The 276,773-nt window shown below is 36.6% G+C and overlaps 3 protein-coding genes and 1 long non-coding RNA gene across 4 annotated transcripts; 1 reads left to right on the top strand and 3 right to left on the bottom strand.

Annotated features, from left to right (window-relative positions):
- Positions 1–7,883: 7,883 nt before the first annotated feature.
- Fkbp12 (peptidyl-prolyl cis-trans isomerase Fkbp12) lies at positions 7,884–43,539 on the bottom strand. The gene is made up of 5 exons (XM_081743082.1): positions 43,353–43,539; positions 23,085–23,132; positions 20,481–20,593; positions 15,357–15,430; positions 7,884–9,948 (listed from the first exon to the last, which is right to left on the bottom strand). The coding sequence occupies exons 1-5, from the start codon at positions 43,387–43,389 to the stop codon at positions 9,891–9,893; spliced, it is 330 nt and encodes a 109-aa protein (XP_081599208.1). The 5' UTR covers positions 43,390–43,539; the 3' UTR covers positions 7,884–9,890.
- Positions 43,540–65,208: 21,669 nt separating this feature from the next.
- LOC145679696 (uncharacterized) lies at positions 65,209–71,212 on the top strand. The gene is made up of 2 exons (XR_014130504.1): positions 65,209–65,340; positions 69,432–71,212. It is a non-coding gene; the product is annotated as an uncharacterized LOC145679696 (long non-coding RNA).
- A 9,820-nt stretch (positions 71,213–81,032) lies between these two features.
- LOC145673402 (uncharacterized) lies at positions 81,033–82,570 on the bottom strand. Its single transcript, XM_081743069.1, has one exon. The coding sequence runs from the start codon at positions 82,451–82,453 to the stop codon at positions 81,200–81,202; it is 1,254 nt and encodes a 417-aa protein (XP_081599195.1). The 5' UTR covers positions 82,454–82,570; the 3' UTR covers positions 81,033–81,199.
- Positions 82,571–150,298: 67,728 nt separating this feature from the next.
- On the bottom strand, positions 150,299–266,747 carry LOC145679695 (protein commissureless 2 homolog). The gene is made up of 2 exons (XM_081750269.1): positions 265,973–266,747; positions 150,299–151,281 (listed from the first exon to the last, which is right to left on the bottom strand). Exons 1-2 carry the CDS (start codon positions 266,163–266,165, stop codon positions 151,025–151,027), a joined length of 450 nt encoding a protein of 149 aa, XP_081606395.1. The 5' UTR covers positions 266,166–266,747; the 3' UTR covers positions 150,299–151,024.
- Between the last annotated feature and the right edge of the window lie 10,026 nt (positions 266,748–276,773).

Below are 276,773 nucleotides of genomic sequence, written 5' to 3'. Positions count from 1 at the left end.
ACTGCAAACCCACCATGTGGTTTCAGCAGTAACGACACATGTACTGCATATGCCACCTAGCTGATTGCTTGTAAACTGTGTGAGATACGGGCACATGGCGTTATTACCTCGTCAGGCGTTATTCCCCCAAAACACCTTATAAATATGCATGTATTCAGATTACTGGTAGAGCTCCTCCGTGGCTAAGCGGTTAGCGTACGCGCCTTTGGCGTGGGAGACCAGGGTTCGATTCCCGGTGGGAGCTCATGTGGTTCGGATTCCACGTTAATCAGTAGGTCCACGTCTCATATAGCCTCGCTGCTGAAAGGGACGCTAAACTAAAATCAACTCAACTCAACTCAGATTACTGGTACAGAATGTGTTCACGGCACTGATTTTTAATACTGATATGTACTACAATTTCACCTACATCGCCTACAACAGGTTCACCTCAGAAATCAGATTCATCTACTGTAACTTGAGTCTTATCTCCCCTCCCCCCAGAAAAAGCCTCAGATATGCCCTCCTCCCTCGAACCTGCCCTCGTCCCAATGTTGAAGACAACTCTGCTCCCCTGATCCTCCACAGCATTGTTTTTCAACTTCATAAATATTTGAACATCGCTTTAAAAAAAATGGGAACGGTCTTACCCGTCCACCTAATGTTGAAGACAGATTTACTCAACTGCATTCAGTATCTGGATATCTGACAAAGAAATACATACGCAGAAACAGGCCCCAGAGTTGGTTTAAATACTTTCTATTTGCATCTACAAATGATATACGTATACATTCAGGCCCATATTCACGAATGGGGGCCTGAGATCCGGATCCAAGATGACAAATTTGTAGGGGCGACTGTTTCAAGAACGAGATTGAAGTATGGTATGGGGAGAAAGAAGGTGCCCAAGGGAACTATACTGGAAACAATGTTTATACAACAGTGGGGTCGAGTTTTCTCGTCACAACGGTAGTGGCAAGAAGAAGCTGAGAGAATTGCTTATTGGCTTCTACCCTAATCCACGCATTTGCTTCTGTATGTCCCACTAGGCCACCAATTAGGGAGGCCTCCCTTCTAAAGTTTTCATAACCCTATATATCCCCTCGGAATGGCTATGCATTGCTGATTGCAATAGTATTGTATCGTGCAAGTGACTAACTCTGGCATCTCCACTTCGGAATACCACGCTACGCTACTGTGAGATATATGGCACCATTGGCCGCCATCTTGAAATGGCGGTAACTTTTTAAAATGTTAACCCTATCGTGTGATATATCAACTAGGACTGAATTTTTTCCTGGAGTCCAGTGTGAAATGCTTTTGTGTTTACGACCACCCCTTGCAAACTTTTACCCGATTTTCTGCATTTACCTGGAGATAACACTGCGATCAATGTGTGGCCCACTGACCAATGTTACAGCAATTGTTCAATGTGTCGTCCCTTCTCAGCAATCGCTAAATGTATCCGCTGCTGTCAGTCATCCATTACCCTTCCTACTGTCCTCAGAAATGCTGGCACACGCGTCAATAATCCTGTGTATCCATTTCTGTGGGAATTTCTCATCGAGGCACTCAAGAGCACATAATCCGAAATGAGGTGGTGCTCCGTAATGTTGATAGAACAAAGGGAGAGAGCCATCCTCTAATGCGACAGACGACAGGATCTCCTCCTCAAGCATGTTAAGGTAGGTAATTGCATTTAAATTGCCCTCGATGAAGAATGGACCCACCACACACCCCGCACCGCATCATCATTTTGTCAGAGCCAACAACCCGAGAATCGTCGTACCAATGTAGATTGTTGTTGCACCAATATCGGTAATTGTGCTTGTTCATCTTGCCTGATTGTGTACCAAAAAAAAAAAAAAAAAGCCTCGTTAGAGAACAGCACGTCATATGCGAATCGAGGATTCTGTCTGATTTATGCCGCGGCCCACTCGCAGAATTCGACTCGGCGGCCTGGTTCATCCTAGGTTACATGCTGGAATAGCTGTATCTTGTATGGGTGCCACACTTATGCACATACGATTTTCAGGATTGACGTACGAGATACACCACATTCTTTAGCTAGGCGACGGGACCTACGGGTGGAACTTTTCGCGAATAATGCCAACACAGTAGTAAATGTCGCTTCGTCCGTCGCTGTGCGAGGTCTGCCTGCTTTTATTTTCCACCGACCCGGTTTCCTTAAATTTCGCTAATAACTTTTCACACTGCACTGTGGGAAATGGGCTCCTGTTCTGACTGGCAAGTGTTGAAATCGTCTCGATTTGTCTGCTGCTGTGCTTTCCCGAACAAAGGTGTCCAAACTCATGAGGTCGGCGCTAACGAGTTCGGAACTCTCACATACTCGACCTCAACATCACGGTGAGCGTGAGATCGAAATGAGTTTGTGAACGTGAGGTTAGGTCACATATGATGTGAGCGTAAGGTTGAATCAAAGTAGGGACCTGGTTCTTCCAATACCAGGGAGAAGTATATTGTAATTCGAAAACAGGATAGATTTTTTGTTCTCTACACAAAAGCTTTTTCTCTATCTGAAGATAACACCTGCTGTGAAACGACCATAGGTAAGCAGGGAGTATCTTTAGTCCGCTACTTTTTTTTTTTTTTTTTTTTTTCATTGGCCAACTTGGGATAGAAGTTTGTTTCTTTATCATCAGGTATTTCTTAGAAGCAAGCAGAAAATAATCATGGAATGTCTCAATGTTTTGTCAGGCACACTTGAGTATTTGGCCTTGAAATCCCGTCAAGAATATTTATCGTTTAGTATCATAAAATAACCGATTAAATTAAATTTTGTATTTACCTACATTTTTAAAGATACATTACCGCCAAAACTGATTTTGAATATTTTCCTTTGTCCCTGTAACTATAGTTTTCTCTTATGATTTCACTTGCCAATGTTTAATAGAGATTTTGTAGGCTGTCAGTGTTTTATTTACGAATTTTCTAGAGGGGAGGGGAATCTTTGGCTAGCAGTTAACCACATAAGAATTGCAGATCTCCCCCGCCCTCGGCCGAGGGGAGCCCATCTCTCCAACTACTTGGGCGCAATTTCCCCCCGAATATACTATATTCGCCCTCAAAACAGAGTGCTTAAATTCTTTGCGAGATTCGCCCTCTCCAATGGGTTTCCACACTGGTTTGCATGTCGAATACATTGCAGGCTACATCACTTAGTAGCCCTTGTCCATTCTTTCTAAACAGGATCAGTCTAAACAGTATTTTCTTCCACCTTCCGTCATAATTTTATCCTTTCAAGCCACAGAGAATACCTTCATTCACCTTCACAGTTGTTGTTCTTAAAAGGAAAATTATAGTATAATTAAAAGTGGGATTCTGTCATTTTGAAGGAAAATATACCCCCCCCCCAAAAAAAAAAGTCCAACGGGTGCAACCACGCCCTAAGACTAGCCTGTGAGCATCTCTGCCTCTTAAAATAGAAAATAGAATTTCCATACTTTCTGGGCGAGTATTTGAGAGATATTATTACATCTTGATAAGTATATAGAATTTCATATACACCGACTATTTACTTGGAAATAACATTCATATAGTTAGCAAGTAATTGTTTTTGTATAAATATAACTACGCAGAACAGCCATAAATAAATGTTTTGTATTAGTTGGGTAAATGTGCCAGTCCTCGACCACTTAACTCATTTTCGCATAATCCTTTAATCGTTGTTGAGAGAGCGAAACAACTTAGGAGGATGCAACTAGCTCTTGTGTGTTCCTAAAGCTATATTTCATCTATATTTTATCCAAAACGGAGATAACTTATACTATTTATGTAATATTAGTCGGACAAACACCGATGATTGATTTACTTTTAGTGTTCGATCAGGGCCGGATTTAATGTTTTGCCGCTCCTAGGCCCAAAAGCGTTTGGCGCTCCCCTCCCCCCGTTGAACAAAATTTTAACAATACAAAATAATCATATGGAAAAAAACTTATTTTATAAATATCTTCGTTTTTGTACAAATTTTAATACATTTTCATTTTGTATCCTGTAAAGAAAGATTCGAATTGTTACAAATTCATTTTTTAAAGTAAATTTACAGAGAATGATTAATTTGAGTTTTACAATAGAGCTAGTTCAATAATATAAGAAATTCGTTTCGAATTTTCGACTGTGCATAAGTTTTAATATTGAAACTACCGAGAGTGTCTCTAAGATGACCAGAATAATTGTTTGGACTGTTGAAATTTATCTATATAGAGATTGGTAAGGTGGCAGATATTGAGGGTCACATGCGAAAGAGAACTTTGGGAAGGGGCCGAAGCGCATCATACGGACAGGCCTCTATGCAAATGTCTACTGCAAGTATAAGGTTAAAATTTCACTTAACTTCGACCAATGATTCAAGCCATAGATTTGCAAAATCAATGATTTCTTGGAGAGCTTCATTTTTACTTTTTTATTATTATTATTATTATTATTATTATTATTATTATTATTATTATTATTATTGAACTTTGACTTTTTGGGGGCCGCGGTGGCACAGTGGTAGAGCGTTCACCTCTGGTGTGTAGGGACCTGGGTTCGATCCCAGCCCCGCCAAGTGGACAATCATCGTGTGCGTGGGTTTTCTCGGGGTTCTCCCGTTTCCTCCCACTATTTCATCATCACTGTATCCTTTGGCCTAACCGGCGTATCCGTGGGACGTACACTCAAAGATTTCGTTTAGAATGAAGGGTTACGAGAGATGACAACTATTCTTAGATGCCTAACAAGATTCCAAAACCTACTTCTCGCTAGTTCTTACCTTTTTTGCAATATGTATTGAATCCGCAAGTTGTAATGTACTTCTATCATTTCTGATTTCGGTGGAAAGATAAGGATGGTAACTAAAGGTATTCTTGGCATGTTTAATTAATTAAAAAAAACTAATCTCTATTACAGTTTTTACTTTATAGTGATCAACGTTAGAACCGAACGTTGTTGATTTCTGACATTTTCAGTTTGAGTAGAAGGTTAAGAGTGAATGTGAGAACTTTTCTTAGAGAACTAAATATTTTTTTTTTTTTAAATCTTTTTTACTGTAGTTTTTTATCTACGTAGATCAATACTGAGACTGAAAGTTGTAGTAAATTTATATCACTTCCAATTTTAGTACATTATTCAAGATGGAGATGAAAGGTCTTCTTGGGACGCTGGATCAATTGCAAGAAACAATGTCTCGCTATATGTTACTGTTTTTGCTCTATAGTAATCAATGTTAAACCGAAAATGGCTAATTTCTACCTATACCCATGGGTAAATCATCTTCATTAACGAACTTTTCGAAATAATTATTTTAGCTATCGATCCCAGGAGACGGAATTCAATAATTCACTTGCATTTAGTAGTTCGCGTCCGAAGCAAAAGTCGTATAGGCGTACGAACTAATATTACAATATTGTAAATCCCACTTGGATGATCCTGATAAATCGACGTGTTTGTCATATTTGGTTGTATTAGGTAGTAATCCTGTGGAACAGAGAACGTTGAAGTATTGAAAGTCTAGGTCGTGTTATATGAATAGTTTTCGTTATATTGAGAAAGTGGTACAGGTATACCTTGATATTGAAAACAAGAAAACATCGAAAAATCCCGACATTTCAAACTATCGATCGATACATTGAAATATCGCAAGTCCGACCCACGACCCTGTGCACCAAAGGTGCACATGCTAGCGGAAAGAGCTGTGTCCAAACTCACGAAATAGGCGCTCACGAGTTCGGAACTCTCGCTCACTCGACCTCAACCTCACGAATTGAGCGTGAGGTTAGAATGATGATGAGTGTGAGGTTGAGTGAACGTGAGGTTAGGTTAAAGTGGTCACCTCTGCTCCTGAGATCAACACGATTTCTATCCGCTTATCCCTTGTTAGGGCCATTCCGTTTTACGGCTTCTGCAACAAAAGAAAATCGGTTAAAAGTTTCCAACGGTTGCTCGTACAGCTAAAAACATTTCACCACTGGGCTCCTGGAAAAAAAATTCACTCCTATTTGATGTATCGCACGATAGGGTTAACATTTAAAAAGTTCCCGCCATTTCAAGATGGCGGCCAATGGTGCTATATGTCTCAAAAGATTTTCCCCTAGTCTTTTATCACTTTTTCCTTTTTCCAATTCTCAACGTTTGCATTTTATTTAAGTGTTTTCACACTTTTGGACCACCCTGTATATTATTTCTAGTTTTAAATCAGTTTTAATTATAAGGTAGGCCTAAATAACAAAATATAAGTTAATTGTTTTGAAAAAAACTATTTCTTCAAGTAATGCTTTAAACAAGCCTTAGTTTTCTATTTTGGCACTGCACGAGCATGTAGAAGGATAGCGTTTTCATCAATATTCACTGTTCTATATTACTTAAAATGTAATTAAGTGTCAGTCATATATATATATTGAGAGATATTCCTATTTGTACAAACAACGTTCTGTAAAATTTTCAGTTTTCATTCAGTCCCTTTTTAGATACTGACCTGAGAAAATTGACGTTTTAAGGTTTTCAGTCATTTTGGAAAAGCTCTAGAAAAAAAAAAAAAAAATGAGTGCATTTTCAGGACTGAAACTTATACTGTAGGTATTTATATAAGTATTCAACAAACAAACAACGTATCATTAGTGAGTCTCCTTTCCTTCATAAAACTAATGGTCCTCAAAATTAACGATTTATACATTTTTCCGAGTTTTTTCAGTAAAGAATCTGACTGACTCCCTTGCATAATACAAAAATTAAAATAATGTATACCTGAAGTTCATTTCATGGTGAACACACTGGTTTTTTAATTATTCTGATATCTTTAAATATAGCTTGGCAATTGTTTCCGGAAACCACGTTTTTTTTAAATTAAAATTTGCCCAACCACCATTTTAAAAATGGCTGCCAGAAAAAACTATGGGACATATTTTTTTCCAAACAGTGTTTTGTTACTATCTACCTACAGGGAACTCATGATATATTAAAAAAGATGTTTAGCAACATTGACTGGGTGATTTGAAATGGATTGACCCATATCTAGATCTGCCGTTCACTGCAAAATTAGATTGAAATTAGTTTCGAGTAATTCACATAGAATCCTCTTTGCCAGTCTGAAGTCAAAATAAGTTTAAAGATAAATTTTCGACGATCCAGAGCAGAACACATTTTTGTATTCCGCTGCCACTTAAACTAGATCAGCTTTTACCCGAAGCCTTCAAAATAATTCGTGTAACAGTAATTCAGGTCGTATATTGAAAGCAGTTGGGAAGTCAAGGATATTGATATCTAAATTGAAGGCAGTTTGTCAATAGCTCCTTTCCTTCGAGATACGAGCATTATAGACATTATAAGAGACAGAAAATAAAATGTAAAAGATGCCTTTTCAATTTTTTGTCCACTCCACTGACCTTTTACGAAGTTGAGAACTACTCAAACCATTATTCGAATTGTATTCGCGCCAAGTATCTCCCACTGGGAATCAGACACGGAAGAGTCGTGTTACGAATTTGCCTACAAAAAGCAACAATCCAATATCCTGTTGCTTGCCCTTTCGTATTCAAGATTCAGGACATTAGACACCGAGTATGAAAGCAGTTCTTTCTTTAAAGAGCTCCTACAAGTCGACGATTGCAACTATCCTTCAACAAAAATTATCCGCACATGGCATTCTACCAAGATTCAAGGCGCTTTTGAGACCCTCAATGGAAACACTTATGTGCCTACGTGTTCAATGATTGCGAGTAGAAAAATTATTTCATGAAATGTTAATTTCCCTTTCCATAACGAGGAACTCTGCAAAAATTCTATCTAGAAGAGCCAATAAGCTGGAAAGTATGCGCTCTGTAGTATATAAGTCAGTTTGATAACCTGAAAAAGCAATCCAACAGTGATATTTGAGGACAATACTTAGTTTTCAATAAATACATCCCATATGCAATTTCAAAGAGTTTATTATATTGACGTATCATTGAAATAAAACTGCCTCCTTCATTATCGAAATACAATAATGGCACAGGAAAAGTTTCAGTTGTTGAAGAAAACGAGCAAATTTTAAAACGCAACATCTCTTAAATTTCTACATGTGCCAATAAAAGTATATCATTATAAAGGAAACAGTAGTAGTATGATTTGTAACTTATTACGTACACTATTTCGATTCAAAATGTATTGGTATGCATACCAGAAATCACCTTTTACTTCGATGTCAAAGAATTCTCATGTTTTTTTCTCGACTTTCTTTACGTTAACACAGGCTTATTCAGCCAAAAATAAAACCATCAAATTTCCACAATGTTTCATTAAGGTGATTTGTGACAAGCATACAATCAAACCTAAGCGTAATCAATTTTAATAACTGTTAACTCGCATCAGAAACCGGAATCACTATGAGACTGATTTAGTGGAAGTGATGTTCACTTTCAACCCACTCTTATCTCACTTGCTCTAGATTATACAAAGCACCTTACTGAAATCCAAGTGAACCTTATATACCTCAACAAGCAGCAAACAATTTTCAATCTAGCCTCATTCGTGTTCCAAGCTCAATGCCAGAAAGACTTATTCTTACCAGACTTCATATAACCCGCATAATTTATTGTACAACTTACTAAAAGCATTACAATATAGAATAACAAAAGTTCCAATTGTCTCACTCCGTTATGAAAGAAAAGATTTGATAAGTTAACAAAAAACAGTTGAAAAATTCAAGATATTGGTATGTAATTTCTACACTGAACACATTATTAGAACAAAATTTTACTGAAAAAGAATTGAAACACTTTACATTAAAATTGGCAGTGTTTTATTTTTTATTCATTTGACATAACTGAAACTTTTCACGCCTTTAATGATAAAAAGTCTTACACATTTAATACGGTATATAGTGCGTTGACAAATTCTACTTCGCCAACTGTAGTCAGAAATACTGCTTAACAAACAAATTACAAAAAAGAAAAATAAAGAATAAGATATTTCCTGCCATTTATTAGAAACATTACGCCTGTATACTACATTCAGGACAATGTTACAGTACACTTAAAGACTGTTACCAGGGTATACTGACTGGACTACCAATCTGGACTAAGATTTCTTTTGAAATTTTAACATGCTTTTCTGCAACTATAACATGTAAAACATACCAACAATTAACATCAAATCTAATTATTTGTAAACTACTCAGAATTTCCTCGAATGAAGTACGCAGGCATGTAGTGAACACAATGTTGTTTTCATATAAGAACTGAAATTTCAATTGAAGACTACTTACATTTTGACAGTGAAAATATAACTACCATATAACTGATCCATATTAACGTAATAGAATTGCAAATTTATTGTGTGAACTGTTTTACTTATTTTTTATCCTCTAAAGCTGGATTAAACAAAGTAAGTTGAGTCTATTGTGTTACTAAATTTAATTCTACATTGTCCTCAAAAACTGCTGAAATTATCAATGTTCATTTTTTTAAAGTTAGTTAAATGAAAAGAATAGCAACCCAGTTTATCTTCATATTTTAGAATGCTCATATATATATATATATATATATATATATATATATATATATATATATATATATATATATATATATATCAGTGTTTAGGAACTAATCAGGCAGGAAATGAAAAATCTAAACACTGATAAGACAGGAATGTTAACAGCGACGATTTTGCATAGTGAAAGATTTTTTAAAATTATTTTGTACAAAAAAATATTTTTTTAAATAATATACTAACACTAGTGTTGCCTCCTAAAGAAAGTATTTTTTCTGCCAAGTGTTCATAATCAAATCGAAGTAGTTACGATCCATAAATATCCCATGGAGACCATGACCTATGAAACTAGAAAGGTGCCTTTCATACACACGGAGCATTTGGATTTTTCTTCTACGACACGTACAGGAAAAGGAGAAGTTTTAGTGTTCCAGGAATAACGTGCAGAATCATGGTTCAACCCTTAGGAGCTCCACGTCGAAAATAAGAGTGGCATTTGGTGGAATAGTAAACATTCATTAAGGAAAATATAAAAGACTCATGAGCTTGCTGTACAATTAAAATTGTGTTAAATAAAACAACTTTGGGCATTCATACATTTTCAACCAAAATTACCATTAAAACTGCAGATCCTAATGAATTAAGAACTGTTATACCAAACTTGTTCCTTAATAATAAACTTTATTCGAACTGTATGAATTTGACCTGTAAAGGTGTAGTAGGGAATAGGTGCATCAACTTCGCGTGATATACAAATTAATTTATAAGTTTCTTTTAAGTATCGAGGTTATACAAGATTTCAGTCGCGATTGTAATGCTGCAGCACATCTATCCACTCCCAAGATGGAAGCCAAACTTCCACCTGTAATCGAGGTACATACTTTTTAAGGATACATTTTTTCATAAATGCGAGTCATGTAGATTGTCGTTTGTCCGGGATTCAAATTAGGAACGTAGTGTGTTTCTGGGCAGTGTAGCGATTATGTCAACATGTTCGTATTCCCGTATTATAGTATGTGGTCAATGACCAATGTTCAAGTGAGGTGTATACCGCCTTACACAATGTTTACTCGTGCAAAACAGTGCGTGTTTTCAAACTTTAGGTAGCGTGAAGTCGAAATGGACGTCAGATCCGCAAAGGATTAAGTGAGGCGTTTGGTGTGAGTGCTCTGCCTTCTCAGACGCCATTCGAGGCCAGTCAGCAAACATGGTCGCATTCGAACTGTTACAAATCATTACGTGAAGCACTCCGAACATCGCTCGCAAATGATCGTGGTATGGATGTGTAGTGAACTGAGTATTTCATCTGCGTCAGTCTATCACATGATCTCGGCATACGTAAGAATGTAGCCAGATGGTACCGATGGGAATATGTACGCATACACTTTGAACATTACACGCAGGAATGTGTTGATTTGCTGCACCATTATTGCTATTGACAAAACCTGGATATCTACGAACCAAAACTGCACCTACTCCAGTGAATAGTCAGTCAGCGTTCCCACGAACGAAAAAGTTCGAACAATAGCCAGCAAACGTTAAGGCTATGATGATATTGTCTTACGACCACGACGGCATTATCCTCTGATCAAATTGCCATCAGGGGTTATTGTAAATGTTAAATACTAGGTCTTATACCCGTGTCATCATTTGTGGCCAGGATTGCGATGCAAACGTCATCTGCAATCTGGGCCAATTCTCTTTCATGACAATGCCAGACGTCGTACTTACAGAACTTGCACTCCTTGAAAATCATCCACTTCAAAACTTCAAATCTCAACTCCATTCGTATAGGGGTTCATGAACTCTCACAAAAAAAGTTTTGTTATAAAACTGACTATGGAACATCAACTATCTGCATATTTCACACATTTCCTTTCTGAAAACATATAAGAGATCTCTTGTCAGCAGAAATGCCCTGTTCAACCCATTTTGTAATGTAAAAATCTGCTATCAATCGAGCTCCATGTGGCTGTATGGATAGAATACGTGCCTTTGGCGCGGAATACCCAGGTAACCCCCGACGTGAACTCATATGGGTCGGATCCCATGTTAAGCTGTAGGTCCACGTCAGACTCGCTGCCGAAAAAGGCCAAACTGAAATCAAAATTTTAAAAATTCGACAATCAACCACAACAACGTTAATACTTAATACATTGCCTGCAGTATCAAAGATAAATTTACGATGTAAGAGAGACACCAACTGTTCTTTTCTATTATGATAGGATCATGCAAGAGCTCCTTCCGTGAAACTTGACATTTTTCGAAGTGTAAATATATATATAAATCGTTTACAGAACAGGACTATGGCTTTTCTTCCCCCAAAATACCTCGAGACTAGATGCATGAAAATAAATTGTGCATTACAGTTGCGAGTCTTAAATCATCTTTTCCCGAAACATAATTGAACTACTGTTAATTCATCTTTGTGTGACTGTAGCACGGTTTCGCGTGATAGTTGGGGATTTACAAAATCTTCCCCTCTAGGATCTGTTCGGGACTGCAAATGTTCTAGTTTCTAGAACTGTTCTAGTTTCCCTCCAAAACATACGAGGTGCGTACCAAAACAACGTGTTTTCATGTAGGCCCAAAACGTCTGTCAACATTTTAGTGGAAATGCATGTGACTAAACTTTAAGAAACTGTGTCAAATTGCACATGTCCGATCGTAGTATTTTCTGGAGTGACATTGATTATATTGTGAAGGAGATCCGAATTATCAGTTTTTGTCTGTACGAGGTGAAAAGGCTGAGACTATTCACAGGCAGCTGAAGGATGTGTGTGGGAACAACTGCACACTTGCAGATACTGTTGTTCGGGAGTGGGTGTCGAACTCACGGGAAAATGGGGGAGGACAACGGATGAATTGCCGAAGATAGGAAGCCCAAGTTGTGTACCAATGACTGAAAACATTGTCCATGTTGAGAGCGTGGTAGTGAAGGACAGACTGAGAACTGTGGAGAATACCTGCAACTTAACAGGGTCATCACACGGCACTGTGGAACGCATACTAACTGAGCAGCTGAAGTTGAGATAGATCAGCTGACCTTGGAACCGTAAGCAATTGGGCGAGGTAAAAAATATATCCCACAAGACAATTGCAAATGGCCTCCCAACAAGAAATAGTGATACGAATGGATAATTGACTCCGCGTTCCGCTGTTCAATCCAGAAACAAAACGTCAGTTAAACAGTGGAAGAATTCCTCCTTACCCTTCCTGAAACGAAAAACTATTTTATTCAATAATCTAGGATAAAAGTGTAATTCTAGTTATCCCTGTACCAAAAGGATATCACTACGATTATTGTGTGCAGCTTTCGGAGAAGAGATTGCTTCCTATACTGAAAGAAAATCGACCACAGCTCGTAAGTTCAGGATTTCCCCCTCCAAAAGTTGGGGAAATCCCCTACATTGTCGTCAACATTTTGCAACCGAAACACATCGGAACTTTTCCACATCCACCCTATTCCCTAGATCTTACTCCCAGTGATGTTAAGTTTCCTAAGAAGGATTCCTTACAGGTCATGCATGTTCTTTTATCTGAAAGTTCCCTCGAAAGTGCCTATACCAGTGTCTCAAACCCAAACCCCAAAATGACTTCGAAGATTACGTTGAATAGTGAAGGTAAAGTCTCACCCAAGTATTGAAACTGATCGGAGTTACATGTAAACGGCACATATTTTTGGTATGTACCTCGTAAGTCATCATTCGTGCGATATTAAAAAAAACTGCTAAGAGTAATCTACTCTGTCACTTTTGGTGATTATTAACCTAATTCTGATATTTCAGTATAAAGCAAGTGCATAACTATGAATATACTGTAAATTGTCATACAGTGTCTTGGCTTTTTAGTCAAGAAACATGGAAACTCTACTGATGTCACATTTAAGTGAAACATAGCTGTATTCACAATTGAGCATTCTCCATGATCAAGTCATTACAGTGGCAACCAATGAGTGATAGCGAGGCTGTGACAAATTTAAATATAAACAGAGCTTGAATTTTCCAATTTGTGGAAGATGTTGCCGTTCTTGACCGAGATTTTCTTAATATTTCTCAGTATAATAGCCCAACGCAGGAAATCTGCGTTTGCTTATATACAGATCAAATTATTACTGACTCGCTTGTAATTACTGTGGCTTTTTAAAAAACATAATATACGTACTCTACGTGATTAATGATGTTACAATCGTGTATTTTTGCAACTCTCCCTACTATAGCAAGGTCACTGCATGTAATAATAGCGGAAGAATACAAATAGCTCTATTCTAGTTTAAAAGTAAGAACAGATTGGTTAATCCGGAGCCAATTTATAACGCACTACGTGCTAGAACAAAAGAACCATATACTCTGGTCCATTTTCCTTTTCTCCAGCTATTCCTGAAGCGACGATTCGCCGAATGTGCGTTAAGTTATTAATTTTCTGAATCTCTGTTCTATTCTGCGTATCCTTGTTTTTCATGTGTCTTGGCCGCTTAGGGTCTGAGCTAATACATTTGGAACTATGAAATATGAATTTTGATTTATATAAAAAAGCCAGGTAAGAACGGACTTAAATTGTAGAATGGGCTTGATATCCAAAGACTAGAACAAATATTTTCAGTTAAAAGTCAGGTCTCGATTCAGGTTTATTATGATGGCTACCAATACTGTTACGCATTGAGTTAAGAAACAAATCATTTTTTCATATGAAGGGTACGGGGAAAAAACAAGGAATGTCCATGTATGTGCTTTTTCGGATGCTTTGTCCTATCTGTCCTATCTGTTGGTGACTCTTGGCACTATTTGACTATCTATACCATGCATTCGTAGATGTAGAAATGTTAATGTAAAAAGTGGCCAAATATTTCATAATCCTATTCTTTGTACGCGGTTTTCAATATTAAAACGCCGTTATCTCGAAAATGCAGTTTTGTGACATTCCTTGTTTTTTCCCCTTACCCCTCATATGTATTCGCGGGTTAGATCCGACCAACCATCAGTGCATTACTGGGCTAGTTGATTTGGAATTAAACGTTCCTTCCTCAGTATCAAGACAGGCACGGATCTACAGATTAACGTGGACTCCATTTTACACAGTTCGCATCAAAAATCGAACCCAGACTCCTACCTCGAAGGTGCGTATGTTAACCATATAGCCACGTAGGAGCTAAAATGAATAACCATTTATATCCATGACTGGCACTAAACCGTAGTTGGCCATCACACTCCATACTGAGGTATTATATAACGTTATGATTCCATTTGCAAATTACACTTCACAATTTAATAAAATTATAGGATGCGTATCAAAGAATAATTCAACACTCACCTAAATCCGAGTTATAACGCAATCTTAGAAGTTTCAGTGAAATTTTGGCCATCATCAATGCATATTTTCTTATTGCACGATATAAATTCATAAAATTTCTCAAGGGATACAAAAATTAAAAATATCCCTTTACGGATAAGTAGTGTCGAGTGATGAAGTGTGTGTGAGTGAGTGAGTGAGTGTGTGTGTGTGTGTGTGTGTGTGTGAGAGAGAGAGAGAGAGAGAGAGAGAGAGAGAGAGAGAGAGAGGGGGGGGGTAGGTTTATACTATATAAGAACAATTGGTCGATCTAGAATAAAGGCGAAAACTGAGCAATATTTGTTTTTACAATATGAGAAATTTATGAGTCACTTGACAGTCTATTGTTTTAAACTTAATTTTTCACAAATTAATGTGCATAGATATATAGCACGTTGATGTTTATTCAAGTAATTCTTCGAGCAACGTAAATGTTGAAGAAAAAATGCACTGATAGCAAAAATTTATCGCTGATAATATCCGCGATTAGATTGTAACTCGGATTTACGTAAGTAAGCCTTTGGTGTTATGGTTCACAACATCCAAACGAAATCTTTATTTTAAAAATAAAAGAATGAAAAGGATATATTCCTGGATGTCCTCTAGAGCCATAAGCATAATCAGGTGAACACGTAAGGCGAGCTCGCTGTCCTACACACATCTGAAATCAAAACAAACGTTTCAGAAAATTTACATTTATAACACTACAGTTCGCACTGATTTGTCACGTAACATCATAAGCTTGCATCAATTAAAACGCACATACGTTTATGTTAGCCTTTAATGTCGCAAATATATCAATTACATCACGGGTATCCACAGGCGGCTTTGTGCCCTTGAGAACATCTGGGGAAAATGGTAAAAATTTGGAGGGCTATACCCTTGCAGGGATAGTCACCCTTGAATACATTACTATGAAACCACTTATTACATGTAACAGAAAATTAAGTATAATATTAAACAAAACTTTTATTCCCTTACTAAAAGTAGTTAGTTGCATTATTACCTATTCTTAAAAAACACTTTCATGTTCCCTGAGGACAAACACAAAGTAACTAAAAAAGTTCTTGGCCTCTCGAATTAACGTGTCCCAACAGTTACTAATTATGGCTATCTAAACTCGCTTTCACTTTATAAGGGGTGGTAAGGGACTTTTGACTCATCTTGTATATTTTTATTAAATTACCTACGAAGCGATTAGATACCTTTTTAGCTTCACGACTCTATCAATTTTCATAGCATCCTCATCACCAAAAGCAGAACTGCAAGTTTTTAAGAAAGAATTATTGATTCCCTATTTATTTTTCATGTTTGTGTTTGAAATAAGTATTGGGACATGTTTTGGGTATGAGGCATATTGGACATTCGATGTTGCATATGCATATAATGTCTGAAAGAAACTGGCATCACTAATTATGCATATAATGTCTGAAAGAAACTGAATGAGTTTATAATGAAAAACCGTGCTTGTATTTGACGACATTAATTCCTTTCGTAGGGAGTTTTGTTTCAAATATCAATACTTAAAATGCGGTGTTCTTTTCACCTGCATGAAATTTTGTAACTGATTGGCTATCCACTATTTTGTTTTACACTATCCTTTACAATCTTCTTGGTTAGCTTAAAGGCTTTTCATCCATTCTCCCTGGCTAGGATTTTGTCATCACTAATTACGTTAATAAAAAGTACGATTAAATTACCTATTTATTCCTAAATTAAAATGCATAAATTCAATACTCTTAAAAAAGTTACACAAAATCATTAAAAAATCTACTTATGAATTTACAACTATGATATGCTGACAAGCGCAGAAAATATCAAGGCTGGACTTAAATTTTATAGTATGATGTCGTTCTTAATTTCGAATATAGTGAACATATATCAAGAATACTACTTTTTTTTAAAAAAAAATTTATCACAGGATGTTTTGTTGTATAGAATGGTGTTATATATTTAAAACACCTAACTAATAGCTCGTTAGTAAGATAATAAAGCTTCGTGGTCCTCTCATGTTAACTGGCATTACTCGTACTATTTCAAACTCGCTCGAACCCTTTGTTGCTTCCCGCAGGCTGAACTCCTATAACACAATCATTGACTGCTTTCAAGTTCTGTGAAGAAACTGAACCCAGTATTCCCAGAATACGCTAGCTTTGTAAAACCCTTATTTCATCTTTAACACTTCGTTTACAATTATTATCCGTCCACTAACACACGAATAAAGAACTTCTATTTTTTGTAACGGTTTTTGCACAAATGTTATTTCTTGAGGCTAATTTCTACTTGTCAATTCGCACACTGGTTCCCATGTATACAATACTAGGGCGCAAAATTTCAAAGTCAGACGTACTCGCCAATATCTCTCACAAATTATGAGACCCCCACGGCCTTTGGTTTGACAGAGAAAGACTTCATATTCTGTGTTTTCTCTCGCTCAGTGACAATTGTTTTCGTGCGAAACAAACTGCGGGGCCCTGTGAGTTTAGGCAGAAACCATTCCAAATGAACACTAATCGCCGCTCTAAATTTCTAGTCACCAATGGCGACCGGAAATTTTGCGCCCTGGCTATACTCACTGTTAATGAATAAAATTTAATTTATTTACAACTAGTACAAATTCCTCACTATGGATACAAATATATTTTTCTCGTATTAGGAATCGCAAATGACATTCAACTTCGTGTGTATCCCTGTAGTAGGCAGATCAAGATTCTGTCAACTCTAAACCGTGATAAGTCTTGGGTTTGGTATTTTAAAAATTCCTGAAAGTAATCCCTGTATTTCGCGCTCATTTTCTACAGTGAATTTTATATTTTCATGAATACTGCTGAATTCGGTTTGAATTTCTTGGATATTCACATGCACCAGACAAAGAAATTTAGCACTTCTGTATACAGGAAAGAAATAACTCTCTCCGGTATCAGCTAATAAAAGTCAATACTTAGAAAACTTTCTTTCTACCGAGCATTCAGAAACTCTACAGAAAAGCACATTGGAAAACATACCACTAAATTATTCATTTTAGGAAAGAATAATGGTTCCAATTAATACAGCGCATTGAAATAAAAATAAATAAATAAATAAATAAAACTGTCCATTTTTCTCGTCAAGTTCGTGAACTAATAAGAATATTTAAATACTTGATCAGAAATTTGTACATAGTTGTAAATAAATTACAACTATACATGTGAGTGTAGTATATATGGGAACCAGTGTGCAAAGTGGTAAGTCGAAATTATCAAGAAATACCGTTTGATGCAACTTACAAAATATAGCATTTGTTCATTCGTGTGTTAGTGGACGAATAATAATGGCAAACGAAGTGTTAAGAGTGTAGTAAGTGTTTTGCAAATCTCGTGTAACCCGGGCGTACGAGGTTCATTTTACAAGACTTACAAGCAGCCAATGGTGATATAGGAGTTTCAGCCTGCAAAAAGTAACCAATGATTGTGAACGATTCGCAAGCAAGCCGAAATATTAGGATTTACTAAAATGAAGAGGATCTCAGATGCATAACTACGCTTTATTATTTTACTAATTTAATATTCACCTCATAGCATCTATCACTAAATAATAGTTTGGGTTTGTAAGTTTGTTAGCTTAACTACTGAACTTCTGTGTACACTCTTAAGCATTATGAATATTCCAAAATTCACCTGCATGTTCACCTTTTTTCCCCATCAAAACCACTTCTCAGTTTTTGAAATTCTCAATTTGCTTTTCATGTCAACGACAATGTTTTTATTCTTACAATACGATAGGTAAAATTATGATTTTATACATTTCACTTTTAATTTTTATACAAGTAGTATCATGCATTTCGAAAGTGTCTATTTAGTCATCTATTAAAAATTTACATTTCGATCATACAAGTAAGTGATTCCCCCCTTCCAAAGATAGGCTTTAATCTTCCCTAGTCACGTACTCTGCAGTGAAGTTTAAAAAGAATGAAAAGATATCCTCTTTACTTTAATTACAAATTTTGAAAGAAAAAGAATTTCCTCGTATTAGTGAACTGCCTCAGCATATTACCACTACTTCCGAAATTTGTGAGTAGAATATTTGGTTTAGTGTTGACCTATTTATTAGACCTTGATCACTATCTATACAGCATTAACTGTGCCACGATAATGTTAAGATCGGTAACATCCCTCGATAAAAGTTGCAGTCGTTATTACATTCTCCTAAATTATGCACAATTCGATTCTTCGAATTATTCGATTCTTTCCATTCCTTTAGAATTTCTTCCTCCTGCTAGCATCTGTAAGATGACCCCTCCCGACTTCAGCCATGAAGCTGGAATTGATTCAGTTCCTGATGCATATCATCAAATCAGGGGTTCTACAGCGTGTATTTCACTACATATTCCTTTATCTACTACATATATACTTGATAGGTAATCAAAATAGTTTTCATCCTGAACCGCATTAATCATTGCAGATATTTCTTTCCGAGTCTACTTATTCATTTGTAACAATCCGTTTTCGCTTTTGCTCTTTCCTTCTTTATCCATATTCTTTTAAACACTATTATTGCTTCTTAACTATTCTCATACCTTTTCATGTTTGTTTATTAACAAAAATATAGAGGGTGATTCACTTATACTGAGTCGAAGACAATATGCAACTGTGCCACGCATGCGCAACCCATCGCCGTGAGATTATCTTGTTAGTCACGCAGCATAGCAGTGTGGTCGAGCGTAGTTTAATGCCGCCGAAACTGAGCAGATTCTAAGAGGGATTCATTGTGGCCTTTTCCGACGCTAAGTTCACGGTGTATCGTATAAACGTCAAGTGTGTAATTTTCGTTCAGGTCGTGCCACTGTGGATCCTATTCGGAAATAATGCTGCAAAGAGTCGTGGGGCCACCACACCGACGCGAGCAGTTAGAAACCGGCCTCCTGTGAAAAGGACCCCGTGACCTCCGAAAATCCCCACAAAGCGTGCGATGGTCAGCAAATGCCGCACATCGCAGAAGACAATCAATCGCGTCTCACGATCATTCGCAAAAGTAGTGTACGCCCTGAAACCTGTTATGTGCCTGAGTGAAAAAGAACTGCAAGAGGTTGTATGAACGTTATCTCGCGGTTGATCGCTAGAAGTTCGGGTCATTACATACACATGGCAAGGGCCGCCGAAGCACGTTCTTCCGCCAGTGCGCGAATTTCATGATTGTGGCAGTTTTCATACAGGCGCAAACTGCGTCTCCGAAAGGTGAAGCGAAACGTCGGAGCATGCTGCGTACTACCAGACGTAAACCAGTTTGAACTGCAGCAAGACACGGCATCCAGCCACACGGCAAAAACATCGCTGAAATTATATCGCCGTATGGAACAAAAAACTTGAATTTCGGCAATTCCCTTCTCTGATATCCCTGTCAAGATTCCAGATGTCAGCCCAATGGACTATTGTGCTTTCGAACTTCTCATGCGGGACCTGTCCCATCGTCGAATCCGCACGGTCTTCGGCCTGTGGGAACCCTGTCAAGAGAAGTGGGATGGAATGCCCATGGTCCAGCTGCAATTGAAACTGCGATGCGGGCAATAATCAGTAGAAACTGTGCAAATCGAACAAAATTGATGGTGGAAACATGACATCATCTAGGTAAGTGGTACATTCAAATTCGGCTCAATACAAACGAATCTACCTCTGTATCCAAAAACATAGCAAATTCACAAACCAGTAGAGGGTTTAAGATTTTTAATTAATTACCTGCGCTACTCCCTGATCCCAGCCTTTTATTACTTCGCCACGACCTAGTCTGAATTTGAAGGGTACTCCTCGATCACGGGAAGAATCAAACTTCGAGCCATTCTCCAACGTACCTGAAACATTGAAATAAATCACTTATGAATTACATACTATAATTAACTGGGAGGTAGGGAAAGAAAGAAAGAACTCATATGATATCGGTTTCCTTTTAAATTCTTATATCCTTCTCTCAAGGTCGATTCTTTGGCTATTACAGATAAATCTAAGTTCAAGTGAACGTTTTTCCTTATTTTCTTTCATATGGCAATCAGTTGTCCTTAAAAATGCACCGAATTTCATACTTTGTTGTAAAATAAGATGCCGTAAAATTATACTTCTTTGAGCACAAAATTAACAAAAAGTTATATTAGAATGAATGTTTCTGATGTATTATGAAGTGCACTGAAGACAGCTACCTCATTGCTACTTTCAATATTGGAGGTAGGGAGTTCCAATTCTTAACAGAAAAAAAAAAAATGTAAAAAGTACGAATTGTGCACAAACTACTGGCTCTGACGTATACAGATATACCTTTAAGCTTAACTACAGACGATAATGAGTAAAATGCTTTTAGAATTTTATTTCTGTTAACTATATCTGGTATATTTAACTTACGTACAACCTTCAGAAAGCTATGTAAATCGCTTTACTTTTAATGCAACATTCAATCTACGAGGTTAGTGTTTTTGGAGCAAGTGCTTGGTGATACAGCTACGAACTCGTGTGTAAGGAATGCACGTAGAAAGTCATGCGCATTTGTAGTTATTAATATTATATAGTGAGGAGGCCAATGACCCTGCTACTGAACCTGCTGACTTACTCTGGTTGCCTAAAGTTTTGCTTCAAATTCGCGACCGCAACGTGTTACCTCTCAGAATTCTAAAGGATGAAGTTGGGACTCCTCAAACACGAAGTTTAAAATATCCAAATTTGTCCAATTCAAAAGCTGAACCATGTTATTCAAAAAATGCAACGTACAATTCGGCTACCACAAATGCACATATAGGCTATACCAATGCCTTCCGCATTTTACACTCACATTTATCTAATTTAATGTAATCAAAATAGTTCACACTCAGTAGTAATGTATTACAAATAAACTGGCACATTATGGTAAGGCAGATGGTATGAGATCAACCAGGAGGATCAACCAAAAGATGTGCTATCAGAGAACTCGCTATGAGGACTTTAAAACTGGCAACACAGCTAAAACACAACTGTCTACAAGCTCTAACAAATTAAGAATAATTATGCTGTGTAAGCATTTCTACGGGTTGGTTATAGATTGTTGGTCCGCGTTAGGGAATTATAGCAAATAATATGTCCTAAATATTTACGCACACGTAACAATGAGTATTCACCAAGTTGCACGCTGAACGTAGGAGAAACTCACTGCAAATGGAACAAGGTTACACGACGCTTATGGAAACTCAGTTCTACCGTACCCATTGCCAAATGAACAAAGGCGTTTCACGGTAACCGTGAATCAGCCGAAATACGATAAAGAACCTTTCGTACCGCAAAAGATACGCACTCACTTGGATTGACTTTACATGTTACAGGGCCACCAAAGAATCAGAAGTTACATTGAACATTTCACTACCATATGTTAAAGAACACGGGTATGCATAGAGATCTGACGAAATGGGTGAAACAATCTTACTGATGACGTGCAGAAATAAAAGGTCTAAGAATGTGCATGATTTCAACCTGGGTCTTTATAAAAATGTGAGCTTCATCTTATCAACTTAACTGAAACGGCATCACTTGTCTTCACCATGCCTTTAAAATATTAATAATATTAAAAGAACCCGCAAATGTGGATGTGATGATACTGGCATATGACTACCAAAGTTATCTTCGCACACAGTATAACGAAGAACAGCCACTGCTGAATGTTATGCTCATTTCCTGGAACACCATCTACCTACCCTCTGCAGCTGGATGAAAGATAATATATTTTGCAATCATGGAAAACAAACTATCTACGAAAACGCCAGGGGTCATACAACACTCTGCAGAAGTGAATTAATAGATACTTTTAACACCCCTCAACACCTCTACTATTATTTTTGCACTAGGCGCTCTCTTCGAACGTTAAACGCAAAATGAGGCAGTTAACATCTTAAAATGCCTGCCAAATTATTGTAGCTACAATGTGCGAATATTGTAGCACCAGTAATTATACTAACGAATTATAATCACTCCCATGTCAGCAATTTTCTTTTCTTTACATACCAGATAAAAAGCAACGGTTCTCGTATTTGGCTTTACTGCCTCACGATACAAGGTCAACATCGAAAAATGCCGTTCTCCCAAAACAGACCACGTGCACTACCATTCTCAACGAATAAATAAATAAATAAATAAAAATACACTTAGCCTTTTCGATGGTATATGACATATGCAATCTTACAAAAATGACTCACTCAGGGAGAGAAGTTTTGCCATGTTCATTTGTTCTATTAAACAGTACAGTAATCCTCAAATTATCATAGTTAGATATGAAATTAATTACGTAACAACGCAAAACATTATAATATTTATATGAGACTAATAACTTACCTGTATAATGAACCACTACAGTTTGTCCAGCCTTGGGATAGGTTTGACCTAGAAGTAAAAAGATATTCCATATTATCCATACATAAAACAAGACAAATACTCACTTCTTGACACAACATACAATTAATGAAATCCTACTAACAAATCATAGCAGTGCAAATTATTTTTCAGGTACACCCGCGTGAGAATAAGTCTGCATTGTCTTGAGTGGAAACTTTTTGTACCTTTAGTTATGATCACCTTCACAATAAAGGCAATTAAGTTAATGAATTGGATGCATTTATACTCCTACTACGGGAAGTTCAAAAGGAATCTGTAGTGTCTGCAACTTTCGAAACAACCACTCAAATTTAGAAATCAAATTAAACAGTGAGCGGCAAAGACTATTTTTAACTGATTTCTTTAAAAAGAGTAAATGTTCGACTGGATCATGGATCAAACCTATGCCTCGAACTTCCGTGCTAACCGTTAATCGCTACGCTAACTAATCCTACCAGATCAATCATATTCTCCTATAGAGGCTGGTGCCGTGTTTTATACCACAATTACAATTCTATGATCAGACGCAGAACTGATCTCTACCATTAAAATTACATGTTGGAAAAGCTAGTTTTGCCTTTACTTCTTATGCTTATATTTCACATTTCTTAAAGGTACACTGAAGTCAAGGAGTCTGCTTAATCACAGAAAATAGTTCATGTGAATTACTACAAAGAGAGCGTGGAATAGAGTCTGAAAAGGACTGAATAGCGCAGACCTTCGCCATGGTAAGCTGGGAGCTCAAATGCAAAGACCAGTTCAGCCTGAAAGAAAGAAAAAAAATCACCTAGGTGTCCAACACGAAGAACTTTTCCTACAAAAGTTGTTTTTCACGATCTTTTCAATGACGTACGAGGGGCTGATAAATTCGTAGCCCTACCCAGGAGTGCAGGTAGGACGATGAAATTGCAGCTTTAAAGAACATCTCTCTCATGTACAGTAAAGGACACTTCTAGATGGTACACTCTTGCCGTAAATTTCCATATGGGTGTACCATCCAGAAGTGTTCCTTACTGTACAAATACAAATTTTCGTATTAATAATGAAATTATTCTTGTGTTTTTTAGGTCCCTGAAGTGATCATGTGTGCATAACCAGTGAATTTCACTAACATCGAGATCAGAGCTGTCATCCAGCTTCTATTCCACCACGGAAAGCCACCGTAGCAAATTCATGCGGAAGTCTGTGATACACTATGGGATTCTCCTCCGTCAAGAAGTGCGTAGCACAGTTTAAACGTGGTAATTTCTCAACACATTCTGCATGTGCAGGAAGACCATAAACAGTGACTGCCTCCGAAATCGTGAATGAAGTTCATGACATTCTTGAAAATCGCAGAACTTCAGCAAAACGTGTGGCAGGAATTGTGGGCATGTCCAAACTCTCGGTACAGTGAGTTCCCAAAAATCAGTCTGTAAATCAAAGGGCTGCACAGTGGTTCAGGATGAGCAAAAACCTGGTCAAAACCTATAATTGGTTATAAAAATGTGCAAAATGCTTCCAAAGTCCCAAATATGTGAGAATTGTATATTTATAGTACCGTACTACGAATTAACGAATACGTTCATCGTTCGGTTGCACTAGCCTTATCTGCAAGAAAAAGTTAGTAAGAAATGTTTTTAAACACTAATAAAGTACTGCGTATTCATATGTAATACGTGAGTACACTCACATATACTAATCTGCACTACATTCATACATACAAGTCTTCATTACACTCACACACACAAATGAAAACCTAGAATTGATTTTGTCAACCACATCTGTACGTCAATCATAACTGTCACTGTCAATATCACTGAATGCAAATCGGATGCCTTCATTATTTTGGCTGTTGGACGCCGTTGGCTCTTTCTCCTCCTTTGTGTGTCAAGCAATATCTTTTCTTCCCAGTAACCACATGCCTAACACTCGAAAGAAAGGGATCAGAAGTAATCAGAAGCATATGCAACATATCCTGATTCGTAATAGTGCGAGAGAATTTGCGCGAGTGATCTTCACGAAATGTTCGTAAGTCTTTATTTCGTGCCTCTTGAGAAAGCTGACCTATTAGTAAAATGGCATTCTTTATCACAGCCAATCCATGAACAAGTATTTTGTGGACACTAGCAGGCATATAGAACCAACTGTAAAGGTGAACAAAGAGTTTGGCTGTTTCAAGTGCATAACTGTCAAAAGTTTTGGAATCAATATCAAGTCCAGAGTTGATTACAGATAGTATCACCGATAATCGTGTAATGAGGTGTTCAGAAATCCCGTTATTTGCAAAGATTGGTATGGGTCCGCAAAGAACTCCTAGTAGTGTTTCCATCATTGCTTCTTCCACTGCCTCCTGCTTTGTGCCTATCGACGGTAAAGCATCCTTTTTCTCTAAACTGCTTCTCAATCTCATGTTTCCGCGAGTAATTGGTGATAACTTTGATAAATATCTGCGTTGCATGTTTTGGCACCAACACATATACAGTTGTATTGGCTTTTGGTTAACTTAGCATAGAGAAATAATGCAAGCACCTCTTCTTTGGTGTACGGTTTGGATAAAATGCTTTGGTCCTTTGCTCTCATAAATGCTTGCCTTATCTTACAAGCTCTAGACGGAATAGTTTCTGTCACTGTACGAAGTACTTTTGCTGCACCTTTTTGTCCTGATGCCCGACGACTCATTTTGGCAATAAGGGCCAGTTCCGATGTACTTGCAGATGCGCGTAAGTCTTCCGTTTTCCTCCGTTTGGTTCTGTCACTAGATTCTCTGAAATCCTTCGATGGACGACCTCCAGGATTTGATCGAAGTTCCATCTGTCTCTGGACTGTAAACGTCAGTTCTTCTCCCTCAAGCCATCCTGTATGTGTCTTTATAAATATGCCATGATTTCTGCCACTCTTACACAGTTTTTGGTACACTTGCTGCAAAATCTGGAAACATTCTTCGAATGTCTTCACTAACGTGGGCTGGGCGATCACCAAGGGCCAATTGCGTCAAAACCCAGGTCTGGACATGTCGTGTTTGCTCCCTCTGACAATGTCCTTTCATTTCTTTCATTTTCTAATAGAGCTGGATGTGTGTCAGCTTTATGATAAAACACAGACTAGTAAAAACTAAGAATTATTAATTTCGTTGTACTGTCACCACACACAATCACAAACACATGTATTTCACGAACTCGCACATATTCGCACCTAAACTCCATGAAAAACAATTCATCATGGATTATTGTTTCGGACCATTTCAACAACTCCACTGGGGAACGCTGGGCACTATACTAAATCTCTGTAGTTTTCTGGACCATCAGTTATCACAAGTGATTTTTTTTTTTTTTTTTTTTTTTTTTTGTCACATTAACATATTTTGTTCGAGAAAACGTACATATCTAAGATACTGCATAGCCACTTTGGATAGTTGCAGTGCTTGAGAGGTATATTCGTGCCATATATAACAAATGTTTCTTCTAATCACATACTCATATGTATCACGACATGAATGTCAAATACTCTATTTGGAACTATTTCAGAGACATGTTTACAATGGTTAACTTCCACCCATTGTAACTCACTCATTACACGTTACTCGTGTTCATTATTTGTATATAGTAAACTTTGAATATTTCTTAACCCATACACTAAACCAGTATCCTTCTAACGCAGTTTTCAAAAATGTGGTTTTGGCCAGCTTTTTGCTCGTTCTGAACCACTGTGGGCTGAAAGAGTGAGGACATCACAGGAAGTCATCTCCCATTTCAACGACAATACAGACACTTTTTTTTTTCCCCCACGAATAGTAACCATGGACAGAACATGGCTATATCATTTATGACCCTGAAACGAAACAGTCAAGAGACTGGCAGCACTCAAGTTACCCTCGCTCGCCCCAAGAAGTTCAAAAGACAGTCTGCTGGGAAAGTAACATTCTTCTGGTATAAGGATGGAGTCGTACTCGGGACTACTTGCTCAAGGGTCAGACATTTACTGCAGAATACTACTCTGAATTACTTACAAAACAAAGACAAATTGAAAGCGCAACGCCGTACAAAATTGGAGGAATTTGTTCCTTCAAAACAACGACCTGTTCATTGAACACAAACACAACTGATATTGCATTATCTAGTGTATCAATGTCTGGAAATGAAATTTCCAGTTTAATGCCTCAGAATTATAGCCTTTAAGCTAAAGGAGACTGTTTTCAATGTCTGGATCCTACTCTTTATTCCCTAGCCTAGCTCCGTCAGACTATTAGTAATATTACTTATTCTCCGAACTCGAACAACACTTGAAAGGACGCCATTTTCAATCCGATAAGGAGGTGATTAGTGCTACAGAACAGCCTCTGGTCTGCAAAAATTGGAGCACCCCTAAGGACATGTATTGAACTTCGGGACGAGTACGTGAAATAACAAATGTCATCAATACATGTGCACTCCTGGAGTGGGCTACAAACTTTTCAGCAGCTCCTTGTATCAGGGGCATATCTCCTATTAAAATATTTTGGGTAAATTCCCTCCCCTCCCAAGCCACCATGCTAAAGAGCCATGTTTTTCGTCTTTCTTTCTATCTCAAGCAGTTTGTGATTTACAAACACTCGATTTATCTGATGCAAGAACTCAAGTTAAATGGTGGCCTCTTCGTAAACAGATTTTTTTTTTTTAAATCCCTACAAACCCTGTTTATTTTATCATTATTTCAATGATTTATCAGAGGAAATTTTGCTGTTTAACATTTCCGAGTAACCGTGATAAAAAGACCCTGTGTTGCAACCAGAATGCTTCATTAGGTGCTCCAATTATCATCATCTTTTTCATCCTTTCATCTCCAGCTGTTAGTGATTTAGGTTCTGAACATTATATCGATTTACATATATACTTTCATCAGAACCACACTTACGGATCTACAAACTACCAATCAATTTCTAGGGAATCGTGGACGAGACAATTCAGTCTTCAATATGATCAAGTTGTAAACAGATGTAAATCCTTAATGATTTTTAGATGTAAATACTCAATGCTAAAAAGTGTCCAGCCCAAGGTAAGTTATGCTATAAATGAAACAGAGGAACCATCTTGGGATTGCAGGGCAGTGCATGTAAGAAACACAAGCCTCTTATTGCAACTTATATTACACCTCAAAGGATCCGCTAGTTTTTAACACCAGAAACAAAGCTATCGATTGTAGTGGAACTAAAATTGGCACGTTTTTCCCCTGACAACAGTTCTCATTTCAGTCTACTTGGATGAATTAAAAACGAAGTTATAATAAAACCGTTAAAATATTTCAAGTTCCCAATTTACCTCGAACCTCAAATTCCGAGCGAGTTCTCTCCTGGACTTTCAAACAGCTTGGCAAAGGGATGAGTTAAGCGACCTTTTGAAAGTTGACAACTAATGCCATTTCCCATTTTAAGTACAATCTGTGGTCATTAATGAGTCAGACAGGCTTAAGCTAATGTTTATATGAATGGCCCATCATTAGAAAACTGATTTTTCTACAACAGTGGTATTCCTGTTTCTTCAACTGTGTTATCTTCGAGAGATATCCTGTATATCAAGCTCGTACATTTTTATAATAACTATAATTTAAAGTCGACATGTATAGGCTTATGTCTTGTCTTGTCTTGATCCTCCTCCTAGGAATAAAGTTTTAGAGTCACAGCTTAATCAAGCCAAGGTCGACTATATTACTGATTATTGTTTTAAAATAAAAATGTATCACAAAATGGCCCGTCCAATATGGACGATTAGCCGGTCAACAGTTAAGTTGTTTCTCAACTTATATAATGTATAGAAAGAAAAGTGGCGCCAAACATAGTAAAGATTGTAATAAAATGGAAAATGTACTAAAGTAAAAATTGTTTAAAGATAAAAATTAATAAAAAAGGAGAGCAAAGCTCCCAGCAACTTCGTAGAATGACGTCCATCTTAACTCCATAGGCTTATATATCTACTTGGATTTGAATAAAAAAACACATCACTAATCATTTTAGTATTGTTGTGTAGGCAATGTTTCAACAATAGATACGTATTATTGTGGCGCCGCCTGGTTTTCAGAGATTAGAACAACTTTTTCAAGCCATTTTATTATCTGCTTCGCATACCTGTCTTTCGTGCTGCTGAGAAATGAAAAAACTACGACTTCACACAACATCCAATGGAAAAGATCGCTCTATAAAAATCTATATCCGTATCTCCACGAAAATCAATTTAGGCTCGATCATAATTCGTATTATTTATTTATTTTTTCCTTTTTACTTTCTCTAATGGAACTCCCTAGGATAACATTTGATAACCCAACTGAAAATCTTGTTCCATACCTATAGCATATACTCTATTCCTTTTTCTTTTTTTAGATCCCATCCTATGACTGTTTAGATTTGTTAAGTATTCTTGCATTATTTGAGAATTCTGTGACGAACTGATACTCTACATATACTGCCTGTTCGACATCTAATTTCCCTTCAATATTAACTTGTAAGAGAAAAAGAGCCCTCATTTCTTAAAGAAGGAGCATTTCTATCCACCTATTCATTAAGTTTAGTTGGGTATACCATTGTTGGCGAAGGTTTGCATTATATTCAAAATACTGGGTCTGTGTAAAGTTAATTTTCATGGTTACTCTCATCTGTGTTAGAACTGATACCCTATTCTTTACCTATATACAGGGTGTTTCAAAACAACACCGACAAAGTTTGGGAGGTGATTCCTGACACCAACATAAGACGAAAAGTATAGACCAACCTGGGTGCACAAATGCTTTCTTTCGGAGTAATAGCCTGCAGAAAACATACAAAAAAGTAAATAAATAAAATAAAATAAAATAAAGATCCATAGCTCCAATACTATGGGTCCTACCGTAGTCGGGTCAAGACTTTATTTAGGAACTCGTATGTGCCCTATCAAAATATCCATGTTTCAGAATTCTGTGGTACTTCCGCAACAATTTTTAAAGAGGTAGTTGACGATTATTTCAAATTATATGACCATAGTCAAACAGCCTCTACAAAACTTGCTGCGTGAGCATCTTTGGATTGTGACACATGTATTTTTGGATAGCGCACATATTAGTTCCTAAGTGAAGTCTTGACCCGACTACGGTAGGTCCCATAGTTTTGGAGCTATAAAACTTTAAGTTTATTTTTATTATTTTATTTTATTTATTTATTTTATGTTTTCGGCAGCCTATAACTCCGAAATAAGGCATTTGTGCACCCAGGTTTGTCTATACTTTTCGTCTTATCTTCGTGTCAGGAATCACCTCCAAAACGTTGTCGGTGTTGTTTTGAAACACCTTGTATATAGGTAAAGAATAGGGTATCAGTTCTAACACAGACGGGAATAAACATGAAAATTAACTTTACAAATTAACTTTTAAAAAAATTTAAAAATATCATGTTTTTATTTCAAATTATGTCAGATTTTTTTTTTTTTTTTTTTTTTAATGGAACGGTGTGTTCGTCACATGCACGGTTCTGGGGACCCGGTCCACCGGCGGAAAGAATTGAACGCTGTGCAGATAAAGGGGTATTATGGTGTGGCTGGGACTAACAGCAACTGGTGTAATAGGGCCGTTTTTCTTCGAAGGGAACGTTAATCAACTTACATACCAAAATATGTTGCAAGAATTTCTTTTCCCTGAACTTGATTGCTTAAATCTTGATCCACACAATGATATGTGGTTTCAACAGGATGGTGCTCCAGCACATCGTCCAAGGCAACATTACAAATTTTAGGAGGAAGGTTTGAAAACCGTCTAATAAGTATGGGTTCTGATGTTGAGTGGCCAGCTAGAAGTCCTGATCTAACCCCATGTGACTTCTTTCTGTAAGGCTTTCTTAAGCACGAAGTTTATAAAACTCCTTCAACAATACTTTTGAAGAACTTCGACAATCGATACAGGGTGCCGTTGAACAGATAACTCCAGACACACTTGAAAAAATCTTCACAAAGTGCCTTATACACAGAGTGAACTTATGTCTAGCATATCACGGAGGTAACGTGGAATAAATTGCAAACTACTAAAAACATTTACAGTCTACAAGGACGTCAGTATTTGTTGTACAGGTAAGACAATATTTCTGTGAAGTAAATAGCTATTACTTTGTTACAATAAGAAAAAAAAAAAAACATTTCGAATGCAGTTTTGCAAAGCTAAGTAATTATTTTCTATTCATTGTTTCAACATCACAGAAACAGATACATACCATTGCGTGCAATACCTGAATTACAAAATTAGGCTTCTTCACCTTATGGCAATATTAACCTTTTCATTATGCTCATGTGCACCCCTTGGAAAGACATTTTTGCATGTGTTCTATGGAAGCTCAAATCCTTATTTCCAACTTCACAGCTTCACACTTGCTAACACATCAAATATTACATTTTAACTGCGTGACCTTTGACCTGTTATGACATCCTTGACCTTTTTCCAATGGCCATACATACTCATTGAAAGGCCCTTTCTGCATGTGCTCTGTGGCAGCTCAAATCCTTATTTCCTACATCGCAGTTCCATACTTGCTAACACACCAAACACGAAACTAACTGCGTGACCTTTTACCTTTTATGACATTGTTGATTTTTCTCCTATGCCCATACACACTCCTTTGGAAGGACATTTATGCATTTGTTCTATGGCACCTCAAATCATTATTTCCAATGTCACAGTTTCTTACTTGTTAACACATCAAATATGACACTAACTACATGACCTTTGACCTCTGACGATATTGCTGACCTCTACGCTTTGCTAAAAAGGATGTTCGGTAGATCCTTTATACATATGGTTTTTAACATTTTCTTCAACTGAATTAACTGTGTACTATAAGCTGTTGAAAAGGGAGCTTTTTCCTCAAGGGTCACAGATGACCTGCTAGAGGTCACCGGGTCAGGATTGCCTACATTTCTCGTTATCACATTGTTTCGGATTAAAATTTATGTCGATATACACATTTTTGCTACCGGAGATGGATATTCAAAAAAATGGCACGTGAAACTACTATTTAACATTGAAATCCCATAAGGAAAAAATCGCATTTTGAACTTTGACCCTGTAACTCCGCAGACTATCATCTGTGATCTCCTTTTGCTATCCAACAAATCTTCTGACCTTCCTCTGAATTGCCTGCAAATTTCACAGTTCTAGCTTTTACGAGTACTGAGTACTGTGAAATTAAAGTTTACACACGAATTATGGGAAAGTCTGTGTAGAGAGAGAAAGAAATCTAGTGTATGTAGGAATATAATAACGTTACAAGCCGGATCCTTTTGGTCCACGAATCTTCACTTATCTATCAGATTGCCCACTTGGTTATCTCACCACTCCATCCATCAGCTAGTGTTGCAAATAACTCAATGTAATTTTTCTATCACATTTTCTTCCTACCTTCCCAACAATAAAAACTATACGGTCTAACTGCTTATATATGTTGTGGGATACCTGAGGAATAACTCAAATTCACAATTTTATTTTATGTCACGTACGTAATCAAAGAGGATGGCTGATATTACAAATGTACGAACTTTCGATGTTAAGAAACCATTTTGGGAAGCTGGGTATTTGTGTGTAAACTGGGAGTGAGATCGTCTGTCCGTAGCGACTATTACAGCAATATTAACAATTTCCACTTTGTACCCAAGTGCAAAATGAATATTTACTTTCGTAAGGTGTAATTTTATTTTTTTACCTGATATTTCACTAGGTATAATTCAAGCAAGAAAAAAAATCTTACCTTTATAGTCTCAAATGTTACTGAATTTAACAATGATAAAAATTCTTGACAAAGAAACTATTTTTTTTTTCCAAAAAAATTCCTGGCCCTTAATACAAGGCACCGTTTCTCACCTCTGAATTTCCGCAAAATATTGAAAATGTTCCAGACAGAAATTCAAGGTATTTTGCTACTTTTTATTTTATTTGAAAGAAGAAAATTTACTGATTAAAATTACATTCGTTTGGAAATACGTGTCAAAGCTCTCGTGTTGTAGCCTCGAATTACTTTTTGAAACAACAATCTCAAAACTGATTTTGTGATTGTTGTTTAGTACCATACAGTATTACATTCTCTGAAAAGGAAAACTTGTTAGTTGAACAGCATTTATAAACAATTGAAAACTACCATATATTGAACTTATATGACTTCACCACTCATGTAAAATCCTTGGCATTCTCTGTACTTGTGCTGGAAAGATTGTTATTATTAGCGTAGTTCTCCAGCAGGCCCCTTCCCATGACCAGCAGCACTGTACACGCACTCTATTGGACACGTGACTTCAAACAGGTGGTAACGATTTTAGAAATGGCTAGGGACATCAGAAATAATGATCTTCTGTCTGTGACTGCGACTTCTGAAGAATTTTGCGTATTGCCAACAATGCATGTGCAGTCATAACATGTCATCACTTATAATTGCAATACTTACGATCTTGTTTTTGAAAATATGCTACTTCCGTAAAAATTGAAACTTTGTTATTAGCCAAATTATATCCCTGTTCTTGTGGCAGAATCACAGACCAGTTCTCAGCAAAAAGACAATGAAATACTAAACAATTGTTCAGCCCCTACATATCCCTTCACTTCTGCAATGTGCTGTTGTAATTTCTTCAGACTGGTGTGTTACTCCTTTCAGTATCCATTTCCCAAATTCATCAATGAAGATATCAATGACAATTTTCTTATCCATGAGTATCCCCCTCCCATGTTGCATACGTAACAGATTCATCTGTTGTTTTCCAGACCAAGTGTGTCACGGGAGTCGATCACCACGTTCTTGGAAACAAGTCTCTCGATGCACATCACAGACTAACGAATTCACATGCCACCAAGGTGCCATATGCCACGCCTTTAAATAAGTTCTCAAAGTTACCACGCCTTCAAAACTCTCACAATACACGCAGACATCTCTAGGTGATTGTGGAACCACCGACTTAGGTAGCATGTGCATCAAGTTTTGATCTAATGTGAAATACTGAATGTTTCTTTTTATACATACAGCGAAAGTTTCTAACACTGTGGGCCATGTATCTTCTCACTTTCACAACTTTTTCTCTTGCAACTGTTTCAATATTTGTGCTCTGGCGAGAAGTCCCATTTATCTTCCAGATAAAATGGTGGTGCAAACTCAAACATGTGCTTATTCACAGAATGACTATAATAGAGATCCGAATTTCCAAACATTCCTTTTGCACGCCTCATTTCTTATTTTCTCTACTGTGAATTTTATTAGAGATGGAATGTACTACAAAAACTTATACCTTTGAAAACAGTGAGATAATTGTTAGAACCTGCACCTTTTCATTGTAGAATTCAACAGCTCAATTGTTGTTTGATATAAATTTCCGGCAAGTTGCACAAGCTTCTTTCGGTTCGTTTTCTTCTGAAGATGAGATTTCTATTTTCGAAAGCTCGGTCAATTTTGATTTGGCGTGCTTTCTTGATGCATACAGCTAACAACTTGACTTCACTGATTATTTTTTTCGTAAGACTACCACCCATCTCTATTGACTGATTCGGTAAAGTAATTTTTCTTCTGTAAATACAAAATCTATCATTCACACCACGGGAGACTACTACTTGTGCAGTTAGTGTCATTGTCGATATTCTGTCTAAGTAATTAAAGCAAAGCGATCACTGGAGATATATATATATACAGGGTGGGCCATTTTAATCAATCCACGGAAATATCTGAAAAATGATAAAACATAGAAGAAATTTTTGAAGTACATTTTACATATTGCTAAGGGGAAAAACCAATTCCGCCAAAAGTACCTTTCCCCGCCCCCCGTAAATGGGGGTAACTTTGAAATGTCAAATGGGAACATGGGTCGAGTAATACCTCATTCGAAAGGTCTGGGAAAACTAAGTAACGCTGTACCAAAAGATGTTTCACATTGTGCACCAGTTTCAAAATGGCCGCCATGATATAGTTCGGAAACTCCAGTACCCGTAGTATGAAAACCATGGAAGGTAAATGAATGGAACAAAATTGAAATACGTAAATATCATAAGGCATATCGAATGATGTAATCCCTCTGATCTCAGTGGCCTCCCTGAAGGGGTATTGGGGGCTAACTTCAAAATTTCAATGTCCGACCGGCCAACGGTTCGGGCGTACGCTTGACCTACCCAATACTGTTTAAAAGGCAGACTTCATGGGTAGAGAATTGGTGCACTGAGTTAATGCGGATGACCACAGTTACATTTTGATTAACTATTAGCACTCATGTCATATTGTGAGCTTGAGGGACGAAACCATGTGTACGTATATCCCCGAAATGCTTTCTGAATAACCAGCACGCATTGCATAAAAGTTTCTGTGGCGACGGAGATTAGCAAATTCACACGTTTTTAAGTTCCAGCAACTGCATTAATCGACAACTTCTTTCGTATAACGTTCCTTCTGTTTTCGCATCAAATCATAATCAGCCATACAGATATGCGTTACCATTCAAATAAAATTTCATCTTTTTTTAGTCACTACAGCGTCATCCTTACAAACAAATGTTTCAACCACACCATACCTATTTGTAGCGTAGCCTTAATTAGCGAATTAAAGTAGAGTTCTCATTTAAACTTTTACAGTTACTTTCCACCCCACTCACATACAGAGCGCAAGGAGAGATTATTTTGCAGGACTTGGATTTCTCTCTATACAGTATGGCAATTTTACTCTAATATTTTTATCTCTGTTGTATTATTCTCGAGCCTTGGAACGCCTCCGTGGTTTTCCTATTTAATTTTCGTTATTTTCATTTATGTCTAACCGTATTCATGCTATGGGCACCAGACGTTTTCTTAGACACAGTCACCATGTCTTGGCGATCATTTTGAAAACGGTGTCTCATGTCGGAAATTTTCTTACAGAAGCTGTTTGATATCAATTTGTCTATGTAACGTGATGTTACTCGCTTCAAGTTGTTATTTGAAATTTTCAAGTTGGCCCCGGATACCTTTCAGTTGGCCCTTGAAGTCACCCCGGCAACACCTCTCGATGTGCCTTACGTCAGTTAGCTACTCCAGTTTTTCTTCTGTTGATTTTTCTCCAATCGCTTTCATACTACGGGTACTAAACTTTTTCTCTGACACGGATACTATGTTTCGGCGGCCTTTTGAGAACACTGCCATCTCACCTCAATCGTTTTCTCCTGCAATGTGTTTGATTTTGCAAGATTTATCGAACGAGGTACCACTCGACTCATGTTACTATTTGAAATTTTGAAGTTAGCCCCCAAGACCCCTTTAGGGAGGCCACTGAGATCACATGTATCACACCATTCGATATGCCCTATGATATTTACGTATTTCAATTTTGTTCCATTCATTTACCTTCCATGGTTTTCATACTACGGGTACTGGAGTTTCCGAACCATATCATGGCGGCCATTTTGAAACTGGTGCACAATATGAAACATCTTTTGGTACAGCGTTACTTAGTTTTCCCAGACCTTTCGAACTAGGTATTACTCGACCCATGTTCCCATTTCACATTTCAAAGTTACCCCCCGTTACCCCCATTTACCCCGTTACCTTTGGCGGAATTGGTTTTCCCCCTTAACAATATATAACGTGTACTTCAAAAATTCCTTCTATGTTTTATCATTTTTCAGATATTTCCGTGGATTGATTAAAATGGCCCACCCTGTATATATATATATATATTTCTTTCAGTTGATCGTCCCACCCCTTTAGGCTAAGAGAGAGACTATGATTAAAGCAAGTAAATGATGGAAGAGGAGTTGGTAGAATGTGGGAGAATCTCGAGAAAATCCATGGATACCATGTTTTCCACCCCAAACTTAATCTATTTGGGGACAGAAACAGGGACCCCATGCACAAGGTACAAGTCATCACTGGAAACAACTTAGAAATAATGTTGAAATGTGCACTCTTATTCACAATCTGAAGAGACTATCCTTTTTTTTTTTTCTTTTTTTGCTAATCTTATATACATATATCACTCTTTTTTTATGGCTATGCAAATAGTCGCACACTTCACTCTTCTGTGTCCTCAATCCTTTCCACAGAACACTCGACGACTCAATTAGCAGGGCCCTTACAAAAGCTTACAGGTACTCTTGGGACCACAAATTTGGCAAACTGCTATTTTTGTTTGCCTGTTAAACTGATCTGTGAAATCATGTATTCTCCATTTTATATGCTAGGACAAACTCTCAATTATCTGGATCTAAAGACCTTTCATGATGTGAAAGGTTCTATGTAAAGAATATCCAGAAAAATAAAACATTTGAGTTCCAATTTTCTTTAATTTATCGTTTCTATTACATCACATATGTCCGAGAGTTTTTTTTTTTTTCCTACAAAACCATTATGAAAAATTCTAGAGCCAAAGTGGGCCGTTCTTTTCAAGATATGTAGTAACTTTAGAGACTCAACTCCAGTATAATTCTGATTTTTGGGATTGGTGTTTGAAGAAAGAAAGAAAAAAAAACTGCAATGAAGACATTAGCCACGGGAGTTAAAACATGAAGACTACTTGAAATGAAATGAAATTTTTAGTTTTACGTCCCACGGTTATGCCTGTTAGGCTAAAGGAGACGGTGATAATGAGTAATGAATGAAATGGTGGAATGAAGAAAGTGGGAGGAAACGGGAGAACCCCGAGAAAACCCACGCACACGGTGTTTGTCCAATGAAGACTACTTATAAAACCTGTTTAACTCAAAAGTGGAAGTTCTCTTTACGGAACGTAGTACTGTTACAGTACTCATCAACATTAGAAAATTCCAAATTTTCGGGATTGGCATTTTAAAATTTTATATAAAACTTCAGAAGGTTATACTTAAAAACTTGGACACACTGAGAATAGACAAATAAGTAAATTACTATCTTTCAAATAAAGCAAAAGGCAACTAAGTATCTTGAACCGTTCCAGCGCGAGCATTTTAATATTCTGCCGAAGATCGCACGTGATAAATGGTGCCATCTTTGGCAGCTTGTATTTCAAGCCAGGATTTTCCTTTTAATCTTACATTATCCTGACGTTTAACCTCTGTTAAGGCCAATAACATCTGAGACTGCATGCCTAAATTGGCATGGACTATGCTTATAACTATTTGGTTGTTACTTTCAATGGACGTGTATCTGAAGAAATATCGCCTCAACTGCGATCAGACTTGTTATTTTCCACGACCCCGTGTGCAATTCCTGTCTCAGTTTTTCTTGTATACACTAACGGGTTCCTTCTCCAATCTCACGGAATGGAAAAGTAACAAGAACGTGACCACAGGTGCTGTTTTCTTCGAATTCACGTCCCCTGAAAATGACAACAGTGTTGCGGATTGTGAAGGCACGCACTCGAGAGACACTGAATCGATTACAGAAAACCACTTGCCATCAGCTACCTATTCACCATTTTGTTCTATGGCAAATGTTAAGACCGGAAATGGCTAATTTAAATCACTTCCGGTTCGAATATAGGCTTAAGGAAGATGGAACATATCCTTGGAGCAATGAATCGATTGCAAAAAGCCACATCTCGATACCTCTATGTCTTTGTTCTGTGGAAATCAGTACTGAAGCCATCAGAAGTGATTAAATTTAGACCACTTCTGGTTTGGATAAAGTTTTCGAGGCAGTCATGGTACGCTGCCCTGAGCCGCTGAATAGTCTAAAGAAAGAAAAAAAAAAAACGCTCACCGCTATGTTACAGTTTTCGTTCGATGGCGACAAACGATGAAATCAGAAATAACTAATTTGAACCACTTCCGATTTGAATAGTTAACTGAGACGGAACCAATCTTTGGCCGCTGAAAAAACGAATATCGATATTTCATTGTTTTCGCTCTGTCAACAGACGGATGGACGAAGCCGTTCTACAAGAGTTCCGACACTTAGTGGGGTTTGGAAGTCTAATAAAGTGAAACACACACTGTCCTACGCCTTGTTTATCTAGCAAATATTTTGTTCGGAACAGAAAATGTCTCTTTTGGAAACATTCACTCAAATAGGCAGCGAAAGTGATAAAACTATTACTTACAAGGAAGGGTCACGCAGTGGCTCCGCTGAGATCCGAACGAGACAAATGTGTTTTCATTTGATATGTTATAACTAGATGGATCCTAAAGTTATATGTGCCACCGAGCGGAATATCGTGAGTTACAACATATTTTGTAATGTAAGAACTACAAAGCTGGCAGAATATTTTGACCGAATCATTTGTTCGGAAACGGTTGGGTAAATGGAAAACTCGGATAATATATATCCCGTCATTTTCAACAACACTCTTTTTCGGATAAAAAAGTTTGCCCAGGATCCTCGCAGGGTTCACATGGGGTCCAACTCAAACTTTTCAAATGACAAGAGGGATTAAGTAGCACATCGTTTGAAAGCTGTTGCAAAATGAAAGAAGATGCAGCAAGTCTCGACTCTCTACGATAACCCTGTGCAAAATGGCGGAGGGTCAAAATGTAAACAAAAACTTAATTGAAAAGTCAACGGTCACCCCTATAAATCGGAAACGGTGAGAAATGTGAAAATAGGAAAGGAAGTGTGGCATTATTTTCAAAGTACAACAATTTAGGGTAAAACGTCTTTCCCAGGGTCCCCACATGGTCCCAGGTGGGGTCCAACTAAAAAGTTTCAAATGGCAAGTGGGGTTAAGTAGCTCATCGTTTACAAGATCTTGTTAAATGAAAGTAGATGGATCAAGTCTCTACTCTCTACGACAAGTCTGTCCAAAATTGCGGCGGGTCAAAAAGTAATCAAAAGCTTATTTGATAAACTATGGCCACCTCGAATCCAAGATGGCCGGTTAAAACTTATGTCGTTCATAACAGTACAAATTTAAATCTCTATTTTTCTCTATTATATATTTAGAAACAGTAGGAAGATTAAAGAACAATTGAATTTCGATTCACCTCAACTATAATTTCATTCGGTAACAACACATATATGTTTTGTTTGGTTCCCTCGCCATCATTTACTTTAATATAACGAATATGCGATGAACCCACAACTCTGACTTCCTCTAATTTTGTCATACGTAGTTCATGCATAAAGGACTTGCTGCACCAGTAGGTGGGTGGCTCTATTGTAATTCGTAACTGCGTATTCGTGGCGGTTACATTTGTATGTCATTCGTTGGTTTGATCGCAATACTCCAAGCAAAACCAATATATACAAAAAAAATCATTTGCAAGATTTGCGAGTAGTACCAAACCATGTGTAAGTCATTTTAGTACTTCGAGTTGCGCCAAACTTTGTTGGTTTAGTTACAGTATTCCAAGAAATAACATATTTATATACACTCATATTTATATTACCTCCAACACCAGTGGTTTGAGCTGGACATGCGTTCGATACATACTACGGCATTTTGAACTCAAGACGTTTCGTTTTTGAACATTTCGCATCTTTTCGTCATCCACTGATCAACATTCATGCCAAATTTGGTTTTCCTAGCTTCAGCACTTTGGTATGCCTATTCTTTCGATATAGGTTTTAAGCTGTCTCTTGGATTCAAGGTGGCCATAGATTTTCAATTAAGCTTTTGCTTATATTTTGACCCGCCGCAATTTTGGACAGGGTTGTCGTAGAAAGTCGAGACGTACTCCATCTTCTTTCACTTAACAAGAGCTTTCAAACGATGTCCTACCTCTCTTGCCATTTGAAACTTTTTAGTTGAACTCCACCTGGGACCATGTGGGGACTCTGGAACAAGACATTTTCACGTTGTGCTTTGAAAATAATGCCACGCTTTCTTTCCTGTTTCCACATTTGTCTTACCGTTTCCGATTTATAGGGGTAGTCATGGACTTTCCAATTAAGTTTTTGTTTACACTTTGACCCGTCGCCCTTTTGAACACGGTTGTTGTAGAGAGTCTAGACTTGCTGCATTTTCTTTCATTTTACAACAGATTTCAAATGATGTGCCACTTAACCCCCCTTGCCATCTGAAAATTTTGAGTTGGACCCCATCTGGGACCCCGCGGGGGACCCTGGGGCATTTTTTTCTTACCACAAAAAGTTTCTCGTTGAAAATGGTGGGATAAGTGTTGGCAGAGTTTTTCACTTACTCAACCATTTCCGAACAAATGACGGTTCAAACTATTCTGCATGGTAATTTTTTGTAGTTCTTACATTACAAAATATGTTGCAACTCACGATATTCCGCCCGGTGGCACGTATAACTTTGGGATCCATCTAGTTATAACATATAAAATGCAAACACAATGGTCTCGTTCCGATCTCAGCGGAGCCAGTGCGTGACCCTTCCTTGTTAGATTATTGAAAAGAAAAAACAATAGATATTGATTTCCAAGAAGAGTACTACGTGGTCCTATCAGAGGACAGCTCGTGAAATTGCGTGTTGTGTGCATCAGGCCGTCGCCAGAACAATAAGAGAAAGGGGTTGAGATTACTTTTGGAGCCCTGACTGAGTTCACCTTAAATTCATACCAACAAACAACTTAAAGTTTCAAAAAGTTTAGGTGGTTGAATGGGGCCTCAGTCCTCTGGTTACCTATCAAGGGAAGTTCGGGAGAAAGCACTCGCCTGCAGAGAAATTAAGCGTGCTATTTGAAGGACCAATTAATGCTGGTTACAAGCAAATAATGTAATTCTTATACAGTTGAGAACTGTTCGACAGATTCAAGTTGGAATTTTATACGAAAAAATGAGTCCATGGGAATTTAAACGCGTTAAATACAACACTATTAGCAACGAATATTGACATACGAATTGAAAACTATTAAAGGTAACAGAAAAACTGTTTTGCAGTAACTAACGGGTTTGTCAGTTAAAATTAGTCATTATACTGTTCACAATAATGACAGATTAGACATGTTGTTCTTCTGTTCTATGAATAAATGACACAGGCAAAAGACTTCCCTGCACCTTAGTTTCTCTGCAGGTGAGAGCTTTCTCCCGAACTTCCCTTGTGGCATGGGCACATTTAAAAAACTGCGTTTCGGTTTTCTCAGGGTTCTGTTTTCCCTCAGATTGCACTTTTCCACTCCAACCATTTAACACATATTCTAAAAACATGACTGGGGGTAATAGTTAAGAACAGCTACTTCTCATCTCCCGTGCACGACGATACATCTTACTGTTGCACTACCTAAACACCCTAAGTACAAGGGCAAAAACTCAGTCTATTACCTACTTTTTAACATCCTAGATAGTCAATGAATAATGCCTGAAAGTATGGCGTTTCTCGTCCTTCCCTAAATGGGAAGTACGGCTCCTTAACTATAACCCAAAAGTTAAGCTCCACAAAACCGAAACTTGAAATAATGAATTATTTTAAGTCTGCCAGAGCCATCTGGTCCTCGACTACTGCGATCCCTTGCTAATTCGCGTAGACGTTCGGCTGTTTACGTTACACCTCTAGTGCAGTAAAGTAGGGTGTAGTTAGTTTAGGGTTACGGATGTTTAAACATATTTTATTGAAATTAAATCTCGTGCTCGCGAATGCATATCAGTTGGAGTGGGCATTGTAAAGGTCACCCTAATTATCTTTTATGAGATCAAAATAACGAACAATCTACATGATCTGCATAGAAAAGTTATACCCAGAAAATAAATTGCTAAGTAAACTGTAGTTTGTCATTAGCGAATCTACGGATCATATTACAAAGACAATGGGCACGGACCCATAAGTACAGGTCTATAGCCTACATATTAAGCAAGTGCGATAGCTTAGGTATACTTCGATTACAGACCATAAGGCAAAGACACCGAATTAATATACATTTCATACACATAACTATATTTTGTGCGTTTAACTTACCGACAGCTTGTTTATTGGAAAGGAAACTAGGCGGAAGTTCCATTATCAACACTGTAGTTGAGTTACTAGGAACGTAAATTTCAAGGACGCAGACAAACTGTCTTTATTATAACTTTCCGAAGAAAGAAAAAAAAACAGTGAATGCAAACTACTTGATTCTACTAAAATAATAATAATAATAATAATAATAATAATGCATGTGTCCTGTAAGAAATATGTCTCCCCGATCATATAAAAATGGAACGCCGGTATGCAAGTCTCCATAATTGTATGCATGTCAAGGCCCTTTCATTTCAGCCGATGACCTTTCCCAAACATTTCAACAACAAAAATATTTTAAGGAAGTAGTATATATTTTTTGTATATTCCCATTACCTACGCACTTAATCACAAAACTAGGTTCAATCATAAACTATCACTGGCCTCACCATGCCGGGTAAAAGCTGATAAATTCAATATTAGCTGCTATCCTAGAAAATATTATTTTTCTTGCCACCACTTACCATCTCCTGGAGATACAACTTCAACTTCAACGCCCATAATTCGGCAGGAAAATACAAAATCGATATAACTAAATATAAACTAAAATAAAAGAAAACTCCAGTTCTAACTACGCCCAAAAATAACCTCCCTGACACACAATGCACTAGCTGCAGCGACCCGAGTCGGTAAATGATCAAATGACGCAACGACTGAAGCTGGAGCTAGCAGCGAAGCATAGTTGCTAACTGCAACTGAATATTTTCAGTTTACTCTTAAAATATTCAACTGAATTAGTAGGCCTAGCTTTTATACGCACATAATAATTTACTCATTCTGTAATAATTCGTATCAACGCAATACAAAGTTTACATTTTAATGATCAATTTAACGGATATTTTTTTTTTACGTGTTTTGCGAAGGCTGATATGGATTGAGGACATAAGTAAAACTTACGTTTACGTAAAATCATCTCTTCAATATTCAGAATCATGTAACTCAGAAGCATTTAGCTAATAATGTACGTACAACATTTCATGTAATATCTCAACTAGTTATCCATTGTTACATGCAGGCCCATTGCCAGCCTAATTTCTAAGAGGAGACAAATTAATACTGAGGGAGCAATGACAGGCATCACGGAATACAACAAAACTATTGGTTGTTGTTCATGGAATATGTTCTAGATGCTTTTCATGTTACATAGATTATGATTAGGAATTATATATCTGGGCTTTCATCACGTATGAGGGATGACGTCTCTAAGCGATTACAGTATCCGAGGATAGGAAACGAAGAAAGGATTGGAAAAGGAAGGAAGTGACCTGGGACCTATATGAAGAAACCATTTTGGCATTTGCCTGGTGTGAATGAGGGAAACACAGGAAAACCTCACTCAGGTCAGGATGGCTGGCCTGAAAAAGCTCTTACATTTTTTCGACAGTGTTCCGACCGGGAATCAAATCGGGACAGCTCGCACCAAAGGCGAGAGCGTTACAGATTACGCTACGCGACATCACATATTGCATTCTTAACTGCTAACTCTATGAATTTATGCTTATTTACCTAAATAAGCAATGAAAGTTTCAGTATGGATTGAAGGTATCCACACTGCTCACCTGGCCACCTCTAGCTACGGGCCTGATCTAGAGTTTATTTACATTCGCAGTCAACCTTGTTTACCTTGGTGCAACTATTCTTTGGAAGTAAGCTTCGTCCCACGCCTTTGATGTTTGCCATGGTGTAATAATAGGGAATTTTAGAGGTGGGAATGGAATTCCAGAACTAAGGAGACAGTCATTAATAGAAATAGTTTAATCGAGCTACGTCAGGAGAACACAAGCTCCAGAGGATGGGTGCATAATTATCCACGCCAGACTAAATCGAAAGCGTTTGTTGTAAAAGAAACATCACCGTCCAAGTCTTACCCCACTTTTTTTCTCTAATAACTACTGATATTCTTCCTTTTGGGCAAATACTTCAGCTTCTAAGAGAATGCCGTCCCCTCACGTCTCCAATCATTCCCATCCCTGGAGTACTTGACTTTGCACTTCTTAGAATCAGTGGCGTCTCCTGACGTGGATGTTAGGGCGTTGGCAAGAAAGGAAAAATATATTAACCCTCCCAACGATATGCGAAATTAGAGAGGGAACCGCTCTCCCCAGAAGCAAAGATGGGCCCACCCTCATTTCTTTTACTGATCGAAAATGTTGTGATGACTTTACCTCAATTTACGCATAACTATTTTAGTAGCATTTGCGTTCGACATACGAGTATTTAATAGTGACTATACTTTGCCCACCCATCGATTTCTTGAATATAGTCTGTGCCAATGTTGGGTAAGTTACTTGTAAAAATGTAATGCGTTACAAGTTCCTTTACTCTCTCTTACTAACGCGTTACTTGCCTCCGCGTTACTTTTAGGTCCGAAACTTTGAATATGTGAAAAAATCTTATTATTTCAGTTTTCCGTACTACTATTACTACCACTATTATTATTATTATTATTATTATTATTATTATTATTATTATTATTATTATTATTATTATTATTATTATTATTATTATTATTATTATTATTACTATTATTATTGCACGTTCTGAATCGATTTATGTAAATGCAAGGACAAATTTTTACTTGACAGCTATATGAACACTTTAATATAATGTAACATTGACTAAAATGCCATACTGCGTTAGGGATAGGCACGAGTGAGTTCGAACAAGTTTCCTTTGAAACTCAATTCGACTAGAAACAGACATCTTTGAGTTCTCGACAAGAGAACTCGGCTTGAAAAATTTCCTCCAACTCGACTCGAATTCGGGTCGAGTTTCGAGTCGAGTCGAACCAAATCTGGCGTATGGTTTCGAGTACTTCCTTCAAGTATCTTACATAGACAATATAATTATTATCAATGGTACTATTACTACTAGAACTTATTATTATTATTATTATTATTATTATTATTATTATTATTATTATTATTATTATTATTATTATTATTATTATTATTATTATTATTATTATTATTATAACACTGTGTATAAACATGAAAGATATGCGGTTTATATCTGAATACTAAAAAAGTAGTTGATTGCCAACCTCGGTAGTTGTGAAGTATAGAAGTCAAGGACTTTGTTCACGAGCTTCTGAATTTGAGGTAAGGGTCTAGGTTGAGTATTCGGGCTCGAGCCAAACATCTTTAAAAGTTATAGAGCACTGGTCAAATATCTTAAAAACTTCTCGGCCCGGGTTTAGAATTAGGGATGCGCACGAGACAAGATTTGAGGCTGTCTCGTCTCGAAAATGTGCTGTAAAAGTGATGTCTCGACTCGAAAAATGTATACTTTTCTATTGGAAGAGCTGTGTCTCGACTCGAAATTTGTCAGGAAAATTCTGTCTCGACTCGTCTCGTGCGCATCCCTATTTAGAATTGTCAACGACTTGAGCAGATAGGCTCACAGCTCATTCACTATCGACCCAAACCGAGAAGTGAGCCGAGCCAACAGCTCACCCAACCGAGTCGGCTAGAGCCCTTCGCTCAGTTGAGTTGAACCGAGCAGATGGCTCATCCCAACCTAGCCAGCTCGAGTCGATGGTTCACCCCAAGCGAGCAGGCTCGAGCCATCGGCTCAGTTAAGCCCTTGCCGAGCTACGCTTTTATTTAAAAAATCTCTCGTGTAGTCTCGCTATCGAGACGAGACGAGATGCGAGCAGTGTCCCTCTCGTGAGCAACATATTCCATATTACTGCTTAGCTTACATTTCTCATGACTTTCGCTTTCCAGTGTAATCAGGCCATGATTTCAAAATGAGTTAAAACGAGCGAGCCATTTATCAAACTCGACTCGACTTAAAACTCGACATCAAAAACAGTGAATCGGCTCGGAAGTCGACTTTCGAGAATATTACTTTTGACTCGACTCGAAACTCGACTTGATTCGAGTCGAGTTTTAGCTTGACTCGTGCCCATCCCTATGCGTTAGAAAAAACGGCTGCTTACTATTATTCTGCTAAACTAATTATATAATAATAATAATTTTGCTATGTAAAATTAAAAATACAGAATATAGAGAAACACTACACTACAACCGACAAAATGAGAACACATGAACTGGGGCTGAATCAAAACTTTCCAATAACTCTAAAATCGATACGTGCTTTTTAAAGCTAGTTGTTCCAAACTCTATAATCAACGGGACTTTAGAAAATGCAAACTGATCTTAAAAAAAAAAAAAAAAAACTCTATTACATACTTCAACATTACATCAATAAAGTAGGCCTGTTCATCAGAACACAGTTTATTCATATTAACCCCTTACTGTATGTCATTAATTATGGCACCCTAGTTGTTGATAAATATTTCCCAGCGGGGTACCACTTTACTTTTAAATTCTGTTCACCATAATTTTCAGCTTTTAAGAAAAAGTATTCTTTCAAATGTTCGAACGATAAAATATTTTCGCTCTCCGTCTTTATAAAAAACAACACCAATCAAAGTAAAATACCATTGCACTCAGGGCATTTTTTAAGCTACCTTTTTGTATCCAAATGGATACCCAGTCCCAGCACTTGGATACCCAGGCCCAGCAATTTGGATACCCAGTGCACTCCATAAATATTTAAATTACTGGAAGAGTACTTGAACAACAAAGGGCCTATCCGGTTTCAATGATGTAAACAGACCTTTTGGGAGGTGGCAGAAATTCAGCTTAAATGTGGAAGAGAATATGCAGATTCTAATTCGAAAAGCAAATTGTTCTAAAATGGATGGAACATACTCAAAAACAGCACGGAACATTAATGTCAATGGAAAATCTTGAAAAACATATAATTCATCCACTTATCTCAAAAACCTAAAGAGGGGATGGCTGAAAAGTAGATTAAATATTGAAAAGACTATGCTGATTGTACATTCAAAGAAAGAAATTGCCCTAAAATGGATGGAACATAGTCAAAAAAGATCACGAAACATGGAAAAGTCAAGTCAATGGAAAATCAGTGAAAAAAATGTTCACATATCTCAAAAACTGTAATAAGGAGATGGCTAATAGAAAGCTTATTGCAAAGACATAGTGAAGAACTTGTAAATGATGTATAGCACATTGGATAAATATGGGTAGAACATTGTCAAAAGTCAAGTTGTTTGAGTAAAATCAATAATAATGATAAAGTATAGTATCTTTTTCGAATTACCCAAGGCACCCCACGCGGAGGTTACGTGCTTGAAATATCTCACATTTTGATTTGGAATCTTCAGACTCGATTTAGCACGCAACGTGACTTTTCACCTTATCACGTGACACAGTCTGGTGCTTATGTCCAACCGGCTAGGCTCTTAGTTGAATTATTTGGTTCGCTTTCAAGAGATTCCCAATTCTCATTATCGCCAAATTCCAGTCTTCTCAAAGATTGTTCTCTTTAACGTATCGTGGCCTAACATTTTCTGGCAACCAAACATTTTATGTCTGCTATGGGCAATATCGATAATTGAGATTTGTTCAGACAATTTTAATAGATGGCACAAACTTGTAAGAAAGTAAGAGATTGTCCATTAAGTACAAAGCGCTATTTTAAACACTTTTGACCCTCTTTGTTGCACAGTTACCTTCAGTGCCGTAGAGGCTGAGCTCCAAAATTTTAGGATTTCTTTAGGAAACGAATCAAATGTTACTCATAATCTTCAAGCTTCTTCTCCCAAAATTTTGGGATTCCTATACACGAAATATTCCTAGGAGAAGCTCCTACCAAAATATCTTTATAAATCTGTCGCTGTTACCTTTGTACCTATCCCACTTTTCCCGTATACTCAGATACTAGAATCTCTAATAGAGTAGAGGGGGGCAAGAGTACGTGGGGGGTAAGGATACGATTCCCTAAAATCAGGTGAATATAATCGCGTATGGCAATAATGCGTCACGTGGAGTTTGATGTTAATGGCGTCTAGAACCTAAACAACTTTGAGTGTGCTGCGGCAAACTACAAACTATCTAGGTAATTATTTATGCTTTTCTAATAGTGTGATATAATATTGGGACATAAGTAGTTAATGAATAACTTATACAATTTTATAACGATTTCAAAGTACTATAAAGCGTTAGTTTCTAACATATCCATTGTTTGACAGGATGGAGTAAATTGACTTTCTTCCAACAGTTGGCTGTACAACATCACGGGAAAGTCAATTGTGTAGTGAGGGGGCAAGGGTACGCAGATACCTACGGGGCAAGGGTACGCGTGCGTACTCTTGCCCCTTCTGTTCTATGAAAAAGAATCCAATTTGATTTAGAACTAACAATCAAAAAAGAATGTAGATTCCGTTGTAATAGAGAGTGACGGCAAACTTTACGAATACTGGTTTCCCATATGTAGCCTCTAACGTTCAGAATTCTGAAGAATACTGATATTTTCTTATGTATGAGGGATAAATTTTTATTCTAAATACCATTCCTTACATAACAATATCTAAGGTGGTGTTTGAGTTTTCGAAACAGATAAACGTGTGAGATAGTGACATCTGCAGTTATTGAATAACGTTACGCTTGCTTATTTTATTCAGGTTTCAGAAATACTACGCTTTGTCCTCTTTTATCTTAAATGTCAGTAGTCTTCAGTAATAAATTTCAATGGGCCTTATGCAGAGTCGTTCTGACGCGTGATTAGTGCCATACTAAAAAGTTCGACTACCGTATGTTTCCTGTAGTGGTCAGTGGGAGAGCTCGTGGTTTTAGCAAGTCACAAGTTGAATGTTTTTTTTTAAATTGTCTAAAAGATCTTGTAAGACAAAACGTCTTTTCTCCACGGGATATCTACAACATGTACGAAACTGGAATAAACACGGTTCCTCATAAAGATCCAAAAGTCGACTAAAAATCAGTTGTGAATAAAACTGTATCTAGTGATTTTGGAGTTAACATAACAGCTGTTTCATGGTGAGTGCATCTGGTTCCTTTATTCCCCAGATATTTCCCACAAAACAAATGAAACAAGAATTATTCGATGGCTCGCCGCCAGGTTCTGTGGGAATATCTAATTCTGGTTCATCAACTCCCAACTTTTCGTAGAATGGTTATATTATTTACACCATCATGTGCGATCAAATTCGGTTACGAAAAAGGTATTTTTACTTGTTGACAATCAGACCTCTCACATTTCAATCGAAGCGATTGATTTCTGCAGGCAAAATAGGATAGTGATGTTGAGTTTACCACAAACTCCCAGTCATAATTTGAAACTATTAGATCGCTCCTTTTTTTTGACCCGATGAAATCCTGATATTCAACTGTGTGTGATAAATGGATGAGGAATCATCCATCCCACATAATTCCAAGTTGCGAGTTTGTTTACTGAGGCTTACTATTTGGTCTAGGAATTAATTCGTGCGGGTGGACAAGAGATGGCACAACGAACGGAGCGTCCCACAGTTCCGTGTATCCACACATGTGTTTCAAACCCCTGTCATCGCGTATCGTTCGTAGTATAGGGCAGTGGATTAAAGCGTCAACAACACCAGTTTGTAGTTAAGTGAACATGGCGCAATTTGTGCCTGATAAAGTGTTTTTGCGGGGTGTCCTGCTGCATTACTTTAACATGCAGAAAAGTGCGACTGAAAGTCATAGTATTTTGGTGGAAGTGTATGGTGACCATGCTCTAGCTGAGCGAACGTGTCAGAAGTGGTTTGCACGGTTTAGAAGTGGTGATTTCGGCTTGGCAGACCAAGAGCGAGCTGGACAGCCAAAAAAATTTCAAGACGAAGAATTGACAGCATTGCTCGAGCAGGATTCGTGTCAAACGCAGGAACAACTTGCAGCAGCATTAGGCGTTGATCAAACAACAGTCTCCAAACGCTTGAAAGCCATGGGAATGATTCAAAAGATGTCACATTGGGTTCCACATGAATTGAAAGACAGAGACGTTGAAAGACGAAAAACCATTTGCGAATTGCTGCTTCAACGACAGAGCAGAAAGGGGTTTCTGCATCGAATTATTACGGGTGATGAGAAGTGGATCCATTACGAGAACCCTAAACGAAAAAAGGCCTGGGTGAAACCAGGTGAACCAGGTCCATCACAACCAAAACGAGATATTCACTGTGCAAAGGTTATGCTGTGCATATGGTGGGATATGAAAGGTGTGGTGTACTATGAGCTGCTGCAACCGGGTGAAACTATGAATGGAGAACGTTATCGACGACAATTAATGCGTTTGAAGCAAGCTCTGGCCAGAACACGACCAGAATGGGAGAACAGACATGATAAACTTATTGTTCAACATGATAACGCTCGCCCACATGTCGCAAAACCGGTCAAAACCTATTTAGAAAATGTCGGATGGGAAGTTTTACCCCACCCGCCGTATTCACCAGACGTTGCTCCTTCGGACTACTACTTGTTCGATTGCATGAACAACGATTTGATTGGACAGCGGTTTACTTCTTCAGAAGATATCGAAACATGGGTCTCTGACTGGATCGCTTCCAAGGATGAGGACTTCTTTCGCCACGGAATCCGTACATTGCCTGACAGATGGGCGAAAGTGGTGGCTAGCGATGGACAATATTTTTCTTAAGGTATTTATGTATTTTTTGTTTGTACTACAGCTTCAATGTGTGCGTACCAACCGCACGAATTAATTCCTAGACCAAATACAAAAAAAGACTCATAAAATGCTTCGTGTGGAGTGTTGTACTGTATGGGGCGGAAACGTGGACATTACGTAAAGGCGATGAAAATCGACTGAAAGCCTTCGAAATGCGGGTGTGGAGAAGAATGGAAAGAATTAGTTGGGTCGAGCGTAAAACGAATGATAGAGTGTTAGAAATGGTGGGTGAGAAAAGAACACTTTTAGATATTATTAGGAAAAGGAAGAGAAACTGGTTGGGACATTGCCTAAGAAGATATTGTATCATGAGGAACGTCCTAGAGGGTATGGTGGCGGGAAAGAGAGGGAGGGGGCGAAGGAGACTACAATTAATGGATGATATAAAAACAGAAAGATCATACGCGAAGACGAAGTTAGCGGAGGACCGTGGAGCATGGAAGCTTCTCAGCTGCGGCAAGTGACCTGCCAATAAAGGCAGAATACCTATGATGATGATGACTACAAAGCTGCAACCATTGGTATCCAGCCTTCAAGAATCTGGAGTTGTCTTACTGAATCCAGATGTGTTCACTGAAGAAGATTTTCTTCCTTCTATTGTGGATGTGATAGACTCAAATGTAGAAGCCAGGTCTGAAGACGAAAGCATTCCTGAAGCAAAAAATCAAGCATCAGACCTGAATAGAGCCCAAAATCGTTCATCGGATGATTCACTGGAAGTAAAAAGGGACCCATGCGGTGCATCCAGATCAAACACTCCTTTGCCAGTTGCTCGTCCTCCTCCATCTGTTACCAAACCTTCAACCAATAACGCTAGATCCTCATTAGAAGCAAGCAAGAGCTCATGCGGACTGTCCACTTCAAATACTCTTCTGTCGGTTGCTCGTTCTCATTCATCTGTTACCTAACCTTCAACCAGTAACACTGGATTTTCACTAGAAGCAAGCAGGAGCCCATGCGGATTATTCACATCAAACACCTCTCTGCTGGCTGCTCGTTCATCGGTTACCAAACTTTCAACCAGTAAACTAGATCTTAACTGGAGGTAAGCAGGGGCCCATGTGGACCATTTACACCATGCACTCCTTTGGTGGTTGTCAGTCCTCCTCCAACTGCTACCAAGCACTCAACCAGTAGATCTGGATCTTCTCGAAGTCAATCAGAGATTCTGACATCCTCTCCTTTCAAGCAGAACTTACTTTCGAAACGGCGCCCTCCAAAGAGCAAAGGCACACATCATCTTGCACCAGGAAAGTTACAACCGAAATTGTAGCTACAACTCCTCAGGTCAGTGAGGAAGTAGTGTACGAGTGTCAATTATGCAATATCATTTACAGTGATCCACCAATAGAAGACTGGATCAAGTGCGCAAGATGCCATGAATGGTGGCATGAACAATGCGCATCATATAGAGGAGTAGCACCTTCATCTGTGATAATTGTTAATGCTCTTTTGGGTGCGTACTCTTGCCCCTTTGATTTCGTACTCTTGCCCCACATATAGGGGCAAGAGTACGAATTTGAATGTTTTCATTTTATGAGTTCTACTTCCTCTAAGAATAGAGGTATATAAAAGTTGAGTTCACATTTCGTAAAGGAGAGTTCAAGTTTTGTGTTCCATGTAAAAGTTTTCCGTTGTAACTATTTTTTACCAAACTATATAAGTTTAATTAAAATTTGCGTACTCTTGCCCCCCTTTCCTATACTGAGTCACTGTGTACTTTTCCGTTTTTTCTTCAGCGCGAGTTTTCTTAAATATTGCCAGAAAAAATCCTTTTATTTGGTAATCAGTCAATGCCATTTATTCGATGATAGTAGATCATGTTTAAATTCTGTGACAGTGATACAGGTATTAAGACTGCTAGTGATATTAACGGCTCCGTGAAACCTATGGTAACTACATGAGAAACTTACTCAATTATATTCTAAACATGTAAGAAACCAAACAATGCAATTGAAGTGTGAAAATAATACTAGAAATTAACCAGTTGCAAGTGGAATAACACGCTTTAAAACAGGAGAGATTTAAACCATAAAGATAAATTTTTGATTACATTGTTTCTTAAATAATAAAATATTGGTAGTAATATTTAGTATTGAATACATACGTATACACCTAAAATGATTTCTTTAGGGAAATGTTTAGTCAGGTTCACATATTGTTATTTCTTGGTTGAGTTGTTTGTGTCTTGTATTGTGTGTTTTTGTCCTCTCCATCTCTACTAGTCGCGTTTCTTTGTCCTTGTCCTGTCTATCTCCAACTTGAAAATATGGATATAAAAATAAATAAATAAATAAATGAAGGAAAATATCCAATCATGATAGAACAGTATGGTTTTATCTTTTAATACCGACCTGAGGGCGGATTTGAGCCAAAATGTAAAAAAATAACATGTCTGCCTCTGTATTAATGGAGGGTTGCCATATTACTCGATTTTAGCGAGTACCACCCGATTTTCAGGTCCCATATTCGTTCCCCGCTTAATCATCTCTTAATCACGAAAAACGACCCTCTTTTTGGATTGGAGAATTTATGCAATCGAGATTTTTAAAAAGAAAGTTAAAGAGAGTGAAAAATGTGGTATAATCATTCACATTTTGGTTCAACCCATGAATACTAATGTATGATCTCATGGGTTCGTATTTCTTTGATGACCATTCTGGCCAGTTCAGCTGAACAAGTCTAATACTTTACAATTCGAGACTCACATTTGTTGAACTTAATAAAACATTAAAGGAAAAACTAAATTTGCTTTACTTTAGTTCCGTTAGAAAAGTACATTGGAAGTGTCACTTGACAAAGAAATCACTAAAAAAAAGATGGTGCGAAGGATCCCAAGTCAGTATTTGTATTACACAAGTTCATACCAGTACTTACGGTTTAGAATCCCCCGCTTTCCTAATTTTAAAATATGGCAGGGGTGCCCACAAAGGGGGGCTATGACGCAAACTGCGTCATTGAAATATTTGGGGGGGTTAAAAATCTATATAAATATGTTTGGGGGGTAAAAATTAATCGAAAAGATTTCTTTCATGGAAGAACACCTACGGATAGACAATTGGGGGGATGCGTCATGGACATAAGGGGGGTAGGCACCACTGAATATGGCAACCCTAATTAATGGCGATGTGTAAAATCGGAAATGAAACGGCTAGCAGAAGTCTGACAAATACGTCATTCTGTATGTCATTATTTCAAAAGTGTACATTATACAAAAATGCGCTTTAAAAACTCTGTGCGTTTGAATTTTGCTATGTGTGTGTAAAGGGCCCTTTTGTGCCTGGATACCCAGTAGCGATTTCTTAAAAAATGCACTGATTGCACTCGTAGTTCACTCACTGAATGTATTGATTTGGAGCTGTCAAAATCTAAGACAAAATCTTCCAGGTGCTTGCAATCAGTACACGTGATTTTCCTGAGGCTGTCCTCATCTTACAAAAACAGCAAATGGCACTATATTTTGTTATATAAATAAACAAATCAAATTGTATCTATGAATGTATTTGCAAGCCTACCAAAATAAAGTTCGCAAGGCGAAACGGGAAAATGCACATCGAGATCTCCCGTTCCGCCTTACATTAAGATGAAAAGTGATAACAGGTTTTACATGCAAATTTCATTACTAGAGGTCATAAGGCGAAACGGGAAAAGGCGAACAATGCAGGAATTGTCGGTCACTGACATCGTTCATCATTCTGAGAAATTCCCTTACAGGAAACAAACATTTGTTTCCGAAAAAAATATACATATATTATAGTTACTTATCCGAATCGTAACAGTTTGCGTAAAAAAGTAACGCAAACTAGGTACGTTATTTAAAATTTTGTAACGCGTTACCGTTACAGTTACTTTGGAAAAAATGTAACGCATTACTAGGAAACGTTACTTAAAAGGTAACGCGTTACTTGCGTTACTTTACTTCCCAAGACTGGTCTATGCCTGGAAGTTCTCGTAATTTTCGAAAGTAACTAACCATGACCGTCCCTCCATAATTTCCTAGTTACGCCAACCTATAAATAGCAATTTTCTTCTAACAATTTAGTCTGTAAATTATAAAGATGAATCAAGGAGAATGTTATTATGTAAGGAATAATTTAATTATAATCATTATATAAGTAAATTTTGAAGTTTTTATTTCAATTCCAAGTACCTAAAACATGAGATTATAAGTCCAAAAAAGGGCTCATTTAAATAACATGGGGAATTTCTCCATTCTTCCTTTAACCCCTAAAAATTAAAAATATTCACTTTTGGCAATTTTCCTGTGAGTTAGTCCCGGAAACCTATTATCATGCCGAATTTCAACTTTTCACGTCAACCGGAAGTACCCCTTTAATTTATGTCGGTTCATGTAGAGTTATATATAGTTAGGATAGTCCATAACCCCAAAATATAAAACTGAAAATAAAAACAAGCAATTTTTACTTACAATAAGTACTTGAATTCCAGCTCGGGTCGTCTTTCTTTGCTTAGAAACCTCTGGGTTACTGTTTTAGAAACAGTAATAGAGTGCCCGAAACCGTAAGTCTTGAGGATGACCCACTAACGACAAAGTTAATTAAAATTGGGGAAAGAAAAATGGAAAACCGTTTTATAGTTTAACGTCCAGACTTTTTGTTTAATTTATACAACTGATCAGGCGAACGCAACTTTATTGGATCAAGAGAAAAATGATTATATTTCTTTTCACCGTGTCCTTACATGTATCACGACCAAGAAGTCAATTTGCACCCTTAACTTATGAATTTAACGATATGTTTAACAGTAAAAAAAAGTGCGTAGATCAATCCCCCCCCCCCAAAAAAAAAAGTCCATATTGCTATAAGATATCTGTACATCCACTGATAAATCTACAGACTTAGCAACGCTTGAGACAAGCAGAAAACTCAAAGACGTTGGTTTCTTAACCAACGCCTTGGATCACAGAAGCACGAGGTGAGAAACACGAAGCGCATGCGCAGAATGAGTCTTCTAAAGCAGTGAAAATTCAGCCAAGGCGCTGCCAACGACTTACTCGCAGAGGTGCCTCCTCAAATCATAACGGGGATCGCACATCACTTCTCGGTTGATTCTGCCTCGTTAAAAAAAAAAAAAAAAAAATCCTAGTTCTGATGATCCGTTTAATTAAATTAAAGTACTCTTTTCTTCATTTTTCGTTGGGCGTTAACACACGACTTGCACACCCAGAGAAGAATACGCTACTGCTTAGAATACGAAAAGACCAATGAGAAATATTTGGTGCATGGAGGAAGAAGCATATTATTTTACGAATAAATGAGTAAACTACACTCACCTGAATTTAATTTGGTAAATAAAAATGCCAGAATTTCATATCTAGTTGCAACTGATCCAGACACATCAGCAGCTGTGTTGGGGTGTATTGGTGAAAAGTCCTATGAAGAGTGTGCGACGACTATCAAGTGAACATAATGTTAGTGTCAAAAGTATTCAAAGAATATTAAAAAGGGAAAAGTGGCACCCTTAAAAAATAAAGTTGAAACAAAAACTGCCAGAGGATGATTTAGATAGACCAATGGAGTTTTGTGAGTAGGTGTTGGCCCAGATAACTCGTGACCCAGTGTTTCCTCATAACATTACTTTTAGTAATGATGCAAATTTCTATGTAACAGGTGAGATTAACAACCAAAATGTCCGATACCGGGCTAATACAAATATTAATTGGATAGATGCATCAAAGATTAAAGTTGCAGGTAAGGTAATGGTGTGGTGCGGAGCAGGGCCGGCTTTAAGCCGATTGGACCGATTGCTCCCAATCGGGCCCCGCGCCTAAGGGGGCCCCGCACTAGTGCAGTCTACTCCAGTCTAATCTACTCTTCAGAGCCGTTTTAACAGCATATTAATCTCCAGAGTAAACAAGTGTGTTGTGGTCCCTATGATTAAATTTTGCTCCTAAAACATGTAATTAATACATGCCATTCTGGTCGCGGGGCCCCCGGGTAAGTGGCTATGGTACCCTTAAGATGTCTCTGCTACTCTCGGTTGTCAAGTACACACAACAACATATTGCAATACAGATACATCCATGGACTCCACAAGAGAGGGTATGGCCTCTCCCTAACAAGTAAATGAATAATTTGCTTTAACTTTCCGAGCGTAAACAAAATATTTTCTGAGTTTAATACTGCAGTAGTTTATTTATTTTCTTTTAAGTTTACAACTTCTGTTGTAAATATAAACATTATTTCCAAGGAGTATTCTGCACGCCCACAACATCCGTAACACTCCCCCAAATTTCTTTACACACAAACACCCCTGGCGTAAAAATATTGTTTTCTTTAAGTTTGTGTAAAAATGTATATCACTATTCTGGTGTTCACTCACTCTCTTTTATTTTGAACGCCCCACTACGTAAAAGTTCCTAGTGTTCTTACTGATTATGTCATGTGATACTACCGTGAATTCCGGGATGGTATCAAATAAATCAGCCTCAGTACAACTTCTTTACATACCCTTCTCTTATTATAGCTATATTAAAAATACGAAACCAGAAGACAAACTTTGCCCTCTCCTGCGAAAAATCCCGTGGATTTAGTTTGGTTTAAATCAAGTCAGGAAAACCGGATGTATACTAGTGCGTACTAAATAGTTGGCCGCTTATGAAGGTTCTCTTGTAACTCGAATAATCCAATCGAAAATATGTCATCCATCTTCCATGTTCCTTAAGGTTTATGATCATCTCATCACCATTTCATTTTGTCTGCAGTCGATAAAGATTTCAAGCTGATTATACATTTCATAAGTACTACCTACGATGTTCTCATTAGCGTACGTTAGGTTTTCCTGACTTCAATTCTTTTCTAAAAGATACAGCTGTTAAGAAATTTTTGAACCAACGAATTCATGTCAATATGCATTTCATTATGTCTTACAAATATAAACTTATGAAAACATAGACTGCACCACTTTGTTTCTTGTACAAGTCTAGCCCAACTTGAAAAATTACATGACCCCCTTCCTATTAAAAAATAATAAAAAAAAAAAACGTCGAGCGAGATACAAGATGTCCGACTTCAAGACAGCAACCGTGATAAGCATATCCTCAAATAGATGTCTACTTCCTCCCAGTGTCGGTTAGTGTGTTTTTGTTTTTCATCCCTTTACCCGTTTTACAAATAAGATTAAATTTTCAAACTTCAAACACATTGTCATGGCTTATTCTGATCAATCAGGTTTTTGACCACTGTGGCTTTATTTATGAACGGGAGCACTTTAAATTTTGCTTACGCTTGTTCCTTGATATTCCACACTTCTTCACCAGGTTTGGCCAAGACACTAGATTTCGACATTGATAGGTTTACTTGTAAGGGAATAAAACTATGAAATACTATTACAGAACCTTCCTGAAAAATTGCAAAGCACTAGGGTGAAATACGTATTTTAAAATTCATTCATTGTCTGTATTTCAATTTGAGTTACTTCTTTTAACAATTAACTGCTATAAGCAGTGAAAAGGGTGAGGGTTTTCACCAGAACATTTTGCAGATGGAAAAACGTTATAAAGGGAAATGGGACCCGTCCATATTGAAAGATTACTGTTAGTTCCTTCTCAAAGAGAACTCCACAACATATTCTTCTCCTATTTGACAAATGCTATATTGTTTTGCTTGGTAAACCTTTTTCCTTTAACGTTAAGAAAATTGACTTAAACTATTGCTATTGCAAAGCTCTGCTTTCTCTTAAGCCCCAAACGGAAAAATATTGGCAGAAGGTTTCGGATAGTGTTGCTATTTTCACTCCTAGCTTCTCAATTTAGATAGTGTATACTTACAACGAAGGGGGGGGGGGAAGTGTGCACGTGTACCGGTGCACCCTGGAATTTATCTTCATAAACCTTTTATTTCATACCTCAAATTACATTAACTCCTGTCAGCAGTTAATCATCATCATTATCACAGCAGAAAATCTAAGGATGATACAAAACACTGATTGCATTTTCGTTTTCAGGACGTGTAATTCAGTAAAGATTGCATTGTTTCATTTCTGCGCATTTTTGAAAGTTGAAATTTGTGGATATGATTATCATTGCTACAAAGTTTATTGCTGAAACTATATATACAAGTAGAATTCAATAGTAGAAGCTACAAATTATACGATCAACCTTAGATAATTTTTACATTGCTCTCAATCAAACCTAAGGGTATTTTTACAATCATCGATAAGAAGATATGACACCAAGAATTTTTCAAGTAATCAAGGATGATTAATGAAAGGGAGTGATTATAATATTAAATTTTGTGTGCTCTTCTACCAGGAATCGGGCTCGAGACTATGTACAGCACAGGCGCACGCGCTAACCACTAGACCAGCAGGGAGAGCGATATATATATATATATATATATATATATATATATATATATATATATATATATATATATATATATATATATATATATTCTGCAGGACTTGATGTAAGATAGTTGTAAACTTGGGGCCCCGCAAAATGTTCCCAATCGGGCCCCGCACCACCTAAGGCCGGCCCTGGTGCGGAGTATGAGGCGAAAACTTATTGGACCTGTTTTCATTGATGGAACCTGTAATGCTGCGCAATATGGAGATATGCCTGAAAACACTGTTATGCTACTTTTGTTGGAAGAGAAAGTGTGATTTCGTCTATATTGGCAACAACATGGGGCACCGCCGTATTATGGTGGTAATGTAATCGATGGTTCATTGAACACTTTCCCGGTTATTGGATAAGTCGGCATGGACCAGAAGAGTGGCCAGCAAGGTCCCCCGACCTACCTCCTTTGGATTTCTATCTTGAGGAACACTTTAAAGCTATTGTCTAAAAGTTTAAAACTATTGACATTGGCTACCTGAAAAGGAGAATCATTATGGCCTGTGAACAAATATCACCAACCATGCTTCGCAGAGTGCACATGCACTGGGTTTCATGGTTAAGGATGTGCATAGAACAGAACGGTGGGCATGCTGAACATGTCATGTGATTGTAATTGTCTCATGTGTGTTAGCTCTCTCTTTTCCAGGTTATTAAAGACTACGTAATGTGAGATGTTACAAAGCTTGTTTTTTACTTTAACTTTCAATTCGAAACTTCACACAGCACATTTCACAGCATTTCACATATAACATATCCTAAATCTATTCACAACTTCAAAACTGATGCAGGTTTTGGAAAAATAATCTTACCGTTGGGTTTGCCTTCCAACGAGGATGTTGTTTAATATGTCACATGACCATGTTGTCATTTAAAATAAACAAGTTGATTTCAAGATGGCGGAGGACAACCTTAAACACGTCATAATGTTTCTTCCTTGCACCAACATTGATCACAATTGACTTTGAATGGACTGCATTTACAGTTTCTCAAATATTTAGCTCGGTCCAGATTTTGTATTTCACTTAACAAAATATTATCTTTTAATTGCTTCGAACATTTTGACATTTTCCAATATAGCGAACGAAGAAGTTGTGGGATTTTAGTATGTCATTTAAATAATCTTTATCAACATCTATGTCAAATTTTAACTTGTTAATATTTACTTCCTAAGTTCAATAAAATTGTAAATCAGTTTGACGGTAGTTTTAGGAATTTTAGAATTTAGAACTAAATATTTCTAAAAGTATGCGTTTTATGAAAAATGGTTTGTCTTAAAAAACTGTGTTGCCTATGTTCAATAAAACGACACTAAGTCCTCTTTATGTTCAACCATAGCGAAGATTACGCTATTTTTATCTGGGTATTGTTCATTTGACACTTTCAGCGGCCATTTTCCAATATGGTGGCGAAGGTCACCTGGGATTTGAGGGGACTTTTAGTATGTTGTTTAGAACATCATTCCCAACATCTGTACCAATTTTCAGCTTGTTACTAATTTTTTCCTTACTTTTTGCTAGTTTGACTGCACTATATAGCATTTCTTGTCGATAGAACCTGCTCTATTTCGTAGCATTTTCCTCAGCATTTCTGATCCGATTGCAACGCCGTGGTGTGTTAAAAGGAAGCGAAAGATTTTGTGACAAATATCCATGCTCTTTGTTTTGTGTGGGAAATTCAATTGTAGTAAAGAAAAATGAGTTGGAGTAGGGATGCTCTTTGTCCACATCTTTGTGTTTTTTGTTTTTTAATATAACCTGCGAGAACTGTTGTTACAACTATATAGCTTTAGCTACCTCACGCTTTGGTTTCGGAGCCATGCGCTCTTCTCCAGTGATTTGTTTGCTACGTCATGACAAGATGTTTATCAGAAAGCTACCGTGTGAAAGAACCATATACTTTGGTGCCATAGAATATTATACGAGATTTTCGGCAGCACATCTGCTAAGATAAATTCTTCCGTCTGAAACTAGTCTTAGTCCGGTATCCGTTAGAGAGTAGAAAATGCGAAAGTCATTTAAAAAGTCATCAAAATCTTATTTTCAGTTCATTTCACTAGTGAAGCATATGCATGAATATTAACAAAGCTAAACATGTCAGCATTCTGAAACAGTTTAAAATGGCATATATAGTATTGAATAAAATCCTGTGAAGCAAAACATGAAAACAAAGGTGATAGGTAAAACGATCAATCATCATCCTCTTCATCAGATTCCTCAGCCTGTTGTGACTTTGTGCAAGAAATTCCCTCTCAGAAGAAGCAAAACTTGGAACAATTAAGGTTGCCACGCTTGCATTCACAGGTTTCAACATCACAATCTGCGAGGATTATTTTGCACTGGCAGGCAATTAAATTAAATACTTCTTCAAGAGGTGGTGAAAGACTTGCTGGAATAGGAGTCTCTTTTCTTTGACGCACCTCCATAAAGTCATAGCAAGAAAAGTTCTCCAATTTCAGTAACACTCTATGGTGTAAAGTTGGTTTAATTGAAGACCAAAACAGAAGATCGGAGCACACTATCCTTTTGAAGGAGCTTAAATGCTGCTTTCTTTCCTTTTCTGAAAATCACTGATGTGGTGTCACACCCAGTGGCCGAATGAAGAAAGAAAAAACAGTCTTTCAGTGGTCCAAGAGAATTTTTTTCTATTTGGCAATATGGTAGCATTTTTCTCCAGTGTTGCCCATTCTCGACTTTATAAAAAACAATGACGTTCCAAGATGTTCACGTGCAATCAAAATGGCTAGCAAGGCTGAAATCTGTTCCTACAACTGCAAACTGAAGGACTATGATTTCGGCTCAAATCTATTGCTGTTTTGCAAATTAGAGTATCAGCATCGATTAGTCGTACCTTATTCTCAGAGCTTTCAGATTAACTTGTTGTTACCTGCATGTTTTCGTGATAGGCGATGATTGCAGATATTTTCAACATTGTCCTCTTCTGTCTCTTAATACTCTCAATACACGTTTTAGAAGTATCGCCATCAAACACTACTGCACCGAATGGAGTGAAACGTCGTTGTACAAACTCTACATACTTTGAACATATCGTAGGTGTCCGATTTCGTGCAAATCGTTTCATGAAGAAGATATCCTTCATCTACTGCAGACGAAATTTTGCTGTGTTCTTACACCTAACTCAACAGTTTTAACTACAATCGAAAGAGTGACTTTTGTACTCTTTCACATTGACACCAAATCAACTAGAGATGGAGGCATCGGTGCTAATTAATATTTGAGTTACTCGCGGAGATTCTCACTCGAATGAAGCTCATGTTCGGATTCCACGTTAATCAGTAGGTCCCGTCTCATATAGCCTCACTGCTGAAAGAGACGTTAAACTCAAAATCAACTCAACTCGAATGAAGTTCGCTGCAATCCTATTGAAGAGTTGCAACAGATTGATAGACATATTATGCTCTGGAGTTTTCATAGTATTGTTTGTAGCATAGATCGGAATATTCTTTTAATTTCTTTCCAGTTTTACAGTTCCAAATTAATCTCCAATAATCTTGTTTAATGACACTTCACCAATCTTCTTTGCTTGATTACAATTTCTCTGAATGTCAGCAATTAAACCACTTGCAGTGAGTAAGTCCTTTGGTGCTGAGTTTTCAAATGGATCATGGAAAAATAACCATCAGATATCTTTTTTAGATCCTGATTGTCTCGTGTCTAGCGGGAGAGTCTAAGCTCAACATGTTGTTCTGAAGAAACAAAATGTTTATGGCAAAAATTTTCTAAAACTTCAGTGACTTTTATGGTAATGTGAAATGATAGTATCCATCTAGCAAATGTTGAATCTGTTATTCCTCGGCCTTGAGTTAATCCTCCAGAAACTTTCATTGATTTCATAAAAAATTGCTCAATTATCTGCATATATGATGCAATACCACTCCAATGTCTATTTTTCTGCGAATAGTGAAATATATTTTTCCTGTAACTTTGCTGTATTCTTCTGGATTCATTTTCTCCTTCAAAGCTTCTATCTGCTGAATATACAGATGCTAATATTTAGCACAAAAGTGATGGTCAGTTGCGTGGAAGTAGGGTCATCATTGATTTGATTGCATGCAAGTGCAATTCCCAATCTTCAGTGCGATCTGCTTGGATATGTAATAGTACGAGGTTTGACTTGTTCGATGTATTGTAACCCGAATTTTGAAATTTGAGAACATCCTTCTGTATTGATCATTTCAGAAAGAGCAACAATCAAAGCTTGAATATCATCATTGTTTTATAACTCTTGATTGACATTGCTTTGGAGAGCACTACGTCAATAGCATATTGGATCTTGCCGCCCTTTTTGTCTCTAGTTGCTTTGAATGGTTCTTCGATTGAATGTAGTGTTATGAGAGTCTACAAATGTGCTCTCAACGATTGTGAGAAAGCATGGCACTCATCATTTTTAGTGTTTTCGTCATACAACAAAGTACAAAGCTCTTCCAGACATTTAGTACTACTTGACATTTAGTAACCCATGTTCCTAAAAGGGGCATACCCCATCAGGATCCTGCCGCCTATAGTCGGACAATTTGTGCATGCCGACCAGATGCCGCGGTCGGATTGCCGGCGCCGGACACCGGCGTCTTTCCGCTCGATTTTCGACCGCGACGAGCAAAAAGAGATTCGTTCACCAATAGAAAACAAAGAGAGTTAGAAGGTAATTTGTTGCTTTAAAATACGAATTAGGGCTTATATTTCCCTCGTATAAAGCTTTCTCGAAACAGTCGGCAGACAGTCGGACGACGACTGCAAAAAGAGACTGCCGGCAATTTCTTGAAAAGCGACGTCGGCGAAAGTTGCAATAACGCGTACAAGCTGCAAAGAGTCGAATTTTGGAAAATGAATAGAGCCTGTATCTTCTTTAATGATGAAGTAAAAATTGAAACTGTCCGAAGGTTTTTCTTGTGGGTGGGCACTAATTCCATAAAATATGTCTTGTGAAAACGGAGTCGGCAGAAAGTCGGCATACAGCGGACGGAACGACAGCGTCAAAGGATGGTTGTAAAGACGTCGAAACGTTGACGGCGTGCCGACCACGAAAAAAGGTAAATGCATGAAAAGAAATGTAGTAAAGGGACTGCACGTAAAGGGTATATGAGAAGTAAATACTTAAAATAAATGACAAGTACGAGAGGATTCTTGACAAACATTTTGCAAGGAGACGGCAAACAGCGGACGGCGACCGCGGCAAATATTGTCGGAAAGACGCCGAAACGTTGGCGGCGTGCCGACAAGTAAAGGAGCCGAAAGAAGGTCGGCAAACAGCGGATGGACCGACCTTGAAAAGATGTTCGGACAGGCACCGAGCCGCCTTTGCCGCTGAAGAGCCTGATTGCAGAAATCGTAGTCTGGTTGCGCTGCCTGTATGTTCGGTTCGCGTTCTTCATTTGTCACATTGTAATGCAGTGTGGGTAAAGTCCTTCAAAAAAAATTCGTTGAGATAAGTTTACAAATGGGAAAAATAATGTTTATCATAAAAATATTCATTCATTGGAACTGTACGCAGTTGCTGGTTAAGTAAATACCACGAAAACATGAAGTGAGAGAGTGGTGAGTTAATTTAATATTATTCATATACATTTGCATATATTATTGCACTTATTATGCATATACATGGGGTGAGTTAATTTAATATTATGTATATACATTTCAAATTGTCATGAATTTTATATGTTGTGTTACATATGTTAATTGTTGCTGCGCATGAAAAAGATTCGGTTATAGTATGTTCCCGCGCACTGGCGTTTCTGGCATATAAAATTTTTTTTTGGGGGGGTATCAAAGAAAGTAATTTAAATGGTACTACCTAGCCCAACCTGTGTATTAACTTCGATTCTATTTGTTGCCTTGCTGCTTACCTTCACGAACCCCCTAAGGTATATCGGCAAGTCATTACTTTAGGCAAGGCAGTGACAATAATCAAGTCATCTGAACTGGTTCCCGCAATTATAGTTACAGTTCCCAAGAAGGAAAGACAGAAAACAAAGTGCCCTGCGGGGCTCTAACCCGCCTTCACTCGCTAACGCTCGTTCGGCAATACTATGTACTGACAGGATATCATTGCCTTACCCAAAGTAAAGAGTTACCGGTATATCAAGAACTCGCTTACAATTGTAGGGTCCGCGCTGGCTCAGTGGTAGAACGTTCACCTCTGGTACTTGGGGTCCCGGGTTCGATCCCAGCCATCACCATGTGAACTTTGTGATGGACAAACACTGTCTGCGTGGGTTTCCTCGGGGTTCTTCCGTTTATTTACACTTTCTCCATTCCACCATTTCATTCATTACTCATCATCACCGTCTTCTTTAGCCTAACCGGCATTACCGTTGGACAAAAAACTTAAAGGTTTCACATAATTTTTATTTACAAAACGAGGGACAGTTAAGAAACTGTAGTACATTATTTTCTTCTTGAAATTGCAAAAGTTTACATGTCTTAGTTTTTAAGATAAGTGTCTTCTAACTCAACGCCAATGTATTTCTGCACAGTGTACGAAAGCTGTATTTTATGTTTACAACTGAAGCGTTACTAGTATGAAACCATAAAAAGTGATATTGAAAAATGTATGATTACCAAAGCCCATATGTTTTCACTACCCTCGCTTACGCGTATACCCACCGTCGCTGACGCACTTGTTCCCTTCGGTCACACCTCCGCGCTACCGCGCGGGCCCATCAGCGTTGCCCTGCTCTGACTCATTATATAGAAATCGTGCTCTTTAGTGGCCAACTAGCACCTGGTGCTAAATTATCTTAGAGAAACGTGGACAATTTCTCATAATGCTTGTGCCATGACAAGGTTTGTGTTCCTTTAGTATTCTCTAGTATTTAGTGTATCTTTAGTAACCTAATAAGATCCACTAGATTATATACTGCAGGACTTGTTTCACATGTGAGCGAAAACTTCCAATTTAAAAAAAAAAAAAAAAAAACAGGAGAAATGAGGTAGTGGTTAAACGCTCTTGTGTACAGGTTTACTTGTGGCGCAATACTAAAAAAAAAAAAAAAATTAAAAATTATAATTCTTTCACCAGTTTCTTTTTTATTGTCCCCTAGTCGGTTTCAAATGGGCGGAATATATTTTACTTGGCATAAATAAAATTCAAGGGGACCTCTAGAAGTAATTGTTGAAAAATTATAATTCTTTTACGATTTGCGTATAAATAAGGCTTCCAGATGTCTAGCATAAAAACAGCGCAAAAAAGCACAAAACAATCTGTGCTGGGTGGCCACTAAATAGCACGAATGCTATCGAACCGAGTCAGATAGGGCGAAGCTGGTGGGCCCGCGCTGGAATACGTCCGAAGGGAGCAGGCACGTCTGCGATAGTGTGTATGCGGAGAAGTGAGGGTAATGGAAGGAAGTGCGTTTTGAGAATAATACAAGTTTCAACAACACTTGTTGTTGTTTCCCACTTGTAAACAAAATACAGGTTCTGCACGCTGTGCAGAAATATGATGCCGGTGTACACGGTGCAGAAATAAGCCGCCCGTGGAAAATAACATCTAATAGAGCCATTTTTCATATGCACTCATTTGTTTTATTCGTCGTAAAGCACTTGTAATGGTTTAACATTAGTAAACGTAAGATACAGTTGTATTACATTGTATGTAATTAAGTTACCTGTAGAAATTCGTTCCTTATAAACATGTCTTTTCATGGAAAGTATTGAATTTTACCTGTAAATCTTCCAAAATGTAGTGCACCAAAACTACACCTGCACCAGACTGTCTTATTTTGATTTTTTGCTGGCCGCGGTGGCTCAGTGGTAGAGCGTTCATCTCTGGTGCATGGGATTCCTGGTTCAAACCCTGCTCCTGTCAAGTGAACTTTGTGGTGGACGAACACCGTGTGCGTGGGTTTTCTCGGGATTCTCCTGTTTCCTCCCACTTTCTTCATTCCACCATTTTCATTCATCTCTCATCATCACCGTCTCCTTTAGCCTAACCGGCATAACCGTAGGACGTAAAACTCAAATATTTCATTTTCATTTTCCGAGTGTTATCCCTTTCTCCTGACACTGTTTCACGATGTGTAGGTACAAAAACTTGGACATCGGAAGTTTGAAAAAATTTAACAATTTAACATTAACATCTGTAGAAAACCATTAGCGACTACTATTAAAACTTTTTTGAGGAGAAAAGCTCATCATGAACGAGGGTTTGAAAAAACCCGGGCTTTTTTGAAAAAGCCAAACCCACCTGGGCCCATTTTTTCGGGTGTTTTTCGAGTTTAATTGGGTTTTTTTCGGGTTTAATCGTTTTTTTTCGAAATATTTCAGTGTCTTTGGGGTAAAAGTGTTAAAATGTGATTTATATTTCAATATTGTCATTGTCACAACTTGCAACAATTTTCTACTCACTGCCGTTTTGAAAAAATGGCCGCCATTTTGATTATTTTTTTTTTTACATTGGACCGCCGAGAAAATCTACACAGCAAATTTAGCATATCTTGTGCTTCTACCGTCAAAATTTCAACTTAAAAGACTGAAAATTGCGCTTCGTAGCGTAGATACTCGTTCATTTGACAAAATGGACGCCATTTTGATATATTACGTTGGTATGCCGCCAAAATCTAAACAGGGAATTTAGAGTGTCTTGTGCTTGTACTCTGAAAATTTTAACTTAAAAGGCCGAAAGTTGAGTTGATTTTGTGTTTAACGTCCCTTTCAGCAGCGAGGCTATATAAGACGGGACCTACTGATTAAGGTGGAATCCGAACCACGTGAGCTCTCTCCGGGAAGCAAACCCGGGTCACCCACGCCTAAGACGCGTACACTAACCGCTCAGCCATAAAGGAGCTCGGCAGACAAACGAACAAATGTAAAGTTATAGTTTTGTGATTTTTTTTTTTATAGCGTTTCTCAAAGTTATGTTCATTCGATTGAATTCTTATTACAGATGGTTTGTGTTTTAGATATGTTACTCAAATTGACTCCTAGGAGAACATAAAATGTATTTGTTTTGAAACTTTTATCATTTTTGCCCACCTGATCGATTTTACCTGTAGTTTATTTAAGTATATGTGCATTTTATTTGTTCCATTAACAAGGTTTTATTTTAAGATGTAATATTTTGTATTCAGCCGAATACAAAATTCTCAATTGCCAATACAATAGTGTCGCAAAACCCTGACGCGTATCGAAGTTCTATTTCAAAGTAATATAATGCTATCTTCACTAAATAAAATATTCTATTTTAATACATCTTTTTGTCTGGTGAGGGACTTAGGGATTTATTGTTTAACTTGCAGCTTCAAGGTAATGTTTCAAAGATTTCTCAAGAAACTCAAATTCCTACCATTGGAAATACGGCAGGATTTCTTTTCTTTTCTGATTCTCGTTTGGGGTGGCGACCGTACTGTTGTAATAAAGATTAAGTAAAAGTTAACTGTTTCGACGTAATTGAATTCTTCATCAGTGACTATAGTTTTCATTACTCTTACAGGTTTTCTTGTAACATATAGCGACTAACATATAGCGTTGAAGCCGGTTCATTGCAACAAGGTCTATTACACTGTGTAGTTTGGTTTGGTTTTGGTGTGATGAAGTATATTTTCTATTGTAATAAATATACGTGATGTGCCAACGCCGTACACATTGAAGAGTATATTTTACAAAGCATTGTATTTGTTCTATTTTAGATAGTTCATTTATTTCTGGAAGCAAGGGGAAATGTTGCTCAAGAAATACAGAACTGTTGCAATGGAAGAAGACCCACAGAGAGCAGTACCGTAGCCAGGATGTGTGTTTGGTGGGGCAAGTGCTGTTATAGGTACATATGGAACAATTCCAAACAAAAAATATATAAACATAAAAATATATAAAAAATTACAAACATCAAACTACATTGTCGGACCTCTTTGGGGGCCCGGCCTCTCTGGGCCCCCCTTCCCTACGCCACTAACGGAGAGTATTGACAAAAATCATATGTACTAACATCCTTAAAGATATTTGTGAAGAGTGATAGGATATATGTGGGACTACAGTTTTTTTTTTTTTTTTTTCCTTTTAGAACGGGTGAATTTCATTCAATCATAACATTTGTAAAACATTTCCCATTTTAATGCGGTTTATTTCAAATCACACGGGAATTATGGTCATCACTTACCTTTGAAGCGAATATTGAGAATTACGGCTTTGAAATTGATTTTTGTTTTGCCAATATTACCTTAGTCTCCCTATCCCAGTTTTTGTCGTTAAATTCTTTTTTTATTATTACTTCATCTTTTCTATGCAGTGTTGTAAAATTTTCTGTATCTCTCTATATTCTCACAATCCTGATTCTGAGCTATTTAAATTCTACATTACTATTTCATAGGTTTGAAGTTTTCTTCAATTATAAAGACAACTGTTGTTTGATATTGTTCGTCACTTTTTTTTTTTTTTTTTTTTTTTTGCGTGGAATCAGTTAAGAGAGAAAGTGTAATTATATTTCTCAGAGTACAAGCTCCTTAACGGTGAGGTTCAGTACCATCGCCTCCTTTCTTTTCTATCCCATTGATTTGTAGGGGAAGTATTCTTCCTTTTCTTTGAAATGAATAAAATTTTTGATGTTCTGATTTTACTGATTTCTTCTGAATATCTATTTAAATGTCCCTTGCTTTGTCAAAATGATCTTTTAGTATATATAAGTATATTATTATTTAAATTAGATGTCATTTATGAATATTAAAAACATACAACACAGAATTTTATTTCCACAAAGTAAGAGACATTTAAATAGACCTGAAGAAAAATAATAAAAAGTAAAACCCTTAAAATCTCAAAGAAACAGAGGAAGATTTCCTCGTATATATCAATGGGCTAAAAAAGAAAAATGGCTGAGTTATTCAAGACAAAATATGGATAGCAGGAATTCTTTAGAATAATATAGTGCTTTTTTGAACATTGTAATCACTTCATATATATTTGCTTTTCTGATTTTACATACTGTATGAAGGCTATCTGTGTTAAAACTCAATGTTATGGAATGCTACAAATTTCTGTTTAAAAAAAAAAAAGTAGTAGTACATCCGAAGGTATATTACATATAACTTCTAAATGATGATAAGGTTCATTACATAGGCTAATGTATATAAGTTAATACGATGTGCATTGTATTTTGTTAATACAATTTGGTGTGTTTTTAGTGCTAATATAGACCAGAAAAAATTGTGATCTTCCCTTCATTTATTCTCTTAAAGAATTCCTTTAAAACAAAGGATCTTTGCAAAGTATTATGTTAAAACACTTCATTTTTTATGTAAATGACTTCATTAACCTTTTTTCTCTATATAATGGGTATGCACTATGAGTATACTGTACATGTGGCTGTTTCATTTACGATATAAATTATTTTCTCACATTTTTCTGTTTCATTGTATACAATTAATGTATAAATCATATAGGAACGCATTAAATGAACAAATAGTTACCTACTTAATTGTTATTTTATCTTAATATGATTTCCACTTTTAAAGTGTATTTAAATAAATATTTAAGGCATAGAGTTAGAACTGACAGCTTAGTCGTTAGAACTTGTGTTTAGTGCATTTCAGTGTTTGGTTTCTACGAATATAGTCATGGGTGTAAGCAGACAAGTGATCGCTCCGGCCACTTTTTTTTTTTTTTTTTTTATACCAAAGTTACAACAAATGCAGAGACATTTTGGCTTGGCTGCTTGGATACATGTCTCTGTTTTCCATATATTGACAAACTAACATGGTTACTGTCCACCTTTTTCTTGTTTACTTTAACCTTTTTTTTTTTTTTTTTTTGCGTGTAGGCTCGGTTTGAATCTCTCCGCCACCACATACCTTTTATTACAGTATTTTTATTTATAATTTTTACTTCATTAATTTTTATTTAAATCTCATTTTCCATTGGGAGTGTGACCCCTGTACTTTAAAAAAATTTAGAAAATCATTGACGTTTAAAATCCTTTTCCAATAGTTGATGGGAAAACGACAACCTAAAAAGACCGTATTTCCGACGGATTGCTGCGGCTTTTTTTTTTTTTTTCGAAGAAAGCGTTTACAACTAGCAAATTTTGATTGCATAGAACAGTGTTGTTCCTAGTGGTCGTGATGGTGAAAGATGTGCTTTCAGGGGGAAAATGTACTGACTGTTATAAGTTTTTCACATTAGGCGCACAGACATGTTAATTGAATTATTCTTAACGTTCATTATTAGCTGCTCAGTTGTTATTTTTAGTTCGCTTTTAAGCATTTGTAAGTCATTCCCAGATACTTTTCCTCTATATAGCACTTAAATCGTACTGAGAATTGTAGAAATGTACTGCGTATGTACCGAGTGCAATATTACTGGTGGGGGGGGGCGCGGTGGCTCAGTGGTAGAGCGTTCACCTCTGGTGTTAGGGGTCTCGGGTTCAAACCCTACTCCCGCCAAGTGAACCTTGTGGTGGGCAAACACCGTATGCGTGGGTTTTCTCGGGGGTCTCCCGTTTCCTCCCACTTTCTTCATTCCACCATTTCATTCATTATTCATCATCACCGTCTCCTTTAGCCTAACCGGCATAACCGTGGGACGTAAAATTAAAGATTTCATTTCATTTTTATTACTGGTGGGAATCCGCCATGATTTTCATTGCAGTGCTACGCATCTTTTCTGCTGTCTGTCGACTGGTCGGAAAGGCAACTTTCCACCGGCGGCGCTGGCGCATTTTATGCGCCTTTCCGGTTGTTTGCCGACTGCTCGAAAGGACCTCTTTTCGATGTCAGCTTCTCAATTCTCCCACAGGCGGCATTCGACCTCTTGCCGCAATCGAAAAGTAGCCCTTTGCCGACTGGATATCAACCCTTCAGGAAGGCAAAATTTTCACCACTTTTTAGAGTAGCTTTGCCTAAGTTTGCCTCCGTGCTATGATTTCTCATGAAGGGCACAATTGCTAGTTCTGAAAGTATATAATACTTCCATGTCCCATTCAATTTCTTGTTTTTTTGGCTGAAAGTGCTGCAAAAAAGAAAAAAAGAACAAATTTTGTACTGGGACACACAAAAAAATGCAAGTATTATACTTCAAGAACTTCCAAGGGTGCTCCTTGTCGAGAAATCATAGCATGGAGGAAGACTTAGGCAAGACTAATGTAAAAGCTGATGAAAATTTTGCCTTCCTGAAGCGTTGATTTCCAGTCGGCAAAGGGCCACTTTTCGACGGCGGCAAGAAGTCGGATGCCGCCAGTGGGAGAATCGGGAAGCCGACATCGAAAAGAGGTCCTTTCGAGCAGTCGGCAAACAGCCGGAAAGGCGCATAAAATGCGCCGGCGCCGCCGTCGAACAGTTGACTTGCCGAGCAGTCGGCAAACAGCCGGAAATGAGCATTAAATGCGCCGGCGCCGCCGTCGGAAAGTTGCCTTGCCGAGCAGTCGGCAAACAGCCGGTAATTAGCATTAAATGCGCCGGCGCCGCCGTCGAGAAGTTGACTTGCCGAGCAGTCGGCAAACAGCCGGAAATGAGCATTAAATGCGCCGGCGCCGCCGTCGGAAAGTTGCCTTGCCGAGCAGTCGGCAAACAGCCGTAAAGGTGCAGTAAATGCGCCGGCGCCGCCGTCGAAAAGAGGCCGGCATAAGGAGTCGGCAGAGGGTCGGAAAGAGGTCTTTCCGACTGTTTTGCCGACTCTGGCGGTCGGCAACAGTCGGCAAAGGGCATTATTTTTTACGATTTTCGACCGCTTGCCGCCTCGGCAAAAGGTCGGCAATTTTGAACAAGTAGATCGTCGTGCCGCCGCGGACGGGTGCCGGCTGCCTACCGGCGGCCTGCCACCGTCGACGGCGGCAATCCCTCTTGCCGACCGCGGCATCCTGATGGGGTAAGCAGGTGGAATTCTCCCAACTGCACCACTAATTTGATCGCTGCAGAAACAAATTTTACTGCTTTGCAATATGGTGATTGATCAACTCTGACAATGTTGGAGTAATATTCTAGTTTTTCACATTCATCTTTGGTACACTAAACAGAGTAGAATAAATAGTGTAATATCTGATGAGTCATTATTAAAGAAAGGAACTGGAAATACACTGCATGTGTGATAACAAGTAGTTTCATTCTTGTGGATAAGATTCACGAAACCATTCCGTGATGGTTTAGGCGACTCTCTTACTAAATATGTGCTCATCTATATGTTATTCGCCCACTCAGACTGCTTTACTTTCGGAATAACCTCATCTGTAAAAGAAATCCGCTAACAGCTAGGCTCTCTACGGAGTAAATATCTTCTAAAAGTTATGATCCGATTTTGATGACTTTTTTCAAAATTCAGTCTATGAAACATACAAACAAAAATATATAAACATGTTTTCACGATTTACTAATCGTTTAGGAGCTTCAGCGCATAATACTACAATACGCCTTTCTAAAATGCCGAAATTATCAATTTTGATCCCAAATAACCGTTTTGGGTGTGATTTTATTTAAATGTATAATATACCAAATTAAAGTACAATTTCTGCAGAATAAAATAGTGCCTTCTAAGTTGAAAAATTCTTATTGGTTTGCCAGATATATGATAAAATAGAAAGCTAGGGGCGCATGGGATGGCGGCCATTTTGAGGATGAAGCTCGCACGGGATCAGGGCTGGATTAACCCATCTGTAGTCCCGGAGCTAGAAAACATATGTGGCCCCTGTTGACTTCACCTAATACATTTCTGTGTAAAAACAGTAGGAAAGTTAAGGGAATATGTTTCATATTTTTGGTCATATTGTATTTTATTATGATCATTGTCTTCATGATTCTTTTCAGATAGCCAGTAAAAATTTTGATTAGAGTGGAGGCCCCTGTCCTTCTGGAAGTCCGGGGCTAAGCCTCCCTTAATCTGGCCCTGCACGGAATATTTTGGGACATTTAAAGCTTCATTGTATTTGACACAAGGAGAAAATCCTAAAAATTTCAGCTTTTTTAGAATTATTTCCGCTCGAGCCAATTTTTGGGTCTTTGTTTACTGGGCTAAATTGTATGGAATGGACGCGAACCAGGTGATGATCCATATGGACAATGCTTCAAGTCATATTGCCATAACATCACTACGTTTTATCAGGAAATGGCAGAGGAATTAGGAATTCGTGTCATTCCGTCTGAAGAAATTCCTGTGAGAATCCCAGATGCCAGTCCGAATGATTTTGCACATTTGAACTGTTAATACAATGTCTTCAATATCGCCACATGCGCACCGTGAATGTTCTATGGAAAGCTTATAGGGAGGAGTGGGACAGAATGCCCATGCTTGTTCTGCACTGGAGCTTGCAGCAATGGAAACTGCTTGTGATAGTCCACAATGCTGAGGTTCCCTAGGCTGTGCCCCTGGGACCGGGATATAAGGCTGCGTGGTACCCCAACACGCTAAAAAAGAGTGGGTAGTTGGTGTGTCCGAGGGTGTGGGCGGATCCAGCGCTCTACCGGGAGGATGATGTAGATACTGCCCTCAAAAAGAGTGTAATACGTTCTCTTGGATCCGGGATGGGATACCTAGTATCCTAACGCATACTCGTTCCTCAGGAGCGCTGAGGAAGTGACACTCCTTCGTCCCAGTTGTGTGGGCTGGGTGCAGGAGCCACGACCCTACCAGGGGAGCCGCCGCTCCCAAATGGCCATTGTCTTTAAAGGTAGACAATCTACATCAGCCATTGGGTCTGGTAATGTACGGTTGACCTCTCACGTAAGAAGAGGTAGTTCCGTATTATTTGAACGACCCTACCGAAGGAAGGGTGTGGGTGTCCCTTCTAATGGTGGTTTACACGTACCATTGGGATTCGGACAAGTAGCTTAGCTACAACGTGTACGTGGTACCTAAACACGTAAACGATAGGTAGCCCCGTATTATTTGGGCGGGCCTACCAGGGGAGACACGGCTCCCAAATGACAATGTTTGCCTTGAGCAAACGGTCTACATCAGTCATTGGCTCTGGTAATGTACGGTGTACCTCTACCGTAGTTAGAGGAAGTCCCGTATTGCTTGGACGACCCTACCAGAAGGGGGTGTCGGATTCCTGCCTCCTGCTGCCAAACGGAGGTGGGGGAGGGACCATTCCCAGGAATCTGGGTAACGGTTCTGATCCCGCTAAAGAGAGGCAACTCTGTAGGATATGGGCTGGCACCAAACTCAAATGGTGACTTAACACGTACCGTTGGGTCCGGGATGAGATACGGGAATATCTCGACGTGTGCGCGGTACCTCTAGACGACAAGGCGGTTGCCAGTTGAACGATAGAGGTAGGCAGGGCCGAGATTGAGCAAGCCCCCTCGGGCGTTGCCTGGGACCCCGGATTTGGATTGGACTCTACCGGGCTGTGGTCATACCGTGGGATTCGGTAGTTTGTGGGAGCCAATCCCAGGAATCTGGCTAACGGTGAACACGGGCGGGAGGTGAGCTTGCCTTATAACGCTCGGGTGCCATGCCTGCAGAGCATGGTAGGACTGGCTCGCTAGCAGTCTGCCTCAACCAGTAGGTTAACTGGAAGGCACTCAGGACTCGGTCCGGCCGCGCAGTGGACGTATCCTATTCCCGCAGAGAATGGGGGTTACATCGCTTAGGCGAGTCAGAATTAGGGGCCAAATTCTGACGGTGCACCACGTGCACGTGGGTACAACAATGTACTGAGGAACTACGGGCGGGGTGCGGCACATTTTCGCGGAACCCGTCCATCATTCAGACCGAACGGTCGCGGATATGCTCTCCATGCATGCAACTAAGCTTGGCAGTAGTAGAGCACTGGCAAACAATTCCATATTATATATAAATTTATTTTGTGGCATGGATTGTCTGCAAACGCATCTGCACAACTTGCAGATGAAGAAATTAAGTGAAAAGGCTTCTTTTGGAGCAACTTAATTGAACAAATTGAATTAGATGTTATTTTTTGCTTTATTTCGTTTTCTGTTCCTTTATAGCAAGTTGTTACAATATCAACCTGTGAAGAAAGCAAGGATATATCCTGGCAGAAAATGAATTCGACCATCTATTGGATATTGAGATGTAAACTTATTCATGAATTAGGGTTGAACAATAATAGTTCAGAGTAAATTATTTACTATAACATTCTTTAAGGAAGGGGCGTTCTAGGAATGAATCAAATCACCCATTGGGATTCCAATTTCGGGGCATTTTGGGATCACAGTTTCAATATTTTCATGGAGGGACATTTCAGGAAGGAGTATTTTAGATATACTCTCACTAAACTAACCTAATGTTTAGGAGTAGGAAGAAAGTTTCGGAAACGCCCCTAAGGATTCATATGTTTATTGCAAGTGATTAGTTCTTTGATGGGAGAGACTGAAAACTGCTCTTGGTATGTCAGTAAAGTCGGAGTCAGTAATTCGTTGGAGTGCTAGAGTAGAAGCTGTTACACCCATACATGATCATCTAGAACACTTATTAGAGCTATTGGGAAATATTGCAGATGATCAGGATGCAAATTCAGATACAAGAAGTGATGCAATTCAGTTGCCTACATCAGATTTTAACATTTGAGTTTTTGGTTCTTTTTCAGTTCTGAAATACTGTACTTATAAGATTGACCGGGTTCAGAGAAGGCTTCAGAACCACACTATGAATTTTCATAATGCTCCTCAAGATATTCAGACTTTACAAAGATTAAGTAAGTTAAAATTTATCTTGTCCTATGCGAGATCATCCATATGACAAAAAAGATTGTTCAATTTCTCTTATCTAAGTGTGGAAATGATGGACAAATTTTCAGAACCAAAGACTATTTCTTTTTTGAAGTAATATAACTTCATCTAAAGCATTACATCAAAATATTTATTTTGTGTTAACTTTTCAGGTTATTATATCCAAGTGTTTCAAGTTTTCGCAATGTTATACAGTAGACGTCCGAGTATCCGGTTCGCGACTATCAGGCCTAGTTTTCGTTTACCGTAATTAAATGAGAAAAACAAGGTGTTGCATTGGCAACATTGCCAAGGCATTCAAAGAGGGCGTCTGCTACGATCCCCCTACATGTCGTGTGAAAATACAAGTTGTGATAGGTAAAGAGCAGCGTTCTGCTCATTGTTCATTGTTTCGTCAGTGTGTAACGGACCTCAATACGGTACGCTTGCAGCTGTTCCTGATTATAACTACTGTATAATGCGTACAGTACTGTATTCGTAAATTGTTCTTCGGGTATGCTTAATGTTTTTAAAGTATACTACAGTGAAGATTTGAAAATTAAGACTATTTATAGAACTCCGGCCTATTTGGCCTGCCCTTCTGCCATAATAGGCCGGATACTCGCGAGTCTACTGTATTTGACTAATATTAGTATGAAATAATTTTGCGTTAATTTTTATATGTATTCTTGTTTATTGTTTCTGCCCTCTTCTTATTCCATAATATTTACAGAGGACCATTTTTACTTTCATTACCATTCTCCTCATAGCCTAAAAATAGACCATGAAATGCGAGTTATCATCTTCCAAAACTCGAAAATTTCCGGGAAAGGTTTTTGGCACACACTATCAAGAAGGGGCATGAAAATTGATATTGTCCCCCGACGGTGAAAACCCTAACTACGCCTTTGACCAGTGTAGGCTCTTGAGGGAAGTCATCAGTAAAAATTACACTCCTATTGCTACAAGTTTAAGAACAAAAACTTATATTATTTCCTAATTCTTGTATAGAAATAGTAGTACATTAGACAAATTTTCTTCTCTTAGCTTGTAGCGAATAGCGATGAAAGTTAATTTTTACTGATGCGACTTCTCTCAAGAACCGGTACTGACTCTGACAGAGAGTTCTGTATGAATAAATCTTACTACATTCCTTATTCTTCCTTGACGGGGCCGCGCTGGTTTAGTGGTAGAGCGTTCACCTCTGGTGCATGGGGTTCTTGGTTTTATCCCAGCTCGCGCCAAGTGAACTTGGTGGTGGACAAACACTGTGTGTGAGGGGGTTCTCGGTGATTTCTCGTTTCCTTCCACTTCCTTCATTCCATTTCTCATCATCACTGTCTCCTTTAGCCCAGCAGGCATCACTGTGAAACGTAAATTTTAAAAAAAAAAAAAACTCTTGAATTCATTGGTACTTAGAATTCCCGTATTATAACTCTCAACATACCTCCTACCCACTAACCAGATTTTGTAAGATGGCAGATAGAAGGATGGAAAAACCATTGCTGAAGTCCACATCATATTATCTATCTTCTTGGAAACGAATGGTATAGCAAGTCATGAACATATGAGTAAAATGTGAAGGTATATAATTCTGATCGAAATATTCAGGTGGAAGTTCTTCGATGTACTTGTATGCATACAAATATTTATGTAAGTTTTTTTTTTTATTTTCAAATTACGATATGCATAAGTATCGGTACTCTGTAGGACGGTTATGTCTATTCGTCTGTCTCTCTGTCAAGGCTTCCCCGCTGTTCTTGTTGTTAATGCGTGTCCCACTGCTCAGCTTCAACCCTGATATAGTAGTCCTTCACTAGTCGTATAGTGGTTATGCCGAACACCAGTGTTTCGGCGGTCTTAAAGTTGAAAGAAGTACAGAACTTTTCCTCATGTCCATGATGATGATGGCCAGAGATCTTATATCCGAGTACCGCTGTGCTGAACTTACTCCATGAATTTCCTAAACTGCATGAACTCCCAGATCTGTTTCTTTCTTGAAAATAATTAATATTTTATATCAGAAATTTTGCCGAGGTTAATAATCTAAAAGCTCGTGGACGTGACGTGAAGTCACATGCAGTAATTAGAGTATTTCAAGTCCGAGTTCCAGAAGTTCCTAAACAAATTTCGGAAATTAGAAAGAAATATGTACGTACCAGTTTTTTCGTAATAAGTTCAATTACGTAAGTAAAGTTGTAATAAGCTCATAAGACAAATTCACAGACATGATTGTATAACATAACCTGATTCTTTAGATACAATTACAGATGAACCCCTCTCGTCCGCCCTCGGCTGGTCCACCACTCCTGTTGATCCGAGCGTGCTCCAACCGAACTTGTCCCGATTCGTCGGTGACTCACGAGGTTCATTGTTATTTACTGCCGTCACGGCATTGTTGTTTACTTGCTGTTATCGCGTATCCTGTTTAGTGCTCCATTCTTTAGATACAATTACAGATGAACCCCTCTCGTCCGCCCTCGGCTGGTCCACCACTCCTGTTGATCCGAGCGTGCTCCAACCGAACTTGTCCCGATTCGTCGGTGACTCACGAGGTTCATTGTTATTTACTGCCGTCACGGCATTGTTGTTTACTTGCTGTTATCGCGTATCCTGTTTAGTGCTCCATTCTTTAGATACAATTACAGATGAACCCCTCTCGTCCGCCCTCGGCTGGTCCACCACTCCTGTTGATCCGAGCGTGCTCCAACCGAACTTGTCCCGATTCGTCGGTGACTCACGAGGTTCATTGTTATTTACTGCCGTCACGGCATTGTTGTTTACTTGCTGTTATCGCGTATCCTGTTTAGTGCTCCATTCTTTAGATACAATTACAGATGAACCCCTCTCGTCCGCCCTCGGCTGGTCCACCACTCCTGTTGATCCGAGCGTGCTCCAACCGAACTTGTCCCGATTCGTCGGTGACTCACGAGGTTCATTGTTATTTACTGCCGTCACGGCATTGTTGTTTACTTGCTGTTATCGCGTATCCTGTTTAGTGCTCCATTCTTTAGATACAATTACAGATGAACCCCTCTCGTCCGCCCTCGGCTGGTCCACCACTCCTGTTGATCCGAGCGTGCTCCAACCGAACTTGTCCCGATTCGTCGGTGACTCACGAGGTTCATTGTTATTTACTGCCGTCACGGCATTGTTGTTTACTTGCTGTTATCGCGTATCCTGTTTAGTGCTCCGTCATCTCTTGTATCGTTTGTTTCGTTGTCCGTGTTTTTTGTACTAAACTGTGCAGTTTTTAGTGCTTACTGTTTGTTTTTATTGTAGAGAACAACACAGTCATTTTCAGTTCAGAGATTCTTTATTTTACTGTAAATGCATATTATTTCTATATTTTCTGATAATTCGACCTTTTTGCGTTCTGACCATACCCCTAGTCCCAAAGGTGACGGATTAGAGGGGTTGTACTGTATTTACAAGTGAACTTATTTCCGTATTTTCTTATTTCATGAACTAAAAATGAGAATCAGATTTAACTTGCAAATAAAATCTAAGATTGGTACTACCACGTATGAACACTTCTTTCTTACAAAGTTTTATTTCTATTATTATTATTTATTGTTCTTCTATTTAGGTTATTTTGTATTGCATTTGTTTGTTTTTATTCAATAAATAAAAACGCAATTTAAGGTGGTAAACTCCTGGAAAAGATTTATTATTAAACTGTTTGAATACAATTGAATTATTATTGCTTACAATGAATTTTGGATGCAGAAAAATGAGGTTTGTTGTATATGGTTATTCATCTGATTGATCCACTGGTGCTAGATGACATTGGGGTTGGAGATATTTTAGTTCACAGCTTGTTGGTCATCATCATCCTGTTCATCTTCGGAACTCGTTGCTGAATCATCATCCCGATTTTGTTGATTGTTCATGGAATCTGCCTGCATATCACCAGAAGCATTTTTAGCGTTTGGCGGATTGCTAGTATTGTTGGTATTGGTATCAGTCGTTTCATTCGTATTGGTAGTAGGATTGTTATTTATATTGGTAGCAGTGTTACTCTTGGTACTGGCAGCATTGTTAGTCCTCTCGTCATTCTTCTTGGTAGCGTTCTCAATTTTGTTAACCTTTTTGGCTTTCTTAGTTCTTGTGGTAGGACGCGAGGTCGAAGGACCCCTGGCGTTGGACTTTCTTTGTGAACTACGAGGAGGAATTGACGTGGCATCAGTATCAGGGGAACCAGTGTCGGCTTCCCGAATGTCAGGACTGCTGCTGATACTTCTGGATCTATTTCTATTTGAAGTTCGTGATCTCGTTCCGGATCTAGATCTTGAACTTCTGGAAGAATTTCTGCGACTTCGGTTTGAGGAAGTTCTCCTGGATCCAGTAGAGGTTCGACGTCGACGAGCTGCATCTGTGTTGGCTGCTCGAGCAGGACTTCTGCTCATACTTCTGGATCTATTTCTATTTGAAGTTCTTGATCTCGTTCCAAATCTAGATCCTGATCTTCTGGAAGAACTACTGCGACTTCGGTTTGAGGATGTTCTCCTCCTTCTGGAGCCAGTAGAGGTTCGACGTCGGCGAGCTGCATCTGTGTTGGCTGCTCGAGCAGAACTCCTACTTATACTTCTGGATCTATTTCTGTTTGAGGTTCTTGATCTCGTTCCGAATCTAGATCTTGATCTGGAAGTACTACTGCGACTTCGGTTTGAGGAAGCTCTCCTCCTCCTAGATCCAGTAGAGCTATGTCTTCGGCGCGCTGCACTGCTTCTGTTTCGAGATAAAGTTCGTTGAACGGTGTGCGCATTCTTGGAAGGGCCCTTGCGTCTCTTGCCATATAGAGCTGATCCGTGGCCAGTCGTAATGAAGCAACTTGCGTCGTCCAGAATGTACACTCCGCCACGGCGCCTGATAAACCCATAGCTTATTGCTTGTTTTATCGCTGCTCCTATCTCCAGAGATTGAACTTCTGTACCGTATTTCTGGTTTATGTAGTCTGTAATATCCTTCTGATTCGTTCCATTCTTGTTTTTCAGCTCTGCAATGCTTTCAACCACCAGCAGCACCAGTTTAAATGCTCTGACTTTTGGATTGGTCATTTTGGTAAACTTCGGAGAATTTCGAGTCTTTACGGGATAGGGAATTGACCAGGTAGTTGACAGTCTATGAAACCGAGACGTGTTCTTTGAAATGAAACATTGAAATGAAACAATGTGCGTTTATACATTTATTTATAATTTATAAGCGCGGACTGCGTAGAGGTCATACAAAATTTCAAGAACTTCATTATTGAGTTTTCGCTGTTGTAAGCCAACAATGGCGAACGAGATTTTATTTTAAATTTAAATTTTGATTTTTTTAAAATTGGAATTTATTAACCGAAATGACATAATTACACTGCATTCATATAAATTACAATTTAAATAGAATATATTTTTTATCTATAAATTGGAACATATTTGACATTTTTTTTTACAGACTGATAAACAGCAAATTCTGAACAGTTAGTTATAAAAGAAAAACTTCTTCTAATAATTTTCCAGGAGGTAATGTACCTAAAATGGAAGCCACATTTCCGCGCTGAACTGCTATGCTGATACGTTGTATCAGAAAAGTAGTAGCCCGCTTGTCATTTCCATACCAGTACCAATGTCACGATATACAGCGCGTGAATGAATTCGGTTTCGTTTTTGAAATACCGAACACCTTAAACGAAACTTTTATCTCAAATTAAATGGGGCATACCTAAGACGAATGAATACTTAAAAACAGAAAATCTTTAAGTAATTACGTAATTTTTCGAGTAGAAAGTTCATTGTCGAGTTCATTTTAGCTTCGTATTCCACGAATAGATTAGCATTTAGCATCCTGAGCGCTATACTAACCCGCTAACCTCAACACCACTGCTGGTAGTCTATCAAACAAGGATGGCATCTATTATTACTCCCGTAGGATTAGATGGGGAACCGATTTTTGATTGTCCATACATTCGAATCAAATGGACAGATCGCCTCTATCAACGATTGATCCCTCTACATAGACTTGCCACCCGTCCAAATCATGTCGGGACAGTCACGATTTCCGATTAAACTTCTCGCATCCTAACTTGGGACTGTTAGAACTTTAAAATGTCCCGACTTCCATATTTATTGATTAAGTTATTGACTATAATAATAATAATAATATGATTTTAATTGTTTCACTTTAATGTTGTCCTTTATATAAATATGATTGTCTCTTCACTAGAAAGACATATTACACTATTACGGGAAAATAACCGCTGGTACATTTCTCTGCGTTCCCCGATTAGCTGCATAAATTGTCTCTACATTTTGCTTTGGAAAGTTGGAACCCTAGCCCTAAATCTTAACCAAAATTTATGGTGATTCATCTGGTAGTTCTTAAGATTTTGTCTTCCGGACGAACACACAGAAACGCAGAGTAAATATATAAAAGAGTATTTGGTAAGCCAAGAGTTTTAGAAATGTTTAGGCATTCGTTATAGTGAGTGGTCAGTTACATTATAGCAGGGTTTCTCAACCTGAGGGTCGCAAGATAAACGGAAGAAATAAATATAATTAAAATCTAATGCCAGAAAATATTTTAAATATTATTTTGAGTTTTATTCTGATAGGTATACTTTTATTTATTTTACATATTGTTAAGAACAACAAAAAAATAGGTCTACTAAATATTTTCAACAGGTGCAGGGTTGTTTAAAAAGCAATTTAAATGAAAGAGGTACAATATGAAACTAATGAGAACTGCATATTGAAATAACAGAAAATACAAATGCAACAAAACTTGCATATTGAAATACAATTAAAATTGAAAGCTAATGATATAACTGAGCATGGTGTGATTTCACTTGTGCGTCAATGTAAGATTCAATCTTCGTGACGCACATTATCAAATCATTGAAAATCCTCAGTAACGTTTTTTAACAAGTGTCCAAGCTTTTTTAAAAACCAAGTTAGAAATCACTTATATATATATATATATATATATATATATATATCATATGATTCAAAGTTAAGGGAGTTATGAAGTTTTACAATTCTCAAACGACCTCCATTTCGATACAGTATGACGGATCGGATTCGATATTTGTAATATAAATGAACTGATCACATTTGGTTTTAATCCGTTCGCTTACAGGGAAGTTACTGTATCCACTAATACAAGAAATGGATTATCCTATTATAGAAATAGATGGATATCGTGAGATCTCCACAATAGGTATATCAAAAATCCCACAGAAGCTTATTACAAACCAGAAATTATAAGGGGTTCGGTGGCAAGACGATGCGATAAAATGGGGTCGTGATAGGCATTAGGTTGAGGAACCACTGACATAGATGAACACTGATAGCGGAAACGGAAGATTTTAACAGACCAGTCGTTTCTAACCGGGGGACCTGAAAATCGAGCAAGGAGACGCAAGCTTCTGACTATAATAAACTACATTTATAATTACAAATATTACGAATGTTGTAACACAGAGGCCTTAATTATATACCGTACAAACATAAAATAACTACTGAGTAAGAGGTGTAGTTCCATTAAGAACAATGCTAGTTAGAAAAAAAAAAACTGTCCCACAATGGCATGCAGAGGTTTTGCTGGAAATATATATTGAAAAGATTATTATTATTATTATTATTATTATTATTATTATTATTATTATTATTATTATTATTATTATTATTATTATTATTATTATTATTATTATTAGCAGAATACCTGTTCTACGCACAGGGAGAATATGTTTCATTTTGGACATGAAGGGCTGAATTTGGATTTAAACTGTATCGGAAGTGTTACTGTTCGTCACAATGACCCCGAAAGCTATGGATTTGACACTAATATCGGTCATTTTAGATCATTTTTATATACCTCCCCCTGCCCCTGAATATGCATTTAAACAGCATCGGAAGTGTCACTGTTCATCTCAGCGACTCCAAAAACTACGGATTCGATACTAATATCGGTCATTTTCGATTTTAAAATATCTTCCCTATCCCTCCCGTAAGTTTTACTGTCAACGTGAAATGATGAAAACCATTCCAGCTCCGAACATCATATCTATGTTGAAAATTTGATCGAGATCGGTCGTGTGGTTCAAGAGTTATTGAGTCACAAAGGAGTCTTTTTCATTTCCGATTATTTTAAAATATCTCTCCCTCCCCCTCCCCTAAGTTGCACCGTCAAAGTGAAATGATAAAAACCATCTCAGGCCCGAACCTCATCTATATGGGAAATCAAGATCGGTCTCATGGTTCAAGAGTTATTAAGTTTTATTTATATACATCTCTCCTCCCCAAAGTTGTACCGTCAAAGTAAGAACGATGAAAACTTTCCCAGGCTCGAACCTCATTTATATTGAAAATTTAATCGAGATCGGTCGGGTGGTTCAAGCGGTGCGAAGTCACATAGTCACTTTCATTTATCTATCTATCTATCTATCTATCTATCTATCTAGCTAGCTAGCTAGCTGTGTAACTATTGTTAGACGATTCACAGGTTTACAACAATATTATTGTAACCGATTACAGAACACATAGAACATTATTCGTCACTTCTCATAAGTACCAAATTTATTTCGCAGAGCTTTGGTCATGGTAAACGATAAATACCAATGCAAATTCTCTCAGGTAGTAACGAGTTATTTCTGATATGCTCGGAAGGCGATATGGTTGGTCCTGAATTAACACACAAGTAACACGCTAAAGTGGTAGTCATTTTGTGTTGTTTCAACACCTCATTTTTTACAGTGTACCCACACACCAGAGTTGAGTACTCGAACACTATTTTATCATTTTTTTGGTACCTGTCGATAGACGGACTGTGTTCTATGAGAGTTACCATACTTAAGCAAAACATTTTTATCTGAGATGCAAGAGGCCACGATGGCTCAGTGGTAGAGCGTTTGCCTCTGGGTGTAGGTTTCATGGTTCCATCCCAGCTCGCGCCAAGTGGACTTTGTAGTGGACAAACACCATGTGCGTGGGTTTTCTTGCACTTCTCCCGTTTCCTCCCACTTTATTCATTCCACCATTTCATTCATTTCTCATCATCATCTCCTTTAGCCTAGCCAGCATAAACGTGGGATGTAAAACTGAAAGATTATCTGAGGTGCAGTCAAATGAAAATCGAACACATTTTTAAAAAATACCAATGGAATGCTTTTAGTTAGAAAGTAACTGCCAGACTGTTAATACATTTATCCCACTGGGAGATGAAACGATCGATTTCAGTCTTGTAGCAGGAGTTAGGTTGCTGACGGGAGTTAGGTCCACAACCTCATCCACTCTTGCACTTCCTCGTCCGACTGAAACCGACGTCCACGAATATCTTTCTTTAGGTAACCAAAAATGTGAAAATCACAGGAGGAAAGATTTGGACTGTACGGAGGATGTTGAAATGTTTCCCAGCCAAAGCTCTGAAGTGTATCCCCTACCAGATTGGCAGTATGGGGACGGACATTATCATGCAAAAAGATGATTCTGTCTGACAGATTTCCAGGGCGTTTTGACTTTACGGTGCATCTCAGTTTTTGCAAAGAGTCTTCATAGCGCTACGCATTTACTGTGGCCCCACGCTCGAGGATGCCAACAAGCAGAGGACCCCTGCAGTCGAAGAAAAAAAAGTGACTTTACCAGAACTTGTTGGAACAGATTTCTTCTTCTCCCACGCTGTGAATTTCTTGGTGGGGGAGAATTGGAGTGTTTCTATTTTTGGCTTTTCCGTTCGCTCTCGGGCTCAAAATGGTGGCACCACCTTTCTTCCCCTGTGACGATACGGGCCAGAAACGTATCCCTTTCCTCTTGCTCCCACTGCAGCTGTATCAGACATGAAGCCATTCTGTTAATCTTTTACCCCTTAGTCAGTTGATGGGGAACCCACTTCGAGCATTTTTTTTTTTCGGAACTGCAGGTGTATTTTATAATGGTATGCATGGAGTCATGTCTAATTACGACCTGAACTCGAATTTCTTCCTCTGTGTTATGTCGGCTTTCCGGAATAAGACCATCGATCCGCGTAATCACATCAGGGGTGATGGCTCGATGGGCCTATTCTGGGTGCGAATAGTCTTGCAGTGATGTGCGTTCTTCTCGGAATCTCTTAAACCACTCCTGTACACTTGTCAGTGATATGCAGTGTTCGCCATACACAGCAGATGTACGACGATGAGTTTCGTGTGTTCAACACCCTCAGTCACCAAAACACGAACTACACCTCTGTTCTTCTTTGCTTGCCGCTATTTCTTATGCTGGACGAACACACTTTTCACTACCCTCACCTGCGAGTTGTCGCTATGCATTTCTCCTCCCTAGAGATGGCAGTATCGAAAATAATTAAAATGAAATCTGTGAGTTTTACGTCCCACGTTTATGCTGGTTAGGCTAAAGGAGACGGCGATTATGAATAATGAATATAATGGTGGAATGAAGAAAGTGGGAGGAAACGGGAGAACCCCGAGAGAACCCACGCATACGATGTTTGACCACCACAAAGTTCACTTGGCGGGGCTGGGATCGAGCCCGGAACTCCAAGCATCAGAGGTGAACGCTCTACCACTGAGCCACCGCGGCCCCATGGCAGTATCGGTAAGTAATAGCAATGTTGTGAACTTTGGAAAGAAATGTGTTTTATGAAGGGTGTTCGGTTTTCATTTGACTGCTCCTCATATATTGTAGAAATGTTACCACGGCATTTTCGCAGAAAGAAAGACTATAGTATTATAGAATTACCTTAGCGCCGTAGTTGCCATGTAATGATTGTGCTCAGCGGCGCAAATCTGTCTTAAACATTGGGGGGACAAGTAAGACTTTTTTTTTTTTTTTTTTTTTTTTTTTTTTAAGGCGATGCTGAAAATATTCCTGAAGTTGAAAAACAATCCTGTGCAGGATCAGGGAGCAGAGTTGTCTTCAACATTGTGAGGCGGACAGATTGGAGGCATATTCTGGGGGGACATCAATTTCATCTCACTTTCCTTTGTGACAATCGGACATAAATCACATTAAAAAAAAAAATCAAATCGGATTATTGGATCGAATATAATTTATATTTAGAAATCGTTTCCATCCCTAAAACAATATACTAGAAAAAGTGATTGAAAATGATTTCGAATTAGAGAAACTTAATTCAGTTGTCATGTACAAATTAAAGGGAGCGTTACCACGCCTTCTAATACAATGACAAATGTACTGCAATATTTCAGTTGTTTTAACAATATACCTTGTTACAAACGTCACCAGATTTTCAAAAAATACAAAATACCAGATTCGGATTTCATTTGAATTATTTCTGTTTTATGCATGAGACAGTTGAATAAGAACGAGAGTGAGGACATTAATAATATTTGACAAGGGAAACGTTCTGTCAAATTTCACCTTTCTATAGTAACATGGCCTGGGCTATAAGTGAGTCACTTGAACTGTTTTATGTCATATAATACTATTATAGATAATACTATGCTAATACATAATAATATAATAAGAATGTAATAAGATTAATACTAAGTTAACTTTGCTATATTACTCATTGAACCGGTGAATAAATCATTTGAATGATACATCTAACCTAACCTAACCATTGCTGGCAAGCCTATACTTTCTTCAAAAGAATTACACCTTGAAAAGCATGTGAAAACAACCTGGTATTAATTAAGCGTCAGATTTTAACATGTAATCGGACACCGGTTCAAAACCGGACATATAGCATTTTTTCTACACCGCTCTTGATTTCCACCCCAAAAACGAAACACCAAATATAAATGTACAATTTTGCAACGAACTTGGCAAAACTGCAACTTAAACAAGAATGCGGAGACAATAGATTGAACTGTTCCACTGTTTTTGGATGGTATAAGTACTTTTGCATGGCAGAATGGTATGCTTGATTATAATAATAATGCTTAGTGCCCACGTTTCATATAGCCTAGGTACTTCAACAACAATGTATATGTAATGAATACCAATGGAAGCACCGTTAACTTGTCTCGAGACACCCTCTAGAAGCAATATTGCATTATTTTTCTTGAGGAGAAAAATTAGTTTTGCGTGCTATAATTATGCTCTTTAGGGTAAAGGTAGTGGATTATTAATAAAACTAAATAATTGTTAAACAAAAAAATATTTATGCACCCCTCTGAAATCGAACTCAGGACTACGTGTCAGCCACTTTTTTTTTTTTTTTTTTTTTTTTTTTTTTTTTTTTTTTTTTTTTTTTAAGTTCGTCCCAGCCAGGACACCATGTTTATGGTTACCTCTCTTACATTCTACGTAATTCAAACACGACAGAGAGACGAACATGGAAATATCGAGGACAGCTAAAAATCCCGACTATACTCTTCAGAGGTACTCAAACTTCCAGTAGACTGCACCTCGTGATCCTTTCCGGGTAGGATCTTATTTGGTACGAATCACTCTTTAAGCTGTAAGTCTCTGCCTCATGAACCTATTGAATTCAAGAAGTAATTTATTATTTATTCTCTCTAAGGGAAAGTTCTACACACCCACCCACCACACACACACACATACACAAAGGAACATTAAGATTTGGGATTTGCAATAGGAAAGAAGATATGTGATATAACAAATCCCTTGGATTTAGTCAGTCTTTCGTTATAATATTAACATACACTGTACGTACGTACTGTATATTATGTATCAGTTCGTTTTTGATTATAAACTTAGGCAGAAATAAATAAATAATAATTTTGAGACGCACATGCAATAAGATCTAGGAAGGTTCAAGCCTCATTCAAAACACAAGAAAAAAATGGAAGGTACGGACCATCACTCTAAACTTTCTCGCTCCAATTTTTAAAACTTAATCATATTCTAATCGGAGGGACAAATGATGTAGCAAAAAATGAAGCGCAAAATGTCGTAAGTAATTTGAGTAATGTCTTGCCAAATCTCACAAATACGAATGTTATGGTATCCAGTCTACCCCAATGGTATGACTTAGAGCCCTCATCAATTGTAAGTAAAGAGGTTGAGAAAACAAATGAAAATATAACTACCATTTGTAAAAGATTTAAAAATATTACAATCCTTGACATAAGTAAGTATCCTAGGCACTATCACACAGTGCATGGATTACATTTAAACGGTAAAGGAAAAATATACCTGACTAACAAGTTAACCGAGTTAATCAATTATGTCGTGAAACAAAATTAAAAAAAAATAATAATAATAAGTTATAGCTTTGCTATATGTCGAAAATAGAGAGACAAATGAGAATAACAGTAGGATAGTACTTCCTGTAGAGGTAAATGAAGTAAATGAACCAAATAATAATAATATGTAAGACAGGGCGAAGCGGGAGGGTAAAAAGAGCGCCAAAGAAATATGCAGATTTTTTATAAATAAGGAAAATGTAACTCACGAGTTATGCATATTTCATCAAAATGTTCAAGGTTTAACTACTGACAAAATAAATATGCTGGACGTTTTACTTTCTGAGTTCACAAATGAAATTAGCGTTCTATGTATAACTGAATATTGGATGAAACAACATGATATTATGGTAACAAGTATTTCTGAGTTTACATTAGTAACTGCATATTGTAGATCAAATATGCTAAGGAGTGGGGCTAGTGTTTATTGCAGAAAAGATATTGAAACCAAAATGATAACAAAATTTGATTATTTAAATAGGGATAAACATTTTGAATCTTGTATAGTAGAATTATTAGCTCATAACTTGGTTGTAATATGTGTTTATAAAACTCCTGACAGCGATCTGAATAATTTTATTCAAAACCTTGAAATAATTATGGACTATTTTGTTCAGCCTAATAAACATGCTGTTATAGTAGGTGATCTGAATGTAAACTTCCTTGTAACTAACATCGATGATCAACTCACGCTATTCTTAAATACGTATAACTTAACACCAAAGGTCACTGCAAGAATAACTTATCATAGTCGTAGCGCACACGATCAATTACTTTACAACAAAAACATATAAACGGCACAGTTAGAGTCTTAAATAGTGGCTTCTCGGATCACAAAGATCAACATGCGAAAGTCAAATCCGCATACACAAGGATTTTTAATGAAACAAATATCTCCCTTTTCAATTTTATACTAAGTTATGAAACCTGAGAGTAAATATACACCAAAAAATCGATAAATGAAGCTTGGAACATTTTCCATGGCACATACACTCGTTACTTCAATGAGGCATTTCCTAGAAAACTTTGCCCTATTCCAGTAAAAAATAATAAATCTTGGATAACTCCTGCGATTAAAGTTTATAGTAAGAAGTTAAGATCTTTAAATTTAGCATATAAGAGAGGAGAGTTAACAAGTAACATGACAGAGTACTATAAAAGGTATAAAAAGACTTATAAAAATATCTTAAAATTGGCAAAACACGATATTACTCAACACGCATAATAAAATCTAAAAATAAAACCGCTACATTATGGAGTATAGTAAAACTAAAACTAAAGAACGATTAATTGAAGAAAACATTAATATTGAATCAAGCGGCAATCTTACTAATGATCGATTTATTATTGTCCATCTTTTCAACAATCACTTTGCGAATATTCAGAAAACTATAGGTCCAAATAGTCAGCCTCCTTTAGAGTAGTTATTGTTTAACAAAATAAATAACTCAATGTTTCTCCGCCCAGTGTCGGAAAATGAAATTTTAAAAATAATTAAACGATCCAAAAATTAATAGTCCACGGGTCTAGATGAAATACCAATGTCCATAGTAAAAAGAAGTAGTATTCATTTAGCATTACCGTTACATTCCTTAATAAATATGTCTTTTCAACTCGGTGAATTTCCTGACAGATTAAAACATGTAAAAATTAAACCTCTACATAAGAAATATGTAAAAACAAATGCAGATAAGTTTAGACCAATCTTAATACTTTCTCCTTTCTCAAAGATATTTGAATCTGCAATACTTAACCAAATTGTTGCTTTTCTTTCCAAGCACAACATTATTTCTTCGTCGCAGCATGGATTTCGAAAGAACAAATCAACAACTACAACAATGTATAATTATAGTGAACAGGTACGGGAAGCATTGGACAATGGGAAGAAGTGCCTAGGTATTTTTCTGGATTTGTCAAAGGCTTTTGATTCAGTACCCCATAATATGGTAATTGAGAAAATAAAAGCCTATGGCTTACGCGGAGTAGTAAATGACTGGTTAAAATCCTATCTGGAAAACCGGACTCAATCGGTCGAAATAATATACACGGATAAAGAAACGTCATCCCGTCAACCCAGTTTTAAGCGGTGTTCCACAGGGATCGGTTTTGGGACCTTCCTTTTTCTACTATACGTTAATGGTCTTCCTAACTACATTCACTCAGGGGAGTCAACCTTATACTACCACTGCCATGCCTTTATGTATTACAGTTATTAATTTTCACGTGCCAAAATCTTAATACATTCTTTGCCAATAAAGGAAATTTTCAGTCATAGTACTAGATATAGGGAAAAATCTCCACATTCAAAATCAGCGTACAGCATTGTTTCAAAACGGTCCCATATACTTAGGTTCAATATTATATAATAACCTCCCTAAAGATATTCCTAACATGGAATCAATGAACGTATTTAAATCAGTTACAAATAAGTATCTATTGGACAATTGCTTTTATTCAGTAGATGAATACCTGTCTGCTAAATGAAGCTTGTAGATTGTGTAGTGTAATTTTGTCTCATATAACACCATAGCATTATTATTATTATTATTATTATTATTATTATTATTATTATTATTATTATTATTATTATTATTATTATTATTATTATTATTACTATTATTATTTTTAGTATGTAATAACTATTTCTTTGTATCTATTTATTGACGTGTCCGATTCAAACGCTTGTCTTCCTTCGAGCTGTATGTATGACTTATGGATGAAAATAAAATAAAATAAATAATTATAAATGGCCAGTGTTTATAACGAAAGATTTATTTGTGAAATACAAACAAAACTATAATGCGTTTTTCGAAAACTTCGTCGGCAGAAAGATCACCATGAAAAGTAAAGTAGAGCCTATCTATTTCAGGTGTGCCCTCGAAAAATATGCGAAATATACTTCGGCCCCATCCCCGCCCCCCTCTGACGGTAGAAAACCCTCCCTTTGCTTGGCGAAAAGAAGTGAATGACTAGGGATGGTATCGAGACGAGACGAGACGAGACTTTGTACAGTCTCGATCTCGTCTCGATTGATAAATAACGGTCTCGGTCTCGTCTCGAGTAAAAAATCACCGTCTCGGTCTCGGTCTCGTCTCGGTCAACAGATGCTTGTCTCGATCTCGGTCTCGGTCTCGAGTACAAAGTCTCGGTCTCGTCTCGAAAGTCTCGAAAGTCTCGAAATAAATAGTGTGAAATTAAAATAGTGAAAGTATTATTCTCGTACAGTCTGTCGTTTCCGCTTATTTTTTCCTTTCATTTTCACTTAAAATTATGGTAGGGTGTACCTCTTCATAGCTAATTTGCTAGTTTGCTAATTTATTTTGTTTGAAATTGATGAAATACTTCATTAGCGTTTCACATCTCCGTGTTTAATTGACACTTTATAACACGAACGTCCTGAACCTTGTGGTGGGAGCTTCTACACTCATCTTTGCTATGTGAGGTCTTGAGTTGAATCACAAAACAAGTTAGATTCAAAGTCCGATGTTTTGCATAATTCGCGTCTCATTTTAAGTGCATTCTGTTTCTTATAAAAATTCATAAGGTCGTAATGCATTACGTAAGCACATATCCAGTGCCGTAACATAGATTAATCTTATTCCTGAGCTCTCAACGGTGCATGCAATCTTTATTCGAGAAAACTAATCTTGCGTTCATTACGTTGAAATTTTATATTGATTAAAAATTACTTGCGAAACATGGACATACATGTTATACAAGTAAATAGGTAATTCGAGTTATCTGTATCTATTTTTTTTCTCACTCGCCAAAACAAGTGATTCTTAACTTTTTAGTTTTCTTTTGTATTAATTTTCGTAGTTTTGTTGCAACATGATGGACTGAATAGTCAAAAATACTTTTTTCGCTCTATGACTTTCATTAAATTTTGGATCCATTTTTACCCTACCTTACCAAGTAAAAGTTATATATATATATATATATATATATATATATATATATATATATATATATATATATATATATAGAGAGAGAGAGAGAGAGAGAGAGAGAGAGTCTTACTTGAGGAATCAGTTTTTCGGTTCTGTAAAATTACGAAATTATGACTTGGTTTAGTTTACCTCCGTGGTTTAGATATAATAAAATCATCACCATAATCATAATAAACTATTATCAATCCATTGCTGAATGAAGGTCTTTCCAAGTCTTGACAACTATCTAACTTGGGCAATTCTTTTCCAGGTTACTCCTCAGTGGCTCTTGATTTCGTCACACCTTCTTGTATGCGGAGGTTTCCTAGGCTGTTTTTGTCTTGTGGTTTCCAGTTTGTTTTCGTCCGTCGATCATAATTTCTTCTTGCAATACGTCCAGCACATTTTCCAGCTCATATTAAATTATTTTATTAGCATAATCAGTATTCATTTCTATATATTTGGGCTACAAATAGTTCGAATTCGCTACTTTCGGAGTACAGACACGCTACTTTTTAATCTTCGGATCTGGCAACACTGACTGAATGATTTAAAAAATGAAATGAAATCTTTGAGTTTTACGTTCCACGCTTATGCCGGTTAGGCTAAAGGAGACGGTGATGATGAGAAATGAATGAAATGGTGGAATGAAGAAAGTGGGATGAAACGGGAGAACCCCGAGAAACGGTGTTCGTCCACCACAAAGTCCACACGGCGCGAGCTGGGATCGAACCAGGGACCCCAAGCACCGGAGGTGAACGCTCTACCACTGAGCCACCGCACCTCCCCTGAATGATTTAAATCAACATAATGTGAGAACCCCCATTTGGTCTAGCGGCTAGCACTCTTGATTTCGGTTCGCGTGGACTCGAGTTCGATTTCCGGTAGTGGTAAAGTTGAACGACCGAAGTGGTTCGGATTCCACTATAATCATTTGCTTCACGTCTCCTTTAGCCGCCCTAGCATAAGTGTGGGACGTTAAACTAAAACAAAAGTGAAAAATGTGTATTACCAACTGTAAGTCCTTGAATAATTGCATATAGCCATATGGTATGGATCGAGTTTGAGGTGATTGGTGGTCAAACTAAAGCAAGTGAAATGTAATTAGTGTGTAATTAGAACTTTTAATTAAGCACGGTCATCACCAGGCCTAAGACTTAGGGGGAACAACTAGTGTTACTGAAAATGTATCAGTTACATTTAATTTCAGTTACAATTTGCATTTACATCTATTGCTGGAACGAAGACTTAAACATTATAAGTAGCCCAAAGACGATGAAAAACGTCTTCTCTTAACCGTTTGGGGATTTTATGGTACAATTTTGTACCACACGCGTTTTTCATGGTACATTGCGTTATTTCTCTTCTATCTGAGCTTTTTCGTCCGTTTTTTTTTTTTTTTCAAGTCCAAAGGCATTGTAGAAGACATTACGTATATGGTTTCAGACCTTCTTGCATTCAGACATAGGAGATGATGACGTCATAAGTCTAGGCGGGCTTATTTTTGTACGTAGAAGATTGAAATTTTGCACAAACATTCAGTCCACAGAGTAGTATTTACCAGATTTTTTCAGATTTGTCAGTTAAAATAGGGGGGAACCAGAGAGGAAAAAAGTTGAAAAAAGGGATTTTGGGACCAAAAAATCCCGGTTTTGAGGATTTTCCCGCCTCATATACATGATGGAGACACGTGAGTCATATCGTCTGAAAAGTAGTTCCATTGGGAAGAGAATGACGGTCGAATTATTATTCTAGGGTAATTAGGGACGTCTCAGTGAATTTTTATCAAAATATACTTCTGTATAGGGTAATATGGGACATTGTCGGTATATATATATATATATATATATATATATATATATATATATATATTATGGCGGGCTTATTTTTGCACGTAGAAGATTGAAATTGTGCACAAACATTCAGTCCACCGAGTAGTATTTAACAGATTTTTTTCAGATTTCTGCGTTAAAACAGAGGGGGTCCAGAGGGGCTAAAATTTGAAAAAAGGAAAACTTAGACCAAAAAAATCCCTTTTTCGGGAATTTGCCGCCTTAAATACATGATGGAGACATGTGAATAGTACCGCCTGAACTATTCTGAAGAGAATGATGGGCGAAACATGACCGTAGGGTAATTAGGGATGTCTCAGGAAATTTTTTCCCTGAGATCATAGTGTTTTGTGGTAATTTGTGGCATTGTGGGAATTCTTGATAAAATTTCTCCCGCCCTTAATATTCAAGATAGAAACTTGAAATTTGGCACACACATTCAGTATACCAAGTACTATATATCAGATTTTTATATAGCCGTTCCAGGGGGGGCCAAAGTGCGAGAAAAAATTTTCCCTCCGAAATTTTCCCTTTGACATAATTTTACCCGCTTCTGGTATAAGGTATGAGCATACAAGTGGTACCATTTGAAAGCCAGCTTTATTCTAAAGAGAATGAGGTGGGAACCATGATCTTAGGATAAATAGTGAGGATGCAGTAGCTGCTTGACTGAAAGTCTAAAAAATAGCCCAAAAAGCCGGAATCCGGAAAGGGTTAAAAGCATTCTTGCACCATAAAACAAACTACGAGTAATTTTAAAATATCTTGCAGTTCATCTACGTTATTTGCACATATTTAGAATAATATTTAGCAATTTATTTAAGTGGGCAACGCTGCTTAAAATAATGTAACTGCCACTTGTTGTAATTAAAACCTCCAAAAACTATTGTTGTAATGTTATAGAAGCAAAGCAAAGCAATAAGCATTATAAAAATTTAATACAAATACGTCATTTTAAGCAGTATAACAATCACTACCAAAGTGTTTGGTATCTCTGAAACGATTTGAAATAACAATTGTTGTAAATGGCGTTAGCATCTGCATGATGAGACGTGATATGTCAGTGCGTTTTCGAAGTAAAGTCTTTAGAAACATTTAAATTTTCCGTTTCTTGTAACTTTGTTCCCTCATTCATTCGGAATATATTATACCATGATCACAGTATTTGACGCTAAGATACAGTTCATGCGCATTGCACCGTACATGCCATTTGAGTTATTAGAAATTTCCAGATTGTTGATGTTAATGATACTGTGTTGTCCTTTGTTACACTAAATAATGTATGGGCTATTGTGGTTTTGTTAAATAACTAAATTAGAAATATGTAATACTTTACGTACCGCAATTTGAGAAAATACCACTTTATTTTGCTTTTAGCAACATTGTTTATCTAGTAATATTGCAGAGTGTCTAGAATTTCCCAACTTGGTACAAAATTTCAGCATTTTTAATATATATATATATATATATATATATATATATATATATATATATATATATATATATATATAAAATCACATAATAGGGGAGGGCTATAGGGACTATAGGCCCCCCTTAACGCTCAGGTATACACTGGATAAAATGGGTTTCAATCCTACTTTTTTTACACTGGATAAAGCGGCAAACCCCTCCCTTCATCATATACTAGGTCCGCGGCTATATATATATATATATATATATATATATATATATATATATCATATATATCCCATTTTGGCCCATTTTAATCTTTCCACGGAGCTTTCTCGAAAACGGTTGAACATAAATGAACCGAACAAAAGCTCAAATAGGAAGTGCCATGGGCCACACCGAATGATGTTGTCGCGGCGCCTCCCGAGGCCGCCCTTCATGGGGTACCAGAGCCAAACTTTAAAATTTTAAATAGAAATATGGGACGAGTAATACCTCGTTCCATAGATCTTTATAAAGTAAAAAGTGTTGTGACAAAAATTTTTCATATTGGTCACCGTATTCAAGATGGCCGCCAAGACATGGTGCCTGTATCTGATAAAACGTCCAGTACCACTAATATGAAAACAGTTGGAGATAAACGAACAGTCAGAAAGTGAAACAGGAAAGGCATGGGGCGCGTCGAGTAATGTTCTCGCAGTGCTCCCACGGCTGCCTTTCAAGGGGGCAAACTTAGAAATTTTGTACCGAAATATGGGTCAAGTGATACGTTGTTGGATACATTTTGAAACACTAAGCAGTATTGTATCAAAAGACTTTTCATATGGGTCACCGTTTTCAAAATGGCCGCCAAGACATGGTGCCTGTATCAGATAAAACGTCCAGTACCACTAGACCCCTAATATGAAAATAGTTAGAGATAAATGAACAGAATAAAACTAGTATAGGAAAGCACAGAGGATATTTATCATTCCACGGATCGAGTATAATGCAACGGACAAAAATATTATTAAAGAATAATTAACATGATGCAACAGGGGAAATGATAGAAAATTATCTTTCCGATCTGTCCGTAAGTGGGTGAAGCGGGAATGAATGGTAAACTCAAATGAGAACCTCACTTTTATTTGCAATAGATATGGTCTGAAACACTTGTGTGTACAAATGACTGGTACTATAATGAATAAAAATAAAGTGAAATAAGGTGAATAAAAATAAGGTAAAATTAAAGTTTAACAACATTTTGCCCGCTCCTTCGCCCCTGATAATTTAACGCAATGCGTGCAAGATTTTTGGGACATATCTGCATCAGTATGTACCGTTTCGTTACTAAGGATCTCAACTGAAATTACCGTTGAAAGTTATTCGGAATGTAACTGTGGACATCTCAGTGAAACTCATATTCTATCACATGCAAGAAGACATAGAAGGAAAAGAAGCTAGCCAATATCGTGCAGAGGACTGTTGAACAAAACCAACGTTTGTAAACATTGTTCTAAAATTGCATTGTTCGACAAATTGGTTTCGCATTTCAGTTGATTCATTTTTGCATCAAACCATTGCCCGCAATCAAAATGGAAGGTACCATTTAACAAGAATTTTACATACTTTATCCCATTACAGAGACATTTATCTCGTATAAAAACACATTTCAAATAACTTTGTTTCGTAGATACAATTTGCAAAAACTAAGGCTCTCATTTGCAATTTCACCGATCCTTCCCGCTTCACTCACTTACGGAGTGAGATTAGGATAAATTTCTAGGAGTTAGATTTCTTCCTTTCCTTATGGCACTTTCACTCTAATCATCTTTTCGACTGTTGCAACATTCCCGAGCTATAGGATGATAAATACCCTCTGTGATTTCCTATTCGAATATTTGTTCTGGTGTTTTCATATTAGTGATACTGGACGTTTTACCTGATGCAGGTACCATGTCTTGGTGGTCATTTTTAAAACGGTGACCCATATGAACAATCTCTTGCAACAGCACTATTTAGTTTTTAAAATATGTTGAACGAGGTATCACTCACCCCATGTTTCCATTTACAATTTTGAGGTTGCGCCCTGGACCCCTATGAAGGGTGGCCATGGGAGCCTCCGCGACAATATCAATCGATGTGCCACATGACATATTCTATATGAGTTTTTGTTCGGTTCATTTATGTTCAACCGTTTTCATATTAGTGGTACTGCACGTTTTACTGTATCTGATAGAGGCAACATGTCTTGGCGGCCATTTTGAATACAGTGCCCGATATGAAAGATCTTTTGCCACAACGCTTTTTATTATTTTAAGGTCTATCGAACGAAGTACCACTCACCCCTTGCTTCCATTTAAAATTAAAATTGGGCCCCGGGAACCTATGCAGGGTGGACCTGGGTGGCACCGCGACCAAATATATATATATATATATATATATATATATATATATATATATATATATATATAGAGAGAGAGAGAGAGAGAGAGAGAGAGAGACAGACAGACAGACAGAGAGACAGACAGAGAGAATTCTATTTGCATCAGCAGTGCATTTTGTTTCCGGAGAGGCTTGAGGAACGAGTAAGAAACTTTTGCGTTGTATGTGCAATGCAAAAAATTATCACAAATTTATTTCGGGAGGGATTTGAGCCCGATAACCACCCCGTAAATACGCCAATGTACATCAGTCAACCGTTCTCATATTATCTAACACAGCAACGAAACAAATTTTGAGTGAAGGTAATTTTAGTATCTATCAATATCAATATTCGAGACGAGACCGAGACTTTCGAGACTGACCTAAGTCTCGTCTCGATTTTTAGAGGTCTGTCTCGGTCTCGGTCTCGTCTCGGTATTTAAAAGTCCGTCTCGGTCTCGGTCTCATCTCGGTATATAAAAGTCCTTCTCGGTCTCGGTCTCGGTACCATCCCTATGAATGACCTCAGCTGTGTTGCCATATTTGTCATTAAGTCGTTTGGTCTTGACGAGTGAAGATCGTAGGTTACTTAGAATGACTAACAAGACAGAGTACAGCGAAGTCCGTGAAATAATTCATTGTGACAACGCTTCCGCTTCTAACAATTGAAAGACCTCGGCAGCAGCACCTTGTCTCTCCTCTTGCAAGGGAGGTACAGAAAACATTGATAGTAGCGCCATAAGGGGCACAGTTGAAATAGAAAGGATCTATCCATTGGGGATTTTTCCATCGCGTGTTGAGGCTTATAATGAAACATTTGTTTGTAAAATCGGCTTAGTAATTTTTGAGAAAAATCGAATGACCTCACTCTCAAGCATAAACTTCTTGTGGATTTTTAAAATGGAAAACCCATATTGTCTGGCTAATTATGAAATATGGACATAATAGAATAAAATCGTTTTTGAAATCATCGTATGGAAAACTCACATCAAGAATAAATTATCTCTTCTGAATTTTTCACCCGGGATTGGGAATGAAATCTTGATGTAGGCCTATGAAATATAAACATAATCTTTGGAGCCGTTTTAGAAAAACTTTCTTTTTTTTAATTTTCAACCTTTATTAGTAATGTAATTTTCTGGAATAGAAGAAAAATCGAACTTTACCTGTAGAATTCTATGAAAACCTAGAGTTTAAAATTTGGTAGGGTGAAAAAATAAATCATTTTATTTTTAGTTTAAAGTCTCACAGTTATGCCCTTTAGACTGAAAGAAACGGATAAATAATTACAGTGAAAAATAAATTTCTAGTGATCTCCCACTGGGAAGCGAACGCAGAACAACTTGTATTATAGGCGCACATATTTATCACTAAACTTTTTTTTTTTAAAAGAATTTACCGAATAACAACATTTGTCAGTAACTTTCCTAACTTCACTTCTTTCCATTCCATTTTCTACTTAACACAACAGAAACACAAACATAGAAGTATAGAGGAAAGTTAAAATCTAATATATGCCCTCCTACCGGGAATCGAATTCGGGATCATGAACACCGAAGTCGCACACAATAGTCAGTAGTTCTGCAGGGACACCTCTACTCACTAAGAAAAAACATTAAGATTTGGAACTTCCAATGGAATAGGAGATATATAAGAAATTAGAAATCAGTCTTTCTAATTGGATTCGATCAGTCTTTCGTTATAATATTAACATACACTGTACAGTATATACTGTATATACGTATATTATATATCAATTCCCTTTTAATTATAAACTTAAGTAGAAATAAATAAATACATACATAATAATTTTGTGATGCACACACAATAAGGTATAGAAAGGTTTAAACCCAGTTGAAAACGAAACTTAAGAATCAAATGAAAGACACGAGCCACCATGCTAAACGTTTCTGCTCTAATTTTTTAAGAATAAATCATATTACTCTGACCTTTATAGTGAATCATTTGTTTGTATATACAATACGATCAAAACTATAGTGAGTTTCCGCGAAACTTAATCGGCAGAAAAGTCACCTCAAAAATAAAAATCATTGTGGGTTTTGCATAAAGTAATTTATTCTGTATGGTAGGCATATTACTGATACCTTTAGTTTTGGGATTTGAAGTAAATCGCCTGGGTAGTTTCTGAGAAAAATCGAAATGACCAAACTCTCAAGAGTAGACTACTAGTTGTTGGTTTCTTTGCTTTCTTTTTTTTTTTTTTTTTTTAATGGAAAGCGTTTATCCCATATTGTACAATATTTATGAAACATTTATTTATGAAATGTGAACTAAATAAACGAATGAATCAATTTTAAAATAATCGTCTGAATAAAACTAACATCGAGAATAAAGTACATCTTCTGGATTTTTTTCTCCGACAAGTGACATGTATCACAGAATAGGATTGTGAATAAAATTTTGATGTATGAAATATAAACAAAATTTTCAGAGCCGTTTCGAGAAATCTTTTTGTTGTTGTTGTAATTTAGAGAAACCTTAGCTTCAACCTTCGTAAGCTACTGTTATTTTCCGGGATAAGAAGAAAATTCGAGCTTCACCTCTAGAATTCTATAAAACCTTAATTTTTGGTACATATAAAAAAATGATTTTTTTAGTTTAACGTCTCACACTTATACTCTTTAGGATGAAGAAGATGGATAAATAATTAAAGTGAAAATAAATTTTTAGTGATTTCGTACCAGGAAGCGAACACAGAAACACTTACGTCATAGGTGCAGTGTTAACCATTATTATTATTATTATTATTATTATTATTATTATTATTATTATTATTATTATTATTTTTAAGTTTGCTGGATAACGGAACATTTCTCAGTAACTCCCCCCTTTTTTTTCAAATATCACATCTCTCCATTCCATTTTCTATTTAACACGATAGGAACACAAGCACAAAAGTATCAAGGGGAGTTAAAAGTTCCATACACTGTGTTTTCCAACCAGGAATCGTATCCGGGACCATGTACACCAAAGTTGCATGTGCTAGCCACTACTATCCATTTCATAAAGATAGGCCCCTGACTTCGTGGTGCTGCCGTGACGTTCAGTCAAAACTTATATTGCATTGTCGTACCTCGTTGGAATTGCTGAAATGTTGTCTTTTCAATACTTAAGACATAAAAATTTTCTTTGTACTATGTAGTGAGAAAAAAATAAAAATTAATGAAAAAGTGCGTATTTTTTCGTACTTTTTTGGTAGATCAATGTTTAGAGGACTATATCTCAGAAAAGAGATCACGTGAAATAATTTCCTGTGCACAATATGTAGATGCATCCATTAACTGTAAGTTGTGAAAAGTTCAATTTTCATCACTTGATACTTTTTGTGTAATTAAAACAAATGTACGACGCTCTGATCTCCTTTACCATGGTAGTTAGAGAAACGTACAAAACACTGTTCGAAAATTTGGAAGTCTAGTGTTCCAAATATTTGAAACTATTAACATAAAAAGGTTTAGTTGGTAGAGTATTTATTTTTAAATTTTTTTTTTTTTTTTTTTTTTTTTTTTTTTTTTACTTCAACATGTTCTCTGCGTTAAGCGGTGAGCCATGTTGCAGCCCAATCTTTAAATTCCCCGCGCTTATATGAAGAAACAGCATACAGTAAGTGGAAGTGCGGCAACGCTGTCGTGCAGTGTTGTCGCGTTCAGGAAGTTTGTAGCGCGAAGCTTACTTCATAAGAATGTAATAGGAAAAAGTATTTATTATAACCTTTCACAACATCATAAAAATAATAATAATGCATTACACATCTCAATTTAATCGAAATAAAACGTTGAAGTAAAACATCCGAAAACTCATCTCTTAATCTATTTACTTCATTCACTTTCGTAATGGGTTTGTTGACTCATCGCTGCTCCTGTTATCTTCCTGTATACTTATTAACAATGGCTCCATTTCTACCTCAAGATCCTGTATCAGTATACACACTTTCCAGCTTACGAACATGTTAAAGGTTAAAAAGAAATGTATCCTTGGCAATCACGTGTTCACCTAAGTTCTGCGATCAATTCCCCTGCCGAATGTACAATAACACAGAATGGGTCCTTTGTTTTCTTTCAACGAAAAAAAAAAAAAATAAAGCAATGGGTAGGTGACGAGGGCTGTATTTGGGTCTAATCACGTTGCACTGATTACGTCTTCAACACTTCCCTTCGGTTCGTAGGCGTCAAAAACTTAGACATGCACTCACACCATATGGGTTCATTGCAATGAGACGGACGAATGGGCATTTATATTTTCCTTAGTATATGTCGTGGCTTTTGATTATATATATATATATATATATATATATATATATATATATATATATATATATATATATATATATATATATATATATATATATATATATATATATATGGATATTCCTTTACGAGCGGTGGTATTACAAAAAGAAGAGACAAAATTTTTAGGGATAATGAAATTGCAGAACTGATGAATGACTCCGACTCAGACAGTTATGAGTTAGTAATGAATAGTAATGACATTGATTATTCTGTGCTCAGTGGCGTATTCGGGAGTGAACAAGATAGTAACTCTGTTTCAAGTGAACCTGAGGCTGCGCCGGGAAAGAGAGAAAAAAAGTGTCGTTCCTATTCAAAGACAGATTCTGATGTAGCTTGGAGCGATAAAATTCAAGTAAATGCATACCCCTGTTTAGTGGTATCCCGGAAATTGATCAAAATGCTGGGCTATCTACAGAGTATTCCGCATATAAAGTGTTTCAGCTGTTTTTACCGATGAAGTTTTATAGTAAAAAAAAAAGTTGAATTGATTTTGAGTTGAACGTCTTGTTCAGCAGTGAGGCTATATGAGACGTCGACCTACTGATTAACGTGGAATCCAAACTACATGAGCTTCTCCCAGGAATAGTAGTAAAAGTTATGAATCAATACGCAAAACAGCAGATTGAGAAAAAGAAAAAAATACTAAAACAAAAATCTTTGTTTTCTAAATGAAAGCGTGTTACTTTAATTAAAAACAAGGAAATTTTTACACTAATTATTCACATAAGCCTTGTACGGAAGCCAGCTTTACGCGGTTTTACAAATCAACTACGCAAGAGCTATTAGTATGTCTGTCAAGTGGTGGAACAGATTTTCTGTGAAGTGTAAACTCAATATTACATATCAACTAAGGTTGTATCATATAATAAAGTTTATGCTTGTATTTGTTTCTGTGCAAGTGTATTTTGTACTGCGTGCAGTAAGTGAAAAACTGATAAGAAAGCAACAAATTTTCGAAGACCATCACATGCAAATCCAAACAAAATAAGAGTTCGCTTTTCTAATTTTGAACATTTGGCACATTTTCTGTATATCCTGTTAATTTCTAAGAAATTGGTTTAAAATCTGTGGAGATAAAATTTTAAAAATATCTCTAAAAAGTGCCGGACAGTGTGCGTGACAAGTTTAAATACCCGTCCGTCTGAGAGTGTATACGCGCCAGGAAAATGTGGCAACGTAGCACTCCGTATAAACTGCGATAGCGAAGGGCGCAAAGCTGAGAAAATCATAATGTCATATTTGTGATTATTTATCTTTTAAAACAAGTCAAAACAGTTTGATTGAAAAAGCTACTTTAAGATCTTTCTAAAAGTTTTTTAAGATTGTTAATACACCGCAGCAATTCAGAGATAATGATGTCTCACTTTTTACTGAATAACAAGAAAATTACTACGTGTTGAGTGATGAAATTTTCAGAACTTACAGGTAACATATGCATCTACATATGGTGCACAGGAAATTATTTCATGTTATCTCCTTTCCGAGATATAGTCCTATAAACATTGATTTACCAAAAAAGTACGAAAAAATACGCACTTTTTCATTAATTTCTATTTTTTTCTCACTACACAGTACAAAGAAAATTTGTATGTCTTAAGTATTGAAAAGACAACATTCCAACAATTCCAACGAGGTACGACAATGTAATATAAGTTTTGACTGGATGTCACGGCAGCACCACCAAGTCAGGGGCCTATCTTTATGAAATGGATAGTAGTACAGCGGGGACGACCTATCCAGCGACGAATGCGTAACACAATATGGCTCCTACTCAACGAGTAGGGCGCTTACCTCTCTTGCGTGGGGTCGATGGTTCGATTCCCGGCCAAGTAACTTTGTGGTGGACAACATCATGTTCGTGGGTTTTCTCGGGGTACTCCCACTTTCTCATTCAACCAACTCTTCCATCCTCATCTATTTGCCTTAATCATTGTCTCACTTAGCCTATACAGCATAATCGTGGGACATTAAACTGAAAGATTTCATTTCACTTTTCATAAATTGTATATATATAGTTTGTATAAATACTAATATAAAATGTATATATTACATAAATTTCAGTCCTTACTTGTTGTTTATATAAGTTTGAGAGCCGCCATCACCGTCATTCACCTTCATTTCGATGTGTGAGAGGGAGGCTGACTGATGATGAGGGCATCAATAGTATTTGAGTGTGAGGGCGAGTAAGGGTGACTGATACAATTGGTTGAGGATGGGTGTGAGTGAGGTCATGAATAAAATTTGAATGTAAGGTCGAGTTAGGGTAAGTGCCAAGGAGGTGATTGAGAGTGAATGTGAGTGAAGGTGAGTACATCAAGAATATTTGAGTGTGAGAGAGTCGATTGAGGGTGAGTATGAGTGAAGATGTGGGGCGAGAATTAGATTTTAAGGTGAGAGTGAGTGGGTATGTGTGCGTGTGAGGGAGTTGATTGAGGGTGGAGATCTAGGTGGATCATGGCCAAAGAAGGTTAGAAACCACTGTCTTACAGTGCTATTTGAGTTTTCTACACACAGCCTTCTGTAAAGTAATATATCACACGAAAATCAGGAAACGAATGGTAACGCTGCATGTTTACGGTAAAAGCTCCTGCAGGTGCTGCCACCTATAGAATTCCGTTGTAAGTTAACTCTAGAATAAAAGAAACGAGATCTCAAGGGAGCCAACTCACACGCAAACACCACAAAAAGATTCTCATAAATGCAAGTAAATGAAAATAAATATGACTTATTTTTCCCTTATTTTGCTTTCAGTCTTCTTTCAGAAAGTATGATTTTCAATTAAGCCACTAGCTTTATACATTAGAAACAAATCATTAACATTACTAACAAGACTTTTTGGAGATTATACTTACTTGAGTCGATCCTCTTCTATCATCAAAGGATCATACATAGGTTTTACATAAGAGTCTTCGTCTTAGGACGGTTTGTCCAGGATTTTTGCTTTATCCCAAATCCTCTTCTCTTCAGAATTATTTCTATAATTTCTTCCATATTTGGCTGAGTCTTTCTTTCTATCTCTTTACATCTGGTCTCGCTTACTACTTGTGTGTGTGTGAGTGTGTGTGTGTGTGTGTGTGTGTGTGTGTGTGTGTGTGTGTGTGTGTGTGTGTGTGTGTGTGTGTGTGTGTGTGTGTGTGTGTGTGTGTGTGTGTGTGTGTGTGTCCTCTAGTTTTCCATACGGTAAAGATGTCCAAGCCATAGTAGCTGTGTCAATTCTATTCTATTTGTTATTTGAAAGGGCGTAGTTTTTAGTGTTGTCGTCATGATTTGATTTCTCGCCTTGTCTCTTTTTGTTTTCTCTGTATTTTTCATAAATATATAATTTCACTTGCTTTGCTGGTACCTTACTGTGATGTTTGGTTGTCAGCGTCCATGACTCATATGCATAGGCCTATATTAACGTTGGCACCTACATTGTTTCGTAGCCAATTACCGGTAACTTTGTTCATTGGTGTCAGCAGCATATAACCTTTGTGGGGACAGAATACCCGGGAGACTAGGGTGAACGGAATACTCCCAGGAAAGTGGAGGTCTGGGGATCCTTCCTCGGAAAATTAAAACAAAGTAATTTTCGTACTTTGCATTTAAAGCATTTTTGACTTAAAAAGCTTTAAGGCAAACTCTAAAAAATTTGTTTTATTTTTACCTTTGATAGTTTTTTTTTTTGAAAATGTGGTAGGCCTACTAAAAAAAACACATACACACTTTGCAAAAAAATGAAAATGAAATGAAATCTTTAAGTTTTACGTCCCACGGTTATGCCGGCTAGGCTAATTCAGACGGTAATGATGAGAAATGAATGAAATGGTGGAATGAAGAAAGTTGGAGGAAACGGAAGAACCCCAGGAAAACCTACGCACACGGTGTTAGTCCACCACAAAGTTCCCTTGGTGCTAGCTGGATTCGAACCAAAGACACCATACACCAGAGGTGAACGCTCTACCACTGAGCCACCGCTCTACCACACTGTACATATACTTTACAGTTTGTTTAATTATTCAAACACTAAAATTCAACCTTGTTTTACAATTTTAGTTACAGACGTTCAAATCATTAGACTCAACATTCAATTTCTGAATATTTTACTGTTCTTATTACGTGAGAAATTCTAATATTACGTGAGAAAATGTGTTCGAACTTAGTCCAAATTACTACTTTGTAACTGTCCTAATTTCCAGTGGGTGTGCCATATGCTTTTCAATATCAATAAAACAAATGTGTAAGCGACATTCAAATATAATTACTATAAAGTGTGTATATCCAAATTGGAAACAAAAAGTGAAATGGAATACTTACAAGAAAATTATCTCTCACACAAAGATTAATATTTCTTATGAAATCCCTTATTCTTTATTGTCTTCTATCTTTTGTGGCATCCTATGTGATTATGTGTTGTTTGCCATGAATCGATTTTTGTGTTGTTTGCCACGGTATTGTTCTCTCTGAGTTATCTTAGATCATAATCGTGAAGATTTATAGAAAATCGACTCATAAGCTGAGGGTTGCCAGATGACCATGTTATAACAATCAAATCCACTATATTTATAAACAGAATACATACAATACAAACTGTCCAAAAACATTGTTAGTGCTTCTATTCCGTAAACATAGTTCTATGTATTTATTAGAAATTTCTCTCCAAAGATATTTTAGGAATGTTTTAGTTCATTCTCAAAATCTTAATTATATCTGCATGTTTAATTTCGTATCGCGACTTTGTCCATTAGCTATTTTAGTGTATTTATGTTTTTGCTCGTTTGACATTAGACAGGACCCGATCTCTTATTAATTTGTGTTTTAATGAGTTTGTACAGGCTAATTATATTGAGATGTATGCGATTTCTCAGTAGTAGAGCATTTACTTCTGATGTGCTGGGGCCCTGGTTCGATCCCAGCTCGCTCCAAGTGGACTTCATGATAGACAAACACCGTGTGCATGGGTTTTCTCAGGATTCTTCTGTTTCCTCTCACTTTATTCATTCCACCATTGCATTCTTTTTCATCATCACCGTCTCCTTTAGCGTAGCCGGCATAGGCGTGGGACGTAAAACTGAAAGATACATTTCATTCTCTAATGATTTAGATTTCTGGGCTTTCGGCATCTAAGGCCATTTAGCCCGTCACGTTTTGGGGGATGACGTCCCTCGGCGATCACGTTATCCGGGAAAAGGGAAGGAAGGAAGGATTGGGGACGGAAGGAAGCGGCCTGGGACCTATAAGTTAGGTACCACCCCGGCATTTGCCTGTTGTGAATGAGGAAAACCCAGGAAAACCTCATTCAGGGTGACTGGCCTGAAAAAGCGTTTTACACTTTTTCGACCGAGTGTCCCCACTGGAAATCGAACCCGGGACCTCTCACACCGAAGGCGAGAGCGTTAGCGACTACGCTACGCGGGGCCACTCATTTTCTAATGAGAAATACACAAAGCTCACTTCGCACGAGCAGGAATCTAACTGGAGACCTCAAGCAGCAGAGGTGAATGCTTTACCACTGAGCCACGTCACAAAATGTCAACTGTAACACGTTTTCCTCATCTCAACTATAGTTTGGTGAGCAACATGGAAATTTTATAATTTTTCCCTCCCATTTGAGAGCTGTTTTATACTTTGATAGGGTCTCTTCTTCGTAGGCCTATATGATATCAACTTCGAGCTTCATAAATATTAATTTACGAAGTTCGAAGTGGATGTCATATAACCCTTCTGCTATTTCTAACCCATTTCTTATATCGCGCAGCAGGTTTTCTGTAGGGTTAATATACTACAGAGAATTTATGCACCCAGAAGCATGAAAGAAAGTGATGATTATAACTTCATATTTGGTTCTTAGTCCTAGGTGGCTCCTATAAGAAAGCAGAATGCTTTGTGTAGACAAACACGGTGTGCGTGAGTTTTCTCGGGGTTCTTCTGTTTCTTCACACTTTCTTCAATACACAATTTTTTATTCATTCTCATCATTACCATATCCTTTACCTTACACGACATAATCTTGGAACGTAAAACTGAAATATTTCATTTATTTTTCTTAAATATATAAAATCCTGTTCTATAGTCGCGTAGCTTAACAAAAAACAGAACATTATGCAACAGGGGGTGCTATAAAGAACTCCAATTATATAAATTATATCAACGAGAAAATGCAATTACAGCAATTTACTAATCTATTCTGATATTAATTATTTTTATTTATTTATTTTTTTTTAAAGCATAATGTTCTCTTTCAGCAGCGAGTCTAATGAGACCTCTCTCGTCCCGAAGGCGAGAACAGTTACCACTTGATCCAGGGAATCACAAACAGAGGTGCCTGGCAAACATTCCTTTTTATCCAGATGTGTGTGAATCTTCACAATAATGAGATCTGATGAGATCGGAATGCAAATACTATGGTATAGTCGTGGCAAACAACACCAACATCGAGTCGTGGCAAATTACACCGTGGCAAACAACACGCCACCTCCTATGTACGAGTTAACTACATTTGGCTTCAAGTCAACATCGTGATACCACAAATTGTTGATCTCCTTGATCAATTGAAGTTTGGTTCTAATGTGCTTTTCTTTCATGAAGCTCCAAAAGTTTTCAATCGGGTTCATATCAGGACTAGTGCCTGGCCACGCTAGAACACTAATTTCATTGTTCTCGAAGAATTTTGTCACAGCTTTTGCTCGGTGGCATGGGGCTCCACCATGCATAAAGATGACTTGTACGTCATCAAACCAGAGTGCAGTATGGGAAAGCAATTCTTGAAGAACTTGTAGGTATTGGTCGTGCTTCATTGTCCTCTCTGCTTTATACAGTCTTACAGGCCCGAAAACAGAGATCACACCCCAGACGATGACTGAAGTAGGATGCTTCACGGTTTATTAAAGACTAGCAGCGTTCACCCCGCTTCGCTGCGGTCACCCCGGAACGCAATAAACGTTGTTACTTAGATAATTTTTACTTTTTCGCTTTCAAGTGATATGATAAAAACCATAGAAGATTGCATTAAATGTTAACATTATATCGCCTGTCATTTATGTTAACCCGCCCCGCTTCGCTGCGGTCACCCCGGAACGCAATAAACTTTGTTACTTAGATAATTTTTACTTTTTCGCTTTCAAGTGATTGCAGTAAATGTTAACATTATAGCGCCTGTCATTTATGTTAACCCGCCGAGTGACACGGTCATGCGGGTTGCATATAAATACGTTTATTTTTACCTATGATGATCTAACAAAGGATTTGTACGTTATGGACACTTGAATGGTCAATTATCTCAAGACACTGGTAATTAAAAATTAAAGTGATATGATAAAAACCATCTAGGGTCCAAATCCTAATAACCCCCCAAAAATAAAAGAAATTGGTTCAGCCGTATTAGCGTGATGAGGGAACAAAGGATTTGTACGTTCTCTTTTATATATATAGATATTCCAACTTGAATTCTTCCCAGGTCAACATCGCACATGTTGTGAACATTCATCAGACACGAAGATACATGATTCATCACTGAAACACACTATTTTTCAATCGTCATCAGTCCAATATTCTAGGCCTCATGCTCATTCGAGACACTTCTTTGTCATGATTGGAGTAGACTCTAATTTTCGATCTTTTTCTTGACCGTGTGCTTTTATTCCCTCGGCACAAAGAATCCTTCGAACAATTTCAGGCCAAATGTCTGCGCCATACTCAGCCATTTTTATGTTTAAGTCTATTAGAAGTTGCACTTCTGTTTCCCAGAGCGAATCTTTTTAGTTTTCTAATACCTCTTAGCGATAGCTTTGGTTTTCGCCCAGACTTCCCAACCCTATTTTGGCTCTTGTTCATTTCAACAGAGATTCTACTCACAGATTTTTGTTCTATCCCAACTGTACTAGCAATGTATTGCCGTGTATATCTTATTTCCACCAGAAGTATTTTGTTAACTTCTATTTTACGCGGAGAAAGGTCTTTTGCTTTTCCCATTATGCTGCAATTAGAGCACTACGCAGAATAAAAGATTGATTATTTTAAACGTCACACGAAACACGTCACGATTATTTTAAACTGGCCCATTCGAACTGTTGAATGCTTTGAATGTAGTTAAATTCTTATGACAGCAACCACAATACTTCCGACTGTAACTTGATGATAGGAACCACAATAGCTATCTACAACTGAAACACCACTTTCAGAACAACCCCTCCCCCTCACTAGTTCCATCTGCTTTTCAACGGTGATATCATCACTTCAACTGTACAGTAAACAAATGAAGAATCCTATATTGGTGGTTTAACAATTATATTAAATATTCTAGAACTCTGAAATTAGTACTCCTACATCAATTAGTGTTGCCACGAGACGAGACGAAACGAGACTTGAGGCTGTCTCGTCTCGTGCAAAGCATGTCTCGTCTCGAAAAAATGGGCTCCTCCCGTCTCGTGTCTCGTCTCGAGAGGTTGTGTCCCGTCTCGTCTCGTCTGGTTTGTCTCGTTTTGTCTCGTCTTGTCTCGTAAAAAATATAGCAGCATACCATGGGAACGAAAGTAAAATGTAGCAGGTTGCACCATGCTAATCAAGATACAACTAACTAGGGATGATTCAATATCAGGACCAAGTACTTGGATAAAACCTATATATCGTCTAAATTCTCTTGCCATGAGAAGTATGAAACCGTTTTCAAATCACGGGCAAACCCACAACCTAACCCTACAAGGAGCCAGTTTGTGACCCTATGTCTGACATATTCGACAGAAGTAAAAATGAATTTTACGACCCATAACACGTAAGCATCTGAGCCCATTATGTTCCTTTTTGGCTCGTTACTAGAACGTAACTCGGGCAAGGGTTTGGTAATATTACTTTGCACCCAGACGTACCCATTTGGTCAGTGTTGCCTACGAATTGTAAATATAATGTGGCAAATGGTTTCTCTACCATTGAACGTAGACCTATATCCATGTAACGTGGCATAAACATCATTCGTCACTAGAGAAAATATACTGTGGACGACGTATTCCTCTCTCAAGGACCCCAGCTTGTCAGTGTTGCCAACCAACTGTAAAAATGAGAAGGTGTAAAATAGGTTCCGTACGATGACAAGTTTATACACCAAGCTTGGCAGAAACATCACACGACATTATAGCAAGAAGACGTTGGGTGTGACCATTTGTCAACCATTCTAGGTTGTCAGTGTTGCCAACCTAATGTGAACATCACGATGTTGCAAGTGACGTGCTTTCAATTGAACCAATATGTAACAAATGTGACATAAGCAACATTGGACAGTGGAAAACCTAGCATGAGTCGCAGTCTAATTATGTCCGCTAATGCTGTAGACTTCACGCAAAAATCTTGAATGTTCGCATTAGTTGGTAACACTGCTAAACTAGAGTGCTTGGGAGACGGGGACACTCATACTATGTTTTCCATTGTCCAATGCTGCTTATGTCACATTTGTTTTATATTCGTTTGGCAAGCACGCCATTTGCAACATTATGATGTTTACACTTGGTTGGCAACACTGACAACCTAGAATGGTTGGGAAATGGTCACACTCAACGTCTTCTTGCTATAGTATCGTGTGATATTTTTCCGGCCAAGCTTGGTGTATAAACGTCTTATAGTACGGGACCTGTTTTACACCTTCTCATTTTTACAATTGGTTGGCAACACTGACAAACTGGGGTCCTTGAGAGAGGAATACGTCCACAGTATATTTTCTCTAGTGACGAATAATTTTTATGCCACGTTACATGGAAATACGTCCAGTGGTAGAGAAACCATTTGCCACATTGTATTTAAAATTTGTTAGCAACACTGACCAAATAGGTACGTCTGGGTGCAAAGCGATATTACCAAAATCTTGCCAGCGTCCTAGCAATGAGTTAAAAAGGAACATAATGGACTCAGGCACTTACGCGTGATGCATCTTAACGTTCATTTTTATCTCTGTCGAATATGTCATACATAGGGTCACAAATACCAACAAACTGGCTCCTTATAGGGTCAGGTTGTGGGTTAGCTCGTGATTTGAAAACGGTTTCGTACTTCTCATGGCAAGAGCTTTCAGACGATATATAGATTTTATCTAGTTACTTGGTCCCGGTATGGAATCATCCCTAGTAAGTTACAAGTATTATCCAGAACACCCAAGACAAGAAATGTCACGGTAGCTACACCGTGAAGCCTTCACCTCTGGTGTATGTGGTAGTAGGTTCGATCTCAGTTAGTGCCATGTGAGCTTTGTGGTGGACAAACATTGAATGTGTGTTGGGACCGCGGTGGTTCTGTGGTAGAGCGTTCACCTCTGGTACTTTGGGTCCCGGGTTCGATCCCAGCCCCTCCAAGTGAACTTTGTGGTGGACAAACACCGCGTGTGTGAGTTTTCTAGGGGTTTTCCCGTTTCCTCCCGCTTTCTTCATTCCACCATTTCATTCATTACTCATCATCACTGTCTCCTTTAGCTTAACCGGCATAACCGTGGGACGTAAAACTCAAAGTTTTCATTTCATTTCATTTCATTTTTCGAATGTGTGTGTTTTCTCGAAGTTGTCTAGTATCCTACCACTTTCTTCATTCCACTAATTTTCCCATCATCATCCATTCGGCCAAAGTTGCCTGAAGGTCTTAAAAATAAATTCAAATAAGCGCACAAGGCAAGGACAAATAGTTTACAAAATAATATATCTCTGTTGTTATTTGTCTGAGGCTTCTCGACCCTGGCTTCTTTTTTTACATTCTGAAACATTGAAATTTGTTTCACCAGTTTCAATACACGAATATGCAGTAAATTGCTCATAGGTACGTCGAAGATGAAGACACTAATGTCAAATAATGTTTACACGACAACCAAAGTTCGATGTAAAGGTGTCACCATTCCCGACACTAGCGTATATTATCAGCCCACTTGCTTTATAGTGTCCGTTATATATATATATATATATATATATATATATATATATATATATATATATATATATATATATATATATATATATATATATATATATATATAGAGAGAGAGAGAGAGAGAGAGAGAGAGAGAGAGAGAGAGAGAGAGAGAGAGATGGAAAGATATATAGATAAATAGAGAGATAGATATGTGTGTTGTGTACACTTTGATTTCATATATTCCAGCCTTTAGGTTTCACAGTATTAACCCATACCAATCAAAAAACTACTTTCCATTTTAGCATGTTTAGATTTGTTGCAATTTTTTTTTTTAAAAAGCTCGGAATCAAATAATTTTATTGAGTAATGGAAAGTATTTGATTCTGAACGACACATCGGACGAAAGAGTGCTTGAGGCCAGTCTTCACCTCCACGGTTCAAATCTGTTCCCATAACCGCGGGGTGTGTGATACTATCTGATGGTTGCCCCGTTTGTGTAACAAACTCATGACATTACACCCAGATTAGCTAGTGGTCTAAAAAAAAAAGTTGATTTTTGGGTGGCCATTTTGGATTAAACTTTCTTATATTGTCGTGATCTATTCACAATCATACAACGTACGTATTCATACCAAGCCAAGCGGTCTGCGGCGATAAACCATCGGCTTGAAGGCCCCGAATTGAGCCCCGGAAGGGTCATGTGTATGGATTTTAACAGCATTTGTTTTTTCATATTGTGTCAGGGGGGAAATCGTACGGGATAAAAGGATTTCAGTCTTAAAAAATTGGAGAGAATATCCTCCCCAGGATACTTTCATGGGAGTAAGGAATTAGTAAAAATATAGGATATACATTTTATAGCAGGTTTTAAAATATGGTTTGGGTATCCTATTTCTTTTCTGTTAATTATGTTCTTCAATGTTCGAATTTTGATCATTCTCATGATATTTTCTGCTTTCAACAGAGTTCCATGAATATTATACCAAATGTTCTTTAAACTCTGCAAGAAACCATTTCTGAAGATAATTCAGGTCCTAATGAATATTATTCACTAGGAAAGGGAAGTATTTCCCTCCTCTCAACATCCCCATCAGGATTCCGCGGTCGGCAAGAGGGATTGCCGCCGTCGACGGTGGCGGGCCGCCGGAGGCAGCCGGCACCCGTCCGCGGCGGCACGACGATCTACTTGTTCAAAGTTGCCGACCTTTTTCCGAGGCGGCAAGCGGTCGAAAATCGTCAAGTAAAATTTCCTTTGCCGACTGTTGCCGACCGTCAGAGCCGGCAAAACAATCGGAAAGGCCTCTTTCCGACCCTCTGCCGACTCCTTATGCCGGCCTCTTTTCGACGGCGGCGCCGGCGCATTTACTGTGCCTTTACGGTTGTTTGCCGACTGCTCGGCAAGACAACTTTCCGACGGCGGTGCCGGCGCATTTAATGCTCATTTCCGGCTGTTTGCCGACCGCTCGCCAAGGCAACTATTCGTCGCGGTCGAAAATCGCGCTGAAAGATGCCGGCGTCCGGTGCCGGCAATCCGACCGCGGCATCTGGTCGGCATGGACAAATTGTCCGACTATAGGCGGCAGAATCCTGATGGGGATGGAAGCAGAGGGCAATTTCGCAGTCTGGTCAGATCAAACATTTCCGTGTAACAAAACGAAGGTCCTCCTGTAAAACGTCTTCACCTAAAATGTTATTATTAGTATCATAAATTTGCTGAAAGCAAACAATTTGAAGGGTTCGTCGATAATATCTTTGCTTTCTTTGTCCTTCGCCCGCCTTCCAAACGAAGAGGTGAATTTTACAACATGACTGCTGTATAATAAGCGAGCGAGTGGTAAAATGGTAAAAGTGTTTTTATGTGTATATATATATATATATATATATATATATATATATATATATATATATATATATATATGTGTGTGTGTGTGTGTGTGTGTGAGAGAGAGAGAGAGAGAGAGAGAGAGAGAAGACAAAATTTTAGTTGCAAGATGACATACTTCAATTGCCGTTTTCGGTTCATATAGCAAAAAGAATACCGCCACCAGAGAATAAAGACAAATGTAGTCTGTTCTGTTCTCTTCCGCCATCTGAGCCAGAACTTTCAACTACAGCCTGTAGTGAGTGTAGACCTTACCCAGTTTTCAAATTGTATAGATGGTGGTGGTAGTTCGGTTTCTTGACCTTGTAAAAATCTTCCCTGTCTTTGATTTTGTTTGTCATCATTCCAGCCAGAAATGAAAAAAAATGAGAATTCCTCAGTTTACAGCAAGGGGAATTGGGGACAAGACATTAAGGATGATATTCCTGGAAGCTCATGTATCACGATTGTTTCATTCAATAGACAGAGGACACTTTTCTATGAAGGCTTTTCAACATGTTTTCTCACAAAAGGGATTTCCCTTTTGCAATCTATATGACCATTGGCAGTTTCAATCTTGGCCATTCCCGCCAGCGTTTTCATTTTCGTGACACGAGACGAGACGAGACATTTCACGAGACGTAACGTCTCGTCTCGTTTTCGAGACGGGACAAGTAGTTTGTCTCGTCTCGTGTCTCGTCTAAAAGGGTTCTGTCTCGTCTCGTGGCAACACTAACATCAATTTTGCATTTTTCGAGCGTGAGTCTAATAATTTGAACACGAATGTAAATGACAACAATGTCAAAAATAAAATAATGATAAAAGGTAGTGTGTAGTGAATCTTCAGATACAAACGTTTTGAAAAGATGTTTTAGGCCTGTAAGCTTACAACTAATGTAAATGAGGCTCAACAATGTAGCTATAGTTAAAAAAAAATAGTTGGTTTTTTTCTTAGCTAAACTAAACTTGCTTAGTTGCTCGCTTTCTGAACAAAAACAGTTTGTTACTTTACAGTTTACTCCACCTTCACCTTCATAAGGCCAAAAATTGACTGCTTTTGTTTGTTTGTTTTCCACAATTGGAAAGAACCTTCTGAGCTACTTTTTTCTCATATCCACTTTGTCTAACATTGTTTTGTGAACGTAGCAAACTGCTACATGATTGAGCTTCTTTTGGGTCATAGTTGACTGAAGATACTTAAAATATTGGGGGAGGGACGCAAACCGTTTTACAAATATTAGAGGGACACACTCCTGGTCGTGACTTTGATTGACAGCCGTGACTTTGATGACTTGTATGTCTCTTTTTGGATCAAAAGATCCAATATATTTCAGGCAAAAATTTTCTTGTAGGCCTATATATCGAGAACTACATATAGTGTAGCCAAAACAAAACTAACAATTTACTCAGTATGATGTGCTTATTCTGTAGACTCGATTTAAGGACCGTTCAAAAGTTTTGTGGCCCCTGATCTACAAAATTCACTATATTTCATTCAATCAAACATTTTCCTGTACGCCTTATATCTGGAGAACTACATAAAGTGTAGCGTAACCGAAACTACCAATTTACTCAGTATGATGTGCTTGTTCCGTAAAAAAAATTTACGAAAACTCGATTTAAGGACCGTTCAAAAATTTTGTGGCCGCTGATCCAAAAAATTCAATGTATTTCATAAAATCAAACATTTTCTTGTACGCCTTATATTTTGAGAACTACATATAGTGTAGCCAAAACAAAACTAATAATTTACTCAGTATGATGTGCTTATTCCGTAAAAAATACGAAAACTCGATTTAAGGACCGTCCAAAAGTGTTGTGGACCCTGATCCACAAAATCCAATATATTTCATACAATCAAACATTTTCTTGTACGCCATATATATGGAGAACTACATACAGTGTAGCCGAAACAAAACTAACAATTTACTCAGTATGGTGTGCTTATTTCGTAAAAAAATATGAAAATTGGATTTACGGGTCGTTCAAAAATTTTGTGGCCCCTGATCCAAAAAATTCACTATATTTCATTCAATCAAACATTTTCTTTTACGCCTTGTATCTGGAGAACTATATATAGTGTAGCCAAACCCAAACTATTACTTAACTCAGTATGATGTGCTTATTCCGTAAAAAATACAAAAATCAAACGTTTGTGGCCCCTGATCCGAAAACTAATTATTGGCTAAGATCGCAATCTTTTGATGCATTTTTTGGATCATTCCTAAAATTCCTGTTTACTTATAAAGTTCTGTTTAAGGCATGGTATATTCTTCCTGTTACTCCAATTTATTGTTTATATTTTCCTGTTATTCCAGATTAGATTTCCTAAATACTTGAAACATCATCTGTTCTAAGCCTTCACCCGTGAATTTCATCGTATGGTTTTATGTTTTCCTGATTATTACCATAAAGTCTTTTTGTTTATGCTGATTTTCATCTTCCTTTCTTCCAGTTCATTTTCCAACATATTTACGTTGTTTGGTAAATGCTTTTCCGTTTTAGCCACTATTAGGACCAAATCGTTCGTAAATGCCAACTCTGATCTTTGTAGCCGTTTCATGCGCCAGTTCCCTACAATAAGCATTTTGTCATTTCCTTGCTTGTTTTCATAATACCAACCATTAGAATTATAAATAACAGAGGGTTCAGTGTACAACCTTGTCTTACTCCTGTTGTTGCTTGTTGCAAGGGTGTTATAAGCATCCTTGTGTTGTTGTATAGATCTCGTCGCTTCTAGTGTTGCATGTTCGCACATAATTTTCACAGTTCCGTAAAAATTTTGTATTGCATACAGTAAGTTTTCTTTGATCTTTCGAAGATCTGGGTTGGATTTCTGGCGGGTCCTCATGTGGTTCGAATTCTACGTTAATCAGTAGGTCCCATCTCATATAACCTCGCTGCTGAAAGAAACGTTAGACTCAAAATCAACTCAACTCTTTGACCTTCCTTTTCCGAAGAACTTTTCATATTGCATTCCAAGGTACTCTGTTGAAAGCTCTATAGATTTGTGAAACACAGATGCATCGTTTTAAGATATTCGATAGCTTTCTCTGATATCTGCCTCAAAGTGAATATTGCATCTTGTATGTGTTCAATTTAGCCTGAAGCCTCACTAGTTTTCTTCTAGTTGATGTTCGACTTCTTGTCTCCTCAGTCTGTGATTTTTTCTGGTATCCTCGGTGATGATATAGGTCTACCTTTGTGGTTATTGCATAGACTGTTGTCTCCTTTCTTGTATATAAGAATAATAACAGCTATTCTCCAATCCCTGGGAGTCTTTTGGCATTTCCAAGCCAGTCTAATTATATGTAATAGTAATTTGTTTCCTGCTTCTCTCATTATTTGATCATTTAAGATGTTATCACATCATGTCCGACTGCTTTCCCAATATTTATTTCCTTATGGCTTGCTTGAACTCTTTTGTTCCGTAATTGTATCTCAATCTTGTAATTTCAAATTTGAATTTTGAGTTTCTGGATCTTAGTTGCATAAGTCTAAGTTACTTCCTTCTAATAATTTGGTGAAATATTTCTTCCATCTATTCATAAAATCTATTTCCTTTGTTAGTAGTTTTCCTTTCTATCTTTATCTTTAATAAATTTTAGTGGACATTCTATGTCCTTTGCAGGTTCTTTAGTATTCTGTAAAACTTTTTTTTTCTATTCGTTTCATGATGTTGCAAAATTCTTCCCATGATTTTTCCTTTTCTGCCTGTATTTTTTATTTCATTTATTATCTTTGGGATTTGTAGTGTTGATAGTCTTAATTTTTTTTTCATTGTCAGATATTTGTGCCATGCCTCTTTCTTCTTTAGCACTTGTTCTTCAACTTCTACGTTCCACTATGGGGTCCTTTTTTTTCTGTATTCCTGTTTTGTGTTTACCACATACGTTTTCTGCTGATTTCAATACTTGTTTGAAGTTTTTCCAGCTTTCTTCTAAATTGTTTTTCACTTTTCCTCCATTTTTGCTTCAACCTCTTCCTGAACTTTCTTAAATTTCTCTTAGTGGTACTTTCCTTTTAACTTAAAGCTTCTGTAGACTTACATTGTAGTAGCTTTCTTTGTTCTTTTTCATTCTTGGTGGTTTCCATTACCATCTCCATTGTTAGCAGGTAATAGTCAATGCTATTTCGGGACTTCTTTTTACTCTGACCTCTCTAACATGTTTCATTTGATCGTCATTTACAGTTATAGAGTCGATTATTGATTCTTCTTTCCTCGAAGTTTCGACTTTCTTGAATATGGTTATTTTCTTGTGTGAAAATTTTGTATTCATGATGACTAGGTTGTTTCCAATGGATATATTTAACAGTCTTTCTCCATTATCCAAGCGAATTTGTTTCCCATGTTTACCAATAGTGTCTCCAACTTCTATGTTATTTCCCACTCTAGCATTTAGGTCTATCAAAATGACAGTGTTTCCGCTGTGGTATCAACTATCGTCTATCGTGCTCGGTAGCTCTTCATAGAATTTCTGTCTACGTCATTTCACTCATTTTGTCTTCATTAGGTCCGTAAGCTATAACCATGTTTGTTCTAATATTTCCATCTTTTATGCTAATAATCATAATTCTTTGGTTTATAGTTTCCAGTCTCTAAGATCCTTTAGATTTTCTATGTCTATGACGCAATCTAATCATTCTCTAGCTATACCGCTGGTACTCCGGTACTCTATGGTACTCCGCTGTAAAGGAGCATAAATCCATCTCCCCATCCCTTTCTTTTTAGTTTCCATTATGACTAAATACTTTACTTTTGCCTTTTTCGTTTCTCCTAAAAGTTTTACTTCTTTTCTATTCAGGCTTCTTATATTTTAAATTCTATACTTCGTAGTCTGTTTTCCTCGTCAGTTCGCCATCAATTCTTTCTGTTCTACTCTTGCTTTATGCCTGCTTTTAATGTACTACATTTTTTTTTCAGTGTAGGGGTATTGGTCCTACACCCAACCTCTAGCCTGGAGAAACAGATAATTTTCTGTCAGTTTCCTTCCCTAAGCCTTTATATATACACATTTATTCTTCTATAAGGCAACAGAAGTTGATTTAGATCCACTCTGAGAAATTCCAGGTACCCATCATATCTGATGGGCTTTCCCCGATCAGTCAGCTGAGGAGGGCCTGTGGGAGTTCAGTATCTCCCCTAGATTGGGAATTGTAATGGATGAGAAACTGTGTTGGAGTAACAATATAGAATATTTAATGAGTATTTCATCCAGGGTTTCTATATTTTTCTGTCTCTTTTTGAAGAAAAAAATCATAATTTGCTAGCCTACCATTGCGGCCTTTGAGGGAAGTCACATCGGCTAAAATTATAATTTTATCGCTGCAGATAAAAGGGGAAACTTGTATACATAAAGAGGGCACCTAAAGGATAGGTTACTTTCCCTGTTTTCACAGCTTAGTAGTATACAGAATTATGTTTTAAAGCAGTAGGTTCCCTTTCACCGTTAATTCCATGTTGTATTTTCAATTACATCTACTATTCTTTTCTCCCCCACTATTCCCAACACTTCCTCATTTGTTTTCCGTCCTACCCAGCTAATACTATCCATTCTTATCTACACCTACATTTCAAAAGCTTACAGGCGTTTTTCCAACGCTTCTGCGTAATGTCTATGATTCAGCCCCGTATGGTAGGAATACAATATTCAACATGAAGCATTTTATGAGACTTTTCCTAAACCCTTTATTCAAGGATATACAAAATACTCTTCTTCTTCCTAAAAGCTCCCCTTCAGCCCTTCCTTTTGTGCCAGTCTTATCTTTGTCTTTATTTCAAGTTCGCACTTCATATCATCACTAACAATACTAATCTGGTATCAAAAACTAGTCACTTGTTCTTTTTCTCCCTTTCTACTTCTACATTTGATACCGATAGCTTCGTTCCAATCACCATGGCTTTTGTCTTTCTAACATTTATTTTCATCTCAAATTCTTCACAGTCCTTCCTTAAATTTTCTAACTTTTTATTGATTTTATCTTCAGATTCCGCATCAAGCGCCACATCATCTGCAACCCGTAGGCACCTAACCATTCTATATCCTACTGAAATGTCATCTTCATTATGTGGGCTCTTTTTCACTCTCTCTTCTGAGTGACGAGAGACAGTATTCCTGTCGAACTTCCCTTCCAAATACACTCTCCTCTGTCATTTCCTCCTCTATTTTAACACTTACTTGTTGGTTAATGTATAAGATTCTAATGAGTCTCCGACCTTTTCATTCCAGCACAACCTTCTTTAAAACTCCCGTCAACAATTCCCAGTTCACTCGGTCGGAAACGTTTTCTAGGTCAATAAATACAACATACATCCATTTTCCATTTTTTTAAAAATACCATTCACCGATGACTCTTAATATGCCAATTGCATCTCTTGTGCTCTTTCCTATCCTAAACTCGACCTCTTTCTCCATAGTTTCTTCTTTTGGACTTCTGTACAACCTTCTATCCAGTATTCGAGGCATAATTTTTGATGCATGCAATAAGATATCTCTCTGGGTTCAATTATCTTAGCCAACGGTATCATGATTGTCTTTAGGAAATCTTGTGGTCACTCTGCTGTTTCATATATTTCACTGGAGAGTCGGAATAATTTTTTCTTGCCCTTAATGAATTCGATTGGTAAATTATTTAACCTGATTGCCTTTTCATTCCTAATCTCGGATGTAGTTTTCCAAATTCATCCCAAAGAATATTAAGCACTTTATCATCTTCGCGTCCTTAATTTTATACTTCAATATCTGGGTCACGCGGTCTAACACTACTATTATAAACGTCCTCAATATATTCTTTGCATCTTCCTAATATTTCGCTCTTCTTTAGTATCTTCCTATTCATAGTTTCAACTGCCTTCGTAATACATCTTATTTCCTTCGAAGTTCCATAGATTTCATCTTCTTGTACATTTCCTCATATTTCCAATTCTTTCTAATTCTTGTATATTCTCACACTTTATTTTGTAAAACTCTTTCCTTGTTCTGTCTGTTTCCCATCGTAACTGATTTAACTTCCTCTATATTTTCTGCCCTCTTCTGTATTGATTTTTCCCCACGTCCTGAAATTACGCGTGACCTTAAGGGATATTTGAGATTGAATACTTGAACCCATCCAACTCTTTAATGAAATTTTGCCTATGTTGCTGAACTCAGTTGCAGCTCTCTTTATTTGACTCTTACTCCCTAATATGAAAATCATTTAACTGTCTTTAAGAAGATCACGTATCTAGATAATTTTAATTTAAAATGTGAGTAATTCCTTCAAAGAAATTTCACTGTACAACGATTTAAAAAAAAATACAAAATTTGAATATTTGAGTTTCAAAACTAACTACGAGACATTAAGAAAATATGACGACAATATTCAATAATGATTTTAAAAAGTCTATAACTTACCCATCACCAGGGTTAATTGTTACAGTTAATGGAGTAAGTTTAGGGCTATCATATCACCACCATCATAGGTATTTTGCCATTATTGGCAGGTCACTTGCTGCAACTGAGAAGTTTCCATACTCCACGATCTTCTGTTAACCTCTTCGTCTTCACGTATGATTTTTCTGTTTTTATATCGTCCATTAATTGTTGTCTCCTTCGCCCTCTCCCTCTCTTTCCTGCCATCATAACCTCCAGCACGTCCCTCATGATACAATTCCTTCTTATCCAATGTCCCAACTAGTTTCTCTTAATCTTCTTAATAATATCTAAAATTGTTCTTTTTTCCCACCATTTCTAACACACTCCAATTCGTTTTCCGCTCGACCCAACTAATTTATTCCATTCTTCTCCACACTCACATTTCGAAAGCTTCCAGTGGTTTTTAATCCTTTTTTCGTAATGTCCTTTTTCTAACTCATACAGCACAATACTCCACACGAAGCATTTTATAAGCCTTCGTCTCAACTCTTTACCAGATCACAGAATAAAATATACGTACACAGTAAAATATGGATGTGTCAATTTGACACAAAGGTTTTGTATTACCCTAGTTGTGTTAAATTTTGACACAAATCCGGTGCTACTTCAACCTCATCACCTTTCAGGGCAAAGTGTTAAAATGGTAGTCGCTAAATCAACTAGTTAACATTATGAGGAGTCAGAGTAGAACATGCCATTGGTGGCGTTTTATATACAGTTGCCAAACAACTACTTTTACCACAAAAAAAAAAAATCTTTCTTATTAAACGGACATGATTCCTATGACGGATAATAAAGTGTGACAGAAATTATTTATAAGTTGTTACAAGGAACGAAATATAGTCGACAACGAGGAAGAACATAAGAACAAGAAATGGCAGCATTTTAACGCAAGTAAATGGTGTCGAAAAATTTACACACAAAAGTATTTTCCTGAAAGATTATAGGAAATATAATACGTTGTTTATTACTTGATATAAATGCTTAGTACTTTGGGTAAAGTTTTAGTCAAAAATGACAATAAAAACTAACAAAAATTCTCAATGTCAATTATGACATTCTTGCAAGGCAATCTGCCCACTTAAAATTACACTATAGGTGTATCAAACTGATGCACGGGATTTTGAAGCGGCTGTGATACCTTTGCTAAGTCATTGTTTTTAGCAAATGAAATTTTTCCCTGGCCACTGACCGATAATTGAATTATTGACATTAATTTCTCAATGGCCTCTGCTCACCATGCTAACTGAGATGTTAGTAACCACAAATGGTATATATATAGAAAGATCACTGTGGTGCTGTTCCTATCTCCGTATTTGTTTGTTCATTCACTTACTTCTGTAATACCTCTGTGGTATTATGTTCACACCAGACAACACCATTTCTGTGTGAAATCGGTAACACCAGGCCTGTGCCACTCACAGCACTAGACCTTTGGTGTTGAAATAACACTCTAAAGTAGTAGTCATCCTAGTGTACTGGCCTCTGTTAAAATTAAGTTGTTTTAACACCTTCACTGTGTATGAGTTTGTGTATGGATGACTTGGCGGGTGGATCACTGCTGAATTCTACAAGGAATTTCTCTTGTATTTCTTTCGCTCAACTCTTCCCTGTGACTAATTTTCTTTACGATGAATCGTTTTCCTTCATCAGAGGTATTTTCGTATCTACACTGCTGGTTGACCTTTACTCGACTGTTTTTCCTTAACATTTGCAAGTCTGTTTTCTTCTTCAGTGTCTTTCCCTCTTTTCTTTCGAGCTCGCTACGTGGAATACGAAATATTACTGCGTGTTGCTATGTCGAATATACTAGTGTTTTTCGGTTTCTCATGTCTTGTATCCGGTTTGATTAATCTTGGCTCACCCTGTACTTCTGGATATAAATCACACGCCGTTATATCAGCATTTGGAAACAGGAAAAAGTCTATTTCAAGGGTTTAGCAGAAAAGTTGAGTACCTTATAAACTTAGTTACTCCCGAAAGAGTGTACATATGTCGTCTGATAACCTTAGGTAAATTTTCGGAGCACGATGACCCACATCATTCCGACATCACGCTTACAACATTATTTCGATATCGCACTCACATAATGATTTACAATTTCCAATATCTTATTTTAACTCCAATATCACATGCTTTTGTCTATTTCTGACATCCCACTTCAGGTTTAGACTTTATACAGTGTGGCCCATTTTAATCTTTCACTGACATATCTCGAAAAGGGTTCAACATACATGAACAGAAAAAAAAAAAAAACTCAACTAGAAAATGCCATGGGGCACATCAAATGGTGTTGTCGCGGTTGTCCTCAGGGACGAACAGAACACAAAGTGAAACAGGAACATATCATGGGACACGTCGAATGATGTTATCGCAGTGCCCTTCATGGGAGCACAGGGCCCAACTTGAAAATATTAAATGGAAAAATGGGTTGAGTGATACCTCGTTCGATAGATCTTTAAACACTAAACACTGTTGTGGCAAGAGATTGTTCATATGGATCACAGTTTCCAAAATGGACGCTAAGACATAGTACCTGTATCAGATAAAACATCCAGTACCACTAATATGAAAGCGGTTGGAGATAAATGAACAGAATATAACTCGTATAGGAAATCACAGAGGTATTTATCATTCCACGGCTCGAGAAGCAACTGAAATGCGAAACAAAGGTTTTAATATTACATTTTTGGAACCCTGCAAACATTTTACTCTCCCCCTTCGTCCCTGAGAATTTAATGCAATGAGTGCAAGATGTTTGGGAAATATCTGCCATCAGTATGTATCGTTTCGTTACTGAAAATCACAACTGAAATTACCGCTGAAAGTTATTCGGAATGTAACTGTGGACAACATCCCAGTGAACTTCATATTCTATCTCCTAAATTTCCCTCCCAAGTGGTTTAGGTTACGTTGAAAATGGGCATGCATCCTGCTCCGTTTCTTACAACTAAGATTGTCGTTGTCTTTCTCTTCGACTAGGGATATATCCGGATGGTACCTTCTGTAATGCTACAGCCTTTGACTTTCCACACCTTTGCTTACTAATCCACGATCTGTTCATTAGACAACTGCATGCCATAAAATAAAGTCATGCCACGTCAATTCTCGTTCAATCTTCGTGAGTCCCTTCGTGAGGCGAGGGGACTCACGAAGTAAAAACACCCCGGTCCCTGACGTGAGAAGTGAGGAGACTCACGAAGAAAAAGACCTCGACATGACATGCAAGAAGACACAAAGGAAAAGAATCGAACCAATATCGTACAGACGACAATTGAACAAAACCAAGTTTGTGTACATTGTTCTAGAAACTGCATTGTTCGATAATTTTATTTCGAATTTCAGTTGAATCATTTTTGCAAGAAATCATTGCCTGCAATAAATATTGAAGGTACCATTTAACACCAATTTTACCTACTTTATCTCATTACAGAGACATCTATCTCTTATAAAAACACATTTCAGATAGTTTTAAGTAGACTCACTTTGCAAAATCCAAGGTTTCTCATTTGAAATTTCACTGTTCCCGCCTCACCCACTTACGGAAAGAGGTTCCAGCTATAATATTCTAGGAATTAGATTTCCTCCTTTGCATTATGATACGTTTACTCTAATAATCTTTTCCTCTGTGGCAACATTCTCGAGCTGTGGAATGATAAATACCTTCTGTGATTTCCTATTCGAATTTTTTCTATATTCGTTTATTTTTAACTGTTTTCATTCTATGGGCACTGGACGTTTTATCTGATACAAATACCATGTTTTGATGGTCATTTTGAAAACAGTTACAAATATGAACAATCTCTTGGCACAGCGGTCTTTAGTTTTTAAAGATTATCGAAAGATCTAAGCATCACTAGCCCATGTTTCCATTTAAAATTTTGAAGTTGGGCCCTGGGGGCAGAGCGACAATACCCTTCGATGTGTTCTATGGCATTTCCTTTTTGAATTTTTGTTCAGTTATTTATTTCAATCGTTTTCATATTATTGGTATTGGACGTTTTATCTGATACAGGCACCATGTCTTGGCGGCTATTTTGAATACGGTGACCGATATGAAAAATCTTTTGCCACAATGTTTTTTTTTTAGTTTTTTAAGATTTATCGAATAAGATATCATTTGATCCATGTTTCCATTGACAATTTTGAAGTTGGGCCCTGGCCCCTATGAGGCGGCTCTGGAGGTCACCGCGACATCATTCGATATGCCCCATGCCATTTTCCTGTTTCATTTTTTGTTCTGTTAATTTATCTCCAACCATTTTCATATTAGTGGTACTGGACGTTTTATCTGATATAGTGATGAGCAACTGCAAGACCAAGACCAAGACTGGGGTGGTCTTGGTCTTGCACTGGAACTCTTGGTCTTGGTCTTGCACACCCAGTCTTGGTCTTGGTCTTGGTCTTCCATGCAAGAGTCTTGCAAGTCTTGCATTTAAGAAATCTCAAGCTTTTCCAGGTAAATTTTACTATGGATATAAGGGATAATAAACTCTACAGTGCGCTAATAGTAACGGAAATACAATGTATGTTTCTAAATGTAATATAGTTTAACTTCGTGTAAGTATGATGATAGTGTACAACATAGGTGATGACCTTTAATTTTTTTAATGGGTGCCCACGCTTCACTACTTATAAGATATTCCTAAATCACAACGTTTCGTAATCTGTTTATATTTTTTTAATAGATCCAACATTCCACTGGTTCCCAAACTAGGGAGGCTACCCCTGAGACGCAAGAAAGAAAATCAAGACGGCACAGATTATTGAAATACCATAAATTGCATAATTAGTTTTACACTCTAAAGGCGTCAGAGTTTTCTTTTCAACCACGATTAACTAATCCTTGTATTAATAAAACTTCCAATTAAATATTGAAATTTTGTTTCTCATTTCAATATGTACTCTATGTACTCTAAAAGATATATAAAAATGCAGGCTTTCGAAACATGGACATGGAGGGAAAAAAGGAGGAAATTAGCTGTGTTGAACGAAAAACGAATGAGGTGGTGTTAGAAATATTAGCAATAAGGGGAAAAAAGAAGAATTTTAGATATTGTTAAGAGGAGGAAGAGCAACTGGTTAGGATATTGATTGAGGAGGAACTGTACTATGAGGGACGTGCTCGAGGGTATTGTGGAAGGAAAGAGAGGGAGGGAGCGAAGGAGACTAGTTCAAGGAAGGTATTAAAACAGAAAATTGCTACGTCAAGACGAAGAGACTAGCTGAGAACCACGTACGTCAACCTTCTCAGTTGCAGCAAGTAACCTTGTAATACTACGGAAATTGTATTTTGGCAACACTTGGCAATATTCTGTTTTTGTGTTATCTTATTATTATTTATGAACGTACTAGCCAAGATGTAAAACATATTTTTAGCATGGGTCGCCACTTCTTATAAAAAGAAGAAAACTTATCAAGGAACTAATTTTACTTCACGTATTCAGGTTCGTTGCTTCAAGACTTGTGCTATAATTTCGTTGCCACATGACACCTTATATTAAATCTGAACCATAGTTATTGTAAAAAGAAAAATACTATAGTGGTCATTCCTGAAGGACAATAAAATATTCAATTTATTTAACACTTACTGTACAGGTAATACTGTATGCCGAAAAATCTTACCGTAGTAACCAGTACTCGTAATACCTTGCAGCTGTGTAGAATACTTTAAAAATGCAGATAAGTCTTTAGTTATTTTCCGCTTTTTTTGAACAATACTATTACTTATAAGTGCAAAGACCACATTCTAGCACTATAATTATATCAATATCCGTCTACTTTCAAAAGTATATCCATGCCGTTTTCACTATTTTTCGCTTTGCACTTTGTACTTAGTTCTCGTTCATAACTTTGAAAAATAAAATACACAATAGAATGCTGTACTGTTACTATTCAATTTCTTTAAAAGATATACCTATATTACTCATCAAATTGCTAATCCCAACAATTATTTGTGATATATGCATTCTCCAATCTTCTCTGCTTTTCTTGGCGCACAATTCTGGACGGTGAACAGTCCAACTTACCCTCTTTCTTTACGGAAGTTCTTTTCAAAAGCACAGAATACAAATGATAAAGACTAACTTTGACAATTGTAAAGACACTAGTTAAACAATTTCAAAAACACACCAATCCAAAAGAGTGAAACATAATCAGAATTACATAAACAAATGAAAACAGACAAAAAGATTATAAACAGTATATTCAAAATATTGTAGAGGAAAATCTGAACGCTAAGTCCTCCCCTGCCACACGAAAAAATAATATGAGTAAAAAAATTAACAGTTCTTAAATCGTCTTTTTTGCTTATATTATTTAACCTCACTTAAATATTTCACTAAAATTACTTAGTCTTCAATATGTAAAAGTTTATGTTCAAAAATAATGTAAAGTTAATTCACTATTTCAGTGTCCAGTAGATACACAAATGCTATCAAAGAATGTCTATATAACGAAAACGGAAACAAACTATAAATTTACTAAGTATTGATATATATAATAAATGCACAAAACAAACTAACTTCATGTAACTACAACATAGTCCTTTAACAGTTCTTCTCGTTTCTCTCGGGAACAATCAAATATTTTTAAATTTTAAAAATTCTGAATGCCAGCAGCATTTCCTTTAAGATCCTGCAACATAGCACTATTCTTGATAAGTTTAGCCACTACATACGGTCCTGTGTAAGTACTCATGTATTTGTGTATTCTCTTCTTACAGGATGAGGAAAGCTCATGTGTTTTCACCAAAACCAAATCCCTTTCTTTGATTATCACTTCCCTTCCTGATGACTTGACCGTGTTTTGTCCTTTTTAGAATTTATTTCTGACACAACTTCTAGGAAACGATCCTTGATATCCACATTCTCCATTTCCTTAGGCCAGGGATAGTTAGATTTAAAACGTTCCGATGCTGAATACGAATGAAATAGTTCAGATGGAGTATAGCCCGTGCTGCTACAAAACGAATTGTTTATTAGATCCTGCGCTCGTTTCAATACTTTATTCCAGTGTGTGTGATTCTCATGACAATACACTCTGATGATAGTATTTAAGTCTCTATGTTTCCTTTCCACTAAACCATTACACTTTGGATTATAAGGGAATGTCATGATATGCCGCATTTTATGTTTTGTACAAAATTCTTTCCACACTTTCGAATTGAACTGAGCTCCTTGATCAGTAATACAACATGCTGGAATAGGATAATGATGGAAATATCTTTTTTCTAATATAGCAACGATTTCTCTCGTTTTCGCTAATTTTAGTGGGTAAAATGAACCTTGAAAAAACATCCAAAACGGAAAGTATAAAATAGTATCCCGAACTGCCTGGAAGTTTACCAATAATATCAACACAAATCTTCTCGTGTGGTTTCTCACCAGTAATGTGATAGGTTTCTCTAGCTATTTTTCTATTAGGGAACTTAGACGTAGCACAATCAAGGTAGTGCTTTATGCATTTCGCGAAGGCAGACTTCATACCTTTACAATAAAACACTGATTTAGCGAACGCTAAGCATTTTCTTAATCCCAAATGTCCGTTAACATGTATCTTTTGTGCCAAATCGGAAATCAACTTACTGAGGATCACTAACAACCAATTTTGAGTTTTAGGATTTCTTTGATAAATTACGCCATCCAAAATTTTAACTTTATCTTGAAACTGTAAATCTGCTGCCAAAGATCTTAGCTTTACATAATCATCTGAAGCTTGACCTTTTATTTCGTCAAAGCTTAGAAGTGAATCATCTTCTTGAGACATGAAGTTCACTCGGTATATTTGAAGTTCCTTTTCTTTTACATCAGGTGGATACCTGCTCAAAATGTCCGCAAATCTGTTTCCTACTCCTGGCAAATGTACAAACTCCAAGTCAAACCTCTGCAGTTTTAGAACCATGCGGGTAGTACGCGGATCCAAGTTCTTTAGAGTCAACGCATGCTTCACTCCGGCATTATCACAATGTATGATAGCTTTTCTTCCTAATAGATAATATGAAAACTGCTCGCACAAAAATAACACCGCCAGTAGTTCTAACTGAAATATTGATAATGACATCTCATGGGCTTTAACACGTCTGCTAGCGTAACCAATTACATTCATTTCTTGTTCTTCAGGATGTTGTGCTATATAACCAGCGAGATTTTGGGCAGTTGCATCAGTATAGACATGAAATGTGAGATTAAAATTTGACTGAGATAACGCAGGAGGTGAACTCAATATGACTCTCAATTTATCGAAAGATTCTAAAGCTTCAGGTGTCCATTCAAATTTATTCATTTTCTTTAATAGGTCGTACAAAGGTGATGTTAGCTCAAAAAAATTACTGACGAAACGTCTTCTCCATCCAACAAGCCCTAAAAATGCCTTCAAGTGCTTCTTCTTTTTGGGAATTGGAAAATTTCGAATGGCCTCGTTATGTTTAGGATTCATCTGTAAGGAATTTCCACTTATTACATGTCCTAAGAACAAAATTTCGGATTTCAAAAATTGACATTTCTTAAAGTTCAATGAAAAGTTTCCTGTTCAAAAAATATCTAAAACTCTTTCCAAATGAGAAAAATGATCCTCGTACGAAGGTGAGAAGCACATCACATCATCTAAATAACATATGACAAAATCCTTAGTACTAATATCAAAATAATGATTCATAACACTTTGAAAAACTGATCCTGACGATTTTAGTCCCACTGGCATTCGTAAAAAGATGAACTGTCTTCCAAAAATAAAGGAAACTAGTACACAAAGATGACTCTGGGTGAAGAGCAATACCATATGAATCCGTAGAATCCAATGAAGAAAAAATAGTGGACCCTGACATACGATTTAAAATATCTGTTATTGGTTTCATCTGTACCCTTGGTGATATGACTTTGGTATTCAATTGTCTCAAATCTAATACAGGCCTCACGCTTCCTGATGACTTGCGAACGCAATGTATTGGATTTTTATAAAAACTAACATTCTTTCACTACTCCAATACGTATCCATTTACTCAAGGTTTTTTCGAACTCGCCCTGCATGTGTTGAGGAATTGGGTAAGATTTATCTACTACGGGCTCGTTATCCTTTAACTGAATTTTATACGGCTCTGTCTTAATTTTTCTCGGATACACACAAAAAAGCGTACGATATTTCAACAACAATGATAATAATTTTGACTTCGTCTCGTTATCCAAATCATTTCTTTCACGAACGTACTTCTCGATTTCTTCTTGGGATATTACACCCTCTTCTTCTTCTTGGATCGGATCATGCACTTCTAACTTCGCCAAAAAGATATTATATTCATCTAAGTTTACAGTAACTTTTGTTTCATTAGAATCCTCGAAGGACAGGATTTTGTTTTTCCAATCTAGCACAGCATTATATCTTTTAATGAATGGAACACCTAGTATCATATCAGTCTTCAGGTTTTTCACCACATACACTGGCGTCTCGAATATCTTACCCTGGATATCTAGATTCAAAAGTTGATAACCTTTCACTAAGTATTTCTCGTTTCCAGCGAAACCACACAGAACAATATTAGGATCTGAGCGTAATTTGGCGGAAGGATATTTATTCTTTATTTTATTCCAAACAGATAAATTGAGTAAATTTAATTCTGAGCCACAATCAATTATGCACTTTATAGGAAGCCCAGCTACTTCGCAATCCACAGTAGGAGGATGACACTTCGTAATTTCTATCCTAGAATTACTTAACTCACTCTCTTCATCGATAACAAAACGTATTTGCAATGGCACGATTCGACTTCGCGGTACAAGTGGATACTTATCCTGACAAGGTTTGAAAACTATTTCTGAGGACGATTCTGAGATTTTACTTGACGCACAACCGCTAGCCACTGAAATCTTATTAACTCGAGCTTCTTCTTCACCCTCTTCTCGGATATTGTTAACACTAAAATTAAATTTATTACCATGCCAATTGCTCATTAAATTGAAACATCTGTTAACAGAAGTATTTTCGAAATTTGAGTACTGCAGGGGACTCAAATTGCAGTCGAAATCGGCCCCTTCTAATGTCGACTGCATGGGAAGTTTTCCTCGCGCGAGTGATGAACAACAGCATCTGTCATTACGGTATTTCTGTTAGGATTTCTCTGAGTGGAATCAGTTCCCATACGATTATTTACATTCCTTTCGCCTTCGTCATTCTCTGATGAATATTGTACTCTTGGCGACTCATTAGGATACGAATTAAACTCGGGGTCGTCACATCTCCAATTTGAATTATAATCCCTATTATTATCATTATTATACATCCTTTTCCTACCACGACCATTTCTTCTAAACTTTATTATTCCGTTGGTAACGGTAGGGCTTGTAAGGATACTGATAACCTTCACGATCAGAAGTTTCACTCTTTCTATTACCTAAAAACTGCTGTTTGCACTGAAGAATCAATTTTCGTCTTTTTACTCTCTTGGACATTAACGTTTCTAACAAAAGCTCTTTTTCTTTGCTTTACACTAGAGGATTGACACTCTGCAACGTCCGTCTGTGCTTCTAATTCCATCAGATGAGCAATTAGGGATTCCGTATCCTGACAACCTACTAGTCTTAACAATTTTGACTCTCCTGGTAAACACTCGAGTATTAGATCTACTAGCTCTGTTTCATTTACTGTATCGCAAATACTGTAATACTGATTTACAATGTACCATACAAAATCTACCATTCGTGGGAACTTCACTTTGTTGTAACGAAGAGCTTGCAACTGTCTTTTCTGTGCACGTTCCAGGCGCGCTGAGAAATACTGCTTTCTAAACTGATATACAAAATCATTGAATGAATTTATTTCTCCTGAAACTGACTTTAGCCACGCTGACGACGAATGTGTCAACAATCTTTGAATTACTAACGATTTGTCCCTTTCTGATATATTATACAATTCCATGCACTGAACTAATTCTCTTTAAAAGTTTCGAGCAGCACCTTGCGTAGGATCACCATCATATTTTGGAAACGCGTTTAAATCTCTTAAGGAAAAGCTTGCATTGTTACCATTTTCTCGTTTACTAGGCTCTTGAGTTAAATATGGTAACGTACTTCCGTTTCGACTCAAACCAGTATCGCTTTGACTCATTGGTCGAATGTAGAAGGGATTGTTAACACTATTAGCATTAAAAGTATTTGTATTTGGTTGAAAAGAACTTAAACCAGACCATGCAACAGCAGCTGAACTACCTAACTGGCTTTTAGTAGTGTTAAAAGGATAAAAACTATTAGCATTACTATGAACATTAGTCGCTTCCGTACCATATACTGTATTTGCTCTAAGTGGTTCAAAAGGCAAACTAAAAGGCGATGTAACATTAATTCGTTCATTGCATGGAGGAGTACTAGCTATTGTAGTAACAATACTTGTAGTAGTACAATCCCTGTAACTACTTGCGATTGGAATTTCTCGCACCTCAACTTCAGAATTTCTAGAACCTACAGTATATTGGCGTGGTTTACGATTATCAATGCAATTACTTTCTGATGTAGCTTTATTTTCACCTAAACTGAAGATTTCCACCTTCTTTTCTAATTCTTTCAAACGTCGGTCTAGGTGTTGACTCTTTTGGCTACACAAATGGACATTTCTTTCAATGCTTTGCTCTATTTCCTTATTGTTAACCCTATTTCCTTCTTCTAATGAATTTACACGTGCATTTAACTGACAAATACTAGATTCATGTCTCTTTGTATCGTTTTCTAAAGTCACTAAACAGTCATTCAGGTCTTCTACTTGTGAATCTACTTCTTCACACTTGTTCTTCAAAATTTCAACATCGTCCTGTACAAGTTCTAAGTCCCTACGAATTTCAATGCAAGTCTCTAACTGAAAAGCCTTTAATTCACCCTGTAACTCAATTATCTTTCTATCAAAATTATCGCTTATTGCTTTAACCTGGGTTTCTAACCTTTCACTAAATTCCCTTGCCTGACAGTCTAATCTTTCAGTTAACACTTTTAACTGATTATCCTGTTTTACCGACATTTCGTTTAATTTCTCTAACAGCATTATAAACTCGACATTTGAACTGGTTTGATTACTAGCGTTAACAACATCTTCCGTTTCATTTACTAAGTCACTGCTTACTTTTTGTATGGTAACGTTTGAAGCACCATCTATTTCAATTTCCTTATCGGTAACTTGAATTTCCTCGACACAATTCACTACAACGTTATCATTATCTGTGATTTCGGCATTATGGCGATCTAAATCCTTTTCTCTATCTGTACCGTGTTTTGACGTACACTCTGAGCAGCTCCATTTTACACTTTTCATTTTTAGTATTTCATATTCCGTATTTGGTATCCCCTGACACCTTAAATGATACCAGCGTTTACAGGTACTACAAGCTACACTGTACCTATATTTTCGATTACAACAACTATGCCCAACACTTTCGTCGTACGAATTTTCTCCATTACTGCTATCGCTCGACATTTTGATATTTACTATGAAATTTCCTTCAGAAGCTCACTTAAAAGTTCAATAAACACAAATTGTTCATAACCGTACTATTCAAAATACTTTCTATCTTGGCTTGTTTAAAACAAAACCTAGCAGTAAACGTCTAGAAGCAAATATCCTGGCTGGGTCGCCATTTATTATGTAATGCTACGGAAATTGTATTTTGGCAACACTTGGCAATATTCTGTTTTTGTGTTATATTATTTTTATTTATGAACGTACTAGCCAAGATGTAAAACATAACATATTTTTAGCATGGGTCGCCACTTCTTATAAAAAGAAGAAAACTTATCAAGGAACTAATTTTACTTCACGTATTCAGGTTCGTTGCTTCAAGACTTGTGCTATAATTTCGTTGCCACATGACACCTTATATTAAATCTGAACCATAGTTATTGTAAAAAGAAAAATACTATAGTGGTCATTCCTGAAGGACAATAAAATATTCAATTTATTTAACACTTACTGTACAGGTAATACTGTATGCCGAAAAATCTTACCGTAGTAACCAGTACTCGTAATACCTTGCAGCTGTGTAGAATACTTTAAAAATGCAGATAAGTCTTTAGTTATTTTCCGCTTTTTTTGGAACAATACTATTACTTATAAGTGCAAAGACCACATTCTAGCACTATAATTATATCAATATCCGACTACTTTCAAAAGTATATCCATGCCGTTTTCACTATTTTTCGCTTTGCACTTTGTACTTAGTTCTCGTTCATAACTTTGAAAAATAAAATACACAATAGAATGCTGTACTGTTACTATTCAATTTCTTTAAAAGATATACCTATATTACTCATCAAATTGCTAATCCCAACAATTATTTGTGATATATGCATTCTCCAATCTTCTCTGCTTTTCTTGGCGCACAATTCTGGACGGTGAACAGTTCAACTTACCCTCTTTCTTTACGGAAATTCTTTTCAAAAGCACAGAATACAAATGATAAAGACTAACTTTGACAATTGTAAAGACACTAGTTAAACAATTTCAAAAACACACCAATCCAAAAGAGTGAAACATAATCAGAATTACATAAACAAATGAAAACAGACAAAAACATTATAAACAGTATATTCAAAATATTGTAGAGGAAAAACTGAACGCTACAACCTGCCAATAATGGCATAATAGCTATTATGATAATGATATGTTTAGCAATATTGACAAAAAAAAAAAAAAAAAAAGAGAGAGAGAGAGAGAGAGAGAAAACTGAAAACGACTCAACTGTCAATATGTCTTTTCTGTAAATTCGATTTATATAAATACTTTTCACCTGTGTTAGAAATACAAAATAATGGCATCAAATTCCAAGTCATTCGAAGTCTCACTTGGGAATATAGATTACTAGCTTCAATTACCCACTTCCCTGGGTTAAACTTAATAATAATAATAATAATAATAATAATAATAATAATAATAATAATAATAATAATAATAATAATATATTTCGTTAGTCACTTTTTACTATTAGTAAAGCGCTTTGTCTAATATCGGTCATTTTCGATGATTTTTATATTTCTCTCCCCTCCTCCTCTTCAAGTTGCGGTGGTGAATTTGCCGCCGCCTGTTCACCTTAGCGACGCCGAAAACTATGAATTCGACACTAATATTTGGTTATTTTTTTATCATTATAATGTATCTCCCTCTTCCCCAAGTTACGAGGCTGAAATTGGTCGTAAACGGTATCGGAAGTGTCAATATTCAACTCAGCAACCTCGAAAACTATGGATTCGACACTAATATTCGTCATTTTCGATCATTTTTATATCTCTTCATTTTCCTCCGCCAAGCTACGAGGCTGAATTTGGATTTAAACAGCATCGGAATTGTCACTGTTTATCTCAGAAACCCCCTAAACTATAGGTTTAAATTCAATATCGGTCATTTTGGATCATTTTAAATATTTTCCCCTCCTCCTCCCCTAAACAACACGGTCAAAGTGATATGACAGTTCGGTTGGGTGGTTCAAGAGTTATTAAATTTTATTTATTTTTGTACATTTTCCATCCCCTCCTCCTCCCCTAAGTTCTACAGTCAAAGTGATTTGATAAAAACCACGCCAAGTCCGAACCTCATCTATGTTGAAAATTTGATTGAGATCGATCGGCTGGTGAAGTCACAAAGACAGTCACTTATATTTTTATTTTTTTTACTTATATCTCCCTCCTCCCCCTCCCCTACGTTGCACCGTCAAAGTAAAATGATAAAAATAGCTCCAGGCCTGAAGTTCATTTATATTGAATATTTAATCAAGATCGGTTGGGTGTTTAAAAAGTTATTAAGTTATATATATATATATATATATATATATATATATATATACCCCTCCCCTCCTCCTTCCCTAGGTTCTACCATCAAAGTGAAACAAACTCTAAAAAAACTTTCCAGGACCGAACCTCATACATGTTAAAAATTTGATTGAGATCGGTTCAAGAGTTATTAAGTCACAAACTTAGTCACTTTTATTTTTATTTATATTGTTTTTTATATATCCCCCTCCTCCTCCTTCCCTGCGTTGCTCCGTCAAAGTGAATTGATAGATAACATTCCAGTCTTGAACCTCATCTAGTTAAAAATTTGATCGAGATTGGTCGTTTGGTTTAAGAGTTATTAAGTTTTATTTATTATTTTATAACTCCTCCTTCTTCCCTTCCTAAGTTTTACCGTCAAAATGAAATGATGAAAACACTCCGAGACCCAAACCTCATCTATGTTGAAAATTTGATCGATATGGGTCGGGTGGTTCAAGAGATTAGGAGTCACTTTTAATTTTATAATATAGATTTTTTGTTGTAGTAAATTTATAATGCTATATCGCTCAATCCTCGATGTGCCGTATACCTAAAGAGGGTAAAAGTTATAATAAACAATTATTCAACGTATAAGCATCCGCCCATGAAATCAAACTTACGGTCACATGCACTACGTTTTTGTCAATGTCATGAAAATGTTATTTCGATATTAATTTTATGAGCACACACTAAAAGTTTCCAACGGATGCTTGAGTTTCGGAGCCAAGGCCATATCCAGTCGACACCTATGGTGTACCGTATTACCGATGTTCAAAACTACATTTTCCTTTAGTTTTGGAAGAACACCACTAATATGCTTTGAAATGAATTGAAGTATCTAGTTTAACGTCCCATGATTATGCACCAAGGCTAAGGGAGACGGTAATGATGAGAAAGGCCTGAAATGGTGGAATGAAGAAAGTAGGAGGAAACGGAAAAACGCCGAGAAAATCCACGCACACAGCGTTTGTCCACCAAAAAAGCTCACATGGCGCAAGATGACATCAGTGTGGCTTGAACACCAGCAATAATCTACAGAAAACGTGAACAACCAATTCAGAAAACGACATACTGTACCTATATGCTACATGGGCAGATCGACTCACACGGATTGCATAAACTACTGAGAACACATTCACTCCAGCAGTATCTTTACTGAAGCCAAGAAATCCATCTTCTTCTTCTTCTTTACGTTCTATAAAAAAAAATTGAAGTAGTGCCGGTACTTGTGCAAGACTCTTGCGCAAGAGTCTTGGTCTTGGTCTTGGTCTTGCAGGTATGGTCTTGGTAATGGTCTTGGTCTTGCACCCTTTGGTGTTGGTCTTGGTCTTGCATCGGGATACCTGGTCTTGGTGTTGGTCTTGGTCTTGGATGCAAGTCTCTTGCAAAAACTGCAAGACCAAGACTCTTGCGCTCACCACTAATCTGATACAGGCACAATGTCTTGGCGGCCATTTTGAATACGGTGACTGATATGAAAAATCTTTTATCACAACTGTATTTAGTGCTTAAAGATCTATCGAGTGAAGTATCGCTCGATGCATGTTTCCATTTAAAATTTTGAAGTTGGGCCCTGAGCTCCCATGAAGGGCTGCCCTGGGATGCACCGTGACATCACCATTCGATGTGACTCATGGCATTTTCTATTTGAGTTTTTGTTTGGTTCATTTATGTTTTACTGCTTTTGAGATATTTCCGTAGAAAGATTAAAATGGGCCACTCTGTATATTACTATATTTACGAAGTATAAAAACAAATAATCTCCTTTACTTACTTTTTGAAGCTTGCTGTTTGAAATCGGTGGCTCAACATGCAGTACTAAATAATGACAAATTGTAATAATAATAATAATAATAATAATAATAATAATAATAATAATAATAATAATAATAATAATAATAATAATAATAATAATAATAATGGTCTTACAGAACATAACAAGAGCCCTTCGGCTCCATTCCGTAACCGTTTGCCTCAATGCAACACAATATCTGAGCTTTAATTTAACTTACCATTAGCTTCAATTAAAGTTACCATTTAATTTAACTTACCATAATAGGCAGAACAGTTATGATTGATTTTTGCAGATATGTGTTGCCTTACGCTCCGCAATTTTTGCGAACTCTAGTACGGAGCAAGGCCCCTTGTCTTACTTCGAACAAAACGCGTGAAAAAGATCGGCTTTCAGCAGCACAGCATAGATATGAGGGAAAAGCTTACCTACCAATACACGCTTTCCGCTCACACTTATTCTGTCTATCAATGTAATACTCGATATACACATTTATTATCCCCTATAGTATTTTTCGAGATACATTTGGATTGTATGCTTTTACCCGGGGCCACTCCAGAGGGGTCCAAAATTAATGGGAGGGATTTCTGGAAGGAATTTTCCAGATATTCTTCCAATTTTCCCTGTTCAAGTACGTTATGGGCCTCAATACATAGCACCTCTGGAAATCTTGTTTCATGCTGAAGAGAATGAACTATAAACCATGACTCTCCAATGAACAGTGTTGATGCAATAGCTATTTCACTGTGAGTCTACGATTTTCTTTATACTAACAGGGTTAATGGGTCCTAGGTACTTACTCCGTTGTCCATGGCACTTAATTTTTGGCGCATGAACATATCTTTGTTATGTTTATCGATGTCCGGATGACACGTTCATAATCGTTGCTCGTGAGAATAGAAGATGCAAACTGCGACGTCATAGGACATTGCATAATTTAGCGGAAGAGTTCTCAACCCTCAACCTAACGCTTTCTAACGTAATAACAATGCTTCCATATAGATGACTTTGAAGTGTTCGTTTATTTGTGACAGTCCATTCTTCCACACCATTTGTATTCTATGAGATTCCCAACACTCATCGCAATCACCCAACTTTCCACCGGAGGAGACATCTTTGCAGGTATACATCTGGTATCCTAATATACACTTGTTAAAAGGATTTCCAGAGGTCGAGGATTTGTGCACCTTACGAGAAGGAAGGTGGTGATGCATAAGTCCAATGGCATACTAGTTCATTGGGCTGGCATCAGGACTCTACTGGGATATCGTAAAGGGAATAGCACGAATCCCGGTCCTAGCTTCCATCCAAGGGCGCCCATGTTGTGGTTTCCAGGGGGGCAAGTATAAGCTACGTTTCAAATATAATTTCAAATTTTGCTATAACTAATAAAAATTCTATTGGGTTTTCGATATTCCCAAGTACAATTTCCTCTTAGGAGGGGAGAGCGCCCCACCTTGCCCCCCTTGATGGGCGCCCTTGCTTCCATCTCATTTTAGATTGCCAGCGATTATTCGGTTGTGTGATTGGACGCCTTGTACGGATGCAGTTTAGCTCTATTGGTGCAGTTACACCCGCTCCATACAGTATGTCATGTGGATTCTGTTTCCCTAAATATTCATTAAAACTTGTTTCTGACAATACGCAGCATTGATTTTCACGCTTTCAGCGCGACTTCGCTTTAATTTTCCTCAGCAACAAAATTCACCCGCGCACTGACGAACTAAATATTTTCATCTTTTTGCATTGATACTTCGTACGTAATTATTTCAGCCTATCTGCAATCAGTCAGATATATCTACGCCTCGTTCACAATGACTACAAGCTTCCACCGATTTGACATGTAGCACTCGTACAGTTTTCTGTAGTTGATTTTCCTTGCACAACATAACCAACTTTTAGTGCATGGAACACCTTGAAACGTAATTTTTCGTGAGTGGTATGGTGGATGGCTGGTTGGGACACAAGAACTCGATGGCCATAGCACGCTGTGTAAGTGGATTCTCCTACACCATTAGTCTCTTAATTCAGCGCTGCAACGGCGATGTGAGCTTATAGACAGTCTTAACTTCTGCGGGACCTAGAGCAAGAGATCCCCGTGAGACACTTCGCCAATTGTTAACACAATATCAAAAGTAAAAGCGTGGAAGATAGAATATCGCCCGTCAAGAAAATATAAAATTATTATCTATTTTAGCGGTGCCTTTGTTTACAAATAGCAATATTACAGAGAGCTGCTTAACATAAGCAATATATCGTGTACAATCAAGAATAATGAAATATAGTACTTATTTTTTAAAAAAAATCTTTTGCTGGCATGGGTTGCGTAAATCTATTTTGAATATTTTCTTCGAGATCACTCCTAAATACTAACTGAAGATGGAAACTGAATAATGGTTAATAAATAGCCTCTCTAAAATATATTTCAAACGATGTTATTTTTCTTGAACTTGAATCTGATATGCAGTTAATAGATGTTCCACGTTTCACTCCTTTTTCGAGATCAAACCAACATTCTTTGTGATGCTTGCTGCCTAGTGTGTGTACCTTTGGTCCTGGACTTGATTCCCGGATGGGAGAGCATTACAGTTTGAACGGATTACGATGGTTTGGATTCTGCCTTAAGCTGTAGGTCCAGATATCACATAGCCTTAGTCCTGAAAAGGGACGCTAAACTTCAATAAACAAATAAACAACAACAACAACAACAACCTGATATAATCAGACATTCACCATCTGGAGATTCAGAACGAAACATGGAGAATTGTACACAGGGAACCACTCGTAAATATAGGAAAATAATTGCATGAATCAAGAAGGTGGCAAGAGTGGCGGGTATTATCATGAAAATAAAAAGACATGGCAGTGACAACGGGTTGACCAAATTGTAAAAATAAATGATGATACATGGGCAAAAGCAATCGTTGATTAGATATCAAAGAACAAGGAGAGACCTAAGAAATTCTTACACAAAGTGATCCGACGAAATCTAGAAGCATTAGTGTAACGTAGAAAAGACTTGCGGAAGATACGAGGTGATTGTAAAGAATTCGAGTGGTATCTATTATCTATGCAACAGTGAATTGACGATGGTTTACTATATTATTTGTTTTCAGAATATAATGAGATGATACCCTATACTTACAGTTCATCTTTGTTAAAATTAGTCTATTCGAAATTGGAATTTTGATTAGTTAACTCTTACTATACTTAACATTTTTGTGTTTATAGGTTAAATACGTTGGTTCTACGTTTTACATTCCTTTCAGCACCAAGGCTCTATAAAAGTAGCCCTACAACTTAATGTGGAATCCGAACCATATGAGAGGGGCCGCGGTGGCTCAGTGGTAGAGCGTTCACCTCTGGTGCTAGGGGTCTCGGGTTCAAACCCTGCTCCCGCCAAGTGAACTTTGTGGTGGACAAACACCGTGTGCGTGGGTTTTCTCGGGGTTCTCCCGTTTCCTCCCACTTTCTTCATTCCACCATTTCATTCATTACTCATCATCACCGTCTCCTTTAGCCTAACCGGCATAACTGTGGGACGTAAAACTCAAAAATTTCATTTCCGAACCACATGAGCTCCAAGCAGGAATTAAACCTAGTTCCCCGTGCTATCCATGTAGTTAAGAAGGAGTTCTGTAAGATAAATGAGAAAATCAGAAACTATTATGACAATAGTAGTCAATCCCTTTCCCAGAAAGGGGAACTCGCACTTGGGATTTTGTCTTGCACTTCCCAGCCAGCATTTGAGACACTCAACTAAACAGGTTGCGTGCTATAAAAATTGAGGTAATAAAGATATTTGAGGTAATAATTTCCCCAATGATATTTGTCAAGAAACACAGGGAGGTGTACAGTGTACAAAATTGCGATTATTTTGACATAGTTGCCCTATCTTGTTGGTAACATTAAATAAATAAATAATCAAATAAAAATTTCTTGCCAAACTCTCTCGGCAGCTGAATGCTCTGGCTAAACTTCAAAGCGTCTTCCGAGTTAAAAACCATGTAATAATGTCAGAACGCTTCACTCACGAGTCTGATCTGCAGAAACATTATCAGAGGAATTGATGGGCAACAGAGATCAATAATACATTGAACATTTAGATGGAGGAAATAATGAGAGTATTTTTATTCATAGTGAATGTGTTGGTCTGCTGCAGATGGGCTACTTATAGAATAGTAATTCATTTGACAATTCGCGATTTTGTAAGCTTCAGAATTTTATTGAATGATGCACAATTTGTTATCCATAAATGTTTAAAAAAATCAAGACACTACTCATAGTGAGAGGCCGGCTCCATAAGGAATAAATGTTTCATTTCAACTTCATGTAAAAGTTTTATACTTTTCTTTAATTTGAAGATATATGTATTAAGAACGATTTCAGTTCGAGTGGACACTTGTACGCCAGCTAGGGGGCTCCATTTGGCACCATAACCCACCGGGTACTTTCTCGGATAAAAAAAATCGCATATGTCGCATATGTAATAAACGTAAAAGGTACTATGTGTGTATTGCTGGTCAAGTACGTCTGAAGTATGGATCCATACGGTACTCTGCTAACATAATGTCCCAATCAGAAAGGAACCTCCACGAATGCATAACTGAAGGAGAACAGTATTGACAACTTTTCCGACATTTTTCTGCATCTCGGAAACTAGGCCTACTAGAGATATCGAGTTCGAACAAATTAGAAAATGATCTTCATGACATGATCTATGACGGGGTTGACATAAGAGACTTTTTTCTAGTTATTTTACTGTTTTCTGTTAGTTCTATATATAATTTTCTGATGAGTTGGCAATACTGATAAGCTAATTTCTACGATTTATGTTCCACAAGACGTCCCCCTAAAGTAGATAAATATTCATGGTAAAATATTTACATTATATAGTTTTAGATTTATTTAAGAGTGTCACTTCTACAAAATTCACTCTATATATACACAATATATTTCAATATGCATAGGGTCACACGTATTGAATTAATAAATGAAATGTATAAATGAATGAAATTGTTTATTTTCGTTTCATCAAATATTTTGCATACCTCTTACTATGTCATTGATCGCAATTCAAATCCAGAGTGTCACAAAATTTCATTTCCTAAACAGCACATTTGCACTTGCACGGGTGCGTACATTCCAATTTTGCTTCCTTCACTTGCATGATGAACCTGTAGTTTTGCAGGTGCATATAAAATAAAGTTTAAACAGTTCGCCACAGGAAATGTTCGCCACACTGGAACAAGCTTGTAGTCTACCTTGATCCATTCATACATGCAGGTGTCTGGAACAAGCATCACCTGTTTGTGAGCTGAAAGTCATATGCTTGCTTGGAAGATGCTCCTTTTCAGGTGTAGCTTCACAGCTTCGCTTGTGACGGTATTCTCTCAACATCTCGAGTGTTGTGACAGAACATCTTCATTCGTAGGTGATCAACATTGCCATTGTTTTCGTCTTTGCAGTACATTCTGCACACAAGTTTGTTGGCAGCATCTTCCAACATAGTTATTTCAAATGGAGTACTAGTAAGACTTGCAAAATCTGCTTGTATATTTTTGATGGTCTCCGCTGTTTTTAAACATCGTTCTCCCTTAAACTTAAAACCAGGTGTGTTGTCTGACCCAGTCAAAGAATGAAACAGAGCCAATGCTTTGCACTTTTTATTTCCTAATATTGCCGTAAGATGGTTAATGGATATCATTCTTGTCTCTTTTCCAGTGTGAATCAATCCCACTAAAGATGTCTGCAGGGAATGGAGAGCATGTACAACAATTCGCGTATCTGCCTCCTCATGATTGCATTCTCCCATGTGAATGCCAGTTCCTACATAGTGTTCCAGGAAGTCCATGTCTAAGAGCTCCACTATCATTTACAATGAAGTTAAAAGTATCTGGTGCCATTAAATCCTCATCTTCAGTTACGTTATACATGGGAATTGTTTCCAAAAGACATGGCAGCAAATCTGACCTTTTACAAGTGTGGAGAACACCCTCAGTGGAAAGTACTGGTGGGTATGAACAAGGTTCATGGCGGAAAAATTGTTCCAAGTTGCCCCGCGAACTTCCAATGAAATAAGTGTCTGTCCATACACGTTGTTCTGTTGTTATATTGCCCTTTTCTTTTAGATGCAGGTTTTGCTGTAGTATGTTTTCGGTCATGGAAAAGTAGCAGATTATTTTTCCTAATAGGAGTATTGAAGAGCCTCTCTTTCTTATGGAGGATCTCCTCCTCAAATTTGAAGTACTGCTCTTGCCCTGTCCTTTCCAACACACGGATAGATTCTGCTGGTAAGGTACCGATGCACACACGATTGTCTAACGATACCAGATCTGTAGTGGGTTCCTCGAAGGGGTTCCCTGTGTTAATTATGGTTTCTACTAGGTCGGTTACATGACTTTGGAAACGACTCTGGTATGCAAATCCTTCGTGATGACGCAGTTTTTCTTCATCATTCCTACTGCTTCCAGAAGTGAAATCATGTAGAATGTGACAAATTTCCGGTCCTGTCAGAATGCAGCCTTGTCAGCATTGTCGGGCTTTTTGTAATACCTATAATTCTACCTACTCCTTTAACTTTCTTATTCACCTGTTTGGGTGCTTGATCAATGGGAATTGAAGAAAACCGACGATTGCTTCTGGATATAACTAATGTCCTCTACGAAACTCTTCCTCAGTTGATGGTGGCAGAGATTCCAAGTCTCTAATAACAATTGGAACCCACCGGGAGTGATTGTGATGATCTAGGGCAAAGAAGAGAGGAATCAGTTGTCTCAAGGTGGCAATCATAAGATCCAATTTTCGTTGTCGGTGTGACTTATGAACATGAGTATAAGTAGTTTGTACTTATGAACAAGTAGCCAGAAGTGTCTCTAGGAGCATCAGCAAACCACTTCTCCATGGCAATGTCGCCTTCATGGTTCTCATAAACCTTCTTCAAAAGGATGTCAAAGGCTGCGACAGTTAACTTGGTGGTGAGATTGGTCCACAACCAACACTGGTATTCGATGAAGGTTAAGATACTTTGTAATTTTCGCTACTATGTCCATATCATGTGCAATCATTGCTGGTGTAGCTGCCTTTTGAATTGTCATTTGGAACCAAAACTTTAATATGAAGCCAAAAATGTTTTTAAAATAGACGAAAAATTAAAAAGCTACGAGAATATCAATATTTTTGCTTTCTCCGAAAAGGGGGCCGTAGCCCCCTATACCCAGAGAGCACTCCCGAGGGATGATCATTGTCCACTCGAACTGAAACGGTCATTTGGAGTCAAAACTTTAATATGACGCCAAAAATGTCTTTAAAATAGACGACGCATTCGAAAGCTACAAGAATATCAATATTTTGCCTTCTCCGAAAAGAGGGCCGTAGCCCCCTATACTCAGAGAGCACCCCCGAGGGATGACCTTATCTACTCGGACAGAGACTGTCATTTGGGGTCAAAACTTTAATATGACGCCAAAAATGTCTTTAAAATGGACGACGCATTCGAAAGCTACAAGAATATCAATATTTTGCCTTCTCCGAAAAGGGGACCGTAGCCCCTATACCCAGAGAGCCCCCTCGAGGGATGACCATTTTCTACTCGGACTGAAATTGTCATTTGGAGCCAAAACTTTAATATGAAGCAAAAATGTCCTAAAAATAGACGAAAAATTTGAAAGCTACAATAATACCAATATTTTGCCTTCTCCGAAAAGGGTGCCGTAGAGCCCTATACCCAGAGAGCCCTCCAAGGAATGATGATTGTCCACTCGAACTAAAATTGTCATTTGGAACCAAAACTTTAATATGTAGCAAAAATGTCCTAAAAATAGACGAAAAATTCGAAAGCTATAATAATACCAATATTTTTGCTTTTTCCGAAAAGAGGGCCGTAGCCCCCTATACTCAGAGAGCACCCCCGAGGAATGACCTTGTCCACTCGGACAGAAACTGTCATTTGGGGTCAAAACTTTAATATGACGCCAAAAATGTCTTTAAAATAGACGACGCATTCGAAAGCTACAAAAATATCAATATTTTGTCTTCTCCGAAAAGGGTACCGTAGCCCCTATACCCAGAGAGCCCCCTCGAGGGATGACCATTGTCCACTTGGACTGAAATTATCATTTGTAACTAAATCTTTAATATGAAGCCAAAATATAAACTTTTACATCAATTTGAAATGACTGGGTTTCGGATCCCCCCACTATCAGAAGTGCGGACCCTTTCCATGCATGGATCCCTGGATGATTGCCCGGTTCGTTCTATTAAAGGCCGCCATTAGGTCAACTTTATTCGGGGTTCTTTTCGGATGTGTCTGAGTCCGTGGTACACAGTTCTAAGCGGCCGCGCTGCATATCCCCGCATTATGGTAATCACAATGAAGCGTTCAAACAGCAGATTCCGTGTTCATTTCACTGTTGATCTATGCTGGAACAATTGAAGTGTGCATTGGAAAGTGCTATAATGTAGACTTCTCACAATTGATTCACTTTCGGCGCCATTAGACTTCGCACAAACGACTACCACAATACACACTACTATCTGTGCTGTAAATTTTCACGCTGTGAGAATACCGTACTGTACCCTTTGCATTTCGTCTGTATGCAACCCTGTTCTAACTTACTTCTAATAATGAGTAATAATGTCGGATGTCTATAACATGTCATATTTTTATCTTCGCATCTTTTCCTATGTTTAGTTAAGTATAAATACATTTCTGATTCTTGTGAACACGATACTTCGGATCTTATTTGTCATACAAGTGCATATTTGAGCCATATTTTAGCTTTAGATCCAATTTGGGCTTGAGGAGATATAAAACATCATATCTTAGGTGAGTTTTATTTATTACTCACAAATATGTTTGCTAGGATTGGCAACGAGGTCTTGTAAGTTCCTTTCTTAGAAGTAGTTGGCCATGTGTAGCGGGATTTGAAGAAATACTATACAGTGTAAGTGATAAATATTCTTACCCAAGCTCCAATCACCTTGGAAAGAAAATTCACCACCTCAGCCTCTGTTTCTTTCTCTTACCCTGCAATGATACCTGAAATCCAGTTTCTTCATTACATATTAAGTAGGGTGGGGTACCGTATAAATATTTACACTATTAGCACACTTTATTTATTACATTAATATATATGCGCTACTCTTCTTCATGTTCTCTCTTTATAGAGTCAGCAATGTGTTGTGATTCACGGTGCTTCACGGCTTAACATTTATTGTAACGTTTTTGTTTTTAATAAAACATCATTTAGCTTTGCTCTTTATAAGGTCAGAAATATACTGTGATCGATGCTTCAGGGCTTGCAGACATTTATTCAGGACAAAATAACTTCGCAAACGTCTTAATAAGAAGCTATTCTTAGGAATTTTTGTTAACTATTTTATATTTATGGGGTCCTTCTGTCACATTTTTGGTCGTATTTTGCCATTTTTAGGGCATAAATGTGTGCATATTTTCAAACTTTTAGGCCATAATAATCCGAACCCTAATGATCATAACAAAATTAAGATTCAGCTGTCCTATCTATACAAAATTAATAAAAACTGAAAGTCTTATTAATAATTTAATTATATAAATGCAATGCTTTAAAATGTTTTTTTTTATGTTACATTAATTACATTCTTAAAATTAGGCAAAAAAATGTACTGTGCACTGCACTGTAGAAGAAAAATTTCAGTAACAAAGAAAATTAGTAATTGAGATCTTTTCGATGTCAGCATCTTTCTTACTATGTTTTCTTGTAACGTGTATGGGTAACTGTGAACTGGTAACAAACAAATAATCAACAACAAGAAACAAGTTTCCTTCTTTAAAAAAAATAAGAAAAAAATCAATGTTTTTTTTTCTCCTAGATGAATGAGTTGTCAGACGCCAGCTGTATTCTTTTAACCTTCTCTAGCTTTTATAGAAATGAAATAGTTCCATTACAGAGAGTCTAGACACTTTTTGCCTGGAATTGACTCGGGTTAGATTCGCTTGCACTGTCTTCGATGCACCACGGTTTGTCTGTTTCACCTGCTTCAGTTGAGCGAGGGCTTCATCGTAAGTCGGGAGTCCGGAGACCAAGGTGTAACTGGGAAGTGATTCTGCATCTGGAGTAGGCTGCGTAGGTGGAATATCTTGCGTCTGAGTTGCAGTGGCACTACTGAACACTGAAAAAAAATAGAACCAAACAATTTTGTATTACTATGAGTATGGTTCAAAATTCTACTTGGAAGAAAAAAATAATTATAAACATCAACGTTCACAAAATTAATTTTCAGTTTATGATTAATTTCTTTTTTTAAAAAAAATCACGGGGATGTGTAATACACCACTTGCTCTTCAGTGAACTTAGTTCCATCCAGAGGGGATGATTCGGAAGTCTCAAAGAAATTATTCGTCATATTGTATCAAAAACAAACATATTTCTTTTTTAAAAATAAAATTATCTTGGAACATAAATTGGGAAGGAGTAAGTTCACGCTTTCATTATTGGAAGATCTTAACCCACATATTGCACCTTTTCGACAAGAGTGAACAAGTCAAAAAACCTTAATGTCCAAGTCCGTATCCCTCACGAGAAAAGTGACATAACACGGAATTTGTCATTTCTGTTTTAATACACACTGATTTTGGGATAATTTTAAAGCTATATTTACAACACTTTTGCACATAAAAGAACAAACCATTGTGATTATAAAATAATCTTAAAACAAGTTACGAGTTATGTCATTTTTCTTGCGAGGGATACGAGCTTGGATCTTAAGGTTTTTTGACTTGTGTCACCTTTGTCGAAAAGGTGCGATATATGAGGATAATCGTAATAAATAAATTTTTAAAAAATAACAGTACACAATGTTTTATCGAAATCAAATAATTTTAATGTGAATTTTTATGCTGTAAAATTGTGTATATATGTCAAACTTACAGCCTGAGGTTCAGCTTCCGTCTTTGATCCCGTTATTCTTAATGGATTGCAACTAAAAACAATAGGGTTGTGATGGAAAGTTGGGGAACCAACATACCGAATTTCATCAAAATCGAATAAATTTACGACAGTTAGGGACCTGGAATGTGCGATCGCTCTTACAGTATGGAAAACTGGAAAATCTGAAGAAAGAAATTGAACGCATGAAGATAGATATCTTGGGAATCAGCGAAGTTAGGTGGCCTGATGGAGGAGACATGTGGAGCGGGGACTACAGAATGATTTATTCAGGAGCTGGAAACGGTACAGCAGGAATCGGGAATAAGAAGATAGGACAGAAAGGTATAGGCAGATGGAGATACAATGAAAGGATAGTAATGTTGAAGATGTCAACCGAACCGAGGAATATGACGATAATCCAAGTATATATGTCTATATCAAGCTACACAGATGAGGAAGCAGAAGAAACCTATGAGCAAATAGAAGTATTGATGAAAGTTCAAGATTAGGACAATCATCATGGGTGACTGGAATGCAGTAGTCGGCGAGGGCAAAGAAGAAAATGTAACTGGGAATTTCGGCCTAGGAGAAAGGAATACGAGAGGTACACGATTAATTGAGTTCTGCAAAAGACATAATCTGACTGTAACGAACACTCTCTTCGAACAACCACTAAAAAGAAGATACACATGGACAAGACCAGTAGACAAGGAAATATACCAAATAGACTACATACTGGTCCGACAAGCATTTGGAAATCAAGTGAAGAACAGTAAGAGTTACCCAGGAGCAGACGTTGACTCAGACTATAATTTAGTTTTGATGAAGAGCGAACTCCGACTAAAGAGGAAAAGAGTGGTAGCACCAAACAAAAGATGGAACACAATCAAGCTCAGAAGAGATGAAAATCTGAAAAGGGCATTTGAAAATGCGACAGACAAAGAGACGTCAAAAGTAGCTTTAGCAGGTGATGACATCGACTCGAAATGGGAAGCCATAAAAACAGGGATTACAAAAGCTGACGACGAGCACATAGGAAGAGAAACGAGAACCCAATATAAACCCTAGATAACAGGAGAAATATTGGAAAGGATGGAGCAAAGAAGACAGTTCAAGATAACAAGCAAAGAAGAGGAATACAGAAAGTGCAGAAATCACATCAACAGAAAAGTAAAGAAGGCCAGAGAAAAGCAATGTTGATTGCTTTAACGTTGATTGCTTTAACGATTTTCAAGATATTTACTTTAAACGTACATAATTCCATGATATAATTTTTTGGACATTCAAATTTTGAAGCCCCGTATATCCTATCCTTCTGATCCATAGCACCTTAATTTTTGCTCATGTTCATTTCTCATTATGCTCTATCAGATGTGCTATGTGACAATCAGGTTTGAGCGACAACTTGTGGGTCTTTCGCGTGTCAGAGAGCCCAAATTGATTTGAATGGGAACGTTTTATTGTTAAGATTTCGAAAATCTCCCCTAGATTTGCTCTAAGTAATGGCAGAGATATTTGAAAACAATTGTCACCACAAGCTAAAAATTTGGTTTGTAATAGAGGCCCAAAATAGCTCACTCCACAAAATAAGTATCATGAAAACGCTGGTGGAGTAAGACGTAACTCTAGTGATAGCGTGAGCGTAGCGAGCGGGAAAATCATTAGCATGGGTCTGAAGCCTATAATATAATAAGTTGATTGCTATATTTTAGTATTAAAGAGAGGGATTTTGGGGGCCCCGGAGCCTGGGCTGCAATGGCTCCGCCCTTAATCCGCTCCTGGGTACAGATTAACTAAATATTATGAAACCTTTTCCAGCTCTTAAAACAAACCATGGTATGGCAATTTATTTAAAAATGCTAACATTATAAATTAAAAAAGGAAATTCCAAATTTAAAAGAATCTAATACAGATTGTTTTAAAATTGCCCTGTCCTTAATTAATTCTATTATGAATCAAGAAAAAATCTTTCAAATCTGTTTTACACGTTTTTATACTCTGAAATGAAGAGTATATAAGATGTTTATCTTTGTTACGAAACGTAATTTTGAATGTCACATTTTTGTTCCACTTTCACTATCACAAGTATACAATAGTAATGAATTATAGCTGAGAAAGCACAAGGCCCTCGTGTCGGGCCATTGAGAATGAGAATGCTCAACATTCTTGCATTACATTATTAAACAACATTTTAAAAAATCTTTGATAAAAGAAGGTTTTGTCGTTTGATTTCCTGCTCTTCTCAAGTTAAAGTGAGGTCAACGCTGAAGGCCATATGGCTTCTGTAGATACAATCAAAGTGAATAAAACTACTACAGTTGCCTCAAAGTCCTTTCTGTCAACTTGCATGTCATTTTATTACTATTAACTGCGTATTTGTTCTTGATATTTGTCACTAGTCTCAATTGGTTGCAGAATGAACTTCTGTTGACTTTTTAATATATTCCATATTTAACATTTCTTCGTGCATAAAATGTAAACCAGTCAATCATATTGAGTATATTCTATACGCTACAGATTTAACAACTCAGGCTGACAATGATAATAATAATTGGCAGAAAGTTCACATTCTCCACACAACTTGACTTTTCACCTCGAACATTAAACTGTGCAGAAAACCCAGCTATGACTTATGTAGAAAGCCTTACGCTATATTCACTCAAAATTTGCACACTAAAAAGCCAATTTTAGTTTACAAACATTGACAAGTCAGCTGATAAAATTATGTTTTTACTGTAGAGGTGAAATGCAAACTTTTATGTTTGTATCACTAATAGTAGCAGAAGTTTCAGCAGGACTCATATAAATATCTTAACCTCATATGAGAATCTCATCATTGTGATATTGTTAATTGTATGGAAACTACTCTCTAATTAAATGGTCATACTACTAGTCAAAATCAGAGTCTAATAACTGATAGTGCCAACTAACTTATGGTCCACATATTTCTAATTTAATTTCGACTCTTGTTTGACTAATGTTTTTCAATTTAGACTTAATATTTTCTTTCAAAAATATTTGAATAAGTTTGCTTTGAAAAATATCACTACTTTCCTTATAATATCTGTTTCTTTCAAATGTTCAATTGAAACACCTAAATTTTGTAGTATACACAGAATGCAAAGAGGATTTGATGCACAAATTAGCGCTACATAAAAAATAAATAAACTGCATTCTATGATTCATGTTTTGAGTAAACTCTGTATAAAATCAATGTAAGATGAACTACTGAAATATGTCTAGGTAAATGCATGTGTTTGATTGTTTTAATTTGGTATGATATTTTTGCATGCAGTCAGGGGCAGAGGTGTAACTACGGGAGAAAAGGGATAGGAGCTCCGCCTCCAAATGGAGCTCGACTGTTAGGTGTTTATTTAAACATGTTTGTTACAGCAAATAATGAATGCTCTTATTAGAACAAATAGAAATGTTCATTTTAGATACAGGGAGAATAAGATTTAACAAACATACCTAGGTAGAACCGAGAATTTGAATATTGTAAAATATTCCCTTTCCCCTTTTATAAATGGAATTTTCGAAAACGCTGTAGCACATGTCACTCATTTTTTATTATTAATTTATATATCGAATTTCACGCCCCAGCCTATGCTAATATTCACATGAAGTACTTCCTAAACAAATAATCGAAAATTTCAACACTATAAATTGCCTACTGGAGGAGTTCTGAAGAGACTGAAACGCATTTTCGATTAATTTCAATTATGAGTTTACGTACCACATTTCATACTTGCAACTTAAAAAAGAATACTCACGTTCAGTTTTTCTGTATAAAGAATAGTAAACATGAATATTACAGAAATTGTTCCTTTTCTCCATTAGAAGTGGTAAAAATACCGGCTTCTATATCTTTTAACTGAGTGAGTTCTTACATTTGACAGTTTCAGAATAAAGAGTCGAAATTTGTAAGACAGAAATTGCCCCCTTTTCGCTGTTAAAGAGCGGAATTTTCAAAAAGAAAAGAAAAGTTGAAACGTGTGTACAGTTATTTTTAATGAGAAGCTCATATGCCACGTTTTGTCTTTCTAATGTGAGACACTTCACTTTTGGAAAAAATATATTAACGTTCATTTAACCTGTCTTATGATATGTATTTTTCAAAATTTCTTTCTTATTCCTTGTTTCCATGGCAAATGGTGTTTCCTGTCCAAAATTTTAAGTTTCTAGCTAAAGCAGTATGGCTTTTATGCTGATGAGTGGGCCACTTTTGCTATTTTATATAGTAGTAATATATATTAAAGAAAAACAATCTAAACCACGTCAACATAACATTTTAATTATTACGAACTACCCAAATCCAATCATTAGTGCAATACTGATCAGTGGCGCAGTCCAAAACATATCACGAGGGTACTAATTGCCATAATGAAGAAGTGGGCTTACACACATATATATGCTAAGCATTATGTGGCATCATCAGCTGAAGTGTGGGTCATATAGTAGGCCAGATTAATTAATGGGCTTTTGCAATACGAGGTTCAGTATTTCCTTCCAGTACACAGAAGTGAGGCAAATTGCATGAGAACAAGATAAGAAAGAAGTTACATTCTTTTGCACTCTCTTTAGTTTCACATTGAAATATTGAAATTTGCTAAGAAGTACTAAAGTAAACTTCCTGGCGCTACAACCATGAAAAGCTATAGCCAGCTAGGTGCTACACGTTTGTCTGGGTGATGAGTGGCCAGCGCATAGGTTCCCAGGCACCGTTACTTCTTGCTTCCTGTATATGAGTTCGATTTTCTTAATTCAGGTAGCTCCTCACCTGTCTCGTGATGCTAAGTCAATATGAGAACATTTTAGTGCTACCAGCGAGAACAGAAACAGGGACCACACACACCGAGATCGCTTACTCTAATAATGCGGCTGAACAGTAGGTAAATAATAAAAAATAAAATTTAAACGTCCGCTTTCTATTTAATGCTCTCTCTTCACAGCCGCAGATAGTAAATTTTGAATCATATGGTAACGAGAAGTTGAAAACAAAGAAAAATATAGAATATAACTAATTTACTGAAATAGGGTTAAAGGTAGAGGTTATGAGAAGTAAAGTTTTGTTCAGATATGCTAGTGTAATACTTGTTTTTTTTTATGTCAAATTATTAAAAGATTAATAACATCAGGGTTACAAATGGAACATATAGGAGAGAGAATTCATTTCGATATCACTGTACTAAAGGGGAAGGCTTGAGCCGACTCAGCATCCTGCCTTTCTTCATTGATACTGATTAATTATCAATTTTGTTACTCTCATTTACCTAACTGCAAGAACGAAATTACCATTTCATTAGCCTACTATTGCATAAAAACTTATGAGAGTGACCTTATAATCGTTTTAAAACGATTTTTCTCGATTTTTATTATTTTCTTCACATGTAAAAGCGAAGACAAGGAAATGGACTTCCTAAAACATTTTTTAAATTTTCTTGTGAATACTTTATTAGTACAATTTCTGTGATTCCTGTTATTGTAACTTTGAAGTGCCAAAAGTTGTTACAACTGCAAATAATAATAATAATAATAATAATAATAATAATAATAATAATAATAATAATAATAATAATAATAATAATAATAATAATAATAATAGGTGTAATATATATGTAGTCTATCCTTGGTGAGTTATTAATGATTTCACATTCTGAAACAAGATTTTCGGCTCCCTTTTAATGTGTGTAAGTCCGACCTCTCCTGAAAATCTCATGGATCCCTCCAAGAAAAACTTGTTTAGTACACTCCTGTGTCAGGACTTCCACCAGATATCAAATTTAGCGCTACGCTTACATAGGGTTTTGTAGGTAAATAGCGTGTTGAAATGATAACATCTAGATCAAAATGTGTAAGTGGCAAACTAAGAATTTTACTGGACAGTTGAAAAATTATTTTACTGTATATTATGTAAAGTACAAATTAATAAGTAGATAGTAATTATTTAGTATCTTATTAAGTGAAGTTTTACATCAAAATACATTTATTTTTTGTAAGTTGGCCGCTTTTCAATGGAACGGATGATGGCCAATATAGATAGGTTTCACATTGTACATAAATAAATTAATAAATTAAAGTATCAATATACTTTACATTACGGTACATTTCCATAGGCCTCAATTCATAGTTTGGTCAAATTTAAATAAAATATACTAATCCACTATACTAATTTTGATTGTGTCAACGTGCGTCAAAACAAAAGTACACAACCAACTTATGATATTGGTATGACGTATATTGGAGAAGTAAATCTTCATTCGATTCTATCTATTCCTAAACTTCTGGATTGTTAAAAGACAACGAAGTGATAATGCATTATATGGGAGGCATATTGATTCATGTACAAAATTGTTAGAATTTTCTCGATAAATTGGAAAATTTTGAATTTTATATCTCAGTAAATTACAACATTTTTAATTGAGATAATAGAAATAATAATATTTAAAAAATAAGACTTGTCATAAATCTTCTAACACAAATGTATGTTTAGAATTTGCCTCTGACACGTGAAAAATGAAATGAAATCTTTAAGTTTTACGTTCCACAGTTATGCTGGCTAGGCTAAAGGAGATGGTAACGATTAGAAATGAATGAAATGGTGAAATGAAGAAAGTGGGAGGCAACGGGAGAACACCAAGAGAACGCACAAATACGGTGTTTGTCCACAACAAGGCTCACCTGGCGCCCTCTGATATGTGCAACAGGTCTTTAAAGCTCATACATGTGGACGGAAGACCATCTAAAAAAGCCGAATCTTACAAGACTATTTTTCTTCTATATTAGAAGAAAAAAAAGAATTAAAAATATAAAGAAGCAAAAGGTAATATAATGAAAGAATGTTAAAACGTTGATCTTAATAAAAATAAATTCAATCTGGGAAAGGATGAAAAGTAAGATATTATATAAGCCTATATATATAGCGCATCCTGCAATGAGTGACGTGAGTGCTTTAGAAGGAATTGACTTTACGTCTACCTTGGCGCACTCTAATTACCCACGCTTTCACAAGGCAATTGATGTTAACTCTGAAGGCTAATGAACAAGGGAGTGGCTCCAACCAGCTCAACGGCCTCCGCGGTCGAAAAGCCACTGCCATCATTACAACTAATATTTAAGGTAATCAATTACAAACCGTGTTTACATATATCCTTGTAGTATATATCATTATTCTGTTTTTTTCTACATTTTTAGAGAAAAAAAAATTAAGTGTGTCTATCTGAGTATGTCCGTTATCCAATGTATAAAATATTTCTTAACTCAATTTCTGGATCACACGTACAATATTTTTATAGAGATATTGTTTCCAAAATATGTATTTAAGCTATGGAAAATTCAAAGAAATATACAGTAAAAATTCAAAGAAGTATTAATAATTTATATGGCATTTTCACACTATTATGGCTTTTACTATTATTGTATTATTTTTCAGACAAATTCGGTACATCAACAGAAATATACTAACAAAAAATTTTAATAAGTTAAAAATGTATTGCTTTCATTACTATTCATTTGAGGAACGGAATCTTTAATGTCCGCCGGTTATTCCCTTTAGACTAAAGGGAAGCAGATGATTAATGGACGTGAATGATTATGGAAGAAATAGCGGAATAACAATGTGGAGGGAAAAAGGAGAACCTTGAGAAAACCAATCAGACATGATGTTGTCCACGACAAACTTACACGGCCTGGGATCGAACCTGATTCTCCTTGCACCTGAGATGAGCAACAGTACCTTCTGAATTAATTTAAACAAACATCATTTTTATGATCTTCAGACTACAGAGCAAGGATGTGGAATATCAAACTCAAGTAAGCAAATAATTATTCAAGCCATGTAATTTTATGTTTTTGACTCCTATTTTGTCTTTCTCAACGTAGCTGTTATATTAGAAGGATTTAAAGTACAACCATGTTTACCATAAGAATATTTAACGTGAGGATAGTACACGCTAAAATTGTTATATAAGATTATTTTACTTTTACTTTCCATGATACTTTTGAAATCCTTAGTTTAACGTATTTATGCTTTGTAGGCTAAAGGAAAGGAGACAGATGACAAAATTGTGAGTAAAGGATGATGCAAGAACTGGTAAAATGCATATAATGAAAGGGGAAGGGAAAATCCCAAGGAAACCCCTAAATACAACGTAATGCATCATCATTTTTATATGCATCTATGCTAATATAATATACAGTATAAAAGTGAAATACCACTGAGTAATCACTACGTAATTTGGAGTCTCTTGAGCAAATAGTATGGTACTTGCTCGTAACTTCTACGTGCTTCTTGGATTTTTTAAAAATCTATCTGTAACGGAGTTGAAAAAGGAGAAAATTGTTTCGTTTGACGCTTCGCGTGTAGCTTTTAAAATGCTGTACGTAAAAGCATGAGACCAAGTAGGCATATAGGGGATTTTCTGTAAAAAAAAATACGACTATTGGATAACTTAAATATGGCGGGTGCACGAGATGGAAATTTGAACGAATAACGGTGGATCGAATTTCACCTTAAACTGTAGATCTACATGCCATATGGCCTACTTGCTGAAAAGAAACGCTAAAGTTCAACAAACAACAGCGTTAACCTGCCGAAAAATTTGCAACCAAAATCGCATTACTCATAGTAGCTCCTGAAGGAGGTGCTAAGGGGAGTCACCAATACACACACGCACACACACACACACACACACACACACACATATATATATATATATATATATATATATATATATATATATATATATATATATATATATATATATATATATATATATATATATATATATATATATAGTCTGTGAAGCAAGTATGGTAATAATAAAATTATAAATACCAACATATCCTACTTGAGATTCAATATCGTCCTCATTAATAGAAAAGAAAAATATACTAAATTCTTGTTTAATTTTACCGACTGCTGGTGTAGGTTTCGCTACCCGAGACTTTTCAAGATATCTTCTTACGTCAGGTAAACATTGGGATAGTAATCATGTTCATAATTTGTATTCTGACATCACTCGCAGTTCACTTACTTCAAATTAATGTACTACCGCCCTATGTTAAGCTCTTCACTTTGACATTACCCTCCTCTTTAACATTGTCCATGAATATATTTTATTCTATAAATGCTTCTTCCATTCCTCCATTTTCTACTAAATCTATTACACTGTTTTACAAATTTAAGGAAATTTTATGTAACGAAGATAATACATTTCTAGATTATTTTACAGTGATGAACATAATAATGAAAAAGTAAAATTTGTTTTTGTTTTGAAGTTATAGAGAGATGATGAAAGCTAAAATGCATTGGCAAATTCTACACATTTTTCATTATGACCTTCGTAGGCCTCATAGTTTTTACGAAAAAAGTTTGTACCACTTTGTTCGACGGGAAGTGGGAAAACTTACGAAAATAAGGGAAAATGGAAGTGTTGCTAAACCTATGACAAAATATGATAATGTTCGTCAATTTTCCCATTTCCCATCGAATAAAGTAGGTATACTTTGTGCATAAAACCAATACGAATGTTCTGGTATACGTGTCTGTGACAAATAATATATAATTTGTGAACATATTGGAAATTCCAACATTGAAATCACAGAAATTGCCAGAATTCGTCATAGGTTTAGAAACACTTCCCTATTTTCCCTATTTTCGTGAATTTTCCCGTTCCCCTTCGAATGAAGTGGCATAAACTTTGTGCATAAAACAGGACATATGTGGCTATGAAAAAAAAGATGAACATAAGACTTCAATCGTGAAAATAGCAAAAATACTTAAATTTCCTATTACCCGCAGGCAGGGTTTCTTCCAGAAATTTTTTTTTTTTTAGGGGCACTGCCTCCCCAGAGCTCAGAGAGTGCCCCCGTGGAGGAGACCAAAATAATACGCCTATAATATAATAATAAATAGAATAGTACCAGCAGTACTCCCCGACATACTAAGTGTGTCCCCCCACCCCCGGAACATTGTTTCTGAAAGAAACACTGCCTGCAGGTATTTTCCCCTTTCCTGTCTGTAACTTCAAAAAAATTCGCCTTTTTATTATCATTTTCGTGCTCAGCAACCTAAAATTATACAAAATGGACGCTTATATCCGTGTTCTATAAAACTTCCCGAAATTTGTAGAACAGCGTTATTTTCGGATTTTTTAGTGTTACTTTTAAAGAATTGTAATAATAATAATAATAATAATAATAATAATAATAATAATAATAATAATAATAATAATAATAATAATAATAATAATAATAATAATGTAACTTTTAAATAATGATATACACAATGCAGGGGAGACCGGCCCAAAATGGCATACAACGACTTTATGTTTGAGTATCTCCTTAGAATAGGTTTAAAACTTTCTCTTTTTTTCGTGAATGCTTCTTTGGAATATTGTTTGGATGCTGACGAGATCAGTAAGATTGTTTATTGTTAAAGTTCTTATTTTTAGAATTTTTTTTTAAAAAATCCAAAAGTCCATTTTGCCCGGGTAGGCAGAGCAAAATAGCACACTACCTTGCTTCTATGAAACTACAAAACAGAAGTATACGGAAGTGAATACTGATTAATAGAAAAACATACAGAATGGCTGAAGGAACATTTTCGAACAAACACATTTAAACATGTCAATGTAGACCTAAGCTTTATTTACAAAACAACGTAAAAATTACGAACATCTTTAAAAAGTTAAAGAATATTAAAGAAATTAAAAATATGTTTCAGGATTATTCCGACAACATACAAGATGAAAATTGAAAATGAAGCACTAAGTATAGTTGAACTTTCACAGACTTCACGAACATCTTTGCCCTTAGAGATAATCCAGCACGTGCAGCGTGACTCCAGAGGAAACAGCTGACAACGCAACCAACCTTCTCTGGCTTTGGACATACTGTAAAGTTCGTTACAGTAGATACATGGCGTATCGTTATCATCTTCAATATCCTTGGCTAAGGCGTATCGTTATCCTCTTCAGAATTCTTGTTGTTTTCATCACTAAGATCAATAAAGATCCTACGTTTAATAGTTCTTTTTGATCTTCTTTGTGCTGCAGGTCTAATTTTAGATTCACTCTTTGCCTTCAGTTCCGTGAGATATGGACTACATGGGAGGAATATACTTTCTTTGCGCGTAGACCTATGTGTTTTCTATGTTCGCGTCTTCTTTGTAGCTCATGGTACTGGAGAAATGTGTTCAATGAAGGTTTTAGGGGAAACTGCTACAGGAACCTCTGAAACTTTTTTACTCTGGTGTAGATGGACCTGGTTCTGAAGGGAAAATATCCTCAACGGAAGTTGCGTTTTTATCTTGCGGGTTTGTGACTTGTTCACACTTTGCATTCGAATCCACGCTAGGTTCACTTTCGTCCACTGGCTCAGAGCAATCTGTAGTAGCAGCTGGTAGATACAAATGGTCTGAAAAAATTTCTTAGTTGAAAGGACATATGCTAGTTGCTTTGAATCCATTAAGGCAGTAATGCAAATAAGCAACAACATTTTACTAGCCCAAGATAAAAGCTACTAGCCCACATCCCACAACAGAAATCATTTACTTAACTTTGAAATAAATAATAGTGATGTTAAAAACTCGCCCGTACAATTGATCCACTCGCCCCGGGCGAGTGGGAGAGCGGTTATTTGCATCCCTGCATTAAGGGAGTTGAGCGTTGTTGCAGATTTCAAATAAGAATTCGAAAACAATTTGGTTACTTTACTAAGACTAACAGTTCTTCCCGGATGTGTTTTCAACCACCTTTCCACCTCTTGATTGTAATATGTGGCAAATGTATTTGGAGAAAACAGTTTTAAACGCTTCAGAACTTCGGCAGATTAAACCAGGGCAAAACGGCATAGTACAGTGTTTACTGTGCCATCTTGCCCTGATGCACAGGGAAAACAAAAACAGGTAGCTGCACATTATGTGAAAGCTTAACCTTGAAGTTTCTACGCTTAACCTACCTTTAATTGAATGTACTTTACAATTGATATGTTTAAATGTCTGTACTTCCTCGTGTTGTAAAATAATTCAACATCAAAAACAGAAGAAAATAAGTTTTACCTACCAAAATCACTTTTTCGCCGATAACACCTACCGCATTTTACCAACACACGCGCCATTTTTGCTCACTAGTGTTGCTAGATCAAACTCTCATTTAAACCATTTACTTGCCTGTTTCTAATCAAACACTTTTTGAAACTAACCACTATGCCATTTTACCCAGGTATGAGATTTTGGGCCGGTCTCCCCTACAAAATGCATCCAAGAATGAAATGGCGCAACGATGTAGACCAATAGATATAAAACCTAAATGTTAAAATAGCATTAGCCAATCGAATGAAACACATTTAGTGCACTATGCACGTTGTACACTTAAAAAAAAAAAAAAAAAAGCAAAAAATACCTTTTGACATACGTGTATTTCTAATGTGAAGAGCATTTTGATGCATTCTCATATATTCAGTATTATGAAGCTTTTAGTAATTATTGATTGAATATCAAATTACATCTTAGCGTAATAAAAAGTTATTTGCTTGCATTTAATATCGCTTAAGGTCTATGATATTTTAGCCTTCTTAAGAATCAATTGAGAGCTGGTAAATCTATACAGTCATCATCATGCATCCAATTGGACAACGAAAATTTCTAGCGATACGCATGATAGTACGCTTTTTTAAAAAATAAGGATTTTTTTTTTTATTTCTAGTGCCAGATGATATGAATAGCTTTTCCCTGATATTTCTTTGTGCTCAAAATTAGATGACTCTGTCTCTCACTTCGTTTGTATTGCTCACGAAAGATTGGGTATTAGACAGTCATATGAATTTCTATCGCAGAAATTCCTATGAAGTTTTCATGGACAGATATAAACGAGTTTAGGTTTGCGAATTCTGCGGCCAAGTATTTTAACGGAAGTTTTTTTTTTTTTTTTTTTTTTTTTTTAAATTTTTGCTCCGTTTCGGCAATCTCAACTGGGATGATACCAAATGAAAAAATTCCATTCTTGCTTAGTACTTTCAATAAAAATGGACTCCTGGTTGCACTTGAAATTTTTTTTTTTAACAATATTATTAAAGTTTAACGAAAAATGATGTGTAAAGATTAGACATATACTAATGGATAGATTTCATTGCAATGATACAGGGTGCGGCACGTAAAACCGGTCCGTCGTAATATTCTGGTATATTGTGTTTTTGGCAACACTTAAATCTTCCTACCAAGAGATGGCGTGTCGAGGTCGGGTCGACTTACGTGACCTGCAACAGTCACGTGCAGCCACAGCCAGTGAAACTTGTCGAAACCAGTTGAGAAAAAGGCCTCGTTGTGTTAAGCCGGGTGAGTGTCAGTGTGTGATAATGCCGTATTCGATACCCGAGCGTGTTGCCATTGTTGAAGTGTTCATTCTCACTGGATCTTTTGTGAAAACAAAGAATTTGTTTCGGGAGAAATTTCCCGGACGTTCTGTGCCAGAAAAAAGCACCATTCAGGAATTGATTGGAAAATGGCGGCGTACAGGATCGGTTCAAAATGCTCCCAGGAACAGACGACCATCTGTCTGCACACCTGAATTAAAGATGCAGGTGGAAGAGATAATGACAAGAAGTCCTCGAAAGTCAACCAGGAGATTGAGTCAACAGGTTCATGCGAGTGAGAGAAGTTGCAGACGTGTTTTAAGGGGACTGAAGTTAAAACCGTACCGGATAAGTGTTGTGCAAGAACTGAAGGACCTGACCTGCAGTTGAGGGTGCATTTCTGTTCATGGCTGTTAAGAATGTTGCCAGTGGTTTCTTGGATCCACTAATGCTCATCATGAGTGATGAGGCGTGGTTCCACCTGTCTGGGTACGTAAATTCCCAAAACAACCGGTATTGGTCGACAGAAAATCGACACGCAATCCACCAGGTACCCTTGCATGATGAGAAGATTGGTGTTTGGTGTGCCATTTCCGCCACACGCGTTATTGGGCCTATATTCTTTGAGACAACAGTGAACAGTGACGTGTACATGGCAATCCTGGAGGAGTTTTATACACACTTGACCGAAGAGGAGCGTCAGTTATGTTACTTTCAGCAGGACGGTGCAACATGCCACACATCAGCTGAATCATTGTCCCTTGTGCATGAGATGTTTACACCAGAGAGGACAATCAGCAAAGGCTTGTGGCCTCCTCGGTCACCAGACTTGTCCACGTGTGACTTTTACTTATGGGGACTGTTAAAAGGAAGAGTATACGAAACAAATCCTCACACAATTGAAGAACTCAAGACCAGGATCCAAGATGTCACCAATAGCATTACAACACAAGAACTGACAAGGGTATATATGAATCTCCTCAATCGTGCTCACATGTGTGTTGAAGTGGACGGGGGACACTTTCAGCACCTGCTGTGAAGGCTGCTGTGAAGGTGAGTAGTCATATTCAATACATTACATTTCATTTATGTGTTGTAGTTAATCATATTTAATATTAAATACATTACATTTCATTTTATGTGTTCACTTTACGGGCCGGTTTTACGTGCCGCACCCTGTATATATCAGTATAAAAGCCCATGTGATTTTTTTTTAGGAAATGGAGAAAAACAATTAATTTGTAAAATTAAAAATTGATGCTGTACGAAATCCATGCCATTTATTGAGATAAAACTGGTACTAAAATATAACTTCATTAACCTCTTCTTTATGACTATAGCAAGCTGACAGTACATCGTAATTCGTATGGTTAATGGATATATTGGGTAAAATTATAATTAACCCTTAAGAATTCTTAAATTTTAATTCCTGTTTAAGTAAAATATTGTATAAAGTAATATATTAGTTGATAGATCATATCAAGCTTAACAAAATAAACAAATCCTGAGGGTATATTCTCATCTGTAATTTTCGAGAACATCAAAAAACGAACTTTCATAGCGCTAAAAATATGTCGTCCGTTGACAGTAATAATTGACAGTTTTTATTTTGATGGAAGAAATTATTGTTTATTTAAGTCCTCCAATTCCAAAATGGCTCTTGTCCATTTATATCAACCCCCCCCCCTCAAAAAAGAAGAGAAGAACTGTAGGATCTATGCGTTTTGTAGAATTGGAAATATTTGAGGATGTTCAAGTTTTTCACATGAACACACTGAAGTATTCCCAGTTCTCCAAAACATGCAGATCCTACATTTATTTCTAAGTTTTCTGGGATCTTCTGTAAATGGGCAGGAGCTGTTTTGGAACTGGACGACTCGTTTATATGATGTAAGGTAAACTGACCAAATATCAGACTGTTGCCTAATATCGGATACTAACATTTCTCGTCAAGTAGGTGTTGTCATCAGCAGACAACCACAATAACTCGATCAACTACTGGTGCCGTATTGTCTTTGTAAATTTGGACGCTGTGGAAGAACGTGTTACTGAAGTATGAAGAATTTTCGTCAATTGGAGTTTTTTGAGGGTGTTTCATCTGGTGATAGAACACAGAAGGTAAAGGAAAACAACACTATACTTATTTTGGTCGAATGGACAAAATTATCTATGTAAAATGTCAGACTTGTTCGAAAGGCAGCGCTGGCTCAGTGATAGAGTGTTCACCTCTGATGTCCCTAGATAGATCCCAGATTTCCTATGTGAACTTTGTGGTGGACAAACACCATGTGCATGGGATTTCTCGGAGTTTTCCCGTTTCCTCCTACTTTATTCATTTCACTATTGCCTTAATTTCTCATCATCATCATCTCTGTTAACCTACCCAGTATAACCATGAGACGCAAAACTTAAATATTTCATTTCATTTTTCAGACTTGTTCGGCCCCATAGAGCTGTTCGAGTTAACAGTGAATGTTTTCCCGAGGGAGCGTTTATCCCAATATCGGATAGAAAGGACTGCCCAATATCAGATATTCGATATTAGGCAGCATTTAAAACAAGTTCTTTTCTATTGTTTCAGATATCCCAGAGAAAGAAGTGGAACAAACAGTCAATGCTGCAGGCTGTGAAAAATCATGGAATGGATTACCTGAAAGCAGAGAAACCATTCAACGTTCCTCGCTCTACTCTTGAAAATTGTGTCAAACGTTCAACAAAAGTTGCTGAGGATTTCATGGCCATTTCTTTAGGACGAAAACCAATGTTGGGTACAAAGCTGGAAAATGAATTAATACAGTATTACAAAGAAATGGACAGGCGCTTCTATGATCTCCGGCGAAGAGATATTCATTTTTTTCAGCATACTAACTAGCAATAAAAAAACAATGAGTTACAACTTTGCAGCATGTACAGAAATGGCCAGTGGAAAGTGGCTTAAGAAATTTCTTCGTCGCCATCCATCGTTAGCTGTTCGTGCTCCATGCGCATGTTACTGCTGCGCAAATAATCAAAAGCTTCACGCGTAAAAAGTGCACACATTCTTTAACATATTGAAACCGGAGCACAGTAAATTTAAACCGCATAAAATTTGTAATGCTGACGAAACGAGGTTCACGGTTGTACAAGAGACATAAGTAAAGGTCATCAGCATGAAAAGGGAAAAAGGACGTTGGAAACGTCCCCTCAGCAAAAAGAAGTGCCCTCACAACGATTATGATATGTGTGAACGCAGCTGGGGTGTATGTATCGCCCCTGCTTATATTTCTTTGCACTAATATGAAGCTAGAACTTCTTGACGGAACTCCCCGTGGCATAATGGCAGTTCCATACCCCTCAGGATGGATTCAACTTCTTAATTTCACTTCATGACTGCAACACTTCATTCAATTCGTGAAATCGCCAATTGAAGACACAGTAATCTTGATCCTTGATGAGCATTATTCCCACACAAGAAACCTTAGTCATTGATGCGGTAAGGGAAAGTCGAATGCATATTGTGTGCCTACCACCGCACGCCACGCATAAGCTTCATCCGTATGCATTTATGGTGCATTTATGGATTCCTTCATAAAAGCCTTCACCCATGAAATTCAGAATTGGTTGGACGGCATCCTTTTCGACCTCTGACGGTATATCAGGTAGGAACATTGTTTGGTCGTGCATACAAACGTACAACCACAATTAAGACAGCTATGAATGGCTTCAGGAAAAGCAATGTTTTTCCATTCAATTCACTTGTATTTGGACCATCAGACTTCCTGGAATGTCAAACTGAGGACACGATCGCTGCTTCATCCATCAGCGACAATTCAACCAATCACAATCCAACTAATCCTACTGCACTCTACGAGTGTTCTAGAAACCCTGATTGCGTGGTCATTGCCTTTTCACTTTCTCGAGCTTCTGCTTCAGACATTTCCGCCAATGGAGCATCGTCTACACATGTCTTGCCATTTGATCTTCGACCTCCACCATCTACTCCTGTTAAAAAAAAAAAAAAAAAAAAAAAATGGCAACGAACTAGTAATGGGGTGACAGGAAAATGTGAAGATCAGCAATGAAAAGGCAGAAAAGAATGAAGAAAAACTCCAAATGCAAGCTATCCTACAACATGTCTGAGTTTAAAGTGTCCCATTTGTTCCAACTGATGAAGAAGATAGTGCAGATGATTTTGACCGTATCTACTGCGGCCAAGCCTTGACAAACGACCTCAGGGGCGAAATGAAATGAAATGAAATTTTTGAGTTTTACGTCCCACGATTATGCCGATTAGGCTAAAGGAGACGGTGATGATGAGTAATGAATGAAAAGGTGGAATGAAGAAAGTGGGAGGAAACGGGAGAACCCCGAGAAAACCCACGCACACGGTGTTTGTCCACCACAAAGTTCACTTGGCGAGAGCAGGGTTTGAACCCGAGACCCCTAGCACCAGAGGTGAACGCTCTACCACTGAGCCACCGCGGCCCCCGACCTCAGGGGCGAAAAGTGGATATGTTGCACTACATGACTCTTTTGGACTTATGAATTATGTGCCGGAAATGATTGTCAAACATGCATTTGTGAAAATGCACACAATAAGTACTTTGTCATTTCCTGAACTAATAAAGATTTGAACTTCCACAGCGAATGCTCTTTTAATTACTTACATATCCTCTTATAAAATCCCTATCCGATATTCGGCATACCTTCTATCCGATCGATACTTGGACGGTTTTTTCTTCGCATGGCCGAATTTGCACTTTTTAAATATATATATATTCTTCAATAATACGAAATTGAACTATTTGGGAATCTCTATACATGTATCAGATACAAGATAAAGGACTAATCTGTTCTATTGCCAACTATTACCAATTTCTCTGCACTTTGAATAGGTTCTCTACAGTGAGTACAAAAACTATCTGATATTTGGCCGGTTTTCCTTATATATAAAACTAAGAAGACAGTCCTAACGATGACACAATATTCTTTGAGGGGCGGTAGGCTCAGTGGTAAATTGTTCACCTCTGGTACATGGGATCCTTGGTTCGACCCGAGCTCGCACCAATTGAGCTTTATGATAGACAAACACCGTGTGCGTGGGTTTTCTCGGGGTCCTCCCGTTTACTCCCACTATCTTCATTCTACCATTTCCTTCTTTTGTCATCATCACCATCTCCTTTAGCCTAGCCGACATAATCGTAGGACGCAAAACTTAAAAGATTTCATTTCATTTCATATAATATTCTTTATACATATACTATTAAATAAAATTATATATGTAATGAAGATACAATGCGATTATTGAAAATTCAATAACAAGTTTAAATTTATTCCGCAGATATATTAATAAGATGTATTAACGACGAGTACTACAAATTTAATTTGTTCTTTGGTGTATTATGTGCGTGCGTAGCAGGAAAAATAATGAATGGTTACTTGAAATAAAATTCCTTAACCGTCAATAGCAGTCCTATTATCTCGTATATCCAACAGCACAAGCGAGAAGGTAAAAAGAGAAAAAAAAAGGACAATGTGTTCTCCTGACCACAAAATAAAATAAAATTAGTCAAGAATATTCCACGTCTTCTTCTTCTTCTTCGAAGTCAATTGCCGGAGAAAGTGGCACACGGCAGCAAATAGCCACTGCCAAGTCCCTTCTTCTCAGTGGCTACTCTAATTCTGGTCACGTTATGCCAATGCTTGTTTAACTTGAAATTATTTTCCCTATGTTAAGTAACACTCATTCATAAATAAGTGGTGATACAGAACCACCAAGGCTCTCCAATATATCGAGCTACTATTTATGGCTTTTAAACATTACCCTACAACTTTTTTGACAAACGATATTTTCTTCTCTGTCTACCTGGATCGAATTTAAATAAACTACCACTACTGTTCGTTCCTTGTACTTGTATGTCCCCCGAGACCTTGATTTCGCTTTGTTTTAGAGGCAAAAGAAACGAAAAACCGTCCTTTGCACTAACACACACCAAGTAGAGTAACATGTTTGATGTCAGTATGTCAAGGTAAGATAACACCACGCCAATGCATTGCAAGGGGCACTCACGGACTTCATGCTTCACACAGCCTCACATTGACGACAACAACCCCCATAGTGCTACGAAGTTAAATTTAAGTTCATCAAGGAATTATCAAACGTTACTTTGAGAGGACAAATGTCTCCTAAAAGCTACAAATGCTCTTTAAAACATTTTCAAGGTAAATAAATAAATAAATCTTTAGACAAACCAACATTAACCCACATAGGTAGCAAAAATCCTTGCAGCAAACTGCAGCAAGCTCTATACTCGTAGATTTTAAGTTTCAGTAGTAAAACATACAAAGGTCAAGTTTCAGTCTTGAAATTAAAATGAACAGACACTACCTTCAGCCAGTGAAATTGTTAGGATCATTTTAGAGAAGAATCTCACCGAAGGACAACTCGAAGCTCCTCCCTCTTAAGAGGAAAGAAGGTAAAAACTTCATGTTATCTAATATTAGATAAAAAAAGGATTAAAATTTGAAAACTACATACATACGCATTTCTAACACAATATGAGGTGACACAAATCCACAATACAGGATAACTCTAATCAGAACTTCATTCAGTCACCCGGATAGCCAAAAACATCCGGATCGATATTAGAAAATTAAAGAAATACATATAAAAAAGAAACGAAATGCAAACCATATTCATTCGTTTGTAGAAATATGATTTCCTTCAATTTTTTGTTTAAACCAACGTTAAAATTTATGCAGTGTTTATTTGTAAATAATCTTCCAAGATACAAACCTGAACAAATCTCGCTTCACAACACTGAAACATATGAAAGTGGTATCGATAGAAATGGAAACTTAAAAATTCTCAGTAGCTGATAAATCCGGTTTGTAACTATCGTTTTCGCCGTAAGAACGATATGAGAGATATATCTGCCAATGAAGACAAGAAAGCATTTGGTGTGTTAGATTTCCACAGCTGCCAATCTGTTATCAATGTGCAACGTAATTTTAGAAGGAACTTCAGTGAAGATGCACTCAGTGCCAAGCGTGCCGATCCTGGGGGGCCGAGGGAGCCCGGACCCCCCAAAGCTCATTTGGGCCCCCCATGTATTTTTATGAATATATATTTTTATATGTATTTTTATTGTTATATGTATTGTTACATGTATTTTTTTTTATGAATGCCCCCCCAAAGTTACAGGGAAATCGGCGTCCTTGCTCAGTGGGCACAGTACCCGTAAATGATTCTCTGAATATGAAGCGAAAGTCAACCAGCCGTCCCAGAACAAGCGTAACATGTATGAGAAGAAATATACTAAAGGCTACATGTGTGTCACGTTACAAAGGGAACTTACATTGAGCACATATGAAGTGATCTTGTAAACCAAATGTAAAACAACTAAACGTAAACAACTAAACAACTAAATGTAAAATGTAACACAAATGTAAACTTTTTGACTTTCTGTTTCCATCAATACCACTTTTATGATGTTGAATGTTCTTAAATGAGATTTCTTAGGTTTGTGATCGAAAGGATCATCTGTTATAACTAGGGCTCGGAAGTTGAAGACGTAAAATTTGCCTACAAAGGACTTATAAAAAGACCTAAAAGCATCTAAAAAAAGAACCTAAAAACTGGGGAAAAGGACGTAAAAATAAGACTCAATTTAATTAGAATTACATATTTAATGAATATAATGCTCAAGAAATACAAGCTTCTGGTAGGTTAACGGTCTGTCCTTCCACAAACTGAAGTACAAACTAAAATAAGAAAACTTTACCAGCCTCATCTCCCTTGCTGGAGGACATTGTTACGCCTCCTTATCTGACTTGTGATTGTTGCAGATCTGGTCTTATCAGTCCAATCGTTGAAGAACGTCTTATCTTTTGAATTTTCTTTACTAAAGAAAAGATGTGTAAAAGGTGGTGGTGATTCGAGTTAATGGCCAGTAAATTTATTGTCGAAAGATGAAGTGCCGAAAAAGACGTTAAGACCTATAAAAAGCTTTGAAAAAGACCAATAAAAAAACGCCGAAAAAGTCAAAAAAAGGGACAAATAAAATCCGCCATTTTCTGGCCTACAATGATCCAAAATGAACATATATTATGTTAAGTCTCGTCTTTGGGCACTCGTAAAAAAGAGAATTTTTCCTCAACTTCCGGGCTCTAGTTATAACACTATATTTAATTGGAATTTTGTGTACTTTTTACGAAAAATATTTGTATTAAAATGACCTAATTTTCAACAAATATTAGATCTATATAACAAAAGCCACTATAGAAAATATAATCTTTCAAGTTTGACCCTTCCATTCGTTACAGCATTAAAAACTATCTGAAAGAAGTGGTGGGATTTTTCTCGTCATTCTTACTGTTCCCGACATATTAGCCAAAAACGTTCTCATTTCGGGAGATTTAAGGAGCCATGTCTCGAGAACGGTAAGTCATAGAGAGATGATATTAATGTTGATCAATACCTAAGATGATGTTGACCATTTTGGGACCGAATAGTAACCGGTGGCCACCAGCCAACTGGCCATCGTTCCCGAGATATTGGCCAAAAAAGTTCGGATTTCGGCAGGTTGATCTCGGAAACCGTTATAGAGATGATATTTTGCGTTTTTTTTTTAAATTTTGAGCCCTTCATTTTGAACATGTGTCTTCGTAAAACAACATATCGTAGAACGTTTTAACACTTTTAAACAAAACATATGGGGGGGGGGGAAATAGTACTTAAGGAAATTAAAAATGGATATATATATATATATATATATATATATATATATATATATACTAGCAGCGTTCACCCCGCTTCGCTGCGGTCACCCTGGAACGCAATAAACTTTGTTACTTAGATAATTTTTACTTTTTCGCTTTCAAGTGATATGATAAAAACCATAGAAGAATGTTAACATTATATCGCCTGTCATTTATGTTAACCCGCCGAGTGACACGGTCATGTGGGTTGCATATAAATACGGTTAGATTTAGCTATGATGAGCTAACAAAGGATTTGTACGTTATGGACACTTGAATGGTCAATTATCTCAAGACACTGGTAATTAAAAATTAAAGTGATATGATAAAAACCATCTAGGGTCCAAATCCTAATAACCCCCCAAAAATAAAAGAAATTGGTTCAGCCGTATTAGCGTGATGAGGTAACAAAGGATTTGTGCGTTCTCTTTTATATATATATATATATATATATATATATATATATATATATATATATATATATATATATATATATATTACAAGAATTGTTTAATGAGTATAATAATAAAGTACATAGAACAACTGAAATAAATCCTGTAGAAGTTATTAAGAAAAAATAATTCTTTTTAAGTTCGTTCTAACAAACATTCTCAACTGGTTTAATCTTAATACATAACCTCTTGTTTATGATTTCCCCAATTATTGGGGTTTCTGCATATCCATTATCGGTACGTCTAGAACTGATTAATCTGTATAATTGGAGTTTCGCTGTATATGGGCCTACAAACGAAGAAGATAGACATTGATATATAGTTTTATATTATTTCACCATGTTCTAACTAATAATATAGTAACTTAAATACATGGGCGCACTTCGTAGCTAGTATCTCGATATACATTTGTATGCCTTCTTAATAAAATTATATTTATTAAGCATAGAAATGATAAATGTAGCATAAAGACTAGGTTTTACACTTCATCTGTGCTTTTCCTTTTCTTATAAAAGCAATCTAGTTCTATATTTTTTCTGAAACTATAGGTGGCAGCAGTTAACTATTACCCATCGTGTTCTGAGTGTATAATAACACCGGGTTTAATACTACATAGACATAATCTTATACTATTGGACCCCTCCCAGCAAAAAATTCTGAGTGCGTCCTTGCTTTAATCGTATACGTTGGCGGTTGCCAGTTATAGCATTTAGATTTAATTTTTTTTAAAAAAAGAAAAGAAGAAAAGAAGAAGGAAGAGAAACTCGATGACAGTAAATACTCGTAGGCGTCTATTTTTGAAACATTTTTATATCGATAAAGCAATCAAGTTTTTTACTACTACATGTAATACGCAACATATAGTAATTGCTTCATAGACTTAATAATGCTTTTACTCTACCTAGGACAGTAGATCCCTGTTTTAAATATTTAACAGCAAATTAGTAGTTGGTTGGTTGGATCGGAATTTAGTGTCCCGTTGAGCCCCGAGGCCATATGAGCCATGGACCTATTGTTTAAGGTGGAACCCAAACATCGTTCTTTCATATGTCTTTCTGAACACTGGCTTGATAACAACGCAATAAAATTAGTGAATTTTAGTAAGTTTAAGTTAGCATCATTCTATTGTCGTTTGGAAAGGAAGCACGGCGGAGTCTGTATCTTTACAAATGATAATGTAAAATATACTGAGTTAGATATAAGTCAGTTCATCTGTGAAATGCACATTGAAGCAACGGCCCTGAAACTAAATGAGTCTAATGTTTACATAATATGTCTATATAGACCTTATGCTGGCGATATGTCTATCTTCTTCAATAAATTAGAATCCATGCTGAATCATTTGTTTGTTAAGCCTCGAAATGTAATTATTTGTGGTGATGTGAATATTAATTGGTTAATTGACTCGAAGTATAAGTCCCAGTTAGAAGGTTTGCTGAACACATTTAATATGCATGCCGTTATAAATGAACCCACGCGATTTGGAAAAACAGCTTTAGATCAGTTCATAATTATGAAAAATCAACCAATAAATGTATCACGTGTTTTCAATCCTGGTTTTTCAGATCATGACGCTATATACGTACAATTACCATTGATAGATAAATTAGTTAAAAATAAAAACTATACAGCCTTAAAGCGATCCTTTTCAGAGTCGAATATTCAATATATGTGTTATTTAATAAGTCAAGAAAAATGGGAGGAGATATATAAATATAGTTCCATGGATGAAAAGTTTAAAGCTTTTATGGACATATTTTTATATTATTTTAATATTGCTTTTCCCCTAAAAAGTCGTACTATTTCGAAACGCATTGATAAAAGTTGGATTACAAATGGAATTAGAAAATCCAGTACCAATTTGATAAAATTTAATAAGATCCTTAAATCTGGTAATTTTAAATCTGATGATTTAAAGAAATACGTACAACTGTATAGGAAAACCTATAAGAAGGTCATAAGGGCAGCAAAATTAATGCAAAACAATAGCTTGATTTTAAATGCCCGAAATAAGACTAAAGCAATGTGGCAAATAATCAATAAAACTCTTGACACAAGCAGGCCTAAGAGTGTAGAATATCTTAAACTAAATGGTAAAGTTATAAACAATCCACAGCAAATTGCAGATATATTTAACGATCATTTTGTGAATTCAGCTGATCAAACGAAAAATACTGCTCACTCAAAAATAATGCAGAAACTCCCAAATCAAGGAGAAATAAACACAAAGTCTATGTTCTTATATCCAGTTTCTGTAGATGAGTTAATAGGAATAATTAAATCTTTATCAAACAGCAGTTCTTCAGGTATGGATGAAGTTCCTTCCACTGTAATTAAAAAATGTGCGAAACATATCACATATCAACTTTGTTACCTTATAAATTTCTCGTTAGAAAACGGTATATTTCCCACACTACTTAAAAATGCTAAGGTTCTTCCAACTTTTAAAAAGGGTGATGAGAATGTCATGACAAATTATCGACCTATTTCAGTGCTATCGATATTTTCAGAAATATTTGAATCAGTCATGGCAAAACGTCTTAGCAAATTTTTAATAAATCATAATATTATCTCGACTTTTCAGCACGGAATAAAAGTATTGATACCGCTTTATTTGATTTTCTTACAGATGTCCTGAAATCACTCGATAATAAGAATTATGTTATAGGTTTATTCATCGATCTGTCAAAGGCATTTGACAAAATTGATCACAATATTATGCTAAATAAATTGTCTCAATATGGCATACGTGGCGTAGCAAACCAGTGGTTTTCATCCTACCTAACAAATAGATGCCAAACTGTTCAAATTACAAAAGTTGAATCAAATCGATCCTGCACTTTCTTCTCAAAGCAAACAAAAATTACCAGAGGTGTCCCTCAGGGCTCTATTTTAGGCCCTACTCTATTCATAATTTATATAAATGATCTGATAAAAACTTTACACCCCACAAAATGCATGTTATATGCTGATGATATAAATATAGTTATTACTGAACAAGACCCAAATTTAGTATTGGTCAAGACAGAAAAGGTTATAAGCAAAATAGTTACTTGGTTGAATGCAAATAACCTTCTCCTAAATACAGATAAAACAGTCGCAATTAACTTTCGTTTTCCAGGAAATAATCCATCCTTCCCTTCGCTAAACATTAATGGAAAACAAATTGAGTATTCTAATGCAACAAAATTACTTGGTGTTTACATCGATGATGATTTGTCTTGGCAAACCCATGTTAAAACATTAAATAAAAAATTGACTACTTTATGTTTTGCGTTCTTTAGGTTACGAGATACAGTTTCACGAAATAGCTTATTATCGATATACTATGCAAAAGTCCAATCACTCCTCAGTTTTGGAATTATCTTTTGGGGGTCAGCCGCATGCAGTCAGGAAACATTTCGGATACAAAAGAAAATACTACGAATAATATTCAGACTAAATAAAAGAACATCATGTAAACAAATATTTAGATCACAAAAAATTTTAACCCTTCCAAGCCTATACATATATAAATGTATACACTTCGTGAAACAAAACAAACAGATGTTTATACAAACAAGAGATATTCATGCATACAACACGCGGTAATTAAACGACATTTACGTAGTACAACAAAATTACTCCAAGTACCAAAAAAATGTTTATTTAAATTGTACGAGACTTTATAATATGTTACCATCACATTATAAAGAGGTAAATTTTAATACTCAAAACAAAATTCGTACTCTGTTACTTTCTAAAGCATATTATTCAGTTCAGGAATTTGCAAATGATAACGATGTATGAATTTGATGTAATTATGTAACAAATTTAACATGTGATGTTTATTATAATTTTGTACTTCAAATGGTGTAATAAGCTGTAATTACAATTTGATTTATATGTATGACAACTGTAGAACTTATAGGAGATACTCTCCATATTGTAAGTCAAAACAGGCTAAATAAATAAATAAATATATATATAGTTATTGTACGCGGTTTCAACGTAGAACACCCGGGTTCGATTACCAATGGGAACCCACGTAGTTTGGATCCCACGTGATTTTGGAGGTTCACGTCTCATACTACTGCTCACCAAAATGCTAAACTCCAAATTAACCAATTAACCACACCATCGTATTGCGTTCAAATCTCAACGTTCCCCCACTGGGAATCGAACCCGGGACCCCGTGTACCAAAGGCCTTGCGTACTAGCTACTATACCGGCTAAGAACTAACAGCAAATTAAGCTCTTATATACGCGTATACATTGCTTTAAATGTTTCTATTTTAGGCTCATATTATAGTAATTTGTTGTATTTTCTGATCATCTCAAGTTTATAACATCATGCATTATAATTTTCTGTTGTTTGAGAAAGTTACGTTCTAAAAAATTCTGATCCGGTTCAACTGTTAGACTCGTATTTCTCTTACCATCAAGAATTTCTGGGTATGCTACTGGGAAGACAAAATAAACACGGTATAGAAGATACATCGATATGTTACAATATTGACTTTAACTAACTCTATGGCCTATGGAATTGAGAGGTTCAATACCACGTTCACAAAAGCTCTCTACTGACTTATGTCCTTAGCCAACTGCAGTGTAAAAAAATTCATGGGTAAATTTACAAAAAACGGCGGCAATCTGTTTGCCACTTCTCTATGTAAATCAATTTACACCTATAAAGTAAAATTACTAATATGAAACGGTGTAAAATTAAATTTTTTTTCAATAAAAATATCATATTTTCTTATAAATTTACTATAAATTTGTAAAAAAAAAAAAAAAGTAAATTTTGTAACTTAATCTAAGGAAATGTATATCAACTTACAAAATGAAGGGTAAATGATTTTACATTGATGTTTGACAATTTAATTACATTTTTTTTTTCAGTGTGGATCCAGTTTCTACTTCATATTCCTATTTCTACGAGATCAATCTTAATATTGTTCTCCCATCTACGCCTAGATCTTTCTAATGGTCGTTTTCCGATTGGCCTTCCAGTTAAGACTTTGAAAGCGTTCCTACTTTCTTCCATCCATGACCTGCCCATCTGAGCCTGCTAGACTTGATAACCCTAATAATGTTTGGTAAACTGTATAAATTAAATAATTCTTCGTTATGAAGTTTCCGTCACTCCTCATTCCCGTTCCTCTTGGGTCCGAATATTCGTCTCAGAATCTTGTTCTCAAATACTTTCAGTCTATGTTCTTCCCTCAGAGTAAGCGACCATGTTTCGCAACCATACAGAACAACAGGCATTGACTATCATAAATATAATTAAAAAATATATCATATTTTTTGTTTCAGTTTAAAGTCTCGAGGCTAAGGGAAGCGCTGATGATGAATGAATGAATCAAATGGTGGAGTGAAGAAAGTAAAAGAAGACGGGAGAACTCCCGACAGTAAACTCCACAGTACTTGTCCACCACAAAGCCATTTCAATTTTCTAAGGTTCATTCTACATGTTAGGAAGGATTGATATGTTAATCATAGTGGTTTATTAAATATTACATAAGAAAGTCGTTATACTATTAACATAGTTATATTTTGTTTTGGAGGGAGAAAGATTTTGTTACGTAACTAGTTCATTTGTTTATTTTTATGTACTAATTATTTTAAAGAGTTTAAAAAAAATAAAATAATAAAAAAAGGAAAATCACGGTCAAGGAAAGTAGACCAATTTAATATTTTTTTCTGTACCTTTAGGATAAGTGGAATAATCATAACAAATTCTTTCTTATCATTGGGACATCACCTAATTGATTTAATTCTCCAGTTTTCTCCATTAAGCGTCGCTAAACCAACATATTTTTAATCTAAGAAAATTTCAAAGTTGCTGTTTTTGCTGAATAGAAGGTAGCCGAGTAGTTCGTACATTAAGGTCGAATTATACGTCGTTAGGCGAAAGGAAGTGTGGTCTTGATCATTCTCTCCTGAGGGAAATCTAGATCATAGCAATAATAATGAAAAGAAAAGTAGAACGCAAAATTTATTTTTCATAATAATAAAAAGTAATATGTAAACCAGACCTTTTCAAAGTGGAGATCAGGACACTGCAGAGTGTTGCTATGTACTGTATAGGGTGTTGCTAAATTTATTTTATGATAAACCAGATCAAGTTCTATTAAGTCTTTGATTTGTTACCAATTGTTACTTTAGGAAAGATATCGTCATGAAATTCTTTTATTCAAATGGAGATACGAGAATACCATTATAGAATTTAAAAAGATATAAATAAATGAAAACAAATGATTCAAATTCATATTTTGCGACTCTTCTGAATCCAGTCAAGTATTCAGAACTGCAAAATATATTCTGTAGACTGCATTGAATTCAGCAGGTGACCATTAAAGTGGAACTTTCTCCACGCTTAAGAAGTACTTCTGTTGGTTGCGATTGAAGTCCGTGAAACGTATTTCATAACTTTAAAAAATGTTCCTTTCTCCACTAGAATTCGATTCTGGTCCACTGTTATGCTACAAACCAAGGGTACCCATCCACTTTGGCACATGTCACATCCCACTAAATTTGTTTCACATGTTCCCTCTGGAGCCGGTGGCGTGGCCCTATAAGCCAACTCTCTTAAAGGTGATAAAGTGGGGTGAGGAACGGCTTATACTATGAGAGTTGATTTCGCAGATTGACTGTATTCCCCGGATTTGGATTGGGCTCTGCCAGGCTGTGGTCATACCGTGGGATTGTTCGGTAGATTGTTGGAGTCAATCCCAGGAATCTGGGTAACGGTGAACGCGGGCGGGAGGTGAGCTTGCCTTATAACGCTTGGGTGGCATACCTGCAGAGCATGGTAGGACTGGCTCGCTAGCAGTCTGCCTCAATCAGTAGATTAACTGGTAGGCACTACGGACTTTGGTCTGGCCGCGCAGTGGGTGTATCCCACTCCCTCAGAGAATGGGGGTTACTTCGGTTAGGGAGTCAGAATTAGGGGACAAATTCTGACGGTGCACCACGTGAATACAATAAGTATCGAGGAACTACGGGCGGGGTGCCTTGTTTGGCGGAGCCCTTCCATCAAATAGACCGAACGGTCGCGGGCATGCTCTCCATGCATGCAACTAAGCGTGGCAGTAGTAGACCACTAGCAACCTATGTACTTCCCATGATTCACTGAGCAGCATGCACTGTGGCAGCTCGGCCTCGGAGGGGAAGATTGGTTCGAGTGGGGCTCGGAAACAAGCATCTATCTCGGATGTCCTGTAATACGGTCGGTCCTGTTTTATGGACTGTATTAAAGGCAGGACAGTAACCTACCGGCGGAGGTAAGGCATCGGCTATCCTCCGAAATGTACGACTAACTCGTGCCATTGGATCTGGGAGAGTACGTGTAACCTCATCACGTCCTCAGTGAGGTAGATAGTCTTTGATTGCCGCCCCTACCGGCGGAGGTGAGCCTTCGGCCACCCCCCGAAATGGGCAACTAGACCGTGCCCTTAGGTCCAGGAGATAAGGCTACGTCATACCCCAAGATGTATGAAAGAGTGGGTAGCTGGTGTGCCCTATGTGTGGGCGGATCCAGCGCCCTACCGGGAAGATGATGTAGGTACTGCCATCAAAGAGCGTGTAGTGCGTGCTCTTCGGTCCGGGATTGGATACCTAGTATCCTAACGCACACTCGTACCTCAGGAGCGCTGAGGAAGTGTCACTCCTTCATCCCAGGCTTCCCTCCACTTCACTGGGTGCAGAAGTCACGACCTTACAAGGGAAGCCACCGCTCCCAAATGGCCATTGTCTTTAAAGGTAGACAGTCTACATCAGTCATAGGGTCTGGTAATGTACGGTTAACCTCTCCTGTAATAAGAGGTAGTTTCTCAGTGTTCGAACCAAAGAAGAGTGTGGGTGTCCTTTCTAATGATGGTTTACACGTATCATTGGGTTTCGGAAAAGTAGCATCGCTACAACGTGTACGTGGTACCTAAACACCTTAAAGATAGGTAGCCCCGTATTGTTTGGGTGGCCCTACCAGGTGAGACACGACTCCAAGGGGCTTGGGGAGACACAGCTCCCAAATGATAATATCGGCTCTGGTAATGTACGGTGTACCTCTATCATAATTAGAGGAAGTCCCGTATTGCTTGGACGACCCTACCGGGAGGGGAGTCGGATTCTTGCCTGCCGGGGAGCGGAACGGAGGTAAGGGAGGGCCAATCCAGGAATCTGGTTAGAGAACTGCCAGGATCTTAAAAGCCTTAGTGGGTGGTAATCGGAACTGTCCGAACAATCATATCCTCTTACTAGTGACATTGTAACTTAACTTATGTTCAACGACGTTGCCATAGCTTTGGTCCCCATTACACTGTGATTAATGGCTTACACATTGGGTTCTTTCTTTCTATATAGAGAAGGGGGAAATAAACAAACACTGACCAATTTGCCTGCATATATAGATCATTCCGTCTCAATGGAAAAAGAAATATTCTGTTGAAAACAGGTTGAAAGTGTCAAATAACAGCAACATCAAGCACTCGGAGTTTCCAGACTACTTTTTTCTTCGCCAAAACATTTGAGACATTCCATTCCATATTCATATGACTGAGAAGATCAGCTTTTGCTCACCCCCTATTTTTGCCGAGAGCTGCCGTCCAGTTTGAATTTTGTTCCTCTCCAAAGGAAGAAGGAAGATTTTCCACTCAAAGTGTCAAATAACAAAACAACACAAACCATTCGGAGTTTCCACGCTACTTTTTCTTTTTTCTTTTTCGCCAAAACCTTTCTGAAGTGACAGAGAGGAATACGCACTCACCCCTCTGGTCGAAAATTGTCAGCTAGCTTGAATTTCTTGGCAACACCGGATTTCGGAGAAAATGTTTGTTTTACTACCATGTAGTGGGAGGAGAAGGTTAATAGGTCAATTTTCCATACCTCCCCCAAGGTTTTTAAGAAGTTTCTAAAACTGTAACGGCTCTGATCCCGCGGAAGGGAGAAAACTCTGTAGGATATGGGCCGGCACCAAACTCGTCAAATACCATTGGGTCCGGGATGAGATACGGGAATATCTCAACGTGTACGTGGTACCTCTATATGGCAAAGCGGTTGCCAGTTGAACGACAGAGGTAGGCAGGGCCGCGATTGAACAAGCTCCCTCGGACATTGCCTGGGGCCCCGGATTTGGGTTGGACTCTGCCGCGCTGTGGCCATACCGTGGGGTTCGGTAGCTCATGGGGACCAATCCCAGGAATCTGGGTAACGGCGAGCGTGGGCGAGAGGTGAGCTTGCCTTATAACGCTCGAGCGCCATGCCTGCAGAGCATGGTAGGACTGGCTCGCTAGCAGTCTGTCTCCAACAGTAGGTTACTACAGGGTGTCCAATATACAATGCAACCCAGAGTTTGGGATAGTAGAACTTTTGAACCTGAAGTGATACACAAATAATGGTTATACCAAAATGAAGCCTTGTTCATGCATATATTTTTAAACTAGAAAACAACGATTAAAGTACACTAGGAATCACACAGTGTTGCCAGATGTAATCGAAGGTGTAAATCAATTTTTTTGCAAAACTTGTAAATTGACTCATAACTCATACGTATGGATGTTCTGTCATTAATTTTCAGTTTGCTTAGTTGGAGTAGCTTGGAAACTATGGAGCAGAAAAAAAGAATTTACTAATCGGATGAGGCCACTGTAAGGAGGAACTAAGGAAATCGTAGTTTTCATAAATTAACAAACTGAATTGGCAACTCTGCTGATGTTTCAGTGCATCAAAAGGTGTGTTAAGGATCTGTCTACATTATGCAATTCCCGAAAACAATGAAAAAGAACTTTGAAATTATCATGAAAATTTTTTTACTTACATTCACCAGGCAACCTGCTATTCATTCCTATGGGGCTATTTAAAGCAAGAGGCATACAAGAACAATTCTCGAATTATACAAGACCCGGAAACGAACATTCGCAGTGCCAATGAGAACATTAACACTTCTAATCTTCGTAAAGTTGCTCCCAACCTGGTGAAACGTGTGAACAAGTGTTTGAATCAAAACAGGGAACACTCCCAGCATCCACTGTAGAGCTGGTAACTCATTTCTGATAGTAGCAGTGTTGCCGGGTGCATATAAGTAAACGTTCTATAATAATAATTTCAAAGTTTGTTTTTCATTGTTTTCAGGAATTGCATAATGCAGACAGATTCTTAACACACCTTTTGATGCACTGAAACATCAGCGATGTTGCCAATTCAGAGTGTTCATTTATGAAAACTACGATTTCCCTAGTTCCCCCTTACAGACGCCTCATCCGATTAGTTATCGGTAGAAATGAAAAATTATTTTTTCCATTCCATAGTTTTCAAGCTACTTCAACTATACAAACTGAAAATTAACGGCAGAACATTTATACGTGTGAGTAGAGTCAATATACGTGACTTGTAAAAAAAAATGGTTTACACCTTCGGTTATATCTGGCAACACTGTGTGGTTCCTAGTGTATTTCAATTGTTGCTCTCTAATTTAAAAATATATACATGAACAAGGTTTCATTTTGGTATAACCATTATTTGTGTACCGCTTCCGGTTCAAAAGTTCTACTATCCCAAACTCCGGGTTGCATTATATATTGGACACCCTGTAGTAGGCACTCAGGACTTCGGTCTGGGCGCGCACTGGGCGTATCCCACTCCCTCAGAGAATGGGGGTTACATCGCTTAGGCAAGTCAGGATTAGGATATAAATCCTGACGATGCACATCGTGCACGAGAACTCAGATCCAGTATTGAGCAATTATGGGAGGGATGTTAAAAACGGAGCCCGTCCATCAAAGTGACCGAACGGTCGCGAGCATGCTTTTCATGCATTCAATTAAGCGTGGAAATAGTAGACCACTAGCATCAACGTGTACTCCCCAGATGTACCTTATTCAATCCCCTGTCGTGGTTCGGAACCCACGTTAATAGAGATCTCGTTCTTCGTAATCACGACGATGCATGAGGGATAAAAAACACAGAAACTCAAAATACCTAAAGTCAGCTATTGCTTCTAAATGAATTCAATAGCTTGTACCTTAATACATTTACTTCCCTCCATAGCTGGGATGCCATAAAATTTCAATGCTGGATTGTGGATTATAACATAACCCATTCATTCCTTTGGACATCCTTGTTACAAATTATAAACCTAAATATTCAATAAAGCATGGAGGTATCCATTAACTGTGCGTATTGCTTCTATAGTATTGTGGTATTAGTTCTATAGATTGGCATGGCACGATGGTAGCGCCGCAAGAGGTTTTTTTTTTTTTTTAGGACTTGCGCCATTTAGGTCTTATGAATTTTAGGACCAGTACAACTTAGGTTCAACGTCACCGTCCCCAACTCAGGGCCTTTGTACAATCATCGATTCAAGTGTAAACACCGAATTGTGCGTAAAATTTTAAAATCTACTTACTATTTACTTACGTTTTTTTTTTTTAAATCTGGTACTTAGGCCTATATCCTGGTTTCTTTTGATTTTGGTTCTTTTTTCTTGATTCTTTGTTTCCTGAGGAAAGTTCTAGGATCCTCATGTTCTGGCTCACCTAATCGCCCTTTACAATAAAATTCTTACTTATGACAGGTCCTTTTTGTTTCTGCATAACAAACCTTCGAATTCCTTAAACCGCAATAAACTTTCAATAAGTTAATCTTATTTTATAATATATGGGTACTATTTAAAAGAAAATAAGAATCATTTAATAACACAAAGTTTAAAAGTCGGTTCTGATATGCATACTATATCAGTCAAGCATTTACACACACCAAACGTAAACACGACAATCAACTGGTGGATGATCATACAAATCTTGCTTTTTACCAAAGCATCAAAGTAGGCCTATAAGTCGGCTAAAATGTCACGAACTGGTCTTTATCCAAGGTGAGACTTTCTGCACTCGTACAGATGATCGAAATAAATTAACAAAGTAATAAAGAAATCGATTTTTAATACTTTTTTAAATACAGGATATAAATTAAATAAGGACGCAGTTTCATAAAGCCCGTCTCACACGGATCTGAACTAAGGCCTCAACCCAGGCTACAACTTAAGTGTTGCTTAACTCAAACTTCCATACAATTTCTTTTATCCTGAGATGGTGTAGGGTCTCAGACGATCCTTAAAACTAAGTAGGTTTTACCAGCAGAGCCTCTCGTGGTCGCTGTATTAAAACAAACGAAAAACGTGTTACGCAAATCGTAGATATTATTGTTTTTCTACTTCACGATATGAGTTCATCTGAAGAGGATGAAATACCCATAGCAGCGATATCTGCTCTGTTGCTGACACAAAACCCGCCCTCACCTCCCCTTCAAAAAACGAGAGAGAGAGTAAAGAGGAGCTGGTGGACCAGGGAGTGAATTCTTCGCCGCAATAATGCACAGGAAAGCACCGTATTTTCAATGGTGAATAATGAACTACTTACAAATCCTCGTTTCTACAAAAAAAAAAAAAAAAAAAAACCTACAGAATGCATTATTCAGTTCCATACCCTATTGAAATTAGTAACTCCGAAAATTCAGCAGCAAGATACGAACATGAGGGAGTCTGTATCAGCTGAAAAATGGTCTGTAGATCCTTGGATCCACCAGATTGTAAAACTGAAAATCAAATGGCTTGTCCAAATATGTAAATGAGGGCAGTTATCAGGCGTGGAAAGCTAAAACAAAGAAGAAAGAGCAATTTTCTAGTATAGGTACTGAGTGCATCCTCTCAGCTCAGTACCCACAAAAATGCCCACATAGCCCACAAAGTAAACTTATACCCACCGGGAACCCATGTCATGCACTACACCTGGAATTTTTGTATTGTGCCAGCATTGTAGAACTGTTCCCTAAAATTTCACAAAAGCCACATAACACTGATGATATTTAACTCTCATTGTTTCTGTTTTTGGCGCATCATAAAATAAATGAGTTGATATGAAAGATGTCTATATAGAAACTATTTTCCACCGGCGATGAATTTCTGCACAGTTTACAGAAGTTGTATTTTGTTTACAAGTGGAACGCGACTAGTATGAAACTATGACAAATGCTATGAAACTCGTATCATTGTCAAAACCCACTCGTTTTCACTACCCTTGCTTATACGGATACCCACCTTCGCTAACGCGCCTGTTCCCTTCAGACGCACCCCTTGCTAACTTTCGGGCCATACAGCTTCGCTCTGCAATGACTCGGTTAGGTAGCATTCGTGCTTTTTTGTGGCGACCTAGCGCAGGTTGTTTTGTGCTTTTTGGACTGTAGTTTTTATGCATGCATCCGGACGCTGTATTTATACGCAAATCGTAAAAGAATTATAATTTTTCAACAGTTGCTTATGATACTCCCTTGAATTTTAACTATGCCATGTGGATATTTTCATGTCGCCCAGCATAAATCATTTAGAAAACAATAAGAAGGTAATTAGTAAAAGAATTCTAATTTTTGAACAATTATTTCGAGTGGTGCGCCAAAAGTAAACCTGCACGCTTTTTTAACATGTTACTTTTTTTTTTTGGTATACAAATTGCACAATAATCACCTATTTTTATTCTTTTAAAAGATGTAATTACATTTGTTCACAGCTGTAGTGTTCGGGCGGATACCTTCACTGCATACCTCCTCTAAGGCCTTTATTCTTGCATTTTTTTAATAATATAAATCATGCTACAAAAAATCATATTTTTCGTATGACTATTAATACTATTTGTGCTTCTCTTGTCCAGGCAGTATTGTTTTGAAATTACAGCGAGAAATAAAGTTGAATGTCGTCAGACGCTACTCTTTTCTGATTGGTAGTTGTATGCAAGTCCAGAAGAAAATAGAAACTGCTCCTATTTCTTCCAAGTCAGGATCCAAATAAGGACAGAAGAAAATTTCAACTTGAACTAGGGGCAAGGTACTTCTTACACGATCGTGAATTTTAGATCGTGAATCGCAGCCTTACTTCAGTCCCGTCTGAGACAGGCTTTAGTAAACGAAACGGGTGTTCACTATTCTTATCTACGAGTATTAGAATGAACTCTTGTCTAACGAGGAAACCGATTCAAGTGTGACACGAAATTGTGAACAAGTTTATGCGCAAATGAAGTGTTTTTGTGTACAATTAAACTCATCAGAAGGAAAAGTCCTCGATCTCAACCGTTCCGGAGATATAGAGGAATAAGGGGAAGGCTGGTTCTCCGATATGTTGCGAACTTTTAAATATGTAGCGATAGTACAAGTAAAAGAGACGTTTATAAATGAAAAATTCCTTCATCCGCGAAACTTTAATAATAAGTCGCCTTAGACATGAGGGTTACAAAACCGAAGAGTCCGTAAAAAGCTTAGGGGGAAGAATGTTTTGGAGTGTGAAGGCAAAAATAACGGAGTTCCATTTTTGCCTGAAATAGGCGTGTAAGGTGTCTATGTATAGGTCTCTTGGTACGCTGAATCGAATAAAAGCATCGTCAGGTCAAATAGGATGAAAAATGTAATAAAAAAATGGTGGCCATCCGAACTTTCAAAACATTTATAACTTCTGCAATTATTTACCGATCAGAACGAAGTTACCCAAAAGTGTGTTTTATTATACAGTAGTCGAGGGTGAAAATCGGAACGATCCATGAAAAAACAAATTAAGTTTGCAACAATATGCGTTTATGCGAGTGGCGGTTTCTCTTAATGTTTGCATGTTTGTACAAACCTCCTTCCAATATTTTCATTTTTTATTTGTGCTAAATCACTTTTCATTTTATTGTCAACATCATCTTTTCTTACACAAGTGCGTTTGAAACAAGCGCTGGCTAGTTGCTTTCTGCTTGATAGTTTGCCAAACTCCCCAGCTTTAACAGCTTCTGGGTCATTGCGGGGGTTGCGCAGTAAGAGGGGGTTTATCACGCCATACACTGCCTCATAAGGATCCATATGCTTGCACATCTTTTGCAAACAAATCTACCAAATAAAAACAGCCTTTCCAAAACATAACGCTTTGGAACTGGAATTTCACCACCGTCCCTCTACAGTATTGGTTGACATGGTTCTTGCCTGAAGCGGATTAGTCTGTTCCTTTGTGACAATATTGCGTACCGTAACCAAGTCGCTACAGAGAGAGAGAGAGAGAGAGAGAGAGAGAAACTTGCGCCTTGCCTAAAAGCGAGATTGCCAAGTAGTCATAACTATTGGTTCTGTCAACCAAGTAACGTCAAAGCAGCTATAAAGACAGTAAAGGCGACCCCGTGAAGAGTAAGACAAATTGAGGGTGTCAATATTTAATAGACTCGTATCTGAATAAGTAGAAATTTGGCAGCATAGATACAATGTTTTCCTTTTCATGTGTATATGGGTGAATGAGAAAATTGGAGGGCAGTTTTTAGAAAAAGGGCGTTAATTGGGGAGGGGGTGGGATTTTAAAGCGGGTAACGGACTTTGTTCTGTTATGTGTTTGTTTGTGTGTGTGTGTGTGCCGGTCTTTGTTGTTCATTGGAATATTGTTGCTGTAATTGCATAATTACGTGTCTGTCCCTGATATACGTGAACTAGCAATGCAGTAGCAATGAATTCTGTAACGTCTCTGTTGAATTAGCCGTTTTCGAAAAGAACTTCAGAAGCAAACCTACTTGTGAAAGACATCGGAAGACCGATTTTGACTCTCAATATAACGCAAGTAATTAGAAGTCAGAAACGAACATTTACAAGGAAGCTTAATCTCAACTTGTACGAACAGCATTAAGTGGTTATGTGAATGTGAAATTAAAAATTATTTGTTTTGTTTTCCCTGTTTGTTCGGGGCGGAGGAAGATGCAGGAAGTAAAAAACGGTGCGGATATCCAACATCTGCACGAAAAAAAAAATCGTCAGGTCATATAAGACACGCTCTGATCTCACTGTATTGGGAAACGTGAGTATTGCTGCTCAACTAAATGCTGGTTATATGCGGTCCATTGAGAATTACAATCAAAAAGTGACGCAAAACAGGTACGTGCTCAATATAATCATCAATTGCATTTGGTTTCGTGGCACCTTCGAATTGGCTTTAAGAGGACATGATGAAAAACAGACTGGTCTTCAAATCGAGGCGTTTTTTGTAGATTAATTAATTTCAGTGCAGAACTTGACGGTCATTTAGAAAGCGCAATAAATTTCAAGAGTACGTCAAAAATCATACAAAATGAGCTTCTCCATTGCATGCTTGAAGCATGCCATGAAGAAATCGCTATTATTATTTATAATAACAATCAGTTGCGTATTTAGGGGGCTTCCGGGCTTAAGCCCCCCGAAATCTTACTTACTATAGTAAAGTATATGAAATATCTTGCAGTTTCAGGCAAAGCCCCCCGAAACAAAATCGTGAATACGCCACTGCTCTTTGTATTATTATTATTATTATTATTATTAAACTATTATTGTTTATAATAATAATGATAATAATGAAAAAGGAGAGGTCATCTATTGTGCACCACCTAAAATTCAAAGCACCAGCCGCCACTGGTTTATGCTCCATATTATTTGATTTGTTTTTCTATAGCGCTTTTGCACAGAATATTTTGTATTTTTGTTTACATAATAACGTCTCTGTTCCTTTGGCAATATAATTAATACATTTTCATATCACCTTTTCTAATTTTCTACGAACTAACATCATATATTTGCAAGTAATATCACACAATTTTGTTCTTCCTGTCAATGGTGTTTGTTATTCCTCATAGCCCGTACTTATTCCGGCGCCGGGTAAACGCTACGCCACTTACCTCAACATTCAACACCACTTTTATTCGCTCTGGTGCGTCTTTCGTAACGTTTAAATGCAATTTTCAAACATATTCACTCGCAACATATCCGAAAATCTACAAAATATCAGCGCACCGGCTTCCCCTTTGCCACTCTATATCTCCGGAACGGTTGAGGTTGAGGGTTTTTCTCTCTAATGGAATTAATTCATTGTTCACAAAAAACACTTCAATTGCTCATAAACTCGTCCTGAATTTCATGTCACACTTGAATCGGTTTCCTTGTAAGTTCAAAATATTTTAATCATATCCTTCAATATGTTGAGTTTTGATTACGCCACACATGATTTTTACCGTTACCAAACAATCATTATAGTCAATAAGGCTCATTATCTGTATCAGAGTTAGACTGCTTTCTCTGCTCACTCACCATTTGCAAGTTTCTGTCTAATGACTGTAGAGACGTAAATTTGCTGTCAGTAATAAAAGTGAAACCTAGATAATTGCTAGGTCTATTCCCGGTGTTCCCAGACGGTATGTGGCTGCACTCACGTAAAGCAGTGAATAGGAGTATACGAAACATCGCCACTTAATATATATATCCTGTACACGTATTATAAAGAAAATAATGATCCTTCTGAAATCGACACGAATAAAAGCAGAAGAACTTACACAATATTGTTACACGAGGATGTTTTACGAGAATAAAAAAATCTTCAATACAAATAGAAATGAAGTTGATAATTGTACTAAAAGTAATTTTATGATTATGAATTTAAAATACATTTTGTAATCGCTTGAAGTTCAAACAAAGTGGTAAACTAAAAATAAACTAGTAATCGGAGCTTACAAAAAATAATTTTATAGAAGTAAGAAACATCTAATAAACAATCAAAAACAATGGAAATTACAAAGGAAATTTGTAATTGTTGCATCAATTGACAGCTCTTGAGACAAGTCACGTCGATAAAAATTACAGTTTTATTGCTATAATCTAAGGAAAGAAAACTTACCTAACGCATTCCTGTATACATTAAGTACTAATTCTTGGACACAACAATCAGGACAATTGATAACTTTCCTTCTCTTAGCTTATAATTTTATCATGTAACTTCCTTTGAGAGCCACTACCGGTTGCATCTACGATTTATATAATATATATATAAATATAATCTTTGGGGCCGCGGTGGCTCAGTGGTAGAGCGTTCACCTCTGGTGCTTGGGGTCCCGGGTTCGATCCCAGCCCCCGCCAAGTGAGCTTTGTGGTGGACAAACACCGTGTGCGTGGGTTTTCTTGGGGTTCTCCCGTTTCCTCCCACTTTCTTTATTCCACCGTTTCATTCATCACTCATCATCACCGTCTCCATTAGCCTAACCGGCATAACCGTGGGACGTAAAACTCAAAGATTTCATTTCAAATATAATCTTTAGATATATATCAGCTTTCTTTTTCTTTTAGATTTTGACTTTTGCATAGCAAAATAGAAAACAAATTTTAATTTGCATCGCAATTTGTAAGTTTTGTATCGCACTCTCGGTAGCCAAGTAAAACATTATTATTATTATTATTATTATTATTATTATTATTATTATTATTATTATTATTATTATTATTATTATTATTATTATTATTATTACTATTATTATTATTATTATTACTATTATTATTATTATTATTATTATTATTATTATTATTATTATTATTATTATTATTATTATTATTATTATTATTATTATTTCACACTGTGAAATAGTAGGGTCTAAACATTTTCTATGCATATGGTTACCATAAATTTTTGATCCAAAATACGGACAGAACTTAAAACGATGATCTATCAAAGATACGGTGCCCAAACACAAAACAAATACATATTTTAAAATTTCTTACCTAAAAATCACCTTCTTCGGTTATACAACTGTTTACTGTAATACTTAAAATACTATTGGAAAGTAAAACACTATTGGAAAATATTTTATATTTTTTCATTAACAAATATAATAAATCATGCCATTAAATTATGTATATTAAATTTAACCAAAAGAACCCTGGAATGGAAAAATGAGATACTTTTCAAAAACATAACCTACTTTACTTTATTAATAGTGACTAAAATAAATGATGAAAAAACAGTTCTCTTCGCCAGAGATTTTAGCGATTCCCGACTCGAAAATTTTCGGGCAGCTCCAAAAACTGTCAAATACGGACATTTTTTCTATTTTATGCTTTGTACGATACGAACACGGACACGGACCCAAAAATACAAACAGTCCGTACAAAATACGGACACATGGCAACCCTATCTATGCATCACAAACGAAATATGATAATGAAAAACGAAGTAAAGAAAAAGTAACAAAAAGTAACAGCAGTTATATTTTTAAACTCTAACTTTGACATTCTACAGATTGCTTAAACTGGTAGCTGTTTTCCAATGTGTTCATATAAACTTTTGAATTTTTTAAAATTAAGTTTTGACTCCGTAATGACGAAGAAACGGGTAATTGGAATTACGCACCTCATATGCCTCAGCCTCAGTTCCTCATATGTCTGGCCTCATATGTTTCAGTTCGCCTCAATTGCTGCTCGAAGATCTTCATTTTGTACATGCTTTGGTCTTCCAGCACGTGATGTGTCTTTGAGTGTTTCGTCACCGTCCTAAAACTTCTTAAGCCAGCGATGCATTGTTCGCGTAGTCACGACAACCTCACCAAAGGCCTGACATGTCTTCTGCCCCGCTGCATCGGCGATTGACCCCAGTTTGAACTCGTACAGCATACACGCCCTTAAGACGCTTTGTGGAGGTCCCATGTTCACTCTGTCCTTACGCAAGTTCACGGTGTAACTGAACAGCCACAGCCAGGTAGTAAGTTAGATATACCCACATCAATAACTGTTCTTTGCCTTATTTCTATTCGCATTCAACTCACGGTGTGAGGACCAATTGAACACAGACCTCCACAAAAAGTAACATAACTTTCTTGCTTACCTTTATAGAAACCGCTTCTTGTTATCTCGTATCGTTTTTGTTCTATGTAAATTATTAAAAGCGGAAGTACTAGCAAATGTAAACTACTTCCGGTTTTGATAGAGTGTTAGAATTGTTATGGAGTGCTTTCTTGGGACTCTGCATCGAATCCCCCAACCCCCCCCCCCAAAAAAAAAAACTTCCCCATATTTATTACTGTTTTTGTTCTACGTCATCAATATTGAAACTGAAAACGATTGATTTCTGTCATTTTCAGTTTAGCACACTAATACAAGCGGAAATGGTATCCTTTCTTAAGACGTTATCGATTCCAAAAAAACAGGTTAGTTTTTGTTCTGTGGCATTCAACGTTGAAACCGGAAATGGTTGATTTTCACCACTTTCGATTTCAATAGTGGGTTAATGGAACCTGTTGTTGGAACACTGAATCGACTCCAGAAAACCGCTTCTCGATATATCTCACTGTTTTTGTTCTATATAAATCAATGTTGAAATCTTAAGCACTACTAAATTTCAACCAATTCTGGTTTTGGTAGAGTGTTACGTGTAGTTAGTTATTATGTGTTTTCCTGAGATACCGAATAGATTTTTTTAAAAAAACCTTGTCTCTATTGCCGTTTTTGTTCTATGGCGATCAACGTTGAAAAAACAGAAACCGTTTATTTCTACCACTTCCGGTTTGAATAGAGCTTTAATTGAAAAGATGAACTCTATTCTTGGAGCGCTAAATCGATTGTAAAAACCGCTTCTCTTAACGTTTTTCTCTGCTACCTATCAACAGACAGACAAGATGAACCATAGCTGTTCTATAAGACTTTCAACACTTATTCATAACATACTTTGAAAGTCACAGCATTGAATTAATTTTCATATGATATCTTAATGATTTTGTTTTTACGAACTACCGTCCACTACCAGGGGTGGACTGGCTATGTAAAAAGGGCGCGGTCACATACTCTGGGAGGGCGCCGTCCATCTGAGGCTTTCGCTTGTATGGAATACCCCTCCTAATAAAAGAAAGTGCCGGGGGCTTCCCCCGGAAAATTAGTACACAAAAAACAACAAAAGATTAAGTAGCTATTGCAGTTAATCACGATAGAATTACACAAATTTAATATTTTCATAAACAAACAAAGAGACTTTGAGTACTAAATACGAGGCGTGTTTTTTAAGTAAGGCCCGTTTTGTTGTAGACACTAGTAGTTCGCGCGCATACCGCAACTAGCGTGTGCGTCGTGTACCGGCATGCCTCGGGAACAACTGTGCTCAGTTTCAACTCTGTAGCTGACCTGTACGGTTGTGTTCTGTGCTTTCACAATGTTTAAGACTATCAAGTCGCCCGCCGCGTGTGAGGTTCGTTCAGTGATACGGTTTTTGTCAGCAAGTAACCTGTCTCCTGCAGAAATTCATCGACAGATTTGCGAAGTGTACGGTAATACTGTTGTGAGTGCAAGCAAAGTGCGTAAGTGGGTACGAGAATTCAAAAATGGCCGTGACAACGTCCATGATGAGAACCGCTCAGGTCGCCCTTCTTCGATTACAGATGATTTGGTGGCTTCAGTTGAAGCAAGGGTTCGTCAGAACAGGCGCTTGACAATAACAGGTCTCTCAAACGAATTTCCTGACGTGTCGAGATCAGTGCTTTACAAAATTGTTTCTGAACACCTAAAGTTTAGGAAACTGTACTCCCGTTGGGTTCCGAAACTCCTAAAGAGGACCACAAAAACCAAAGATTTGAGTGTGCCATGAAGTTCTTGACTCGTTATCACGAAAAAGGTGACGGCTTCTTGAGTCAGATCGTAACTGGAGACGAAACATGGGTTTCGCATATCACGCCCGAATCAAAGCAACAGAGCATGGAATGGAGACACACACACTCGCCTGTAAAGGTGAAGGCCAAACAGACTCTGTCCCAGCGCAAAATCATGGAGTCGGTGTTTTGGGATAGGCATGGTGTTTTGTTGGTCGACTTCATGCAACGAGGAACCACTATCAATGCAGAAACATACTGCCAAACCCTGTGAAAGCTACGCAGAGCGATTCAAAACAAACGACGCGGCATGCTGACAAAGGACATTGTTCTTCTCCATGACAATGCAAGACCTCACACTGCAGGTCAGACCCGCGATTTGTTGGACAGTTTTGGCTGGGAAGTTTTAGACCACCCACCCTACAGTCCTGATCTTGCGCCGAGCGATTACCATCTGTTCCTCCACCTCAAACAACACCTCAGTGGCAACCGTTACAATGATGACGACGATGTGAAAACGGCAGTGAACTTTTGGTTATCGGAGCAGGCGGCAAGTTTTTATGAAAAGGGTATTTTGAAATTAATTGAGAGGTATGATAAGTGTTTGAACAAACTTGGCAACTATGTAGAAAAATAGAGTAAAGTATGTACTTTCTGAAAATACATTTACTTTTTGAAATAACCTTTCGTTGTGTACTTATGTTCAAACGGCCTTACTTAAAAAACACGCCTCGTATATTAGGCCTATATAAATTTGCACACTTTAACTGAGACTACAAAAATCACACCAGTTGTTTAAATTCTTCGGCTACATTTGTTAACAGCCTAATTATAACTGAAGATTTGAGTTAAGTTTGGGGCTTATGCTATTTTTCATACTTCTGTCCTTTTAAAGCTATGTTCATCATAATATTAACTTATTTTTCATCTATTTTTAAAACCGTTAATAAAAAGTATACATGAAACATTTACTACAAATTAACAAAAGTAAATTTAGAATTATATACCTACCTAGCGAAAAAAAAATTCAAAAAACAAAACTGGAAAATGAAAGTAAAGTCGCTGCTTTATGCTTGAAGGAGCCTTCGGCATCTTCTTGCTTTTTTCACACATTTTGTCAATAATAAGATTGTTGTCTATTTTGGTCAGAATGTCTCTTTCTGAGTTCATCAAGAACACTGATTCCAGATGTTCATCTGTAAGTCTTGAACGAAGTCTTGTTTTTATGTAACGCCACTAGCGCCTCTAACGGTGGGAGTGGGAGGGAGAGACATGTAAAAATTATCCAAAATGACCGAGATTAGAGTCAAATCAATATATTTCGAAGTCGCTGAGATCATTCATAGTACCACCAAAGCCAAAACAGAAAGGGCAAAGCCGTAGGCCGAGTAAAGACGGGATCTGGGGGCGGAGCAGTGGGGGTGGGAGGGTTGATATATAAAAATCATCCAAAATTACCGATATTAGAGTCAAATCTATAAATTTCAGGTTCCCTAAGATCATTATAATGACATTCCCAAAGCCAAAAACAGAAAGAGCGAGGCCGCAGGCCGAGCAAATACCGGGGTCTGGGGTGGAGGCCTAGCTGGCCAAAGGCTAACGAATTTATAAAATAATTATATAGCTTTTTTTTTTAATGTGTTCAGAGAGGAAACTGTGCGCCTTCCCGAGACTAAGACGGGTCTTAGCCCCTTCCGAGGAGGGCGCAAAGGCACTGATGTGAGGAGGGCGCAGCGGCCATCGGGCTGGTACTTGATTATGGCCAGTCCACCCCTGTCCACTACTCAGTCGTAAGTTTCACTTGTTTGATGGAGAAAAATCTAAGTTGGTTTTACTATTCTGTAACCCTTTAGTGTATAGTAAAGTGTTGAAGTACTTTAGTGTTGTGTCTCGATGTTATACACATTACAATGGTAATTTATAGTTTTTTCTCTTTCTTCTTTTTTGTGACAAATTGGCAATTAGAGGCAAACATTTTTTAGCTTCGTTAAGTGATGCCGTAACAGTGGAAATTACTACATATACTACATATAGATCCACCGGTGAGACCAGGAGCTGATTTTCTTTTCCCACCCAACTCTCGATTGTAAAAAATTTCCATTAAACCTTTATACACGCTTTACATCTTTATTTTTATTAACGCTACCTAACAATATGATCGAGTAATGTACTTAAAATCGTAGTTTTTAAGATGCGTTCTTTCCAGAAGAGAAGAGGCAAATGATACTATTGTACGAAACAGTAAATTGTCTAGGGCCGGACCTATTCATAGTATTTTCCATTTGGTGACAAATGTAGCAAGATGTTCCTCTAGAATTCTATACCACTACTTTTTCATCATTGGCACTACTTAGAAGTCGGCCTACTAACGTAAGAAAGGAAGAAAAATAGAGTAAAATGTGCAACTTACTTGAATTGAAGCTATTAACTTTTTAATTACATGTTTAAAAAGAACATAATTTTAATAATTATAAAGATTGTATGATATTTTGGCCTATGTGAAAGATATTAGGCCTGAGGAAAAAGGTTGGTCTTTCACTATTAATACTAATAATAACAACAACGTTTCATTTGTTTGGAAATTTTGAGCAACAGATGTCTTTAAAGTAGCTTTAGTTGTTTATCGTTACATAAAGCTATTCTCCAAGTAGTCAGACTCCGCCCGTAGGGTTAATGAACAAGTCAGTACACTCATAATGGAAGCTCTGCATGTATTCCCATCACTTTCAAGGTTCTAACGTAACCTTCACTTCAAAACGTTAGAAGAGCATATACCAGAAGATGATAAAATGGATAATTAGAAGAAATACCAACAGCATCATCCTCGAGAAACATGACAATTTTACCTTTCTTTTCATTTATTCCTTTTTAAGTTGAATATAAAGGATGTGGCAAGTCAAAGTGAATAAATAAGTGGGCTATATAACATAAATCTGATAAAGAATTACACATAAATGACGTAGCAATGAAGACGCATGTGTGTATATATTTGTGCGTATGTAGTCATTGAAGAGGCGTGGCGTGCTCCAGATACAATTCATCAGGCGACCTTGGTAGCTCCTTTGGGAAGTTCTTCCGAACAAGTGAAAGGGCAACCGAAAAATCATTCCAAGATATCTCGTTTGATAAGTGAATTAAATCACCTATCACTTGCATGCGGTGAGTTCCACTTGAATGAAGAATGTTCCATAAGGACAAGTACACCAACCTCATTCGCTCGATAGAAAGTACGGTACATTGATAGCATGGAGAACCCGATTTGAGATTTATAAGTATGTTTTTGATTAACCTTGCTTAGACTGTATAACATTTCAACTTGCTAAGACTTGCAAGCATAATAAAATCAATGACGGAATATTTTCAGCTTTACTAACCTTAGATTGAAAATGATGTGGGATAAATTCAACTATTGAATTGAAAAAAGTGTTTTTCTTTCTTTATAGTATTAGTGCTCTAATGTCAACAAATCTTTAATCTTGCACACCAACATGTGATTTCAAATTTGAGAAAAAAACTAATATTCTAACTTACACTCGTCAACTATAAATCAGAAACTTCACTTGATTAGAAGTCAAATAACATAGATACTATGTATTGTAAATTTTCATTTCAATTAATTAAAGTACTGTCAATAAAGATTTATTTAATATTACAAAGACAGTATAAATAAATTGAAACAGAAAAATCATTTTCGAGGTTATTTTTCCTTAATTTAATGAAAGATCTATCTCTACTTACTATATAAGATATCCCACGTCAAATTTACAGAGCCATAGAAATAATTATTTGCAATAGTATTTTAAAAAGTAATTAAACGCAGAAGAAAACTCTAAATTACCGTATTCAATTAGTTTATGGTGAATAAGCCATGGATAACTAGTCCGAAATAATATGGTTTGGAAATGTATGACTATAAGTAAATTCTACTTACATTAATAATATACTAAACGGTTTATACTATTTGAAAGTAGTTTCAATATAAGTGTAAGAAAGCTTTTTAAAAGAGAAAATTTCCATTTTGAAGTAACAACAAACTCCTATATATTTTCAAGTGTTACAGCTACTAACTCTTTTTTCATAATCCGCCTGTCACTCAACGGACTAAGCATTTATTATAATACTGCCGATGACTGTTTTATTTTATGCTTAAGGATTTTCGCTACATTACTTCCCACTTTTTGACACTAGTAAAATGTTAGAAACAACGAAGAACATCAACCATTTAGAAAATGAACCAGATAGTATCTCCAAAGTATATCATAACATTAAGGCTGCAGGCTACTAAATATTTTTGAAAAACTAATAATTTTTCTTTTGCCCGTTTCTCGTAAGTGGAAAGAGGTAATAAAATGTAACTTGCCACAATAATAGATAATGTTATTCTACACCTGAAAATACAAATCGGAAGAATTTTCAGTGTTGCCATTCATAGAAATTACAGTGTGACCAGAATTTGAATTACTCAAAAATTTAGGTAAAGGCAACGACTAGAAAAATGAATTCAACGGTAATTGATGACTTATCATGCTGTCTATCCTTCTTGTTTACTACTTTTTAAATAATGTTTCTATTTATTTTGTAATGACTTATTTATTTTGTAAGAATTTATGTAAGGTTTATAAAATAAATAGAAATATTATTAAAAAAGTAGTAAACAAGAAGGATAGACAGCATGATAAGTCATCAATTACCGTTGAGTTTATTTTTCTAGTCGCTGCCTTTACCTAGATTTTTGAGTAATTCAAATTCTGGTCACACTGTAATTTCTATGGATGGCAACACTGAAAATTCTTTCGATCCATATTTTCGGGTGTAAAATAGCATTATCTATTATTGTGGTAAGTTACATTTTATTACCTCTTTCCACTTACGAAAAACGGGCAAAAGAAAAATTATTAGTTTTTCAAAAATATTCAGTAGTCTGCCCCCTTAAAGAAATTAATAACTGTCTAAAGACTAGTGTTGCCCATGAGAGGAGAAGTACCTTTTTTAAATTCAAGACAAGACGAGATATTTCACGAATCTCTTGGACAAACAAGTTCACCCAAATCGTAATCTCAAACATTGTTTTAGTGTTACATAATTCATAGTATAAAAGCCAAAAACAGATGAAGTGATTATATGAACACAATGAAGAGCATTTATTAAACGTTTAAAGATACGCAAGTCATTACATAATATACTCCAATAAGAAATATGATTTAAATGTTGTTATATGACGCCTTTCATGGACCCCTCGTGACGCAGGGAAGATTCTGATAACTGTTAGATTTAAAATAAGGGCATAAATTCTGCACAAAAAAATTTTACAACATTTTGAGAACATGAGATGAGAAAAACTTTCTAAGGAACGAGACGAAACGAAATTTCTGCAACATTTACGAGACGAGACGAGAATTCTTATTTCTTGTCTCGTCTCGTCTCGTAGGGGATACTATTAAAGATCTTTCGTATAGTGAGGAAATCTGAATTCCCGAGAATTATGTCATGAATCGCACTGCACGCTCTCATTTCTGGATTATAAGAAAATGTAGGAAGAACGAAACCACGGGGAGTCAACCGGGTTCGGACCCCCCCCCCAAAAAAAAAAATTCGTAACTCAACATATATTTGTAACTTTTTCAATAAAATTATACTTGTTTAACAGGGAAATAATTGAAGTAGCATGAAAATTTGAACTTACACTTCATCTGTACTCGTTCTCCTATAAAAAATAATCTCGTTCTATCATTTTTTTCTAAAAATATAAGTGGAAGTATTTTACAACTACTTCTTCTGTTTCCGGGTGCAGAGTAATACCTTTTCAATACTACATAGACATAGTGGTTTGTAGTATTGAATCCCCTTTAGTCCTAAAGCTTGGATCCCTCAGAAGAAAACTTGCTGCTTGCGCGCCTGGGAAGAACTATCAGTTTTTTTTTTTTTTTTTTTAAGTAGTTTGCATTATCTAAACTCCTATATATATTTATTTATTCTATTCATGTGTCCATCTGTCCGGGAATAAATGATCTCAAGAATCGGTTGAAGGATTACCACCAAATTTTATGAGGATGTACAGGGCCACAGTTAGGTACCGTGGTCGTTGATGAATGCCATATTGAAACCAGGTAGAAACAACCATTTCTTGCCTTTACATTGATCACTATAGAGCTAGAATGGTAACAGCTAGCAAGAAGCGGTATTCTGCAATCAAATAACCGTCCCAAGAATAATGTTTTATCTCTATCGTTACATCTCTATTAAAAGCAAAACTGGTAGACATTCACTATTCCGGCTTCAATATTGATTCATGTCGAGCAAAAATGATACGAGATAGCAATAAGAGATTTTTTTTTTTTAAAAAAAATCGATTTAGCGTTCTAAGAATATATACCATCTTTTCTCTTAACCTCTGTTCAAACTAAAAGTAGCAGAAATTAACCACTTCCATTTTTAACATTAATTATTATAGAATAATTTCTGTAATCAATTAAGCTTAATAGAACATATTCCATCTTCATTCTATTAAAACCAGAAATGGCATAAAATCAACCACTTCAGATTTTAACGTTGATCATTATAGGGTAAAAATAATAATATATATAGCGAGACCCATGAATATATATTCCGTCTCTACTCTAATCTTTCTACTGAAACTGGAAGTGGTAGAAATCTAATATGACTATCTTCTTTTTTCACTGTTCATTGAGAAAATATCAAGCCATAAAAACCAAATTCTCTCACGTGATAATACACGTGACACTGTAACTTTTTTAAACAGCATTTTGCAGATAGGCTGGCACCCTTTTTATTTTTTATGTTCGTTGTCTTTGAGAAGGTGAGAAGGATCGTGTAGAAAATCCTGCTTCAAGTACATAATTAAGTGCGTAAAGTATCTGCTTACATTGAGATTGAATATCACGAACAGCCGTTGAGTTTTACACTTTAGAATACTTAGGTAACATCAAGGTTATGAAGGAGAAAAGTTATTATTAACGTCGGTTCTGAGCCACAACCGAGACTTGAACATTTGAACCCGGTTCAGTTGCCGGAGGCCATCAAATAAGACCAACTCTTACAATGTAGGTCATTTACCACTACATTATCTCGCCACCATTGGCCACGGATTACAGGACTGTGCCACCGACCCCGTAATCCAAACAAGTAATCCTGTAACACAAACATGTAATATGTAATAACATAATGTGATTGTACGGTGTTGTATGTTAGAGTGCCCATCCCTCCATGATCCATAATGCGTTTCCTCCTAAATTTTTCTCATATATAAATTGGAAGTGTTACATCAATTTATTTTCTCAGTATTTTTTTCACATTTCAATGACACACATTGTGTCATGTACCTCTCTTGTGACTAATCTGCTATAGGATACGTAATAATGAATGATGCTCCGAGTACAAAGTTATCTATCACGTTCACATATGACTGATTTTTCATAAATGTCCTTTATCTTGGTTGTCTAACTAACTATTCTTTATTTAAACAGATCGGAGAGATTTCTTTGCAGCAACTACTCAGACAACATTAGTGAACCACTTGTCAGCTGATAATCACAACACTTTTACAATACCCTTGTCTTTACATGAGACTTGCAGGACAAGAATTTTCATTTTAGCAGTGTACAACACATGCCAACTGTCCTTTCCTTCACTAAAGTTATACGAAAAAAGAAGAAGAAGAAAAGAATGGATCCGGCGATCGTTTCTTTATATCTGGAATTCTAGGAAGTTTAACTCTTATGCTATTAAGCTCGTAATAGAATTGCATGACTTAGAAAACTCGAATGTTTCTCGCCGCAGAAACTAAAGAGCTCGTTGTTGGACTGTGCCAAACTAATTTAAAGTTCTTACCTACAGTGCACCTTCCTAAAGCATTAGATTAGCTATATATAAAGACGTTGGCTCATTCGTTTCGTCCTCGCATTCTTAATCTAATACCGAGTGTAATAAAAGTTCGGGACCATAGCCTATCTCTGTAATGATAAAGGTAGGAAAAAATGAAAAGAGGAAAATTATTGGAAATAGATGGGTTTGAATCTAAATTGGTGGAATTTTTCCAATTGCACCAGCAGTTTGGACTCCACACTGGTAATACTCCCAATGTTAAATGAAAAAAGCAACGTTTCACTGACGTCGGTCCTAACCGATGCGAATACTGATGTCGGTGGCGCAGATCAATTAGCCCTATTTCTTCGAGCTTTTGATGAAATATTCCGTGTTTTTGAGGAATTATTAGACATTGTATCGTTACATAACACTGCATCTGGAGAGGATATATTCAGAGCTGTTAGCAAACTTCTAGAAAACTATGATTTACCTCTGTGCATGCTGTCCTTTGTAGCCACGCACAGAGGTCCCTTGAATGACTGGGGAAAAAATAACGGCTGCATAGCATACGCACTCTACACAGATAGTCAATATACACATTTTTTTGCGTTCAAAGTGATTAACATGGAAACTGCAATGAAAGAAGTAAAAAAGAATAATCAACGTCATAAGTTCTTATCGATTAAGCCAACGACAATTCTCTACTTTCTTGGAAAGTTTAAGAAAGTACATATTCTGAGATTCCTTGTTGCACGAACGTGCGCCAGCTATCCTGATCCGTGGTTTTCGAAAGGTTCTGGAATGTGAGCACTTTTTGAAAATCAACAAACAAAACAATAGATTAGTGATAGATCCTTTGTGGTTATCAGTAATATTGTTAAATACGTTTAAAAAAATTGTCAGCGACAAAACAATCACAACTTCTCTGGAGATTAAATTAAATAAAATTAGATATTTTTTTTTTTTTTAAATGTGTATTTAGCTAATTTTAAACACTCTTTGGTAACAAGATTAAATTTCAGTTCATTGATCATATAGGAATGCAGTGACTTTCCAATTATTGCTTTACTATTTTCACTATCTTCATATTGAGTCTATAGTTAAGTATTTTGATCTTTGGCCAAGATGCAGTTTGCTGGCAATACGAATTACTATCAAGAAATGGTCAGCACGTGATGAGAGATCATGTTAACATAGCAGTGTTTAAGTTGCGAGCTTTGCCAATTTAACATATTTAATGAAATTACATTATGACACCAGTAGAACACAACTGTTCTTGCAGACTATCTTAGTCTCTGTGTATAATTACAGAATTGACAAGTGGGGAACCATGAAATTTGTTTGGGGTCCCGTGAAATCTACGATCGGTCCTGACAACAGACAATTGCTTAAAATTGCATATGCCGTTCTTAAAACAATTTTTAAAGGAAATTAAAAAAAAAAAAAAAAGAAATGATCAATTATAATCAATGAGAGTCATGGCATACATATGATAGAATATAGAAGTCCTGTACCGATTCAATATTAAAACTATTCCATTGAAAAACGGGGCATAATCAAACAATATCAAAAAGTCTTTTTTATCTCCGATAGTTTCTGGGTCTAAACAGTCGTACACAGAACTGACAAAGAGATGTATTGTAAACTATTCATTCCAAGCAACGTGAATTCTTGTATGTTCTTATCTCTATATATGCTATGGAATTCGTATCTCGGGTTTTTATTACTTAAACAAGAGCAATTAGACGCCTACGTAGCAATATAAAAGTTCAAAATGTCACTTACTTTGAACTTTACACACAAAGTCTTACCCCCACGCACTATTTGTTTTTATAAATGGTTGTTCCTCAGACGTCAATGCATTGTTCAACAAGTAATCAGAGAGCTTGTAAAGACTCTTTCAAATGTAAATTCACATTCAATAGATCGCTTTCAGCTTTGATCGGCCATAAAATAAGTTACCTTTACATGTATGGTACTACGTTACATACAATAATGTCCTACGATGAACAAACAATTTGTTCTTGTGTAGTCTCATTAAATTCGTCGTAAAATATATTAACCAGACGTATGATGAAACCTTCCATTCCTACCACATAAAACGATAGTCAACAATCCTAATGGAATAAACATACCATAACCTAGCTTTTATTTACTTTTTAATTACTAGATACATGAAGTGAAAACTAGTTGAGACGTCTGGTTATGTTTGGATCTAATGGAATAGTAGAATTACTATAGCATATTTCTGGTAGCCTAGTAATAATGGCAAATCTGAATTGCCAAACACGAAACAAATTCCTTGTTGAGATAAAGAAGAAAATCCGAGACAAGATCTTACTTTAGGCATTTCTTTACATTATTCCATTGTTAAGGAATCTTTTAATGAAGATTCATTATTATAACAACACACCTAAATCTAATCCACTTTACTGTTTCATATTCTAATATCAGCAATCTATTGATATCACTACTTCTCTAAAATAAACATTACCTGTTAAAAATAATCATTGCAACCAATGAATAACCCAAATTAAAATCTTTTCCATCTGAACTAGACCTGGATTCCACTATCCTCTCGAACTAAATTTGTGATTGTTTGTAAGGTGGGTGTAAAGAACAGTCAAACATGTCTTCCTCCCTATCTTTTCTATTTTTTTTAACGGCGATATTTTAGATTTGTCATTTGCAAAGTCAAAAGATGCACGAACATTAAAGTTTTGCAATTCTCTTGTACATTATGAAGCATTTAAGCTGGCCCTTATATAGGTATTTTACGCATTTGGACCCCCCAAAAAAAAAAAAATATTCTCGCCTCTCTCTGGGTTCAAGAAAATTTTGCGTAAATACCTTCTTGTTTGTTCGTATTCAGTATAGGCCAAAATAATATAGCCACGGTCACTTTTATTAAGCCACCAGCAATAGGCCAGAACGAAATACAAGGATAAAGTTGGCAGCTAAAAAGCAATAGCGTCTGCTCCTTCTTGCTCCAGTAGTGTCCTAACACGAAAACTTAGTCGTGTTGTGGCATCATATCAACATTATTTTCAGAAAAGATCTCTCTTAATATTTTCTCTCGTGAATAGCCTCTTGTTTCTGCGTATCATATTTAAATCCCGATTTCTTAATTATGCCGCACATGCGTAAATATGGGTCTGATTGGAAGCATGAAATGTAAAATAATATCCTCTCTGCATTTCGGAGGAAACTGAAAAAGAGCTAATAAACTAGTGCGTCACTTCCATAACCTAAGAAAAATTCAATCCAGTCATGGCCGCACAAGACTGATAAGACTTTTTACCCGCAATCTTATGAAAATCAGCAGACTAATAAATGTGGAGTCTATATAAAAGGGAAGAAAATGCAAGATTCAAAAATCAAAGAGTGTCCCTCGCTTCATCCAATGCAGACGTTTCTGACGATACAATCACAACACAGATAAATGCAGAAATAAATTAATGTTACAGCTGCAGGGAATCACACACACATACACACAGCCATACAGCAAACGGAGAAGTTTTAATTTCTGTGTCACTTGTAAAACATCAGAACATAGGACTGGCGGCAGCTTCTGTCCACAAAGACCTTTTTAAAACCTATAGCAACAGACAAAACTGTTCCATGACGGTATAACCCAAGAATATCATTCAAGAAGTCACGGAAAAAATCATGAAACAAATCAGCCTGAGTTGCAAAAGTTACCTTAGACAACATTCCTCCATGGAACAACACAAACTGAAAACAAGTATTCAAAGAGCACAACAAGATTCCTCAACTGTATCATATAGCTACTAACAAACAGCGATCTAAGACCCTACTAACTCATCAAAACCATAAACTATGAAACAGAAAACAATCGCGAAAATGTTTTTGCCAATTGTTTATCCAAAACAGAGGTAGGCACTACTATTTATACATTAATATAATTATGCATTAATGCATGCATATTATCTCTTACATACCAAGAAGACACTAATAATTACCAAAATCTACAAAAAACAGACACCCAAAATCATGTATCATGAAGAAGAGAAGAATCACGGAAGACACACAAGAAATATAGAAGACGAACTACCGACAAGATACTCCACACACAATGTTTCTCGTCAAATGGCTTAAACCACTCAAGTTTCCAAGCAACTCAAAATCGTCCACTACTGAGAATGTACTCCACACTGCCTTACACTAAAATATATCCAACTTTTATCAAATTTTCATTAAAATCAAATGAACAAAGTAGAAAATTGTGACATCCTTCTGTTTTTGGGGTGGAGAAGTAAGCTTTTGATTTTGATTCTACATTTCAATGCAGAGAATAAATAAATATATGATACATGGAATAACCCTGTTCCTTAGACTGTCTCCTGTTCTGTCTGACTGATGTTGCTCTAGTAGTGTCAACAAAATGAATGTAAATAAAGCGTTTGTGGCTGCTTTCATAAGAAGAAAAAAAAAAAAAAACATTCTGACTCTGATTCTGATTCTAAATATTTTGATACAAATACGATTCGAGTAACTTTGTCATACTATGTGAGCATTGTAAACTCTAGTGGGTGGGTGGCATGGTGTGCTACTGAATCGAAGAGCTTGTATGAAAAAAAATGTATTTATTTGTTAAGTATACACGAATCTTAGAAACATCTCAGTGTATCACACTTATTTCTAAGAAACTGAAATGAAACATTTAAGTTTTACATCCCACGTTATGCCGGCTAGGCTAAAGGAGACGGTGATGATAAGGAAAGAAGGAAATGGTGGAATGAAGAAACTGGCAGGAAACGGGAGAACCTCGAGGAAACCGACGCACACGATGTTTGTCCACCACAAAGTTCACTTGGCGCGAGCTGGGATTGAATCCGGGACCCCATGCACCAGAGTTGAAAGCTCTACCACTGAGCCACCGCGGCCCCCAATGAAGAAAGTGGGAGGAAACGGGGGCCCCCCGAGAAAACCCACGCACACGCTGTTTGTCCACCACTAAGTTTACTTGGCGCGAGCTGGGATTGAACCAAGGACACCATGCACAAGAGTTGAACGCTCTACCACTGAACCACCGCGTCCCACACTAACTTCTAAGAACTAACAGTTATGATACAGGATACCTACGCCATCGTTTGCCTGCTTGACTAACAGATGTCGCTATTAGCGTGCAGGCAGTTTGTCGATTTCAAATCATTAGTATACTGTGATGATTTAATTGCAACTTAAAAACTGTATTGTTTCAATTTAAGTATTTGAAAATGAATAGAAAATAGGGAACATGAACGTGTTTTTGCTGTTTATTATTAGGACAAGGACTGTAGGCCTAACCATGTTTAAGATCTTAGCATTAAAATATGTGTTGGTTGTTAGGAAAACTAATAAATAAATATGTTAAATTTAACAACTAGAGCTCTTAAGTAAGCACAATTTTAATCTATAGTGTACACTGAGAAAAATCAGTTCTCCGGATAGCAATATATTGTATATACAAATATACAGAATCCTCTTGCTTACTACAAAAATCAGTACAAAGCTTACGTTATTCCATATGGTGTATAGTCACTGCCCTTAGGTGTTACATCATGCTGTTGTAGGATGTCTGCTTTCTAACAGTCTTTTTTATATTACATACATATATGTATGTTACCTTCATCAGCTATATGTTATATACGTCCATTCATATGTGAGATCCTGACCCCTATATTGTTTCATACGGAAAGTACATACAGATGAAACATTTATAAAGAAAGTATTACAAAACATGCGTTTTCAGTTATACGTTTACTGTACGTTAAATCTAAAAACTACAGGATTTACAAATGTAACATACGATTTTACGTACGCCACATACATTTTTTCAGTGTACACTGGGGAGACTAGGCGCAACAATAACTAGTTAAAGTAATCGTAGAATTGCGATTGCAAATAATTCAATAGACTTAAATAAAAAAAAAATAAATCTTTTCGTAGTTCAGCTGCTTTGTCCATGTCGATTCAATAGCAGAGCATTACTCTCTAGTGCGAAGGGTCTTTGGTTGCCAATGTAATGTGTACATAACACTACACATATATATGGTGTTCATAAACTATACCGACACTAACTTTAAGAGGTGATTAGTCACATAAAAATAAAAGAAAAAGTTCATATGGACCTATGGCGATATGTGCATAGTTTCAGAACTAGGGCTGTCCAAAATCGCGAAAAAGCCAAATTTCAAGAGGCTCTATTTCGAATTCGAGAGACTGTGGATGGTGGTCCTTATTAGAGTAAAGGAAGTTACTCATATGCAATCCAAAAATTCATATTTAATTAATGTTTAATGAGCGTACGGATTATTCCCTGCAGGGTGAAATTCCCAGACATGCCATCAACCGAATTTTGAGATATGCTCTGACTTTATGATTGGTCAAAAGTAGGCAAACGATAAGCCTTGATAGCAGTGAACACGGAATCCTTTGGCGCGATATCGGAAGTATTAAGGGTCATCGGCAGCATGATCTCTCGTACTCGGGAAATCGCATGGTGCGATGTTTTCTTTCACGCTTATAAGTGAAGAAAACATGAAATATACCGTGACGAAATGCATCGCATCACATGTTATTCCGAACACAAAGAAGCATGGACCTGCCGGTTCTTAACACTTTCGACTTCCCTCCGAAGCATTGGATATCCATTGTTGTCAAGGTTTATTTCCTTCCTACTTTGGACCCTTCTTGAAATCAGGGTATATCTGAAAACCCTATTGAAAACATATGAGAATTACACCAGGGAATACCTTCTACACCTATTGACAATTGATGAAATATTCACTTTTGGATTATGTATGCGTGGCTTCCTTTACGCTGATAAGAACTACCATCCACAGTCTCTCGAATTCGAAATAGGGCCTCTTGAAATTTGGCTTTTTCGCAATTTTGGACAGCCCTAGCTCTGAAACTATGCACTTTTCGCTATAGTTCCATATGAACTACTTCTCTTATTTTTATGTGAGGAATCACCTCTTACAGTTTGTAACCGAGTAAATATATATTAACCGAGTAAAAAAAGAAACTTCTCAGTTTGGCCTGTAAGTATGTATGTATGTAGGGCTATATGCAATTATTGCGAGAACCGTTTGTCATTATCTCGATGCGGTTTTCCCGAATCAAAAAGGCTATAACCAGGGAAGGTTTTTACATATTTAATATTTGAAAATTAAGTTATATTTTTTAATTAACTTAAAAAATCAAATAGTTCTTGTAACATCCAATCAGGAAAAACCTCCTAAAATGCTGCAACCACAAATTCAGCAAAGTAAGGTGGGTTGCATGTAACTAAGGGGCTAAGAACCCATTTTAGCAAGCTTTCTCCAAATAGTTTAACACTGCGTATAGTTATTGGATGTTTAGGTTATTGGCAAGGTTATCACTGCTTACACGTCGGTCTTGCTCAACTTTTGCCAGAATATCATCAGTTTTTTCTGTGATTGATCGCCCACTACGAAGAGCATCTTAGACATAGAAATTTCCAGAACAAAAGAGAATGAACCTCTTTTGGCTGTTGCTTTTGATAACGTATCTTGCCCATAAACAGTACAAATTTCTTCACGAGACTGCGCAGCAATTAAGCCTTTCTAGAAATGAAATTGTAAAAGGCAGCGGTTGTTCACTCATCTTATGGCTCAATACCTTACGTCTGATCGTAAGAATTCTAATACTCTTTGCATATCTACTAGCCTCAGCTGTGGAATGACGTTGTCCCGGATCCGCTGTGATTAATATACTATGCGATTTGGAACAGTAAAGCCATTTCCTGTGCAAAAGGTTATCTACTTTTATACTACGTTATATTTTGATGCGGTTTTCACGAAAGTTATTCCCAAGGAAGGTTCTTACCAAAATAATAATAATAATAATAATAATAATAATAATAATAATAATAATAATAATAATAATAATAATAATAATAATAATAATAATAGAATAATGTTCAAAATTAATTATTACACATTTCCTCACTCATGTTTCATAAGGACATCCATTTTATATAGTAATAGTTTCTTACTTTTAGTTTAGGTATCAAACTTAAACAACTAGAATAATGAAAACGGAAAAACTTAAAAGAAAAAAACTTCAAAGATGCACTAAAAACGGAAAATAGAAACTTTTTTTTTAAAAAAATAACCAACTTCAAAAACACACTGAAAAGTAAAAAAAAAAAAAAAAAAACTTACTTAAAAATTGATTTGTAAGATTGATGTAAAAATTGATTCATCACGAACTGAATTGTCAGTTCTACGGCAGATTTTGGAAGTGCCCCAGTTTTAGTTCAATGAATAGCAGTATTGCCGGGTGCATGTAAATAAAAGTTTTATCATGATAATTTCAAAGTTTCTTTTTCATTGTTTTCAGGAATTGCGTAATGTAGACAGATCCTTAACACATCTTTTGATGCACTGAAACATCAGCACTGTTGCCAATTCAGAATGTTAATTTATGAAAACCACGTTTTCCCTAGTAACCACTTTCAGAGGCCTCATCCGATTCGTTATCGGTAGAAATGAAAAATTCTTTTTTTCATTCCATAGTTTCCAAGCTACTCCAACTATATAAAGTGAAAATTAACGACAGAACATCTATACGTATGAGTTATGAGTCAATTTACGTGACTTGTAAAGAAATTGATTTACAACTTCAGTTACATCTGGCAACACTGTGTGGTTCCTAGTGTACTTCAATCATTGTTCTCTAGTTTAAAAATATAAACATGAGTAAGGTTTCATTTTGGTATAACCATTATTTGTGTATCACTTCCGGTTCAAAAGTTCTACTATCCCAAACTCCGGGTTGCATTGTAAATTGGACACCCTGTAGTGCACGTTCGAGAAAGGCATTTATGTATTACAATATTATCAAATCGATATACGAATCCAATAATTTAAGCCTACTTGAAACATCAAGTGATTTATATAATAGATGTGTGTGAATCAGCTTACCAAGGTGGCAGTAGAACAAATCGCCAGGACAAAATCAGTGTTCATATGATTGAGATAGTGAACATGTTGAATGCCCCACGTTTATACCCTATATGCTAAAGGAATATAGTTAGTTTGATGTGAGTATAATGTCTCGTTCAACATTGAGGTTATATGAGACGAGGACCTAAATCTTAACGTGGGATGCAAACCAATAAGCTCCCACCAGGATTGCTTCTACATTGAAAGCACATACGCTAATCTTTGTAATTAATCGTATTCTATTTCCTACATAATCCAATCCGCCAGGGATACGAAGACAAAACAATTCTCGAACAATAATTACTTTTTGTTTTGCTTAACCAGACTTTATAAATGCCTTGCGTGGGAGTCGCACCCATAATGTATTCTGTTTTACGATCCGAAGTCGAACGCCCGTGCCCACTCGGCAGTTGGTACCGATATCCATGATGAAAGAGCAAGATTCTTGTTTTTGCCTATTCGTTTCTCCAATGTGATTTATTTATTTATTTATTTATTGAACAAATTCCCAGATACAGCATAACTTTGCCATTTTACACAGGGACATGCTAACAAAAGAAAGAAAAAAACAAGACAACAATAACAACAACAACAGAAAAAAAGAGTGTAAAAGTAAAACTATTCCGTCAAAGCTCGTTTAATTGCTCTTTCAAACACTGGGTAGCTCGAAAAAATGCCCACATCAGTTGTTACTTGATTATAACAGTTTGGTATTCTATAAAAAAGAGACCTCTGTATAACAGCCAACCTAGGACGGGCAAGATGGAATAGGTGGGTATTCCGGGTGATGCGGGAAGGGACACGTAAGGATAGTTCCTCAAGTAATATTTCCGATCTTAAGCTTCCATTAACTATTTTATGTAGATATTTCAGGTCAGAGATAATTCTGCGTACTTCAGGAATCTGAATATTAAGATGTCGCAAGAGCTCCTTCTTAGATAATATTCGAAGTACAGGAACACGAAAACGGACTATAGCGATGAAGAAATTGAGAACAGAATCAAGTCTGGAGAGATGTGTAGGTGCTGCCATGGCCCATATGGGAGAGCAGTATTCGATCTTGGGCGCTATTAAAGTCTTATAAAAAGTTGCTAATGAAGAAACAGTGCGCAGTTCGGTGAATCGATAAAGAAGTCCCAACATGCGCATTGAATTCTTTAGTATTGAGGAGATGTGGTCAGAGAAGGTGAGTTTTGAATCAAAGATGACACCAAGATCGTTATGACTAGCAGAATGTGTGATAGGGGAATCGTTGATATGGTATGTGGAGGGAACAGGAGACTTTTTCAAAGTAATAGTAATACTGTTACATTTCTTACTGTTGAGTTTCAAGTGCCACATTTCACACCAGCCTGTAAGGTAATTTATGTCTTCCTGTAGAGCAATTGTGTCATGGAGACACGATATTTCTCTGTATAACTTACAATCGTCAGCAAAAAGCAGAAGGCCACTAGGTTGAGCTGATAAGTGCGTGTAGAGATCATCCATATACAGGACAAACAGCAGAGGCCCAAGTACACTCCCCTGAGGCACCCCTGAGATCACGGGTTGGGGGTTAGAAGTCGCCCCTGAAAGAACAACTCTCTGTTTACGGTCCTTCAAGTAGCTTGTGATTAGAGAGAGAAATTTGCCATGTACATTAAATCTATTGGAGAGTTTATGAAGAAGATGAATGTGACTGACAGAATCAAAGGCCTTCGAGAGATCAAAGTAGATAACATCTAATTGAGTATTGTTATTCATACATTTGACTGCACAGGAAAGAAGAGTACTTAAGTTTGAGAGACTTGAGCTTTTCGGTAGACTACAGAATATATAATTTCATATTCCATCACACAGAAAACTTTACTGTTCAGGTCGATTTATCACACATCTTTACTGTTGTGGATTTATAATGATCTAATTACCTTAATAGACAAATAAGTTTAAATCAAGTAAACTATTATATTTCTCTTTAATTTTTACATAACCTTAACATGACTATTTGCGAAAGGGAAACCAAATGCCCTCTCCTTCACTCTATGAATTACGCCTCTGACCGATAACAAGAAAAAAATAAGCACATCCTTTAAAACACACTGAACAAATTTTATTTGAATTCCGGAGTTTCAAATTAGTTCACTGAGAAGGATGAATTGTACTTTTCCATTAACATAACCCAACTCGCTTGTTATTTTAGTCCATAATTCATCTTTTAACTTGATACTCATATAATCTTCATGGCTAGTATTATAAAGCACTGGATGCACTTTCAGAGTTTCAATCAACTTTTCATCTTTTTCTCTCCTTCCCTCTTTTTCACAGCGCTCTTTTTTGCTTGAACAGAGTCACAGGAAACTGTAACACTCAGTGGGAAGGGTCTTCTCAAATCTACCTCTACTCTCGCTTGAATGTGCGACACGAGGCTTGATTTCATTGTTTTCTGTTTCCTGTGCCTACTGCTCCTCGACTTAGATAGGCTGTCCTGCTGTCAATTAGCGGCCGGTCTTATTCCTGAATCTGGATTTGACTTTGAAAATATTTTCTTTAATCTTTTTGGTTGCTAGGCCCATTCTGCAAGAGAAAGCCGTTAGTACAGGACCGATTTTTAGAATATGCAATTTCAAAGAGTTACTTTCAAAAGTTCGAAGCTCAGCTCCTAATTAGCCTAACCACATGAAACAACAAGCAGGATACACAAAATAGAACAAAGATTCAGAAAATATATGCCTTACGTACATTCACCAAACCACGAGGAAACTCGAAAATGGCGCCCAACTATGTTTCTTACTTTGTCCTGGCTCACAGTACATTATAAATTGGCCATTTATGGTCCAGATTAATCAACTTAATCTATTGGTGAAAGAAAGAGAGATAAATTACACTCTTCCCAGTAGCGTACGCAGGAATTTATTTCGGGGGTTCAAACTCAATAGGAGGGCATTTTATATTAAAATTTCTAAAATTGACCCTAAAATTAGGCTAAATTTACACAAAAGTCGAAATTTCGGGGGGTCTTGAGCCCCAGGACCCCTCCCTGCGTACGTCCCTGACTCTCCCAATAAAAGGTTTGGACATTTCTCATCGAAAAAGCAATTTTTTTACTTCATCTGTAGGCTTATTAATCACATAATCAGGTGCAACTACAATTTAAGAATAAGTTATATTTTTATTGTCGAGAACTTTTATTTATGGGTTAAAGTCGGATAGATGGCGCTGTACTTTATTTATATGATGAACAATTTGTTTGACTATGACTTGAAGAAACGTCTTCCTCTTCGCTACGGAAACACAATTCAACAAATTCAGTTTTAGTTTTCCTTGTTTTTGCAGTATCGCATTGCGAGGATAAAGAAAAAGCGCCCTTGTATTTATTTACCCAGGTCAAGAGTTTTGGGGTCACGTCAAGATCAACCAGCCAGTTACACTTCTTCTTGGACATTGCGTGTTTCAGTTTTAATGGCTAAAAAAGCTCTCAAATATGATTGCAAATACTCTCAAGAGAAGAAACGAACTAGATCTAACTATAAAATGCTGAACAATGCCAAACGTGACTATATGAGAGTTTATTAATCATGAAAACTATTGTACTAAGGTTCAAAGCAAAAGAATGTTTCTGGTTTAAAACCGCTCAACTTGTGTTTTTTAAAAAAATAAAATAAACAATATGGAGAAATTGTAAGCACTATTTAGGTACACAATACGAGAGTAATTTCACTGCTCCCAGTAAGGTAAACACGCATGATGGCTGCACTTAGCCGCAGGCGTCTGTTATGCAGTTTAAAAATACTCATAGCGAGGTCGATAATATATCCGGCCGATTTATAGCATACAACTCTAATTTATAATATTGTAAACTACATAGCATGGTATGTAAAGAAATTTTAGTGTATTCGATACCAAGGTTTTTTTATAGTATCTAGATTTAAAAAAGGGGGATATACGAGAAACTTGTAGCCTTTGTAAATATTAAATGTACTGAACCAATTGACTAACAAGAGCAAGAGACTGAGAAAAGAGACAAATCAAAGATTTCCTTATTTTACAGATTAAACTTCAACATTATTAGCGTGCAGCGGAAAAAAAAAGCTCAAAACTGAGAGGTATACCAGTCGATAGATCTAACTGAGTAAAATAAAATGATCTGGATAAATGTACACTCATGTCCAAAATTATTGTCGCATGTCTATAAATATGTTGTTGTAGGAATATAATTTGATAACGAATTCGCAGTATTTCTTATAATGTTAGTAAGTGTATAATCGGCAAAGACATGTATATGGCAAATTTCATGTCAAAAGAGCAGTAAATAAGAACAATAAAACGAAAATATAATTTTCTTCTCCATTTAGCAACATTTTGTTTTACTCATTCCAATTTTCGTATTTATAACTATTTTCCTATGAAATTTACTACAAATATACATTTCCCGATTATAGACATAGTATCAGTATTAAGAGTATCCTGCAAAATCATTATCAAATTATATTCTTACAAGAAGACAGTTATAGATATGCGACAATCATTTTGGACATGAGTGTACATCTTCCAGACGTAGTTTTTGGCAGAACGATGAAAAACATTTCTTTTTAAACCTTAATAATTCACCGAGTACAATACGTACCTACGCCAATTATTCAGATGAAACTGACACTGAAGTATGCAGTCACCAACCTTTTCTTTAGACGCTAGCAAGACGAAGGAACACACTATAGTTCATGAGATATGCCTATGTTATCTCTCATATTTCAAGTCTTATTTAACTATAATATTGTCAAAGATATATATATCAATCAATAGCTGACATCGAGCTAAACAAAATGACCGTGCTTTACAGAAAATTCCTTCCATAGTTTTTTGAGAAAATCAAGATAAACAATTTATATGGAACCTAAAAGTATGTTAAAAGTATGCTAGAATAGATTGTTGTAGCAGTATCTATTTTTGTGTATTTATGTATTAAATTTATTTTACGTTTTATGTACTCTGTACTATTTCTTACGTATTTACGTAATATAAAAACAATATAATGTAGCAAATTGTATCTATGCTTGTTTTCCTCCTCCTCACTATAACAGTGACACACATACTATTTGAAATATCATGTTTCTATAGTTTAGTTGCAGGCTACTACTATATTATCACCTCACAACCATAGGTTGGCGGGCAACATGGAAATTTTAAAAGTTTTCTCTCTCGCTTGGAAGAACTGTTTTCTACTTTGATAAGGTCTCTTCTTAACTGCATCTAGATATTCTACCCTAGGTCTTCCTCTTCCTGGTTTTCCTTCTGCCTTTCCCTCTATCAGCACAGTGATCCAATCGTAGTGTCGAATAAGATGACCAAGCTGTTTCTTATTTTTCCTATTATCTTCATGATCTGTCGTCCATCACTATCTTCCTTTAGTACATCTTCATTCCTTTCCCTTTCGGTCCATGATATGCGCAATATTCTGCGCTAACACCACATTTCAAATACTTCCAGCTTGGATATATCAGCCTTTCTCAATGTCCACGTCTCTGGGCCGTAAAGCGCCACGCTCCATACCAAGGTCTTAATAAATCGTTTTTGAACGTCCAACGACATTTCTTGGTGTTCGTAGTCGTATTTTTCGATTGAATGCTTGTACAGCCTGTGCTATTCTTGAACTTACATCTTTTTCACTTTTTCCGTCCTAGAATATTATACTTCCTAAGTGGGGAAACGTCTTAACGTCTTCGATTTTCTCTGGCTCTAGCCATACATTTGCCCCATCCTGTCCTGCTCTTTATACTTTATCACTTTGGTTTTCTTCTTATTTATCTTCATTTTTCATGTACGAAATGCAGAAAGGACAAAGTAGTTGTGCTTCTCACAATCAGAAAGTAAATCAGGAACTAAAAGGTTCGAGAAAGGACAAAGTAGTTGTGCTATTTTTCCACATTCATGTAGTCCTTAAAGTACTTTTGCGATTTATTCTCTACGAGTAAATGTCCTCACATGATACTGTGGGCTTGATTTTGGTGCTTGTTTTTACGCCTTTCTTATGGAATTCGCCTGAACCCAAAGACTCGCACAAAGTTCGAATATCTCGTATACCTTAAGAAGGCACCTCATCACTTCTTCTTCCATTCTAGGTCAAATGCCTAAAACCGCTGTACATGTCTTCAATTATTTTAGAAGAAAAATGCGAACATCAAATTTCATATCTCTAACCTTAACGGATTCCAAAGTATGGACATCTTATCATATGAATTACAATCCCAACACTGTTTCTTCCAACGTCTTTTACTTTCTCCTAGGGCAAATATCAAAAAAGCAATTAAGCTTGTGTTAAATTATTTTAAATAAATAAGTCCAAATATCAAATTCCGCGTCTTCGACGTTAAGGAATTTCGAGATTTGGCCATTTTATTATAATAATTGTAATCTCACTCCTTTTTACTGCTCGCCTCATTTTCTTCCCTTCTAGGTCAACACACAAATAAGTTGAATCACACATCTTATTATTTTAAGTGACAAATCCAAATACCAAAATGTATATATCTAATCTTAAAAGATTCGAATTATGGACTCTTATTAATAATTGTAATCTCAGCACGCTCTTTTCATATTTTTTAGATCAAATATATGCAACAACTCTAAACACCTATTTATTTATTTTAAATCCAAAATCCAAATATCAAATTTCATGTTTCTAACGTTACGAGATTCCAATATAAGGGTATTTCATTATAATAATTGCAATCCCACCTCGTTTTCCTTCTCAATCTTTTTCCTTTCCTTCTAGGAAAAAAAAAAAAAAGCTGAAACATGTAATTAATTATTTTAAATGAGAAATCCATATGTTAAATTCCATGTCACTATTCCTCAGAGATTTCAAAACATTAACCTTTTAATGTAGTAATTGCCACCTATATAACCATATTTCCCTCGTACCTCATCGAATTTCCAAAAATATTTCCTTAGTGGCATCTTGCGTCACATATCCTATACACCGTCAAAATTTGAAGTTTCTAACTTAAGCGGTTTGGCTTAGGAGTTGATCAGTCAGTCAGTCAATTACTCACTCACTCAGGTCTTCTTTTATATAGAGAGATTAGCAAATGCCCCAACGTGTTACAATAAGAAATATCTTGCGTTCTTCCTTCTGTACCTTTCACACAGAATTCGTCAGAATTCGAAGTCTCGGAAAAAAAAAATCGAACATCTTGTATGAGCACTTTAAGGAATCATCTCCACCCATTTTCTTCCACTCTAGGCTAAACATCTAAAACCGCTGAAATATGTATTTAATTATTTTACATTAAAAGTCCAAACTATCAAATTTCCTGTCTCTAACCTAAAGAGATTCCAAGATATGGATATCTTATTATAATAATTGCAATCTCCACCCTTCTTTCTCTTCATTTCTTTTCTTCCCTTCTAGAACAAATATCAAGAACGCTAAAACACAAGTTTAGTTATTTTAAATAAAAAGTGCAAATACCAAATTTTATGGCTCTAATTCTAAGAGATTCCCAGTTATGGTCTCTTCCTATAATAGTTGTGATCCTCGCTCCATTCCTTTTTGTCCACCTTTCTCACCTTCTAGGTCGAAAAAAAAAAACTAACTAAAATGAGTGTCTATTTTAAACGAGAAATCCAAGTACCAAATTTCATTTCTCTAACCTTAAGAGATCCCGAAATATAGACATTATCATAACTGTATAAGATTCACGAGATAGCCAAATAAACAAAATGGTCGACCCAACGTTTCTTTGTTTTTGAGTTGATTTTTTGTACAAAAGAAAACTTTGACATAAGCATTTTGTAATAGTCAAAACCACTGATTTCAACCAACGAATTTCACTTTTAATTCAACATAAATTTGTGGTTGCTAATTTCGTTGAATTCAATAACCCAATATTCACTATATGACCACATTTGTTATTAGTTGTTAAGTTGAAAACTGATTGTAAATTTGGTTGTTTTTCGGTGAAAATTGGTTACTTCAAAACTACTGCTGCAAACTGGACATCATTAACGTATTAGCACAAAATGGTGATCACCATGAAAAAAAAAGTCAAACGTTGGCCAATACTAATTTGATTACTTGGGTATAGACATATTGTTATAATAATTATAATCCCCACCCCTTCTTTTTTCCTGTCCATTTTCTTCTTTTAGGTAAAAAAAAAAAAATCCACTTTTCTTGGTATGTGACAATCCGTTTTAAGAAATGCTCATCACTCACAATTTCCTACACTTGTCAGCACACTTGAATTCTTTTCTGGCGTCAACTTAACGTGGCACAACGCGAAAGCTTCTGGTGGTTTTTCCGAGTTCGTGTAGGTGACGCACTATAATGGCCTGGGATATCCCGAGTTGTTTTGACAATCGACGTATGCTAATAAATGGATTTTTCTCAATGGTGTGTCGAATGAAATCAGAGTCCGCTATCCTGGGGCAGCCGGATCTTGGTTGATCTTCAATATTTTTTACAATCTGCACGGAATTGCAGGAATCAACGAGTTGCTGTGCTGTGGTTCACTGTCCTCCTCCCTCCCCTTTCACATGATAAATTTTGGGTTGCTGCTGTAGCATTATGCTCGAGTTGGAACGCATGCCGTATGAGTTCACGCATCAGACATTGTTGAGCACTCATCGTCACTGCTTGTAAAAATTGACTGAAGATACTCACAGAGTGGTAGCCTCCATGTTAAATAGTCCATTTGCCACACAACCATTTTGATTTTGTAGTTACGGTCGATCACTGCGTATACATGCACCTGCTGTTTGGGTCGTGGAAATATTGCCTTACGCCTTATTCTCGTATTAAAATACCAGTGAATAATAGGAGGTAAGCAAATATGTCATTTGCTGAGCTCATCTTATGTTACTACCAAGCTTAATTTACAAGAAATTTTCGCTCTGCCTTGAACACGAAAATGTGAAATAACATCTTTGATTTAACATCCTATGGTCATGTCTTTTAAGCGAAAGAAGAGATTATCTCAATTAGGAAAGGAAAATATAATTACATCTACGGACAAAAAAACGTAGTTTTTAAAGAGATGTGAGTGACCCATTTTATTTATTAAAACTGTACATAGTCTCATTCATGATAAATTATATTGGTGCATTCGTCATATGCTCTGACTCGAATGCACGTCAAGAGAAGTATTTCATCAGGATTTCAACTTCCAGGTAATCGAATCAGAACTTAATTGTCTTTAAGTGAGTATATAATCAATATCCGTTGATTCCATTCCTTTTTTGTACTTTTAAGAGCATCTATTTGTTTCACTATTGGGAAACTTATTCAAGAATGTGAAGCATTTTCCCAACCTGGTTGACCAACTTACGGCTCAGATATGAATACATAAATGCTTAAAACGGAGATACTTTATAATATTAAGAATAACACTTCCAAAATACTTAGCGAATTTGCTAAATGTTTAGTTTTATACATGTGCTTACATCTAGGACAAAATTTATTCAGAAAAGAAACATATGGGCGGCTCGGAGGGAAAGCGACATTTCTGATAAAATTGAGTTATTAGGTGTAATAGATTGGGATCGAATCACAGAAGAGTATGTAGATAGTTTTATTTCGGAAATATATCTGCAGATAGCAGGAAAAGTTTCTTTAGTATGTCATTACATTAAATTTCATAGGAATGTTAAACTAGTGCTCTCAAACGGGTCGGGTCAGGTTCAGGTCAACTCGGGTCGGGTTATCGGGTCGGGTCAGTCGGGTCAGCTCGGGTCGGGTTGCCGGGTCAGGCTACTCGGGTCGGGTTATCGGGTCGGGTCAGTCGGGTCAGCTCGGGTCGGGTTGTCGGGTCGGGTTATTCGGGTCGGGTTGTCGGGTCGGGTCAATCGGGTCAGCTCGGGTCGGGTTGTCGGGTCGGGTTATTCGGGTCGGGTTGTCGGGTCGGGTCAATCGGGTCAGCTCGGGTCGGGTTGTCGGGTCGGGTTATTCGGGTCGGGTTGTCGGGTCGGGTTATCGGGTCGGGTTGTCGGGTCGGGTTATCGGGTCGGGTTGTCGGGTCGGGTTATCGGGTCGGGTTGTCGGGTTGGGTTAGTCGGGTCAGTTCACTTTGGTCAACTGAGTTTAGGTTGAGTTTAAACTCGGCTGGAGTCGAAAGCTGCTGTTTTTCACTGACTGCCTAATTAAAAATAGCAATTTTCAATTGATTTTATAGAAACCATAAATCTATTTTGAACACTTGCAGCTAGTGTTTTTATGATAAATGCTTATTTTTCTACTTGTGTGTACTTTAATTTTTAAATGTGGAAGATTGATTTTACCAATCGACTGTAATATTAATATCTACGCCAATATGGAGTCTGGATTTAGAAGAAAACTAGAAGTTGTTTAAGCAACGCCAAAAGAGATATTGGATATGGACGACCAAGCCCAAGCAGGGCCGCGGTGGCTCGGTGGTAGAGAATTCATCTCTGGTGCATGGTGTCCAGTAGCGTAGCTAGAGTTTTTTTCAGGGGGGGGGGAATGAAGGGCCCAAGAGGATTTTGAGGGGGACATCTCCAATATATATATATATATATATATATATATATATATATATATATATATATATATATATATATATATATATATATATGTGTGTGTGTGTGTGTGTGTGTATTCAAGGTGAATGTTTCCATCTTTATTGTTCATGATTTTACTCTTTGGAAAACAGTGAAAATATAAGAATTTAGTACCTCAAACAACTAGGATTCATTAATGCAATTGATTTCTAATATAAGTAAATAGTTATTTAATCATGGCGTTTAAAATATGTGTAGCTGGTTGACTTAAGTGGAAGCAAATACACTTTTACAGGTAAAGAAAATAACTTATAGGTTCATGCCTCTACTTGAAGAGGATCTTTCTATTCGTGTGGGCAGCAGCAAACATATCCACAACTTGTTAAAGATCTAACGATTTATCAATTTTCTTCTCAAAATAAAGTAACACTAAGTTTTTCAACCTATCATGAGTCATTGAATTGCGTATACAAGTCTTTAATCTTTTCAAAGAAGAGAATGACCTTTCACATGTAGCACTAGAAACTGATATAATCACAGAGATGATACCTAGCTTGTAGGTTTCTAGGAATGCGTTTTTGTAGACACAAAGAAGATCAACGAAATTCGTTAAGGAATCAGCTTTCGTTTTCTTCTCGTCTTCATACAACTTAATTGTTAGAGCAACCCACATTATGCTTTATTTCTTGTTTAATTATGCTTTTTTTTTAAATTATGCTTTATTGTTAATTTCAATGATTATTTTACATTAATCGTGTATAATGTATATTTATTATACATTAAATATTCTAAATATGTTAATCTATTTATTGATATTTTTTTGCAACTAGTTTCTCTCATATTTAATGAACTTTCTACTTAATTCATTGTAAAGAGATGTGCTTTGCTCGAATAAATTTTTTCTATCATTTGTGTGCGCCTTACAGGTACATATATACAGAAAGGGAAAGTAAAAGATGCCACCAAAAAGTACAGAAAGTGCTTAAGTTCAAAAAGTAAACATAACAATACAGTGACGACGCCAGAGGGGAGAAGGGGGGAGAGCGCCCCCCTAGTAGCTACTTCTGCCCCCCTGACTGCCACCTAGACTGCCCCTCCAGACTCGTACAATCTTTAAACATTCTTCACGTAGTATTTTATATCAGTATCATAACCAATCTCATTGACAAATTGTAGTCTACTTTCCATGAATTTACTATGTGGCAGATTAATCCTCAAGCTTTCTTCTTTGAGCGTCTGGGTATACACGCATATTTCTGTTTTCTAATTTAGCCCCTTTTGAGGTAAATTTTAGTTATACTTCTTTCTTATGATTTTTAATAATTGTGCCTAGCGAACAATAGTAGATTTGGTCGACTTGTTTTCTTCTCATTGGATCAACTTCGATTGGAAACAAAAGAAAGGTAAAACCAGTTACGTAACTTGTTTGTATTTATCCAGGTTTGAAGTTTTCAGTTTCATATTTTGTTTTATTTAAAACTTATTTTTTCTGAAACATTATTCTCGGCTTCCAATATTCAGAGGATGTGCTTATAACAGCTTAGTTTGCAACTACCAGGGCTTAATTTTTTGAAGGAGATAAAAAGAGTTGTGTTTTCCCTTCCTGCAAATGATAATAATAAAATTATGGAAGAAATTGATTCCCAATAAAATGTATTGTCAGAGTGCTGATCTTTAGTTAGTAATTGGTTTATACTAGTGCTCCTTTACTTATTTTGTTTCAAAGTACTGACGTGACGTCTACCATATTGACTAGGAACTGCTGAAAAATTCGTAGCCCAACCCAGAAGGAGTGCACGTGGATTGGTGAAGTTTTACTTCTTCTTCTTTTCCCCCGAGAGTCAATATACTACCTTGTACAGTGTTCCAGCTTTTGCAGAAAAGTTAAAAAAAAATCTAGATTTCCTCGCACCACTGTTCGTAGCACTACCCCTATCAGATCTAAAATGGCGTCTTTCAAGTGTTACTTAAGTTTGGGAAATAAGTACACGTAATAGTTAGACGGAGCTAAATCTGCGGAATAAGAATGATGATCTAGACATTGAAATCCTAGATTATGCAATGTAAGTTATGTTCGCAGGGGCTTGATGGACAGGTGTATTCTCCTGAAGGAACAGAATTCCTTTCTTTTCATTTTCCGCAGCGTTGAACTTTGAATTTTTCTTTCAGTTTTGTAAGTAATGTAGAGATTCTGGATTAAATATCTGACCATTGAGGAGGTAGTCTACCACTCCATACTTATACCAGAAGAATGTTCCAAACAGTTTCTCAACCTACTTCTGTGTCTTGAACTTCTTGGGGCGATGGAGAAATGAGTGCTACTACTCCATTGACTGTTGTTCCGATTCAAGATCATAGTGGTACAATCATATTTCATCTATGGTTACTATTCGTCAGCGAAATTGATCAGCATTACGGTCAAATTGGAAGAAGACTTCTCTTAATGCCGTTATCCTTTTATTCTCCTGACATATATTTTGCTTAAATTATTTTTGTCATACAAAAACTGGGGTGGCCTAGGTCCTCCGGCCCCGGGCTATATCCACCACTGGGTGAAATGCTGCAATTTTCAAGAATAATGTCACAAATTGCATCCATGATTCCAGGAAGAGTCATTGCTTTTAATCATCCTGGATGTAAAGAATAATTTGTTGAGAAATTGCTACGTTTATACTAAGCCACTTACTTCTTCACCACCATATATAACTTAGGAGAGTCCCGTGGTGTTTCACTGATTTCCTCATTAATTTACTTCGGTGACTTTCCTTGCTGGAACAAAAATGTTATAACAGTAAGGATCTGGATGTTCGTGAAATTATCTGTTTGGGCACACATAATCACTTCAGAGGCCTGAGAAACAATAAGAATTTCATTATTAATATGAAAATTTATATTTGTACATACATAGATATGTTTTTCTAAACTACGGTTTCATTTTTCTACCTAGTACCTACACTCCTTCTGGATTGGACTACGACATTTTCAGCAGCTCCTCGTAAATTCTCTCTCTGGCTATATATATATATATATATATATATATATATAGAGAGAGAGAGAGAGAGAGAGAGACGTAGCATATAGACGAATGTGTTACTTGTAGCTTACGCAAAAGTAATTCAATTTATGTTTAGGCTTCAAAAGTTTCATTGAAAAATATTTCATGTGCAGACGTTACTTATTTGTTAGTTACAAATTTTATTTGAAATAAGTTTAATTTATAATCATATAGCCTATGTCATTTTTGGTATGGCAAATAGCCCCCCCCCCCCGAAAATGTATCTGCCCCTCCTTTGCCCCCCTAAGAACTTAAAGCTGGCGTCGTCACTGTAACAATATAGTATGGAGTTCTTGCATACTATTCATTGTTGGCAGAAAAAAATCTTCTTTTACTTTTTTCTTTTCTCCACATCAAAGGATTTTACCGATAAATTTACAGAAATGAAAATAAGCTTTTCATTGTTCATTGTTATGTTCTCAATGATTTTGCATTGTAAATATTGGCTTTAAAAAATATTAACACAGTATGTTAAACTTTCAGTTAAAGAGAATTTTCCAAGAATTGTGCTATATATTTTAAATTATGCTTTATGCTTTATTTTCTAAAATTATGCTTTTAAAACTAGTTTCCCAATGTGAGTGCATTTTGGCGTTCACCCAGTGTCGTGACCATAGTGCTCTCAAACGGGTCGGGTTGACCCGACCCGACCCGTGACCCGACCCGACCCGACTCGGATCGGGTCAGTTCGGGTCGGGTTGTCGGGTCGGGTCAGTCGGGTCGGGTTGTCGGGTCAGGCTACTCGGGTCGGGTTGTCGGGTCGGGTCAGTCGGGTCAGATCGGGTCGGGTTGTCGGGTCGGGTTATTCGGGTCGGGTTGTCGGGTCGGGTCAATCGGGTCAGCTCGGGTCGGGTTGTCGGGTCGGGTTATTCGGGTCGGGTTGTCGGGTCGGGTCAATCGGGTCAGCTCGGGTCGGGTTGTCGGGTCAGGTCAATCAGATCGGATCACGGTTCGGGTCAGTCGGGTCGGGTCGGGTCATCGGGTCGGGTCAGTCAATTCGGGTCACGGGTCGGGTCGGGTTGGTCTTCAACCCGACCCGACCCGACCCGTTGAGAGCACTATAGTTAAACCTTCTTTTTTCGAAAATTAGAAAATGTGACATACCATTGTGTTCTCCCGAGCCGCTCATACTAAGAAAAACTTTCACAATTTTTGAACGAGTCTTTCTTAACAATATTCCTTTTGTTTTTAGCGGGAAATTTTTATTTTGTTTCAATCTTTAACTTCTTTTCGCTATTTTGTGGTATCCGTAATATGCAAATGTCAAGTAATAATAAAATACTCTTTGTGCTCATGTCTAACGCGCGTGCTTACCTCTGATACAAACATCCACAATGGTTTGGATCATAATTTAAATAACTCTTATAGTCTCAGTGCTAAATGAGGTGTTAAGCCACAATCAATCATAATAATTCTTTATAGAATAAAAGAGATAAATAATCTGCATTTGATAATACATGGAAACCTGCAAACTCCGTGAAAACTCAACAGACGTGGTGTTGTTAACAAATATATAATATTTGGAGGTGACTAAGGACAGGAGCCTTTGTACCATAGGTGAGTATCCTACCACTAAGCCACATTCCTCAGGAATAATAATAATAGAGGATTATTATTATTATCATTACTATATGACGCGGAAGAATGGAATGCTGAAATTGGTACTTAAAGTTATTGCAACCATGAGTAGTTTCTTACGAAAGCTTTTTTGCAACACAAATATAAAATCTCAAACTAATGTGAAAGTGCAATAACATGAACTTCCTGCACATCTGAATGTTACTTACACAACTAACTTTATGACTATTACAAACAACTGCATATATTCTTTATGACAATCTGCATAGTTCGAAATGTATTCAATTTATGTTCCGTGCATTCGTAAACTGTTAGCAAAACTAATTCCTGAAATTTATATCATCGACTAATATTCCGTATCCGTAACAGATCTTTTGATGTGGTTTGAGAGAGAGAGAGAGACGGAAAAAAGAAAACAAAGTATTTACTTCTTTATCTCCGAATACCCTCTATATTACACTATTGTGTGTTCAGAGTTAAATTCTTGCATGTTTCAGATTACCCCTCCAAGAAAATGAAGAGCTAATAGATAGATTATACTCCTCACGGACTTTTGTAATATTCATGTTGCAATTCTTTGATTTTTTTTTAAAGTGTCCCGCCCTATTTTCAAAATCATTCATTGAAAAAAAGTATGAATTTAACAGTATGTACAGTCACGGAAGCAAGTATTCTTCAGTTGACAAAATTGCTTTTCCTAATAACTCAAGAATAAATTAACCTATTAGAGTACTGATTTTGGCAAGTTATCAAATTATAACTATTCTAAGGATAACGGCATAAAGATTCAAATTAATTCATTTGTTCCCGAGTTATTGGGAAAAGAAAATTTACCAACTGTCAAATATTTTCTTTTCCGTGTGTACATAGACCTACTACTACTATTAAATCAAAACCACTTAGCGTAAAAGCCCTTGTAGACATGAGCCACTCCAACGCCATCTGTCAGCGACCGGCTGAGCTATATCCAACCTAGCGACGAACACGTGGTTACCCTGTCTCTAACAGGAGCCTTCTTGACCTAGTGGCTGTCACGTCTTTCATTCATGGGGCTCCTCAATTTGCCTCACGACGCTAGGTCGGTGGGTCGACGTGAAATCGAACCCGGGACCACGAAGATATGAGTCCAACGCACTAACCACTAGACTATGGTGCTCCCGTACTACTACTACTACTACTACTACTACTACTACTAATAATAATAATAATAATAATAATAATAATAATAATAATAATAATAATAATAAACTTCCTATTGTTTATCATGACAAGCTTTATCCAGAAAATATATGCATATTTTCATATAACATCATAGGTGCAACAATAATTTTAAATAAAAGGACTTGAAATTTGAAGAATTATAGATAGACATGTATATCCGATAGCATACCCAAAATTATATGCACAAACAACAATTTTTGTTATAGGAGCTATCTGTATAGCTAAGTTCAATCTAAATCTCAAAAAAAATGTTTCAAAAAGGAAAGAAAACTAGAAAGTATTTAAACTTATTGCCACAGCCTTATGGTTTGGCGCAAACCTTTCTTTTAAGTTTTAAAAACGAAATTAAAACATTTATATTCATTACTTTGATTTTTTTAATAAGAAATAAATTGATCTTTATAAGAAGCACAGATAAACAACATATAAATGTTTTTTTTAAAACAACAATTCTTGAATGATAATTTTTGGAAAGTAAATTTATTTTCATTTCATAATAAATAATAAGAATAATGTTGTTAATATAGTTGTCGTAATGTTTTTGCATGATGCAAGGAACAGGTTCAAGTAGCAATTGCTTTCATTAAAAGTTTCGCACATATATGGAGATTCAACAGGAAGCAAACATGAATCATACTGGATCAGAAAACCAGTATTTTTACAAATAAATCTTCCAAAGTAAAATATACAGATTTTTTTTTTTTTTTTATTTCTCCTTACTAAAATAAGTATTATGTATGCTGCAGAGAGAGAGAGAGAGAGAGAGAGAGAGAGAGAGAGAGAGGAGGGAGAGTTGATTAAAAGTAATTGCTGATGCAGTGGTGTGGCACGAGTTACGGTGCTTGCTTCACGGCCATATTTATGTGGCTTTTTTTCCTCTTTTTTCTGTAGCCTGAGGTCACAGCGCGTGGCTTGAAGATTAAGTCATTACTTCACTGACCTCTCCCTAGATTCTGAATGCAGAATTCTGGGGAGCCAGCCAATTAAGGGAGAGATAAAAGAAGAAAAAATAAATAAAAGGACTCTACAACCTTCAAGTAACATTCAATAATGGTTTTAATTTGCTACTCTTGTTAAAGAAACATGGACATTACTAAAAAGCAATGTAAAACAACTGGAAACGTTTGAAATATGGCTATAAAGGAGAATGGAGAAAGTTTCTTGAGTAGAAGGGAAAACAATAAGGAACTTAAGAAAAACAAAAAGGGAATTGATTAGGATATTATTAGTGAAGAAATTACGTTATTAGTGTATACCAGATGTTGAAGCACTAAAAACATATAAAATAAGCACTAAAATCTAGTTTAAAATAATAAAGATAAACACAATTTATGTAATCGGAGCATGTGGATTGGCGTACTATCGCCTTTGAGCACTCATCCAAATTGGCAATAAACTCACTTACACTTGGCGCGTTCAGTGCATAACGGAATCAAATCCACTTTTTTTATTATTCATTTGGGACATATTTCATCTTCAAAATCTCTATCTGAAGCTCCTTGCAGACCTTAAAAAATTCATTTGCAGATGTTGTAAACAGGGGCGTCATTTAGGGTAGGCAGGAGGGGCAATTGCCCCCCCCCAAGACTTCGAGGAACACATATACTTTAAACGGTTGTCTACTAATATACTAGTACAAAACGTGGAAGTCTAATGTCGGTAGTGCTCTTTCCCCCCTCAAGCAAAGTCTGAAATGACGCCCCTGGTTGTAAAGAGGGTGCCATTCAGGCTGTTCGCATCGGTTCGCTTGAACTGGTTGTTAAAATTGTTTCTTTACCTCTAGTCCTAGAACTTGCAAAGAAAAATAATTTACTAGTTCTATTTTCAATGAATATTCAAAATACTAACGTAAGCCATATGATGTTATATGACGTAATCCTAGCTACCATTACTAATATCATTGGAATAAATAGTAATAATACATATAATCATGCAGCAATAATAATAATAATAATAACACTAAATCAACTTACTCTATTGATCATAAAACTGGTTGTTAAATGATTTGAATGAAACCACTGGGTGTAAATAACTATTATAATGTACGAAACAATGTTAACTTTTATATGTACAATATTTTTTTCAGAACTTTAACAATTTGTTCCTGATTTCTTGTTGGATCGTTCTATCCATGTATCCAAGAATGGAGCTTGTTCGTGACATGGATAAAAATTTGTTTCTGTTATTTTTAAATTTTTACGAAACGAGAGAATTTTTTATTGAACAATTGACCTATGCAGTTAATCCATAATGCCCTGAGTTTGAAGAAAATGCAAAGGATAAGTGATATTCAGCATTTAAACAATATTATAGTCAACATAGAACAAAACAGACAAAATATATGTTACTGAAACTGGGACATAGACTCTCCAAATGAACCAAATTGCGTTCATTTTTTAAAAAAGATTAAATATCTAACATTAAGAAATAGGTTTTTTGACTAATCTTATTCTCTAAGGATTAATAAGTATGTGATAGAAGATACGATAGAAAGTTAAATGAAAAGTAGAAGATTGCGATGGATGGACGATATTCAAGAGAATAATTCTAAAGTCAAAATGAAAAGATGACCATAGCTGATGAACACTTCTTTAAAAATATAGCTCATGTGATGATGATGATGGTAACTGTTGAAGAGATTGCTGCAACTCAAATTATGTACACGATTTCCGGAATAGATGTGATGTAATTAGTTCTTATAATAATATAAGCTTAACCGAATAAGAGGTTTGATCCTTTGTATTCCATTGTTATATCACAGATAATCCTCAACTATTACTATTTTTTTTTGGGGGGGGGGTTCAATATCTCACATTATCTCGGTATTGAAAACACACATTTCATCTTCTTCTATTACACAATGTAGATTTTCTCAAAGTCATTTTTCAACTTAGCTGTAGATGGTTGAATATTCACATTGTCTAGTCCGATCTTTGTTTGAACATCCACAAGCATTCATATTCATATATTGATATCAATTTTCGTAACTTCAAATACACTGGATATAATATGCACGTGCATTTATTTCTTACTAGCGATAATATTTTTAAAGTTTATTTTTTGTTAAATTTATCAGAACAAACATTCAAGCATCATTCTGGCTTGTAGCCATACAGTGGTTCTTGTACAGTAACCAAATATGGTGTTTGTTATACACAACCCAAGTAAGGTCAATACTACTCTATAAACTTCTGTTGATATTTTATTCTCATTGGTAATCTTTTCTCAATGTTTAACGTAAACAAATCGTTCTCTATCTTGCAATAGGTCGTATCTTGAAAATCACAACTTTACAGGAGAGCGAAAAAACTTTCAGTTTTGCGATAGGATCAAGGCCGGCGCGAGGGGAGGTCGAGCCGTGCCACCGCCCAGGGCGGCAAGTCTAATGGGCGGCAAAATTTGAAAAGAAAAAGAATACTATCAAAATATAATGCTTCGTAATGGGCCCACATGGAAAAATAAAATTGTGTTCATCTGATAATATAATTGAAGTTACTTCACTCACACTTAGGAAAATACTCACTCAGGAAATTCAGAGCATTTTTCCTCATTTTCAATTATCAAACAGGTATCGTTCAATATTTCCCTTACAGCGAAGTAGATAAGATTTTCAGCTAGGGTGGATAAGATTATCAAGGTATGTTTTATATTTTTTTTCTATTCAACAATGTTCTAACGCTCCACTCCAAGTATGCAAAAGGTACACTACCACTTGAGAACCATGGGAGGACCAAATAAATACCACCATTACTTACGAAAAGATGTCCAAAATGGAATCATTCAGTTTCTTAGTGAACAAATAGAAAGTAAAATGCGTCTTTGTTGAGAGTTGCAAAATATTATAGTACAATACTAGACTGTACGCCAGATATTTCTGGTACAGAGCAGATGACAATAATCGTTCATGTACAAATTACATACTGTAATGGAGAATCCCCTGTAAAAATTTGAGAACACTTTCTTGGTTTTGTAGCGGTAACAGACACCACTAGTCTAGGACTGACAGAAGTAATAATTAAACATATAAAGGAAATTAACATTCCTATCGAAGACATAAGGGGCCAAGGATATGACAATGTTTCCAATATGAAAAGCAAACATTTAGGTATTCAGAAGAGAATTTTAGAAATAAATTCCCGAGTCTTCTATGTTCTTTGCAATAGTCATTCACTAAACCTTGTCGTTAATGATGCAGCCACAACATTTCAGTACACCGTTTCATTTTTTTGTATAGCTAAAAAAGTTAGTTTTTTTTCTGCATCGGTTCAACATTGGGCCATACTAAAGGAACATATTAGCAGTCTCTCTTTAAAACCATTGAGCACCACAAGATGCGAGAGGCGAATTGATGCTCTGATTCCATTCAGATGCGAGTCCCTCGTATCAAACAGGGAAATTTTATGATGCCTTACTTCAAATAAGTAATGGCAATAGAACAGATAGAATGGTCGCCGTCGATGCTCTGTGTATAGCAAACCAGCTGCATAACTTTCCTTTCCTTTACTCACTAGTTATTTGGTATGATTTTTTACTCCACATAAACATAGTAAGTAAGTCTCCAAAGCATTGATTCTCATGTGTTGGATGCAGTTGGGGTTTCTTGACAATATATCTGAATACTTTGAGAAGAGCAGAAATGATGCAAAGTTTCAATCTCACTTAGCTGATATGATGGAGTTGTCATCAGTATTAGACATGGATGACCCACAGTGCAAGCTCGGTAATACAGTGCAAGCTCGAAGTCAAAAGAGGAAGAGACAATTTCAGTACGAGGCAGAGGATGAAGCTATTGAAGATCCACAAACAAGATACAAGAGCGATTTTTATTACAAAGTTCTAGACGTGATTGTGTTAGCTTTAAGAGAAAAGTTTGAGCAACTTAAACATCAAATCGAGTATTTCGATTTTCATTACGATATAAGTAATCTTAAAGATGTGTCACCTGAACTTTTGTCTGAAAAGGTACTGAACTTGCCGGCATTTTAACACACGAAGAATCGAAAGATATTAACCCCATTGATTTGAAAGACGAACTAAAAGTGTTATCCGCTATAGTTAAGCGTAAAAGTTCAACAAAAGAAACTTTAAAAGTAATTAAGGAACATGACTTTACTCCCAATGTTAGTGTTGCACTTAGGATTTTGTTAACCTTACCGGTAACAGTGGCAAGTGGAGAAAGAAGGTTTTCGAAACTTAAGCTTATTTAAAACTATCTACATCTTCCATGTCTGAAACACGCTTGAAGGGTCTAGCGATGATATCATTAGAACACGAATTGGCTGAAACATTGAGCTACGCGAATGCTGTACAGAAATTTGCTCATATAAAAGCAAGAAAAGTTTCTTTCAATTAAGGTATGTTAAATTTATGTATCACTATTGTGTTCTAGTACATCATAAGACTTAGGCCAATCACTTAGTTTTGCCGTAATAGCTGATTCACTATTATTTTCATGCTCCATACTCTATTGGAAACATCTTTGGCGTGGGAGACCCGGGTTCGATTCCCGGCAGGAGCTCATGTGGTTCGGATTCCACGTTAATCAGTAGGTCCACGTCTCATATAGCCTCGCTGGTGAAAGGGACGCTAAACTAAAAATCAACTCTATTGGAAACACCTTTTGATATAGAATAAGTTTAAAAATTAAAATTCTTAGTTGTGATTTAAAAAAAAAAAATTCTGTATGCGCTGCTGTATATGACAGGTGTACAGCAAAATCAAGCATACTGAATATTGTGTTATGTATGGAGTCATTTAAATATTACGTAATCATTCGAGAGAGGTAGTTCAATTTTTTGTTTACTTTTCCATTTCATACATGTTTTTAAACAGGACATCCTACTTTTTCGTGACACTTGAATGTTTTCTGTCAAAATAAGGTTGCGGGTTAAAGGGGCGGCATGTGAAAATACCGCCCAGGGCGGCAAAACTGCTAGCGCCGGCCCTGGATAGGATGAGAGGTACACTTTTTCTGTATTTTTTTAAAATAACTTTGCTATTATTAGCCGAATACATACGATACTTTGCCAGGTGATTAAACAAGTGCCGCCAGATCCAATACTGGTGTTAACCAAATTTTAACATATGACGTATTGTAAGATACAGAACGAAATATTACGTTACAAATAGATACTGAATTAGTGTACATACACTAGAGCAACTACCGCTCAGTGTTCGTAGGTTTCCTTAAGAAATTTCCCTCAACTGAAACGAAATTTTCCCTTTTCTTATCAAATTTTCCCTAGTTTGTTGAGTGTCCAATTTTCATGACAGAAGTTATGTGATAAGATTAGTTTAGCTATATTAAAGGAAGTATCAACCATATTTATTTCTTACTTCTGTTTTTTTTTTTTTTTACTTTTTCCTTTATTTTTTTTACAAAAAAATATACGCAAATACACCTAGCCAACAACTGCTGCAAATCATGCTGCTTTGGATCCCCTCCACACACACTAGTGCTATTTTATGGGTTTATATCTGAAGAACAAAAAAAAAAAAAACTTAAGCATATATATTGCTCAATTTGTCGACATGAAAATTTCCCTGGATTTTCACGTTTTATCAAAAAATCCCTTTTTCCTTTTTGCTAAATTTCCCTACATTAAGTAAATTTCCCTACATTAAGTAAATTTCCCTCAAACTACGAACACTGCTACCGCTTTATTTCTTCTGAGTTGAGTTGATTGTGAGTTCAACATCCCTTTCAGCAGCAAGGCTATATGAGACGAGACCTACTGATTAACGCGGAATGAGACGGGACCGATTACCTAACCACATGAGCTACCACCGGGAATCGGACCCGGGTCTGGGGCCGCGGTGGCTCAGTGGTAGAGCGTTCACCTCTGGTGCTTGGGTTCCGGGTTCGATCCCAGCCCCCGCCAAGTGGACTTTGTGGTGGACAAACACCGTGTGCGTGCGTTTTCTCGGGGTTATCCCGTTTCTTCCCACTTTCTTCATTCCACCATTTCATTCATTACTCATCATCACCGTCTCCTTTAGCCTAACCGGCATAACCGTGGGACATAAAACTCAAAGATCTTTTTCGGACCCGGGTCTCCCACGCCAAAGGCACGTACGCTAACCTCTTAGCCACGAAAGAGCTCTTATTTCTTCTGAGTTCATATTTCGTCTGAGTGCCATGGTGGGCGGCAGTTCTCCCCTCGAATTTTCAAAGAGTGTTCAATTCTTGGAAATACGGTACATATTAAAAGATACTAATTTGTTCTCACATACTGTAGTACTTAATACTTTTAAATTAAATACTATAGTATTATAATTTATTTATTGTAGTTAGTAAGGATATATGTGTAAATAATTATTGTTTTACATGATATGTGGACATGTGCATCGAAGTGTGTATCTACGACCGCGCTTGTGTATTAGTCTTTTGTTTGCTTTCGAATCGGTCTCTGCTCTTACCTTTCTTTGGAAAAAAAATCCTATAATCAAGAAAATCTAACTTGCTCCTTCTCTTTCAATTACACGCAGACAGATCTCGTAATTCCATTTAATATATTTTGTTAACCTATAACCACTCGATGCTTTCTAGTCCAGTAGTTCTCAACCGGTGTGTCGTGAAATTTTAGAATTTAATAAACCAATTAGTTAGAATCAATTTTAATACAGCCTGTGCCAGTCAACGCCTTCAGCTGCAATAACAATGTCCAATACTACACAATGTTAGTCACTACTTTATACCTAGGAATAAACTTATTGTCTTACACTATTATCAGTGGCGTACGCAAGGAAGGTTTCGGACTTTTATTCCCTTTGAGCAAGATATTATGGAAAAATAACCATATATATATATATATATATATATATATATATATATATATATATATATATATATATATATATATATATATATATATATATATATATATATATATATGATATACTTAGAAAATCATCCGCGTCTTGAAATTATATTTGATTGATTGCTTGAACCCCCTTGACTAAACTGCGTGCGCTACTGATTATTAAAATATATATTATTTTCATTTAAAAAATCGAACAAGTATATCGCGATGTTGTAGGTGAACAGTAAAGTGTATAATCAGTGAAAAAAAAAGGTTGAGAACTACTGTTCTAATCTGTTGATATAAATAAGGAAACAGTGTATACATACAAGCATGACACAACATGAACACACAGTGTAGCAAGATTAATAAGATCATGACATTAGACTAATACTGTATATATATATATTTTGAGCAGCATTAGGAAAAACAATTGTATCGGTCACTGTTAAAAGCGTATATGAGCTTTTTAATTACAATGAAACATATCCGATTCAATTTCCCTATATGTTTTAGAATAAACAATTTGTTTTATTCATTTTCTCTTCTACATGCAAGAAAACTAATTATTTTTTCTTTTTACTCGCTCTATGAATAAACCAAAACACAACACATTTTATCACCATGTTTTACGATGTGTTTTGTGTGAATATGCAGAAACTTGTTTTAGAACTCTAACACTTGGAAAAACAAACTCGAAATGGATCAATCTGCAATATTCCTTACGACAAAAACTGATTTTCATCTTGTTAGCTACAGAGATCTTGTTGCAAATGCTATAATACCTCGCAACACTGGATGTTCGTGTTGTGTTGTTATCAGGACCGGCCCTAGGGAATTTGCTGCCCTGTGCAATGACATCATTTGCCGTTCCTCCCCTTATACAGAAAGAACAAATCTTAAAAGCCACAATTTTAAGTATGCTATGGCTATCCCATCATGAATAACGTCATGGAAGTGTTTTTATCGAAATACATATTAAAACAGATTTGCTTACTCACCCACTACAGATTTATATATATATATATATATATATATATATATATATATATATATATATATATATATATATATATATGTAGTTAATAAAGTTATGGAATATACATCAATAATTATTGTATTAAATAAATATTGTCTGCATATGTATATTCGCGAGTTCGCTTGCTGTTCTTTTTGGACCCTCTTTTAAAAAAATCCTGCGGGTGGGCGTTCCTGATGACAATAAAAACTCAACAATTAGTTCTTACAGTAGGTAAAATTTCGAGTCACATTTTTTTTACTGTCGCGGTGCACAGCTTGTGGAACACTGCTCAAGTACCCCAAACCGAGTCTCCCTAAAGTCAGTGTCTAGCCTAACAGCTTCCAGTAGATTCATTTAATCAAAATTCTTAAGTTTTCAGACAAGTTTCATAAACAAACGAAAATATCTCGTGTTTGACCATTGAAAAACAAGCAATACAGAACATTAATTAATGAACAAAACCTAAAAATGGTTCTAGCCAACAAGACAATACATTTCATTCTACACTAGCTGTCCGAAAGACTCCACATAGACTAATTTATTTACATCCACGTAGTATGTTTTCATAATGTAAATATAAAATATCTTTTTTGTTTTGAATTTCACGTATTGTAAAGTTTAACATAGTTTCGCATATTCAATTCGATAAATAATTCATTTTTAGTGGAAGTATATGAAATCCCACCGGAAACGAAACCCTGGTCTCCTGCGGCAAAGCTAAGTATGCCATGCCTGGGAGCTCAGTTCCAAATTAATATTATCAGCAGTAATTACTATCAGACGACGTAGTGTAATAATTTATAGGGCATGGTAGCACTGAGACCTCAATATATTCAATGATTAGTTATTGAGATGTCGCTTTCCTATGTCTGAACAAGTTTCTTTTCATGTAAAGAAAGGTCACGTGAAGAATGGTTTCCTCTTTGCCAAATCTTGTAATGCTGTATGTTTCTGCCAGTCGTTTGTTACTTCATTGTTTAGTCTTGAACATAACATCTCTTCGAATACCTTTTGTCGTATTAAAAGAATCATTTGTCATTCCATTCTATTTGTCATTGTCATCGCGTTGTCTTTATCTATAGATATATATATACATGTGTACTAAAAGAAAAAAAAAGCTGATCAGGTTTCATGAGTTATTTTAAAGTATCACATTAGTTATGAGCTCTTTATGTCTCTGAGTCACATCCAAATTATTAAAGATGATTACAGTAAACTGTAATGGTGGAAATTTCATAGCTATCATAGCAGTGATTCTTAAACTGTGGTTCGCAGATCCCTGGTGGTCCTTGGGAGTATAATCTGGAATCCGCAATGAAACTAATTTTTATTTAATTTCACTATGACAAATACGAGTAATCGAGAAATATAAAAATTTGTTCAATATAAGAATGTTGTAACTTTTGTTGTTGTTGTTGTTGTTATTAATAAAGCTGGTTTTGGCAATCTTTCTATGAAAGCATTAAATTTGAGATTGTAATAGTTAGAGTCATGAAAAATAAGTAGTTCGTCTACTACAAAACTTTTTCATGCCTTCTAGAAGTGTTTAACGGTTCGGTAAAATGCACATCATATCAAAGAGATTCCAGAAATCACAAAGTTTAAAAAACGGTGTACTATGGAGCTCGCGTTAGAACTCTGGTCGTCCTATTTAGACTCACTAATGAACTAACGCTAGGTTTATGTGATCGTAGTTTATTTTCGTAGTTTATAAAACCGTTTAAAAAAAAAAAACAGATAGCTTACTATTAGATATTAAATCTGTTCAATTTTGAGCACTAGTATTAGGTTAATCACAAAATTTTGGCTGATTTCAGGGAATTCCAAACAGCGTTATGCCGGCCTGTATACAGTACGAATTTAAACTGGAAGCAAACATGAGAAAAATAGAAATAACAACATGCAAGACATTCGGAGGGATGTGATTAGGTAAATTCGATATAAAATACACACTAGTACCGTCGATAAGGGCAAAAGAATAATTTCGAACGTTTTTGTGAGGTTTCTTCGTTAACATCTAGTATAGAATGAAGTACGGTTTTCACATAATCAGTATTTATTGTAGAGTTTAAAGATGATATGTTTTCTACAATGACATTTAAAGATGAAAGAGGAGAGAGGCGAGGATGTGTATATATATATATATAATCCAGAGGGTGAGGAAAACTCTTGAAATGGGCTTATGTACTAACAGCGCAACAAAAAAGTCAAAACTTACTTAGTTCATAAATAGTTATTTTCATACGAAGAGAGACTCTTGATTCATTACACACGAACCATTGTTTATTAGAAGGAGAGTATTTCTTATGTAGTCTATTGATTCTAATAAGACATAATTGTACTATTTAGATTATTTAGTTTATTGTATCATGAATATTATCTATAGGATAAAGGGGAGAGAAATGAATGCAAGTGAGGAATGGTGAAGGAGTTGGTGGAATAAAAAGTGGGAGGAAACAGCAGAACCTCGAGAAACCTCATAGTAACAGACGATGCTGTTCACCACCAATTCCTATGATCAATGTAAAAACCTGCCATCTATTTTTTTAAATTTCGTAAAAACTGAGAACTGCCTCTGGGAGTGAAAAATTGTACTTCTTCCTGACGACACTATTTCATGGCTTTACACTAACCCTAACCCATGTCTTCAACAACAGAACGAATGACCTTCAACTTTTTTTTTTTTTTTTTTTGGTAACTAATTTACTTTTCAAAACATGGAATACAATGAACTCAAAGAGAAAAGAAAATCCTTTGACGTTAGTTCATAGGAAGATAACTGCGCAGCCCTGAAGAGGAGGTGTGCCTTATCTGGTATTGATATGCAAATTAATACATCATGCACGTGCGTTCTAACTAATGTTAAATAACTTTCGCTGGAAGCCGCGTCACAGTGTTTACATGTTGTAATACACGCTACTTCATAATTTGTGACTTCATAAAACCCAGACAAACAAATAAATGATTTTCACATTATTCACGGACAACTCAACCAGAAAAACAACACAAACTGTACGATTAGGAAGTAGGTATTTGCACGTGTTTAGCATTACGCGATTGAGAAATTATTGAACTCAAATGAAATCTTTATTTTTTACGTCACACAGAATGCCTCTTAGGCTAAAGGGAACAGATGATATATGCTGAATGATTTATCGAATGATTACCGGAAGAATAGTTATATGAGAATGAAAGGTAGGGAACACAAAAAACCTGGTGAAACTTTACTGATACATTCTTCTGCACGAGAAGCTCATGAAGCTTGATTGAACCCGAGAGTCTTCGCACCACGGGTGAGCACTCCACCATTAGGTCACCGATTATTCTTTAACAAAGTATTGTTTGAACCGTCTCCTCATTCATAACGTGAGCCTTGCGACATAATAAGTGAAATACCTAAATACATAGTTTTTCTACTGCAGTGGGACCTTGATAAATCGAAGCTTTATTCGAGTTTTTCGAGTAAGCAAGGTTCGAGTTATCAAAGTGGCCGCAACAAAAATTCGAAACACCGAGGTTCCACGTTCCTCAGAAAAAGTGACTACTTTAACTCGAAGCTTTATTCATTCATCCTCTATAATACGAAATTGCAAATATTTCTTAAATTGAATAAGATGACTAGTAAAGATAAAATACTACTTCACCTTTATTCATTATGTATAGAAGTACATTATTCATTTCACCTAACCTGACATTACTGCCTTTCAGGATGTTGCACTATCGAGTTACTGAAAGGTGGCTTCTGACAGATAGCTGCACATGTTTTAAAGAAAACGAGAGGGAGGATTGTTAGCCAATCACAGCACTATTCTTCCACGCTGTTTCTAGGCAACGAAGGTCACTGACCGCGCTGTTGCTGATAGTTAAGACGACTTGTAAACGTCTTCAGTTTGTCGCCAGAGCTGCTGTCTCTGTTGCGGAGCCTCTGGCAACAGCGGCTTCGATACTTCACGTGATCTACCCAACTGTCAGAAGCCACCTTTCCTTGCCCACACTAGTAGTGAGTCGACCCAGGGATAGAAGTCTGCACGAGCCGGAATTTTTAGCCCGGCCTCGGCCCGACCCAGCCCGTTAATTTATAATGTAAGACCCGACAAATGTGATAATCAAATGAGCCCGAAATAAGCCCGAATTACAGAAACTTAATATTTAACGCAAAATTGTATTTTTATTTACAACAATTAGAGGTTTAATTCTGCAGTTGTGCTTTAAAAGTTCTCCAGAAAGAACACTCCAATAAATATAGTTGTACAGTACATTTACAAAGTTAGGCCCGAAAAGGCCCGAGAAATACGGTTGTATATTTCAAAATTTACGGCCCGAGCCCGAAGTGATTATGCTTTGTAGGCCCGAGTCCGGTCGATGAGCCATGTCGGGTTTAAGCCCACGGGCTCGGACCGAATTCGTGTAGACCTCTATCCACGGAGCTTACTGATATACCTCATAGGAATTTACCTAAATTTATTTAGTTTTTGCATCACTTTGTCGGTAGTTCCGAAGCAAAATGTACATAATAGCAATGAAACAAAATCTTTAAAATATTGGACCGTATAAATAAAAGTGAGCAAGTGCTTAATACTCACAAATTCGGAGCAAATGCTCAGATTCGTATAAATAAAAATAATTCTACTCAAGCTACTCGTGAGCAAATGCTCATTGCCTTTGACTGGTGAGCAAACTGCTCTAGATTTGATATAAATAAAATCGAACAAATGCTCATTTTTTGGAGCAAGTGCTTACGATTTTTTGAGGTTCCTCAGTACCTTGCTGAGCTTACTCAACAAAAGTTGTTAAAAGCGAAATGGTCGAGTTTATAGTGATTTCCGAAACAAGATGTAAAGAGTATAAATTGCGAGGGACTCTGTTCTTAACTATAACGAATTGTACAGATTTAAGAAGGGAAATGTTAAATGGCTTGCGGGGCAATCCAAATGAAATTGACCAATTTCCAGGTCAAAGGTTGCTGACAAAATTAATTTATTTTTGATTTTTTTTAAACCTAAGATTGTACCACATTCAGGGAGTTGAAAATGGGTATTCATTTATTTTTTAGCCGCACAGGTTTGGTAGCGGCCATTTTGTATGGGCGCCTGAGCGTATTTTGAACTTTTTAGTGCATTTCGTTAAACCCTGTATCTTTTTAGGTTTTAAAGATAATGAGTTCAAACCAAAACCATATAAAAGTTAATGGAATATACAACAATCTGTGTTCTGTGCACGTACTTTAGAACGCCCAGAAAAGACGCTCTGAACATTGAGGTTGGAAACCTAGAAATGGTCATTTTGGAATGTACATTTAGAAACGAAATAAATAAGACTCACCTTCAATTCTTTGTCAACATAGAGACTAGATTGTAAACAAAGTTTCAAACACGTTTCAGGTTTGAGAACCGCATACTTGATTTTTTGGAAATTTTTAAAAATTGCGAATTTTCGAAAATCGTGTATTTTCACCATGAAATATCTCTGGAAGAACACAAGTTAAAAATCCCAAATTTGTACGAAATAGACGGTAGTGGTGCAGTAACATGTGAGTAAAATTGCACCACAGAGACTTGAGTAGTGTCTTAGTTATAAGTTGTTGCAGTGATGTGAAATTCGCGATTTGAAGAACTGAACAGATGTACAGATTTTGTGTTTATATAGTATCTCATGCATTTAATTTATCCATATTTCATCAGAATTGCAGTCAAACAGCAAGAAATTCGGGATTTGCTACTTATAAAAGAATTATCAATACCAGATCCTATCATAGATTTCTACATATATCTTACGGAAACATAAATCACATGTTATGAATATTCATAATCAGATGAATTTACTGATTGCAATACTTCAGTACTTCCAGCATATAACACGTTTGCACCTAGTGATACCGTAGCCAATTTGGAATGTACATTTTAAAACGAAATAAATAAGACTCACCTTCAATTCTTTGTCAACATAGAGACTAGATAGCAAACAACGTTTCAAACACGTTTCAGGTCTGAGAGCCGTATACTTGATTTTTTTTTTTTTTTTTTTTTTGGAAATTTTTAGACATTGCGAATTTTCGAAAATTGTGTATTTTCACCATCAACTATCTCTGGGAGGACACAAGTTAAAATTCTCAAATTTGCACAAAACAGACGATAGTTATACAGTAACAAGTGGGTAAAATTGCATCACTGAGACTTGAGTAGTTTCTGACATAAGGTTTTTCTTCACTGGGACTTAATATTATGAAGCGCCATGAGACGTGAATATAAACTTTGTAGCAAAAGACAAAAAAAAAATAAAATAAAATAAAAAAAAATAAAAAAATAAAATAAATAATAATAATAATAATAATAATAATAATAATAATAATAATAATAATAATAATAATAATAATAACACAACAGTAATGTTAAATGGGCAAAACGTCATAATTTATGAATCATATCTTATACAAAAAGCGAAATGTGTCTGTTATTTCTTTTCTGCCTATAGCGCTGCTGTTAAGACATCAGTAAGTACGGTAGTTGACTAATTTGTGTACAGAGTTTGGCACTGATATTTAAAGTACGACCTGTAGGAGTTATGAACTCTATGGGTGTTAGTTTCCGGAGAGCCTTAGTGATTGGCACCCACACTTTGTCATTCGTAGATAGTTTAAAAGAGATTATTGGACCATGGGGAAGGAAAAAGTGATCAAAAAGATCGTTATTTTCCTGACTGATGTCTTCAATTCCCCCAATCCACCATTTCTCGTCATAAATACAGGCTACGGTATCATTAGGTGCAAATGACATGTTATATTCTGGAAGTACTGAAGTACTGCAATCAGTAAATTCATCTGATTATGAATATTCATATTCATAACATGTGATTTATGCTTCCGGAAGATGTATAGGCCTATACAAATCTATGATAGGATCTGGTATTGATAATTCTTTTATAAGTAGCAAATCTCGAATTTCTTGCTGTTTGACTGCACTTCTGATGAAATATGGATAAATTAAATGCCTGAGATACTATATAAACACAAAATTTGTACATCTGTTCAGGTCTTCAAATCGCGAATTTCACTTCACTGCAACAATTTATAACTAAGAAACTACTCAAGTCTCAGTGATGCAATTTTACTAACATGTTACTGCATCACTACCATCTATTTCGTGCAAATTTGGGATTTTTAACTTGTGTCCTTCCAGAGATATTTCATGGTGAAAATACACGATTTTCGAAAATTCGCAATTTTTAAAAATTTCCAAAAAATCAAGTATGCGGTTCTCAAACCTGAAACGTGTTTGAAACTTTGTTTACAATCTAGTCTCTATGTTGACAAAGAATTGAAGGTGAGTCTTATTTATTTCGTTTCTAAATGTACATTCCAAAATGACCATTTCTAGGTTTCCAACCTCAATGTTCAGGGCGTCTTTTCTGGGCGTTCTAAAGTACGCGCACAGAACACAGATTGTTGTCTATTCCATTAACTTTTATATGGTTTTGGTTTGAACTCATTATCTTTAAAACCTAAAAAGTTACAGCGTTGAACGGAATGCACTAAAAAGTTCAAAATACGCTCAGGCGCCCATACAAAATGGCCCTACGACAAAACCTGCGCGGCTAAAAAAAAATGTATACCCGTTTTCAACTCCCTGAATGTGGTACAATCTTAGATTTAAAAAAAAAAATCAAAAATAAATAAATTTTGTCTGCAACCTTTGACCTGGAATTGGTCAATTTCATTTGGATGCCCCGCAGACCATTTAACATTTTCCTTCTTAAATCTGTACAATTCTTTATAGTTAAGAACGTCAGAGTCCCTTCGCAATTTATACTCTTTACATCTTGTTTCTGTAATCACCATAAGCTCGACCATTTCGCTTTAAACAACTTTTGTTGATAAGCTGAGCAAGGTACTGAGGAACCTCAAAAACTCGTAAGCACTTGCTCCAAAAAATGAGCATTTGTTCGATTTTATTTATATCAAATCTAGAGCAGTTTGCTCACCAGTCAAAGGCAATGAGCATTTGCTCACGAGTAGCTTGAGTAGAATTATTTTTATTTATACGAATCTGAGCATTTGCTCCGAATTTGTGAGTTTTAAGCACTTGCTCACTTTTATTTACACGGCCCATTAACTGCTGCATACATAATCTGTTTCGCAAGATGCAACTACTTGAAAACGAAATTATGGTAGATGTTTTGATTAATATTTATTGAAGTTGTAAATAACTTGTTCCGGGGCAATGTGACACGACTCTGATCTTATTCATAAACAATGTGAAAATATTTGCAGTCAGTTTGAAGTGATCATATAAGAAACTTTGTATTAACGTCGGTACTTCAGAACAACGCGAGAATCTTTTATGGTGAACATCTTGCATCTAGAGAACAATGCATGTGTCAACAAGAGCTGTGAGTTAAATTCAGAAACTTGTTCTGCTTTTATGCTTTAACTTCAGGGGACAAAGGGAAAGGATATAATAGTGTTTGTGGTAGCAAAGGCCAGATATAATATTTTTAAATCCAATCATGATACTTTGAAATGGCGACACTAATCTCTTTTTGTCATTCCCCAGGCGACAGAGTTAAAAGACGAAAATCGAGTCAAGAGTCAGACAAGTTTGAATGTATAGATAAATAATTTTAACGAGCAAGCTTCGTGAAAGCAACTTAGTCTGATTAGTATGCAAACAAGCAGAACATTTTTACATCAAGTTAAATTGAAGTGTGCTTTTTTAAATCTTTTTTCTTTTCTTTTCTTTCTTTTCTTTTCTTTTTTTTTTTACTATTTCAACCATAAAATTAGCTTTCCCCCCCTTAAATTTTACACATAAAGTATCGTTGTAAACGAGAAAATGACCAAAGTCGTCTAAGCACCAAAATAATAATAATAATAATAATAATAATAATAATAATAATAATAATAATAATAATAATAATAATAATAATAATAATAATAATAATAATAATAATAATAATAATAATAATTGGTGTAGTGTGCAGCTAGAAAAATTTAAATATCTTTGTAATTATTTGGATCAGCTGAGGTCGTATTGGATTGAAGTTTTGGGTTTCTTTCAGCATCGAAGCTATATAACACGTGGATCTACAGTTTAAGGTGGAATCGGAACCACCGTTATGCGTTCAAATTACAGGGATCTTGATTTTCCACCGTGCACACGGGACCACGTGCACCAAAGGACTTGGATTCAGTGTTTTATATAGATATACGAGATGTGTTCAAAAAGCATCGAATCTTTGGTTGGCAAAAATACATTTATTAATTTGGAAATCAGAAACACCGATCCCCTTCAAAGTAGTTTAATTGGTAATGATCACACTTTTCCCAGCGCACCCGCCATTGTTGGAAATACTTCCCGAACGCAGTTTTTGAAATAGTGAGCAATCGTACCGCCGAATTCCGCATGATGTTTTCTCTTGACTCAAATCGGGTTCCTTTTAGTGGCATTTTTAGCTTGGAAAATAACCAAAAGTCACACGGAGCCATGTCGGGTGAGTCAGGAACCTGGCGACACACAGGAGTGTTGTGTTTGGCGATGTAAACCTAAATCAAATTTCGCGGACACACTCCTCATGCCTTCTGGATCAAAATTGAATGCACCGATCCGATTGAATGGTTTCCTTTTGGGTATCGCAAAGGTTTTGGTAAAATTTGATGCAATATCGCTGCTGGTTTTTCTGTCATTTTACAAAAAAATTGAAATCCGACGACCGCTCACAACACGTCTTCACTCGTTGGCCAACTGGCAGCGACTGATGCTTTCTGCAGACGTAAAAAAAAATCACGACTGCGCATGAGTGTCCTCTCTACATCTATACTGAAGAAAGAAAGTATCCCGCGCTTCATTGGTTTAAGCGGGGAAAAAAAATAAGGTTCGATACTTTTTGAGCACACCTCGTATTAGTAAGCCAAATCCCCCTCCAAATCAAAAATCTAATATTCTTCCCAAAATTTTGAATATGTAGATGTAGCATATCGGTGCTAATATGGACTCTCCTCCTAGAGCTTTAGATCTCCCCGAAAATAGAGAAGACTGGATAAAACACTGCTCGGGTTGACTAAAGGAAACCAATAATAATGATAATAAAAACTCAAGTATATTCAAGGAATCATCCCAGAACTTTTTTTTCACAGCTTACTAGATATGAATATTTGATGTAAACATTAAGTAAGTCTTGTTTACTGTTGACAGCCCAAGATGTTCAGTATGATTTTCCAGATTTTCTCATTGAGTATACAGTTAAAGGTCTTATGCTATGGATGACCTATATTTCAATCCGAACATAATATTAGATGTCGCTTTTATCTGTTTTGCTACAATTAGTTTATGATTTAGATTAGCTTTAACCATATTTGGATATATTTGATTAAACCAGGGGCGGATCCAGGGGGGCGATCAGGGCGATCGCCTTCCCAGAAGAGGAAAACTTTCTTATTTATATATATAAATAAAACCCATTCCAAAGTTTGGACCCCTTAAAAGTAGCAGTATGACAACCCACCGACCCACCCCAGAACACTGAGAAAAAAAATTGTAGGTGGCGTACTTTAAAAGATAGGTTACATGCGTAATTCCTGTAGTTTTTGGACTTAACGTACAACAGACGTATAACTGAAAACGCATGTTTTATAATACTTTCTGTATAAGTGTTTCATCTGTACGTACTTTCCGTATGAAACAATGTAGGCGGTCAGGATCTCACATACAAATGGACGTATATAATATACAGCCGAGGAATGTAACATAAGTATATGCATGTGATATACGGAAAACTGTTAGATGTCAGACATCCTGCAACGGCATGATGTAACACCTAAAGGCAGTGCCTATGTAGCATACGGATAACGTATGCTCCGTACTGATTTCTGTAGTAAGAAAGAGGATTCCGTATATTTGTACAATATACCGCTGTCCGGAGAAAGGATTTTTCTCTGTGAAGTCGGTCCTGGATCCGCCCCTGGATTAAACTTCATCGTGGATCTTTTCTTCCATATAAACTCTTGCTTCTACCAGATATTTGTTAACGATCTTACAAGGTTTTAGGTATCGATCAGAGCCCGATGTCCATGGAAATTTGTATATACAGAGAGTGCCTCGGGAAACTCGCACAACCAAAATTGTAGCTGCCAATGTCCAAGACACTGGGACACTAGACCTCGAGAAAGATTAAAAGTGGAACATCAGTACATTAAGGACATTGTAAGAAAATGCACGTTATTCTTTAAAACTGGTCATTGTAACGACACAAAATGAGCATACATGGATACGAGATGGTAAATATGATCTGTTAAAAGTGATAAAAAGAATATCCGCCATCTTGAAAGAGCCCATATTGAATGAAGCTGGTGCGATTGGTGTAAATGAGAAGAGGGTCATAAGATGCATCGTACGTAATTGGATTGCGTACGCAATTACGCAACCATTTAAACGTAAATAGACGCAAAAAACAGTTGGTGAAGCCTGTTGTGGGATTACATTATTCATCTTCCTGTGCTTCTGGTTGAGTGGTTTAGTTACTACAAGATGAGCAAAGTGTATCTCATGATGCTCGAGCACATGGAGGGTATGGAACGCTATGAGTGGGATTAGTATGACTAGAAAACAGAGCGAAATATAATTGTAGCACTATGTTATTTGTGTCAGAGACAACGCGTAATTAGTGTGGATGGACTGATATGACGTGTTCAATCTTCATAATAATGCCACGGTTGATATAATGGGTAGTATATATTTACAAATGTAATAAACTGGTATTACCAAACTACATTGTAACTATAGGTAGTTTTGCTTTGCGAAGTGAAATTCTTGCTTTGCTACTGGCAATCGCACCCATTTCATTTGTACCACCTGCCTGGGTCGAATTGACAAACACTAAATGAGCGGCACCCGAAGAAAATTTTCTAGGGGGGCTCATCTCCATGGTTGCTATATTAGTCTGGTATTTATAGTATTTAATATACGTGGCTTGCTATATTACGTATACATTTTCGTGAGCCAAGAGAGCGGGCTCCTGCGGCCATGAGCGCGGTGTTTCGCAAGTGTATGGACGTGTCCAATCCGTAGCTTCTACGACACATTCATAAACAATTGTTCCAATAATTTCGAAATCAGGAAAGGTAGCAGAGAAATTGTTCATTATTCTAGCAGAGACAGATATCAGTGCAAGAGTACAACAGATAATGTTCAAACCAGACAATCTCATCATAAAGTGGCACTCTTCCGGAAACATGACCAAAGAGCTGTATGAGGACTTTCTAGCAGAGGCAGCCATGGAAATGACTAGTGACAAGAACCTGCTTATAGTATATTAATATGGTCCACATAAGGACAATACGTTGGTTGTAGGAGTACTTCGTGACCTATCGTTGAATGAAAATAGAATTCAGACGCACATAATACCAGAGAAAACTACTAGCAGATGTTAACCGCTGAATGTACATTATTTCAGAATGGCAAAACACATGGCAAGACGGATCTCATCGGAGCCCTTGACTACGATCAACAATTCAATTTTCAACAGCGAAATAATATCTTGCGCCTCCAGTCCCTAATTCATAACCAGTTCACGTCACCTTGATTTCAGGGATCACATCGTTATGCTTGATATAAAGGTAGTCTCGTGGAGTCGACAGACAAGTTCATGGGCATCGCTACGTTCTGTTTTCGACAGTTGGAATTGTGCAATGCAGTAGTGGGATGTGACACATATACTTTTATCAGGTGCAGGTACTGTTCAGCTGACATGTTTTGAACATTTTTCATAGCATACACACAAAGAACAGGAAGAACAACTTGAATACACCTCAAGTACATCATAAACATTTTGTGATGCGATGTTCAATAACTGAACCTTCTTCAGTGATGAGTGATCCCTAGAAGGGAGATATCTTCTGGTAACCAATGTGAGAACGATTGTAACTCCTTCATAAACTAGACTTATAACCAGTGTTCGAAGTGGAAAAAAAGCAGAGGCGATATGTTTCATTATGATTTTGACTCAACATACCGGCTATTTAAAAATTGCCTTGATCACTGAAAAACCAGAGACGGTATGTTCTCATTACTGAAAAACCAGAGGGGGTATGGCATACCACCGCATACCGTCTCACTTCGACCACTGCTTATAACCTTTCCGTTCCAATATACTGTTTACACTATAATGCATACTTGTAGTATAATTTGTCATCAGCAAATATATTTTGTAAAGAACATTCCCTTGTTGTCGTCTTTTCTTGAAGAACAATTCTATTTCTGATTTCTGTTCGAATTAATGGAAATATAGGCCTATTAAATAGTTACGAGTGTATGCCAAACATGGCATTCTTATGAAGACTGACCACGTCATATCAGCCCATCTACACCAATTACACGTTGTTTCTGACACAATCGACGTAGTGCTACAATCATATTTCGCTCTGTTTTTCTAGTTACACTGATCCCACTCATCATAGCGCTCCATACCCTCCATCTGCTGGAGTGTCATGAAATACACTTTGCTCATCTTGTAATACCTAAACCTCTCTACCAGAAGCATAGGAAGAAGAATAATGTAATCCCACAACAGACTTCACCAACAGGTTTTTGCGTCTATTCAAATGGATGCATCTTATGACCCTCTTCTCATTTACACCAATCGCACCAGCTTCATTCAATATGGGCTCTTTCAAGATGGCGGATATTCTTTTTATCACTTTTAACAGATCATCTTTACCATCTCGTATCCATGTATGCTCATTTCGTGTCGTTACAGTGACCATTTTTAAAGAAAAACGTACATTTTCTCACAATGTCCTTAATGTACTGATGTTCCACTTTTAATCTTTCTCGAGGTTTAGTGTCCCAGCGTCTTGGACACTGCAGCTACAATTTTGGCTGTGCGACTTTCCCGAGGCACTCTCTGTATATACAAAGTTTCACGGACATCGGGCTCTGATCGATACCTAGGGTTTCTTGCTAGATTCAATCTCCGATGCACGGCCATTCCAGATTTATTTATTTTTTTCGGTAGGAGACGGTTTTTGTTTCAGAGAAAAACTTCCGTAGAGAAACTTAAGGGATTTAATTTCTTATTGCTTTGGTTAAATAAATTAGTAATAACAATCAATATGATTATTTTGATAAGTAGGTCATTTAGTGCTTACAAAATGCTATTAAGCTAATTAGCCGCACAGACAGTAAACAGAACAGTGAGAAACGGTAGACTAGCATACTACCAACGTTTGATTTACGGTGTATCTGGCCGCTTTGCATTTTGACTAAATGATGGGGAATGATTGTTTATTTTTATAATCATAGATTCGCAAGTATATAGACCGTTAACTTACGACGGCATCACTAAGTGTGCTGTTATGGCTATTGGCTTCATAAAGTGCATAAATTTAAGTGTTTGGCAACTATGACATCATAAACTACGCATCCTGAATCAGTGTTGTCAATTTGGGGAAAAAGTCACTAAATCTAGGGGATTTGATCTCCGAGATAATTTTTCCTATTTACGACTTTTTTGGTGATTTTTAAAAGACGACTTACCGACTTGCAAATCTAGAGACTTCTTGCTGCAAACAACATGTCCATTTGTAGAGAAGCATTATTAGTTCAAAGAGTTTTTATGTTCTCTCTCTCTCTTTCTCTCTTTAATAAGTTTGGGAGCATCCTTCCACCCCCTCAATTATTTTCTGTTATCCTTGCTCTCTAATAGAACAATTTCTACCTGCATGCCCTTTAGTTTGCAGAGCTTCCGTTGAGAGGTAATACGGCATTACCGATAGCAATGAGATTAGCTGTAGAAGTGTTAATAAAGGCGAAGTAGGTGTTTGTTATACAGTATTTGCTCTTTGGGATCTTTTAATATTATTCTGCAGTTTTTCTTTATAAAAACCTATACCGTAAGTACTGTAGTATTAATTATTTAGGAACTATTATGGCTGCAAAACATGAACAAAAGTATCGGGAAAATGTGAACTGATCCCTAAATTCAAGGATTCGTTGCGTCCTGTTGACAAAGATGTGAGTAGAACATATTGTTTATTCCACATCTGCAACTTTAAAATAATGCTTATACACAACGAATCTCATCAATAACTGTTAGTAACTTTCCACCCAAAATTGGAATCATTTCACCTCTCGTTTACCGATTTTTTGTGCCAACCTTTTGGCAACACTACCCTGAATTCAGTCTTATTAGAATTGAATTGAGTTGAGTTTAACGTCCCGTTCAGCAGCGGGGCTATATGAGACGTAGACCTACTGATTAACGTGGAATCCGAACTACATGAGCCCCTGTCGGGAATCGAACCGGGATCTCCCACACCAAAGGCGCATACGCTAACCGCTTAGCCACGAAGGAGCTCTCAGTTCTATTAGAAAATACCTGCCCGAGTCAAAGCTCATTTAAGCCTGCTTACTAACCTCATCCCTACTTTCTTGAATTTTGAAAAAAAAATCAAGAATATTAAAAAATGTAGGCCAGATAGTATTCACAAAATTGTTATTGAATAACAGGGTTGATATGTTTAAAACAAAATGTTTAAAACAAGTGTTTAAAACATGTTTAAAACGAGGGCTGTTGTTTTATTCAGTGTTTTAAACGTTTTAAACAAATTGTTTTAAACGTGTTTTTTTTTCGATGCTGGTTGGACATGTTTAAAACAACTAAAATATCAGATTGAAGAAACTAATTTAATTTTCTAACAAACAACCCATCCTCCGCAGGATTTGTGCATGGAGTAAATTACAAGCAGAGTTATATTCTTATTAAAACAGCAATTACTGAATGAAATTCTGCACATCGATGTGCGTATAACTAAACCAACAGAAATTCAAGTGAAGTATTTGAACGTTTCTTAATTTCCAAGAATAATGGAGGTTAAACCCACTATACACTATTCTAAGATCCAAATTCACAAATTCAGAATTTGGGTATTTTTTGATCATCATTTCCATAATAATGAACAGTTCTCACATCATAAGTTAGAATAAATACTCTGACAAATACAATACAACTCATAGAAAAGAGCAGTGACTAGCCTACAAGGAGCAAATGGCATTTTAACTAAACAGTTTTCAAGATACATCTCTATCTGCAACATGGGTAGCTAATAATGATTAGTGTCTACGGCATAACAACACAATTAACTCTAGACACCCGCCAGGGATTTTAACAAAACGGTAGACTCTCATGTTCGGGGCTCTGCTGACTGTTATCACAGAGTCATGAGTTATACACCATTGGAAAGCTTATAGACCACAAATTCCAACGAGGTAACATTCGTGAAATTCCCGCCGTATTCGTAGAAAAAGAACAGACATAAAAAAATCATTAAAAATATGAAAATATTGACTTTGCGGGTCCCTGGCCCTTGCAGTCTCCCTACGCTGACAAAATGATGCTAAAGTGTAGGCCACATACTTGTGACAATAATATAAGAAACGGTAGCCATTGCGTAATGAATTCGTTTTATGTAGGAAATATTTAAAAAATAGATGCACAGAAAAACATTCATTGAATTAGACATTCTCTCCCCTCCCCCACTATAGTACCACATCAATTCAGTAATTGTTGCAAATCATTTTTGCTGCACACATCATGTCTAAGAACAAGAATTATGCTTCTAGACCACTTCAGTGAAATATATATCTTGTGTTATATGGGACCGTCCCGAAAATAAATGTAAATTAACCAAATTTGACCCCCTCTTCCTCTATAAACAACAAGTACACATACAGGTTACTGTCATGTAGGAGGCTACTTCATTGCTTCACATACCAATTTTTAGGGATGTACCACAAAGGGGTGAGAAATACCTGCCAAAACCTGATGACAAAAATTTGATGAAAAATTAAAAAAAAAAAAAAACTTCATCCTCCCTCTCTCGGCCGTACATACGTACCCCTATATACATAAAATGCAACTGACGGAAGGCTTCATCCCTCAAAAATACTTTGGTACCAAATCATCTTTCTAGCTTAATTAAGGACTGAGCTATTGATGTTTGTTGTAAAAATAAATGTAATTTACGTAAAAAAAAAAAAAAAAAAAAACCTCCAAAAATTGGTCAACTTTGCCCCCTTCCTGCTACCCCATATAAGTAAGAAGTCAAATACACGATATTACCATGTAGTGGCCTACTTTATTGCTTCACGTAACAATTTTTATGAATCTATCCCCCAAGAGGGGGAATGGCTCCCAAAAACTGTTGAAAAAAACACGATATTTGCCCACCTTCCACATACATAAAATGCACATCAGCAAAGCTGCATCTTTCAGGAATAAATTGGTACCAAAACCATCTTCCAGCCTTAATTGGAGGTTTAAGACTGAGCCATTGAGGTTTAAAGCCCTGATAGAACGTAACACAAAGAAACTAAACTACATATTCTGTGAACGGAGATCGGGAAATTCCCGATTTCTTTCTCCGGAATTGAACATTTGGGCGGATCGAAATTAGGGAAGTTCTCGAAATTTGATCTAGCGGTTGAATATAGATGACAAGCAATACCTAAGAGTGTAAAAATGTAATATATATGCTTATTTAGATTATTGTTTTAAACAAAATAAACATTTTAAACATGTTTTTTTGTTTAAAACAAAGTACTTTGTTTTAAACGTTAAAAACGTTTTAAACAAAAAACACGTTTTAAACATAAAAAAACCTTCTTTTTTTAAAATCATGTTTTTTTTCAACCCTGTTGAATAAAGTAATAGCCGCTTCCAAACATGTTCTTATAGATGAGAAATTTGTTGTGCAGCGTATGATATGCTGTGTACGCAGTTATGCAGTCATAATTGTTGGGTAGGTCTACCCAAATTTAGATACTATACGGAGAGTCTCGAAAACAATTATTAGCTTACGTGGTAGCGTTTTGTAGATACCATTTGGCTTACTTTTATATTTTTTATATTCTTTTTTGTATTTATATTATTCACTATTTTTAAAGTGAGGTTGACCTTTCTGAAGACCACGCTCTACCTTAATGGCGTTTTGTAGGTATTATCTGCTTTTATTTTGATATTTTTTAAAAAAAATATTTTTAAGTGATTCAGTAAAATTCCAAAAAGTGGTCGTGAGCATGCGTGAGAGACTCTCCAAAATTTCCTTGAGCACATACTTCTTATGCATTAAAAGAAGAAAAAAAGTTAACATTATCTCCATTATGTCTTTTAGTGACCAATACGAGAACAGCTAAATGGGTGCTCCAATAGTCAGAAACTAATACAAATACGTATATTGCCTTTGCTTTTTTACGAAATATAGCTAGCGGCAGCCTTCATAATGGAGATGGTTGAGAAATGTGAGCAAGCTAAATAAGGACGTAAAGGTCAGAGGTCTCAATCCATTGTTTTCCAACTCCTTGTTTACTATTGTTCTTTAGTGATGTTAATGATACCTTTTCGGTACTTCAAAGCATTTAATGCAAGTTATTCATGGAAGAAATATCGGTTATTGTTTAATGGAATCGCTCTTAATGAATGAGAACGAGAAACGTATGGAAACAAGGAGGTACTGTCCTTACCTTCAACAGTGTTTTTGAAATTTCAAAATGTGTTTTGAGACATTGCATTCGGTTGGTATAATTTCATATAATGTATCATTCAAACATTTACGTCAGCAGTACATAAACTTGGAGAGGAGGGGGGGCGACAGACTGTCGAGGGGACTGAGTTGTATAGAATACCCCCAGGAGAGCGGGGGATCTTTCCCCTGAAAATTTTTCCAGAAAAACAATCTTCGCATAGTGTATTTTACAGCATTTTTGACTCAAAAACTAAACAAAAACTTAATTTTTAAAATTTTTACCTTTGGTAGTCTAATTTTGGAAAATGTGGTACTAAAAAAAAACACATACACACATACACACATTTTACAATTTGTTTGCTTATTCAAACAGTAAAATTCTAGCTTGTTTTACGACTTTAGTTAATAAACTTAAGTGATACCAAGTATATGTCAAAAACAAAATATTGATAAAATGTAGTGTGAAGTGAATATTCAGAAACAATAAAGTTTTGAAAACAGGTTTTAGGTCTACAAGCCTACTAATAATATAAATGAGGCTCAACAATATATTCGTAGCTACTTTTAAAAAATAGTTGAAAATTATTATTATTATTATTATTATTACTAGCAGCGTTCACCCCGCTTCGCTGCGGTCACCCCGGAACGCAATAAACTTTGTTACTTAGATAATTTTTACTTTTTCGCTTTCAAATTGCAAGCGCCTGTCATTTATGTTAACCCGCCGAGTCACGTGGTCATGCGGGTTGCATATACATACGTTTATTTTTACCTATGATGAACTATGGAGACTTGAATGGTCCATTATCTCAAGACACTGGTAATTAAAAATTAAAGTGATATGATAAAAACCATCTAGGGTCCAAATCCTAACAACCCCCCAAAAATGAAAGAAATCGGTTCAGCCGTATTAGCGTGATGAGTTCACAAAGGATTTGTACGTTCTCTTTTATATATATAGATTATTATTATTATTATTATTATTATTATTATTATTATTATTATTATTATTATTATTATTATTATTATTATTATTATTATTATTATTGCTAACTAAACTCGCTCGCTTTGCTGCTCACTATCTAAACAAAAACAGTTCGTTACTGTACGGTTTACTCCACCTTCACCTTCACAGGGCAAAAAACTCACTGACTTTTTCACAATTGGAAACAAACTTTTGTGCTCCTTTTTTCATATATTACTTTGTCTAACATTGTTCTGTGAACGTGTGAAACTGCTATATGGTTGATCATCTTTTGGGGTCATAATAGACCTAAGATACTTGAAATACTAGGGATACCAAAACCGTTTTACAAATATTCAGGGAGACACGTCCCCGGAGGATTGACGCCCGCGCATTCAAAGTTTTATTTATTTATTTTTCAAAGAATTGTCCAAAGGAATTTAAACTATCATATGGCACAACGATTCAGCAAGAAAAGGGGAAATGCCAAAAACGAAACAATCACCACACTAAATTGTAGTTATTTGTGCAAACATAAAGTAACATAACATCTTTATGTTTTAACATAAGGTATTGTTTGTTGATTAGTTGCTTTTCGCTAAATTACATAAATACTAACTGAAATACACTTCTCCACCCAGGAACAGATAAAAGTAATGATAGACGCTTAAAGCATAATCTATACAATCTCTGGTGTTTGGCTCTGGGGAAGTAACTCATTAACCTGAATTCCAAGTCACTGTAAATCTCCTCTTCAGGGGCGCACCCACAGGTAGTCCAACGAACCCTCCCCCAAATAAACTTTCTAACTCAACATACATTTATACACTTCCTCCCTAAAATTATACTTGTTTAACAGGGAAACGACTGATGTAGCATGAAAATGTGATCTTTCTCTTATAAAAACAATCTAGTTCTATAATTTTTTTTTTGAAAATATGGATGAATGTATTTTGCAATTACTTATCGTCTTTTCAGGTGCAGAATAATACCATTCCAATAGTATATAGACTTGGTGGTTTGTAATATTGGACCCCGCAAATCTTGGACCCTTCAGAACAAACATTTCTGGATGTGTGCCTGCTCCTCTTTTCCAGGTTGAATCACTGCCATCACCTTTAAGTGTGTGTATGTGTCGAGACTTAGTTGAATAACTTTTTTCCATTCTAAAACAAGAGATTCACCCTATTTCATCGAAATCGTAGGAGTTAAACGAAGTAATAATTCCTAATTATAAAACAAATATATACAAGTCTGTCAAATGCTTATATTGAAGCTTCAAAGCACTTTGTTCTTGGTTTGATTTAGTTTAACGTCCAACGATTATGCCTAATATGTTAATAAAGACGTGGACCTACTGATTATAGTGGAATCCGAACCACTTTGGTCGTTCAACAGTACATCCACCGGGAATCGAACCGGGGACCATGAGCACGGAAGTCAAGCGTGCTAGCCACCAGACCAAACGAGGGTTCTTCAAAGCACTTAAGAATTACAGGTTTCATAAAACATCTAGGTGGAAATATGTAGATATTTTAAATCCTTATTTATAAAACGCAAGATGCATCAGTCTGCCAGTCAACTAATTCTAATATAATAGTTCACAGTCATGTTAATAGTTGTTGCTATTACCTGACGCCAAGAAATGCCTTTGGCATTCAGGAAATTTATAAACAAGCCAAAGCCTTGGAGGGGAGCAGCTAATAATAATGAAATTAAAATACTTATTATTTATCTTTTAACAGATCTCCATATTTCTTTTCTGCTGTTGGTGACTTCCATTAATATAAAAAAAGATTATGAGTAGCCTAATCATTTAGTGTTCACAGTGCATATATTTTGAGGGTTTCAATGACACTGGTCAGTAGTTTTACTGGAAATAAATTGAGTTTGAGTTTTTCTCTTTTGTTCCCTTATGCAACACGGTGATTATCAAGGATGAGATCTACTATTAACGTGGAACCGCGAACGATGGTTGAATCCGGCAGAGTTGGTGGGTGCACAGAAAACCATTCAAGATGATCCCATATAACAGTGGTTCTCAACCTTTTTCATTGATGACACATTTTACTCCACGCCTACAACACCGCGACACACTTGTTGGATATTTTAATTAAAATAATGGCGCACGCAGTTTCGTCAAGGGGGGTTCAAGCACTCAATTTTATATATTTCAGAACACGAATGATTTTTTATAGTCTATATTTTAAAATAGGAAATGCTTATTTTTCCATAATATCTTGCTCAATGAGGTTAAAACCCCGAAACCCTTCTTGCGTACGCCACTCATAATAGTGTAAGACAATAAGTTTATACAAAGTAGTGATTTCATGTACTACTGGACACTGTTGTTGCCGTTGTAAGCGTTGACTGGTACAGGCTGTATGAAAATTGATTCTAGTTAATTGGTTCATTAAATTCTAAAATTTCGCAACACACCCTATGGGACTGCACGACATACCAATGTATCGCGACATACCGGTTGAGAACCACTGCCGTTACAGTATAGGTCGTTCTGTACTACAGTATCTCGACTGGATTACAGAAAGCCGGATTACAGGCCCGTCATCCTGCCTCGATTGAAGGAGTTAACTAAATATCAACTTAGATTCATCATTTCCAGTTTATATGTACTTTTGTTGTAGATTAAAGGAGTAATGAAGGTTAGCTCACCACTCAACAGTAAAATAATTCATATTGATAGTTTGCTTACTAATATTTCTCCGGGTTGAGAGGGAGGGGTTTGGTGATGGTGCAAAGTACATCATTAAAATTTTAGGAGGACCTCGTAGAGTTGCCCACAAGACGAGAAAACCTGGTTTCGTTTTCTCGTCTCGTCTCGTCTCGTAAATTTTGTACAAGTATAATTTCGTCTAGATTGTCGAATAATTCTTTATCGTCTCGTCTCGAAAAAAACTTTTATTCTCTCTTTCTGTAAATTTATGTACACAAATTATGCCCTATTTTTTCTTAATTTCGTTTCAAAGTTATCAGAGTTCTTTAGCGTCATAAAACGACCATGAAGGAAGTAATATATCAACAATTAATCTGCATTTATTATTGGCAGCGGCGTATTTATGATTTTGTTTCGATGGGGGGGGAGCTTTGCTAACTTTGTTCCTTGAAATGTGAAAATTCTGCAAAGTATTTAATTAATTTAACAATAGTAAATAAATTTCGGGGGGGCTTATCCCGGAATGCCCCTTAAATACGCCACTGATTATTTGAGTATATTATGTAATGACTTGCTTATCTTTAACAGTTAATAAATGTTCTTCATGTGCTCCTACAAAGGAAACTTCATTTTATAGTTTCATAGATCTACTATGTGTTATAAGACTCTAGAACAGTGTTTGATAACTAGGACTTAAGTGAGCTAGTGTTGTCCACGAGAATCATGAAATTTCTAATCAATCTCGAATATAATTAAAAAGGTGCTTCTCGTCCGACCGAGCCGAGAAATTTCTTATTTCGAGGGCAATGCTAGGAGCTCGAGGGAAAAATGTCGATATATTTTTAATCAGTTAGCAATTACAAGTTAAATTATGATATCTATACTATACAAGAAACAGTCCTTTCAACCGAGGCCGTATGCAAAATAGGAGAGTCAGAACCATTAAGTTTAGAAATAGTTCTCTTTTTCTTTAGGAAGGGGGAGTATGTAAACAACTTAATTGTCCACGAAACAAATGTCAAAAAAAGTGCTTACTCACACATTATTATTTACTATAGTTAATAAGGTAAGGGATGTGCTTAAATTGTTATTTTACATAAAACAATATTAACGCAATGTGTATATTTGCGATTGCACTTGTACGCAGGTCTTTTGATCTCATGGAAAAAAATCCTGCTGGTATATCCCTGGGAAAATCTATTATTGAGTACTAAGAGATTGCTCGTTCATCGCACGGGGAGAATACCGTTACGTTTCATTGCGACAAAAGCGGCAATGGGCAAGGCCACCCATCAGGGGGACAAGATGGGGCGCTTGCACCCCTCTAGTGGAAATTGTACTTCGGAAGATCGAAAACCCAATAGATTTTTAAAAATATTTACCGCAAAATTGGGCACTGCATTTGAACTGTCACTTATACTTGCCCCTCCTGGAAACCACAACATATTCGCCCTTGGACTGAATTTGGATTTAACAGGCACTGGAAGTGTTACTGTTCGTCTCAGCGATCCTGAAAACTATGTAATCGACACTAATATCGGCCATTTTCAATATATATATATATATATCCCCCTTAAGTTGCGCGGCTGAATTTGGATTTAAAGGGCATCGGAAGTGACACTGATCATCTCAGCGACTCCGAAAACTGTAGATTCGGTACTAATATCGGTCATTTTCGATCATTTTTTATATATTTCTCCCTCCCTTAAGTTGTGGAGCTGAATTTAAATTTGAACAGCATCAGTAGTGTCATTGTTCATCTCAGTGACCCCGAGAACTATGAATTCAACACTAATATGTCATTTTTTATCATTTTTAAATATTTTCCCCTCCACTTCCCCTCCTAAGTTGCATCGTCAAAGTGAAATGACAAAAACATTCAGGCCCCAAACCTCATCTCTGCTGAAAATGTGATCGAGATCAGTGTGGTGGTTCGAGAGTTATTAAGTTTTACTTATTCTTATATTTCTCCTTAACCTTCCCCTAAATTGTACGTGAAAGTAAAGTGGTAAAAGCACCCCTGGTCCGAACCTTGTCTATGTTGAAAATTTACGAGTTGATCGAGATTGGTTGGGTGGTTCTAGTGTTATGAAGTCGCAAACATAGTCACTTTAAGTTTTATATATTAGACTAGATAGGCAATTACACTAATATGCAAACCTCGAAACATTTAAAAGTTATAAGATGCATAAACATCTAGGTGAAAATATTTAAATATTTTCAATTCTTATTATAAACCAAGATATAGATATCTCAGTTTGTTAGTCACGCTAGTTCCCAATAGTTCACATTCAGGTTAATCGTTATCACCACTGCTCTGCCTCCTACCTGGAGCCAAGAGTTATCACTAGCGTGCGGGCAATTTGCATAGAAGCCGAAGATTTGGGAGGAACAACTAGTTCAGTTTAATTGACGTTTGTGCTTCAAATAGACAGACACAACCTGGTTTTATATATATATATATATATATAATGATTTGCTAATATTTATTTGAAAGATATTTGAACGGAATAAACATTTAAATGAAAGCTATTGGTAATATAGTAAAATTACCTTATACAGCATCGTCGTCTGAGATTCAATACCGCGTAAGTAACATTTCACCAATTTTACAGGAGAGACAAAAATAAATAAATAAATAAATAAATAAACTGTTTGAGAACTAGCTTCAGCTTCATTATACACCGTATTACTTTGAGAGAATAACAGAGCCATTTGTCGTGATATAAGTGTACTACTTAACCAGATTATGCGCCATCCTATACTGATTCTAAAGTAGTATCGAAAACTCAAATTCGCCAAAATTGGAGATACGCGGTGTTGAATCTGAGACGGTATGTTTTAATTGATTAATTCAAATTTACGATTAATGAAATTGTATTGGGTTTCAAAATCTTTTAAATCAGCATGCAAACAGTACGTCTCGAATTTGCTTCCAAGTAATGTAAATATAGCTATACCCAACATATGTTTATTACACAAAATTTGTAGCTGAACATAACTGCACTGTAACAAATAAACAGAATAAAAAGTGCTGTGATGTGTGGAACCTGAAGGATTTCCCGTTGTAAACTTCACAGTTACTAGTTTCCAGTTTAATTAACAGAAATAAAATGATAAATTAAACGTTTCCCGCCCATGTAAAGTTAGTTCTGTCTATCTTACAGAAATAACGTAGAACAGGGGCGCACTCACTGTTGAAGAGGGGTCCACCACCGAGTCCGGACTCCCCCCCCCCAAAAAAAAACTCTCTAGCTCAACATACATTTTACACTTTCTCAATAAAACTATATTTGTTTAACAGGCAAATGATTCAGGTAGTACAAAAATTTGATCTTACATTTCATTTGTACTCTTTTTCTTATAGAAACAACCTATTTCTATCATGTTTTCTGTATATAAGTGGAAGTATTTTACAATTAATTATCAGGTACAGAATAATAACCGTTCAATACTACATAGACACAATGGCTTGTATTACTGGACATCTCACCTAATAAAAATTTCTGGGTGCGCGCCTGCCATCCATGGAACTAGTTTTATAGCCTATACGAGGGAGGACCCAAAAGAAACCGGACTTTCGTTCTAAAAAAAAAAAAATAATAATTTATTACATTTTTTTTTTTTACACAATGCTTTGAGTCTCCTTCAAAGTACTCTCCATTAAATGCGAATCATTTTTCCCATCTTCTTTCCCACTGTTTGAAGCACCTCTGGAACTCGGGAACTTTTATATCGTCCAATGCGCTCTGCGAAGTTCTTTTTACAGCCTCTACACCATCAACAACATTTTCCTTTTAGATTTTGTTTAATTCTCGAAAATGTAATCATGATGGTGAAAAAGTTTGGATCACTTTCACTGATTTTTCAAGTCCTGGCTCAAAGTCAGACGAATGATTTGATCCTGTGTCAGTAGGCGAGAAACAAACTTAGCGGCAACATGTCTCATTTGCAAAACCTCACGCTGCCACGAACTCCAACTCACTCCTGCCTGTTTTGAAATATCATCGATCATGAAACGACGATCCTCGCTGATTTTGCGGCAGATTTGTTCGATGTTTTCGTCGTTTCGAAATGATGAAGAGCACCCAGAACGAGTATGATCTTCAACACTCATCTCACCACACTCAAAGCTCCCAAACCACTCAAAAAATTGTGTGTGGTTCATAGTATCCTTTTTGAAAGCCTGCTGAAGCATTTAATAAGTTTTCGTTTCCGATTTTCAAAGTAGGAGGCAAACACACTCCTTGTTCCTATGAATCTGCCATAACGATTTCGCAGGCGGCAAACAAGAACAGTTGAGGAAAACAATAATACGATCAAACGTTAACCTCCTACGCAGACGCCGCTTGGCCAACTGATCTGGGAAGGTCTCTACTCGACCCACCTAGCAGGAGAACTCTCTACTACGCCTAGGAACGGCAGCGCTCTTTCAATCTGATTTCTTTTGGGTCCCCCCTCGTATATTGAGTGGTTTAAAACTCGCGTCCATGCTCAATAAGCGGGGACGATGTTCCTAGACGTAAAGAGAAAAGAAAATCATAATATGACTTTTAATCTCTGGAGTCTTGTTTCGGCGGTAGGGTTCGGTAAAGACATCACGATGTGGTAGCACCGGGCACGGTACATGGCACAATAAGTCTCTGACAAAGAAGGAACTCCACTGTTTGACGTGGAGAAACAGTAACGTGTCTAACTGGGAAGCGAAGGTCTATGTTCGAATCCTCCTTTTTTTTTTTACGTTGCAAAATACTATTTCAAGATGAATGTGAATGCAAAAAATGACTGAAAGGAAGTAGGGAATAGTACAGTAATTTACTTACATTATGCAGAATCCGCATCTTCCCCCAAATCAAAACATGAAATGGTGCTTCTATATGAAACCTTGGTTTCTCGGAAACGCTATGATATTAAACCAAGAGGAAGCACATATCTCATTCAGCACCAGTCTACTAAGCTTCTTTACTGGTCTCAGAAGAAGAGGTTGCCCTGCTCACTGGTCTAGTCAGAAGCATTCTTTTGGTGCTGTCCCAGGTTTAATTCTCAGTTAGAGAGCATTGAAATTCGCGTGCAATACAGTGGTTAGGATTATTCCACTTTAAACTGTAGGTTCTCGTCTTGTATAGTCCCATTGCTGAACAGAGATGCTAAACTTCAGTAAACGAACAAAAAGGAACTGATATTAACTCGAATTCTATATTTTACGGCAGTTTTCCCAAAAGGTGACCCGTGGACCCCTGGGGATCCGCGGGAGGTCACCACGGGGTCCGCGACTTATTGTTAGGAAATTAGGTTTTATCTTAAGCTAGCCTTCAGTACACATTATTGTATTAATAAAAATAAACAAATCGATACTCATTCTTAGGGATACCTATATTCATTGTTAGGTTCATTTTTAGGCATGACTGGTTTATTTTGTGACCGGCTGCCACCTTACAAAACACCAGACTAAATTAATAAAAAATAAAAATGTTATCTTTACGTAAGTAAATAATGATGTTCAAGTCAGTAAGTGTTTATTATAATTTTAATTTATGACTTGAAATCGATTTGGAATTTTGCAGGGTTCGCGACATGTTGGGAAAAGGTCCTCAAAGAAAATTTATTGGGAACCACTGTTTTATGCAATACAATACTTTTGGGTAAAGGACAGAGAAAAATGTGCTGGACACTAGTACTAATTAGAAAGATAAAGCTTAAGAATTAAGACGGTATGGTTATCAGCGAAATCGAAGCCGGAATATACACAAGGCTTATTAATTGAGAGCAAAGACTTTTTCTGTGCTTTGATGTAGTCAAAAGTTTAGTTTTCATATTTTTGCCTATCAATAATTATAACCATAATTAGTTCTACGAGTAGTAAACTCACCTCTTCGTTTCCAATCCTGGAATTTGTGATAAAGGAGACAGGAACACATACAGCAGACACAACTGAAAACCATCAAGCTGAGGACGACGCCAACCCATACATCCGCCAGAAGCTGTTCATATCCTCCCGGTTCCTCAACTTCAACTTCATCCACTTCTGTCACACTCACCACACTCAAATTGTGAGTTGCCATTACTTTCACACCCCGAACCGTCAGAAATATTTACGAATACAAGCAAACACACAGAAACGGAAGATGAGAAAAAGAAGGGGAAAAAGCGACAAACACTTACTGAGCAAAATCACTAATGGTCATTTTGTTTTCCAGATTAAGTTAGTTATTATCACTATCACTTTAGTTTGCACATTTCTCTTCGATCAAACAAGAGCTTGATGTTTCAAAAATGCAAATGACATTGCGATTTTTTTTCTTTTTAGCAAAAGAAATAAAATAAAAGAAGCAAGCGATAATTTTGAAATCAAATAGATTATGTCATCTTAGCAACTGGAGGGTGTGATTTCACTTTTGGACCTTACGTGGAGTACATTATGACCAAACACTGAGCATTTTATATATAAAAAAAATATCTCTCTTAGTTGCGTTCTTTTTCTTTTTCCTCCCTCTTTTAATTTCCCCTCCCTCCGCCACACCACAAATGCAGATCAGTTTGTGTTGCTATGGTTTCGCTGAGTTTCTTCTACCGCTAACAGTGTTGTCCTTGCTATAACCAAGTCAACCTGTCTGTAGTGCCTGCCACAGTGTCTGAGGAACGGTACGCTACTCAACAGCACTATTCTAAACATGACGTCATCATACGTTGCTCAAGCAGGCTCCAGGCCACTACCACTTTCATTTAAACATTTTTTTATTATGCTGGTTTTTTTATATATATACTTTCACAGTTACTCTATAAAGAGGCAAAGTGGGTCTTCCACACATGCTGATGGCTGTTGAATATGGGTTTACAAACAACAGCCTCTGAGAAAATTATCTACTGCTTATGTTAGCAGTAGTATCGAAAGGAAAATTAGATACCTCCTTATAACCAATTAACGCTTCATAGTAAAGCTTACTTGAATGAACGTATTTCCTTCCTCAATGGCGAGCATTTTGTTTTTCATTTTATTTGTTTCATTTGTTTCTTGTTTGTTGCAATGTAGTGTCCATTTTCAGCTTCAGCACCGAGTCTACATGAGATGTGGACCTACAGTTTGATGTCAAATTCAAACCACTGTAATGCGTTCAAATTTTGAATGTTCCCCACTGGGAATCAAAACCGGGGACGCGTGTATCAAAGACCTACATGCTAGCCACTAGACTAGAAATAAAGACTTTAATTGTTTCAATTTGTATAGTGTGCTCCTTCGTGATCAAATGAGCGTGCGTTTCGGGTTCGATTTGCGGTGGAAGCACAAATCCTCGACTAAAAACTCGAGTAATGGTTTAGAATGGCAGCTCTTGAGGGAAGTCATATCGGTCAAAATTAACATTTTATTGCTCCAAGTTAAAAGGAAAATAAAAACTTTCAATTTTTATCGATGTGAATTCCCTCAAGAGCCGCCACTGAATCTTACTTTAAGTAGTAGGTCCTGTTTCATATAGGAATCATTAAATTCCATCAACCAATCAATCTACATCAAACCCGTGACTTGCAATCTCAGAGTAACTTAATTCATTAAGAATATATACAGGGTGTTAATAAAATATACCGACAAACTGTAAAAGGTCATTCCTCACATCAAAATAAAAGAAAAAGTTCATATGGACCTATGGCGAAAAGTGCATAGTTTCAGAGCTAGGGTTGTCCAACATCGCGAAAAAGCCAAATTTCAAGAGGCCTTATTTCGAATTTGAGAGTCTGTGGATGGTAGTTCTTATCAGCGTAAAGGAAGCCACGCATACATAATCCAAAAGTGAATATTTCATCAATTGTCAATAGGCGTAGAGGGTATTCCCTAAAGGGTGTAATTCTCAGATATGTTTTCAATAGAGTTTACAGATATACCATGATTTCAAGAAGGGTCCGAAGGAGGCAGGAGTAGTGTTGTAAAAAAACGTTTTTTTTTCTGTGAAGTTTTTTTCAATAAAAAAAACCGTTCTTTTTCATGTTTTTTTTTCAAATCTCTGTTTTTTTTCTGGCAACTATTATTTATTGATTTACGTTGCAGATTATTGAAATAATCAACAGAACTTGAGTCGAAGCCCTCGTAACTTACAAATTTTATGTTTCTTTGTACATATATACTAGCAAAATTGTGTGATTATTCCTTTCGGCCCCAGGTCATTTTTGGCGTTTTCCTACATTTCCAGTTAGTGACTTATTGCTCAAAAACCATTCATTCGATTGATATGGTTAAGTCCTTGTTTTTTTAGAAAATGGATGTGGTTATTTTTTGGTATAAGTTGCATTGCAGTGTTGCCAATGGGTGGGAAATTATTGAGGGAAATGTAGGGGTGAAAATTTACAAAAAATTCCCTAACCGAATTTCAAAATTTTTTGTATCTAGTACCACTGGTGCTATATGGGTTCAAGTCACCTAAAAAATCTTTGGTGTGTTGACAAGGTACAGTGAAATCCTGAAGTCGCTTGCTTGCATCCAAAGAGGGAAAGAAAAAGTTCTGTCATCACATGAAATTTTGACACTTTTTACGCCTCACAAGCAAAAATCAAATATGCCGGGGTTACAGCTTCTCTAATTATCCTATTGAAACTTTTTATGGTGCGTTCTGTAGGGCAAAGAGTAAGCTTTTAGGTAGTGGTACGTTTGTTTCAATGTAGCCAGTAAGAAGGTAATAATAGAGGGGAAAAGGGAAATTTTCCAAATTTTTCACCTAAAAGCGGGAATTAATTGTTTTGCCTGGAAACACTGCCATCAGACAGACGAAAACTATCTAAAAATAAACCTCAGTACTCCAAGAATATATCCTACAAGTATCATGGCGATATCTAACAAAGTAAGCAAGAAAATTTTTAAAAAATCTCATTTTAACTCAGAAATTCACCAGTTTCTTCCATTTACAGAACATGGTTTATTATAAACCTCAATTGTACTTTCCCCAATTATTCTAGTGAAACTTTTTATGGTGCGCTATGTAGGCTAAGGATGGGGCTGTTAGATACTGGTACGTTTGTTCGAATGTAGCCAACAAGAAGGAAATAATAGAAATAAAAAGGATTTTTTTCCCAAAATTTGCCCCTAAAATCTGGAATTAAAATTTTCTGTAGCTCGCAACACTACATACTATCAGACACACACAAACTATCTTAAAATAAGCTTTGGTATCCCTCTAATATATCCCTCCTACAAGTATTGTGACGATATCTAATAAAGTAAGCATGTCAATAAAAATATCTCATTCTACCTTTAAAAAATCACAGTCATCTTCCCAATTAGAGAACAAGGTGTACTGTAAACCTCAACTGTACTTCCTCTAATTATCCTATTGAAACTTTCCATAGTGCGTTGTGTAGAGCAAAGACGAGATTTCCAGATACTGGTACGTTTGGTCCGATATAGCCAACAAGAGGGAAATAATAGAGACAAAACAGATAATTTTTCCAAAATTTCCCCCTAAAATCTGGAATTAAAATTTTCTGTAGCTGGTAACACTGCGACCAGACAGATGCAAACTATCTTAAATTAAACATTGGTGCACCACTAATATATCCTACAAGTATTATGACGATATTTAAGGAACAAAACTTCTAATTACCAAAAATATATTACGGTAAACAGAAAAGTAAGGAAAAACTAGAAAAATTAAGTGTTAAAACCTAAATACGAATTTTTCGTGCGTTCCCTAATTAACCCATTGTAACAATCTGTATTTGCATTTGTTAATTCGATTGGCGTAAGTTGACTTGCACTCGGACGTATAGGTACGGATTTATAAACAAAAATTTCTAATTTTTTGCCCAAACTTAGGAAAATTTTAATTTCCCTAATTGGCAACACTGCGCGCAGGCCCGTCCTTTTAATGTCAACAGTTAGGTATCCATCCGAGGTATCTACCTGGCAAGTCTTAAGGAGGTCTTTCTACAAGGAAGGAAGCCTGGCCCGTATCCACGGGGGGGCAAGAGTGGGCCGGGCCCCCCCTAAATTTTGGCTGGCCCCCATAAAATTTCACGGTAGGCTTGCAAATGAACTATAATATGGTGATGAAGTATAATATTATTGTGTCGGGCCCCCGTAACTTCTACCGGGCCCCCTCTAAATTATTGGGTTGGCTCAATGGTCTATATATTATCTCAATGGGTTGGCTACGGGCCTAAAGGAAGCTACAGGGAAAAAAGAAGTAAAGGAAATTCGAAATTCGAAAATTCTTGAATTTTTGACTGGGGTGAAATTTGAGAAGGAAATTCGACACCAGAAGAAAAAAAATTAATATGATAAACTATAGTGCAACCATATTTTGCAAGAATAATATCCCGATATCTTAATTAATGTCCACACAGGAGGGGATTAAACAAATAACGCACCCGTGTGTGCCACTTTGGCCACCTGGGCCATCGAGTATACATTAGATTACATTTTTTTGACTACTAACTCGTGTTGTTGTTGTAGTTATAGTCTCGACTAATAATAATATCGTTGTTAGTCTCGACTAATAATAATATCGTTGTTGTAAACAATAACTTTATAAGGAAAATTTTCACTCCTTTAAACATCTGAGTTCCAACACTGTTGGTGAGAAATGCAGGGTGTTTCAAAATGAATTTTGGGGTTTTAAGTCTTCGTAGTACTTATTACATTTTACGTACAATTATAAGCAATGCATCAAGTAAAATAGCACCTCAAAGCAATGCATCAAGTAAAAGAGCACCTCTTTGCTACAAGTGTTCAATGTGATATTCATTCGTCACACGGCACACATCTAGTCGATAGGCGAGAAAGGCCCATAAACTTTCCGCCATATAGTACAAAACACATTCAATTTAGGGGAGTCTCGTTTCAAGTGTACCATCTCCTGAGGATTTGCTGACGGCCAGATACAAATATTATGAGTGCACATTAGCTCTTAGGTGAAATGTCGATTTATCACTGAAGACGACACGATCCAGAAAATCTTCATTGTTATGCAGCAATATTTCACTTGCGAAATTGGCACGTAAACCGTAGTCTGTAGGCTTTAGACCTGTAGCAACTGCAAACGATAAGGACGTAGTTGCAAGTGTCTCCTTAATATTCTTCACACAGACCGTTGCACTGTACAGATTCAGTTTTTATTAAAACACAAAAAACATTCTGCTCTCTAGTCTACATCTTTGCTGCTTGCTCTTTCTAACGGCAGACAGAAGAAACAATGCATGTACATGCGTGCGTACAAAACTGTTTGAGTTGCTCTTTCATTTGATATAATATTTATAATTGTAAGTTAATTGTAATAGATACTACAAAGTTTCAAAACCCTAATATTAATTTTGAAACACCCTGCATTACTTCAAATTGTGTAATCCTATATTCATGTCTTTTATATACATATCATCAGGGCCGGTCCTAGTCAATTTGTCGCTTCGTGCAATAGCATAATTTGCCGCCTTCCTCTTTCTCCAGAAAGAACAAATCTTAAAAGTCATGATTTTAATTATGCTACTCCAGCATGAACAACAAAGGTGAGGGTAAGTGAAGTTGCACTCAGAAAGGCTTAAATACTTACTAAAAATGCAATCCCGTTGTGTCTGTTTTTTTAAATATTAACCTATCGGTATTATGTTAGTGAAAGATAAAGCAAACACACCTGCAGAGGAAAGATGGTAATCCTTTTTATAGAATTCACTATCGAGCTTCAATCTCAATGTATCAGTTTGCAATTCCAGTGCAACTAGCTCTTTTATCTTTATTTCTTGATTTTTCGGCTGCAGGGAAGCAAACTGGTTCACACTGGTTTTTCATGAATCTAGTAAATTGGACCACGAGAAACATGAATCTGAAGGAATTTTGACGATTCGAATTTCGGAACTCGAGATATTCGAATTTGAAGTCACCAGGGAAGCAAACTGGTTCACACTGGTTTTTCATGAATCTAGTAAATTAGACCACGAGAAACATGAATTTGAAGGAATTTTGACGATTCGAATTTCGGAACTCGAGATATTCGAATTTGAAGTCACCAGGGAAGCAAACTGGTTCACACTGTTTTCTCATGAATCTAGTAAATTAGACCACGAGAAACATGAATTTGAAGAAATTGTGACGATTCGAATTTCGGAACTCGAGATATTCGAATTTGAAGTTACCAGGGAAGCAAACTGGTTCACACTGGTTTTTCATGAATCTAGTAAATTGGACCACGAGAAACATGAATCTGAAGGAATTTTGACGATTCGAATTTCGGAACTCGAGATATTCGAATTTGAAGTCACCAGGGAAGCAAACTGGTTCACACTGGTTTTTCATGAATCTAGTAAATTAGACCACGAGAAACGTGAATCTGAAGGAATTTTGACGATTCGAATTTCGGAACTCGAGATATTCGAATTTGAAGTCACGAGGGAAGTAAACTGGTTCACACTGCTTTTTCATGATTCGAGTAAATTAGACCACGAGATACATGAATTTGAAGGAATTTTGACATTTCGAATTTCGCAACTGGAAATATTCGAATTTGAAGTCACAAGCGAAGCAAGCTGATTCACACCGGTTATTGACAATTATCGTAAATTAAACTGTGAGAAACATTGATTCGAAATAAATTTGACGATCACACTTTTGAAACTGAAGATACTTGATTTTGAAATATGGATGCCGTTGCGACGGTTTCCTGCATATTTTGATATGAACCTTTCTGTGGACTCCGATACATGAAAATTTGTTTCCCTTTTCCTTTCGTATGTAGTAATTAGGACTTTCCGAATCGTAATAGTTTGTTTGATTTATTGATAAATAGTAGTGTATATAACAAATAACTCTTGTTTATCGAATATTCTACTTTTTAGTTTTTGGCACGTAGCCTACTATATATTTTTCTACTAGCCTACTATATTTAAAGTACTCCTTTATATTTTATTGACTGAGCGGCACGCTGAAGCAACATAAGTAGAAACGTAGAAAATAGGAAATGGCACTACCTAAGCATAATATACTTAAAAAGATCGAAATATTTACAAGTGAATAAAACGAGTGACGATCAATCAGAAGTAATCATGTTCATCTGCTTTGGATATATTGGAGTAAAAGTTCTCTTCCTCCTCCTCCTCCTCCTTCTTCTTCTTATTATTATTAGTATTACAATAACATTATTACAGTTTGTATTGTATGAAACTGAATGTATTGGATTCAACATTTTCTTACGTTTGGGTCAGATTTCCGTTTTGCACAAATTTAGGAAGAAATAAAATTAACCATTGGGACTTTAAAAGGTTTCCGATATAGATAAATTTTCGCCTTATTTAAGTTTTGATTAATACAAATTTCACTGTATATGAAAATAATTTGTTTTACTCTTATGTTATGTGGAGTTCAAGAAACTAGTGGAAAATATTAACTATAGGAGCATTTTATATATGATGCCGTATAGATGGCAGAAAAGAAATAATGTTTCCGGTACATAAAGTTTCAGCTTCATGTTTGATGTAATTTGTAACTAACTTACAGGTTATTTTGTAATAATTAGTTATTTCCTGGAAATTAATATTTAAATACAAATTGCATGAATTGTGAAGTTTATGTGAACTACTTTAAAACAAACTGTTATATTTACAGTATCCTGGTAGTATATAATTTCTGTTGTTAAAATCTTGTCTCTGTTCCTGTTGTTGAGAGTGCATGCCAATTTTTGGTGATTGATTTCAGGCAGCAGTTTGGTTTTTCAACAAACTCATACTATGTTAAACAAAAAAGAACAGATGAAGCAGTGGCGAAAGCCAATGATTACAACAGAAAAGAACGACGAGGGCATATGGCCCGAACTGGTAAACTTGACAAAGGACAACTTTCTTAGCATATTCAATTCTGAAGAGTTCGCAATTAAATTTCTGCAGAAATACCAGTTAGTTCATCGTCCAGAAGACGAGTACAGGGAGGAGTTCACCTGCTTTGTGTGCCACAGTCACTTACGGGTCATAAATCAGAAAGATCTGAAATTGGGTTGGGGCTTTCGCTGCTCGAACCAAGGATGCAGATCACGAAATTGTTCAGAATGTAAGCGTCTCAAGCGAAAGTGCAAACCACCATGTGGACAGCGATACTCCCCTCTTCACAACACAGTTTTTGAGAACACCCATTTGAAATTTACGGAGATCCTTCATCTCATTTACATTTGGCTACAAGGAGACGAATCACGACGAATGGATGCTTTTGAAAGAACTAACGTTACCCCACGTGTTATTTCAGAGTGGACAAAAGTGTTCCGAGAAATATGTCATTATGCTGTCGGTAAGCGGCGAAAACTCACCGGAGAAATCGAGATGGATGAATGTCATCTGTATACTCGTAAAAATCATCAAGGCCGGAAACTGAGAGGAGATTCTCTGTGGGCCGTTGGTGCTGTTGAAAAAGACACTGGATACTGCTTCGTGGAAATTACAGAAACGAGAAATGCAGAAATCCTGGAGCAAATAATCCGTGATAATATTGAAGAAGGATCAACAGTGACAACAGATCATTGGTCTGGATATAATAATATATCCAAAAATTGCAATGTTAACCACAAAAGAGTAAATCATTCACAGTGCTTTACAAAACTTAATGTAAAAATCACGAGGGAAGGGGATTTATATAAGTCCGACCTTGTAAAAGTAACAACAAATCACTGCGAAAATATGTGGGGGAAAATGAGACCTCACATCAAATGTGTCCGCGTATACAGAAATAAAGAAGGAGAGCTCATCGAATTCGCATCCACGTATTGCGATCAATTTGTGTACTTCCAGAATATTCTCAGGCCTTTCAAATACAATCATAAAGGCTATACATTAAAAGATTGGCGGCGAATGTTTCAACAGTTCTTGATCGACATTCGGAACGTTTACCCTGGCATTGGTGGAGTGCGATATGAACACCCTAAAGATGTAGAAGAAGAACTTGATGTCTATTTGGTCGAGGAGCCTCGTCGACACAACCCTTCCTTACTTGAGATGGATCTTTCTGAAGCTCATTTAGAGTCACTAGGAACGCAAGTACAACGTAAGGAGGTGACATTCTCTGAAACACTAGCCAAGCCAGATCAACATTCATCTTCCCAGCCATTGGGTCAGTTTCTGGAAGAGCTGAACACCCGATCTCGTGATGCTCTCACATGGATACGCTTTCATCACGCAGCTGAAGATCTCAATGCTTTTCTCCCAACTCTTCATTGGGTTAGTGAAGTTTTCCAAACTGTTCAACATCAAGAACAGATCTGCGGCTGGCAAATTCCACCAAATCATCCCTCAAGAGATACACATCATATGCAGCGACACCCTCAGTTGGCTTTCTTACTTAGTGATTTCACAATTCCACATATAAATGGTTTGGGTAACTGTTTGTTCAACGCAATTAACTTTGCTCTCTTTGGTCATGAGTTTTACGCCTATTTTTTACGACTCTACACCGTCAAATATATGTGGGAAAATCGAAACTGGATACTCACTCCTCGAGCAGATCCTCAAGATGAACTTCAACGCGTCCAATTCTTTATTGACAACGAAGGAGATCTCCTAAACTATATATATCATAGCTCTGAGGTAGTTACTAACGAAAATATGAATGAAGGAGGTATAGCTCGAGAAGGCTGGGGAGCAAATATCCATATGGCCATTCTGGCAAGAGCACTTTGCAGACCAATACACTGTTATAGTCCGAGTAGAAGAACAGGATTACCAGCAATTGATCAATGTCAAACTATTCAAGAAAAAATAGAAGAATTATTGAGGTGCGGGAACCGATATACACTTGATGTTAACAATGAACATGAGCCCTTAAGAATTTGGGTTCTTGACGCACATATTGAACCTCTAATCAAGATTCGAGAAGATTTGAATCCTCATTTTCTTCAGTTGTAAACATTTTGATACTGGTACTTACTATACATTAAACCTAGCCTATATAGTGTAATTTGTTATTCTGTATATTATATCTATGTTGTACCTGCATGCCATTCATCTAATTAAAATGCATAAACTTAGAATACAGAGAGGATGTATGAGCATTTAAACAAGTGCCATTCGTAATTTTCAAATCTATATGTAGGAACATGTGAAGCAACCTATCAAGAACAGCAAAATTATCATTAGTTTACAAAGTGACTGAATGTCTTGCATTAAAAACTGTTGACTCAACGAAAGTTAATACCCATACCCTAAACAAACAACATGCCCGAAAGTAGAATAAATACACGATTGAGTCACAAATTGCTAATCCTAGAATGCCTGTAGTTGTTCAAAAAATCTAAATCAAAAGCAATAATACACTACTCTGGTAGTGATATACAACAACAACAACAATAGCAATAATAATAATAATAACTTTGAGCCTCCCGAGGAGTTATGGTACTTTCAGATATGTTGTTTGTTCACAGTATAATTTCAGTCGACGACTACTCAAAATGTGTCAATTTAAAAAGGCATAAAGAGGCACTTTGTTCACAACTAGCAGCCTCTAGTTATAGCTCCGAAAATTGAAAAAAAAATCCCCAAATGTTAAAAAAAAACCCTCAAAATTAATTCACTTGCGACCCTCGGTCCATGTAGGCAAAAATGTTCCAAATTAGTTGTAGAATACACCCTCTAATTAATACATCGAATTTCCAGTTACTCTGCATACGAACAGTGAAACCTTTTATGAATCAGAAACAGGAAAAGAACTTCTTTCAAATATTATG

The sequence above is a fragment of the Thermobia domestica genome, chromosome 2, assembly GCF_964235325.1.
Source record: "Thermobia domestica chromosome 2, izTheDome1.hap1.1, whole genome shotgun sequence".
Classification (NCBI taxonomy): domain Eukaryota; kingdom Metazoa; phylum Arthropoda; class Insecta; order Zygentoma; family Lepismatidae; genus Thermobia; species Thermobia domestica.
Note: the sequence above shows the minus strand (reverse complement) of the source record. Positions and strands in the feature narration are given on the sequence as shown.

Bases quoted from the DNA above. Each gene is read 5' to 3' on its own strand.
- LOC145679695 (XM_081750269.1), bottom strand. From the start codon at position 266,165: ATGGCAACTCACAATTTGAGTGTGGTGAGTGTGACAGAAGTGGATGAA. The intron at 151,282-265,972 runs GTGAGTTTACTA...ATTTTTTTTCAG, and splicing joins CCAGGATTGGAAACGAAGAG to TGTTCAGTAGTGCCACTGCA.
- Fkbp12 (XM_081743082.1), bottom strand. From the start codon at position 43,389: ATGGGCGTTGAAGTTGAAGTTGTATCTCCAGGAGATG. The intron at 20,594-23,084 runs GTAAGTTATTAG...TCAATGTTTCAG, and splicing joins TGTAGTGGTTCATTATACAG to GTACGTTGGAGAATGGCTCG. The intron at 9,949-15,356 runs ATATCCTTTTCA...ATGAATGTTTAC, and splicing joins TCTAGAGGACATCCAGGAAT to TATTCCACCAAATGCCACTC.
- LOC145673402 (XM_081743069.1), bottom strand. From the start codon at position 82,453: ATGACCAATCCAAAAGTCAGAGCATTTAAACTGGTGCTGCTGGTGGTT.